At 41.7% G+C, this 288358-nt stretch overlaps 3 protein-coding genes across 3 annotated transcripts; all 3 read left to right on the top strand.

Moving 5' to 3' along the window:
* Positions 1 to 73395: 73395 nt before the first annotated feature.
* LOC306699891 (pituitary tumor-transforming gene 1 protein-interacting protein) lies at positions 73396 to 86425 on the top strand. The gene is made up of 7 exons (XM_079164683.1): positions 73396 to 73641; positions 73865 to 73911; positions 74806 to 74914; positions 77323 to 77428; positions 79013 to 79078; positions 82402 to 82448; positions 86039 to 86425. Exons 1-7 carry the CDS (start codon positions 73524 to 73526, stop codon positions 86086 to 86088), a joined length of 543 nt encoding a protein of 180 aa, XP_079020809.1. The 5' UTR covers positions 73396 to 73523; the 3' UTR covers positions 86089 to 86425.
* A 4002-nt stretch (positions 86426 to 90427) lies between these two features.
* cdk14 (cyclin dependent kinase 14) lies at positions 90428 to 232676 on the top strand. Its single transcript, XM_079165135.1, has 14 exons — positions 90428 to 90838; positions 99206 to 99237; positions 147724 to 147969; positions 157106 to 157200; positions 157793 to 157872; positions 160475 to 160569; positions 163863 to 163925; positions 177500 to 177623; positions 192371 to 192491; positions 197958 to 198051; positions 213621 to 213684; positions 222280 to 222328; positions 226604 to 226743; positions 232543 to 232676. Exons 1-14 carry the CDS (start codon positions 90745 to 90747, stop codon positions 232656 to 232658), a joined length of 1413 nt encoding a protein of 470 aa, XP_079021261.1. The 5' UTR covers positions 90428 to 90744; the 3' UTR covers positions 232659 to 232676.
* Positions 232677 to 283693: 51017 nt separating this feature from the next.
* fzd1 (frizzled class receptor 1) lies at positions 283694 to 288087 on the top strand. Its single transcript, XM_079164846.1, has one exon. The coding sequence runs from the start codon at positions 283994 to 283996 to the stop codon at positions 285638 to 285640; it is 1647 nt and encodes a 548-aa protein (XP_079020972.1). The 5' UTR covers positions 283694 to 283993; the 3' UTR covers positions 285641 to 288087.
* The last annotated feature ends 271 nt before the right edge of the window (positions 288088 to 288358 follow it).

Raw genomic sequence — 288358 nt, 5'->3', positions numbered from 1 at the left:
TTACACTTAAATTGTGAGGTATGGAATTGTCCAATGTGGACAATTCCATAATCCTGGATTACGGGCTGGATTAAGATCTTTCAACTGAAAAGATACAACCATTTATAGTAGCTAAATTAGTTTTTGTGATGGCTGGGCTCAGCCTTGGGGACCAGATGAGAAGTCTAGATGGTCGGAATGAACTCTGAGAGCCACTGCTCCTTTAAAATGCATGTCCAACAGGGGAAGACTGAGGGAGTACATATCACATCAGGCCTAGGAACACTTCAGAATCCACTAGTAAGATTTACGTCAAATGGCACCATTCAATGCAAGTATTGTGTCCTATGCATAATAGTATGGAGGTTGGGTGGGTTCCTATTTTGTAAAGTACCAGCAGGTTGTGTTCAGTTTGTAACACTGACATTCTTCTTTATAGCTTTATGTGTCTGCATGACCACGCATGTTGAGCTAGATAACTGTGATGTTTACTTTACATGGCCAGCATGGTACACTAAATTGCTTAACCAAACAGAGTGGTTGCATTGTAGATTACTCTTCGAGAAAAACAACCAGGATTACACTTGTTTTTAATGTATCACAAATATGTTGCTAGTCAGAATGAACAGAATTCAATGTAGGAATGAGGTCAGTGGACAGGTGGGTCAAAACTGGATTTCACCCAGGACACCGCTATTCCACCGCTATTTGAAACCAAAAGTCCATGTTGACTTATTTTCCGTAGTAACATAGCAAATATGCAATACAAAGTCAGTACGGTGAATGACAATTGACCAAGGTGACTGTCCTCATTTGAAAAACAATTGTTTGTTGAAATGCTTAATACCACTTCAAATGAAGTTCATATTAATCAAATGTATAACATTTAGTGCCAATGCAGAAATTTCTGTTCCCTTCATGTCAGAGAGATGAAACGTGATGGTGTTGAAGTTAGGGTGGTGGGTGGATATGTAGCAAGCCAAATTTACATGCAGCAGTTTTTGCATCACATCAGAGCTGCAATTTGTTTGTTTTTTAGCCATCGCCAGAATCTTCCCCTAACCTTAAATTATTGTTGCATGCAGCAGGGTGAAAGCAAGGATGGAAACGGTAACATGGCTGACTCCCAAATGTAATAAAAATATAACTAACACCTATACTACAGTGTGTCTTGTTACTTTAATCTGGACATATAAGGAATTTAAAAATGTCCATTTGTTTTGTAGCAGTCTGTCATTCTTTAGTACTTGCTGTCATTTCCTTTTTCCCAAATCGTTTTAGCTGAATGTCACAGTTCCCCTGAGTTGATTGGAGGGTTATTCAGATCACCTGTTGTGCAGGGTGTGAGGACTGGCTCCTAATTAAGAACTGAGAACAGTTTGGTGCATTTCCCCTCTTGGCCAATCAGGGTGTGATGATGCCCTTTCTTTAGGGCTTAGGAGAGGTGAGGAACTGCGCACCCAGGGTTGCTCTAATCCTTCCTCGATGTAATGCAGACCTCATTGTAGCAGATTCAGCCAGACAATCTGGTCTTTATATGTCTTTGCTGCCTTTAGCTTTTCTCATGGAGGGTGATTTTGAACGTTCTAAAACCTAGCTGTGGTTAATATTAAAGAACGTCTTTACTCTGTGTTACTTCCATCAGGGCAGGCCTTTGTCCTACTCATGCAAGACTGTGTGGATTGTTTTCATTGAAACCCCCTTTATACAAATGTCCTTGTTATCAAAGATGCATTTATCATATTTGAAGAGTCATTTTTAAAATTGCTATAAAGCATGCACATTTTAAAAACACTTGTGAGATTTGAACTGAACTGGTTTCTCAGGCTGCTTCCCGATCAGCTGAAATCTGGGAAATCAATACCGGCACAGTTGTACGTGCTCAAACTGCACATGACAGCTTGGTTTGTGAATACTTTCAGGAGTCTAGCAACCATTGGACGCTGCAGAGAAATACAGCATGGATGGCAACATCATGGCATGGAACAGCTGGATGGTTTTTATCCATACGTAACTACCTCCAGACGTAGATTCCACCAGTTATGGTAATATTTTACGCACCAAGTGATTGCTGCTAAACCTGTGCATATAAGACAAAGGGGAGAAATGCATCCCTAACTGTGCAATAGCATGTCAGTGCTCGGTGCTTTATGCAAATATTAAAACTAGGTAATATGGAGACATTTGGTGCAAAATCTGCCCCTTTTCCGTGCATATAAGCCTCATTGCAAAAAACAGTCCAATTCATAAAGAACAGCTCTGACGCCTTCATGCATTTACTCTGAAATTATTAGTATTTTCAGTAAGTTGGTAACTGATGTGCATGACTAAGGGATGTCCGCTTAAACTCATTTATTTTGCAGCAGCAACCCATTAATTCCCAGAGTCTCTTTTCGCTCTAGATTCTTCATTTTCCAGAGAGGTGGAAAACACCCCTATTGTGACCACAGAGGATGCAGCCACTGCATTTTAACCATCGTCTGGTGTTTTAACATGAAAAGCCAATTACAGAACATGTCCTTGGAACACTACAAAGCCACAGAGCAAATGATGATTCTAATATTCTCATATTCCTTTATCTCCCGCCACTAATCCACTGATCTCTCTCCTCTAATTCCTCTGTTTTTCAGGATGTTTGCTTTTTTTAATTTATTTTTTGGCATCGGTGGTGTGAATAATTTAGAAGTCTTACCATTTTTAGCCTCCTCTGTGGTTAACAAGAAAAGACACTCTGTGCACAAGATGCAAAGTCACAACTTATTCATGAGGAGACGCCACACAGCTGATGAACACCGTGAGATTTGGACACACGGCCCCGACATCACCCATTCATCAGGACTGAGAGGTGTGTACCGTATACGTCTTTATTAATTAAGTGCAGCAGGTCACTGAGTGACTGACTGGGAGTCCAGAAGGGATTACAGTGGTTCCCAGCAGGAATACAAGCAGCTGTCACGTGAATGTGAAACTACAATTGGAATCTGTTACTCTTTCTTGCAATGGAACCCTCCATTATGCTTGTTGTTGTGAAGCTGTATTCTCTGGGGTGAGGGCATGATTTTTCCATTTCTGTCCACTGTCATGCTTTGGATTTAAAAAAAAGCATGATCTCAGCTTTGATTATTCTCATCTTCTTGCCCCACAGCCCAAAATGACCACAGGATTGATGGAGAAATAATCAATACCAGTAACTCGACATGACTTGACCAGCTGCTGAGATTTCTGGCTGTTCAAAACTCACATTGCAGCCCGTAATCTGTTTTGGAACAGACTCTACACCCATTCTCGACATTACAACCAACATCCAGAAGTTAACACACATTTTTAGCTTCGTAATGGAGGATGGTATTATAAGGGAACAACTGGCATCGCTCAACAGGGTTTTATCATTAAGAAAATGTCAAGTATTTCCACACAAAATATGAAATAAGAATATTTAATATTATGTCAAATGGCTATTTACATATGACTCGAAAGACAGCAAAACAATCCCAGCAAAGACTGTTTCTGAAATTAGTGTTTCATTATGACACACGAGCAAAAGAACAGATCGGGCATATTCTTTTTCTGTGGAATGCGAACCATCTTCCTCTCAGTACTGTAGCTGACAGCGTACAATGTGTGTCTACACCTGTGTCTGTATTTTCAGAGAAGACATTTTTACTTTTCATAGTAGGAAAAGCATAAGTGTGCTTTTACAAATACAAATATATGATCATATATATATATATATGTCAAAATGTCATTGCTTTTACAGAATGCAGGAACATTGGTTTTCAAACTCTGCTTTTCTTCATTGTTTCAAATGTTTAAAGGCAGCACCTGGTCTTCTGCTCTCCAACACCCAGTTTTAACCTCCACTGCCCCTGTGGAGTTAATCAATGATTACATTTCAAGCCTGTTTTCAAACTTGCACTGCATCCTCTGTGACCTACGACATAAAAAAGTGAAAGTGATTTAACTTTGAAAGAATATTGCTGTTAACAACAAATTCCACCAGTGATGCTGAGTTGCTTCCATATGACTACTTTGTAAAACCACAACTTGTGGATAAAATACAGACTATAGGGATTAAAACAATGAAACGATGTGCCAAATTCTGGAGCCAAATGTTTTGGTTTTGCCCAGGAGTCTGTGTGACTAGCCCCGCCCCTGAACATCACAACACACTTCCACTGTGTTTGCAGTTTTATATCATTTAGAACGGTGGTTCAGGACGTCTTCACATGGTGTTCCTGTTGGATCTCTGCTCTCTTAGCTCACCGGCTCTGCTGTCAGACCACCATAAGCTGTGTCAGAGGCTATGGCCCGGCAGACACTGAGATAATACTCTCACGTGCAACATGTAGCATGAAGCTTGCACTGTAACATGCTGTGTGATAGCATCTCACTCTGAATGCAGTCCTGTTGATGGTGTTGTGATTCCTAATTGGCGCATCTGTGATAAGTAAAAGAGGCGTTATATGCAGCTGCGATATTCTCACATCATGGCAAGACGCTCTACAACTACCAGTTGTTAAATGCCCGTTGCCTCGACTCCTCTCTCGTGTCTCTTGTGGGCGGGACTAAGACATGAGTTGAGGAGGAAAGGAAAGGAATCAAGGATGTCAAACTGGGGAATGAAAGGCTGACTAACACCTGGTGAGACCCTTTCTAACACACTGGGTACCCCTTGTGTGTCAAACTGTTTTTTATTTAACCTTATTTCTGTTGTTAAACAAAGTGTCAATCACAGCAGTTTTACCCAAATAAGCTTCTCATTGGTTATTTTGGGGAATGCAGACTGCCGATTGGGGAAAGGAAAATAAGTCTCGCCCTACCAGAAAGACGTTTGACGTTACCGAGTGAAAGAATACGGGAGGGAATGAGCACTGTTTGTTTCATAAATTAGTTCAGCCGTCACAAGTGACAACTGTTAAAAGTGTCAGAGACAGCGCTCTGTGAGCCTGCACTCATGCAACGTGAGAGGTGATTCAGAGACCTTTGTGTCACGAGTTTACAACTTTTGGCAGCGTCGTGGTGAGTTTTTTTTTTTTCTAAATTGAGCTAGCATGCTAACTATTAGCCACGTTGTCTGTCGACGTGAGGGCATTGATATGTGAAGCTGGCGCTAAAGCGACTGCTGTGAAATGGAGTGTTGCATGTTTACTTAAAGCAGCACACTTTTGCATTGATAATTTACTGTAAAGTGTGGATATGTTTGTAGCAAAATTATTTTTTGTTGTTACTCAGTTCATGATTTAAAAGAGAAACAATATGTTTAATTCATGGTTAAATAGCTTAAAAATATATCCGAATTGGTTAAAGAAGGATAAAATGCTCCATGTGATAATTGATGTATTATTTAGAGAAGTTTGATATGTAATACATAAACAAGTCAAACGTAAGCAATAGAAAAACGCATCCCAAACGTAACTTGCAACTCGAACCCCAGTAAACAGGTTTAATGTCTGATTTGACTTTGATTTGTTGATTGCTGTCGGCAGGTCCATGATGTTTTAAGATTACCAACGCTGGCTTTGAAGCACTAGAAAAAGACTTATGATTACCATTTAAGCTGACTTATGTTTGTCTGCAATGAATGTGCTGGACATGGAGCATTCTTATATCACAATACAAACATACAATTTAAATAAATGAAATCTTTAGAGAACAACTTAATTGATGCATTGTTCAACACTGCTTAAAGCTGTGGCATATGTTGTATAATTTGATGAGGTGAAGCTAATGAGTTTTTAATTCTGATGTTTTATTGTGGTGAGACTCTTCTCATGCAACATTTATAGAGATAATTAATAAGAGTGCCTCTTCACTGAGCTGACCTTGTCTGGATGTTCGGGAGATGTTGGACCACTCAAGGTGAGTGGATGAGAGTGGTGGTCAACATGTATTTATTTCCTGCAGTGTTTGACCTGCTCATGGGGAGGCAAAAGTGTAAGGCCATATCTTAACTACTCACTTTTATTCCTGGTCTTAATTATTTTTTGTCTCTTTGCTGTATTAATGAGGAAATGGAACCAAAAATCAGGGGAGCTTAACACTTGGATAAATCCTCAGACATATGTGCTTTAATGTGTGGTAGAGCAGAGCGTCAGTTGACCTCTATGCTCCCTGGCCACCATGAGGACCGTAAGGCTCTAATGAAGTTCTTTCATGCAGAGGTTAAAAACTGTAGACATGCTTATTGTAATCATCTCATTGGGTGTTAATTCTAAACCCAGTGTGCTTTCTAACATTGTAATCTGTGCCACTGATGCTCCCCATGTCCCTTCGCTAGTCCTGAAACCTGCAGTGACTTTTTGAACTTGTATTACTTCACCCATAGATCCCCAGCAGCTAGCCCTAATACTTCAGGGTTCCCACGGTACCTGGAAACCATGGAATTTATTTTTTCATTTTCCAGGTTTGGAAAAGTCATGGAAACTGAGCTAAAGTGAAAACTTACATGGAAATTGAAACAGTTGTCCTGGAAAATTGTATTGGATGATGTGTAAAATAGTAATAAAATGAAACTATTGAGCACAGAATTAAGATGAGTTTATAAAAACCCTTTACATGTGAACAGCTTTTACTGTAGATATAAATGGATGATCCAATGTTGTAGAGCAGGGGTGGCCAACCAGTCAGAGACCAAGAGCCACATTTTTTACTGTGTTACCGCAAAGAGCCACATCATACACATGGGCACACATGAACATCACCCTATCCCTTCCTCACACACACACATACCTTTGCTCAGCCAGATTTATTGTAAATGTCACACACCAATATGATAATGACAGAAATTGACTCCTAAGACCACAGGCCAGTCATTTTCAACAATGAACATTGTGTACACCAGGGGTGTCAAACTCATTGTCGCTCTGGGGCCACATCAGCATCATGGTTGCCCCCAAAGGGCCGGTTGTCGGCGGGTGGGGGGGGGGGGGGGGGTGCTGCTGCTCCTTCTTCGTCGGCGGGGAGGGTGGCTGCTGCTGCTGCTGTCACATACGCTGGTGGAGGTGTGCGCGGCGCGTGCGGATCGGGGAGGAGCTCGGGGCTTTCAAACAGTCCGTCTCGGCGTTAAATGGGTCGACGAGGAACGTAATCTGTGGCCGCACATGCGCGTTTGACGAAAATACCGTATTTAACTCAAGCGAAGCGAACACGAACATTAAAAAAACACAAATACAAACTTCGATATGAACGTAAGAGCCGCATGAAACCGGGCAAAGAGCCGCATGCGGCTCGCGAGCCGCGGGTTGGCCACCCCTGTTGTAGAGCATGCTCTTGGCATCCTATCTGGTATATTGGATGTTGGAATTTGATGCAGGCAACCTGGTGATATGGACTTTAAAAGTATAGTTTCGGATTGGTGGACTTCGGGAATAATAACCAAGAAACGTTACTCGCGATCTCAATAGAAGGGTCAAATACATGCATTTCCCAGCCAACACGGGAGCCTTGACATCTACAGTGAAACTTCTTATTCAAGTTTATCCTCAAATATAAGTAGCTGTGTTTTAACTGTGTGGTAAACCTGGGTTTATCAACGTTAGTTAGTAAGCAGTGCAATCTTGCTAACTAGCTAGCTGCAACTTGCTAGCTAGCAGCGTACACTAGAATTGTTGAGGTAATTTTTACCTTGCTTTTAAAATACTAGAACTATGTTTGATCCCCATATGTATTTCACTCATTGACTTTTCCTAAAACCGTGTTATTCACCACATTTAGTGGAGTTTGTTTTGAATTTGGATTCATTAATGATGGTTAGCAAGCACATGCAGTGCAATCTTGCTAGCCAACATTCAGCTTTGCTAACTAACTAGCTAGTGTTGGCTAGCTTGCATTGCTAGCTAACTACCAATACATTTTCACATTAGGCTGTGACATTACTTCTATACTAGTTGACATGGCCAGTCTAGTCTTGATCAATTTTGTAACATTCATTCTTATATCTACTTTTAGCTATTTTGTGATTTTTCGTTTTTTTCTTTAAAAAAATGATACTACTAAATAGGAACATTTGGGGTGAGACATTTTTGAAAAATCATTGATCATGACCAGACTGATTCTATACATCTATACTGTTAAGCTAAGCTTACTAGTGAGGTTGCTGTACTGAGGAACCACAGGGGAACCAGCCTTATGTTTTCCCTTTTAGGTTCATTAGTTTGATTTACAAAAGCTTTTACAGAGTAAGAGTAGGCATACTACCCCTTCTACGTAAGACTCATAATCTCAAATGTGTGATGCATTAGGAGTGAGTGACAATGACACGCTGCAGATTCAAGTCCTATTGGAAAGATGACTCCCAATACAAGGACTGGATTGGAGAGGTACCAGGAGATGTTCACAAGGCTTATTGCAAGTTTTGCCGCAAGTCATTTGACATCAGCAATATGGGGGTCGCTTCCCTCAAGAGCCATTCAAAAGGACAAACCCACACCAAAGTAGCTGGACAGCTAAATAATGAAAGTGCATGGAAGTTTCCAGACTGGAGAGAGGGAAACAGGTTGGAAAATCGGAGATGCGCTGAGAGCACTTTGGCAGGTGTTCCATGACTCGCCAGCAAGGCGAGAGGATTTCAGTGAGCTGACTAAAACGGCAAGATTTCCTCTGAAGTTCTGTGCCACTCGATGGGTTGAAGACTTGCAAGTTGCTGAGCGGGCAATCGAAGTGTGGCCAGCTGTGACGGCGTACATCCACAGCCACAAGAAACTTCCGAAGAGTAAAGTGCCAACATTTGCCTAGTGCCAACAGCAATGTTTGAGAAACTCCTTAAGGTTCTCCTCAATGCTGGATGGTGCCCTGCCACAGAGTGTGACAAAGTCCTTTCTCAGTATAAAGCATTCTCACTCGATGTCAACACAAACCACAAAGCAGAGTTCCAAGAATTTGTTTACAGCTGCAGACTTGATGAATTCTTCGGAAGATATCTCAGTGGTCAAGAAGAGTATGCAGAACTGTGGAACATCATGAAATGTCTCTTCACGCTGTCTCATGGACAAGCTGCAGTAGAAAGGGGGTACTCAGTTAACAAGGATATGCTTGTTGAAAACCTACAGGAGAAGACGCTAATAGCAATGTGCTTGGTCCACGATGCAATGGCTGGGCACACAGATGAAGCTCTTCCAAAAGACCTCAAGCAACACTGCAGAGGAGCAAGGACAAGATATGAGATGTATCTGGAAGACCAGAAGAAGTTGAGAGAGCAAACCACCAAAGAGAAGAAAAGAAAGGAGCTCTGCCAGGAAATCCAGAAAGTGAAAACAAAGTGGCAAAAAGTAATGACATGCGCTGAAACAATAGAGAAAGAAGCACATGAAATGGCAGTCATGGCAGAGAAGAAGCATGATTTTACACTGCTGTCAAAATCAAATGCCTATCAGAAAGGGGTTGCTGATAAAAAGGAAGAGGTGGCAGCTCTAGACAAAGCCCTGAAAGAGCTGCAAGAGTCTGTCAATAAGTTAAAGCAATGAGGTATGTGCAATAGCCTTTATGGATGTATGAAAGATTGTAATATTTATTGGACACCCTCCTAAAGACAAATATAACACCATTTTAGCTTATGGAGATGACCAATTTTAACTCAAAATAACATTCTGTTTCAGATCTTCAGACTGTAGAGAGGAGGAGGAAGAGGAGGGCAGAAGCCAGGAGGGCACAGAAGGAAAGAGGGAGGAGGAAGAGAAGAGGGGAGAAGATGAAAGAGGAGGATAAGAGAGTAGAGGATGACAGAGGAAAAGGGAGAAGAGTGGAGAGGAGTTGAGAAGAATAGGAAGAGAAGACAGGAGCGGACACGAGAGGGGAGGTGTGGTGAGAAGAGGACAGGATGAGATAGGAGAGGAGTGGAAGAGAGAACATATATCAATCCCAGTGCTCATGTGTCTCAAAGTTCCAGATCAATAAATTGTTGTTCATCTACAGCTTGTTGCATTATTTCATGCATTGATATTATCAATAAGACATAATCTCTAAGCATTTACAATGTAGACTTGACTGGCACATCTTTTAAATCAAGTAAGTAGTCAGGTGTCCTAGGGGGTTGTGTGTGTGAGGGGAGGGGGGCGCGGATGGGGGCGGAAAGCTTCAGGAGCCTATAGATCATCACTTAATATGGTACCTGGAAAATCAGGAGGTAGCATGGAATTTTTTTTCAAGGAACCCTGCATTTGTTTTTAGGAGACTTCTGACCTGTTGTGCTATGACTTGTGAGGGTTTATTTGGGTATCTCTGCATCATTTCAAATAAATAAAATCAATAAAAGTGCATTTTTTTTCAGGCGAACCTGAACATTTTCAATTTGAGCTGTGTTATAGTCATTCAGCATTAACCAGTAACATATACACTGATATGTACACGTATTAACAAATCTCACAAGTGTTAGTGTTATTATTCCATTGAAATTATTCAAATAGACCTTGTAGTTAGAGAGATAAGCCCCTTTGAGTATGGGTATGACATTTTTGAGCAGAGGCCTAAAAATAGGGCATGTGTTAAAGAGGTTTTAATACGAATACGTATATAGTTACAGCCCTAGAAATGAATAATAACCCTAGCTGTGGTGCTATCATGAGGTTATAAGGTGGTATTTCAGCAGCGAAGGCCCAGGTATAAACTGCACGGCCCGCCACTGGTGAAATCTGATTGGATAAAAGCTCTACTTAAAACAAGCTGAACTGGAAGCAGAGCAACTGAGGAAGACAGTAGCTGTGCAATGAGAAAATAAGATAATGGGAAAAATATTTTTATAAATTATAATATATGTAGTGTATTTAAGAAAAAAATATTAAATTATAAAATAGTTATAACTTTGTGATTCTGTTTAGGCCAGCAGAGAAGGCCTTGCAGGCCCTGACGGCACACCACTGCCACAGCCTATTTGGTCCTAAAATACAACTTCCTTGGTGGCGATAATAAAGTCCTCGTGCTGCGATAAGCTGAGAATCCCTTAATCATCACTTAATATGGTACCTGGAAAATCAGGAGGTAGCATGGAATTTTTTTTCAAGGCAAGTGTGGGAACCCTGTACTTGTTTGTATCTGAACCGACACTTTTGCTAACAAAATGACCCCTGCCCTCCAGACATCCCTCACAATTCTCTGAAGAAGTTTGAACCACAATTAGTTTTCTATGTTTATATATAGCTCCCTTCCCTTGGTACTCTGCCCTGCTATTGTTCAAACCCCCGACAAACCTGTAGTCAATTCAAATGATTTCAACTGTTTTAGACTTATCTCTACACCTTTTCTTATTGTTTTTGTTGCAAGTTGTCTTTTATCTTTTATGAATGACAACTCAGTGTTTGAATCTTTTTGATTCACGATACGGAAACTGTCTTTTAAAAAATAATGTGTTGCCTTTAGCTACAGATGCCTGAGTTCCCTCTGTTTTATGGTAAACTCATTTATATAGCACCTTTCTAGTCTTCCGACCACTCAAAGCGTTTTACCCTTCATGTCATCATTCACACATTCATACACTAATGGCAGGGGCTATCATGCAAGGTGCCACCTGGCCATCAGGACTATCACATTCACACACCACAGGCACAGTCTTCAGAAGCAACATGGGGTTAAGGGCACATCGACAATGTATAGTTTAATATGTTGAAAAAAATGAATGAATAAGTCATAATATGTAGTCAAAGTCAAAATGTAATTTCTAAAAAAAGTCATAGTATAGTATGTTTAAAAAAGTCATAGTATGTAAAAACATTAATTTGAGGAAGGACAACCCGCTCTACCTCTGAGCCACTGCTGCCCGATACTCCTGGATCTCAGTGCAGTGTTTGACGCAGTTGGTCACAGCATCCTCTTGTCCCGTTTGGAACAACATGTGGCCATCAGTGGTATGGTCCTCCAGGACGACTGTGTGCGAACAGTGCGCTGCTGTGATGGGTCAGTTTGACAGGAAGCATCCCTCGTGATGTGCTGGCTTGTATGCAGGAAACAGAGTTTACAACAAATTACAATTTCAGTACGTGTTGAATTCAGTTCAAATGAGTTATCTGCGTTAATCTACGAAGTGAATAGTTTTTAGGAATGCAATAACTAATAACTAAGGCTAATAACTTTCTATGAATAACGGTCGTATTGGCATCAGCGTAACTCAACACTCAATGCATGATGAGGCCTCAGTGTACAACCCACATAGCTCTCGTCGCACTATAAAGTTTCACAAAAGGCAACTTGGAAAAGCCACTTACACAAATTCAACCCCTATTTTATGGGGTTGAAATGTTCCTTAACATTACAAAAGCCTATCACAGTATAACATTGACCTTACACATTGCTGAGTCAAAGCTGGATCACAACAGTCGAAGCAGTAATTATTAGCAACATGCTAACGCTAACTTCATTAAGTTAATCGGGAAGATAAACGGTAAAACTGAAAAAAACGAAAGGCTTCGAAGTGGGTTGTTTCAGGAACAGTTGGTACTGCCCAGCTTTCACAGTTTAGAGGCATATCCAGACTTGTATTGACACCAGGTTGAGAAAGCTCTCCTCTGTGAAATGACTTGCACAGACATGAAGATTTTCCCATAGACATTTCCCATAGTCTGTGGGCATATTTACATTAAAAATGAAATTTAGCCAATGGGTCTTGATATGCTCTAATAGTATATGTGAATGAAGGCTTTTGTGTGTCATTTTGCAGCCAATAACGGAGCAGGTACCGTGTTAGGCTTTTTTAGGTATTTCGTTGTTAACCGCTGCGGATAGATACTGAAAAGATGTGCAGCCTAGCTGTGTAACCAATACCCCCTCCCAGTGTGAGTGAGGCACTGGAAGATGGTGTCTTCCGTGACCTGACCTAGGTAACGCACCTCCCAAAATCTACACGCAAGACCGTCTCAGCCTGCTTAGGGGGGCAAAAGCCAGGATAACTTAATACGCTAGTGGCGGCTGGTCAATAGAGGGCGCTAGGGCACCGTCCCCCCTTGAGCCACAAAAAAATAAAAATAAATTATACAAATTGTCAATATTTGTGTTTTTGAAATATGGAATCCATCCATCCATCCATTTCCCTCCGCTTATCCGGGGTCGGGTCGCGGTGGCAGCAGGCTGACCCAGACTTCCCTCTCGCCCGCAACATTTTCCAGCTCATACTGGGGGATCCCGAGGCGTTCCCAGGCCAGCTGGGAGATATAATCCCTCCAGCGTGTTCTGGGTCTTCCCCGGGGTCTCCTCCCAGTTGGGCGTGCCTGGAAAACCTCCAATGGGAGGCGTCCAGGAGGCATCCTAATTAGATGCCCGAACCACCTCAGCTGACTCCTTTCGACGCAAAGGAGTAGCGGCTCGACTCCAAGTTCCCTCCTGATGTCCGAGCTCCTTAACCTATCTCTAAGGCTGAGCCCGGCCACCCTACGGAGGAAACTCATTTCGGCCGCTTGTACCCGCGACCTTGTCCTTTCGGTCACGACCCAGAGTTCGTGACCATAGGTTAGGGTAGGAACGTAGACCGACCAGTAAATTGAGAGCTTTGCCTTCCGGCTCAGCTCTCTCTTCACCAAGATGGTCCGGTGCAGCGCTTGCTTTACTGCTGCAGCCGCACTGATCCGCCTGTCGATCTCCTGCTCCATCTTACCCTCACTCGTGAACAAGACCCCGAGATACTTAAACTTCGCTTGAGGTAGGCACTCCGTCCCCACCGGTTTCCGGCAGAGCACCATGGCCTCAGATTTGGAGGTGCTAACTCTCATCCCCGCCGCTTCACACTCGGCTGCAAACCGCCCCAGTGAATGCTGGAGGTCACAATCCGAGGAGGCCAATAGGACCACATCATCTGCAAACAACAGAGAGGTGATCCCGAGACCCCTGAACCTGACGTTCTCCACCCCCCGGCTGCACCTAAAAATCCTGTCCGTGAAAGTCACGAACAGGGCCGGTGACAAAGGGCAGCTCTGGTGGAGGCCAACACCCACCGGGAACGTGTCTGACTTGTTGTGAGAATGCGGACACAGCTCCTACTGCAGTCATACAGAGACCGGATCGCCTGTTGTAACGGGTCCGGCACCCCATACTCCCGCAGCACCCCCCACAAGAACCCCAGAGGGACCCGGTCGAAAGCCTTCTCCAAGTCCACAAAACACATGTAGACTGGTTGGGCAAACTCCCACCCCGGTCTGCCAGTCCATGGGCACTGATCCCGACCCCCATGCGACACTGAAGAGGCGTGTCAGCCAAGACAGCCCAACAGTGTCCAGCGCCTTCAGCATCTCAGGGCAGATCTCATCCACCCCTGGCACACTGCCACCAAGGAGCTTTTTGACTACCTTAGCGACCTCTGCCAGGGATATGGGTGAGCACCCCCCAGGTCTTCAGGCGCTGCCTCCTCTGCAGAGGACATGTTGGTCGAGTTTAGGAGTTCCTCGAAGTGCTCTTGCCCCCACCCAACGATGTCCCCCGTCCGGGTCAACAGTCCCCCCCCCCCCCGCTGAGAACAGCCTGGGGTAGGCCCTGCTTTCCATTTCTGAGCCGTCGGATGGTTTGCCAGAACCTCCTTGAGGCCAACCGAAAGTCCTTCTCCATGGCCTCCCCGAACTCTTCCCATGCCCCAGTTTTAGCATCTGCGACCACCGCAGCTGCAGCCCTTCTGGCCTGCCAGGCCCTTCTTCAGCTTGACGGCTTCCCTCACCTCCGGTGTCCACCACCGGGTTCTCGGGTTGCCGCCACGACAGGCACCAATGACCTTCCGGCCACAGCTCCTAGCGGCCGCGTCCACAATAGAGGCTTTGAACATGGTCCATTCGGATTCCATGTCCCCAACCTCCCTCGGGATGTGTGAGAAGTTCTTCCGGAGGTGGGAGTTAAAGACCTCCCGCACAGGGTCCTCCGCCAGAGGTTCCCAGTTCACCCTCACTATAAGTTTGGGCTTGCCGGGTCTTTCCAACCAGTTCCCCTGCCATCTGATCCAACTCACCACCAGGTGGTGATCAGTTGACAGCTCTGCTCCTCTCTTCACCCGAGTGTCCAAGACATACGGCCGCAGATCAGATGATACGATTACAAAGTCGATCATTGATCTCCGTGTTCTGGTACCAGGTACACTTATGAGCCACCTTATGTTCGAACATGGTGTTCGTTATGGCCAAACCATGGCTAGCACAGAAGTCCAATAACGAGACACCACTCGGGTTCAGAACGGGCAAGCCGTTCCTCCCAATCACCCCCCGCCAGGTTTCTCAGTCATTGCCCACGTGAGCGTTGAAGTCCCCCAGGAGAACTATGGAGTCGGCAGGCGGCACCCTTTCCAGGACCCCTCCCACCGACTCCAAGAAGGCCGGATACTCCGAACTGCTGTTTGGTGCATAAGCACAAACTACAGTCAGAGCCTTTCTCACCGCAACCCGTAGGCGCATGGAGGCGACCCTCTCGCTCCCGCCCGGCGCCTCTCACCTTGGGCAACTCCGGAAAAGGACAAAGTCCAACCCTTCTCCCTACTGTGTGTGGAGGTGAGTCCAACTATATCTAGCTGGTGTCGCTCCACCTCCGGCACCAGCTCCGGCTCTTTCCCCGCTAGCGAGGTGACGTTCCACGTCTCTAGAGCTAGTCTATGCTGCCGGCGATCGGCTCGACCAGGCCTCTGGCCTGACCCGCCACCCGGTCTGCATTGCACCTGACTCTGATGCTTGTCCCTGCGGGTGGTGGGTCCACAGGGTGGGATATGGAATGCACTCAGTAATATGTGTATATGTACTGTATGTATATATATATATATAATACAATATGATATTTGCACAAAATATATGCTTTTCCTGCACGTCCTCCCTGCCTGTCTGCATGTCTCAGGAGCGCTGAGGTGCTAGAGGCGGGTCTATGAAGCAGTTGCCGGCCAATTGCTGTTTAAAGATATAAATGTGTGACATACAATTTAGCCAATCAGCATCCTCAAATACAATCAGCTCGGGGTAAAATCTGTTTTTCCCCGAGCTGCGCGTCCTAGTCTACACTGACAGACTTGCTTTTTAAGTCAACACTTTCTTGCTAGCCCCCCATTTGAATGTTTCTGTTTGACCTTTTGAACAGGATGTCCCCCTAACAATTACCATAGCTGCACTTATATCCGGTTTCCTATGCTGACAGTCATCTGGTCAAAGTAAGTTAAACCCAAAGTTCACTTATTTACTTATCTTTACCATTCTGTCAACACATATGATTACTTATTGATAAATGATAAAAAATAAAAAAAACATTAAGGCAATCATCATTAAATTGACAATAAATAACATAAGAATATGTTTAATGAATATATTGATATCTGAGACCAAAACACTCTTAGCTCAATAAAAGGAAAGAAATCGTAACTCAAAGGGAACTCTTTCACCTAGAAACCCATGGGATAAGACATCAAATGACATGCAGACACAACCCTATTTCTGATCAACTCACCTGTACACACATTTTCAGATAGATGGAGCAGGAGAAAAAGAGAGAGTGTGTTCTTTTCTGACACTTCGGGGGTCTGTAGACACACTGGGGATGCATATTTAAATGCCATGAAAAAGTGCATTTTGCATTATATGGGACTTTTAAGTCATACATTTGCAGACTTTATTTGTTGCTATGGCTAAGTCTAAGTCTCCCTCTCTAGGCTTCATTGTGGGGTTCCTCTGGGTTCCATGCTTGGCCCAATACTCTTCAGCATATACATCCTCCATGATATCAAGGTTTACCTCAGCTGTGATACCAATAACCTCTATGAATTCTTTTGGCTTAACTGTCTCAAGGACATTAATTAATGGATTGCTCAAATGTCCTTCAACTCAGAAGAGAATATACTTTGTTTTCCTCAAACACTCAAATTAAGAACATACCAGGTTCATTCTCCCATCTGTAGAGACATTGGTACAAGTGTGGCAGATGGTGGAGGACCTGCACAATCACAATGATTAATAAAAATAAACCAACATTAATAAATGTGTTTGTTGGATATAACAAAAAAAATCTAAATAAAGTTTTTAACATTTTTACACATCCCCCACATTTTCAGAGGCTCAAAATTAATTTGAGAAATTAACATAATTGTGAATATAATCATTTTTAATACTTGGAGGATGTTTTCTGTTAAAGTCTAATCAACCTTCCTGTTCTTCAGTGTTACCAGTGGTTTGCACCTTGTTGTAAGCCCTCTGAATTTAGATTCATGAAGGCGTCTCTTGATTGTAGACTTTAACAATGATGCGTCTACCTCCTCCAGAGTGTTCTTGACTTCAATAGATGTTTTGAAGGGTTGTTCCTTCACCAAGGTAAGAATTCTGTGATCATCCACTTTAGATGTTTTCTGGGCCTTTTGGTGTTGGTTAGCTTTCCAGTGAATTCCTTTTTTTAAGAATGTACTAAACTGTTTATTTGGTCAATCCTAATGTGTATGCTATCTGACTGATGGTTTGTTAAGTGTTTTCAGCCTAAAAATGGCCTCCTTCACTTACATTGACACCTTTTTGGTCCACATGCTGAGAGTTCCAAGGACCAGCTACCAACTGCTAATATAACATTTTGAATCCTAATATCTGCATAATCTTTCATGAAAAAGTGACAGAACCGACCACACCTGGCCATGAAACCGTTTGTCAGACAATTGTCCAATTACTTTAGTGCCTCTGAAAATGTGGGGTACTGTGTTAAATTGGTCGTAATTCCTAAATGGTTCATTTGATTTTTTTGTTTCATCCATTGAATTAACCTTTTAACCCCTAAGCCTATTTTGAGGCCTCTGCTCGAAAATGTCATACCCATACTCAAAGGGGCTTATCTCACTAAATACAAGGTCTATTTGAATAATTTCAATGGAATTATAACACTAACACTTGTGATAGTTTGTTAATATGTGTACATATCAGTGTATATGTTACTGGTAAATGCTGAATATAACACACAGCTCAAATTGAAAATGTTCAGGTTCGCCTGGAAAAAGAAAGCACTCTTGTCTTTGAAATAATGCAGCAGTAAGCCTAAAACTCTCCACAATCATAGCACAACATGTCAGCAGTCCTTTTTAAAAAATAATTGGCTTTGATAAAGTGAAGCAGGCCAAATTGATAGAGGTTGGAGTACAGAGAGGTCAAGCCAAAATTCAGAATTTTCAGAATTTTGGAACCAGGTTTCCAGCTGTTCTATTCTAATTTTATATACTATATAACTATATATTCCACTTGTTTTATCACTAACAGGGTTCAATCTATCTAATACAGCAGTTTGGCATCATTTTGAACAATTTTTGACCTCTCAGGAGCCTGATTTATGTGTTTTATGTGATTTCTTTCGTTGCTCCATGTGTGTGTATTGGCAGTTTTCGAAGCCTATGATTGGTCGATTTGCACATGTGATATGTCTAAGAATGCGGAAATGCGTGTAGAATGCAGTGGGTTGGTCAGTCAGGTAATTGACAGAATTTTTAGCCACTAAAACTCCAAAAGAGTTGCGCAACAGACCGAGCGTCGAAATGATTCGCTGAAAAGTAAAAGGAGGACTATCTATGCATAAATGCCTGGATTATCTCTATTTTACTCTCAAAAGAAAGAGGGACCGGGTGGATATGTAGCGAAAGGATTTAAGTGGATTTACAGTTTTTCATCAAGCAGACCAGCTCAAGGTACGGTGCGTTTCAAATTTGTTGCTCTGTGGTTTGATTGTTGTTGTGTGTGTTCCACGGTGTAACGTTTGAACGGTTTGAAGGAGAGAAATATGGAAGATATCTGCGGATTCAGGGTGGAATTGTCATGCTTGCTAAGCCACCGTTCGGCCATGACGGTCTCTTTTTTTGTGATGATATCTACATTCGGAGTGCGTAGGTTAAACAGGTTAAAGCTGACAGTCTACACTTCAACCACATATTGACTGACTAGTTTCAAATCCATTGGAGTCTGTAAAGAGGAAAAATATGTCACAGTCCAAATACTCATGGCCCTGACTGTGAATGATGACGACGACGACGACGACGATGATGCTTATGCTTATTATTACTACTACAATTGACCATTTTAGCAACTTGTTTTATGGCACACAGCTTTATGGTTTATTTCAGCCTCACCGTTTTCCTCAATGTCAAAGTTTCTGGGGGATTATAGTGGAGGTCATGTCAAATATTGCATGACCCAAGTTTTTTGTTTTTGGGACGCCTTTTGGTCCAACATATACTGATAGTTCTTGGTCACAAAGTGCCAATAAACCCCTCTGAGAAGGTTGGGGTGGATATCTGGTCGCACAAAGTGTCTGACTTCGACATTGGAGATGCTGTCCGCTTCTCCTCTCCTACCAAAAATAAACTTCAAGCCATGACCATAATGTGTCATGAACCACCATCACATAGTTTGGGTTGCCTAAACCTAACCAAAATTAATTTGTAACAGACATAGTATTTTGGAGGCCCCGTCCTGCCAATGATGCTGGAGCAGAAAATGCTGACTGTTTTGTCTTTTAGGCTGCAGGACTGGATTTGTTTTGTTTTTGTTTTTTGTGACCTCTTTGATTTCTTTAAACATCATTCTCAGGTCAACATTTCCACTAGATGCAAGAAATGTCCAAATGTAATTGGCGGATTTTTAGCTCCCTGGAGGATGAACCCCTTCCATTTCTGACACCCTGTGACCTTTCAACTGTTTTGGTTTGGTTTGTATTTTACCCTAAATGTTCTATACTCAGGCATCTATGAGAATCTAAGAGTTTTAACATTTTTAATGGAATCTGATGTCCTGCTGTATATGTTTTACATCTTCTGTCACGGGGCATGGTGGATGACTCAAGCGCAGACCAGGCAGAGTAGTGTGAGAAAGTGATTTTAATGAACAAAATAATCCAAGCAGACCTACAGGACACGGCAGGGGATCCACGGAATAGACAAGAGACGAGGGAGGAAATTCCAGCAGGACAGGGAAGACAGACGGGAAAACCGGGAACAGGACAAGCCGAACGGGCGGGTAGACAATACAAGGATCTGGCAAGGAGTGACTGATGGGCAGGAGCTTATGAAGAGGGAAGAACAGGTGAGAAGAGTTGTGCTGATGAGGGGGAGGTGCTTGATTACTGATCAGCGGCAGGTGAAGGGAATTAGGCTGAGGGAGTGACTGACAGGTAGAGTGGAGTAACACAGACACCCAGAACACAGAGGCAAAGCCTAATCGTGACATCTTCAGCTTTAAGTTTTCAGCCACCATCCTCATTTCCAGCCAGTCAACTATTTCACACAACTGGGATGTGGCTGAAGATCCCTGACTCAGTCTTTGCAGAACACCCTGTCGTGTTCTCTCTCATATTAATCTTGTCTTTAAAGTATTTCACTGTGATAAGAGTTGAAAGCCTCAGAGACACCCGGTACCAGAGAAGATCCAGAGATAGAGATGAGCCAGCGGCGCCCCAATAGCCAGCCCTGATAAAGCCACGGAGATCCAGATGAGTTTCCTGTGAAATGCTAGGACAGCGGCGAAGCCCGTCCATTTCTGATCGCAAAATCCAACAGCAGCAACAGTCTCCACACCTGTAGCATGTCAGCGAATCAATGTACCTTTAGTCTCAAAGAGGAGGCATTGTCTTCATTTATGTGAGAGCAGCCAGAGGGTTGTCTCACACACTCACACACACACACACACACACACACACACACACACACACACACACACACACACACACACACACACACACACACACACACACACACACACACACACACACACACACACACACACACACGTGTTATAACTGTCGAACAGCATACTGTGCAGGATTTCTCACACTTCATTGGTGACTAGACGTCTGTGAATATCACAAAAAGAGACATAAAACCCGAAAAGAACTGAAATAAAGCAGATGCCTTGATTTGGATGTTACGGGATTGTCTGGAATATGGTTTATGTGTTTCTGCATTACCAGAGGAATCCTTACGCAGGGACCAGACTACATGGATTCGGGCTGATAATGGCCTGACGCCTGGCATGATGGTTGCTCAAGTCCTGTGTCATAGCGGAAAATGCATAGCATGTCGATTATTGTGCTTTATTTTGCTGAGTTTGACCACTTTTACAATGTGTTTGGTGATGTCGACCTCCTCACCTCAGAATCTCACGTTGAAAATGGAAAGCTACGAATGGTTGGATCTGTAATGTCACAGCAAGAATTTATGATTTCATGAAAGCCTTATCGGACACAGTGATTATCTGGAACATCACAATATAATTTAGTGTGTTCCCAATATTTCCCCCAGAAATTGAATGCAAAAGGAAACTCAAAACTAATTCTGAAATGTTTCTTTTTAATAACATCTACTGGTTTGTTAATCTGATTAATATTTTCTTGGACTACCCCTAATATTCTGTTTGGGGTCCTGGAGATGCCAGTCCATCTTTAACAACTCATCAAACGTTCTTAACTTTGTGTTACCTGCTCAATACAAGACAGAGCGCAATTTAGTCCCGCTCACACCCAGAGGGGAAAACAATCCATCGCTCTCCATTGGCTTTGCATTGTGTCACTTTTTTTTGTCTGACGACAAACAACAGGAAAATGCCTGAAAGCTGCTGTGTGGTTGGATGCACTACCAACAGGGTAAAGAACTCAGAACTACGTTTTTATGAGCTGCCGAACCAAAAGACCGAGGGTACAGGCAATAAGACGAGAGGCATCAGCAGGAAGAATGGGAACGCTGTGGGACTCTGACACTCAGTATGCTATGCTGCACACACAGGCATTTAGTCCAAATATCAGTTGTAGGCTAATTTAATTTCTGTAAATTGGGGGGAAAAAACGCATTTTGACAGTATGATATTTGTGTTACAGTGGAATGTGGAAACATCAGAAAGTTATGCAGTGTTGTGTTTTTAGTGTTTGAACTAACTACAGGAGCGTGCTAACACAGAACTAAACCCAACCTTTTCCTCTCTGGTAGACCCAGGGAGGTAAAGTAACCACTGACATGCTGAAATCTGATGTTTTTATAGCTACAGGTATTTTGTGTTTCTGAATATTTCCCATCCGATAGGCGTGTTTTTCAAAATATGATGCGTCTCTCTTTTTGGAAACAACCCTGCCTCTTAGAAATGTTGTTCATATTCTACTAATTTGCAACAGCAAAAACATTTTAAAGAAGATTTAATGCTGCCCAGATTATATGTTGTACTGAACATGTATTTCTTCATGTAAGTGTGATTAAAACCCATACAAACAATAGATTATTATATCAATGTTTTCTTATAATTCACTGAACCTATTTTGTCTCCTTTCTCAAACCGTGTCCAAGCCAAGCTTGTTATGAATGGGATAGAAATCAATATATATTTTCTATATATATATTTTAAGAAAAAATGGTTGTCGTTATTATATTATGACACATAAATCACTGAAATCTGTTAGGCAATCACAACAGACATGAAGAGGAAGTGACCAAGACAAATGCCTGCCTATTCATCTAATCAATTAAACTGTAAATTAACTTCAAATTTGAAAATAATAGGCAGCAATTGTTTATTAATATTAACAATTTACAGTTAAGATGAATGCAATTACAGCTGTTTGACTGTTTCTATATTATTTAATACACAATAAAAAGTTTTTTTGAATGCTAATAACATCATGCAGTTATCATTTTGTGTGAAAAGTGACACAGATGTGTCACGACCCGGATTGAACTCAGCACTTTTTTTTTTTTAAAGTGCAGTGGTTGCATAAATACGGGATTTCCAACAGTATGACTCCCCCGCAGGGACATGTGACACATACATGGAGAAACACACACATACAGACACATGTGCAAACACACACACAACACATCCCAGATTAGTCCTCCCTAGTGGGAGGAAAAGACCACTGGTGCCCTCTGGTGGTTGTTAGGAGAGATGAATCCCCAGGAAGAAGTCACGAGTACACCCGAGTGCTGAATATTAAAATATTAGAATTACCTTTCATGAAATGAAATCACACTGTAAAAATGAATACAATTCTAAGACGAAAATTCAGACAACTCCCAATCATTTGAATCATCAAATGATTGACATGTTAAAATGTATGGTCTGTTTTACTCTAAATGGGACCATAATTTACATGCATATTGCATGTAACAGTATGGACTTTGTAAGGGCAGCTGCAGTATGTACTAAAAGTAAAAATAAAAATAATGTGATTTAGAACGCAGCTATCTAATATGTCATCAGGGTCATCTCGGCCTGGGCTCAGAAACTAATCATTATTATCAATTTGCAAAAAGGTTCCCATTATACCTTTTCACATGCCCAGATTCCATACAGCAATCACCGTCATCGGGCTGAGTCAGGCCACCTGTGCCTAAATGAGGTACATAAGGAGTGTATATAAAGCCAGGAGCAGCTCGCTGTGAGGCTGTGTTGTTCTAGTCATCTTTTTAGCTTATTTGCTCTTTGTTAATTTTCCCTGGACTTTTGTTCTTCTCTGTTTCATTGTGACTTATTGTTAATAAAACCATTTCCTTTTTTTTTTGCACAGACCTCTGCCTCCTGAGCCATTCTTCAACTCCACATCTTTTCTTCTACTCCCCTCCAGTGCCACACAGCCACATAAAATCCCTCATTTATGTAAAGTAACAACCAGAAATGCTTCAATATGTTATTCATGAAGACATTAGCAGTCAACAACTCAGCTGATCTACATCATTGGGACTGTGTGAGAGTGTGGCTTGATCAGATTGGATTGACAGTGCTGGCAACACAAACAAAACAAAAAAAAAAGTGTTATCACATTTTGTCTCATATGTTGCTACATTTTTTTTTTTACTTTGGCAGAAAACGTGTGTGTTCCTTTAGAGCCACATTACTCACAGTAAGAAGAAATGTTTTCAGGGCCTTTGAATGAATGTAATACAGAGTGTTACATCTTTGTAGATTATGCCAGTGTAGGGCCATCAGGGCCAGCTAAGCCTTCTCTGCTGGCCTAAACAGAATCACAAAGTTATAGCTATTTTATAATTTCATATTTTTCACAAATACACTACATATATTATAATTTGTATCATAATTTTTTCCCATTAGCTTATTTTCTCATTGCACAGCTCCTGTCTTCCTCTGTTGCTCTGCTTCCAGCCTGCAGCGCTGCTTCCAGCACAGCTTGTTTTAAGGAGAGCTGTTATCCAATCAGATTCAGCCCCTATGTCTCTAAGGAGAGAGGCCCGATGCCCTCTAGGTAGACTTTGCAGATTAAAGTATATGGGGACGATATTGTTGATTGTCATAGTCTTCAACCAATCAGATCTTTAGTTTGACATGTTGGGCGTATTCTTTGACGTGCGACTGGCACCGAGATAGCCTGCTAAGTACGTCTGCATTAACTGCAGCGTGATTGGTCAGTGGGCCAGCGTAACTTTTGTCAAACAAAAAGCTAGCTAGCAGATGTTAGTATTTAGTAAGAGTTCAGGTTGAAACATATGTAAGAGAAGTTATGACATTTTTAGCGTTTTGCTTGGTGTAGATTCTTTTTTTTTATCTACCTGTGTTTTTTTAACACTCAATGGCTGAAGGAGGAGAAACGGATTTCTGGAGAAGGACATTTCCAGAAAAACTGGACATCGTATCAAAGGGTCGGTCAACCACACAGCAGCCCTGACCCAGCATAGAAAAGGATTTGTACGAACGGTATTTCTGGCTGACAGCGTTGGAGAAGCGTTGCACATTTTATAAGTCTAAGAATGCGTTTCATTTGCAACTGAGCTCTTGGTGTTTGGAGCTGTTTGGAGCTACGCTATGCTAACCAAGGCAGCTACACAACAGGACACCACAAGCTACGTGCTTTTGAACAGCAGCTGTGGTAAGTCAACTGCTTTTGCGTTTTTACATCTGCAGTAGCAGTATCGTGTCGTTTTTATGAATAATATGAATGGCTCGTGCTCTAGCGCTGCAGTGTTGCTGGATTGATTTGTTGCTTTGATGTCATATATATGTGACTGGTTCTTGTCATTGTGACATTGATTTGGACTATATGCATTGTCCGTTAATTACAAAGCATCACGTCATGCGCGGGGTTATTGTCCGGACAATTGAATCCGTTCGGGCTGTTGTTTCCCCGCTAAGCTAGTTAGCTTAGCCCACCTGAAGACACGTGCGGTGCCGCCGCCTCAGCTGTTTTTTGTTATTGTTTTCCGGGTTCAAAAGGTCACAGCCCGTTGTCTATTCGCAGTCCACCGAAAACATAATATTTCCCACAATTTAAGCTTCTGCATTTTCCAGATGCACTAGTATTATTCAAACGTATTGTTCGGTTCGTAAGCCTCGTACCGAACGGTTTAATATGAATACGTGTATTGTTACACCCCTAGAAACAAATAACCGTAGCTGTAGCGTCATAATGAGCTTATTAGGAGCTGGCTCAAGTGTAGTAGGAGTTGGTAATTCTCACGAATAAATGTACATACGGTAAGAATATAAATGTAGCTGTCACCAGACGTTGCTCTGACAGAGTCCAGTTCCAAATTGTTTTTATGACCATTTTCCAATTTGTGCATAAAATACCTGAATGGAAACGCAGAAGAGTATTTAAGCTTGGCTGAGGTAAAATGACAAAGATGTACTTATAAATCCCTGGTCTTTTACATGCATCTGCCCAGGGGCCCACCTAAAACGCCCACCTAAACAACTCATGACCAAGACCAGAGCGTATCGAGACCGAGGCAAGGCTAAGACTTTGAGGGGTTAAGACCAAGACCTGAGTAGTCCCATACTGCATGACACACTTCAGATGAAATGTGGAACATGCAAACTACAGGCACTTCCTTAAATTCATCAACAAGATCTCCATTCACATAAAAACAACCACAGAAAACAAATCTTCCTTTTCCTCTTTTATTGCCATATATACTGTGTATATGTGTTTGTATATGTGTACATTTGAAATGTCTTGATAAAATAATTAAAATTCACTGCAGAGGGGAGTTATTAACACAATTTGAATTATGAGCAATCACAGTAATGATGTAACAAATATATCACACAATGTAAAAGCAGTTTAGTGATTTCTCTGCAGTCGAGGTCTTAACCGGTCGTAGAATAAAATCCTGTGTCCACTTTGTCTGAGACCAAGACCACATTGAGTTAAAATGCGGTTTGGTCTTGAGACCAAAACCGATCTGGAGTTCTACAGCACTGGTGGTAACCCAGCATTTTGATATCCCCTGTGATTGTACGGGAGCTGAGACAATCACATATGATGGTCAGGAAGGACTGTTGCTTCCCTGTGCTGTTTGTTCAGATCTATGCTTCTTTGTTTCAGACTATAACAAATGTGTGTGTGCGTGTGTGTGTGTGTGTGTGTGTGTGTGTCTGAACGCTCCCTTTTAATGTGGACAAAGATGAAGGGTACGGTGAATCACTGAATGCATCTGCCTGGCGTCTGAATAACAAATAACACCATTAGTGAGACAGGGGTGTTCTCTGCCAGGTCCTCCAAGATGAATGGCTGCGTCACTGCCTCACGCACGCATGCACGCACACACACACACACACACATACACACACAGTCCTATGAAAGTAAGACTCTGGTATTGTGCTGTCATACCTTCTAATGGTGTGTAAAAGGTACTTCAAACTGATCTGTTCACCATCTGTGTCCCTTCCTCACATTGTCATTCAGGTCTCTGAGGTACTGCATTAGTCTGAACGTGGTACCAGTTTGCCTGAGATAAGTGTGACTTTCATCTGGTAGATCTATGAAAAGGGTGGTAATGGTTTTTGGGACTGTGTTGGTTTTTGAGACTGTATTGGCAGAAATGAATTGTCTTCAGCACTTTTTTGTTTTATGTGACTCCAGACTTTCATGTATCGGTCCTTTTCACTGTTGGAGTTTGATGGAGGTGTAATAGTGTAATTGTTCCTTCTCTCAATACGGCCCCTGATGCAATCCCTCCCTAGAGCAACTCCACTGTTAAAGATGGGGATGCATGACTTTTCTCATTGTGCCACCAGTTTTCGCTTCTGCTGTAAAACATGGATGGATTGGCACAACATTTAGTACAGATGACCATGGTTCCCAGTAGTCTTTGATCCACTGGCATTTTTAGTTTTGTTGAATTAAATAGATGAAATTTGTCAGACTCCAGACTTCAGGGCTGTCATCAGGTCAAAATTTAAATTTGGCAAATACTTCATTTCTGTCCACATACCTGTGTTTGGTGTGAATAAGCAAAATGTTAGCAAACTAACAAATTAACACAAACATACATGCTAAATATCACCATGTTAGCATCGTCACTGTAAACATGTTACCATGTTAGCATTGCGCTCAAAGCACCACTGCACCGAATACCGCCTCACAGAGCTGCTAGTATGGCTTTCGACCACAGATTATGAAAAGTGGACGTCGTCATTGTGACATCCGAACACTAAATAAAACATTTTTAGGCGATAAAAATGTTACAATTAACTTTCAGAAACTGAAGACACACTGTAAAAGGGTTCAAGTTTGAAGGTGAAAACACGGACGGATAACTCCAAGGCCAAACAATACCATGGCAGCAACCTGTTAATCACATAGTAGCCCCACCCTAAAGCATCCCCTGCTTTATGGTCTGTTTGACTCTAAATGGACCATCATTTACTAAATGAACATCATGCTGTATTGAAGAAGACTTGAAACTAAACTGAGACCATAAACTGATGTTTACAATGTTTACTGAGGGAATAAATCAAGAGAGAAGTAGAGTCATTTTCTCATAGAATTCTATACAACCAGAGGAGTCGCCCCCTGATGGACATTAGAGAGAATACAGCTTGAAGACACTTTTGCATCGTCTGCATTTTCAGAACCAGAGGTTGACTCGCTGGTTGAACTCTATTGTGTTATACAGAGAGGTGTTTCCGTTATTTAGCCCTCATTGATATAAATGATGGGGATAAAATAATAGTGGCACCTGTGAGTGTAACATAATACTGGTCAACAACAATTTTATTTATATAGCGCTTTTCAAAATTCTCAAAGAAACTTTACAAACATTAAAATCATCATAAAAAAGCTAAACACTAAAAACATAATGTTTTTTTCTCTCCTTAAGCAAGATCTTACAGGACGGAGGCAGCATGTTTTTTGGCCCTATGAATCGTCTGGATTTCCATCTCATTTGAGATTAGCTGAGAAGAGCTGTTTTGGATTAGCTGAGCTCCTCTCTCTCCCTCTGACACTCTCAGATAAGAGAGCCTGCAGTTGCTGAAACACACTAGTCGAGGAAAATGCCCTTTTCTACATGGTTAAGACTGCTCTGCTTCTCTTGTTGCCCAATGCTAACGCTTTGTGGGAAGGATTATTGCGACAGACTTTGGAGAGCTGACTGTTTTGAGTATCACACAAGGGTCACACCATTAAACAATGCCGATATTGTTATTGTTATTAATGATCTGACATCTCCCGTTTATTAGTGTCCACCATAGTTAGAAAGGTGGGTACAGCTAATCAAAATACTTTAATCATCAGAAGCTTGTCATGAGGTGCCATGACCAGATAAATGATTCTAGTATGGTTTCAGATAAATATACTCATCAGTCTGCAGTGATTTTAGTTTCTCAAAGAAGCATTTTGGGAAATATTTTTACTGTCTCACCCTCAGTTAAATTTTACTAATCCTAAAAAGTCAGCGCTCAGCTTCAATCACTGATGTTAAAAACCACAAACCAAGCCAGAAATCTAGGTGTAGTTCTGGATTCAGACCTCAACCTCAATAGCCATATCAAGACAATTACAAAATCAGCCTACTATCACCTGAAGAATATATCAAGGATTAAAGGATTTATGTCTCAACAGGATTTGGAAAAACTTGTCCATGCATTTATCTTCAGTAGACTGGACTACTCTAATGGTGTGTTTACAGGTCTCTGTAAAAAGTCCATCAGAAAGCTGCAGCTGGAGTCCTCACTAAGACCAAGAAAGTGGATCACATCACTCCAGTTCAGAGGTCTTTGCACTGGCTTCCTGTCCAACAAAGAATTGACTTTAAAATCCTGCTGTTGGTTTATAAAGCACTGAATGATTTATGGCCAAAATACATCTGTGATCTGCTGCTACCTTATGAACCATCCCGACCCCTTAGGTGGTCTGGGGCTGGTCTACTTCCTGTTCCCAGAGTCACAACTAAACATGGAGAAGCAGCGTTCAGTTTCTCTGCTCCACATATCTGGAACAAAGTCCTAGAAACCCTCAGCTCCTTTAAATCAAGATTGAAGACTTTTCTGTTTGCTGCTGTCTTTAATTGAACCAGATTCAATGATATTAATCAATTTCCTGCATTTCTGCCTTTTACTACTGTATTTTATTTCTTACACAGCTTTTTAGTGTTTTAATGACTGTTTTTAATGTTTCAATCAATGTTCTTAATTGTTTTTAAATCTCCTTTTCTTTTGCCTTATGTTTTGATGCTTTTAATGGTTTTATGTGAAGCACTTTGAATTGCCTTGTTGTTGAAATGTGCGATACAAATAAACTTGCCTTGCCTTGCCTTACTATAGTATCATGAGATTTCAAGACAGATATCCAGGTGACATCACCTCTGTGTATATCCAATACACAGATACTGTGCCAGGATGTATTAGCATGTGTTTAGCCACGAGGCTGCTGTTGAACTAATAGACTAAATATAAGAAGTAGATGTAGTCACAGTGACGTCAGTGGACTACGGTTTTGAAGACACTACAGTGTTTTTGGAACCAGAAGTGACACGAGAGGGTGGAGCTAAGTACAATCGAATGCTGGATGAGACATTTTTAGGTGACCAAAGTTAACTTTCATGAAGTGAAAACCCACTGTGATGGTGTTAAATTTAAAAACCAAATATTTGGACAACTTCCAGACCGGTCAACGCCATGGTAACAACCTGTCAATCATCAGTTAGCCCCACCCAAAGCATACTCTGCTTTATGATCATTTATTGATCTTTGACTCTAAATGGACCATCATTTACTAAATGAACATCATGCTGTATTGAAGAAGACTTGAAACTAGAGATTGAGACCATAAACTCATGTTTACAATGTTTACTGAGGTAATAAATCAAGAGAGAAGTAGAGTCATCTTCTCATAGACTTCCATACAACCAGAGGAGTCGCCCCCTGGTGGACATTAGAGAGAATGCAGCTTTAAGACACTTTCGCATTGTCTGCATTTTCAGAACCGGAGGTTGACGCGCTGGTTGAACTCTATTGTGTTATACAGAGAGGTGTTTCCGTTATTAAGCCCTCATTGATATAAATGATGGGGATAAAATAATAGTGGCACCTGTGAGTGTAACATAATACTGGTCAACAGCACAACAAACTACACAGTCCAAAGTGATCATACACCATTCTAAAACAGTTACTGTACATGACCTTCATGACGGTAGGATTTATTGCCGGGCTGTTATAGTACACTGCATAAGTTTAAGCAAGGTGTACTTAACAAACTGGCAACTGAGTGTATATCTGTATAACTAATCATTGGCCAAAATTGACATTTGACTTGGTGTGTATACACATATTTTGGTCCATGACAATGGGTAATTTCAACACTTTACAATGACATTAGTTATTGATTAGTGAGCTTATGTGTGGATATGGTCAGTCAAATTACTTAATTTAAAAAAAAAAAACTGCAATGCCAACTGCTTTTAAGAGGAAACAAACCCAGAATCCTAGTGTGGATAACTCTAAACCTCCTTCTTTTTGTTGAGCTCTATCAATATCACATTGCTTTGCTTTCTCAGCGTGCCATTGATCATCAATCACTAATGCAGAATAGCTCCATATAAAACATAATTCTTAGAAGAACTGGCACCAAAGGATGCTTCTCTCACAAGATTTCCAATTTCCTTTTTAAATCAAGGTGCAAGAAGATCAGTACTCAGCAACAGGGCATCTTCCTCAACAGCTTGTAAATGTCAGGAGCAAAGCAGCTGTCAATCACCTCTAGTGACACTTTAACAGCAATCACCTTTTGCCAGAGGCAATTATTAATGCATAAGGACCAAGTTACCTGAGAGGACTACAAACAAGAAAACAGTTTGTCTCATGTTTGTGTGTAGAAGCAGGTAAATTAAGGACAATAAAGAAAGGCTTGTAAAAGAGGAAACATATGGCTAGCACAGAATATGTTCTAACCACTGAATATGGTGGCTGTTGCATGTTCTTCCTGTGTTCCAGCAAGTGCTTTCCTCCCAAACTTCAAAGAGTGTATGTGTTGTTGAAATGGTAACTCTATATGGCCTGTAGGTGTGAATGAGTCCAATAATGTGTAAAGACCTTTGATATGCTGAACTTGCCCAGTGTGTGCTGGGATAGCTACAGCCCACCTGCATCAGATGTTATCAGCCGATTGGATGGGCATTATCAGTGGTTTTGGGCGGCTGTGGCTCAAAGATAGAGCGGTGCAATCCCCAGCTTCTCTAGTCCATGTCTATGTGTCCTTGGGCAAGACAATTACCGTAAATTGCCCCAGTAGGCTGAGCCTGCGGTGTATGAATGTGTGTGAATGGTAAGTTAGTTTGGCAGGTGGCACCTTGTATGGTAGCCCCTGCCATCAGTGTGTGAATGGATGAATGACATGCAGTGTTAAAGGACTTTGAGTGGATGAAAGACTAGAAAGGCGCTATACAAGTACAAGTCCATTTACCATTTTCAGTCTCATATACGAGTTGAACCTGCTACACCCACTAGCAGGTTCAGAAGGCAGTCATCATCTGTTCACGTGGTTGATCACCAATACAAATATACAAGAAGACGACTCCAACTTTTGGTGCCGCCAGTAATTATGACAGGAGCAAAGCAGGAAGTAAGGTGATGTAGTGTAAAGAGCGACAGTCTATTTGGGGTGGCAGTGATTTATGGGTCAAACAAACACTGGACTTTCACCTGGAAGACCGCTGTTTGTGTCCTGTGTGAAACCAAACATCATCAACGTATTCTAACATAGTTATTTAATTTAAGTAGAATTTAAAGCCAAGATCTTCACTTGAACTTACAAACAGTTATCAGGGAGTAGAGCTTGACCTCGTTGCTCCTCCTCACTGCTCCAACACTGACATTGCGCTGTTAGAGACCCAGTTCATATTGCTAGGCCCACTGGAGGGAAGGAATGTACTGGAGAACCAGAAAGAGGACTGAGCACGGCAGACTGTCAGACTCCTACTGCAGTAAAATGTGATGTTTTTCATGAAGTGATTCTGCTGCTCGGAAACTACTGCGTTTTGTCCACGGGGACTTCCAAAATCAATACAAAATGAAAGTTCCTCGTTGCAGCTATAATTAAGGAAAAAACACTGAAGAGATAAAAAAGAAAGAAATGCACAAACGTTAACAAATTGTCAGAAACAATTTATATGACAGTCTGTAAAAAGACTATTTTAAGACTCCCTATGTCTGTTTGTTTCAAGATTGTCCTTTGATAATGTGAGCATAGCACCTAAATGACAATTTGCTGTATGTGCATCACAACTAATAATTTAAGGAATGGCTGACCAAAGATCACTGATGGCTTTCCAAGAAAGAATCTCCCGACATCAGAATTCAAATGCAAATAGATTGCTCTGATCATCCTCGAGTCTGATTGGTAGTTTCTTTTTCATCTTTTCTTTTTGCATTCATCATTCTTGCCCTTGTGGTGAAGCCAAATTGCAAACACCACCTTGCGATTGGTACATAATTGCATGCCTGCTCTGCCACTTTTCATCCTCAGCTCCGCTTGATCCTTTACCTGTGTCATTAGATGTGGAGAGCTCAGGGCACAATGGCCTGGCTTTGGAAAAGCACAGAGGAGTGTGTAATTACACTCGGCTTTGATTACCTCTCGTTTGGAGCGGCCTGTTCAATAGCCATTAGATTGAGCCGCTCTTCTGGCCGCTGTTTAATGGTCCACTGGCCCAGTTGTCATTTGCACCCAAACCCACTGCTGCTGTTAAGCTCACAAAAGACTGAGCTTCAAAACACCACAGCCCAGGTCCTTTCTCTGACCGGTGCTGATCGATCCACACACTGGCAGACCACACACACGCATTCAGCATACAGCTTATTTAAATAGAACACCAGACTGCAGTGTTATAGAACAGCTTGGACAGTCAACTGAGAGAGCAAACAAGTTTTATTCAAGTGAAATTTTCAACCGATATGAGTAAAAGATTTCAAAATATCTATTTCCTAATGAAGGTAACCGTTTCAAAGACCATTTTGGCGATTGTCATCCTGCATCATCAGGACACACATGGGGACCGAGACTAATCTTTTCACACAGACCTGAGTTTGTTTTAACCCCACAAACCCTGAGACAGTTTACTGGAAATTACTTAAATGCCATATCTCATTGGCCGTCTTTCCACTGCATGGTACAGATCTGCTCGACTCGACTACATTTTTGGTACAAGGTCTTTTTCTTTTTTAATTTTCCACTGTAGAAAGTACTGCCTCAGTGTTGGAGGGATTCTCAGCTTATCGCAGCACGAGGACTTTATTATCGCCACCAAGGAAGTTGTATTTTAGGACCAAATAGGCTGTGGAAGTGGTGTGCCGTCAGGGCCTGCAAGGCCTTCTCTGCTGGCCTAAACAGAATCACAAAGTTATAACTATTTTATAATTTAATATTTTTTTCTTAAATACACTACATATATTATAATTTATAAAAATATTTTTCCCATTATCTTATTTTCTCATTGCACAGCTACTGTCTTCCTCAGTTGCTCTGCTTCCAGTTCAGCTTGTTTTAAGTAGAGCTTTTATCCAATCAGATTTCACCAGTGGCGGGCCGTGCAGTTTATACCTGGGCCTTCGCTGCTGAAATACCACCTTATAACCTCATGATAGCACCACAGCTAGGGTTATTATTCATTTCTAGGGCTGTAACTATATACATATTCGTATTAAAACCTCTTTAACACATGCCCTATTTTTAGGCCTCTGCTCAAAAATGTCATACCCATACTCAAAGGGGCTTATCTCTCTAACTACAAGGTCTATTTGAATAATTTCAATGGAATAATAACACTAACACTTGTGAGATTTGTTAATACGTGTACATATCAGTGTATATGTTACTGGTTAATGCTGAATGACTATAACACAGCTCAAATTGAAAATGTTCAGGTTTGCCTGAAAAAAAATGCACTTTTATTGATTTTATTTATTTGAAATAATGCAGAGATACCCAAATAAACCCTCACAAGTCATAGCACAACAGGTCAGAAGTCTCCTAAAAACAAATGCAGGGTTCCTTGAAAAAAAATTCCATGCTACCTCCTGATTTTCCAGGTACCATATTAAGTGATGATCTATAGGCTCCTGAAGCTTTCCGCCCCCATCCGCGCCCCCCTCCCCTCACACACACAACCCCCTAGGACACCTGACTACTTACTTGATTTAAAAGATGTGCCAGTCAAGTCTACATTGTAAATGCTTAGAGATTATGTCTTATTGATAATATCAATGCATGAAATAATGCAACAAGCTGTAGATGAACAATAATTTATTGATCTGGAACTTTGAGACACATGAGCACTGGGATTGATATATGTTCTCTCTTCCACTCCTCTCCTATCTCATCCTGTCCTCTTCTCACCACACCTCCCCTCTCGTGTCCGCTCCTGTCTTCTCTTCCTATTCTTCTCAACTCCTCTCCACTCTTCTCCCTTTTCCTCTGTCATCCTCTACTCTCTTATCCTCCTCTTTCATCTTCTCCCCTCTTCTCTTCCTCCTCCCTCTTTCCTTCTGTGCCCTCCTGGCTTCTCCCCTCCTCTTCCTCCTCCTCTCTACAGTCTGAAGATCTGAAACAGAATGTTATTTTGAGTTAAAATTGGTCATCTCCATAAGCTAAAATGGTGTTATATTTGTCTTTAGGAGGGTGACCAATAAATATTACAATCTTTCATACATCCATAAAGGCTATTGCACATACCTCATTGCTTTAACTTATTGACAGACTCTTGCAGCTCTTTCAGGGCTTTGTCTAGAGCTGCCACCTCTTCCTCTTTATCAGCAACCCCTTTCTGATAGGCATTTGATTTTGACAGCAGTGTAAAATCGTGCTTCTTCTCTGCCATGACTGCCATTTCATGTGCTTCTTTCTCCATTGTTTCAGCGCTTGTCATTACTTTTTGCCGCTTTGTTTTCACTTTCTGGATTTCCTGGCAGAGCTCCTTTCTTTTCTTCTCTTTGGTGGTTTGCTCTCTCAACTTCTTCTGGTCTTCCAGATACATCTCATATCTTGTCCTTGCTCCTCTGCAGTGTTGCTTGAGGTCTTTTGGAAGAGCTTCATCTGTGTGCCCAGCCATTGCATCGTGGACCAAGCGCATTGCTATTAGCGTCTTCTCCTGTAGGTTTTCAACAAGCATATCCTTGTTAACTGAGTACCCCCTTTCTACTGCAGCTTGTCCATGAGACAGCGTGAAGAGACATTTCATGATGTTCCACAGTTCTGCATACTCTTCTTGACCACTGAGATATCTTCCGAAGAATTCATCAAGTCTGCAGCTGTAAACAAATTCTTGGAACTCTGCTTTGTGGTTTGTGTTGACATCGAGTGAGAATGCTTTATACTGAGAAAGGACTTTGTCACACTCTGTGGCAGGGCACCATCCAGCATTGAGGAGAACCTTAAGGAGTTTCTCAAACATTGCTGTTGGCACTAGGCAAATGTTGGCACTTTACTCTTCGGAAGTTTCTTGTGGCTGTGGATGTACGCCGTCACAGCTGGCCACACTTCGATTGCCCGCTCAGCAACTTGCAAGTCTTCAACCCATCGAGTGGCACAGAACTTCAGAGGAAATCTTGCCGTTTTAGTCAGCTCACTGAAATCCTCTCGCCTTGCTGGCGAGTCATGGAACACCTGCCAAAGTGCTCTCAGCGCATCTCCGATTTTCCAACCTGTTTCCCTCTCTCCGGTCTGGAAACTTCCATGCACAACATGCAGACCACAACTTCCCAGGTTGATGAGCTTTGGTGCATATGGGTCCTCTTTGCTCTTGTCCTCTTGGAATATTCTTAAGAACTTCCAATTCACTGTAGGGCCGTCCATCGATATTTGCAGGAGCTTCTTGGGGTCCAGAGGTGACAGGGATCTGTTGATACCCTCCAAGAGCTTCTCTGCCTGAGTGTGTCCTAGGAACTCTGAAGTGAAGTAACGCACAGCTACTTTCCCTTCGCGTTCACTCCAGTAGCGCAGAATGATATCCATCTGTTCTGTTTGTGTCACTTTGTTAAGGCATTCGTCAAAAGACACTACATGACACTTTTCTTTTCTTACGTCTTCGATCAGCTGCTCTTTAAAATGAAGATACAAGCCAAAACATATAAGGTAAGCCGATTTTGTTGCACCACATGTAAATTGTTTGACAATTTCGCTGTCTGGGAACATCTGAGCAAATGTGTTTGAAATGTCAGAGTTGGAGTTGAACGAGAAGTGTGACCTGACCATCTTCATGACCCAGCGAATCTCTGCTTCAAATACAGCTTGGCTTGAAAAAAATGTTTTCCCCTGAGCTCCAGAGCCTTTTTCCGTAGGCTGTTCAATGCTGGTACTGGGCACCTGACTGTCACTTTCGTTATCCTGGCTTGTTGGGCCGCTTTTTCCCTCTCCTGTTTTTGTAGTCAAGAAATCTGTCATTCTTCTTTCATTATTTAGCTGTCCAGCTACCTTGGTGTGCGTTTGTCCTTTTGAATGGCTCTTGAGGGAAGCGACCCCCATATTGCTGATGTCAAATGACTTGCGGCAAAACTTGCAATAAGCCTTGTGAACATCTCCTGGTACCTCTCCAATCCAGTCCTTGTATTGGGAGTCATCTTTCCAATAGGACTTGAATCTGCAGCGTGTCATTGTCACTCACTCCTAATGTATCACACATTTGAGATTATGAGTCTTACGTAGAAGGGGTAGTATGCCTACTCTTACTCTGTAAAAGCTTTTGTAAATCAAACTAATGAACCTAAAAGGGAAAACATAAGGCTGGTTCCCCTGTGGTTCCTCAGTACAGCAACCTCACTAGTAAGCTTAGCTTAACAGTATAGATGTATAGAATCAGTCTGGTCATGATCAATGATTTTTCAAAAATGTCTCACCCCAAATGTTCCTATTTAGTAGTATCATTTTTTTAAAGAAAAAAACGAAAAATCACAAAATAGCTAAAAGTAGATATAACAATGAATGTTACAAAATTGATCAAGACTAGACTGGTCATGTCAACTAGTATAGAAGTAATGGCACAGCCTAATGTGAAAATGTATTGGTAGTTAGCTAGCAATGCAAGCTAGCCAACACTAGCTAGTTAGTTAGCAAGCTGAATGTTGGCTAGCAAGATTGCACTGCATGTGCTTGCTAACCATCATTAATGAATCCAAATTCAAAACAAACTCCCCTGAATGTGGTGAATAACACGGTTTTAGGAAAAGTCAATGAGTGAAATACATATGGGGATCAAACATAGTTCTAGTATTTTAAAAGCAAGGTAAAAATTACCTCAACAATTCTAGTGTAAGCTGCTAGCTAGCAAGTTGCAGCTAGCTAGTTAGCAAGATTGCACTGCTTACTAACTAACGTTGATAAACCCAGGTTTACCACACAGTTAAAACACAGCTACTTATATTTGAGGATAAACTTGAATAAGAAGTTTCACTGTAGATGTCAAGGCTCCCGTGTTGGCTGGGAAATGCATGTATATCACCAGGTTGCCTGCATCAAATTCCAACATCCAATATACCAGATAGGATGCCAAGAGCATGCTCTACAACATTGGATCATCCATTTCTATCTACAGTAAAAGCTGTTCACATGTAAAGGGTTTTTATCAACTCATCTTAATTCTGTGCTCAATAGTTTCATTTTATTACTATTTTACACATCATCCAATAAAATTTTCCAGAACAACTGTTTCAATTTCCATGTAAGTGTTCACTTTTGCTCAGTTTCCATGACTTTTCCAAACCTGGAAAATGAAAAAATAAATTCCATGTTTTCCATGGTTTCCAGGTACTGTGGGAACCCTGAAATGGCTTTGATAAAGTGATGCAGGCCAGCGATATCGATGGTTTTGTACAGGTCAGCCGAAGTCAGCCAACTTCAATTCTGATTTTGGAATCAGCACTTTCAGCTGTTTTATTGTAATTTTATATACAATATAACTATATATTTCACTTCTTCTATCACTAATAGTGTTCAATCTATCTAATACAGCAGTTTGGCATCATTTTGAGAGCCTGGGCCCTATATAAACCTGTAAAACAGGGCTCATCCTCGTCTGAGTTCCAGTTTCACAGACTTCATTTGAGCCTTCGACACAGCGTTGAATGCAGAAGAGTCCAAGGAGTGTAATGATATGTTCTTTGAGTTGATTGACAGAATTTTAAGCCAGTAAAAATTGAAAACCGTGGCGCGCGCCTCCAAGGGTCAAACCCATTGGCCAAAATGAAAAAGACAACCTATTCTTCATACAAGCTCATAGAGACTCCGATTTTTCACACAACGAAGGAGAGAGACTTGGCTGAAAGGATTAATTTTGGATTTTTGGCGATTTTCTTCCAGAAAACCATCTCAAGGTGCGAAGCGTTTACAATTTTTTGCTGTTTGGCTGTGTGTTGATCTGTGGCTGAGGGATTGTAACTTTGACACACCAAGGTCCTTAATGTAGTACCACATGTTGCAGCAATGTATTGAGTAGATCTGTGCTTTGTTTGAAGGCTCTTGGAGCAGTGGCGGCTGGTGGAAAATGTTCTCGGTAGGGCTGTGCCACATCCAATCAATTTCAGCAAACATCCCATTATGATTTAATGCAAAGAAAAATTAAGGAATCAAGCACGCATTACTACTTTGCAGTTAAATATTTAACATTTATTCCAACATGAAAAAAGCAGTAAATAACACTTAAAAAAACACGTCAGGACATCTTATTTTTGTCACCCTCACAAGCAATTTAGTATAATATAATAATATATATATCATATAATAATATTCTGTATAATATAATAATATATATACACCACCGTTCAAAAGTTTGGGGTCACCCAGACAATTTCGTGTCAATTTTCAGTTTCTTCGCAATTTCTCGCATGGACTAGCCTTCATTTCTAAGAACAAGAATAGACTGGCGAGTTTCACATGAAAGTTCTCTTTTTCTGGCCATGTTGAGAGTATAATTGAACCCACAAATGTGATGCTCCAGATACTCAACTAGCTCAAAGGAAGGCCAGTTTTATAGCTTCTCTCACCAGCATAACTGTTTTCAGCTGTGCTAACATATTTGCACAAGGGTTTTCTAATCATCAATTAGTCTTCTAAGGCGATTAGAACACTGGAGTGATAGTTGCTGGAAATGGGCCTCTATACACCTATGTAGATATTTCATTAAAAACCAGACGTTTCCACCTAGAATAGTCATTAACCACATTAACAATGTATAGAGTGTATTTCTGATTAATTTAATGTTATCTTCATTGAAAGAAACAGTGCTTTTCTTTGAGAAATAAGGACATTTCTAAGTGACCCCAAACCTTTGAATGGTAGTGTATATCATATAATTATATAATAATATATATATCATTTAATAATATTCACTATAATATAAAACACACACATATATATAATTATTTATTTATAACTATATATCCATTTCTCAGACAGGTGTTTCATGTCCCTCACTCCCTAACTGTCCATGCTGGATCTGTCCCTGTTGTTTTAAAAAGCTAACTAAGTTATTAGCATGACTGCATCCAGCTAGCCAAACCTGTCTGAATTAATTCTGCCCCAAGCTGAATCTATTTATGGACTCTGATTGGCTAAATTGTATGTCACTCATTTATATCTTGAATCAGCATTAAAGCATCATTGGCTAAACTGCTTCATAGACCCGCCTCTTTGGGGCAGTTTCCCCAGCGCCCCAGCCAGCTGAGACGTGCAGACAGGCGGAGAGGACGTGCAGGAAAAGCATATATTTACCGCAGATATCATATTTTACACATATAACTGGGTGATTCCGTATTTCAAAAACACAAATATTGACAATTTGTATAGTTCATTTTATTTTATTATTATTTGTAGCTCAAGGGGGGGCGGCGCCCTAGCACCCTCTATTGACCAGCCGCCACTGGTCCCTAACCATTAGTGCATATCTAAATCATTATTTATATATATATGTAAATGCATGAATAATGTACATCTAAATAAGTTAATCATTTACTAACACTTCATAAATTATCTTCTTAATCATCTACAACTCCTTAATAATTGGTTTGTAAAATATATACTTCATTTACAAATGGGGAATCCATCATTTATAAAGTATGAAAATACAATAATGAAACACATAATAGACGAACTTATTAATGAATCAAGAATAAAACATTTATAACTGTTATGAACTGCATACTAATAAATTATTAATGTAGGAACAATGCTTTATAAATGTTGAATTAAGTGTTTACTCATACTTAACTAATGCTTCATAGTGTGTAGTTATTATAAAGTGTTACCGAAACAGCTCAAACTCGGCAAAGAATGGGTTTAGTTCACAGTACCAATGCTAGCTGAACACCAGACCAAGCTAACCTCGCAGGCAAGCCTGATGTGGACACATCGCTAAAATGTACGCACTACTCAAAGAAACATCTGTAAATCGGAATCGGAACTGGTTTATTGCCAAGTATGTTACACATACAAGAAATTTGGCTTTGTGAGGATATACTTGACATTATTCAGCAAGCAACCGTAGCATTTAGAAAACAAACGAAATCACGATAATGTAGAATCTTGACTAGATTTTCTTGAAGATGCCAATAAAACCATGGAAACTGACCTCCCAGCCACCAAGAGTGACAACTTCACGTTTCCCTGAAGGATGTGAGGGACGCACTTACTTTTTTATATGAAAACCATCCCACAGCTCCTGCTTGACTACCCCATTGGGATATCGACCAAGCGCACAGGTCTCCCTAGGTGATGCAACTAACGCTGGTGAGATTCTTAGGCTGAAATGTTGAATCAAACTTTCTTTAATAGCCCTATAACTTTTTGTCCTAATTCACAAAATGTGGATGGCACTGTGTTATTGAAGATCAATATATACTCGAATCTGAGAATATTATATGATATAGTGGAATTTAGTCCCTTTGGAACTTATTAGGATGCATGTTCATAATAAGTACATTTTTCTGAATTAGTCAGTAATGTATTGGCATTTATACAGCTGTCTTTGAAGGCTGACGCTGTCTGAAACAACACACTCAAGTGTTTTTTATTTGTTGATAGCTGTTCAAGTCTCCCTGGATGAAGTTCTGCTTTATTCACCCAGACTTTTTGTTTTTTTGTTTTCTCTTTGTTTCTCTACAACCGTATGATGGCACCAGTAGCGGGCCGTGCATTTTATACCTGGGCCTTCACTGCTGTCCTGCAGCTGAAACACAGCTATGGTTATTATTTGTTTTGTGTAAAAATGAAGCCAACACCTATAGATACACTATCTGCAGAGAATACGCCGGGAGTGCGTCTCCTCTCTGCTCGACTGCTGCGCGAGTTACAGCCTATGAGTGCTTTAGGCAGCGTACGGAAAGCACCCACTGCTCGTTCACGACAGTGCAGAACGTACGTGCTTTAACGTCAGAAAATTCTCCAATAACACCAGAACAAGTTGCTAGATTTGTCGCTAGTAGCTTTTGACAAAAAAAATCGCCATGAGGGTTTGGAAAGTTGCCAGATTTAGCGAAAAAGTCGCCAAGTTGGCAACACTGGCACCAGCTAAATATGTCCCCAGAGCAACACTGGACGTAACAATAATTCCTATCACATATTAAGCCAAACAAAAATCCAATCTTCATAAAAACAAGTTGTACAAATAATAATATATAAACAAGCATATTAAAGCTACTGCAGATGTAAAAACAAACGCATTCAACTTACCAGAGCTGCTGTTCACTATTTAGCTGCTGTTCCTCCTTTCTTTGTTAATAACAAAGAGTTTAATCTCACGGTTGTTCAGTACATCTGTGCGTTTTAGTTCCAGTAAGAAGTCCTTCTCGATTCATGGACGCCAGTGAAGACAGTTGAGCCTCCCCAGTTGTATTTCTTGAACACGTTTGAATGCGTTTGAGGGCTGAAAATGTCCGCTCGACAGAGGCAGCAGATATTGGGATTGTCACCGCCCAACATGTCACGCTAGCCCACTGACCAATTACGTATGGCTAGGCCAGCTAGCAGGCTCTGGCATGTCAAAGTAAAGATCTGATTGGTTGAAGAATGTGACAATCAACAATATCGTCCCCATTCACTTAAACTGCAAGTCTGCAGGTCTCGGGCCTCTCTTCTTACCTAGAGATACAGAGGTGAAATCTGATTGGATAAAAGCTCTACTTAAAACAAGCTGCACTGGAAGCAGAGAAGGCTTTGCAGGCCCTGATGGCCCACCACTGGATGGCACACATTCTGTTTGGTCAACTTTTGTTTTTCAGAGACATTTAACAACAGATCAGAGAATGCAAGCAGGCAATAAAAGAGGGTTAAACTTAATGACATGGAACATAAGGGGAATGCATCAAGAGGGTTATGTCATTGTTATGTCATGTCAGTGTGACGTTGTGTTTCTGCAAGAGACACACCTAATGCTGGGGTTGGGTGGGTCATGTCTCTGCCGCATGTGGGAGTAATAGAATCACAGGTGTCGTAATTTTTAATTAATAAAATAAATGTTATTGTAAAGTCAGTAACGGAGTGGGGCATTTTTATTTTCTGAAATTGAAGGTCAAACTGTAATACTAGCGAATGTTTACTCATACTTACGGGGGCGTAATTCAACTAGTTTTAGATCATATTTTGGACCAAAACCCACCTGTCCTTCACTGAAATAGATGAGCTAGGTCCTGACAGGACATTTGTGAGGACTCTGGTTTTGTTGATGTCTGGCGATTGCTTAATCCTACTACTAGAGATTACACTTTTCTCATTCCCTGACGGTACACTGTCAAGATTAGATGTATTCCTTATCACAAAATATGTCACTTCCTCTGCAGTATCTTCCAGTCTTGGTGACATACTAATCTCTGACCACGCCCCGCTATTTCTCAGTATGCTCCTCTTTAATACAACAGCTCGTTCCCTGTGATAGAAACTCTAAGGGCTCAGATTTATCTTCATAAAAAGACTAACTTGCCTTCTGCACCCTCTGCAGGCATCATTTGCGAAGCCATAAAGGGGTTCACCAGAGATTATATCATACAAAATTCCTAATTTAAGAAAAGACTAGTATCATCAAGCAGCTTGACCGGGAGAAAAAAAATGTGCATAGCGGGGAGTACTTTTAATCAAAATGCATCTTCTAACAGTTTGATCTCCCTAACCAGATTAACCAATACTATTTTTAACCCATAAAGATGAATTTCATTGTTCAGGACTAGGCTAGGCCTAGTAGACAAGGGGCATGGCTGGACACATGCTGGTGAGCTACATTAATTAATAAACAAAAGGAGGCTCTAAGCTCCATCCCAGCTATAAGAGTAGAGGGAGTTGCACTTATTGTATTCATACTAGTTTGTTGCACATGTTTTCATTTGTTTCTGCACTGTACTTTGGCTCTGGTTTATGCTCTTAGATGCTTGTTTGGGAAAGGAGATGTACTTATGACTTCTGGTGACTAGTAGTTCTCTTCAATACCTTTGTTGAATACACTTATTGTAAGTCACTTTGGATAAAAGCGTCTGCTAAATGACTGTAATGTAATGTAATATTAACTGAACCCAATGAAATATATGGACCATTCTGTGATTTCTACATCAGCCTCAATTCCTTTGAGTCCCACATAGATAGGCAGAAGATTGATGCCTTTCTAACTCCCTTCGGTCTTCCCACTGTGTCAGGGGATCAGGTGGCATCAATTGATCAGCCAATCACTACGGAGGAAATAACTGGAGCGATCCAAAATTTCCTATTTGGTAAAGCCCCTGGCCTTGGCGGCCTGAGTTTTACAAGAGGTATGTAGGAGAGCTCTACCCATTACTTCTGGGTATGTACTGTGTCCTAAGACATAGAGAAAGCATGTAAAAGGTTGGAATAGCAAGTTGTGTTCTCCACCCTGGAGTTCTTCTGTTTTAGCGCTCATTTTTTTGGCTGGCTTAATCTTCTTTACACCAATCCCAGAGCAGTTCTAACTATTGGTGTTCTCACAACCATTTAAGAGGCGCAAGAAAGGGTTGTCCCTTATGTCCCCTGGAACTACCCCTAGCTGTAGCCATATGAAAAGATCCCAACTTCCCTGGTATCCAGATAGGTAACTTCAGACATCAACTAATGGTGTATACGGCCAATGCATTAATCTGGCTGCATACACCTGAACGGCATGTGTCATTTATATTTACAATAGTTGATCTGTTTTTTTTTCATTTTCAAGATATAAGAATAATTAAGCAAAATCTGAGGCTCTTCCTCTTATATCCTGCTGCCACAAAAACGTAAATCTGGTGATTTTAAATGGTGTGCAATTGGAAATTAAAACAAAAGGTTTCTAATTTCTAATTTCGAACCAGTTCCCGGTTTCCCTGTCTGCCTGCCCTGTCTCGGTTCTGCTGGATTTTCCCCCTCGTCTCTTGTCTCGTCCGTGGATTCACTGTGTTCCTGTAAGTTTCATGTTCTGATTTAAGTGTTCACTAAATTCCCGCTTCACTCTACTTCTGGTCTGGTCTGCGTTTGAGTCCTCCATCATGCCCCGTGACAAGGAAGATGGTCTGGAAGTTGTCTTAGTTTAACCTGTCTAATCGTTGGAGCCCCGATGGAAATTCTTTCAGCGATGTTGAGTTTACTGTGTGACCATAATGGTTATTACTGATAGAAATGGCCAAACTATGGAGCTCAAGTTGCAATAAATTGGAATTATCTTTAAAGTCAGAAACCTCAATCAAGGCAGTTTCAAATATATTCTCTAAAGTCATTATTTTCCCTCAGTCTTTCATTTCCTCTCTCCATCTCACATGCAAACTAAAGCCACCTCTGTCAGACGTCAGCTTCGCTTCCACCTCACTCACTGTTGGATTTGATAAAGACCTGTTACCAGTGTGTCTGTGCTTCTAACACTTGTTGGAGAGCACACTGGCTCCTGTTGCTTTAGAGTGGCAGTTTGTGAAGGAAAGGGTCCCAGCGATGGATTCTGTACCACCTCAGCTCTCAAAGCACCACTTGTCTCTTATTTCAAAAGTAGTGCAATGTCATCGGACTGTAGACATTGACTATTTGTACAGGCACACGAATATTACACTATTATTCCAAATATGACAATATCCCAAATTTAATATGGGTCATGTAAATAGCATATTCCATTTGGATATAACCATTGTGGCCTCATTCCGGTTGGAGCATTTTCTGTTTAAGACAAATGAGATGTGCTAATATTATTCAGGGTTTAGAAGCATTCTTTGGACATGCATTGTAAATCAGAACATGCATCTGAATAGGGTTTTTTTTACCACAGTTTGCAACACATGCTTCTTTTTCCTATGGCCCGCTCTGTGAGTTGAATACAAAGCTACTAGCTGGCAGTTTGCAGAGATGCTTACCCAAAAGAAAAGCTCACATTTCTGGACGGAAGGAGAAACACACTTATTGTTAAACATTATGAAAGCATGAATGCGTCAATGATTATAACCAATAATATAATGTACTTTATTCTGCATAATGAGTATTTTTACTTTGGATTCTTTAATATTTTAAATTGAGAATTTTTACTTTGAGTATTTTACACAGCGGTATTACTACTTTTACTTAGGTAGAGATCTGAGTACTTCTTCCATCACCGTATGATAACATCAGTTTATTTAATATATTCAATATTATATATTAAGTTTTTTTGGCCCGCGGGCCATATACAGCCTGTTGGGTTTTTTTAAATTTTCCAAATTATAGTAAAGACTGCATTAATTTTGCCTTTTTCCTTGCAATACCCGGCGTTTCAGTTGATCCCACTAGATGGCACACTCAGATGGAAGCTCACAAACAACAACAGCCTTGATTACCGATCGGCTACCAGGTTAATTTAACATGGACAACTGATTACAGGCAATGCTGACCTTGTTGTCTTTACTAGCAGCTGTTGTTCAGTTAAAGTCTGCATTTTTGCGGAGGAAGCAGCTGTTATTGGAGAGATTAGTGAGCAGCGTGTCCCGCGGCGTTATCAGACCTACAGAGCGGCCGTCTGAAGTTCCAGTTAGCGGCTTTAGGGAGGGTGATGGACACAAAACGGAGGACTTTCCTGTCCTTTATTAATGCTTATTTTGTTCTGCACAACTATTGTGAAGTCCGCAGATAAAATGTAAAGGAACAAAACAGGAATTGCTCTCCAGTAGGACACATAGTTAAGCCACCAGCAGAGCTACGAGTGAGAACAGACAACAACGAAACCGAGGAAACGAGTGAGAGACGTGTGTTGACCACTTCTGGATCATAACCTAGTAAACTTTTATGTGTAAGTGTTGATTTTAAAGTACATTTGATGTGTGAGAGTGAGAGATAGAGCAGACCTAGAGCGCTATAACTAACTTCTAAAACTTTCCACGAAATGTGTCTGTTTGAGTTCATAGAGGAAGATTTTAGAGAAGATCTTAAGTATCAAACACGACCTTTCATTATTAAAGACTTCCTTTATTACTCGTATTTTGCGCTCGTATTTTGTTTAGCTAAGCAACCAATCCACTTCCTGTTTACACGGCACCCACATGCCCAGTGTACGCGAATAGTCACGTGATATACGTTTTCAGGTGTGTTAGTATGGACGGAGATCATTTTGAAAACGATGCTGAAACGCCGTGTGGACGGAGATTTCTTTTTTTTGAAAACGCAGTTCAACTCCCTTAAACTGGATGAGTTTCATGCTTCACTAAGCAAAGTTAAGTTTCCAAACATTAGGAGGATGGCACAGAGGATGCTGGTGTTGTTTAGCTCTACCTACATGTGTGAGCAGACGTTCAGCATGATGAACATCAACAAATCACGTCACTGATCCCAGTTAACTGATGAACACCTCAGGGCCCTATTCCTCGTACGTGGTTAACTGAGTTAGCCGGATAATTTTCAGGATGAGATTACATAAGTGAGGCTTTTCGGTTCCTCGAAGCAAGTTTGGAAAAATCACCATAGCAACACATCCATAAGCCTGAACCTGCTCCAGAGCAGGCTTGAGCTAGATCCGCTGGATAAGCTGCCACTCCCCCGGAAAAAAGTGTCAGCTCCCTTCCTCAGAGATCCATCGATGAGGAAGCGATATTAGTCAGATTAGCGTTTTATAGGGAGAGAGTTCTTCAAGATCGCCAAGATCCGTTATCACATCATGATGACTTCCTGTACGAGCGCTATCGATTCTGCCGACAAGGAATCATTTATTTAAAGACCTTCTCGAGCCGTACATTGAACACCACACGCCATCTACTGTCTCACAGACTGTATCACAGCCTCGCGCTTTTTTGCGAGTGGTTCATGTTTGTACAGTGTCGGCGAAAAGCCGCTACATGCCGTGTTGTTCATAAAGTTGATTTGACGCTTAAGAAACTTATGGATGTGTTCATTACATTACCATGGCACATATTGTATTGACTCACTATTCTGAATAATGTTCGTGTGCTTAGTGTTTACTTGCTCCCGTGTCCTCTTGATGGCTGGTTGAACTACATGATGGTTGAAAGCACTCATAATGATATGACAGTATTATTAGTACACCATAGCATATCATTACTGTAGAACATGATTAAGGTGGACTCATGATAAGAATAGAGAGAATTACACACAATTTATTTTCACCGCTTATTATGAATAATACATACACACTGATCCGCCCATACACAGATTCGCACACGCACATTCAAACTCCTATTCTATATGGTAATCTACACATACATGTATATACACACATATATATATATATATATATATATATATATATATATATATATATAGTACATGATACATAAGCGCATACAGTACGTTTCATAAGTATATATTCATTCGTATCAGTTAGATACTCTTTGGGCTTGTTTTTATCTACTTATTCTGAAAGAGTTGATATAATTATTTTCGCTATAGATCTCATTGGATGATGCATTCCATTAAGCCTACTGCCAGCAGGCACATTTAAAGAAATATCATCTGATTGATTGAGGTGATGAGGCATTTAAAATGAACCGATACATTTTCCCAACACTTACGCATTTAATGACGTCTGCGATATGTTGCCATGCTTCTCGTCTAGCCCTCGCAGCGTTAGATTTCGTCATGATTATGGTCTTGAATTCCTCATATGTGTTCATGATCATCTCCTGCTCGTCAGCGGAGTAAAAAGAGGCTCTTTCTTTGCGTTTATTTGCCGTTGTACTGTTAGAAAATCATGGTTTCGGTGATCGACGCTTCCCCCTTTTGAAGTAGGACGGACACGCGCAACGATCCTGTTGTCTGACATCTAGTTCGAATTAACGAGACTGTTTGAGCGCGGATCAGCCTTTGAGGAACCGAGATAGCCTGATGTCAATCATCGAGTTAATTTAAGCTGGATAATAGGACATTTGATCGACTTAGTTGAACCACGTACGAGGAATAGGGCCCAGATCTGTCCTGAGAATTGCCACAACCAAACTGACACCAAACGTTGATGCACTGGCATAAAAGGGTGACCAACAACACTGTTCCCACTGAAATTAAATGTACGTTTTCTTTACTTTTTAGGTAATGGCTTTTACTTGTAATTTACATTAGTTCACACAAACACTCTCCATCCATCTGCTACTGGCCCGGCCCGTCTGTCAAATTTTAAAACTCAATGTGGCCCCTGAGCCAAAAAGCTTGCCCACCCCTGGTTTAGAGACATGCATTTACTTTGACAGTCTGGAACATTTACATGCGCATTCACATATATTACTTTTTTTGTTGATCTTCACGGGCTCACACTTAAAATGTATTCGGGGCAAAACATTTTGGCCTTAAACCCCGGCAAAACTCCACAGCTGTGAAAATAGAGAGACGGCGGCTAGCAGCTAACCAGGCTAACACCACGAACAGTACTAACAAAGGCAACGGTGCTCACAGAGTTAACAGTTCTAACCTGGAGGGGAATAGGTGGGTGTGCGTTTATAATTCCGTGAAAAAAGGACTCCCTCTGTCGTGGGTCGGGGGCGTCTACTCATAACATTAAAAAAACAAGACACCTTGAAAGTTAAAAGGAGGTTTGATATTAAATCCTAGCATTTCAGTAAAATACTGGACTGACTATGTTTTACACTTAGTGTCACAAACATTTTTATTTAGACTTGTTTTTGCTTTTATAATACATTTGTTATAAACTGCCAGTATATGTATCTGATTTGCCATTGAAAGTAGTTATCCTTTTTTTCTGACGATGATTATGATTGAAAAATCACAGACCCATTTAAGAAATTATCATCTGTTTCGGTATCTGATTGTAACGGTTGTGGTAAGGATGCAGAAGCACTACGACGGACACACGGAATAGTTGGAACGAAACATTATTTCAGGCTGAACACACAACAAGCAAACAGTCGTGGATCTGCACACATGTAGAAATCCACTCTGTGGAACACCAAGCCATCAGGGGAGAAGGCAGACAGGAACCAGAGGAAGCAGAGGCAGAATCTTGTGGTTGGGGACAGAAGGCTGAGTCGTCCAAAACAGGCAGGGTCGGCAACGGGAAAACAGTCGGAGGGTAAACGTGGGAAAGTCTGGCATAATGCGGAGAACGATCTGGCAGTGAGTGTGTAAGAAGTTTGGTATTGCTCATTCTTACAAGTGGAAGACCGCAAATAACAATCAGAGCGGACCGTGCTTGTCAGGATTTAGGGCCTTAAAAAGACAGCCGCTAAAACAGAACTTTTCATACAGAGCGTGAATACAGGTATGAGAAAAAATAATAATAAAAAAACAAAATATAAGTATGAACCAGGAAATGAGCATAATTTGTCTCCTTTAAGTGACCTCAGCATAAAGAACCCTCAAAGATCCTCATTCTGAATGAGCATTTCACTACTTAATTTCATGGAGCACGAATCCCTTATCACCTAGAAATGTGGGGGGAAGTGGGTGTGCTCAAATGAGACACTTAAGGGGTCTGAATCCTGGCGGTTACAACAGGGCACTAACCACAAAATGATGATAATGCTGTTGAACTCTGACACTGTACTAGTACTACACAATGAGCTGATGCCCGTACATCTGCATAGACAGGCTTAAGTCGGTGCTGTTAACATACATGAGGAACTGTGTTCTCAATTGTGAAAAAGGAATCTATTTGTATTGTCATATGTGCAGGGCTAATACAGTTAATGCAGGTACTGTGTGATGGACAAAGATAAGAGCCAACAAGAGGTGCTGAAATTGACATGTGTCAATCAAGTTTTATTTTGGGGAGAGTTCCACTGAGCAGAACTGATGTCCCACTGTGTTTTATTCCTCCGTAATTATGCAGACTAGCACTGGGTGTGCACGCCAGAATCATCACAATTTACATCTGCAACTTTCTGCAACAAAAAAAATGTTTTCGTTGTACATTTGCACCTAAGTGAAATGAATGAAACGACACAAACACGGAGCCTCCCGAACATTCATCTCACAGCGAGGCAGCTGGCCCTTGAGCTTCAGCTTGCAAAAGCTTCACCCCTCACCTCTTAAATCTCCACAGAACTCTGGAGAGTTTACAACAAAATAGAGATAACACTTCAACAGCGGGGCTGCAGGCTTCCAGCCCCCCCACCATCAACCACCCTCCCTGCAGGTTATCTTAATTGTACAAGACAGGCAGCCTCAAACTACAGAAGAATCAAAAGAGATCAACCCGTTCAATTTAAAGCGCGAGACCATGCAGGCAAAGAGGAATCTCTAATTACTTATGCTAATAGGGTGACAACAGAGAGGCAGGGAAGCAGGGAAGAGGATCCTCTTCCCAGAGGACCCTTTTTCCCCCCCATCCTCCACACGGGGTCTACATTTGGTGTATCACTCAGGGTCTGCTCTAATTCAAAACAGAATTAATCTTTTGGATGCACAGGCTGGAGAAGAGGCAGACTTCTCCTTCACAGCGTGTCCCCCATGAGGAGCAGAAGCCACTGAGAGGTAATTACTGTTATCTGCTGGTTGTTTTATTAACATGTGTCCTCAAAGAATGGAGAAGCTTAACTTGGCCCCTGCTCCGACTGATGCCACACTTGATAGACCAGCACAGAAAATGATTACAGAATGGGAGAAAAACGTCCCCCATTCCTTTTCTCTTGATCCTGAAAAGAAAATTGCGGTTATTTTTTTTTTATTTCCTCTGCACTACTCCCACTCTTTAAATTTCCTTCTGGGGCGCGATATTTCCTCAGATACGTGGATCGAGTGAGAGGGAAGAGCAGGGAGAGTTGGAGTGCGAGGAACAGGGAGGAGATAGGAGAGAGGAAACAGACGGGATGAGAGGAGGAGGTGCAGAGTGGAGAGGGGAGATAGATTAACACAAAGACTTTGCAGCGAGCAGAATGAGAAGAGAAGCCCAGAGAAAACACACATGCCAGCAGCCGGTAATTACATGCCAATCATCTGCCCACAGGCCAGTGCAGGGATTAATTTAGAGGGGAAACGGTGGGAGAAATTCAATTAAAAAAACAACGAATTAATAAGCAGTGAGTTTTTTCCTATGGCCACAGGGACCAGCCAAGGGGCGGGATTGGACCTGCACGTGCTGGTCAGCCATTGGGAGTGAGGAAGTGGCAGGGAACGTGATTGGTGGTGTTGAAACTGAGGAAAAATTGGAGGGAAAATGTAATGATGGCATAATGAATGCGTTTTTAACATACGGAATTAAACTGGGAGAGAGAAGAAAATATTTAAACCATTGGAAATGGGGTGTGATCATATTATCATGTCTTTCAAGACTATTGTGATCAAATAAATGCAACTAATCATGCATTTTTCATTGTGAAAAAAATTGACTGCATGAACTGTGCCAGAAAAGCTTTTTTTATTAGATATTGTTATGAACGATAACATATTACAGCGCTTTTAGTTTTTATTTTGCCAAGCAAATATAATTCCAATATTTATACATTTTTAGAGTTTTGAACACGTTGGGGGATACAAAGGCGACAAACAGAGACCCCAACATTCAGCTGTTTTATCTTTCTCTAATAGACCCTACATTCTTTATACCAGGGGTCACTAATAGGCGGATTGCGCTCCGGATACGGACCCAGATACTGTCCTATCCGTACCTGGAAATATAACTGATGGATAATTGAGAATTATATGTTTTGAGGGAGCACTTCTATTTTAACCTGCACAGCTTTTCTAGCCTTTACGTCACTCGTTCAGCGGTCCAAGAAACACACCGGCCAATTGCATGCGTTGTAAATCATCTCACGTGCCGCTACTCAGCCAATCGTATGTGTATTCCAAAATGCATCGTGAGTCGAGAGACTGGGCAAGAAAGAGAGAAGTGGGAGAAGTAAGTGAGTTCGAGGAGCAATTTCACATGGCGTGCTGCAAAAAGAAAAAAGTGTACTGCTAAAACAGAGCTTTTAACAAAGAATGGACGGACTCTTATTTGTTCATTCTTCCTGCTGGCGCTACTAAACCACTCTCTCATATGTTCAGATACCGTGGCCGTTATTAAATGCGCCAATGTGAAACGCCATTACGAGACCAAACATGAATCTTTAGACCAAACATCCCCACTCCAATCTGAACTGAGGGCAAGATGTTAAGATGTGTAGAGATTGTTTATTATAAAGTTGACTGAGACCGATATGATGAGAGTTAACAAAAAAGAAAAAAAGTTAACTACAGCCACTCTTTCATTTTCATTCATTTTTCTAAAATCACTTTCTTTTAGATGCAAGTTACACAAAATGTTTTGTGTATTTTATTTTTAGGAACATTTATTTATGTATTTCTATGTATTATTTATAATCCATCCAGTTAAATTTGGCTACTAGGCTTCTTGAAAAATATATATATATATATATATATATATATATAGCACTAAATGTTATGGGATAGCGTAGCAGGTGGACCCAAACACACAGTAGGTTTAATCCAGCCAAGAACTTTATTTTTAATTATGCAGGAGGGAACAAAGAATAAACAAACAAAATGACGGCAAACTGTCCAGCGGATAAAAGTCACTCCTTTTCTCCACCGGAGTCGGGAGGGAAACTCAACCGATGCCAGAACAGGCAGCCTCCGGAGACGGGAGGGAAACTCTACCGTAACGTCCTTAGTCGAAAGCCAAACAGATTGTCCAATACGGTAGGCCGGAGCTGGAACACGACGCCGATCCGCCACTCTTATTCTGCTCTGCCGTGCGAAGCAGAGCAACCCGAGTCTCTCTCCACACCAGTCTACGACGAAGGGCATTGCGTTGGACTGACGGAACTGCCACCTCGACCTCCTGGCTAGGGAACAGGGGAGGCTGATAGTCCAAGGAGGCCTCAAAAGGAGACAGTCCGGTGGCAGTAGATGTGTGGGAATTGTGGGTGTACTCAACCCACGGGAGGTGATGGCTCCAAGAGGAGGGATTAGTGGAGGTCTCACACACACCTGAGGATGGCCTCAAGCTCCTGGTTCAGCCTCTGTCTGTGCGTCCGGCTTGGTGTTCTTGTGGCCCGGCCGATGGGTGATAGTGAAATTGAAACGGGTGAAGAACAAAGCCCAGCAGGCCTGGCGAGAATTGAGGGGTCTAGCCGTATGGATATATTCCAGATTCCGGTGGTCGGTCCATACGATAAAGGGGAGGACTGATCCCTCCAGCCAGTGCCTCCACTCCTCCAAGGCTAACTTGATGGCCAACAGTTCTCGATTGCCTACGTCATAGTTTCTCTCTGCTGGGGAAAGTCTACGGGAGAAGAAAGCAGAAGGATGGAGCTTAGAGTCGGAAGCTGACCGCTGGGATAGTACGGCTCCGACTCCGGTCTCCGAGGCGTCCACCTCAAAGACAAACTGGCAGGTCTCGTCTGGGTGGACCAGGATTGGAGCAGAGGCGAACCACTCCTTGAGGGCACGAAAAGCCTTGTCGGCCTCTGGGGTCCATGAAAAAAGCACCTTGGAGAAGGTGAGTCGTGTCAGCGGTTCTGCCGTTCGGCTGTAGTCCCGGATGAATCGTCGGTAGAAATTAGCGAACCCCAGAAACTGCTGGAGCTTCTTACGTGAGGCGGGTACCGGCCATTCGGTTACTGCCTTAACCTTGTCGGGGTCCTTTCTCACCTGACCCTCCTCAATGAAGACGCCCAGGAACTGCACAGAGGTAACGTGGAATTCGTACTTCTCAGCCTTAATGAAGAGCTGATTCTCCAACAGTCGTTGCAGGACCTGGCGGACATGGTTAGTGTGCTCCTGGGGATTCTGGGAGAAGATGAGAATGTCGTCAATATACACAAACCCGAAACGGTTGAGGAAGTCGCGGAGAACGTCATTAACCAGGGCTTGAAAAACGGCAGGTGCATTGGTTAATCCAAACGGCAGGTATTCAAAGTGTCCCAAGGGTGTGTTAAAAGCCGTCTTCCATTCGTCCCCCTCGCCAGGGGCGGACTGGGGGAAAAAAGTGGCCCGGGAGTTACTGTCAGACCGGCCCACTCAATACATGGCGCGTTGCCCACTCAATGCATCGCATGTACCGACCAGTCAGTGGCCTACTTGGAAAAATTCCCATACACTTAACATTATTTTGGATGATTACAAAGAAATTACATCATATATGTTTTTTTTCATAACATTTGGATCCACCAATTTGCCTGGACGGACACATGGAATAAAATGATACTGGCTATTGTAACACTCCAAGGTAGGTATAGTTTGCTAGATGAATATGCTTAACTCTGGGCTAGTATCAGATGGTTATAACTACAGAGCCTTAAGGAATGTATGTCAGCAGAGAAAGACCACACAATAAAGAAACTGGAATCAGAGGGTAGAATTAGTATGAACTATATTGTAGAAATGAACAGAACAGAACATACGATGGGGTGTGAACATCAGTGGTAGCAGTAGTGTTGCATGCTGGGTGTGTGAAGGGGTGTTGAAGGTGCATAACAAAACAATAAGTTAAGTAACAGAACCTAAACTCACTCTGCCGGCCCAGGTGCATTTGGGTCATTCGGTACCGGGCCGCACTGAAAAAATAAATATTATTTCCGTTTTATTGAAAGTTTTATTTTGAAAAATGACCGGATTCTCTCGCAATTTCATCCGCCTGTGGCTCTTGACACATGTTTTAATGCCAATCGTATCATTTTATTTCGACGTGTTTAACCGCCACACCTTGAATGCCAGTCCGTGAAAATGTTGTCTTACATGAAGCCAGTTCGTGGTGCAAAAAAGGTTGGGGACCCACTGGGCTAGAGTGATTGACATTTAATAACACCTAAAACAAAGTTAGACTGACAGAAGAGATTAGATGAGTGAAGATGGAAACCATGAGTTTGAATACAGATCGCGAGGAGTAGTATAAATTTCAGTCAGTCATTATTAACTATAGGTATTAGAGTAAATTTAACGTTTTCTGTGATGCATAGAATATAGTCTAGGCGATGTCGAGCCGGCGATGTCAGAGGGAGGGCCGGTTGGTGATAGACGTGGTGGACCGGTATTGGACCATCCCAACCCCCGTCGGCCCACTGGGGATTTCCCCGGTATCCCCTATGGCCAGTCCGCCCCTGCCCCTCGCGAATTCGGACCAGATGATATGCGTTGCGGAGGTCCAGTTTAGTAGCCACGTTGTACTTTTGTTTCTCATACATACTTTTAAATGATAAAACGATTTATTTTCATTATTTTTGTAAATGACTATAAAAGTAATCATTTGGAAAGTGTATTATGTTCCCTTTTGTTGCAAAACCAGCAAAATCATACTTAAATAAAATAATGAGAAACAAAGAAGTACAACGTGGTTACTCTCAGGATGTATACAGAGAACGGGTGGCTTCGGTGACTCAACTAAAATCATAAAACTGATTTATGGCAGCTGACCTCTCGTAACAACAATGGGTGTTCTCAGGAAATGTGGCTCCGCCCGCTCAGCTCAGCAGCTGCCGAACTAGTGGCGCTCAGGTGCCGAACAGTGCCGCTCGCCTGCCACAGTTCTGACACTGGGGTGCCAGTGCCACAAGGAGGATCTCGCTGTCTCTCGCGGTGTCCCGACTCACCACAGTAAAGACAGCTTCCTGAGCGGATCCGTCGCACTCTCTCGCGGACTCATCGCAAGCTGCATCGGCTCCAAAGGGGGAGGTGCCGGGGTAGGAGAGTGGGAGCGCGCAGGGCTGTACCGTCGGAACGGGCTCGGAAACTGAAGGCTGGAGGCGGAAGCAAACTGACGCACAGAATTGGAAGGCCTGTAGTTCCTCTCCCGACGGCGTTCCCGGATACTGTTATCCGTATTGATCGAGAGAGTGAAGAGCTCTTCTAAAGACTCTGGCTGCTCCCGGACTGCAAGCTCATCCTTCAAAAGATCCGAAAGACTGTTGTACTCCGCTGCGCTGGTGGAACCCTGACGAAGACTGAGCAGGCGCTGAACAATGTCCCTGGTGTAAACTGGCTGATCGAATACCTTCTTGAATTACTCTAAAAAGTGCTTGTAGGGGACCCGGTCTGAGCTGTGTCTGTTGAGCCAAGCTTCAGCCCAGACCAGCGCCTTGCCACGCAGCAACCCAACCGTATAGGCCACCTTCGCATTGTCTGAAGCAAATGTGCGGGGTTGCTGGTTAAAAACAAATCCACACTGGAGCATGAACCCTCTACATTCCCCGGACGCTCCATCATAGGGCACAGGTGAGTGAACAAAAGACTCACGGGTGCTGGATGAGTCCTCAGGGTCCTGCGTGAGGTCCTGCATCAGGCTTCCTAGCGCCGCTACCTGGGACCCGATAGAACGCTGGGAGTTCAGTGGGTCCTGCAGCACCTGATGGTGTTGCCCGAGGAGAGCGCCTTGGTTGGAAATCGCCCTCTGCAGATGCGGCCATAATTGGTCAGTCCGTTCTGTTATGGGATAGCGTGGACCCAAACGCACGCTCACAGCAGGTTTAATCCAGCCAAGGACTTTAAGAAAAGAATAAACAAACAAAACAATGGCAAACTGTCCGGTGGATAAAAGTCACTCCTTTTCTCCACCGGAGTCGGGAGGGAAACTCAACCATAATCTCTTCTAGACACGGTCTGGAGGAACAGGACTGCGCGTCTGTGTGGAGGCCCGAGGTCTGACACAGTAAAACGATAGTCACAGGGCCTCGACCGGTGTACTCCGTGGTACTACGCAGGAACGGCCTCTTCACACAGGTGATTCCCAGGGATCGACGCTGAGCGGCAGGGGAGCAGAAGACAAACGATAACAGAAGATAAAGGTAACGATCTTCACTGAATCGGTGTTCGACTTACGTGGGATGAGGCCAGATTGGTAACCGGACGGACTGACGACACGCTGGGGAAGCGCCGTGGCATTTAAGCCAGCCGGCGGCGATCACCGGAATGAGCCACAGCTGAGCCTAAGGAGAGGGGCGTGGTAGTGGGCGGAACACAGGGGTGGAAACTGTAGGCTGACACAAAAACAAACATAAGCACATGCACATGGCCCTGTGACGGACAGGGGGAAAAAACAGAGGAGCACAGACTAGGAGCAGACAGGAATCCTAACACTAAATAGCACAAGTTTATTGTAATGTTCCTTTGCACAAGGACATTTTCTCAATCTGGACCTTTTGGAATTTTAACGGGGGATTCCTGGACCGTAGGACACCGGAGGCAGACACTCGAGACAGCAGGCGATACGGGGTTGAAGCGGGTGAAAGTCGGGACGAACTGACAACCCCAGACTGCAGGACCAGGGTTATTATAGTGGCAGGGGGAAGGATTAGTGTAATTAGAGTCTGGTGTGTCAGCCTGCGAGAGGTAATTGGCTGGAGTGTCCGCAGCTGTGCACCAGTCAGGGGTGTGGCCATGGGAGTGACTGGAGGGAGAGGAAAATCCCAGAACACATGGCACAACATAACAAACAGGGAAATGACAGACACATGAGGAGAGGAGATTGGGGGGGAAACAGAGGTTAACACACACAGTCCAACAGGGATCCTGACAGATCATTTGTTTGGAAATAGAAAAATAATTGCAATCAATAAAGGGAGATAGATTTGTATAAAATCGAATTGCTGTCAAGTTTCACCTAAAGTAGACTATGAGGTACACTGCAACAGCATATTACATCAAAATTCATATGGACAGCATGTGTTTATTGTTGTTATTTCCTACTTTTCCTACTAGCCCGCTCTCACCAAGAATGGAACGACAATTGTAAGTCATTTTGCGTGCAATAAGAACACAGTTCTTGCTTTTTGCGTACCATTTATATAATGTAGACTTCAGTGAAGGCAATGTAAATGTATCTGTGTGAACATGCTACGCTTTGAACATGTGGCATAGTATAACATTTGAGAGATGGATGGATCAAACAGACAGCACTGACAGACCGGTTGCTGTTTTTTGTCTGTTAGCGACATGTTTTCTTGCAACGTTGTACTTAACTTAGTTTATGTAGTTATTTTAAGCACAGCTATGATGTTTTTCCTAAGCAAGTAGTTTTGTTGCTTCAACATAACTGCGACCTCTTCACTGTAACGACATGAATGGCATGCAAAAAGACTAAAATGCGCAATAATGACACTTATATATACATAGTCTAGCTATTTATAAGCCTTCCCCTAAGAGTGGGTTGAGACAACAAACAAAGTAAAGCCCAGTTATGAACGACATGGATCAAAGATGTGTGGCTGTGTTTTAGTTGCTGCTTCAACAAAAGACTGGACGGATCAGAGCAGAGAGTTGTTTCTGGGTTTTCTTCTGACACAAGCGGCTGCGATCCACTCTGGCGCTCCTCAGCTGCGCCGGGTGGAATATCGATTTTGAATCCACCAGTAGCTGTCACCGGCTCATCAAGCATCATTGATATGTTATCTCGGCTTTCCTTCACATTTTATTTTTATTTCACCTCTCTCTCACATTTTGCTGCTCATTTCCTATTGGCTCATTGATATCAATCCATCCATCTAATTCAGCTACTATAATCATGACGTGATGTTTACGAGTGCCAACAGCTGCCGACGTCAAATTATTATATCAATAAGAACATCGGTAACACTTTATAATAACTACACACTATGAAGCATTAGGTAAGTATGAGTAAATACTTAAATAAATACATTATTCATCCATTTATATATATATATATATATAATGATTTATGGTTAGGGACTATGTTAATAAATGCTTTATAAACGCATATTAATACTGCAATTCATGATTAATTAAGGTAGTTACTAGTCGTTAGTAAAGTGTTTTGTGTGACCTCATCTGAAGTGGGGACTATCTATGCCTTACAAAGCATTTATAAATGACGTTGAAAGGCCATCACTGCCTCAAAACCCATAATCTTTCAGCAGAAAAGGCAAATAGACACAAAACAAAGTGATCAAGACCATATCAATATTTATTGCAAGATGCAAACAATATACTGTTAAATACAAACCTCTAAGCCATTCATTCATGTAAAAAAACAAACAAACAAAGACTGGATATAAAACATTTGTAAATGTACAACTGGAGCTAACCAGGAGCTTTGCATATTAGTTTACATGTCTATCTACATAGACAGGAGTGTGTTAGTGTGTTTATAATATACTATAATATATATATATGAAAAAGCAAAGCAATGATTTAAGACAATTTGGTTTAATTCATGAAGACAGTCAAGGCCTGTGGAGTGTCTCTGGTTAACGCATCCATTCCGGTGAGCATCGGCTCGGCGACAGGTCAACCGACTGGCCCTGGAAAAGCATTATTAACCCGGTAATTGGCGGGTAATTAGACCATTGTTTGTTGGCACTTCACTAGTATGCACTATTGCCTGCCCACCATCATGATTTATGAGTGCATAATTTACATTCTGCCACTCTAATTACATCCTCTCAGCACCCATTACGATGAGGCCTCAGTGATGCATATGGGGAAATTCTCACAGAATAAATTTCTGAAAACAAAGGCACACTCTGCAATGGCATGACCTGGTGTTTCTCTGCTGTGTTTATGTCTGTACAATGCATGGACATCATAGTGCCTCAGCCCAGGTGAGTGGATTTTAAAGTCAAATTCTCAAACGTGCAGATTATAATAACTGGGAGGACCACTGTGAGATTTCGCGCGTGGAAAAGATCATAATCAAAGTATTTTCATTTTCCTTTGTCTTGGTATTGGTTGCTCTGCAACGTGTAATCAGAACAAACCTCAACATGGAGCCAAAGGTCAGCACTTCTGTACAATTACTAATGTATGCACTTAGTGGCATGGAATTAGTTGAACCTCAAAGTATATAATTTTTATAAGCAGCCCACGTCTTATCTTGAAGGGAATTGTAATGAACTCAACCCTCCCATTTGTAAAGAGTGGAAAATTACAGGTTTGAAGTATTTTCATGTGCAGCATGGGCTTGATTAAAGCTCTCTCTCTCTCTCTCTCTCCTCCACTCCTATTCTTCTAGTGATGATGTGGTGATGATATCTTTGGGCAACCCACAAGTTTCTTTCTCCTCATGTTACCGCCACAGATTTTCTTGACCTGTGTTGTGCAACAAAGACAATTAGCTCAGTAACTCAGAAGCCAGGAAAGACTAACAATATATTATGAATTGTTATCATGATAAGTGATTCTTCTTCTTCTTCTTTCAATGACCTGTTGTGCAATAACTTTTCCCATTCCATGACATCATGAAGAATTAGTTTGGCACTTATTTAAATTATTATGACTTAACTTATTTGCTGGTGGCGCTGCACTCCAACACACTTACATTATTTAACACCACAAGCAATACAAGCAACAAAATGGCCAAGCGCGGCCATGCATTGTTGGCGAAGTTTCCATTGAAGTCTTGCTCAAGCGCTCGTTGGCCTAGTAATGGTGTGAAATAGCACTGGGAACAGGCTAACTGCATTTATTATTTTGACGGAATGGAACAGGGTAAAACAAGAACACATGATTGGTTGACATGACCAGCTCAGCTTTGATTTGTAGCGAGTCACACAGGGGCAAGTGTCCAGGGTCAGTGTGTAGCTTCATATGTCACCGGCTTCAACTGAAAAGGACTTGTAGACTGTTGCTGCGTTGCTCATAGTGTGAACACTGCATCAGGAACCAAAGCACATTCCAACAGTTGGACTTAACAATGACTAAACATAATTTGATCAACTGATATTTTGGCAAAACCTGGAAAAATAATCGTAAAAGTGTAAAAATAAGGGCCAATTTGAAAATAACAAAATATATGGTGAATCTTTTATATCAAACCATTATAATTAATTGCATGGTTTCCATATAAGTGACATATTTACCAAATGGAAGGCTAATATTCGATCCTCTCGGGAAGAGGAGGCAGCATTAACAGTTGGCGCAGAGCTGCTGAAAAGTATTATTTGACAGTAACCACATAGGTTTAATATAACTCACCGTGGGTGTATGATTACACTGATATGCACCATATTCCTGCTCCCAAGCTTAGAGGAGACGGGTTTCAGTGTGGCTCTCTTCTAATAAGTACATTGAAGATGGAGCTTCTTAATATAACCCAAGCTTGGATTGCTACATTCTGCTTTAGCCCTGAGCGAGAGAACTTTATGTTTGTCAGGGAAGTGTGAGACGCCCAGTGAGACCTGGTGTCCACCCACCAGTGACGACTACCTGCTTCCGCCAGGGAGGGCCATTCAAGTTAGAGGCTCACACTCGGATCACACTTGAGTTGCATACAAATTGGCTTCAGACTTGATGTCTGTTTCAGGAGATAGGGTTTGCCAAGCTCAGCCTCCGTCTTACCCAAGCACAGGGTTCAGACTGTGGGCAGCACTGCATTATCTGGAGGCATTAACCTATGGGGCTGTGCTGGGACTGGAAGCTGCACTGTTTACACACATGCTGGGTTCAATTGAGGTTTTCTTTTCCTTATCTAATTCTTATAAACTGATGGTCACCTCAGTGTAAGCTTTCCATATGGATTATTTTATCGGTGGGTTGGGAAAAAATGGAAGCAAAGCAACTTAATCCAGTCTTGCGCTATAGCCAGAATATCGTAACAATAACCAGGGAGTGGGCCAGATCGGTCTATTCACAGTGTGAGGTGAAGATAAGGTGATCTGCATTACCATACACTGTAATATAATAATTCATCCTCAATATCAAGATCAAGTTCAGTTTTATGTTGTAGTTGCATCATCTCTGGTGGGAGGTTTTACCAATACTTGCCAACTTCTCTGTAGTATTAGTACTGCAAGCGTGGTTTACTTAATAAAAAGTAATCCAATCAAATTTAAGAAAGAAAGGCCACTATAGACATACTGAAAAAACTCTTAATAATTTCATATTTACATTTCATCTAGTCTGACTCGTTTTGGTTATGTATTGGATAGAAGACAATGCAAGACTGTTTGACTTAATTCAAGTAAATCTCACTTGCCTTGTCTTAATGAGCAACTTTATCTGATTTGGGCGTGTGGTCCATTAAGGGTGCTGGGGCTCTGCCCCTCCTCCAATACAAAAATAATATTTGATACATACATACAGTACATAGATACAAATTGAATGACATCCTTTTTGCTATTTTTGTGTTGTGTTGTGTAAAAATGTCAGTTGTTTCTCTCACATAATTAATAAATGATTACAGAAACGTGCAACGACTAATGTCTGTGTGCTAAAGGGCCTACTTTGTGTGTAATGTGTTCATATATTCCTGATGCCCAATGATTGGTTGACACCACATGCTGAAAATAACTGGAACTTAATTTCATTTTATCTGTATTTTACAGATTTCTCTAAGGCAGCTGTGGTACCAAGTCTGAGACCCCTAACACTAATATAGATAAACAATTTGCTGAAAATAGTACTGGGACATAAGATTCTAGTATTGTCTATAATAATAACCTACATATTTGTGAATTTGGGTGCATTTTATGAACGTAAATATGTGTTTATTGTCATCTGACTGTCCCTGGGGTCCTCCGTGCCGCTGACACCGCCGACGAGGCACAGAGATGAGAGCGGGCGGGAGGGCAGGTGTCAGATCCGTGTCACGCCACTGAAATTTGGGGTGGATGTTTAGTAAGATAGCGGAAACATTTCTGTTACAGGACCTCCACTATGCCCTAACAATTATTTTAGCACTGGCGTTTGAAGAATCTGGAGCCTGGGGCCCCGGAGGGTCTGGGGCAGTTGCACATTTTGCCACGATTGGTAATCCGACCTTGAATAGAAGATTGTAATCCTTTTAATTTCAAAGTCTTGATGTTCCTAATCTTGACATATTAATAGTGAATAGGGTTTGTTAGTCATAGTTTTTTGAGAGTTAACTCCAATTTTATTTTAAAATTCAATCAAGGAGGGATGCGGAACATCCTGTAAAAGACACGCTTGACCCGCTCATGTAGAAAATAAATGAGCCTACCAGATAAAACGGGCATTTTCCAAACACCTCCTCCAGCATTGACAGCGAGGGTCGATTCGGCCTGGTACAGGCGAACCAAGAAGGAGACAGCTAACATTTAGCACAGGCCAGGCAGACCACTCAGATCAGTCTGAGGAGCCCCTCGGCAGAGACGCCTTCTCTTTGCTCCCCGTGGGACCTGACTGTCTGGACAGATGAACGACGCTGTGAGCGCCCATCCTCCCGCCAAACTATACTTTCAGAGCAGAGACAAAGGGAAGCCCTCTGAGGACGGAGAGAACTCTTCATTAGCTTGTGTTTGCATGGATAACTCGCTCTCTGTGTTGTCTTTTTTTTGGTGTCCTCTCTCCGTCCCCGATGAGACTAGTTAACGGTGAGGTAATTACTATTATTCACTATTATTCTGAAACACAGGAACTAATGGAACAGATAAAAGCAAGAGAGGAACACATTGTCGAAGGGCTTAGTGGAAACAAATTACAGTACAGAGATGTTATTTATTCACTAAATGAATGTGAATTGCTGTCTAGTGTAACAGTCTTTACCTCCAGAAAACTTTTACCCACTGAAACAGAGCTGTGATTTATCTGCTTATAACCTTAAATGGAGTCTCCCATTTAACAAAAAAAAACACGCTGATATGGAACCAACAGCAACTGGACCAAAGCCTTGACAGCCCCTCCAAAAAACTGAAATAAAGAAAGGCACAACTGATTCTGACCCTTATTTCATAGTCCCAACCTTATAATTCCTCCTGTACAGAGTACAAATACAACAAATGGCTTACACGTTGTGCTTGTCTTTGCATATTCACTATGCTCGTTCTGTTCACATATATATATATAGCCTTGTGGAGAATTGCTTCCATTGCTCATCAAAAACTGCAGCATGCCTGCTGTCTAGTTTCAATTCAGTATACATAAAAAAATGCACAGACAACTGCCCTGGGCCGTGGCTACATCAATAAGATTAATCAAACTGGTGAAACTCGAAGCCGGTCAGAATAACACTGCTATTTTATAATCTTCAAGTGTGGCGTTGGCCTATAGCTTACGTTGGCCATCTGTGTGACTGTACCACTAACTGGGCCTGTGTGGTCCGCATATGTTTTCATAGTTTGTTTATTGGAAAAAGTGGCAGAAACGATAAAACAACTTGTATTTTTGTTTCTTCCTCGTCGCCACGAGGGGACTACTTGGCCAGAAAGAGAGCTCCGGGAGAAAGACCCTCAGTCAGTAGCTTTGTAGCAACTGGAATTCAGCCAGAACAAACCCCAGCTCTGGGGGACTTCCCCGACTCTCTAACAGAGCAGCAAATGTTCTGTTGCAGCTGTTACACAGGTTAGACCCAGCATTCCACCAGCCCCTGTGACCAGGCACTGGGGTTTGTGCTTGCTGAATGCAAGTTGCTACAGCTAACTGCTAACTGAAGGTCCAGCCTCCGGAGCCGCTGCCCACTGTTCTCCTTGGGACGTGGTGTCCTGGGGGCAGCGATGACAAAACTAACATACAAGTTGTTTTATCATTTCTGCCCAAGAAAATGGTAGTCTATGATTTGGTCTGTATTCATAAACTTACTGAAGTGAAAATTAAGAGCTTAACAGTGAAATGAAGGCTACTTTCCCCCTCTGTCAGACAGCTCTGGAGGATAGACGACTCACCGCCTCCAAAAAGCTGAAGTAGAGAAGCAGCAAGTGGAGAAAACTTGGGAGTCGGAGTCTGCACTTGGACTCTTTTTCTCTAACCTTCAACGCATACATAAGCGTGCAAACTCATACGCGCACACATGCAGACACAAACACAGGTATACACACACACAATGAACACACACACACACACACACACACACACACACAGCCTTACCCAACTCCACTCTGCTCATGTGTGAAATGAGCAAGGGTCTTATCTCTTGGAAACACACCACTGAGCCAGAGGAGAAGTAGAAAGAGGGAGACACACAGCGGGAGAGGAGGGAGGAGAAAAAGGAGGAGGTGGAGAGGGGGAGATTGAGAGAGAGAGAGAGAGAGGGGGGGAGGCGTCACGTGGTGTGCATGCTGATGACTGTGGACTTGGGAATCTGCTGCAGACTCTGGAGGTCTGAGGCTGAGCCATTATCAACCTTCTGCTCCTCTGGTAGCCTGCACCTCTTTACTGACCTCAACAAGCATAGCACCACACCCTCCTCACACACACACACGCACACCATAACTCTCCCATAACTCCATGCTGTGTGTGTCGACAGTCATTTTTAAATGACTGTTGCATTCTTCTTTTAAACTCAGTTTAATACTATACATGTGAACTGCATGTATAAAACAGAGCCATAGGTCAGACATACAGCTGAGATCTGTGAGACTCAAATCAGGGAACTCTCTTAAGCCCTCCTGTATGACTGGTAGTTTCCAAGTTAAGGTGGAAGCTGTGGATCATTATCTAGTGACAGACTGGTTGTTGACTACAGATTGGATCATGAGCGTACAGATTTGTGAGCCAGCCACTTCCCCTCACATGTTTCTTTCTCCCTCACTCGGGTGTCAGCTGTGTACCGCCACCATAACGAGATCCAGAATAGTCCAGTTTTTCTTCCGTCACACTTCTTTCTACCACACATACTCGAAGAGCTTTGTCTTGCACCTGGAAATGGTGTGTGTTTCCCCAGCTGTGCTAAGTGCCACCGACTTTAACCCCATTCTGTTAACTTTCTGTTGACTCAAAGAAAAATCCACAATTGAAATCAGTTAAACAGACTTAAAAAAGACAGTAGACGCCCCACTGAGGGACGTAATGAGGAGAATTAATTAAGGCAACATGGGAGAGAGGGAATAAGATGTCTCGCTGAATAATCTGGAGGGGAACTGCTAAGTGAGCTCAGTACGACTTCAAGATTGAAACGACGAAATATAGCAGTTTTTAAATGATTTAGCTTTATCGCAGAACCTCTTTGTGTTATACCTTCGCTCTAGATTGTTAGATTGATAGTCAAGACATTTCACACAACATAGTATATGATGGAGAAGCCGTCCTTAAAGTGAAACAACACGTTAGAGCGTCTTTAGCTTCTGTGCTGTGAAGTGTTTGAATCCTTGGCGTTCGATTGGGCCGATATAAAGAGGTAGGCTCTGAGTTTTGCACGATACGGAGCTACAGAGGACTTCTCCACATGTGATCCCCATGCTGCAGTGACACAGAGCTGGTTGTAAATGGGCAAAGTCTCCCTTGAATGAATTACACCTCAGCCACATTGTTTTTAGAAATGACAACAACGTTTTTGCCCGCTGATATCCAAACACACATCTCTTCCTGTCTCTCTCCATATCGCTCTGTTAGCTACTACGAACCACAAATGGTTAAGTGCAGTTTTCTGGGAAAGGTGTGGCTAGATAGTCGATCAAAGTCTAATTTGATTGGGACTTTTAAAAGAAATGATCCAGAGTGCAGAATGAGTCATCAAACATTTGAAACTGTTTTACAGAAGAGAAAATACAGGGTGTTGATGTAGACATATTCTTACATATATTTGGCATACAAGAGATACATGAACAGGGTTAAAACTGTGAAAATATATTTTTCATTTCACAGGGTCTCTGAAAAGATAATCCATAGCTAAATACATCAATTCATTGTGTTTAGAGGTATTATGAAAGTGATTTGAGTACTTTCAAAAAAGTATTTTAAAGGTACTGAATGCTGGCTTTGTTCCATGTGCTGTGTCCCTCAGATGAGGCCTGAGAATGCACCTACAGGTGGATCGGTGATATTTCTAAAGAAAGACCATCCTCCTTTCTTTCAGCGATTACAGTCAATGTGCTGGTCTGATTCAGGAGCATGTTAAGAAGAGAATGTACTCTCGTTTGCCAATAATAGATGCTTCAATTGATCCCACTTTGTCCCTTCCTTCTCACGGGATCGTTGTCTGTCTCTACATGATTGCTGCTGAAGACTGGCTGCCTTCTGCAGGCCCCTTACTCCACCCGGTGGTACATGAGAGGAATTGTAGGTTCAACATGAGAGTAACTATAGCTTTGTGAAAAATTAACTTTAATAGAAGGCTAAAGGAAACCCAGAAAACATTTATGAAACATACTGAAAGCAGAGGCATCCACACAGCTCACTGAATAGTTGTGTGGGTGTGAAAAGAGTGTGATTCATATGATGCAGCCCTCAGTCATCAGTCTCATTGCTATGGGAGCTTGTGTTAAAATGAGCAAGGATATGCATCATGAGGACCAGCTTTACAATCTTCATCAACATAGTTACGGGGTCGTTTCAATAACTACAGCTTTTTGAAAATAATTTCCAGAATTCATGAAGACTCTTTTTGATATCCATGTTTCAGAAAAAAAATGGTTGATACTGTAACTCTGTGACACAAATGTAATTGAGTAATTAACTGGGGCTACGTTACACTTTCTCTTTAATCTGTCAGCCATGATAGGAAACACAGATTATATGAACTCAGCCAGTTGTATCATATTTACCCAAAGGTAGTCAATAGATGTAAAAACTGGAAATGTCCAGCCCAACTTCCCACCTGTGTGTCCAGCCATGTGATTGGACTGAAGTGAGAACATGGGGTTAGCTGGCTGGACCATAGCAGCAAGTACTGACAACTGTAAAGTGCCAATAGCACTGAATGTTTGGTCATATTCTTAGTTGAGTTTACCAATTTTTTACGAGATAGTTCATTTCAATCAGACTCATTTTGGACTGTATTTTCTTAAATTGAAAGTTATATGTGCATCCACTTCATGTTTAGACAAAATCAAACAACGATATTAATAAGAAGCATTGCTTTGGTATTTGTAACAGAACTCTAATATTGTAGTGTATCAACCCTTGTATTGAAAAGTAATACCCCACTCTATAGGAAAGGTTATAGGTCTGACACATTGGGACTCATGGAGGAGTGTTGTCTTGTTCTTACTCTAAACTTCCCACATTGCTCATACGAGTTTTCCAAATCTGATTCAACCACACCTTGTGAATGCTCAAACTGTAAATCAAACTACTACAACAAGACTACTTGTTCATGAGCTGGTGAGCGTTTCTGAGCTTCATAAAGCAGATATCCTGCCGTTCACCACTACCATGCCAATAATATCTAAAGAAAAGGAGTAAAAGTCGTTGACACATTAAATCAGCAAACATAATTCTCATCACACTGCAGTGAATCAGATATTTAAGGCAGGGTTGGTAATGTTTAGAAGCAAGCAAGAGTACGTTAGATTAAAAAAATGATCTAACCTAAAAATCCAGCCTGCTGCCAACTCTTTTCCAATGGAAGTAGCTAGCAGCACCTGCTACAAAAAGTTCCTCAATCTATCTTTAATTTGAATGTAATTATTGCGACTGCGGCTTAGTGGTAGAACAGGGTCGTCCTTCAATCAGAGGATCGGCAGTTCGATTCCTGGCTCTGCTAGTCCATGTCGATGTGTCCTTGGGCAAAACACTTCAGTTCCAGCTGTGCCTACAGTGTGTGGATGTTGTCCTGATGGGCAGGTGGCACCTTGAATGGTAGCCATCAGTGAGTGAATGGGTGAATGAAAATTTGAAATCAAAGAAGATTGCCAACCCCGCCTTTATCTATATATATTATTTGGATTCATGTCATTTTTATTTGATTTGACTTTGGTGACTATTGTTTAACCCCTGCGGAGAAAGCAGACTATTTATACCTGACTAGACTTTGGTGACATCACGTAATTCCCTGCATAACTCAATCCAACTTCAACCTGACTTTTTACATATTCACTCCACCATCTTACTTGAGTGCTCTGCGTGTACATGTTATGCAATATATTGGACATTTCAAAACAATGAAGCCAATGTCCATGACATGTGCTCTACTGTCTGCTAACAATCCCACAATGCAATGTGTTGCATTTTATAGATGTGAAAATTACAGTTGTGAGACAGTAAATGTCGGACCTAAGTTTAAACTGGCTGACATACATGTATGGGCATAAAACTGACAAATCCCCCCCCCCCAAACACACATATACACACAATTCTATTTGACGGGAGGGTATAACGGTTTAACATTTCCGAAGAGTTGAAGAAATTCGGCAGTCCAGCAAACTGTGCTTTCCTTCCCATGATTCATGTCCAATAAAGAATTCTTCTTCTTCGACTCCAATCTCATCTGTGACCAGACTTTTCAAATAAAATCAACTCCACACCGGCCATAGACATCTGTCTTCAGACTTACTAAGGAAGGGCAAACAAAGCAAACTTTCTATTATAAATCTTAATTCATATTTAATCTTTGGCCAAAATGATAGTTTTCTGGATAATCCTTTTCCTAAATTACCGCCTCCTTTATAATGACAGACATTTGTGCCTCTGTGGAGAGGTGATACAGTCCAGAGAGACTGCTCTGTGTTGTACGTTCTGTCATTCAGACCATCAGCCCTTATTATCTCCCAGCGATCAGCCTCTAAAATGAGCGGCAGAGAGAGAAAAAAGGGCCCGAGGAGACGACAATAATGAGCGATTAGGACCATTAAAACATGACTCAGCTGTTGGAAAAGCTGTCACGTCAACTCTGCGGAAGTTGAACATTTCTCACCCAATACAGCAAAGCTGACTGATGCTGCACATTTGAACATCAAATAGAGGCGCGCGGTCAAGTGAGCAGCCTCAGTCAACGATCAAGATGGAGAGGTAGCGATTAGAGGGCACAGTGGAAATTTTCAGATATTGCTTTTTGGAGGCAGATGTCAAATTAGATGCTTTCAAAGCTGATAACCAAAGATGTGTGCCTTTACGATAAAGCCAGACACAAGGCAGTAGATGACAGAGTTCTTTCCGCAACATATTGTTGGGCTTTAACAAAAAAGATTCACATTATGATGAAGATGCCAAGATGAAATAAACGTGACACACTTCATTGTGTAACATTATCCCTCAATTTAATCAACCAGTACGGATGGACCGAAAAGGCTGTCAAATGATATTCTGTTACATTTGCAGGGGCGTAAATGAAGACATTGCAGGCAGTCTGGTTGCAGTGGGGCCCATGGTGTGGAGGTGGCCCAAGAGAAAGCAGAGCCCGTCACAATACAGCTGCAGGAAGGAGTCCTGAAACCCGAGCCCTGGAGTCCGCTTCTCTTGTTTTGAAGTCAATAGGTTTTTCAATGCCTGAAATAAGGTCTGCGGTTAACACAAGCTGAAGAGATTTTAACATTTTGTTCTACGACCGAACGTGAAGTCATGTGACCGTGGAGTAGTTTGTTTATAGCTAACGTTAGCTTTATACTTCTGCTGATTGTATTCACGCTTCAAAGCTCATACAAGTGGTGTTCATTTGTGAAGATGATCTTGCTGAAAAAAAATTAGGTAAACTTATTAAGTAGCATAAACATTTGTTTGCCACAGAGATTATTTTCTGCAAAAATCCAAAATCCAACAGAAAAATCCCACTGGCTTCTTGTGGAGGGAACCAGCGTGATGCTAACGTCTGGGTGACAAAAACACATCATCGCAGGTCCCTCATGTGCACTAGGACCCATTGTAACTAACATACGCAGCATTATTAATAACATAATTAACTAAAAGGTACTAAATGTTGGACTTACATTAATCATACATACATCATAAACAAAACTTCTAATTAATGTTAATGTTTCTCTTTCTCTGCTGGAAGTGAAAATGTGGCAATGTTGTAGCAAGTGCATGAGAGGTTTCTTTCAAAATAACTTCAGCTGACTGACAGGTGGAAGTGAACAGTATACTCGTGCATAAAGTGTTACAGAATGAAAAAAGAATAACTAATGTCCCTGGTGACGCTGCGCTCACTATACAGACATTGTTGACTACTTCGATGGCAGTAAAGCCAAAACTGTTGATGCGTTGGGCAATTTTCACCGCCCTCTGCAGTGACTTCTGGTCCGGGAACAGGGCAGTTGACAAAGACTACTGAGATGCAGTTGCCAAGGATGCCCTCAATGTGCAGCGGTGGAAGTTCACCAGACTCAGAGGAGACGGATGGACTTTCTCCAGTCTCCTCAGGAAGAAGGGTGTGCCTCTTTGATCAGGGTTGGAGTGTTGAGGGTCCAAGAGAGGTCCTTGGAGATGTGGACTGTCTGCGTGTTTTATCTGATTTTTATTTCCATGTTATTCTATTAAGTGTGTTCAATTTTCCATCAAATAAAGTTTTATGACAATGATCATTTTATTAATTATTACTGTTATTAGTGTTGATATTATTACATTATTATAACGTTTTTTCTGGGGTGTTTTATGTCAATCCATCTTGCAACTGCCAGGACAATTCACCCAAAACAAACAAACAAGTCAACCTGATTATTATGAGGCTGATATTTCAGTCTGGGCCAATGTGGTAGACTAAGTGTGGCATAAAGAAATCTACTTGCCTCCTCATTTTTCAATCAAATTGATTCTGTAAACACATTTTGGGCCTGGGGTTTTTAGAGCTGAAGGTGTGATAGGTGTTTTGGGGAGTCTAACTGGAAGTGAGCCATTTACAAATGAGCCTAAATCCCTGACGAGTACAGCGTAGGGGCAACTTACAGCCTCAGAGTACCAATAAAATCCAACACTAAAACTGTCTGGCGAAGGCAATTGCCTGTTTGTTAACTTTTTATTTAACCGCTGAGATTTCCACAGGTGCTATTGGCATGCCAGTTTATGTTAACTGGACAATGTTAGGAGATTTCATTTCCTTTAAGTACTCTGTTTTACTCACTACTGTCTCTCAGACTGTTGTAGAACTCTATCATTTGGATGTGGTCCACACTGAACGACAAATGAGATACAAATGGGTTTGTTGCATTATAGTTTGGTGTGAGTGAATATTGAACTGAGCTTGGCTCGACGCATACTTTTATGTTGATATATAAACAAGCAACTGTCACACTTCTGTCTCTTCTCCTTTAATGTCTTCTCTTCCTCTCCATGTGTCCTCCAAATGACATTCCTTTCAAGCGCTAATGAGGATGGAAGACAAAGACAAACAGAACACGCCCTATGTTAAAACGTGTTCAGTCTCAGACTCTCAGGGTTTTTGAATCAGGTCCATATTTCACCACCACGAGTGCATGAAATGTGTGACTGCACACTTTACATTGTGTAAAGTGAAATACACTACAGTACCTATTACACATGCAGGCATTATTTACATGAAGTGGTAGAGAACACAGATTCTGTCAAACAGCCAATCAACAGACAGACAGATGTAGTCATCACAAGGATTCCTGTAGTCCCTGCTGAGCAGAGAGTCAGAGCGTGTGTGACATTACACTGCCACCTACTGATCACACAGGGGCCTAAAAGCTTTTCATTTCAGTCCGCATTAAAATCCCATGGAGTGATTTGGTTGCTGATTCCATATCAGAAAGAGAATCCAGCCTGTGGCAAGGAAACAGACCAGACTCTTGCTCAGAAAGCGATATTTTTTTTTCTTCTCTCAAACATAATTTCCTCTCTGATGGACCACAAGGTTCAAAACCAACAATGTCATCATACCACGGCAAATTCATCAGAAATGTGCCATGACAAAGTTAATTCTTTAAAACTGTGTGATAGAACAGTGACTGTCTAAATAAATACAATTAATTCATGTCTAGCCTATACAAAACATAGAGTACAGGGAAAAGAGGACATGTTGGCTGTTGTAATTCTTTTCTTTTTATTCTTTGTTTGTTTTCCATGAAGCCTCTGGCATTGTACAATAGCCGTAACATTGGCATCTGTATTTAATGTGTATGTAACGTGGGTTTACAAACGTTCTGTCAAATAATCACATTAAGGTCTCACAGCCACTTTCGATGAAAATATGGTTCAAAAGAATATTTAATAAAATTAATAAATCAGAAAACATGTTTTGGTATTAGAAATTCTTAAAAAACTAATTGTATCTAGAACCCAAATGAGTAAGCAAAAGTTATATAATTCAACTTTTAGCTGCATTTTAATACCTATGAAACAGTTTGTATTTTTTGTTAAATGCATAAACTCCTCCCGCCCGGGCTGTCAAGAATCTCCAAACGCGCTAACCCTAGATAACCAGGAAGTGACAGCAGCAGTAGACTCCAGGCTAAACAGAAACAACAGCCTTTATCAAAGGGAAGCGGCTACTCTAGACAGGCGGACATTGTGTATTTATAGACGCAGTTAAGCTTCAAAGCTCTTCTTTTGTTTTCACAATGTCTTTCAAAAAGGAGAGCTTGAGAACATTGACCACTTCGGTGTTTCTTGGTGCCGTCGTGCTGTGCGTTAGCTTTGTCAGCCAGGGGGAATGCCAAACAACTCCACCGCCAACTCGTAAGTTGAATTGTTGTTTGAAAAGTAGTTGAGTCGTTTTTAAAGTTGACAAGGGTGACATTACACCGTATAGCGTCATTTATATAAGTACCGTTAGTTTACTACGTTAGAGACCAGTGAAATAGTGTTTGTTTATTGAATACGTCACTGTTATCGTGGCTTTTCTATATTTAAAATTGCTTTCGGGTTAGCTAACCTCACGTTTCTGTTTCTCTCTCTTCAGCCTGCTCTACTTACAAGAGCTGTGACAAGTGTGCTCCAAATGCAAAGGTACGGTGTTAGGTAGGAGTAGTTTAAAAGACGGGACCAGTCTTTGCCCGAGCTTATCAAACTGCTGTCATAAATCATACGTTTATGCTGCATTGTTTGTCTGCACATGAAGCGGCCTACTTCACCTCCCAGACATTACTTAACCTCATCCCGTCCTCTGTAGTCACCAGGGCTCATCAGTTCAGTACAACAGCGAGTTAGTTCTGGTCCATGTACTACCACCAAATCCACCATCACAATGCACCAGAGTGGGCCCTCAAATCTGGGTGACTTTGTTTAGTTTCATTTTTATTTAATGCAAGTACTGCTTATTTTAGTTGTTAAACAGCTAGTTCACCATGTATTCCAGTGGTAAATTTGCTACATTTCAATGGAGTTTGGTGTGACAGCTTTTACATGGTAATTACATATGTTTTCATGAAAAAGCCTGTTGATCTTGCAGCGAACACACAGAGCGTATCTTCATTATGGCTTCATCTTCTGATTACCCTCTTGTTTAAAACTTTTGTGGAAATGCTCGTCAAAGTGTCCTGAAGCCCAAGTGGCCATCTTCAAATTGCTTGTTTTGTCCGACCAATCGTCCCAAATGTTCACTTTACTATCGCGTTAAACGAAGTACCAACGAAGCATGAATGAGACGCTGGAACCAGGGCATGTTTGGCATTTTAATTAATAATAATAATGTCTTTTTACTGTCATATACATTTACACATACACAAAATTTGACCTCTGCATTTAACCCATCCCGTATAGGGAGCAATTGAATAACTTATTTGCTGTCGATTGATTAAATCGACCAATCGTCGCAGCTCTAGGTTTGCATATCAAATAGACAGTTTGAGGTATTAATAGAAGCAGGTGCAGAGGGTTGATCTTGGTGTTTTGTCTTCACAGTGTCTGTGGTGCTTCACCACCAACAACTGCACAGAATACCCAGTGAGCTGGTTGCTGCCTCCGCCCTCCGTGTGCCAGCTGTCCCAGGCCCGTTGGGGAGTGTGTTGGTGTGAGTGCTTCAGTCTTCTTTAAATGTGGAAGGTGGTGACTACGTCTGCTCTTCTTTTTTATTTGTACATTTTCAATACTGCGATCAATTCTCCCACTGGTATCGTAGAGGGGCGTTTGTCGAAATATACATATTTAAGTATCAAACCTGTATAGAATATATGCAGCAATAACAAAGGTGTCCATAGAAATAAAACCTATGCAACTAATAATAAAGTCATTGTTGTCACATGCCTGTGTACAGGTGGATGTCCTAAAATGATCTAGCTTTGCATTACATTACAGTCATTTAGCAGACGCTTCTATCCAAAGCGACTTACAATAAGTGTGTTCAACATCGGTATTCAAGAGAACTACTAGTCACCAGAAGTGCATCTCCTTTTTTAAACAAGCATCTAAGAGCATACATCAGAGCCACAGTGCAGAAACAAACTAATACAATAAGTGCAACAAACTAACACAAATACAATAAGTGCAACAAACTAATATGAATACAATAAGTGCTGAGTGGAAGGCTCAGGGTAGCACTTCTTGAAGAGGTGAGTTTTCCGCCTGATGAAAGATGGGCAGCGACTCTGCTGTCCTGACATCAGTGGGGAGTTCATTCCACCATTGTGGGGCCAGGACAGAAAACAGCCGCAGGGACCTCTGAGCGACGGGGTAGCAGAGTGAAGTGGTCGGGCGGGGGTGTAGGGCTTGACCATGGCCTGGAGATAGGAAGGAGCTGTTCCTTTCACTGCCCTGTAGACTGGCACCACAGTCTTAAAGTGGATGCGAGCTCTGACGGGGAGCCAGTGCTGTGGTTAAATAGCTGAGGGATGGTTCTCCTCGACAAACACTGGCATGTATTTAGCCGAGGGAAACTGTGCAGAGATGTAACTGGTTGTGTTGGAGGAGTCAGCCAACGCTCTGTGTTCCTCTCACCTCATGATGCTCCAGTGTCACACAGCTCATGATGCTGCATCTCATTCCTGCAGGACTCTACCTGCTTGCTCTCATTTGTGGTTGATTTACAGCTCTCTAGAAGTGAACCATTGCCTCACTGCACACACCAAAACATGCTCAAAAATCCGTGATGGGTTCCTTTAATATCTGAGCAGCTAGCCAGATGAGGAAACTATCCAGCTAAGGGATTTTATTTGTGGATGCAAATTGTTCAGGTGAAGTCCTTTTTTAATGAGGTTACTAAACAAAGCTCAAACATGTGTTAGACATTAACTACCTGGTGCACGGATCAATGTAGGAATACACGTAGTTTCCTGAGCTTTGGTACTATTAACATTTTGAACTTGCACCGTGGCTCGTCAGAGTGTTCTCCCAGAACACAGCCAGTTACAGAGCTACAGAGATGAAACGCATGATATCATGTATGACATCTACTATCTTACAAAGAAATCCACATTTCATGCATATATATTTTTTAGTATTACTTATTTTTAATATGGCCCCAGTCAGGATCAGGGAGTGCACTGAGGGTTCAGAACATAGTTCAATGGAATGAAGAAGATGTAACCAGGGCTTCACAATCACTGCTGTTCTCTATCGTTCCCACCTGGGCTGTGTCTGCCTTATTTCAATGATTGGAGCAGACTCACCACTACGTTCACTACTGCACCTTGTTGGCTGGGGAACGAGCACATGGCCGGAGCCTCCAGTGGAGAGGAGCTAAACTAGAGGGCCTGTGTACTGCTTTAATACTGTGCTTCCTGTGGAACTGAAGAGAAGGACTGGTCCGGCTATGAAGACATTATGAAGACAGTAGTCTAGCTGAGTTTTCAGTGACACTGTGAAGAGTTGTGGCCACATATACCAACAACTCAAAAGTTGTAAAATGAGTTGATAATAATGCCCTGGGGTCAGATGCATAACCCTATAGGCATTCATGTAACAAAGCTTTTTTTAAAATAATAATATGGGTTCATCACTTCAACAGGAGTGGATAGCAGACGATAAGAATGTGCTCTAAGCTACTGTAGTTGTACCAAATGTTGATGTTGAGCACAAAGAGGAGCCACAATGCCTCATGGAATGAGGAAGCCTGTGGTAACCTCGTCACTGCTGCTAGTTCAGCTGTTTTATCTCTGAAGGTATCACTCTTCTACACCAGCAGCAGAAGCTGATAAACAGGTCCAGCAGCTGCTGCTGCAGGCTTCCTGGCTTTGACTCAGTCTCATGTCGGACGTCTCGGTTATGTTTTCACTGGAAACGCAGGTGGAGCGTTTAGTTTCATTATCACCATCTGGTGACTTGTAGTGTTGCCCTCAAGTCAGCAGGTGGCACCGCTTCCAAACAAGTGGAGTTTATATCCTCATTCAAAGGAAAGAGGAACCCACAGTTCTCTTTCATTCATAATAAATCCCATTGTTATTAAGAATATGAATATGAGTGATGTCTCCTTGTGTGATTCAGTGAACTTTGAAGGCCTGATCATTGCCATGGCTGTCCTGGGTGGAACCATCCTCATCAGCATTACTATCTGCTGCTGCTGCTGCTGCTGCAAGAAGCGTAGCTCAAGGTAACGTTGACTCAGCTGTGACATGTGTTCTTTTGAGTGGATCAAGTTTTAGAGAGATGTTCTACCTTCTTCTGTAGAGTTTATTATTAATAATTCAGTGAATTTATATCTATGTATTTATTTGTTACATTTACAAAGTTAGGAAAAGCAATGTTAATGTCAGGCCTGATGTTTCCTTCCACATAAAGAATGATCCCCGTCACACAGTGGGCATGCAGCCTGTTCATTATTATTAATGAACACTGGTGTCAGGTTGCTACTCGAGATCGGTAGATATGCAGAGCCAGCTATCAGGACTGAAACATCAGATTTGTGCATCTTTATTCTTTTTATGTCTAAGGTTTCATGTTTTCATACAAAAAGAGCTTTACACACACGGATACATTCTGTAGTCTGGATGCTGTCTACAGTGCTCATTGAAAGGGTTTCAAATCTAGTTCTTAAAGTCAATTGTAGCACACTAGTCATCTTAAATGAAATAATAACATAATTTCCCAACAACAAAAAATATGGCTAGTGAAAATGCTGTGGCTAGTAAACCTTGAAAAGCCACTAGCCACTCAGGAGAGCAGACACGATGGTGTCAGGCCCTGCCTCCAAGTGATGTGAAGACACAAGCGTGCTGAAAGGTCATAAAAATGTATTTGTAAAAACCCTGAATGCTACACCAACCCAGACTACGACCTCAGGACTGTACAGCAGAGTGAATGCAAAAGGCTTCATAGAGATCAGATGTATTAGTGCCATTGCTATGGATTCCATTGGTACCCATTGAATGTGTAACCTGGTGTGAAGCCCAGCTTAAACAAAGCCATGGATGAAAATGCTTCTGAAGCTGTCTGTGGCTCAGCGCGCTGGTCCTCTGTGACGTTACCGCTTCGCTCAGTGAAAGCAGCTCTTAATTGCTCTGTGGCCAAAAAGTGTTCAGTGCAGTGAACGTCCCATGAATCTGGGCTACATGCACTCTCCACTGTTGCTCTTGTAGCCTCATCATTTTAGCTGCCTCGACAGGACGTGTGTGTGTGTGTGTGTGTGTGTGTGTGTGTGTGTGTGTGTGTGTGTGTGTGTGTGTGTGTGTGTGTGTGTGTGTGTGTGTGTGTGTGTGTGTGTGTGTGTGTGTGTGTGTGGTCCTTAAATTAAATGAAACTGTCATGTCAGTCAATCACACACTGACAGTCCTGTGGGTGTCGGCGTCTCGTTCATGTCGATCATCTGACAGAGGAACACACACACACACACACACAGAGTGTCCGTTTGAATGGATGCTGTAGTTACATTCCTGAGAGGCACTTTGTTTTTCTCCCCTCCTGATTGCTCAGCTTCAGTTAAATGAGGCAGTTCCGTTATCAAAGGTGACGCACATTTGTTTCCGTAGCAAAAGCTCTCGCTTTACTTTTGAACATCAATTTCCTCTTTGCTTCTCCAGCTGCAGACAAAAGCATGAATCAAATATAAACCACGCTTCAGAGAATTTGTTTCACTGTAACTTTTCTGTTGTTGGGCTTTGAGGAAAGAACCTCCCTCAAGCAAATGAGGCAATTGGTAGACGTATGAGTGTTCTCTGTTCATGTCTTCATGTCTCAGGCCTGACAGAGATGAGGAGCGGTTTGTCAGGAAGAGGGAGGAGATCAAACAGCGCGCTGAGGAACGGTAAGAACTTCAGTAACAACAATAACCATGTTGATTTAAATAACAGCTTCACGTGATTTGAGTCTCTGCATTCAATAATTCATCAAGTGAAAGCGATGTTTGAAGGTCTTTGTGTTTTTTATTATCATGACTAATGCTGTGTCGCTCCCCTCTGGTTCAAGTACTAACTACACACAGGGCAAGTTAGCCAGACTGTGTCTAACTCGCTGCAATTTGTTTTACTTGACTTGTGTCAAAAGATGTCCTGACCTACACATCACATTCTACAGCCTTCAGAAAACATCTCTGTTCATCTACACAAACATCGCACCACAATCATTTTCATATGTTTTACATGAAAGTGACAATAACCACGTCAAAACTATTGGAGACGCACCAGCAAGCAAGGCTCCACACTAACGTATTCACCACCAGCTATAGATTTTAAAAACACACAGTTCAAATGTTCAGAAAATGAAATGATAGTATTTTCATTGTTTAAGAAACCTGTAAAAGCTGCTTTAGGAAGTGAAACGGGTCATAATTCATCTCTAATATCTATTTATGTTTCTGTGAAAACATCTTCAAGTTGTTTTGCCAAAAACTACATTTGCAATATCAGAAGAAATATCTAATTGTTGTTTATTGTGACTATCTACAAGATGTAAACGTTGTCGGGCTGGTAGGTATGACTATGATTAATATCACAATGTTATTCTGATATGTCCATTCTATATGTATATCATAAAAAATAGCAAAATCACATATAAAGTAAACTTTTATTCGTTACATTAGCGAAACTTCACTTGAATAAAACAAACACTTAATAACTCATTTAGTTACTTATGAATTATGATTTTTCATTTGGACAACCATAACATAATGTGATGACAGTAACTCCATTGTTTCTGTAGCTCCATCTATACTTTGACATGATGGACAGTCTTTATTGTAATGCTTGTAGCTAAATGGATAACTGAAGAAATGTCCCCGGGTTCTCTGAGTTCTGAGTGAAAGCAGACATTGTTAAAGAGAGAGAGTGTTGGAGCGGCAACCATCAATCAATTAGCTGTCAACTGTTACATTAATCACCAACCTTTTACATAATCCATTCATCAGTTTCTTTAAGGGAAACCAAAATCTGTTCTCCGCTTCTTAAATGGCAATATGTTGTGGTGTCTCCACTCCTCTGTGACAGTACGCTTAATACCTTTGAATTCTGGACAAAGAAGACATTGAGGACGTCATCTTGGTCTGTTTTTGGGGACTTTGGTTCGACCAAACAACTAATCGATTCATCTGTTGATCATTATTTGTGGAGTGGAACTTGTCTTTGGTTCAACTCTCTCGAAAAGTTCTATTATGAGACCACAGGACTAAATTAAGCAAATCATTTAAATACACATTCATTCATGCAATACAAGTATAATATAAATAGAATCAAACTAGCTGTGTGATCATATCAGGTTGAATGGCCCAGACTGTTCTATCCTAATCCTGTTCTTTCAACACTTCGGTATCCCAGCAGGACATGCACGGGATTTCCTGCAACCGAATAGTCCATAGTCCACAACAAAAGGGCCCCTTGTGTGTTTGGGATACAAGCAACTGGTGTGTGTGTGTGTGTGTGGAGCCCCGACAAGTCCAAGTCCCAGAGGAGGAGCTCCGCGCTCCTCCGCTCGCATCTCAACACACCAATTGGATTGTCATGGCTGAGCAGCTGCTGTTGGGTAATGTGGTCATAAATAGAGTGGGCTACATCCACCGTCAAAGAGCCAGTGTGTTAGTCTCTGAACGCAGCAGCCAGCAGCCTTCCTCTTCCTGCAACCCCATCAATGTTTCAGCCTCATCTTCCTCGTGAGTAACTGTGATCCCACTGCATCCGTCCTCCGAGCACGGTGTGTCCATGAGAGGGGCAGTCGTGCAGAAGGAAGTCAGTAACTGTGGGTCCTCATCATCGCTTGCAGAGCTGGGAACATCCCCGTGTGTGTGTGTGCGTGTGTGTGAGTGAGAGTGAGCCTGTGAGTTGAATTTTCCAACCTCCCTCTGAGCTCTTCTCTCACGTGCCACAGACTCTACTGGGTTTCCTGCAGTGAGCTTGATCAAATCTCCCAGGTCGGAGTTAGTGCAGTGACCTACATAGACGCAGTGAACAGGACATTGAGAAGAGATCGGTCCCATCATGGGAGAGACGAGTGTCTCTAGACTCTGCCTGGCCCCCGGAGAGCCCTCATCCTCGTATATCTCAGCCGGTCTGGGGAATCATCAATAACTCTCTCCCTGGTCACTGTTGCAGTACGTGAAATAAGGTTGTTCTTGCTCAGTAACATCAACAATATATATTCATGTTTAACCATCATATCAACAATTGTAATCAACATTTCTCTACATTTGCTTCTGTATATTTTGAAAGCAAAAGCAGTTCTATCCTAAATATAGTCACTTCATCAATATCCTGTCAGTGTGGTGACGGTGGCGCCTGGCTTGTGTCTGAGGACAGGAGGGTGACGGGTGTTCCATGAGCTCCACCTTTGAACCAGTTCAGGGTGGTTGACATGGTGAAGTTGTGCACAGGTTGGATGAATACGGTGAGGTCCAATGAGCTCTGTGTACACAGCAAACACACCTTTGAGTTTGAATGGGTGCTGTCACAGGTCACGTGGTTGGCTCAGTTCAATTTGGTGTGTTCACCTCTTTGGTCCGCTTCATTTAGGTTTGAGTTTAAGCCGATGTTCTAACTCCAAGCAGACTCTGATGTGGTTGGTGGTGTGAAAGGAGAGCAGAGCAGCCACACAATTTTGTGATTTTTGTGAAGTTAGTGTCATTTTATGTGATGTATCTAAAGAGAGCATTTGGTTATCTCATTGATCTTCCCTGATGCCTGCTAGTGCTGGAGTGATTTTTCTGTCTGCGTGTCCAGAGGCATTATGTGTCCAGGTTGTCCGTCGGCTCCATTCTCAGATTTGGCACAAACGTCCACCTGGACTCAAGGATGAGCTGATTAGAATTTGGTGGTCAAAGGTCAATGTGACCTCACAAAACACGTTTCTGGCCATAACTCAAGAATGTGTATGCTAATTATGACGATTTCACACAAATGTCTACAGAACAACATGATGACATGATGACATTTCGGACAGACATGGATGTTTGAGGACATCACCAAATTGTCCATATGACTTCCTATTCACACCTTGATTCATTTGTATAAAGTCAGTGTGAACACAAAACGGACCAGAACTAAAACCCAAGCATTCAATATTTGTTTTCTTGGGCCTGACTAGATAAATCAAGCTATGGGTGTGAAAATTCAATCTTTTTCTGACCTTTTTGTTTCTCTACAGGAACGTGGAGAGAAAGGCGAGGCACGATCAGATCCGCAAGAAGTATGGTATGTATGGCTCTCCACATGTCCTCATTGAACCTCTCTGATGATGGGTGGACAGACTCCCTGCTCCTCTGTTCCCTTAATGTCTGCTTTGACTCGGATGCATGCTGAATCGGTTTCAGATTTTCCAGGACTTTGTCATTGACTTTCATTTCTATACTCTGTGCCAGCAATGCATTATTCAGCATTATGCGCCTTCTGTCCTCCAGCAAGGCCGTTGAGGTCACCTATAGGCTACAGACTCCTGTCTGCTTAAACAGTGTCAGCATCATTCATCCTGCAGCGGGGTCAGGAGTCAGAGCAGGGTGTTACAGGTCACTGAAGCAACAGACGAAGGCCTGTACTGTACAAGGGTCGAGTCATGAATCAAACTTTAAGCATGTTATCAGATAGCTTAAAGGTTCAGAGATGAGCCACGCCCCCTTCAGTAACCACGGTTGGCCGATATGAGAATAGAAAGGATCGCCCGACCCAACCAGCAGCCCTCATCCCATTTCCTGTTGCCTTTTCATACGTCAGCCGGCTCATTATGTAATCTATGTAAAAGTGAAGTTTTAGTAGTTTGTCAGGTGAGAAAGCATCCAATTAGACTCTTAGTGTGTGCTCAGTTTATCTATTTGGAAATGTACAGGACACTTGGGAGCTGTGAGGAGCTGCTGGCTGTGTGACACTTTAACAGTGTTCTTTGAATTGCTCTCACTGCCAGAAGGGTAGACGCAGGTCGGCCCTGTTTAAGAGCTAGTCAACGTTAGCTGTTAGCAGCTGTTAGTTCGAAGACTTAAAGGAGGTCCCATTGAGTTCCATTATGATGCGTTCAAGCTCTCTTCAGTAATGAGAATTGGGCGATGTTAAATTATAATGGTATCATGATGTGTTCACATGTAATCTGTAAAATGTAGTTTTTGGTGATAAACTTGAATGAATCCAGTGGTTTGAAGGAGATGTTTTCACATGAATATAAAATAGATATTAGAGATCCATTATGAGCTGTTTAACTTCCTAACACCAGCTCTAAGCAGTTTACGATACATCATTCAAATTAATAATGCAAAGATTTTTTTTATCAATGAAAATACAATAGTTTATTTCCTAATCAATGCAAATCCCCTCTATAAAGGACTTAAACAAAGTAGAAGATGAGATGAGGTAAATGTGTTAGTCCACTGGCAATAGGCCTGTTAGGAATGGACTAAAGTGAGATTAACCGAGTGTTTTATGAGATTAGACACATGTTGACAAACTGCATTATTCGCAATGTTTGATATCGCAATAGTCAGCATATTAGCATCTTGCAAAAATGTGGTGCCCCTGTTAGCTTCCTGGCAGTGAGATGGTTCAGTGTATGGACAGCATGACAGAGTGATGGATGCTGTGGTCTCCTCAGGCCTCACCGTGGTCTCTTCTGCTGAACACAGTCCAGGGAGTGTGAAAGAGAAAGAAGTGTGTATTTCACCAAATGTTAGATTACTCCTGTCTCTTCATGCAACAGCCAGTAACTGGTTGGCATCAACAGGAAGTGTAACATCTCAAGGTCTTCAGGTTTGCTTCTAATGTGCATCTAATGACCAATGCTGGACTGTAAAAACCCAAAGAATACAAAGCCACAGCGAGTCTACAGACGTCCCTGTGACTTGTTTCTGTTTCAGACAACTTTGTATGAGTTGTTCACAGACCACCTCCATCACTCACTTCCTGTTAGATACTCTAAAGCAAACAGAGTATAAGAGGAACATTAATAGTAAACATATTTGCACTCATCACTTTCCATTTCACACAGGAGGATGTTTGATGAAAAAAAGAAATCACACACTGCCTATAAAACATATTCACCCTCTTGGATGTTTTCCTCTTTTGTTGCTTTTGTACATGAAATCATGGTCAGTAGAATTTGGCTTATTTGACAAGAATTTGCAAAAAAAGAGAGGAGGACTGCTTTCTTTCACCTGTTGAAGAAGAGCCCACAAGTTCTCAGCAGGGTTTAGGTCCAGTGAGGAAGGGCCATGGCATCATTCATGGATCCAGATCCATGAAGGAAGGCTTATTACTGGTATTGAATAGAAGGCGGGCTATATTGGTCACTGACTCTTCTTTTTTTTTAAATGTCAGAAATGTTTATTTGTACATTTTGAGTAGTTTGTTTATTATTCTCACTTTAACAGATGAAAATAAACAAGTGAGATGGGAACATTTTCGTTTTTCATGTAGTTGCATAATAATTGTGCACACAGATATACTCCTAAGAAAGCCAAAACCTCACTCTTACTTTATTAAATATTGAGGTTTATTAACATTTTGGATTGACCGAGAGCACTGTAGTGCAATAATAAAATCAATCCTCAAAAATACAACTTGCCTAATAATTGTGCACACAGTGTATAAAAGCAACCAAAGGGGTTAATACTTTTTAAAGGCATTGTGTTGAAGAAAGGCTTTGTTTTTACTTGTGGTAATCACAGATGTGTTCAGTGATGTTTCTCAAGCTGCCTCTCCTCTTCTATACGTTATGGAGGATGTTAAATGGAAACTCATCAGTTTCCTTCTCATGGAGTAGTGTCCAGCCTGTGTAAGCAGCTGTGTGATGTAGGTCCGCACAATGAATGCAATATTAATCACAGTCGAGCGCTTTCTTTGTATTCCCACCATTAAATGAACATGATCGTACAAAAGTATTGACATTAAAGAAACCTCTGATGCATATTGAATCAAGCGCCTCTTAAACGAACAGCCAGCCACCAGGGGGCGATCCAGATGTTTTGGCTTCACTTTTGGGGAGCTGTTGTGCTGCAGCAGAGTGGAGAAGTGATGCACTGTGTGTTACCTGTTCAGAGAGCAGACAGGCTCAACAAAACATGGCTGAAGAAGAACCTTGTTTTCTGTCTTCTTCTGATGCAAAGATGTGTGAAGTAGCCAGATGATGCACAGCTGTTGATTTCATTTTGGTACAGTTCCAGGAGATGCACGGTCTTATTTGAATGCATCGATTTGTACATTAGCAAGAAAGAAGCAATCTCAATATTGATCATAATAATAGTGATGATCCTCTTGGCCCCAGGGTGATGTGTTCTGGAGCAGCTTCCTCAAGTCTGAGATGAGGTCGTGAGGGTAGAAATGCATTCGCATTCAGGGAAAGCATGCATTAAACACGGGGTGTGGCACATGGAAGAGGTGGGCGACGTTCTAATGGGCATTATGGGATCTAGTGTTTATGAAGCTTAATCCAACTAAAAGTCAAGAAACCACGGTCCTTTTATTGACATGTGTGTCTTATTGTGTTTTAAATCCCTTAATGTGTCTGAGGTGCAATACTAAATCACTTAAGGACCACTTTCATGCTCGTTTACATCTTTGGGGATTGTTGAAAAGTCATTTTGGGAAATGGAGAAAAAGTAGAAAGACGAGTCAGATGGAGGAAAAGATTGGATTGGCTTAATTCAGCCATGCACTGAACATCAGATTTATATCGTTATAAAAACATCCATGGTCGAGTTTCCACTTAACTTAAAGAAATGTGTCTACCGCTGAGATCCACGGAGGAACACAGCATCATGTCCTCTGATCCAGTGTGAACTTGTGTGTTTTCTCCCTGTGCGCAGGTCTGATGAGTGACTCGGACCACCCGTACAGCAAGTTTGAGAACGAGTAGAGCAGCAGCACTGGACCAGTTCCACCGGCAGCATGTGGAGCTGGCCTTTGGTAGCTTGAGTGATGCACGTTTCTCACTGCTGGGTCCTCGTTCACAGTGACACGACTCAGACACAAACCACCATCTTACTCTTTTCAAACAATAACTAACTTCAAAAAGTCCTGTCAAGATCCTACAGAGTTCTTTTGCCTTCTGAAATTTCCTCATATGAGTTTTCTCTTTTTAAATATTGTAGTTTCATATCGGTCTTTGCACTTTGTATATACAGTATTGATTTATGAAATAATGATTGTACCGCAGATGAGGTCTGACACAATAAATTCCTTCTTTTAAACAATGAGGTTTGTTCATTTATTCTGAGATGAATGGTGGTGTTTTCTGGGTTTAAAGATGGGGTCACCTACATGGAATATGTTTTACTCTGCTACATGTATTTCACAGCTCCAGATCCTAGTTACCTCACAGATGTTTATTCTGCACACAGACGGTATCATCGGACTATGAAATATGATATATTGGTATAGTGTGAATAGCTAAATTAGCTCCATCCCGACCAACAGCATTAAAAAGCAGCTGTAATTAAAGCTGCTCAAAGAAATGGGCCCAACATGTAGAGAGTATCTCTGCAACGACGAGGTTGTTTGTATCATAAGAAAGGTCACATTTGTGAGATTTCTGCAGAGAAGCATCCGTATGTGTTATGGTATATGCAAATTAAAATAGAACGCAGCATAAATAGAAGATTTAATTTCCGTCTGACAAAACTGCATTTTAGATTTAATAGTTCTTTTGGAATGATGCAGTTTCAGCCAAAAACCTCCAGCAAACCACAGCACTTCTGAACATCACCTGTATGCACTGATGCTGCATCATGAAGTGGGGGTGTGCTACGGCGCAAACTTGGCTCCATTTGGGTATTTGTGCCATTTGAAATGTTCTCAGGTGTGAACTCATTTCATTTACCTGTAACTGATATAAACTCCATCTGAATATGTTTTGAAAAACCAGTCCATGGGACCTCTAGAGTCCTGCTGGGATGACATGCTTTTGTTCGCCAACCCAGAAGTTGGCAACCTACCGGTTCCCCTCCACAAAAGAAACGATGATACTTACACATTTTGCTTTTCACAAAGACCACTTTGACTTAGCAAATATGCACGCATTTTGGAAGTAGAGAACAACATTCTTGTATTATTGTGTTGCCTGTTAAAGGCTTTTACAGAGGGCGTTTTGGATAATCTTTATTAATCAGAAAATAATGTTAACATCCATGGAAATCAATTTTCTCCATGTTTTTAATTATACAATGTTGTATAAATCTGACTGTGAATGATCTATGAACAAACCCCTCTGTAGAACCCTTCAGAGTGTAGAGAGGAATGAAGCTGTAACGTTTGGTGCACGAGCTGCTGAACTGGAGATTTCTGGATTATATAGAGGAAAAATAATGAACTAATAGATATCAGCACGAAACTTCACCAGTTCATTTAAGAGGATATACATATATTTTTGTATAACAAGATTTGTATTAAAATATGCACATGAGGCATCATCTCATGGTAACTTTTGGTGAATTTAGGAGAAATCTACAGACTTAGACTAAATAGTAAAATAAACACCCAAATGTGTATTGTTGGATGTTTTCCTTCCACTAGTCCAGGGGTCGGCAACCCGCGGCTCCGGATCCGCTTCCGGCTCTTCAGCCCGTCTGCCGTGGCTCCCTGAGGCTACATCCACACTAATACCTTTAATACGAGTTTTAACAAACAAAAACTATCTGCGTCCACACGGCGTTTCAGCATTGTTTTCGAGATCCAGACTTAAACGCATGAAAACAAATATCACGTGACTATTCACGTACACTGGGCATGCAGTGGGTGCCGTTATGTCCTACTGGTTTTCAAACCTACGGGTTTCTCTTCCGTGCGTGTGTTGTGTTCGTGTAACAGCAGCAGCTGTTTTCTGCCTCTGTCACCAGATTCATCAAACATTCACAAAGATATTGCTGGAGATCTAAAAGCCACATCTCATATATATTGCGGGTATTACGATTGTATAAGTGAGCACTACATCACAGCCACGTATGAAGAAATACATTGAAGAAAATATATTTATGGAAAGATCGCATCAACCTGGATTTGAACCCTGTGAGCAAAATGGTAATTCAAAAACGGCCGCGCTACGTGATCCGCCACTTGCATCTTATGATATCCAGTGCCTTAGCCTACTTGTATTTGGCTGATCGTGATTTTCAGACCTCCGCCCTCGGTAAACTATCAATGGATAAATCCAAAAGAAGAAAAGTCACGGAGGAAATGGAGAGTTTAATTCTGCGTGGACGTATTAATTTGCGTTCACTGCCAACGATGCTGGCTTACCTGAATGCTTGATATGTGGCGAAATTTGACATCAAATAGCGTTTGCGGCTCCAGACGATTTTATTTGGTGGAAAATAGGGCAAAATGGCTCTTTGGATAGTAAAGGTTGCCGACCCCTTCACTAGTCTGAAAGAAGACATTTTATGGAAGCTAAAATCAGCCCAAATCTTAAAATTGACCAGTGGATGAAAAACAATGTGTTTGCCTTAAAAGCGGCCCCCATTTACTTCTCTTCATCAAGACTTTCCTCCGGTTTTGGGTTCTCCGTTCACCGTGAGGCCCGAGAGAAGAACAGATCAGACGTTTCCTCAAAGAACCACGGTAACACGAGGCAGTGATGGTGATGTTATGTGCAAATGGTCATATTGAGTGCAGGTTCCTTTAAAGTAGCATTATGCTCATGAACAACTAAACTGCTGAGATGAACACAATGTACACAAACACGTGTGTGGTCAAAGGTGTTCATGTTACAGTACTCTCATCACCTGACAGGACCCCTGGCTGTGACCTTCCACATGCAGCTACTCACCAGTGTGTAACATGAACTAAACCTGCATATCAACTCCGAAGCTCGTCCACTTCTTCAAAACCTCAACTCAGCATTTTCACACAAGCCTCATAAGTCTGGCTTTTGAATTGATTGGATAATATCCTGTTTCACACCAAATATCTGCTGTTTGACAGACTGCAGAGGCGCCTGTTCAATGTATGTCAAATGTGTGCAAGCATCATTAACAATGGCTCTATAATGAAGGACCAATTCAAACTAATCAAGCTGTACATTTGTCTCAATTATCAGCGCGCTCCAGTCAAAGCAATTAGGCAGCGACATGAACTTCAGCCCTCTGCATTCCACAGACGACTCCAGAGCGCGCTGCTCTCCAGCAGCTTAACCAAACCGAGACATATGATGTATACATATACAGTGCTATACGCCATTGTTCCTCTGGTGCCTCTGAATTACTCATGCAGCTGCTGTGGTGACTGCAGTACAGTCAGGATCACACTGGAGATGCCAGCCGGCGCGTAAAGACACATGACAGAAGCGGAAAGGAGCTCCGGGCCCGCTGCTGCGGGATTTAGAGGATTGATGGCAGGTTTGGAGAGCTGATCGCTTTAATCCCAAATATATGTTATTGTAAATTAACTGACACAATATGGTATCATTGTGGGAAAATGGGCTGGAGGGTATTACATGTCGACTGGGAGGTTTTGCTAAAACAAAACTTAATGAAAGAAAAACGTGCAACATGAAATAAAAAATGATGCTGAGGAGTCACATTAAGGGTTTTATATGATCACTTGTTATGTGCATGGCTATTATACATTCATATATTATCTAATGCACGAGGAAGACGTGGAAGAGGATAAGTCCATCTATTCCTGTACATCAGCAAACTCAGTGGAGATTCATTATATAAAGATAGCCTACAGCACGGGTCACAACAGAGCTCGGTTAACCCGCTATGATTCTGCAGGTGGGTAGAGGGATACCGCCGGTGTAGGGGGGGGGGGGGGTATACCTGGACCTGCACACATTGGACGGGTCTTGAAGGGGGCAGCGGTCTCAAGCAGGAGCGCCGTTGATATCAATCTGGCTTTCCCGTGAAAATATTCCTCGTCCTGCACAGGGCGGGCTCGCTCCAGTGACGGTCAGTCCCCGGGACGAATGGAAACGCGGCACTCCACGGGAGCGCTCCAATCCTCATGTCCAGGGGCGGGGTCTGGGGGGGGAGAGAGAGAGAGAGAGAGAGAGAGAGAGAGAGAGAGAGAGAGAGAGAGAGAGAGAGAGAGAGAGAGAGAGAGAGAGAGAGAATCCCAAAAATGACATCTAGATTGCGGTGGAGCAGGGAGCGACTGGGACTCCGAGAGAAGAAAGAACGAAGTCAGAGCTAGATCTAATTTAAAGGATTATAACCCACAGAAACAGACGCACCGGGAAGCCGCAGCAGATCACGCACTGTTTCCAGCTCGGATGCCTCTGTTTGTGACTTTTATTGCCTCTTTTGGAGATGTAGTTGCGTTCTTGAGAAAATCCCAAGAAGGCATTTGTTGTTACTAGTTGATGAGAGAGCAGTGAGAGGCTCCGTTTCCTGTTTGCCAGTAGCGCTGCAGCTGGGCTGAAGAAGCCCCGCAGGGCTGACTCAACCACCGGTCCTCCAAAACCCGCACACACGGTCCGCTGCGAAACTCGGTGGAGAGAGAGCGAGAGAGAGAGAGAGAGAGAGAGAGAGAGAGAGAGAGAGAGAGAGAGAGAGAGAGAGAGAGAGAGAGAGAAATGTGCGACCTGATGCCAGCCTCCCAGCCCCCGGAGAAAATCGGCAAAATGAAAAAGTTGAGGAGAACTTTGTCGGAGAGTTTCAGGAGTATTGGTGAGTAAACGGGACGTGTTTTCTCTTTGTGCCAAATGTGAGAGGAGAAATGTCTCCAGCAGCAGCAGGCTGCTCCTCTGTGAGGGGATGTCTGCTCTCAGTTTGGGGTTAGCAGCCATGGAAAACCTACATCAGCTCAGCCTGTCCACATTCCCTTCAGCTCAGTTCCTTTTCTTTTTTGGAGACTAAGGAGACAGATTCATAGTAAACACTGTGTAGTTTATAGAGAGTTATGAGAACAATACAGAGATGGAATGTTTTCCTGGATATCTGCTGTTGCATTTGAGGTTGATTGCTAAATATCACCCTCAGCTCACATGCTGTTCCAGAAATACCATCGTCATTGTAGTTTAACATAGTCATCATCATCATCTATTCTTCATTCAGTTCTAATCTCACATAGAGGACACTTGACCTCAACATCAGTTTGAAATGTCACTGTGAGTATATGCCGGGTAGACCCAACTGTTCTTGTTTCCATGGTGGTCACCATTTCTCCTCAATGCACATTGTGATAACGATACCAGCTGTTTTTTTATTATCCATTAATCTGCTGATTTCTGTGATCGGTTCATCACAATTTCCTTAAACTCAAGGTGACATTTGTCAGTTTCTTGCTTTGTCCCACCAAAAGTCTCAGAGATTTACTTTACCATCACACAACACAAAGGAACTAAAAAAAAGCATCACAACAGAAAGAATACACTTTTTACTTATTCATGTTATGTAGAACAGCTGATTGATTGATTGACTGACTGCTTACCACTTAGTTTAACAAATATTGTGTACATACATGGACAAACGTGTACATACATGTACATGCATGTACAAACATGGACAGACATGGACATACATGTACAAACATGTACATACATGGACAAACATGGACATACATGGACAAACATGGACATACATGGACAAACATGTACATACATGGACATACATGGACATACATGGACAAACATGGACATACATGGACATACATGGACAAACATGGACATACATGGACATACATGGAAATACATGGACAAACATGGACAAACATGTACATACATGGACATACATGGGCATACATGGACATACATGTACAAACATGTACATACATGGACATACATGGACAAACATGGACAGACATGTACAAACATGTACACACATGTACATACATGGACAAACATGGACATACATGGACAAACATGGACATACATGGACAAACATGTACATACATGTACAAACATGTACACACATGTACACACATGGACAAACATGGACATACATGGACAAACATGTACATACATGGACAAACATGGACATACATGTACAAACATGGACAAACATGGACATACATGTACAAACATGTACAAACATGTACATACATGGACAAACATGGACATACATGGACATACATGGACAAACATGTACATACATGGACATACATGGACATACATGGACAAACATGGACAAACATGGACATACATGGACAAACATGTACACACATGTACATACATGGACAAACATGGACATACATGGACAAACATGGACATACATGGACAAACATGTACATACATGGACATACATGGACAAACATGTACATACATGGACATACATGGACATACATGTACATACATGGACAAACATGGACATACATGTACAAACATGTACACACATGTACATACATGGACAAACATGGACAAACATGGACATACATGGACAAACATGGACATACATGGACAAACATGGACATACATGGACATACATGTACATACATGGACATACATGGACAAACATGAACATACATGGATAAACATGGACATACATGTACATACATGGACAAACATGGACATACATGGACAAACATGTACATAGATGGACATACATGGACATACATGGACAAACATGGACATACATGGACAAACATGGACATACATGGACAAACATGTACATACATGTACATACATGGACATACATGGACAAACATGGACATACATGTACCAACATGTACACACATGTACATACATGGACATACATGGACAAACATGGACAAACATGGAAATACATGGACAAACATGGACATACATGGACAAACAAGTACATACATGTACATACATGGACATACATGGACAAACATGGACATGTATATATATATATATATATATATATATATATATATATATATATATATATATATATATACACCTCTGCTTACATGACAACAAACACACCTTTGACATTTCTATACTGCAGTTTCTTGTTGGTGCTGATGGACCTGTGACACTCCAATCATCATCAAGCTCTTCATCATTGCATTCCAAACTCATGTATAGACTCTACTTGATCTTTCAGTACATTTATCGCATGGACACTTATTTGTACACCAATAAATACCATCATCCTTCGATGTTATCTCCATCTAAAAATGGCAGACCACTTTAGCCCATCTGTTCCCCGGTAAAAAGGCGTGATATACTGTAATATATATGTAATATTATATATATTGTTGCTGCTGACCACTGCTGAATATTGAGGCTGATACTCAATGCGGTTTTGGAGTTTTTAAAAGCTGAGAACAATTTATAGGCTGATATGATGAATTCTCAACATACACACACAACATAAACATTTGTAATGAGGATTTCTTAAAGGTCCCATATTGTAGAAGGTGCGTCTGATAGGATAGTAATATGAAGAATGGGCTTTAGCTTTCTGCAAACTAGAGCTAAAACCCTGCATCATCATCATTATCATCTCTCTCTAATCTAGTTCTCATCCAACAACCAATGCTCTGCTAATGTAACCACGTATGTGACTGAACAAGAATCATTACACACATACTGTCACGTCACTGCTTGTCAAGGTGCAGCCATCATATCCCAGTTCATCTCTCCTTCTCTTGCTCTAACCCTCATCTCACACACACACGCACGCACGCACACACACACACACACACACACACACACACAGAGGGCTGTGGCAGAGATCTTCAGTTCAGTGGCCTTTGCAGCAGTGTGTGTGTAGAGAATGAATCGCTGGATGCAGCATATATGAGAAATGAACAGAAGTGAGTTTGGGTCGATGATGCCGGAGAAGAGAGATTGGCATTGACTTTCCTGCTGACGCTCATCTCCTATTGGCTATCTTTCCTCTCATCTGAATCAACAGATCTGAGCATCGATCTGCTCCATGGACGCTTTAACAAAGCCCATCCGAGAGCCAGCCTTATTGTTTACGTCCTTGTAACAGTGTTGATCCAACCGTCCCAGTGGGCAGGCCCTCGTCACGTGTCGAATGATGGCCCTGTGCAACATGAAGCGTTGTGGATGCTTTGATTTTAATAACTTCAAACCGGGTTAGTGGACTGATCCCATCAGTAAGGGACCCCGAGATTAAAGGTCCCATATTCTAAAGAGTGAGATTTTCTCTTTTTTGTTATTGTGAAGCAGGTCTGAGCGATACATTAATACTTTTTGAAGTTTTAAAATGCTACTTCCTTCTGCTTTCACAAACTGTGCCTTTAAACGAGCTGTCAGGATCACCACTTTACAAGATATGGACCAGCTTTAAACATTTCCAAATGTGTCCCACTTCATGTTCAGATGCAGTGCATGTGAATAACATCAGCTGACAGGAAGTAAACATGGACCCAAGCTGTTGCCTGGCAACGCAATTCTGTCAAAATGTGCCAAAACGGAGCGTTCCAGACAGAGGCTGAATAAAGCATGTAAACATGTCCTATGGAAACCCCAAATACAAGTCTGAACCTGGAACTGAGCATGATACGCCCCCTTTAAAAGACTCTGGTAAAGGGGTTGATTGAGCAGCAAAGCCTGAGATCCTTCCACACGTAGGCCATTTTATGGTCTTTATTTACTTTATATTATTTAAAACAATGTTATTAGTGATGAAAGTCAAGCAAACATAAAACCAAACATAAACATAAGGCTAGCCTCACAAATCAAGCAGAAACATAAAATGAAGTACTAAATTAACTCAACATTTCTGCCGCTGAGATGCCCTTGAGCAAGGCAATTAACCCGCAGCGGCTCCTGAGGAGCTGCAGAGTGGATCAGAGTGAGGCTGCAGCTTCAAGATGTGGACGTGTGATTCAGAGAATATGCAGTTTGCATTCAGATGGTGTCAGAAAGCCTGTGACTTCCACTGAAGTCAGGACAGCAGAGTCGCCCTTCGTCTTTCACTGCAGGCTGCTCCAGACTACGACCACAGGCGACTTCTGTACGTCTCATTTCTAAAAACAAAAAGAAACATCTGCCAAATGTGACGTGTCCCTTTTCTCACTCCAAAATTCATCTTTTGAAGATGTTTTTAAGAGTGTAGAAGTGTGAAAACTTAAGATGATCTTTTGTTAAACGGTGACCTTTCTCTCACCTCTAACCCTCTCTGTAATCACCTTTTGAATGGTCAGACACAATCAATCAAAATATTGATCAATGCGTATGTACAGTGGTGCAAGTGTAACTATTAAGTTACTGGCCATTAATTACATTTTATATCTAATTATAATTTTGGCTTCCAACGATCATTAAAACAAGGTAATCGAGATAAAACGATTATTGAGGCGGTTTGCAATGCCGCTCTCGCTTTGTCTTGTGTTATAAATCCAGCGCACCCCTTTACCGTACAGGGGTGCCGCTGCTCGGTGTGAGAGGAATCCCCCCCGGTGCTGGCTGGTCCTCACCAGCCCAATTATATCCAACGGCTCCAGTCGTGAGCTCTACAGCACCCCTCGTCTGGACCTCGCCGCTAAAGGCCCCTCTGTTCCCAATACAACTGTCACCTGCCACAGGGACCCATAGAGTGTGCAAGAGCCACCCACCACAGTCGAAGAAAAGCCAAACTCCAGCAGCTCGAGCCTTCATTTGATGTAAGAACTATATCTGAAGGTCAAGAAAATCCACTGTGTGTGAGACTATTAGGGTTGGGTACCGAAACCCGGTGCCAATATGGAACCGGTACCTATACAACCGATACCTACCGGACCGAAACGCAACGCAGATTTCGGTGCTTCTTTTCGGTGCCTGAGCCGATTGAAATAAATTTTTTTAACACTACTCTGATGACTCCGTCCTGGCAGCAGGTAACGATAGCTACCGTTTGTATAGCTACAGCAGCTAGCTAGCCATCAACCTTTTAACAGAGAAAATGCCGAAAGGTAAACGGTCAAAAGTGTGGCTGTTTTTATTTTGAAAGTCCGTTGCTCACTGGCAGCGGTGGAGGAATGGAGACTACTGGACATCGCTGCGGTAAAGTTAGCAGACACTCAGGTCTCCGTGGTCAACTCAGCAGACACTTAGATGTTAGTGACCTATACGCTGAAATTCACGGTAAACACATTCAAACGGCACAGATCGGGAGCGAGCGAAGGACTTTGAAAGTTAGCGGAAAGATTTAACGTGAGACAACATCCGGTTTCTTCAGAGGAACATCCGATTTTCAGAATAAGATGCCAACAAAGTATGAATTAAATTCACATTAAGTATAAAACATGCTACCTGCATCTCGTGAGTTAAAGGGAAAATACACCTACATTGTGCGTAAGTGTGTCTTTATTCTTTGATCGCTGGGTAACCATCATCACCTCTGAGTTACAGCATTATATTGAACAGTAGAGCTGCATTCACATGCTCTGTCATGAAGACGACACACATTTAGATGAAACGTGCTGAAACATTGTATTCCTGTTGCACAGCAGTGGAACGTTTCACATGAAGTCACACACTGAGCACAGATAGTGAAGAGATATAACTGCTACTGTGTAAAGGGAATACTGCTGTTAAAAAGAACCTTATTTGTTTAAAGTGTTTGCAAACCAAATGTTATTGCACTTTTGTTCATATAGCAGTACTTTTAAAATAAAAGTGCACAATACTCTACCTTTGAATTCATTATTGAACTTTGCCATAACAATGAGATTAATCGCAAAAATTCCACGCGATTAAAAATTGTAATCGTTGCCCAGCACTAATATGTATAGTATACTTTAAACAGTTAAATATATTGTTAAATTTGACTTGGCAATAAAAAAAGTATCGGTTCAGGCACCGTTTAGGCACCGGTATCGTTTTAAAAGTATCGTTTTAGCACCGGTATCGGAAAAAACCCAAACGATACCCATCCCTAGAGACTATTCAATAAATGCATGATGTTTCCAAGTTAATGAGTAATGTTAGATAATGGAGATCTTAATATTTACCAGAATAATCGTGATTATAATTTTCGCCATAATGGAGCAGCCATAGGAGGAACTGTTTAGCAATCTGTCCCACCATCACCACATGGCTGTTATGCAAGATTAATGTTGGTTGGTTACCGAAATAGGTTCAGGTATTTGGACGGAGATCTTTACAAAAGCAACCTGAAAACGTGTTCACATGCGTGTATAAATAGATACATGTATCAATAGATTTCAGGATTAGTGTGGACGTAGTGGACATATGTGAGGACGAAGCAACAGTTCCTGGAGAACAGCTTTTCTCAGTGGAAACCCGCCTCTATTCTGCAGATAACACATTGGAGAAATACACTTTAGGTGGAGTTATCAGCACATCTCTGTTTATTTATGTTTTTTTGCAGGGAGTTTAGGTCAGAAAAAATTCTCTTGAAAATCATTCATCTTCTGTGTTGATTATAGTATAATAGTTGATTATTATTGTAAACTACAGCATTTTGAATTTCCCCCAAAACATTGCAAATAATGTTTGAATGAATATTTGAAAACATTTAAAATGTGTTTCCTGCACAGTGAGCACTAAATCTAACATGTCAGCTGGTGTAGCATCTCTACTGTCTACCTGCAGACTAATCCATTGTATTGAGTGTGGATGTGGGCTGTGATTATGCTGTCTGGAGTGTCTGGGGAGTCTTTGGGGAACGTGTGTGTACTCACCCTCTGAGGAGAAGGAAGCAGCAGTTTAACGGCTCAGTGGCCGGGCTGACAATGCTTCCAAACACTCACTCCGACATAAGATAAAAGTCATTTTACCACGAAGCAGCCCCCAGAGCCCTCTGTCCTTTGGCCATCTGCCTTTCTCATTAGACAACGTAATCAGCATGAGGAGGTAATAACTGAAAAATCATCATTTGCCTGTTAGTAATGCTCTCTGTAAGCTTCTTGAGCTATGAGAGTGATTCAGAAATCAAAGTTAAACAGGTTATCCTCCTCATAAATATAAGGGATATTGATGCAACACTGTCTTCCCCTGCAATCACTACAGTGGATTGTCATTGTGGATGTAGACATAACAAATGTACTTTTTTAAGTTTTGACATTTCAGATATTTAGTTTACATGGAACATTTTATGGAATCTGAAAGTTTTTCCCTGACTTTCTCAGAAAGAACAAATTAGCTGAAAAGTCCCACCCTCGAATGCAGACTGGCCAATCACAGAGCAGTATCATCCAGCAGTTCCAACAACCACGTTAGCACATCATTAGCATTCCTATGCTATGCTAGCAACTGAAGGTATACTGAATGTATACACATGCTGCTTTAGCTTTTTAATGATTCTAACAGTGAACAAAGACCTACCTGGCTGTACAGGAACAGTGTGGTTACTTCATTACATTGTCTTCTGTCTGGATCTCCAGGTGATGTGGTGGTTCATCTGTAGCTTTAGCTTCTATCTTTATCTTTTTAAGATGCTGTATCAGTTTGACATCCCGGATATATCCTTAAAACACATATTGTAGACCTTTCTGTCTGTTCTCTCTGAAATCCCTTTGTTTGTTTCGCTTTTTCCCCAAAATTAACTAATAATTATACTTTTTCTTAATGAAAAAACAATCTGTAGTTCTCTTCGTTGTGTGTTTTGAAGGTACGGTTTCACACATACACACGTGCCGTATTTGTCATTTCTAAAGAATATCAGGGTCAGAGCCAATCAGACGCAGAGTAGGGAGCAGGTTTGGATAGACTGCAGGTGGGAAAAAAAAGAATGGTACACACACAGACAGACCTGCTAAATGTCAGGCGCCGGGGACCAATGAGAATGCTTAACTGCATATGACATATTTTTGGTCGCATGTGAAAACAAAATGGTCGTACTTTCTCTTACACCCATTGCTTGGGTAGAATGTGTCAGCGATGTTTCCATCCCTGTTAGTGTTGCTCTCTGCACTCCTCTGATGAAACTCCATGATGAAAAGTGAGTTGACACCAGGGACTGGTGAACTCCTCTTCAGCTCAATCCAAACCCAGACCTGCACTGCTTTAATGAGTGCAGAAGGAATTCCAGTGACAAGGTTTATGTGCCGCACTGCATCTCTACTGTTAGACTCTTTTTATTTGGTTCATTCTTCAAAAGATGTCAATACAGGCAACTGTCTGATTCTCTCTTCCTTTCTTCTTTTTGCAGCTTTCAAGAAAGAGGACAGCGGCTTTGATGAGGTAGGATGAAAACAAGTACATTTTAGGGAGCTGGTGTCATCGCTGGCCCACTTTCAGGGCTATACCACAGTGTTGAACACTCAAAGTATTGTCTTGCCGGCCAGATGTGGTCAGGACTGCATTGCAGTTGATTTCTTTTCTTTTTTTATGTGGATCCTGCCTTTACACAGTGCATGTGGTGTGTAATATATTCATGTGTGGAGCGTGGTGGTTTTTCCTCTCATCTCAGAGACGTTCCTCAGGGTCAGTCTCCGTCACAGGGCTCCTCTAGACGGCCAAATGAGACCAAATAAAAACTCTCTGTAGGAGTATACCAGGGCTCCAGACTGGTTTCACAGCTACGTCCTGAAGTAAAAACTGTCAAATGTTAACACTGGTTTTGAGGCGATTGAAATTACTTTTTGGGACGGTGGTGAAAAAAACAATAAAAAAAAGAAATCTGTATGGATCAACAAAAAATTTGATATCTACCGATCCAATCCATGACTCAACACCTTGATATGGCCCAAAGCTTTAGCTGTGTCGTCCCCTTGTTTGGAACCTTTCCAGATCTGCAAGAGGCAGCAGCATTGCTTATTGAATTAGTGATAAGACACCAGTTTTTGTGTTGATGCTGTGTGTTAATCGTATTCATTACCAGTCTGATATAGTGTTTGTGTTAGTCATTTTCTTGAAATCAATAAGGAACACCTCCCAGTAAAAAGCAATACAGCACCACAAATTGCATCCTCCTAAATGATCATACAGCTGAATCAACACATCTAAAACTGTTTCAACAAAAACTGAACATTGTAATTATGCTGAAGGTGGAATGTATTGCAGGGTTGTTGTATTAAGACTGGGTTGTACTCCCAAACAGACCCGGACATGGACAGCTGGACACCAGGGACGCATAGGAGTTCTGTTAATACTGTACACTTGAGGACATTCCACACGATACCACTTGTAGTGTAGTGGCTGCACGGACCTGTCCAGACAGACAACAAGTACGCTGACGTCCACACAGAGCTTACACTCTCTGATGACGAAATCAGTACACACAAACTGGCAAAACCTTGCATACGCGGAAGCTACAACTTCAGCATTAGACTGCATTAGTTTCAGCTGGGTGTACCTAATAAACTGGCAACTGAGTAGAGGTCGAACGATAGTGGATTTCTAAAGGACGATATAAAAGGGATAGTTTGGAAAAGGAAAAAGCAAGAGGTGATAGGGTTGCATTTTACTGTATATTGGAGAGATGGGGAGAAGTAAACTGAAAACGGGTCAGATGACTCGTCAGCTTACTGTAAAATCAGCTGTTCCCAGAGAGTTTTAGTCCATATTTTCTAACCCTACCTCCAAAATAATGGATTTAAGTTTTTTTCCGAGATTTAATTTCTAAAAAAATAAAAATATCTATAAAGTAATTTAAAGTCTGTTGTGCATTTATAGCTGTTCGTACCAGAGCTTCCCCCAGTCAAACCGATTATTCGTTCGACCTCTACAGCTGAGTGTGTTAATCATTATGCTTTCGCTCGGCATTAAATGGGCCATTGAAGTGAAACTCGGAATGCACTACAGGAATTGCATGATGTCATCAGCAGTCACATGAAAAAACAACTGGATGGTGTTTTTATTGTAGCGGATCATTTTAATAATGAAAAAAATCAAACAGCCTGTTCGCCCTGCAGCTGTCTGGCAAACCATACAGAAGTATCAGCTGCCGTACCATCAGACTGCAGAGCAGCTTCTCTCTTCAGGCTGTGGCTCACACTACTAGTTGTGTTGTTTTTTCTAGTGTTTTATAAAGGGACTACAACTTACATCTCATTGTGCAACCCTGTGTGGTAGAATAATAAATGAACATGGTAACTAGATGACAAGCTAGTGTTGTGGGTTGGTGTAGATTGGGAAAACTAAGATTTTCCCATTGAGAGAACTTTGGGGAAATCTTTATTTTTGTTGGCAGTGGGACATGAGAGCTGGGATGTCATGGACATCACATGTTTGGCACCAGGGCAGTTTGTCTGGCTTCCTGTGATTATTTGGATAGGAAGATATAGCCCATGTTCTTGTTCAGCAAGGGACTTCTGTGGTGAAACAACGCGAAACAGACCATTTCTATAAGTCACTGCCATGGGAATTAGCTTGGACCATTCGCTATAAATGGGCCTTGCTGCCAGGGAAGAATGTAAAGAATCTGGGAATGAAAAAGACTCCTTCCTGTCCGACAACGTGATGTTAGTAAGGAGCTTAATGATGGTCTACAGCTAGAGTATGTGAACATTTGGGCTTAACAGCAGAGCGGGATTGGATATGTGTGTGAGAGCTTGTTTGTCACTTGTGTCTGTTGAACCGATGATCATTTATCATAGTGAATCGGAAACTATGTGTCTGATTATACCATAAGGTAGGCAGGTCAGACCGAGAGGTTAGAGACCACATTCAGACAGCTGGGGAGTCTCTAATTGCTACTTTTTCATAGGTTTGATGTCTTGATATAAAAATGCAAGGAAATTCCATTTGATAGAATAAAGAGCCAACAAGTCCTCCAACCTGAATGAGAAAATAGGTTATTGTTCATCAGGGGCTTTTTAAAAATGCCAGTCACTGTTCATATGAGCATGTTCTGATCTGCCACCGCTGTGGTCAAAGGTAGTGGTTCTCAAATTAGTGGACACCTAACAACCTAGAGGGTTGTAGAGCCATTAGGGGGGTGGGTGCACATGATCAGGGGAAAAATGTGAAGAGCATGTTAAGAATCAGATTATTGATGCTTGCAAGGCTATCAAGATGGACACTTTTCTTACAGGGAAGAGAAGAAAATGATGTGATTCTCATTGATCGCACTCTCAAACTCACTATCAATATAGAGTGCTGAAGTACAAGAAGCCAATGGGATTTTGAGTTATTGCAGAAATATTTATGATACTTACATGTTTCGTTTAGCAAGATAATCTTCACAAATATACACAACGTTTATGATTTTTAAGTGATCATTCCTGGGTCTGTTCTCTCTGACCAATCAGTGGTCTGCAGTGTTTTAAATCCTCCTTCTAGTTGACTCCTGGCTTGCTTAGAACCTCCACCGAAGTAGTACCAAAAAAAAGACAAGGTACAAGGTGCTATTCACAACCTTTTGTAATGGAAAAGAATGAGTATTGGCTTACCATGCAGTGGAAATGTGGCAGAAGACTTCTCAGGTATTGTTAGGGACCAATATTATTGGACAGCCTACATTCTCCCTACAAGGTTTTGTGGCACTACTTCCACTGTGCTTATCAATAGTAACTCCGCCACAAGACAAATGTGAACAGAAGACGTCTCCAAGGAGTTTTATTCCAATAGAGAGTTCTATTCTGCCTTAAAATCTCTGACCAAGAAAGGAAATCTCTGCTCCCATGTGAGTTGTTCCAAACGGCTGATAGATTTGTCCTTCTCTCTCCCTCTGTCTGCCTCTATCTCTAATGGAAACACATACTGAAACCCGACTGGCTTCCTCTGAATCTGTGGTAAAAGTGCTGCACTCACCAGAAAGCCTGTGGTGGCCTCTGATTATTGAGGATGGTCTCTCTGCATGTCTGCTTTGTCTGTGGGATTATATCGTCATAAAACAATTTGCTGTCACAGAAATGGTCTATAAAATGTAACTTAATTAAGGTTACAGGTTTTGTTTGAGGCTTTTGATTAGTTGACAGAAGTCATGATTGCCACTGAGGTAATGATTTTCTCATTAGCCATCTTTGAGTCTTTGTTCTCTGTCTCTTGTGCTTTGTCTCTTTTTCTGACTCTTTGTCTCACCATTTTGTCTTTGTCACACTCCAATTTCATTATCTTTTCTCACTCCAATTGGAGCTGAATAATCTCTTGTGTTTGGTGTCGGGATCAAAAATTAATGCAACGAATGTGTTTCTCAATTACTGCAAACCCTTGGAGAATCCATTAAAAGCAAAATGCTGCCATTAATTGCAGGAAGCGTAAATCACTGTTTTGTTTTTTTCTAAAGGAAAAAGAAAATCCGTGATTCTTGCTGCTCTCATCTGTTTTTTGTCACGTTACGAGTCTGGAATTGTAAAGGAAGTCAACCGTGTTAATTTTTCTTGTTTTACCAGCTTGAATTAGTTGGTATTTTCAGACTAAACAGTAAATTCCTATTCATAGTTTTCTTTTGATGATACCCTCATCAAAGAACCACAAAATTCTCTGGGATATTTTAAAGGAAAATTATGAATTTTTAGAACTTTGGTTTTATTTAAATTTTTTTATTCATTGCCATCATTTAGTTGGAAATGATAACATGGTACATGTTGAGATCTCCAACATCGCTAAAAATAGATAAACAGGGAAAGACGCATGAGCACAAAGACTGTCATACAGTTCAGGTTGTACACTAACATCAGTCTGCAGGTTAGCTACTCTCAGTGCACCACTATGGTAGAAGGTCAAAGTTGAGCAGTTAGTTGTTTGTAATGGACATTTTGCGTAATAGTTTTATGGTTCAACTTCATTTTCTCTTCAAAATAAGTTTGACTTACTTAACTGCAAACCCTTTGACTGGTTTAATGCCAACCTGTCTGATGGACTGATGGCTTGTATTTCTTGCCTCATTTGTTGTGGCAAACGATTCCAATTTCTTTGATACTAACAAGCCTCAGTTACTTTTGTGATAGAGAAGAAGACAGACAGTGGAGTGAATTAGACCTGTAGCAAATTCAGCTCGGTCACTGCAAATGGGAGCAAACTACGACTGAGGACAGTATTAGTGTCAAGTTCGTAGGTAGGCACAGTATATGCATTACTGGGTTTCTAATCTGCCTCTGCAAAAACACGTGTTGAGAAAAAAAGTCTTGTTTTGTGTTACTAATACACGTAAGATAAGTTAGCCATGCTTCCCAAATGGGGCTATAGTAGAAATCTGATCACTGACCTGCTAGATGCATGTGTAGATTTTACAGTGACCAGGATTGCTCCTTAGTCTTGTGGCGGTGGGCGGTAACACTTACATTATTATATTATATTATAATATTATACCTGAACACAAACAGATGATTGAATTAACCATGACCTCCCACTCTCATCCTAAGCTGATCTGGAGGTGGAAGCTGAAGAAGAATCAGAGTGAACAAAATGGCTGACGTGATGTGTTTTCCCTGCCTCAAAGGTTGAATGACATGTTTGATCACATTTAGCAAACATCTCTCTTTGACCATCAAACCCTGATGAATATGTTGTGTGCATGTGCAGATTCTCCTTCCTTGTATACGGCATGTCTCTCTGGTCTCCCTCCTCTTCAAGGTCAGAAACGTGACTATTGGTTGAAGCTTTTCTCAACACCTGATTCTCCTGGATAATTAGCATGCATAGAGGGCAAAGCCGCAAAGACAGAGCCCCTTTCAATTGATTTTTCTTCTGGTTGAAGTTCAATTACAGATGTTTATTTTGACGGTTTTGAAAAGTCCAATCAATGTGGCGATTTGATAACGTTACCTGAAATGACAAAGAAAAATCTGTTGATTAAAGCGCTCTCTGGTTATCGTTGAGTAGATCCATTGGCTTTTACGTCCGACATGGTTGTGGATGTGAAGCTTGCAGTGAACTCAATAGTGTTGAGCCAGAGAGCACCAGAAATGGCTGTGGAGGACGAAAACATTCATTAGGACCTATCAACCTGTAAATCAGCAAAGGAGGCAGTTCAACCTGCAATGTGGAGCACATTGTGGCAGTCATCGCGTGTCGTGATGACAGTGTTTGTGGTCCACGGTTCAGATTAGTTCACCTTGCTGTGGAATATTACCTTTCCATGTCCTCCTCTCTGCTCTGGACACACAGTCCGCCCACATGATTAGACCCTCAGCATGTGTCTTTTGGCTGCATCCTTTAGGAAAGAGTCATGGTCAGAGGTCACATGCAATCAGGATAAGAGATCAGTCACAGTAACAGCATGATGATTAGAAATGAAAGACCAGGGTTAAGGAATGACTTTCACACAAGACAAGATCATTTTAATGTTTAACCTTTGTATTGGCTTGTAAATAATGACTTTTTGTTTCTGGGTTTTTTTCAGTTTCAGGGCCAGGAACCCGTGTTCATGAGCGATTTCTAATACTAACATAGTAACATTTGTTTTATATGTCGAAACATGTTCTTAACCAGAGGTTGACGTATAGTGGATTTTTAGAGGCCAATGAAATAAGGAAAGTTTGGAGCAGAAAAGCCAATAGCCGATTCATTTGGCTTATACCGACAAAGAGCTGATAGTTTGCTTTATATATTTGGGAGGTAACTTTTGTGGGGAGACTTTGGGGTTCCCCTCACTTTTCATCTGGCACTATTGCAGGTCAATTTTAAATTTTTCCAGTACTTTTGATTTATGACCATATATTATAGATTTAAGAAGTGGATGTTGTCACCATGACGTCACCCATTGGTTTAAGGACTGCGGTTTTGAAGCCTCGGTCACCATTTATCCATTGCCATCTTGGCTTTTGGAACCAGAAATGACACAAGACGTGGAGCTAAGTACAACCGAACACTAATGAAGAAATTTTTAGGAGACCTAATTGTTACAATTAACTTCCATGAAGTGAATAAACACTGTGAAAGGGTTGAAGTTCTAAGACATAAACACAATTCCTAGACCAGACAACGCCATGTTAGAGACCTGTCAATCACAAGGTAGCCATGTACTATAGAATACCTTTATGATCTATTTGACTCTAAATGGACCATAACTTACTAAATGAACATCATGCTGTATTGAAGAAGACTTGAAACTAGAGATTGAGACCATAAACTCATGTTTACAATGTTTACTGAGGTAATAAATTAAGAGAGAAGTAGAGTCATTTTCTCATAGACTTCTATACAATCAGAGGAGTCGCCCCCTGATGGACATTAGAAAGAATGCAGGTTTAAGTCACTTCCTCATTGGCTTCACTTTTCAGACCTTGAAGTCACTGCCTTCCAAATACTGCGAAACTAATGGCATTCCTATCAGCTGTTATGGGTAATCACTGGCCATCCAATGGATGAATGAATGTAGTGCTCAGTTATGAGTATCATGTGTAGCCTATCCAGTGTCTCATGGACTAAATGCCATTTCACAGGCTAGCCTGACATAAAAAATGACGTGAGAAATAGCTCATAACATGGATTTAGTGCCATGAAATATAGTCAATAGAGAAAAAGAAAACCTAAATATCTTATAGTTTCAGTGAAGAAATGAAAAGGTACTGATTGAACCCTAAATGACTACCAGTGAAAGGGCTCAGGAACACCTTTCAGACAAAGGACCTTTGATACTTTGCATTGTGAAAGACTTCTCTTGACTGCAGTGTTCATCCTAGGTCACCACCGCCAGATATATGACACTCTGCATCTGCTGAAGGACAGGCAGCCTCCGTGCCATCGCTAAATGAGAGCACAATAGAAATCAGATGGCTATTGTCAGACTCTCATTGTCACTGTCATATCTCAGACACAACATTTCCAGCCAGTGGCCCGGAGTTAGCCGGTTACTTAGCAGAGGATTACAACCGTCCCCTATATTTCTGCAGAAGGAATGAGCTTTCACAGCAGAAAACATATGGATGTCTTATTTACCTCAGATTTTAATTCATCCATTTTGTTAATTTGCTCCTTTTATACTCCTGGGAAGTGTGGTTGTGTGAGGTCACGCTGTAAATAGTATATTGAGTATTGCTTTCTGAATTTTCTGTCAGTAATCATCCAGGAATTAACACATTTCCTTCGTGCTGTGCTTCTAACATAAGCCTCTTTAGACGCTCTCAGTCACTTCAATGACAAAAAAAAAGTCAGCTGTAGTAGAAAAGAGATTGAGTCAGAATGAGTACAGTGGTGGCAGGCTTTTTGCCCTGTGTCTGATTTTGAAGCTTATTTCAACTAAACACATTTTTTCTCACACTCTGGATGTTGCTCTTAGTGTACCGCTGCCTAAGCTGCATGCCTGATCCCGTGCCAGCCTCTCTAACATTCAGCTACCTGGCTCTCTTCCATCAGGCCTATAGAGAGACAATCAGTGTCTGATTGATCGTAGCAGCAATACAGTACGGGAGAATGTATCATCCAGCCGGCCTGAGGGAGCTCTGTGCTGTCATCAGCAACCTTTGACTCCGCGCTTGCTTAGAGGTAGTGATCACATGAATATAGTGCAGTGTTGAATGTCTAATGGAGTTTAGTCAGTGTGTAGGATAGGTGATCACTCATCACATTTACACCTCTGAAATTAATTCCAAGTATTACAGAGCATATTTGTTGGGAGTCGGCAGTGAACGTGCATATAGAATAAAGTATGATCTTAATACAACATACTGCAGTGTTGATGCAGTAAGATGCAGGGGCTCCCCTGGATGCTAGCATCTGAAGCTACCAGGCAGGCAGCATCACTGAGTGCATTGTATGTTCTTTCTTTGTGTTCATGTTACCAAGTGTTAGCAGCAGGATTTAACACCGGCTTCAAAACCATTGTCCAAAAAGCAATGTGCATCATCGCTGTGAATATATACATATATCATCAAATGCAGAGATGGGCAGTATTTCTATTACTTGTATTTGAAATACGTATTTCAATTACTTTTGAGTATTTTGTAATTTGTATTTGATAGGGCCGATTAAAAATCTAACGTAATTTGTAACAAAATACTTTAGAGTGGAGTAATTTTGTATTTAAAATACTCAAAATACTTTCTCCACGAATCAAAAAACAGTTCACGAGTTCAGTCTTCAGATCTTCAAGTTCAACGGATTGTCTGTCAAGTTAAATATTGTATCTAAGTGTGACAGATGTCAACTAGCTTGATGTATAATTTATGTCTGGGTCTGGCTACATAGCCTATTGTATATACATGGTGATGGTTATAATATCAAGCTAGCGATCGATGCTAACATGCTAGCGATCGATGCTAACATGCTAATGACGCTAGCATGCTGTCTAGGCTAGCGCATAGCCAGTGTTTAGCAAGTTAACTTATCAGTTGCTTAGTTAGATTGACATTCTGTGACTATTCTTCCTTTTTGTGGGGTTCACTAGAGCTTTGTGTACATTATAGCCCAAACATGAATGCTCTGCTATACCAAATTGTGAGAAAACAGAAAATCCAGAAAAAAGTATTTCCTATATTTTAAATACAAAATACATGTATTTTGTTACATTTTCTGGCACCAGTATTTTGTATTTTGTTGTAATACATTTATTTGGGGGTATTTTTTATTTTGTATCAAAATACATTTTGATGTATTTTTGCCCATCTCTGATCAAATGACATGTGATGTTTTAATACTAAAGCTGCCTGCAATTTTGGCGGCGTGTCCAGCGGTGTTATCAGCTCAACGGAGCGGCTGTCTGAAGTCACAGTTAGCAGCTTTGAAGAGGACGGACACAAAACAAAGATCTTTCCTTTTCTTATTATTGTTTCTTAACTATTGTGAAGTCCACACGTATAAACTATAAAGGAACTAAACACTGATTAATCTCCAGAACGACAGAGACTTCAGTCACCAGCAGAGCTACGAGTGAGAGACGTGTGTTGACCTCATTTATGGATCCAGTAAACTTGTATGTGTAAGTGTTAATATTAAAGTATATGTGATGTGAGAGAGATAGAGCAAGACCTGCAGCACTGTAACTAAGTCTGAAAAGTAAAAATGTCCACGAATGTGTCTGAGTTTATAGAGGAATATTTTAGAGAAGATCTTAAGTAACAAGCACGACCTTTCATTATTAAAGACTTCCTGTTTACACCGGCACCATCATGCCCAGTGTACATGAATAGTCACGTGATATTCGTTTTCAGGCGTTTTAGTCTGGACGGAGATCATCTCAAAAACGATGCCGAAACGCCGTGTGGACGGAAATCGTTTTTACTATTAGTGCGGATGTAGCCTCAGGGAGCCGCAACAGATGGGCTGAAGAGCTACATACGGCTCCGGAGCCGCGGGTTGCCGACCCCTGACCTAGCTGTATGAAATTCGGTAGGTATGTGTAACAGGATGGGACGTTCAAAAAATTATCTTGGAGTTATTCACTAAACCAAACAGGAAGTTGGCCATTTAGAATTTGATGACATTGCCGTGGCGATGGATTATTCGCCGTGAAAAACGAAGGTGCTTTTGAGGGGCTAAAGATGTTCGAAACATAAGCAAACTTAGCACACAGCTTTAAAGCCCCATATTTAGTTAGATATTATGGTTTTAATGCACTACTTTTGAATTCATTATTGAACTTTACGCGTAACAATGCGATTAATCGCAAAATAATCATGCGATTAAAAATTGTAATCGTTGCCCAGCACTAAAAAAAAGATGTTTTTTTTCCAAATAGAACTATACATTCTCCTATTTCTCCTCGACTCTTCCAGCTTTGAGTCCCTCTGCAGTGATTGTCAGAGCTACCTGCACAAACAAATGACCTGCATTTACTGTGACAGTCTGTTATGTTACTAACACTGAAGCACATTCACACACATTCAGTTTTTTGTCGATTTTTGCAGGCTGACAGTTATGATTGTATTCGGAGGTACACTCAAAACATTCGAGGCTTAAGACATGGCAAAATGACATGGCTATGCCATTGGTCGACACAGGAAATACCGTTTAACTTGTGCATGCATGATGGTCACAGAAATGCATGGCCGCGTCATCCAGAGTCCTGCCACCCTGGACGTGCGTGAATATGTGAGGGCCCGATCAATGCTGCTTACAGCTTTAATCTATTCTTGTTTTTCCAGAATACTGTTCTTGCAGCTTGGCATAATCACTGAAACAGTGTTGTCAACATTAAGGCTCGGTCCCCAGAGAGAGTTGTTGTGCTGTCATCAGAGAACCATAATGAGTGTGCTGTCAGTTGAGTGGAAATCAAGAAAAATGTGATAAAGCCCGGCAGGGATCAAATAGAGGGAAAAAAAGAAAAAACGTATCCTGCACACAAACAACAAATTCTTGCTACAACTACTTAATCCACACCCTTGCATTATTGCAATATTTTTGTAGCAAGCAGAACAGAGTGAAGACAACTATAATTGGCATTTTAATACTTGTTAAAGCAAAGACAGATTCATAAAAGAATCACATAGTCTCACAAGGTGGCTGGTAATTATGGTAGTATCAAGAAAGACACAGTGTCAAACCCTGCTATTTGTCCTTTTGACTTAAGAAGTTGACAAGGACTGCCAGAATGCACCATTCTTGGGTTTTGTTACAAATTTATATGATTGACATGTCTCTTATTACAGCAAGTTATGGTGGTTACTGCTTGTTCCAACTCAACTCCAGCTAGGCTCTCTTCCCATTGACCTACTTAGAATGTTTCGGCTGTAGTAACTGACAAAGATGCAAAGGGGCGGTGAATCAACAGCTCCTACAGCTGAGGCCAGGGACATAGTGGTGAAGGTTAAGATTAGGACCATAGAAATAAGTAAATTAATATACTTAATGGAAGTAAAAAATATCCATGTGGTTGTCTGCTGTCCCGTTCCATGATCCCAATTTTAGCATATAGCCTTTTAGCTTCAGTGAACTCATTAACGTTAGTACCGTGCACGTGTCTGCCTCCATATCACTCCCACCACAGCGGCTAATCCTGACTGACTGATTGTCACAGTTCAAGTTGTCGCCACAAGCCATATTTACTTGGCTCCGTCGATCTGATTCGAGACAGCTGACAGCTGGCTAATCTGCGTGTTAGCCTGGCGAGGGCTCGGGTCAGAAATTCCCCCAATCTGAGGATGATGGCTGAGCTGTAAGCGAACTGAAAGACTGTTAAACCCCCCGTTTGCTCTGGAGGAGTCCATTTTGAAGAGTGATTTAATATTACTCAGTACGACTTTTCCTTCCCCTGCATCCCAGCATTAGCGCTATCTGTGTAAATTAGCAAGGCTTCCTCTGCCATCACTCACACCAGCCTCAGGGTCCTGGAGAGGTAATTCTGGGAGATGTAGTGTTGAGTGTATTTCTAGATGAGTTCTCTCAGCAATCATGGTCAGCAGGAGGCCCGAGCGTTAGCACAGGGGCAGGGATTGCATCTCATTATAAATACGGAGCGGTCTAATCGTGTCTTTAATTAACCCTCCGCTAATCGGCCCTGGAGGAAACCTAATGGATTAAATATTGCTGAGGTATTAAAATGTAAATGAAGACGAGGAGCTGGCCCGGTGGGCCTCTGTCGCGTATCACGCGGCAATGATGGTGTCGGATGTGATGTCACATCCATCATGTTGAAGGCTGTAGAGCTCCCCCATATGCTCCAATGTTCCATGTTGTTGATGGGTGCAGGCAGGAAATGGGGCCCTGACTGTGCACCAGAGGAAGTGATAGAGAAAGGTGATCCCAGGAAATGAGTAGTAAGAAGGGTAATGGAATAGGATATAACTGTGAATCAACCTGACGCTTATGTTGTGGGTTTAGTAGGTAAGGCAGGCAGCCAGGCAGATTGCTCGTTACCCTTGCAGATTTTAAGGCAGAGTATGACTGAAAGTCTGCACCCCCCGCCAGCTTTTAGAGGGTGCAATGTCCATCACACCCAACACAAGGAATGTGTGACAGTTTATCCAATTGTACGGCTACAGAAAAGGGAGTCTGTCCTCACCAGAGAAGCAGCAGCATCAGTCTAAAGAAAAGCTGCATGTTTATATTCTCTGTCTGTCAGGAACAAAGGTATTCCATGACAATGGTAAGGCATCGCAAAACCCTTTCAGGATGAGGTTGGGATAGATAGCTTGTGACTCTGTTTCCTACCGACAAACATTTATTTATTTTACTCATGACCATTAACTTTGTTAAGTCTCTAAACTTAACAAAGTATTTTTTCACAAACTTAATTGGACCCTAAGCCTTTTTTTAGGCCTCTTCTCGAAAATTGTAACCCATACAAAAGAGACTACAATTCTGTAGCTACATGGTCTATTTTAAAAATGTTGATGCTTGAATAACACTAGGAATTGTGAGATTTGATGAGATTAGTAAATATTGTGCCTAAAAACATTCCCAATTCATAGTACAAAGGGTGCAGGTGCCTCACAAAAAGATTTGGTGCAAATAAAGTGAAGCAAACCCCAGTTATAGGTGTCTATGCAAAATAAAACATGCCAAATTCTCATTTTCGAACCAGGATTTGCAGCTGTTCCATTGTACTTTTATATACTATATAACTATATATTTCACTATATTTCACTTTGTTTATCACTCATATTGTACAATCTATCATAATAGAGCTGTTTGGCATCATTCTGACCCATTTTGACCTCTCATATCTCTCCATGCATTTTCCTCGTCTCTGTCTGTGTGTATGGAGCCCTTGATCAGCCTGTGGATGGCGGATCTTGTCATGTGACCACTCGTTAGAACCAGGTGGATAAATCGAACACCCCAGTATGTTCCATGAAGTGATTGACAGAAGTTTCAGCCAATAAAACTCCAAAACCGTGTCGCGATCAGCCCCCAAGCCCCTGTATGATTCGCCGCCGGCATGTTGACCTCCATCTTGGCTCAGATGAACAGAGAAATTTTAAGTTCCAGATGTACTGAGGAGACGAACACATTTCTCATACGGAATAATTCAGGATTTCAACGTTTTCGCCCTAAAAATCGACTCACGGTATGATACGGTTCTAATATTTGGCAGAGTTGAAGTTGTGCTTTCTGTGGCTTGTTGGCTGTAACTCCTGAACGCTTTGACGGAGAGAAGTTTGGATGGTATGGCTGAAATCTGTGTGAAGTGCTAATGCTCTTAGCTGTGTGCTATGCCGGGGGAGATGCAAAGGCCCTGGTTTTCGAAGCATTTTCTGAGTTGTTGGCTCGCCGGCTGTGGCGTCAAATACATGATATTGTGGCGGATCTTCTTAGTTAGTTAGTAGAATAGTTTATAATGGTGTTTGCAGTGTGTAAAATGGTTTACATGATTAAGTTAAGGAGACTTTTTTCGAAAGAATAAAAAAAAAAATTATTTATTTTATTTATGTCTTTATGAAAAGTCCATTCTACGACATTCGGAACCGAGCCTCGGAACCGAACGGAGACCTTTTGGGGCGTCGTCGGGTCCAAGAGGACCTGCTGTCATTTTCTTTTGCCACTTGGGGGCAGCACAAGAAGCTGTTAACACAACGCTGATATATTATCACCTTATAAAGTCAAAATTGGCAAACAGTGGTTCATTTACACATTCAGCAGACATGAAGCAACTTAAACATTCATTTGAAGTTTTGTTTCTAGTAAATTGACAAATGTAAGTCCAATTTTCACTCACTTTTAGTTCTGGTTTTGGTCTCTACCAACTACCGTATCTGGCTCTTTAGCTCCTAAATGCTCCAATAGGTTCATCAGCTAGTTGCTAACTGTGTTTGCCATTTTGTGTTGGGCAGCTAGTGTACAGTGGGTTCATCAGAGCTTTTTCACTGAAAACATCTGCCTGCAGCTGGAACCAAGTTAATGAGAGTAGTGAGACTCAACTGCTGAAAGACGCTTAAATGCTCCTTAGAGCGGAAAGCAATGGTGATCATTCTTTGTCACTACTATACAAGAAACATCTTTTATATTACACAGTCTTTTGACCTATTGTTCATACAGAAATATTGATTATTGCGACTCCAATTAGCTTATTTAAGCTTTCAGAAATGTTTGCCTATGATGGACAGTGGAGAGTTGACAGGAAATGAGGAGGGATAGATGAGGGGATAACATGCAACAAGTCCCTGATCGGAAACAACGGTGGACATGGTCATTATGTGGTCAGCATCCTAAATCCACCATGATGCCCATTGGCTTGGGGGTCGCTATGTGTTTTACAAATAAAAGCCATTCTCAATTAGATGCTTTTCAATATAGACGTGCTACACATTGTTTGATCAGTTGGATTCTTCACCGTTTATTCAACAGAAACCATGAGCAGCAAAGTATCATTCAGATTTTACCGTCATGGTGAACGAGTCAGACTGTGTCCATTGCTTGATTACTTATATTCCTTTAGTCCGTAAGGGTCCACCGATTAAAAGAAACAAGAATTAAGTTGTGAATAGCGTCACGTAAAATCCATTGTGAGCATCATATTGGTAATATTCAAACTGGTTTTAATAAACAATTTTCTAGTATTTCCTATCTTTACTGAGTTTTGTGCAAAAGGAATTACATATCTGTCCTGTATAGACCCCTGTACCAAATATACACCGGTTGAGCGCAGTGATTGAAGCAAATATAAGCCCAGGATTTAAAATGCAGTTTTACATGCATCTCCAACACTCAACACGTGTGCAAGAAATAAGCATCAATCAGGCATGTAGATGATGTTGGACAGATTGTCAGACCAGACTGATAAACTCATTACTTCATACGGAATTCTCTATCCTTAGACCTTCATATCAGGGCAGAATTCAGTCTTTTCCATCACTGCTTGTCTCTCGTACAGAGCCGAAAGAATTTATGTCAGTCTCAAATGTCAAGGTAAATATTGCCTTTAATGAATGGCCTGTGTGTAGGAGGAGAGAGGAGAAATAAAATCATACTTTCTGACCTTCGCAGTAAGATAACTACCAGCTCTTCTCTGAGAGATAATATTGTTCTTTCCTTTTCTAAATAAGGCTGTTTTCAGCAAAACCATGAGAAAAAAAGGGGTCATGGTTTGGTCATGGTGTGTATTACTAGGGTATTGTGGGAGTCTGTGTACCTGCACGTGTAAGCTTGTGAAAAGCTTGGCGTTGTGTGAATGTGTTCTTGCTCCAGCATCTCACCCTCATCTTTAGACCCAGGAGGCCCTGAGAGGGAGCATGACATTTTTAGGAGGCCAGAAATGGAATATTGTATGTGGATTGCAGTCTGTGAGTTAAGGTTTGACTGATACATTACTTTACTGATAAATTGGGCCAGTTCAGGCTTTTTTGTACACTTGAGGTTATGAAAGGATATGGTGCAGGTTGAATTTCTATTCCCGATGATAAGATTGGCAGCGGAAAGCCCTTTATCAGATGGTACCTAAGTAAGTATGTGTCATGTCAGGACTTTTATATTATTATTATTATTATTATTTTTTTAATTCAGTATATGGCTACCTAACTCTGCCAGGAACAACAATCTGTTAAAAAAAAAAGTATTCATACAAACATATAGGAGACTGCCTGCTGTCTTCGCCATGAAGACAGCATCGGTTTGAACTTAGATGTTTATTCTCAACCCCAGAGTTCCTTCTATATATGTATGTGTACAGATTGTAAAGCCCTCTGAGGTAAATTTGTAATTTGTGATTTTGGGCTATACAAAATACATTGAATTGAATTGAAATTGAATATATGTTACTTAACTTGTCATCTAGCGCTTTTAGGTGTTTTTCTTTAAATGAACATCATGTTGTATTGAAGAATACTTGAAACTAGAGATTGAGAACATAAACTCATGTTTACTGAGGTAATAAATCAAGAGAGAAGTAGAGTCATTTTCTCATAGACCTCTATACAACCTGATGGACATTAGAGAGATTGCAGCTTTAAGGTACATCCACATTGACTTCACCTTTTAGAACCGGAGGTTGCCGCCTGGTACAGCCTAACAGAGCCACTAGCATGGCTGTAGACTCTTAGTCTTGTAGTCATGTGACCAACTTTGCACACTTGCATAAGTCATTTTAAATGTAGGGTCATGGTGGACTGGCACAAGAATCTCGAGGCCATTCACATTACCGTCAGAGATCTGCTTTAGGAAAGATTTTATGTTGAGGAAATATTAAAGAACTGAACTGTAACTCTGACCCGAAGTCATATTCAACCAAAACCAATCCTTTCCAAAGTGTAAGTAGACTAAACATAACTACATAAGGACGCAACCCCCCTGGAGTGACCTATATGACCTACAGTTTGCTGACAAGCAACATCCTGCAATTACTGCTATTAATGACTGCCCACTCCCGAAAAAATGAAAATTGCAAATTGGGACAGATTGTGAAACCCATACCAATGAAATCCTACCTGGTTTGTCTTGCATGTACCCTACCTTTGTCTTTTTATCTCAAGGTAGAACAGCAAATGACTCATTAGTTTTTGGTTAATAATTGTGCGTGCAATTTTAAAGTTGTTCTAATTTCTTGACTTGAATATTCTGAGAAAGTTTTAGAGCCTTTGGTGTAAATTTGTATGGTGAGATTCTGGAGGAAAATACCAAGTTATGTGGTGTAAAAAGTAATACTATATTGACGGAAAAATGTCACTCATTTAAACAATAATATGGGATTGTGATGCAGCCAGAGAAATGAACGTGATAGTGGGGAGCCGTGACTACAGTGAGGCTCCTGTAGGTGGCGGGAAGCTGCACAGAGCTGGAGGCTCTCATGTTGATACTGGTGATTAAATGGTGTGCAGCAGCTGCTGCCTATATTAAAGCATCTAATCACCCTTGAATGATGGCGGCGACATGCTCCGTCTCCTCATTCAAACCTCGTTTCAATCAAAGCAACAAGCATGAACATAGATATGTGTTGGTGGCCTTGGACCGCTGCACTGCAGTAATGTGCCAAACACGCCACGGAAAAATGTCAACGTCTGAATATTTAATCAGCACTGCAACACATGCTGACATGACAAACAGAATGCTGAATAAATGGACTGCTAATTAAGCAGCTGGTTAAAATCAAACATGATGTATGTGTATTTGGTTGCATATAGGCATACCACTGTGGAAATAAAGGAGCAGTCAGTTTCATTTTGAGTGAATTATATCATTGCCACAAATGTAAGTTTTAATATCAATAAACAAAAACATGACTGAATTAATTCATATGAATTATTTCAGATGAATTATTTTGGATGGATGCAAGTAGCTGACGAGTGAGCCGTCTCGCTTTTATCTCATTTCTGTTGATAATACTGATCATGCATATGATTAAAACAGCCAGCCACTAACCTTTGCTTTGTTCATTCACACAGTTTCAGAAAGGCCATTTTGACCAAAAAGACCCAGGAACTGAAAAGCCCCAGGGGCACAAATCAGGAACAAAATAAAGAAGTTCCCTATGACCACCAACTCTGCAGTTCTCCTCAACCTTCCACAGCTTTTCAGTGTATTTTTTCTCACAGCTCTCATTAGCCTTGTTTCCAGCAGCACTCACTATTTTTAAGTGGGGTTATGTGCAAACTATTTTGTGGCTGAGGCAATGCAAGGCAGCTAGCGGCAACTCCAGGAAGTTACTGCTCCCAGACAAGAAATAGCCCAGCACATAAGCCCTGGAAAAGTTGTCATTGTTACACTTAGATTTGTGTACGGAATAATCAAATGAGATATAACATGTTCGTTAGAGAGCTTTATAGGTGCTGGTAGGCAGATTTAGTTATCGTCAGACAGAGCCAGGCTCACTGTTTCCCGTCTCTGTGCTAAGCTAGGCTAACATGCTGCTGTCTGTAGCTTCCTATGTAGAGGGAAGAGTTTCTCATCACCATTTCTAACAAACGGTGCCGTTTGGAGTCTCAGTGGACAGCAGGGACTTTTTGGGGAACAAGAGTTACAACCAAAAGTATAAATGTGGTTCCCTGTATTCAATGTCCCCAGTACGTTCTCTGTTGGTTCGCCTTTTAAAATGCAAGAGAAAGACGCGTTAGAAGTTTTTGGTAAAATATTATGGGGTAATGTGTGTGCTAGATGAGATCGGTGATTGTTTTCTCTTTTCGGACGTGTCCTTTATTATCTTTAAAAAACAGGTTTATGGGAAATAACCATTGTAAATTTGAGAAACACTGCTAACACCATAGACAAGGCAAAATCTAATAAACCTAATCGCTGCATGTGTAACGATAATTATACAAAAGCATCAACATCAGCTTTCTAACTGTGAACCTACAGTATCGGTGCACTTAACTCACTCTGCCTGTTAAATAGCTCTCACACGACTGCGAAATCGATGTGTGCACATCACACAGCAGCACAATGAGCCCACAGTAGAGTGAGGCGGCCATATGACAATCTTTTTTTGTTTTCCCTGCCGCAGAAAGCCAGCAAAAGCCTGCTTTGTTGACAGGCTCCCTCACTGAATCTGGGTTGGCAACAAAGGATGTCTTTCATCCTCGGCGGCTGCGTCGCTATCTGCGGGAGGCTGCAACCTTCCCTTATCTAGCTGCAGATAAAGCACTTTGTCATTCAACAGTTTACCACCACCACCGCCAGAGGATTCAAGGCTTCTTCCCTCTCAAACGGAGAGCTGTTTGAGATGCAGCACTTCACGTTTATAGCAACACAGAATTGTGCACCATCCCAGTCCATGTCATTTTAACCTGAGCCATTATTAGATCATTGGAATAAGAAGAAGGGACGGTGTATTGCTTCAATTCTTTGTCCCAAGTGGTAATTCTAGATGGTTTCCCACATCTGTGAGTCTGTTCAGTATTGAGCTTCTGGACTTTTTTTGGAAGTGGCTCCTTTCCCACCAAGTCAGGCGTTGCAGCGATAACGCCTGTCCTCCCATTCATTTGAGTTTGAATGAATGACAGTGAATGTTTTTGTGGTTTGTCCCAACTCTTCTGCTTCTTGTCTAGTTTTGGTGGTATTGTAGATGAGTTTTATCCTTCAATACTTTACTTTCTTCTTTCCAAGAATCAGTAAAGTTGGCTAACATTACTGAAATAGCTAAATAGCGTTGTCGCCGTTCACATTATGCCATTCTTTTTATGTGTTGATGAAAGTGGTGAGACATTTCATTATGGTTTTCAGATGCTGAATTGATCTTGTTTCGTATTCTTTTTTGGTCCTAGCTTTTGCTATCAAAATGAATACTGCTATGCTGTGTTGGCTTATGTCTGGAGTTCAAGAGATGAAATGATGAGAAAATGTTATTTAAGGATGCAAGTGTTTCTAATTATAACATCGGAGACCTGGGAGTATTTACTGTAGAAGCTGCAGTCACATTGAGTAAATCTTCCATGGTGAAACCAGGCATGCAGATATTTCTGTTGAAGCTCCATCCGTCAGCTTGGTCCACAGAAAAATCAAGACGAATCACTTTCTCTATCTGCGGTTGCCACAGTGTGTTTCTATGTTGGCTAATAAGTGGACGTTTGGGAGACATGAGCTGAGCTCTGAAGGCGGGACAGAAAAAAGGCTGAGACAGACAGACAGAGGGCCTATAGTATGTCTATATCTGACAAAAGGTGCAGAGAAGCTCACAACTCTTAAAAGACTGTCTGATGGACAGTGATTAAGTGGCACATGAACCTCATTATGGCCAATACTTCACAGTCATTACCAAAATTCTGTCTGGGCTGTTGTTAGGGTGGGTCAGCAGTGATGTCATCTCGGATGTATTTGCCCATCCTCCCAAAATCCCAAGAGTCTCAGAAAACAAAAATGTTCTGTGAAATACCAAAGGATCATGAGACTCTAGTCACATGACCACCAGCACTCTGTGTGTGTCCTACATTCATCAGGTCACAGCACAGACGTCTCTAATTCTAAAATCGGCAATAGAGCATTCACTGTTTATGGATCGAAGTAAATCAGACAATGGAGAAAAAAAAAGAATATATAAAAATATACTAGCTTGTTCCAATTTACCTCTGTCTGAAGTGTCTGATGTAGCTGGCACTATGATGACACTGTCTTAAAGCTAACACTTGATAAAGCTAACAGCCAGCTACATTGATCCAATAAAAAGTGGAAGAAATACAGAAGGAAGGTTTTTCTGTTGGTTCCGTTTGGAACTTGTAATCCTGTGTTTGTCAGTCAAAACGCTAATGAGCTGAAATAGGGTCAGACAGACACTGAAGTAACAGTTACAAGAACACGAGGAATACGTTTTGCTTTTTAACCACACAAAAAGAAAATTTCTTTAAAAAGATCGGATTAATAATTGATTGATCAAAGTAATCATTGACAGATAAATCGATTGTCAAAATATTCAGTAGCAGCCCCAGTGAGTGACAAGTGTTGATGTTGTCACAGCTTGTTGGAATACAGAAAGCATAGCTCCATGTTTTCAAAAAAGATTTCAATGTTTAGATTTTCCACAATGTGGATGTGACGTGAGATTTCAGAACGAGACTTCTCAGAGCGAGACTTGGGTAGACCCAACCACAAACTGATGGGATCAAGCAAAAGGTGAAGAAAAAGGTTTTATTTCTCTGTAGGGTTCTTTGCATAATGTGTACAGACACTAAAAGCACTTTTAGTGGACACACGTTGCCCCTAGTATTACAACATTACAGCCCGTCTGCAGCATTCTCCTTCAACACTGGACCAACCTAGACTCACAAACAATAGAAAAATTCCAAAGCTACTCTTTAAGCGTTTATGATCATTGACATATTATTTTGTAGAAGACGAATACATACAAAGAGTCCTTTATCCGTCAGTGTAAGGCAGTTGAAGGCTCATTGTACCAACCTTTAGGAGACTCATTGCCATCTGCTGGCCACGCTGTGTCTGAGCTGAATGGCTACACTTTGTCAATCTGTCATCCTTTACAGCACTGTGACAGCCACCCTTTACATTTGTCTCTTTTTGAGCAGTCCACATGCCTCGCAGTGATTCCTTGGGACAACAGTCTGCGTGACTGATTTACGCTATCAAGGCTATGTGAGACATTTCTCTGACCACAGCGCGTGATTTAGTAAACATCAGTGCCCCAGCAGCCAAGTATTCTCCTTCACGTGAGTCTTAAAAGCTGCAAGGCTACAGTAAAGGCAGCAAAGAGTCGAGCCAAGGTCAGTCCAGCTTTAGAAGTCACACTTCTTTAACACCATACGCTGTGGAGGCCGTGGCAATGTGTGCAGGTCCACTACAGTCAAATGTAAGCCTCAACTCTTGGAGCCTGCCGCAGTGTGCTCATGATGAATAGGGATTATAGCGCTTCTTTAAATTCTGCAGCAGCTCTGTCTGTTTCATGTGCTCCTGTTGTGTCCTCCTGCTGATTTGCATTCTGATGCTCATCAGCGGCACAAAGCTGCAGTTTCATCCCTCACGGCGAGCAGACTCATGAGATGTTTGACCACCACTACGAGGAAGCAGCCGTCTGGCACACCCCCTCAGACCAACCTATTATTTTAAAAATTAGTCCGAAATGAAATTGCGACACTTGAGCTCGAGAGACAAAATGTTTTGTCCAATAAGCAGTATTATATTTCTGATTGGCTGTACGCATGTTTGTGATTTGGTCTGCTCCTCTATCGATCCGTCGGGCCCCAGAGGTGGCAGGCAATGGGGCGAGTGCTGCAGAATAACAATGACAGGGTGATAGAGGGGCGACTTGGAGGCTCTCTTTCTTTTGGAGACAAGCCAGAGGCATCAGCAGGATCCTAAAGCCTAATACAGGCAGCGGGAGGGGGAAGGGGGGGGGGGGGGGGGGGTTGGTACTGCACACAGATGTGCTATCTAAGTTCAAAGAGAATTTAGGCCAGGCCCTGGTGTGAATATCACTGAACATTTGTCCACATGCACACATAAACACTCGAAAAAACGATCAGCTGGACCGCTAAATGCAGCAGCTGTGTGCTTCATCCTCTCGAGGTCATTCCGTTCCCCGTCATGGCCAGCGTTCAGTGGATATGGTGCTTCTGCGGCATTATTCACCTCTGTCCTTGTCAGTCGATTGGGTCTCTTCTCAGAGAGGTAGATGCCGGTTAGGGTTTTTCTTTTCTTTCTTATTCACAAGGAGTCAAGGTCAGCAGCAGGCCGGAACTCACTCCTACACATTCTCTGCAGCTTCTCTTTAAAGAATCTGACGAAACGTGTGTCGGCACCCATGCAGGGTGTACAGACAATTATGCCATGCAGGCAGCGTAAGGTATGATTTCAGCTCTGAATGCGAACACACAGGGCTCAATGTAACGCCACCTGAGGCTCTTTGATCTCACTCTGGACTTTTCCACTTCAGGTTTGACTCCTGTAATGATATCCAGCTTCACCTGCACTTTCTGTCTGACCATGTTGACTAAACACAAGGTTGATGGAAACTCAGCGAGGGGCTGCCGACTGTAAGTGTGATCGCACAGCTGCTGTTCCTGTGACACCATTCTATTTGATGTGTTTTAACCTTATGTTTCTTTTTTCACTTCATTCATTTTATATTACACTCAGAGGCCCTATTCCAACAGGACACATATTCCAGGGGGACAATGGTAGTGATATACTATATTTACCCTGGGTATGTGTCACTAAATGTATTGTTCTGGATTCTATTTCAACCAATACCAGATTGCTGGAGGTGGTTCTGTGATAGACAGTCTTCCATGAGACAATCCTGAAAGGCAAAACATTGTATTTAATCTTGTTAGGGGTGACCTCCAATAGTCGACTATTCAATCAAAGGAGCCCGATTCCTGATAATCTCACTACAGAATTGTCGCAGTGGCATTTGGACATTATGGGGGTGTTGAATGTCTGATTTTACAGAGAATTGCTTGGTTTCTCCCAATAAATCATGAGACATAGTCTCTTTTGTTATACACATCAGCATATTCATAATACTGTTAGTACAATTTGGAAAATAATGCATGCAAAAATACAAGCACTTTGAATCAACCTGAGTGTGCATGAATAAATATACATATAGACTCCGATGATCCCCCCAAATTTACGGAATAATCGTCGCATCTTGCCGATAGTCTCACAAAGGCTAATTAACAGCAGCATCAGGCTAAATCAAAGAATACTTTTATTAATCAGAGCACTCACATTAGAGCATAGCACTATCACAGCACTGAATATATTTCTAATTTATAAACAATACTCTAAAATCAGCGGAGGGAGCTCTCTCTCTCTCTCTCTCTCTCTCTCTCTCTCTCTCTCTCTCTCTCTCTCTCTCATTAGTAAAACTTCTGACATGTCCACTTTGGATTCACTTTTCGTATCCCAGGACAACAGTTTGTTTGAAGTCATTTTCTTTCAAAATCCAGCAACACGTGTCAATTGCACTTGTTAGATGCAAAATAAACTTCCGTCTTCACAGGAAACAACCCAGTTAGGTTACGGCAACAACAGATCAGCCTGCCCAAGGCTATGTGCATTTATTTTATTCAGTCTGTTTGTAGCGCAACCGAACTCTGCACCAAAAAAATCACCACTTAATTACATTTTTATCTTTCTTTCTGCCACAATTTGTATGAAAAATACCATGTGGACCGCCTGCAGACATCATCACCCCCCTGACTCTCATTAAAGCTGCTGGGCTAAATGAGGACAACCCGATGGAGACACATTGAGCCATTTTCTACTCTGGGCCACAAGTTCACACTCAAGTGATAAGTACATCATTTAAAAGTAAGAGCAGTGAAGTCACAGCTGGTCATCATAGGAATAAAACATTGTTTATTCATTTATTTGCCAAACCTTTTACATTAGCATCATTGTTTCCCTTATGTGATGTGAAGAAATCCAAGAATAACAGAAACGCTGTAAAATGAATGGGTGTTACACATGCTCGGGCTAGCTAGCTATCTATAAACATTTTTACAAAATGTAAAATACTATCAACCTCTCCTGTCCTCTCCTCTCTGCGGTGTGGAAACATCCGGCAGTTCAGTCAGTTTCACTGAGTTTTTGTCACGCGACTGTTCAGCCAAGTCATTCATGGCTGCTGAGCAGTGCAGTATTTGATGTTTTTACAAGACCTCGTTAGGGCAGGCTGTTTATTTTCAGCTGAACTTCAAATGACACATGCAGAATAAAGTGATTTTGATATATTATTTTAAGCTTGAGTTTGGTTGTTTTTCCTGATAGACGTTCATCATATACATGTCTTGTTCAAGGACCATCGTAAATGAAAAAAAATGAGCCGGTTGAATCAAACACTTCTGGTGTTAAATGTCCACCAACAATGCTAGTGGCCTATGCTAGTCATAAGTATGTTGTGCAGAATAATATTCTTTGATTAGACATCACCTGATTGACTTTTTTGTCAGAAATGTAAGAAAATGATTGTCAGAAATGTAAATCCACTTATAATAATCAAGTAAACATGACTAAAACACCAGCTGGCTGCTGTCAAAATCATTCCTTTTCACAACTTCATGTTCCGCGTTCTTTTTAGGTTTCCTCACAATATGTTTTAATAGGTTTTTAAAACGCTTATTAAAGCACCAACATCAATAGTAGACCTCAAATGAGCCAAACTCTTCTTCATTTCCCTGGAATCAATGACAAATGAGCAGCACTTCCTGTGGCAAAGCAATCAGCGAGCTCCCAACAGCAACATGAAGTTGACCAACGTAACCAAACAAATACAACAATCCCGAGCCCTGACCACTCTGAATTCCTGAGATGGTACTGAACCACAAAGGGTCAGATACCCCTTGTTCCGACACCCCACTGCAAGCAAATAACCATTTGTAACTCTTCCCATTGTCAATGGTTAAAACTTTCTCCATCTGCTGGCTCAGAGAGGGATCAGCTCTCTGCTCTGCCACCAGGTCACTGCCAGAAACAGACCGGGGGTCATCTGGAACAGTCAGAGGATACCTCCCCCTCCTCTGTGCCATCTCTCTCAGGTGTGGACTCAGGCGCCAACTCTGCATCGTTCTCAGCCTGTGTCGCCACATAAGGACCATCAGGGAAACACTGCACACTCGGGTATCACTGCAACAGAGGGCGAAAATGTTACCACCGGAGGTGGTGGACTACTAGTCCAACCAGCCAGGTCGTTCCCTATGTGCAGGCCTCGAATTTGCAATGTAGGATGCACGCCCATAGCAACCTCACCCTGAACCAACCTACAGTTAAGTTCCAATTTATGCACTGGAACAGGCAACACATTTAAACCCATCCCCTGCATCAGAATGCAATCCCCAGTATCAGAAGACTGAGAAAGGCAACACAGAACTCACAATGAACGAATCAAGGCCCCGTATCAATATATTCACCGGTACCTTGACAGCACTCCCCGCCAAAGACACATGGCCGCCAGACACAAAAGCTGAAAACCTGACTGCTCCAGACTGCAATCAAATCCAGGTTCCACCTGCTCACTGGGAGAACTGACACATGGAGAAATAACAGGAGTGATGTTTCGGACAGTAACAGCCAGTGCGACAGGTTTGACATGCTCACTTCTGAACCTACTGTTGGCACTGGACTTGACAGGGCATTTAGCCTTCCAATGACCCCTGCCCTTACAGTAATGGCATAGGTCACTCGCCTCAACCGGCTGCTGACTCCACGCAGCCCATTCTGGTTTATCACGGCGAGGACTGTGTCCTGCAGCCCATCGTTTTCCGGCTGGTCTAAAATGACCGCCACTCCCTCTGTACAGACCATCATCCCGAGGCCTGCATTCGCGGTCATCATGGTGCGTCAACACATACTCGTCTGACAGAGTGGCTGCTTCTTCACTTTATGTTCACTTATATAGCAATGTGACTGGGCACAGAATCTTTAAACTGCTTCAGAACTATCAAATCACAAAGCGTCATAAGAATGAACCCCCAGTGAAGTAAACCAACGACTGAAGTGAGTGGTTAACTCCCTGGCAAACTCCATGTGTGTCGGTCTTCCAGACCTCTCCCAAGTCCTAAACCTCTGGCGACATGCCTCAGGCTCTTAGGACGGCAGCCTTGACAGACACATAAATCGTACTTTCAGCCAGACTGAGCAGATTATGCTTGCTGCGCCTTACCTGTGAGAACGCATTGTAAGAGTAACGTGCGGTCAACATCTGACCAATCTCTACTCTGAGCGACACGCTCAAAAAGAGAGAAAAGGGTATCCGGGTCTCGTTCACAAAATGGAGGAACCAACATCAGAAGCACGTGATGGCCCAGGACCAGCAGCGACCTGCCTCACGCCACCAACATCACTCAAACTCAACCTGCACTCTTCCAGTTCAAGTCTTTTAATTTCAACAAGAGTAACTCTTTGCGCTGCTCAAAAGTTAACTCTGGAACGCTACACCCGAGCTTCACTAGAAATAGATGCACAAAACGTGTCCACTACGGACCCACCAGCGTGTAGTTTAGACTGGAGAAAACCCACGTCAAACTGATTCTTTCAAAATGTTTCTCATGCTCTCCTTCAAACGCTTATCCCCTACATCCATCTTAAAATGTTCAGCAATTTTCACCAACTGCTCTCGTGAACAATCTTCCAATAACGCCTCTGATGGACCTCTCAAAAAAATCCTCAACAGAAGCCATAGCTGTTTATTTTTTTTTTCTCTGCCCGAATCACAAAACGAAAAGTACAGAAGGAAAAACCCTTTAGGCTACTCCGCAGCCCAAAATCAGACGGCCCATACACAGCCAAACATCACCGTAATCCCGTCCCTCTAACTGCCTAACCAGAACTAACTAAACTCCCCCTAGTCTTCAGGTGCTAAATGTGGTAGCCATGAACTGGCCACCCATCTGCAGCCTCGGACGTGCCCCCGAGACAACTGCTCTAACCACTTTCATCACCACACGATCAAACCCCCCAACGAACTCCAAAGGGAATCTGCTCGTCAGCCTAACAGGGACAGAACAGTAGCAATTTACTCACCGTGTAAAGAGGACCACCCAGACTCTGACACAAAATCACCAGCATAACAGCTCGGCGACACAAAATACAAAATATTAAACTACTTACCAGACTCAAATGTCTCCCAATCAAGCAGATTGTGCAACCGATCAACATAAGGAACACAGCTTACCATGTTACAGCTGCTACGGATATTAAATCAATGCAGACACCGGGTCAATCAGAAATGGACGAGCCCCCATATGTCACAGTCCGGCTCAGAAACTGGAACAAAAACAGGGAGACAATGAGCTGGCGGACAAAAGTAGTAATTTATATGTCTCACCAAAAACAAATAACCCAATGTTAACAGCACTTTACACAAAGACAGCTACAACTGTCGTAAGCCAGTCAACAAGATCTTCCTTTCAGAGAGGGCAGCTGCCAACTGGAGAGGGTATTTTAAGGCAGAGCCACACTGGCACAGGTGTGGCTCATCCTGCTGACGAGCCTCCAATCAGCAGCGTTAATGCTGCAGCGTTAAGACGTTCTTCAACTAGAACTAAGGGAACTGGACCAAACCATGTGGACAGGGATTTCCATCTACTTTTGACCATATCATCTATTTCACATTTTAATTTGGGAACCAACCCTGTCTTCTAAAAAATATGTTTCCCTCGAAATGTAATTGAGAATGCAGTTTAATTGTATGGCGTTGTTACACACACTAAAAATGACGGACAGTGGGTTGGGCAGTATATATACATATATATACAAAATGTGAAACAAATATATGATTTTTGATGAGATGTGTTCAGCACAGGCACACATTCTTTGTCTGTTATTAGCAAAACAATTTAGTTTTTAAAACCCTGTCTTGTAACGCCTCCTATTCTCATTCTTTCCTCATTGTCTCTCTGAGCTGTCTCACCTTTCAACCCCTGATGGACCCCCCAGTGACCCTGATACAGTATCTGTATGTACGAATGTGTGTGTTTGTGTGTGTGTGTGTGTGTGTGTGTGTTATGCTTCCGGACCAGAGTTGGCTGGGAGGGCTTTATGTGTGCAACACTGAATAATGGATGACCTACCTGCTTTTTTCACCCCCACTATTCTGCCCCTCATGTGTGTGTGTGTGTGTGTGTGTGTGTGTGTGTGTGTGTGTTTACAGGGTTAAATCCTGTTAAAATGCAAATAATCTCCACTGCAGTTTTTTACGGTTTTAACTGATTGCCGTCTGCTGTGACTCGGAAATCGACTCCACTTTAGATCCAATTCGAGCCATCTTATTGTGAATTTCACACCTTGCTGCCTCACTACAACGCGATAGATATGGTGTGGTTCCTGTGGCAACAGGCCTGTCAGTCAAGGTCATCCATGACGGAGGAAAAGAGGGAGCAAGGAGAAACAGAGCAGAGGGGGAACAAAGGAAAAAGTTTCCTCCATCCGAGGAATAGTATTTTGTCGTGTGACATGATTTGGACGGCAGCTTCTCCTTTGTGTGTGTGTGTGTGTGTGTGTGTGTGTAATGATGAATCGATGGAACAGGTTACAGTGGTGTACACTAAAATATACATTGGCTGAGTTGCACCAACATGGATTAATGCTTAAACTAAATCTATTATGGTTGAACTTTAAATCCTGTTGCACCAAACTTTTAAACTTCAATTTAAACCTCTCTTTAAACCATAGTTTTTACTCTATTAAATGTAATGCTGTTGCACCAAAACCTCATACTCCAGTAATAACTTACTCATGAGGAGGTTTAGCCTGAACAATGGCTGCCTTTTGTCATGGATTAAGCAAAGTGACTTTCTCTAAAAACGTTAAGGGACAGACTCAACCAATTGAGTTTTTTTCCAGTGGCAGTCTCTTCTTTCTCTACTGTGCTGTTGTCGGCTTTTGTCTTCTGTTATTTGGCAAATATGTTTTTATCAAACGAGGAAAAATAAGACGTTCTCTGCCGAGACATGACTGAGAGCAGCTGAAATATTACGCCTTTTAATAGCCTACTTATTATACGTCCCAACAGCACGCAAATGTATTTATTTAATTTAATTTGGGGAAGCAAGCATCTCCATATCTCAATTGTTTTTCTTTTTTGTGGAACTTAACTTTTTACTGCTTTTATTTTTGATAAATGACATATTTCATATTGTGAGGGAATTATTATTGCTTACAATACATATAACTTTAGTGGTATCAAAAAACAATAACAAAAAGTACAAAAACGTAAAAAATGAAATATCTTAAAATCTCAAAACTCTGCTTAAATGTAAATCTGGAGTTACGCATTTTAGACCTAGTTTTGCTAAACTCTGATTAGAATAAATCCTAGATTAATTTAATTCTGGTTGGTGCAATAGCACTTGAAATGATCATCGTTAAGTTTTTGTCTATTTTGTTGTTGTGGTGCTTTTAAAGTATTACCTTTAAATATTTATACACACAAGCATCCGTCTAACCTAGTGGTAGAAATGACATCAGAAAAGCAAGATAAATGACTTGTCTTCTCTCTGCATTTTACATTTGCTGAATCATTTCTACTGCAAGAGAATCTTCACTGAGTCAAGTATATGCCGTCGTGTACCGTGTGTGTATAGCGCTGTTTGGCAGGCTGCCATTTAAACATAAATCTGGGTTGATTTAAATGCAGTCAACATTGACCGTGGCTTAGCTATTTAAAAACGGCGGGTTTGTGCAATATGTCCTGTTGTTTTGCTGTTGACGATTCACTCTGACCAATCAGTGGTTTAACTCCACCTTCTAGTATCGGCTCAGCTCGCTTGGAACCTCGACCGAGGTGGTTCTATTGGTACCATCCACCACTTATGCTAATGTTATCGGGACAATAACCTTTGTAATGTGTTACAAACTGAACTGAACTGGACTGTGTGTCCTATAGAGTACTTTGTACTATTAATCAAGCCAAAACATTGTTACAAGATTTAGTATGTACCCAGTTGTCTTGTGACAGAACATGTTGTCCTCTTTGGATGGAGGAGGCAGTAAATTGTTTTATTTGCTATTAATGTAATCTTTTACAGCCTGCAGTGTATGTGCTGTAAATCGGAGTTTTCAGGGATAATATAGTCTCTCAGAGTTCCTCGAAGGTCATGGGCAATCTGCTAAAAAGCTGCCGCTCGTCATTTTTACTGATACAGTTGTAACTGGCACTCCAATTGGAGGTTAACGATGATGGTGAGGGTTTAGTGAAGATATCTGTCTGTAATTATGTTGATTCCATCTAATCTTACAATCGTCTGGCAATAACTCAACGCTTTAGGCTGGTCAGACACCCAGGTTCCACGTTTCGTCTGAGCCAGGTCCATGCGGCTCATCATCCCTTTAGCTTAGCTCAGCTCAGACTCACACACATACGTGCATCACTGTAGCCTCAGCTGCTAGCTGCTGCTGCAGACACTGTTTGCTTCCTTAAACTCCTCTGGGCTGTACCATCTCTGCCGAGCAGGGGTCCTCTGGGCTTTTCACCCGTTCTCGACCAGCACCCCCCCCCCCCCCCCCCCCCCCCCCCTCCCTGTTGTCCCTCACAACCACGAGCTCGCAGTCTCGCAGGGCTGTCGGCCTGAAAAAACGCAGCCTCTTAATATCCTCCTTCGTCTCAGATTTCTCTCCCCCCCTCTGCTCATAGTACAATCGCATCATTTCCAGCTTGCGAAAGGGAGCGGAAGAGAGGAAAGAGAGAGAGGGAGAGAGAGAGGGAGGGAGGGAGAGAGAGAGAGAGAGAGAAAAGGAGGGAGGGAGGGAGATGTTTTGAGCTGGTTTGCAGGGAGAGAGGTTGGCCTGAATGCGTTCTGTCTGCTCTTCAGAGGCATCCAGGTGAGCGGTTTCCTCCTGGAAGGTAAGAGGAAGGCTGAGATTGGTGTTTATGTTGTCCTGCATCCCCCCACCCTTTTCTTGCCATTCGGATACATCGCTTCTGATTTAGCATGTGTGTGTTTGAGCATGAATAGTATTCCCCAGACATACCACACACATGTCATATTGTACAAGGCAATGTGCAAATGTGCACACGATGTGCAGATATGCAGACGGCATATTTATATGGCAACTATGGACGGTGTGTGTACGAGTGTGTGTGTTGTGGTCTATGTTTGGGAGGGGGAAACTGATGATGAGCTCTCTTGCTAGCATGACAGCTTGAAAGTGGACGGCCCACCTGAGTCTCAGTGGTGAGGATGTGACGAGACACTCTGGGGATTGGAAGGAAGTAGCGGGAAAAGGGAGAAGGCAGTGTGTGTGTGTGTCTGTGTGTTTAGCTTTATTTGCAGTTTTTGCAACAAAATCTCAACGTCTGCCTGAAACAACGGCAGCACTGCCAGTTGTTCTCCCCCCATCACCACCAGCCATCCTCTCTTTGCTAATAGGTAGCATTTCCGTTGTGGTGGTGAAATGGGTGCTGATGTTGTCTAATGGACGGGATGCTCGGCTGAAGCATTCATCCTGCTCACTCTACGCCCCACAAATTTGCAACACACTCGTCTTTTCTCAGCCCAGAGGGGATGGAATGTTGACACCTTGGGGAGGACGAGGACGAGAGAGACGGGGGACAGGCCATTTATCATCTGTGACGGCGTTTCGTGGACACTGCACGGCTTTTCTGCACGGCCATATGCAGCTCCTCGGGACGACAGCGGACCCGGCTGTTAGGAAAGAGAGATGGAGGGAAACAGGAGGAGTGCAGTATCAAGGTGTCATGTTCGAGAGAGGATAAGTGTTTTCAGAATACGGGGAATGCCAAAACTAAAGTGATGTCCTCTTAAGTGAGAAGTAACAAAGACTCTTTGGCAGAGCTTCAAATCCAAAGTTGGCCTCAGTAAATGTAAGAAATAGGTTGAATCAAAGCTTATCTGTGTTTACACTGCTTTATTTATTTTGTATTATCTGTGTGTGTAGACTTCACTCAATGTGAACATCTCCATCATCAACCTGGAAAGTACTGGTTTTCTCGAAATCTTTTCAAATTTCTGAACATTTTCTCAGTATAGCTCATAAACTGAAGCAGTTCTTGGTTTAATCCTGTTCCACTATATTAGACACTAAATCATTTTCACCTCATTCAAAAGGTTTTGAGCAAGAAAATAAAAATATCTCCATGTCTCATCCTGCAGTTTTTTCTTAGTTAGTGTTTAAAGTCGGCAATAGTTCATCCTCACGTAATCATTTTTTTATCGTGAATGACATGGCTTCCTATGACCAATCGTCACCTGCTTCCCGCTAGACTAATCAGGTGGCTGCTTTCTGAAATGTGAAGCCAAGATGTCCGCACCATTGCTGTCAACATCTAGTAGCAAAGAAGAGGAAACTACGGCAAGACCTCCTTCAAAAGTTTGAAAAAATAAGTCTATCAATCATGCATCTTACTTTCATGAAAACAAAGTGCCACTAGATTTTTCATGACACGTTGGGACACATTTAGAAACAGCATTAAGCGGTGGCTTGGCTTGCAGGGTGAGAGTCAGAGAATAGCAGAACAAATACAAACACTTTATAGAAATAGAGTTTGACAGTTTCTACAGTCGTTTCATAGACAACAATGTGGTTGAGAAACATATCGCACCGCCTTCTGAAGCTCAACATGGAGGATAGTCGGTGCCATCGAGTAGTAACGTCTCAACCAGTGAATGTCCGACAAAGAAACTTAGGTTCAGGAGGGGCATGCTTGTAGCTTCGGCCGGCCCTGTGCTTCCTGCCTTGTGCATAATGAAGATATATCTAGTAAAAAAAAAAGATATTTCATTTCTTATCCAAAAAAACAAGTTGTTCACGCAGCTCAGGAGGAGTTTTGGGTTAAATGATGATGAACCGTTGAATAGTCGACGATTCAAGTTCCCCCCTAGTTTCACATGTAGCTCTTTCAAGGCTTAATTAAAAACAAAGTTGAAGTTTAAAAGGATCTTGCATATGTAACCTTGTCACAGGTTACATATGACTATGAGCTGTGGGCAGTTTATCCAAAGAGGTTGGGAGCCACTGATCCAGACACCACCCATAGATGACCGATCGGTCTGGTTTCAAAATATCAAGCTCAGTCAATTACATGATGGATGTTTTCCTGACTGAAATCACATTGTGAAAGCTGAGCTTCTGGACGTAGGCAGGCTTTGTGAGGCTGTATTAAAGCAGTGACTGGTTGAAAGCAAAGGTTATATTCCTCTGTATTTATACCGCCTCTTTGTTTTGGTCTTGTTGCTTGTCTGTGTAGAGGTTACTATCCTGAGCTTCAGTGCTGGCTCCTGGAAGCTCATGCAAGCAAACAGCAGACACAATGCTTTTATTCAGATGTGTTTCCCCAGAGATGGTGTCAATGGCACACGGCGTGATTCATATCAAGTGGCTACAAAATCAAGGTGTTTGCTTAAGTGGCACTCGTGCTAATGAGTCAGCAGTGAATGCCCAATTAGACCTGCAATCCGCATCCAGTTAATGCCATTTTGTTATGCTGATTTCATGTGGACACTGTTATGTAACATCTCTTCAGACACCGTAAGGACTGCACGGCACTACACAGCACTGCGTCCTAATGGTCCTCAAAATGTCTTTTGATTTTTAGCCGTGCTTGCGGCTTTATTGATGGCAATGTAGGTCGGCTCACCGCTTCTCTATTAAAATATCTCACTATAATGGATCGCCATGGAATTATGTACAGGCCTTCATGCTTCATGGAGGAGGTATCTTAAAGACTGGTGATCCTTTGTGATTTCATTCAGCGCCAACATTAGGTTGACATTTCTTGTTGTTGTTTTTTGAAATACACGTGGTATTCATGCTCCCATCAGGTGTATGACAAAATACTTGAAAAACTAATTGCATTCCCATCACCCTCAGCTGTACTTAGCGTTTACTTTACTTATTAATAATAATAACATTAATACATTTTATTGACAGAGCACTTTTCAAAATTCTCAAAGACACTTTACAAACATTAAAATCATAAAAAAAAGCTAAACATTAAAACATAGAACACACATTCTTCACACATTAAAAGCAATTCTATAAAGGTGAGTTTTGATTTGTTATTTGAACATGGGTCAGTGCAGTCTCGGATGTGTTTGGGGAGAGAGTTCCAGCGGGAAGGGGCTGATTCTGGAGAACAGGGGTGATATGATCACGGGAGTGGGAGTGGGTGAGCAGGCGAGCAGCAGAGTTCTGGATATACTGGACTTTATTTAGGATTGTGGATGATGTGCCATGAAGAATACTGTTGCAGTATTCGATTCTGGAGGTGATGAAGGTGTGGATCAAAGTTTCAGCAGCAGATAAGGAGAGTGACGGGCCATGTTTTTTAAGTGGAAAAAGGCAGTTCTGGTGATTTGGTTAATGTGGTGTTCAAAGGAGAGGTTGCTGTCAAACATGATTCCGAGGTTGCGGATGTGTGGGGAGGGAGACAGAGTGGAGTTGTTGATGGTGAGGCAGAAGTTGTGACTGGTTTTAGTGAGAGATTTGGGACCGATGATGATCATGTTCAGCATCCATGATTTCATGTCAGTGAGGCAGTTGATCAGAGTGGAGTGAGTAGCAGTGGTAATGGCTTTTGTGGAGATGTAGAGCTTGACATCGTCAGCATAGCAGTGGAAGTGGAGACCATGTTGACGTATGATATTACCAAGAGGGAGCAAGTAGAGGATGAACAGAAGAGGAGCAAGCACCGAACCCTGGGAGACGCCTTGAGACAGAGGAGCAGTGGAGGAGGTGCAGTTGTTGATACTGATGAACTGTTGTCTGTTTGTAAGATATGATTTGATCCAGGAGAGAGCAGTTCCGGTGATATTGAGGGAGGATTCGAGGCGGGAGAGAAGGATGTTGTGGTTGATGGTGTCGAAAGCTGCAGTGAGGTCGAGGAGAATGAGAATGTTGAGGTGACCAGAGTCTGAGGAGAGGAGGTGGTTGGTGACTTTGAGGAGGGCTATTTCAGTGCTGTGCTGTGAGTGGAAACCGGATTGAAAGTGGCTCAAACAGATCGTTGGAGATTAGTTGGGCTTTGAGTTGTGCAGCGACAACACGTTCCAGTATTTTTGACAAAAAGGGAAGATTGGAGATGGGACGGAAGTTGTTTATGGTGTCAGGGTCAAGTCCAGGTTTTTTGAGGATGGGGGTGACAGCAGCCAGTTTAAGTGTGTCGGGGACTGAACCGGAGCTGACGGAGGAGTTAATGATTAATGTGATGAGATGGCTGGGAGACAGTCCTTGACAAGATTAGATAGGATTAGATCCGGGATACAGGTGGAGCTTTTTATTCCTATTGTGAAGGTAGACAGCTCCATCGGGGACACAGGGGAGAACTGAGAAAGGGGCTGAGGTGTGGAGGGGGGGGCAGGTGGAGAGATGGAAAGGGCGGGGGAGGTGTTCAGGTTGCTGTAAATGGTGTAAATTTGTGTTTGGAAAAATGAAAGGAAAGAGTTGCATTTGTTCACTGTGAAGGATGTGGAGGTGTTGTCCCTGGGTTTGAGAAGCTTGTTTATTGTGGAGAACAGAGCCTTTGGGTTAGAGGAGCCAGAGTGTATGAGGTGTGAGTAGTAGGTGCTGAGATGAGAGCGTCTTCGTATTGTTGAAGGTAGTCTGAGTGGGCTTGGAGATGGACTGTTAAACCTGATTTCTTGCACAGTCTTTCAAGCTGGGATTTCATATGGTGGAGTCCAGGAGTGTACCAGGGAGCTGAGTGTGTGAATGAGACAGTTTTGGTTTTAATTGGAGCCAGCTGATAAAGACAGGAGGAGAGTGTGTTATTGTAGTAGTTTACAGCGGGGGAGAGGAGGCAGACATGGTACTGGCAAGAGAGACTGAAAGAGTTGTGGGGAGATAGATTTAAAATTTCTGAGGGATATATTGCGCTTGGCTTTTGGGATGGGGATAGGGATGTCAATGTCTATGGTGATAGCCAGGTGCTCAGACATGTTGAGGTTGAGGCTGGAGAGTGGAGGTATTGTGAGAACAGTGGAGCAGACCAAATCCAGGATGTGACCTTGGCTGTGAGTGGGGAAGTTATGTTATGTTGTGTGAAATTGAAGCAGTTCCAGCAATTCTGTGGCAGATTTACAGTCAGTGTTATCAATGTGGGTGTTAAAATCACCTAGAAGGAGAACTGAAGGTGAGATGGCACATAGCTGGGTCAGAAAATCAGAAAAGTCAGAAAGAAAGGAGGGGTTTGGCTTAGGGGGTTCGTAGATAACAGCAGTTACCAAAGGAGTGGGACCAGATAGTTTGAAGGCAAGATGTTCAAAAGAATGAGCAGCAGGAATGGGAATGGTTGTTTTAATGTTCGTCCTATAAACAGCAGCAACACCACCTCCCCACCCCTCAAAGCAAGGTTTATCAGGTTTATTATGGAAGATCAGTTTGCCAGCGATGGTGAGTACCATTCAGCCTTTGAAAACAGCTGTTTAGTGTTTAATGTGTGATGTATGTTATAAAGATCTGCAGGAGCTTTGTTTTTTGACTGAAAAAAACATCCCGTCGGATGATGTCATCAGAGTTAGCTCGGTTTGGACTCAGCGATTACTCAGTAAAACAAAAGAAAGCTTGTGTTATAAACTGGTGACGTGGAGCGGGTACTTACCAATAAAGTATTTTCATTGTTTGCAATTAGGTGATTTTTTTCACCCGCCAGCGGGAATGAAAAGCATGTTTTCTTAAACAATTACCAAAACTACACATTTTATCGTAGCCAGAAGCTGTGAAAAGTATTTTCTTCTTTCCAACGGTTCTTAAACACATCAGGTGTGACGAAGGCTTCCATCAGGAATAGCAACCAAAACAAAGCCTGACATTTTTATATTTCATCAAAAACATTTAATTCTAAAATCTTGTACTAAATATACCTTTAGCTTTAACCAGATCCTGTAAAAAACATTACATTTGTTGCTCTTTAGCGCAACTAGGATGCCATGATTGACTGAAATCAACAGTCACGTGACATACAGTCAATGACACGTCAACTGAACTGCAGGCTGCTGAGCATAGTGCATTGAGGAAGGACAGGAGAGGTTTTAAGTAGATGTTATAAATATATTAAAAGTTGAATATACATAGCACGCAGAGCCTTCATTTCCAACATTAGTAACAAATCTTGGATACATAGGTTGCATTGTTTTCAGATTATTGTAAAATAAATCATCAAAGAAATTCAATGTGTTTTTTCTTTTTTATGATTTATGGCATGGTAACTGTGTTATACTGCACACATATATTTATCTCTACATCTGATTTTGCTGTTTTCACAGAGGTGAAGGATTTATATATTGCAGTGAAAATCAAGGCTACAGAGAGTACAATGTGACAGGAGCAAAAGAATGGGATTGAGGTTTACCTATTTTGGGATCTTAGCCACTGCTGCTTCAAATGTGTCCATTATTTTTGTAAACTTGACCCCTGTGAGTCCCCAGACCTGAGGGAATTACTAAATCACTAGACTGTACCTTTACTCAATGTGTATATATTGGTATAAATATTTTGCAAACAACAACCTATTAATTAACTAGCTTACATCATTAAGTGCACGACTAACAGGGATGAATGGAATGGTAAATTATATTATATTTGTGTCCATGTGTGTTTTTTCCTATCTAAACCACTAGAATTAGTCACTGCACTTTAAAAGAAAAGCAGTGATGCTGGAGAGTCTTCAGTGATGACAACTCATTCTGATACTTCTCTTGCTTAATGGTGTATCCAGAAGCTGAATGGAATCTCAGAGCAGCACTTGTCTTTAGGGAGACAGAATGAATAAATATCCAAAAGAATTGTAACAAAGCGTTGCTTTGTTTTGTGAAGTGTTTTCATTACAATGCTGTGCTCCTAGCTTTAGTTTCTCATTCTTAAATGACTGTGTTTTTGGACATGAGCTAGTGTAGAGACTGCCACGGCTGTTAAGGAGAGAAGCCGGTGAGGTGGAGGCTGAGATAAGGAGCTGGCCACGTCACGGCCATTCTCCTGAGTGACTGCGCTCTCATGAACCGGAAGTGCTGGGAAGCCAGCCAATTTAGTCATTTATTTGTCGGCGCTTCCGGTTCTCCAGAATCCCAATGAAAGGCAATGGCCAGTTGTACTAATTAGGCAGTAGAAGGCCTGGCTGAGTCACTAAGTGGCCAGAATGTCTGCTCCTCCAAGAAGTCTGCTGTATAACAGAAACATTCTTCACTCTGGGAGAAAAGGCTGGCTTTGTGGCACTGGCCTCTGAGTTTGAGCAGTTAAGCCTCATACATCACAGCACAGCAGCTACACAGTGATAAATGCATAAAATAAAACATGAATGAAACATGTCGGCTCATGGGCTGGTGTGTGATCATCACAAAGCAAAAAAAACTGTCCAGACAAACCAATTTGATCTACCTGCACCTTCTGGACAGAAATCTTAAGGGAACAGCATGTTAATCAATTAAAGAATAGTAGAATTTTCCCTACACTAGTACAAATTAACAACTTGTCTTATTTCTCTGTAAAGAAACTGTCTATAGATGCTCATTCATTGGAAAGAGATGAAAAATTAAAGAAAGTTTAACATATCAGTAGAATTGTATTTGTTACATAACTAGATGTAACTAAACGTTACGAAGGCAGAAAACACGGTGTAGTTATGTCATGCAGTCCAACTATATAACCCCTTTTTTGGAGAGAGTGCATGTCAATAAATAGCAAAATCTCCTGAACCCAAATAGTGAGGATGACCACCACTCCAGTCTTCTTTTCCCTACCGCTGACACTGTTGTCAAAAAACAAACAGCATCCATTAAGGCTGGCTAATGCAAATGTTCTATGAGCTGCAGTTCCACTTAATAGCCACTGAATGGCTCCAAACCTTTGATTGTTCTCCAACAAGTAGATACCTTATTTCCATTGGAAAACAAGACCTCAATAGCTAATTCCCCCCCCCCCCCCCCCTCTAATGAGTCTGTCTAGTGGCCATTTTGTACTGCTAAATTAAAAAGGGCTATGTTTTGGTTTTGAGGAGGTTACAACCTATCACAGTGGATGTGCCTTGCTCGGTTCACCCATAGACTGTATACAATATAGATGGAGTCTCCGTGAAGTCACCCATAGGTTTCTGAAGAGCCTGTGGCTCTTATTTTTCTGGAACCAGAAGTGACATACATACCACGAGAGGGTGATGCTTGGAAGAGCAAGGTTCTGTGGGGACAGGTCCCGTTAGCATGGTAGATGCTACGTTAGCAGCTAACATTAGCACTCACAATCCAACTTTGTTAGTAAGGTGCACCCATAGTATATCAACAACTGTGATATAAATTGGGATGCTTATTTTGGCTCATTTGTAATGTACCTGCCAGACTTTGAGTACAACAAGCTAGCTAACAAGCCAGGGATGGTGAGTGCAGACACTGATACCTGCAAATTAGTACTCTGACGTTATACAAATAAACACTAGAATTCCACTCACTGAAAAAACTTGAGGACAGACTTGTTCAATCAATAAATCAATGAATCAATCTATTTGACATATTATATCTACAAGGTACAACTCTAGTGAAGTGCAATCCCTGTCTTAATAACATACAAACCTATCATTTCAGGGAAGTGTTTTCAGTTTTCTGCAGTGGTGATGTAGGTGCAGTAACAAAGAGTCACTATCTGGGGCATTAGTTGGTTGTTGGGATATTTTATTCCACCACATATGCTTATTAAGACTTTCATCCACAATATCTTAACCTTTTAACTTCTAAGCCTATTTTGAGGCCTCTTCTCGAAAATTTCATACCCATAATTAAAGGGGCTTATCGCTCAACTACAAGGTCTATTTGAATAATTTCAATAGAATAACAACACTAACATGTGTGATAGTTTGTTAATATGTGTACATATCAGTGTATATGTTACTGGTAAATGCTGAATGAAGATGGCACACAGCTCAAATTAAAAATGTTCAGGTTCGCCTGGATAAAAAAGCACTTTTGTCTTTGAAATAATGCAGCAGTAAGCCTAAAACTCCACAATCGTAACATGTCAGCAGTCCTTTTTAAAAAAGAATTGGCTTTGATAAAGTGAAGCAGGCCAAGTTGATAGAGTACAGAGAGTTCATGCCAGGTCAAGCCAAAATTCTGAATTTTCCGAATTTTGGAACCAGGTTTCCAGCTTTTCTATTCTAATTGTATAAACTATATAACTATATATTTCACTTGTTTTATCACTAATAGGGTTCAATCTATCTAATACAGCAGTTTGGCATAATTTTGAACAATATTTGACCTCTCAGGGGCCTGATTTATTTGTTTTATGTGATTTTTTCGTCGCTCCCTGTGTGTGTATTAGCAGTTTTCGAAGCCTATGATTGGTCGATTTGCACATGTGATACGTCTTAGAATGCGGAAATGAGTGTAGAATGAAGTGGGCCGGTCAGTCAGGTGACTGACAGACGTTTTAGCCACTAAAACTCCAAAAGAGTTGCGCAACAGACCGAGCGTCGAAATGATTCGCTGAAAAGTAAAAGGAGGACTATCTATGCATAAATGCCTGGATTATCTCTATTTTACTCTCAAACGAAAGAGCGGGACCGGCGCATATGTAGCGAAAGGATTTAAGTGGATTTCCAGAGTTTTTCGCCCATAAAACCAGCTCAAGGTACGGTGCGTTTCAAATGTTTTGCTCTGTGGTTGGTTGATCTTGTGTGTGATTCACGGTGTAACGTTTGAATGGTTTGAAGGAGAGAAATATGAAAGATATCTGCGGATTCAGGGTGGAATTCTCATGCTTGCTAAGCTATCGTTCGGCCATGACGGTCTCTTTTTTTGTGATGATATCTGCATTCGGAGTGCGTAGCTCGCTGTAGCTCGCCGAAAAATACGTGGTATTGTGCTAGAACTTGGTAGTTTATATATTACTTTGTGTATAATTGTGTTTTGAGTGAGTAAAATGCCTTTTTTTGTGTATTTTTTTTGTATCTCAGAATCTCATCGTTAAGTAGGTATATAGCATGTGGGTAAAATTCATTATATTCGTTTCGGAAAAGTGATTTATATACGCTCTTCTTCACAAAACACTCTTGCGACGAGCTCGGGATTGTGGCTCGGGCTTGTGTTTAAAATCATAAAAGGGCCACAGCAAAGTAACAAAAATTCATTTACATATTATATTTAGCTGGTGCACTTAATGAGAGTGACTTGCAATGAAAAGTGACATTGGCTTTGACAAGAGGCCAACAGAACTCAAGGATATGGTAAACTAGGTTGGTCTGTGCCAAAAAGGAAATTACTGTATTACATCACAAAATAACTTCTAAAATATATTAAAACCGATTAAAAAAAAAAAAAAAATCACATTTATGTGTATCCATGTAGAGACTCATCACATTCCAAGCCCAAATTCAAATGAATGGGAACGAGTGGCAAGTGTCAGTGTCGAGAGGCAAAAGGGTTTGTAGCTGTTCACAATGGCCGTGCTTGAAGGTGGGCTGAAAAGCCTGACATCATGGTTCAAATGGGTGCAGAACAGCGCACTCTTTCAGTCAGTCTTTCCCCGAAAAACATTCAGTTAACTATTTTAAGTTGCCTAAACATTTCTTCTCCAGTGTTCGGTTCTACTTGGCTCCACCCTCTTTTGTCACTTGTCCAAAAAAAGAAGATGGCGACAGACACATTGCTGAACGAGACTTCAAAACGGCATTTCACAAACCGAACAGGGATGTTACGGATACTGCGTCCACGACTAATATTGTTCAAATAGGCAACTGTTTGCCAAAACATGAGCCACATCAATGGCATGAGATATAAGGCAGGCCGTTCTACTCAACACTACTGCTACACTACTACTTGATACACCTTAATAACACCTAACCCTAACCAGCCTCACCTTGCACATGTACGTTCCACAGTGTTCCGAGATGGACCAGATTATGATTAATCACGTTAATCGCGTCATTTGCGCCGCCGGTATCGCCGGGGACTATTTGTGTTCATTCGCGTAAATCGCACCGGAGAAGGGGCGTGGCTTATCGCCCTGAAAGCTGTTCAACTGTCCGATATTAACCATGGAAAAATAAACGTTATTTCTGCTCAGTACGTGTTGTGGAAGTCCCAGATATCACGGGAAACTAAACACCGTCATGTCTGGTTCATAACATAGTCCAGAGGAGCTCCGTGGATTTCATCGAGCTCACTGTGTCTAGCAAGCCACAAGTCGGCTGTTTACTACAGCTGTATGATCACAAAATAAACTTATTTGGCTATGATTTAACGGCACTAAACCGACAAAAAGGGACTCCGAAATTGGTCATCATCGCAAATTCGCATCACTCTCTCATCGTGTCTGTGCATAGACTTTGTATGTAATCTACTCGCACGAATAATTCATGGTGTGAACACGGCATTACTGATATGTCTCCACACTGCCATGTCAGCTCAACCCTCAATCACATCTTCTTCTGTTAAACTGCGTCATAATGGTCCATTATTTTTTTCCATATACCCGTATATAGTTCAAATCAGCTGGCAATGACTGATCACCGAAAAAGCTGCTGTTGCTTGAGGAAGCATTATTTAGCACAGACGCTTACACACCTCTAATGTATATCTGCCATTCAAGAAAGCTGAAACAAAGACTTGGGCGCCACAGACAACGTGGATGGGAGGACGATGAGGTGTTTTTGTTTCCGGTCTCTCTGGTGTATCGTCTCGCTATCGTCCTGAACCCAGAATGATGAGCCCAGGCGAGCCGACAGCTCCACTTAGTCTCAGTGAAATGGAAAAGTGTTCACACAGCCCTGCATGTGGCCCAGTTTATATGGCAGATAGCTATGAGTTAGCAGAGCACATAAGTAGGCTTTATGGTTGATTGGTCTTTTATGGCCTGTGTGGTCCTTGTCATCCTTCAAGCTAATGTCATCAGTAACTACTTCTCTGGACGTAGTTGCATTAGCCTGGGCCTGCCCACTGTGTTACTGCCTACCTTTTCCATTACTGTATGACAACTCTGAGATAAGATGAATCTCAAATGATCCCTATGGGGTAAAGGGGTCACTGCAGCAGTTTATAGATAGGAAAACAATGCTGTTTATCACCCTATGCTTGCGTGTCTGCATGTGTGTGTTGGTATATCGTGATGGAGACAGAGGGGGGTAGTAGTGATTAAAGAGGCTGTCCTTCTACAGGAATCAATATGGTATAATTACATCCGTGGCGGGGTTTTCCTGTCTTGGCGGGGTGTTCCCATCCTGGCAACAGAGGAGAGCCAGATGTAGCAGGAAATCCACATGCTGGCATAAACCAATGAGTAACGTGGTGCTTTTAATTCTATTGTTTATATTCTTACATTCTTATTTTGTTTCTCTCACTCACTTCTTTTATATTGGAAAAGATTAATAAGATGTGTTTTGTAAGAACAGTTGATTTTTTTGGGTATGTTGATACATTTATAACTATAAATGTATCAACATACCCAAAAAAATAGCAGTACATAATGAAGAGGAACTCAACAACAGAACGAGGGAAGGCTTCTCTCGGTGTCCATGGCGACAGTGACAGTGTCCTTGATGCCTGCAGTGTGGTGTTGTCAGTGCTGGTTTCTATCTGCAGAGCGCAGCAGTAACGTCTCCCTGAGTTTTGGATGCAAACTGCTCATTTTCATCTCAGTTAGAAGTGCCGTGTGTCCGTCCTGCACCTGTGACTCTAATGCAACCAGCAGAAACTACACAGGCTTTTGATTTGGTTTCAATCTGGTTCTTCTTTGTATTCCACTCGTAAAGTTTGGTTTGGTTTCAGTAGTGAAAGTGCACATGATGCATCTGTCTATTCATCAATCCATCCAGCTGTCACTTCATCCATCAGTCCATTCATTTCTAGGCATCATGTTGGCAACAAAGCAGCCGATTAGGGTTGGGCTTCAATAGCTTTTACTGAATCAGAATCCAGTTCCTAATACACTTATCCAATCAAATCCTTTTAGGTAGTGTTTGGTGGGGAAGAAGACATATTAGTGAAGACGAGACACTACAGGCAAAAACATTTTTATGAACTGGTCAATTTAGAGATTTGGGGCGATTTAGCTTCAGTAACATCGGCGGGCTGCCAAGTGTGGATGCCGTCTCCCCGCCCTTGGTTGAAGACAGAAATCAGAGGAGAGGAAAGAAAGAGGAGACTAGCATAACTGTAAATGACTGTAAAACTCAGAAAAGACTCCTGATTATGTTTCTGTCACTGTATCCATGCAGAACGATCATGTCCTCATCGAGACACATCTTAAATTCTAAAAATGTCCACAACTGTAATATCTCTACAAAGGTTTGTGCCAATTGTTGTTGAGATGTTAAGTGACTTCAGATCAATCCTGATACATGTACATGGAATGATTCATTGATGGAGTGAATATGTTGGGGAGTGACCCTCTGTGAGTGTGCAAGCTATAACCAAGCACAGGTGTGTTTTAAAACTCTAGAGAAGAGCAATGAAGCTAACAGAGGGTATCATATTCCAAACACAATACTCAGCAAAGAGGCTGTTGATGAAGAAGGGGCTCACAACACGAGATCTAAACAAGCTGTTACTGTCATTCACGGAAGAAACCGCTCGATGAGAAATGATTTGCCAGAAGCAGCGGAGTGTCTCTGGTTTGGTGAGGTAGAGGTGTATAGTATATCAGTTAACCTATGAGCAGGAGTATAAAGCAGGAGTCCCCGAACACCGGGCCGTGGACCGCCACCGGGCTGCAAGACAAGAGCAAACAAAAATAAAGATGTGCCATTTGTCTAGTGATTGCATGGAACTTGGCAGTTCGTCTGGTTTCCTGTCACCTGACATGAACCACGCACAAGTTCATCAGTGTGATAATCACCTGCCACATCATAAAGTAGAACAAGCCGAGCCAATGGGCCTCTACTGATATCATTTTTTACATTGAAAGCTTCTATAGGGGCTTTTAAAAGAAGCTTTGAATCTCTGTTAATACTGGTGCTTACCTCCCTTTGTGTGGGTCATAAAACAGTTTTGTAGCTACAGTGAAAATGTTGTTTTTAAAAAAGGCTGAACAATAACAAAGATGTATTGAAGTAGAGTATTTTGTTGGATAAAAATACGCTGTGAATTTTGGAAATGATTCTATATTTCTATTTTCAATACATTTTGACACGAGGACGCAGCACCTGCTCTGTGTCGAGAGAGAGCGGGAAGAGGAGGTGGACTGTAACTATTGAACGCAATGTTTCTGTAAGACTGAGAGTGACCATAGAGCATTGCTTTTTTTTTTCTTGTGGCAGAAAAGCGCTGGTATGGTGCTAGGGAGCGCAACACCTTTCTGAAAAGTTTCTACAAGAAGTCTTAGCACTCAGAACCCCCCCCCCCCCCCCCCCCCCCCCCCCCGCTATTTGGGCCTAGTTATTATTAATAAAATTGGAATGTCAGTGTTATGAATGAAGCCAGGAAGCTTCAAACTACGAGCCACATCACTCTTCCAGCAGGGGAAAGGCCATGGGTGTATACAGAGAGAGGCAGTGGGAGGGGTGATAAATCTAGAGGGATGTATTTATTTTGGTGTTAAGTTCAAATATAAAACATATTTTAGTGAAAAAAACAAAACAAAAAAACTTAAGCACATTTAAAAGCAGAAACTTTTGTACTTTTTTTCAATTGCACCCCTCATGGATTATGATGGGGGTTCCAATCACAACAATTCTAGTTTTAAGGAGGCCTGATCAAATCACATTCATCACATCAGTAAAAATGGTATTACAGCATCAGTCGTGACATTTCACTACGTCATTTGTCAAATTATTACATAATTAGGTTTTTGTTAATTTGCGATCAGGTGAAATGCATATTCTATAACGTTTACAGGAAATGATTACATTATTGGTTGCTACATGGCTTTTGTCCCCAATTGCACACGCCATGCCCAATTAACTGGTCTTTAGTCTGAAATGTGTCCCCAAAGGTAGCCTAAGTCAGAAACACACACACACACACACACACACACACACACACACACACACACACACACACACGGCAGGATATCCATGCACACCAATAGGCTATCATTTACAGCTGACACAAGACTATCATGCACTGTCCTGTGGTGGAAGACATATTCAGATCCTTTACATAAGTAAAAGTATCAATACCACGGTTTAAAATACTCTGTTACAAGTAAAAGTCCTGCATTCCTAATCTTGAAATACAGAAGCATTATCAGAAAAATCTACTGTCAAATATATATAGTGCAGTGAAGTAAAGTAGAATGGAAATACTCAAATGAAGTATAAGTCACTTAAAATAGCACTCAAGTATAGTACTTAAGTAAATGTACTCGCTGTTCCTGACTAGACATCATGGATTTGTTGGCAGCTGTTTGGAAACAAAATGTATTTGGTTCAGGTATTCCCATCGGTTTGTCACTCTGCATACAGTGCATCACAACTTCTGTTGTCCCCAGTATTCCGTCTCTTTCCTACTTTTGAAGACCCTTTGTGACTTCTGTATCATTCTGCCATGTCCCTTTGCCACTGTGTGCAGAACTTGGAACACAACGTTGGAACACCCCCCTGTTGGAACAATTCTGTTTGAGTTCTTGCTTAAAATGGAAAATCTGAACTTTGCTGAATTTTAGGTCCTTACTAACTTTTCCTCAAAAAAAGGGCAGATTGGACTATTGATTTAATTCATACACCGGGTTGCCTCGTAGGTTACAATGCTGTCATAATTTGTCATTTATAAATGTGCTGTCAACAGGTCTATGAATCAGATTATTATAAGCGCCAGGGCATAAGCCTGTGGGGAGATCATGTGTTTTTGGTCGTATGTGAGTGTTTCTGTCTGTCCACTGCTTGTCTTATACTGCTGGACCATTCAGCCTAATATTGTTTGTGCTGATTTATGACTGGATGCTCAAGGACCTCTCATGTTTGCAGTGTTCAGACTTTTTGAAAAACCTATTTATGATTTAGGAAAGCAATATCTAAGTCTAGCCTGATGTTACCACTTTTGAATATCATAATTGTTAATCAGATTTAATTGAATAATGTTAGGTACACTAGTAATGTAATATTTGAATAAATGTGTGCTAAATTGGTAAAGGAAAACTAGCTTTGACATCAAGTTGGCATCATAAAAATGAAATAAAAAGGTAACCCTTGGGGTCTGATTATGCTTGCTCCGAAAGAAATACATGTAATGTAATGTAGAACACACATGGAGGCCTCTAGTTTCATTTACAAAAAATAATCACCAATTAAATCACAATATTGTTAAAAAAAGATCACAAGTAGATAAATAACTGGTATGTTGCATTCTTGACATGTTTGTAGTAATTGATGATGTCTTATCAGCACAAGCAGGAATATCATATTTTTATGGTTGACACAATAACAAAAATGTCATCTTTGTCACTATATATTTTACACTATAATTATTATCAACCCCACTATCAATAATTGTTGCTTTTGACAAGTTTCCATATCAGTGTCACAGAGAAGGGAGCCTGTGTGGTGGGAAACGTTCTGTTGTGTCCAATGATCCTGGCTCATGTTAAAGAACAATCCAACCCGCTGTAAGATGACTCCTCCTTGTGTATTAGAGTAATTAGAAGTTCTTCCTGCAGGACAGCCCAGGCCTAAATATTTAATCTGGAGGGAGCCGTGGCAAAACATGTCATGCCACCTGGGTCTTTTGTGTCCGACACACACAGTCCGGCGTGGAGGAGCAGCTGGTAAGGTGCTTTGCGTCTGGAAAAGGACGGGGACGTGTGGAGGGCTCGATGTGTTCCCGGTGGGCTTGTAGGAGACAATCTGTAGCATGTCGGCACAATTGTATGGATGTGTAGATGTGTGTCAGAGATAAGGCGGAAGTGTGTGAAGTGGAGCCGGCAGTGTGTGTGTGTGTGTGTGCAAACATAGCCGACAGAGGCTGAAACTGTTTTGATCAGAAAAAAGAGAGATGGAGATGAAAAGGTTCTCATCCTAGCAGAGAGGTAGCAGCAAGGCTCTATTGGGAGGGAAGAGACCCAGACAGAGATTAAAAACAGGCAGGATCTGGAAGACGCGGGCAGAGACAGTTTTTTGCTGAACAAATAATTGCAGATATATTTCTTTCTTTCATGCTCTTTAACGCTTTTTATCTTCTCCTTCTTTTCTCTTCCTCATTCTATTTTTGACAGATATGTGTCACAAAGATGTCCACACGCAGCTGCCAGGGATCGGACTCGGTCATCAAGCCCCTGGACACCATCCCTGAGGACAAGAAGGTGAGGGTGCAGCGCACGCAGAGCGGCTTTGACCCGTTCGAGAAGCCTGCCAGCCAGGTGAAGAGGGTCCACTCTGAGAACAATGCCTGCATCAACGCCAAGGGCTCATCTACCGGCAAGGAGTCGCCCAAACTGCGCCGCCACTCCAGCCCTAGCTCTGTAAGTACACCCTTCACACCCAGGAGGAGCATATTGTACATGTATCAATACACCAGTTAGCCTTATCTCTATGTTTGTGACTCTCACTGAATTTTTGTAACTGTACACTTGGTAGTCACAATCCAAAATCCTACACCAGGTAGAGTAGCAAGACAATATCCTGGTTACAAATTATAGTGAAGATAATGAAGCCAAATCAAGTCCAATTGTATTCATGTTGCCAAATATCAAACCACAAATTTGCCTTAAGAGGATTTACAACCAGTGCAGCATTTGACATCCTCTGTCCTGAGTTCATCAATTCAGATAATGAAACACTCCCTAAAAGGAAAAAGCAACTGGGCTCAGGAAAAGTAACAGAGATCTGATCCCTTTCCCCGGATTGACAGACATGCAATGGATGTTGTGTGAACAGAATAGACCAACATCGTAAAATTACAGTATGAACCATCAGGATGACAGAATGATAGATTGTACACATATATAGAATGGATCTGGAGGTGACGCCAAACAGATAGAAACTGAGTCACACAACCTCCTCTCCACCAGGGAGACCTGTAAGAGGACCATAGACTGTAAATAAGAAGAGGACCTAGTCAGTGCGGTGTCACCCATTGGTTTGTGGACTGCCAATTTGAAGCCTTGAGTTCGGTATATTAGCTGTCGCCATCTTGGTTTTTGGCTGTCGTCACCTTGAAGTTGTGGCAGGATCAGAACCCCAAGGCTGTTTTTTGCTGGCTTAATGCCAGTTGCTACAGCTAACCGCTACCTGAAGGTCTGTCTCCAGTTAACGCCGTCCCCTCTCCTCCGAGCTAAGTGATCTCCTGGTGATGGGAAGGACAAAACTACAAAATTTGATTAATTTTCTCATTTCTGTCACTGAAACAAACTATCTAAACATACACAGTCCCTGTACATTCAAAGTGATTGAAAAACCCTCCAGGCAGCTCTACAGACAGGACGCTACAGTGACTCACTATTGCCCCTCAAGGTGCAAGTAGTATTAAAAACAGATTTTTGCATTCATATACAGTGGTACAAGATTTTGGTATTGGAAGCGTTCTGGTTGTCGTTTGTAGTCCGAATGGTATTGACCCATTAAGTTTGAGTAGGTTTTGGTTGAATGCAGGTTAACAGTTTGTGTGAAGAGCAAAAGAGACAGAACCCATTGGCCAAATCCTCATCTGAGGATGATTGTCTATTTTAATGGTTTCAAATTAGCTTGTTAACTGGCTGGTAGTGAAATGATCCAGTTGTACACGTCTCTCAACTCCAGTCTTGCATCTTAAGTTGCTAATTAGACTGTAATCAATGAGCATTGCATGACACTGTGACAAGTGTTCTGGAAGGGACACAGAGTCACAGTGTCTGGCTGTTGTTCACCATGAAATATCACAATATGTAACCCCCTAAAATAAAAGCAGAGATAACACGAACAATCACATGAAAAGCCACCACCACCACCAATGGTGCTGATGATACAGTATCTGGTGGGTAGTCACCTCTGTTTAAGTTGATAAACAGTGGGTGAGAAAGCATTCAACAGTTGTGCCAGTGTTACCATGGAAACACAGCTTGTAGTTCCGAGAGAGGATGGGGTAGAGGTGGTCATTTTTTCCTTTTGCTCATAATTAGTCAGTCTTAATTTTTGTGGAACGTTTTTAACTCGTTAGACTAGTTTGATAATAACTCAATAGAACATTAAGTCAGGTGTATAGCAGAGCTTCCTTTCAAAATAGTTAGTGAAGTATTAACATGTAATCACAAAGAAGCAGAGGAAGTGTTGAATCAGTAAACTGGGCCTTGATCATGAATTGATTCTAATGTTGCATTTTACTGTAATTTCATGGTAATGTTATTGGCAGTGCCGTGTTTTTCATGGTGGTAGCCACAGACTGTTTATAAGAAGTTGACGCAGTCACTGTGACATCACTAATTGATTTGTAAACTACAGTTTTTAAGCCTTGACTTTGACATTTTGGCCGTCCCTATCTTGGTTTTTCGCAACCAGATAAAGAGAGGCTGGACTTAAGTAAGACAGAACACTGAATAATCTTTAGGTGATCAAAATGTGACATTTGACTTTCATGAACTGAAAACACACGATGAAAGGGTAAAAGATGTAATACAAAAACACAGACAACTCCCAAACTGGACAACACCATGGTAGTGACCTGTCAATCACAAGGTAGCCCCGCCCTAAACACACCCTACTTTATGGTCTATTTGACTCTAAATGGACCATAATTCACCAAATGAACATCATGCTGTATTGAAGAAGACTTGAAACTAGAGTTTGAGACCATAAACTCATGTTTACAATGTTTACTGAGGTAATAAATCAAGAGAGAAGTAGAGTCATTTTCTCATAGACTTCTATACAACCAGAGGAGCCGCCCCCTGAAGGACATTAGAGAGAATTAAGTTTAAGGCACTTACATTACATTACATTACAGTCATTTAGCAGACGCTTTTATCCAAAGCGACTTACAATAAGTGTATTCAACATAGGTATTCAAGAGAACTACTAGTCACCAGAAGTCATAATTGTCTCCTTTTTAAACAAGCATCTAAGAGCATAAACCAGAGCAAAGGTACAGTGCAGAAACAAACTAATACAAATATAATAAGTGCAACAAACTAATATGAATACAATAAGTGCTAAGTGGAAGGCTCAGGGTAGCACTTCTTAAGGGGGCGAGTTTTCAGCCTGCGTCGAAAGATGGGCAGCGGCTCTGCTGTGCTGACGTCAGTGGGGAGTTTATTCCACCACTGTGGGGCCAGGACAGAAAACAGCTGTGACCAGGTCGATCGGCCGTAGGGACCTCTGAGCAACAGGGCAACCAATCGTCCCGAGGCAGCAGAGCGAAGTGGTCGGGCGGGGGTGTAGTGCTTGACCATGTTCTGGAGATAGGAAGGAGATGTTCCTTTCACTGCCCTGTAGACTGGCACCACAGTCTTAAACTGGATGCGAGCTCTTACAGGGAGCCAGTGTAGAGAACAGAGAAGGGAAGTTGTGTGGGAGAACTTGGGGCGATTGAACACCAGGCGAGCTGCAGCTATCTGGACAAGCTCCAGAGGGCTGATGGCCGACGCCGGGGCTCCGGCAAGTAGAGAGTTGCAGTAGTCCAAGCGGGAGATGACCAGAGCCTGGATTAGCACCTGCGCTGTCTCGTCAGTGAGGAAGGGGCGAATCCTCCTGATGTTGTACAGCAGGAATCTGCAGGAGCGAGTAACCGATGCAATGTTTGCTGAGAATGACAGTTGGTCGTCCAGGGTCACACCCAGAATCCTTGCAGTCCGAGTTGGTGTCACCATGGTATCATCAATGGTGATGGACAGATCTTGGTGCGGGCAACCCTTCCCCGGGAGGAACAGTAGCTCGGTTTTGTCCAGGTTGAGCTTCAGGTGGTGTGTCGCCATCCACTTCGAGATATCAGCCAAACACACAGCGATGCGTTCCTCCACTTGAGTGTCACCGGGGGGAAATGACAAGACCAGCTGGGTGTCATCGGCATAACAATGGTAAGATAAGTCATGCGAGCGAATAACAGAACCCAGAGATGTTGTGTAGAGCGAGAAGAGAAGGGAGAGAAGGACTGAACCTTGTGGAACCCCCCTCCATGTCACCTGGTAGGATCGACCTGTCAGGTAGGATGCAAACAGGGAGAGTGCAGAGCCTGAGATGCCCATCCCCTCGAGGGTGGAGAGGAGGATCCGGTGGTTCACCGTGTCAAACGCCGCAGACAGGTCCAGGAGAATCAGGACAGAGGAGAGAAAGTTCGCTCTCGTGGCCTGAAGCAACTCTTTCACCGCAAGGAGGGCTGTCTCAGTCGAGTGACCCACCTTGAACCCGGACTGGTGGGGGTCCAAGAGGCTGTTCTGGTGGAGATAGGAAGACAGTTGGTTAAAGGCAGCACGTGTTTTGGATAGAAAGGGTAGAGAGAAACCGGTCTGAAGTTCTTGACATCAGAGGGGTCAAGTGATGGTTTCTTCAGAAGGGGGGTGACTCTGGCAGTCTTGAAAGCTGTGGTAAAGCATCCTGAAACAAGAGATGTGTTGATGAGGTGGGTGAGGAATGGAAGGAGTTCAGTCAAAATAGACTGAAGAAGAGGGGAGGGGATCGGGTCAAGGGAGCATGTGGTGGGGCGGTTAGATGCTGGTTAGATGTATCAAGGTTGAAGACCTCGTAACTGGGCAGAGGGGAGCAAGATAGGGTAAGATGGGGCATGGAGAGGGGAGGGAGAGCTGAGGGGGAAGAGCTGGAGAGGGTAGAGAGGGAGACGGTGGACAGGGAGCGGGGGGTTGAGAGGGGGGGTTGAGAGAAGGAGGATCTGATATCGTTTACCTTCTTGTCAAAGAAATTGGCGAAATCATCAGGGAGAAGGGAGGAAGTAGGAGGAGGGGGTGGGGGTTGGAGGAGTGAAGAGAAAATTTCGAATTCGATTTTAGAGCAGAACAAAGCAGCTTTGGCAGTATATAGAGAGGAGAAAAAAGTGGAAAGAAGAGATTGGAAGTTAAGCAGGTCCTCCGGGAGTTTGCCTTTTCTCCATTTACGCTCAGCCTCTCTTAGGCTCCGTCTATCAGTACGCACTGAGTCCGACAGCCATGGGGCAGGTGGAGTTGGCCTTGCAGGCCTGGAGGTGAAGGTACAGAGGTTGTCTAAAGAAGAGGAAAGGGTACTGAGGAGAAGATCAGTAGCAGTGTCAAGGGATAGGAGAGAGAAGGATTCAGGGTTAGGGAGAGGAGAGGTAACAGAAGAGGAAAGATGAGCGGGGGAGAGGGATCGAAGATGACTACAGGTAGAAACCATGTGGGTAGGTGGTGGAAGTAAGGGGGAGAGGAGAGGGGGAGAGAGTAGGACATAAAATAGTGGTCAGAGAGCTGGAAGGGAGTGACAGAGTGGTTGGCAGTAGAACAGTGTCTAGTGAAGATAAGATCCAGCTGGTTGCCAGCCTTATGGGTAGGAGGAGAAGAGGAGTGGTAAAGTCCTGGGCCCCCTTCTCTTCCCGCTCTACACAACATCTCTGGGTTCTTTTATTCGCTCGCATGACTTATCTTACCATTGTTATGCCGATGACACCCAGCTGGTCTTGTCATTTGATGCAACCTTTTCCTCGAAAATAGTTTAATGGCTGCTGACTGGAGACTTAGAACCAACAGCTATTTATTTTCTTTTTTAGATTCTCTACAAATTTCCTTAGTATCGGCAGACTTTTTCAAAAACATGTTTTAACATAAGACTTCAACAGTAGCATGCACTTGCTTTGCTTTCATATAGCTTTGGCTTTTCATATTCTGTCAAAGCACCAATTACCTTTTTATTTCTCAGGTGTTTTGTTTTGGCAGCCAAGCTCTGTTTCTTTTCTCCATCTGAAACTCATTTTCTGGCCTGTATTCCCTGACATGGTTAATTAACCTATTGAACCCAAAACTTTTTTCAGGCCTCTTCTCAAAAATTGTAACCCATACTAAAGAGACTACAATTCTGTAACTACAAGGTCTATTTTAAAAATGTTGATGACACTAGGTTCAATAACACTATAATTGTGAGATTTGATGAGATGAGTAAATATTGTGTATATGTTACTGGTTAATAGTAGCTGAAGACAGAACACAGCAAACAGGGAGAATTCCCAGGTTCGCCTGAAGAAAAAGCACTGTAATTTATTAAATGAGGCCCTGGCTAGCCTAAAAACATTCCCAATTCATAGCAAAAAGGGTGCAGGTGCCTCACAAAAAGGATTGGTGTAAATAAAGTGAAGCAACCCCCAGTTATAGGTGTTTATGTAAAACAAAACATGCCAAATTCTCATTTTCGAACCAGGATTTGCAGCTGTTCCATTGTACTTTTATATACTATATAACTATATATTTCGCTATATTTCACTTTGTTTATCACTCATATGTACAATCTATTGTACAATATATTATAACAGAGCTGTTTGGCATCATTTTGAGCCATTTTGACCTCTCATATCTCTCCTCCATGCATTTTCCTCGTCTCTGTCTGTGTCTATGTAGTGCTTGCTCAGCCTATGGTGGGCGCATCTTATCATGTAACCACTCGTTAGAACTGGGAGGATATTTGGAACACACCCATATGTTCAATGAAGTGATTGACAGAATTTTCACCCACTAAAACTCCAAAACCGTGCCGCGATCAGCCCCCAAGCCCCAAGCCCCTGTATGATTCGCCAGCCGGCACATTGACCACCATTTTGCGCTGCAAGACACTAATGAATTGTTTCAGCTGGGATTATGAAAACGTCTAAATCTACCCTTTTTGTTTAGGTAGCCTGAGCCACGCAACCCTCGTATTTAACACACAGCCTCTTAGATTGTCAGTGTAGTGGATCAGACATGGTCTGTAACTCCCCCCTTGGGCTTAAAATAAGTATGTAAACTTAGATTAAAATGTAATAGTTGATGTGGCTATTTAAAGATTATACTGACATATTAAAGTACCAGCACATTATAGTAACTAAGTATAGTAACTGCATCACTAAAGTAGGATGACTATTCATTTCACAGTTTATCTGATTAAATGGTTGTTTGTTCCCTGTGATAAACCAGCAGACACATCACCAACTGCAAAAAAGTAACGATTAATTGCAATTACTAAAATATTTACTAGGTCTGTTGATCTGATTCACAGTCAGCTTGTCAAGCAGTCTCACATTCTAGCTTGAGGGGAGATTGCTACAAGTTGTAGCTACACTTCACACATTTCTGTCTCAATAGCAAGGATGTAGGTTGTGGTTAAATCATAAATTTAAATTTCAGTCCTTTGGACCACAACTACACATCGTCTCTGTGACTTTCTCACTGCTTCTAACCTTGTAGGTGATTTTAAGTTTTTCTTTCATTGCTGGTGTGCCTGCTGTTTTATGTAAACATGTCAGTTCCATTTATACAATGCTGAACCATCAAAGAGCATCACAGTTTCTTTGTGATCTTCATAAGCTGCCATCATGAAGCCATCCATATTAATGGTATATACAGACAAGAGTGTACAATTACTAATAATTATAATTACTAAGTGAGGGAAATTAATTTACTCTAGTCTAGTTGCTTACATGACTCATTACAACTGTGGACCTCTCCAGTGTAATCCAACAACAAAACCAACCCATTTCCCCCAGTTTTGGAAGTAGCTTTTTAAGAACATTTGCAATACTATACCTGATGCCTAATCCTAAAGACCAATCACTGTCCAGATAGCTGGTCAGGGTTGTACAGTCAGGGCCATAAGTATTTGGAATGTGACACCATTTCTCTAATTTTGCCTCTTTACACAACTCCAGTGGTTGCAGTGTAGACTTTCAGCTTTAATTCAATGGATAAAATAAAACAATCACAATAACCGTTTAGGAATTACGGTCATTTCTACAAAGCCCCTCACATTTTCAGAGGCTAAAAAATAATTGGACAAACTAACAAATTTGTGAATATAATCATTATTTTTAATACTTTACTTTAATACAAATCCTTTGCAGTCAATGGTTGCCTGAAGTCTGTCACCCATAATCATCACTAAAAACGCTGAGTTTCGTCCATTGAGATGCTTTGATAGACCTTTTACTGCAGCCTCAGCTGCTGCTTGTTTGTGGGTCTTTCTGCCTTCAGTTTCATCTTAAGTAAGCACTGTGAAGCGCCGTCCAATCAGTTTTGCAGCATTAGGCTGAATCTGAACAGATAGTTTAGCCCTAAAGACCTCAGAACTCATCCTGCTGCTTCTATCAGCTGTGACATCATCAATGAACACCAGTGACCCCGTTCCATTAGCAGCCAGACATGCCATGTCATAGCAATGCTTCCACCATGTTAAACAGATGATGTGGTTTGTTTCAGGTCATGAGCCGTTCCTTTCCTTATCCACACTTTTCTCTTCCCATCATTCTGGTACAAGTTCATCTTGGTTCCATCTGTCCAAAGAATCTTGTTCCCAAACTGGTCAGTCTTTTACAGATGTTTTCTGTTAAAGTCTAAAGTGGCCTTCCTGTTCTTCAGTGTTACCAGTGGTTTGCACCTTGTCGTAAACCCTCTGTACCCTCTGGATTCATGGAGATCATAGACTTTGTCAATGACGCGCCGACATCCTCCAGAGTCTCCTTGAATTCAGTAGATGTTATGAAGGGTTTTTCTTCACCAACGTAGAATTCTGCTATTGTAGGGTTGACTATTGGTGCTTTCACAAAATATTTACAACATAAGATTTTTGATTAATAATTATCTGCAATATGAGTAAGCAAGCAAAGGTTTATTCATAGAGCACCTCTCACTAACACCAGTCCCAACGTGCTAGACCAAAAATAAATAAATACAAAGTAGATAATGGCAAACAAAAGAAAAGCTAGAACAGTCTGGTAAGTCCAGAAAAGTAAAACACTATACTGCAGCCTTTAAATCCGGGAAAAGACAACACTTACCATATCCCGTGTTTTAGCGCCGCAGTTTTTGTGGAATGTGCAGAAGCCTGTTGAATCGTGTTATTTGGGTTTCATCTTATTCTACCTGCTTTGTTGTCATATTAATATATGTGACTGGTTCTTGTGAGTTTGTTCTTGTCATTGTGTTAATTACGTTGATTTTGACTATATGCATTGTCCATTAATGACGAAGCATCCCATCATGCTGTGTCATAATGAGGTTATTAGGAGGTGGTTCAACTGTAGTAGGACAGCACTGAAGGCCCAGGTATAAAATACACGGCCCACCACTGGAGAGCACCTTTAACTCATGGTCATGAAGAATACATACCACATCAGTGCAGTCACGTAAAGCTTCCAGTAAGTTAGAAGTTTTAGAGTTGCGCTAGTTTCCCCTTTTCATATCAACTCATTCCATCCGAGCTGTAGTTGTTACCTCTTTCTCTTTGAACCGTCGACAAAGAAAAGTGTCTAAAAGTTCCAAACTGACGACTAAATGAAAAGCAGTCTTCAGAGTTCTTACATAAAGACTCGCTCTCCTCCTCCTCACTGACATTACACCTCCCAGATGATCCAGTGGGGAGCTTCCACATTGTAATATCTCTCGAAGACTTGTAACGTCTCCTACAAAATCCTCAGAGACTTTTCTTTTCTAGGTTACTGAATTAATTCTTTCATATTTTCTTCCTTCTTTTTTTCTTTAGCCTACAAGCCCCAAGTTTGGAAAGGCTGATTCCTATGAGAAGCTGGAGAAACTGGGAGAGGGTTCATATGCTACAGTTTACAAAGGAAAGAGCAAGTAAGTAGAGTGTGCATGTCCAATCATGCCTTATCCTCTCTCTTTTTTACAGTTCATAACATTACATTATATTATACAGGAGCAGTGCTGCAAGTGAGTGAATTAATTAAATATAACAGCAATAACAGTTACACTGTGTAGTTTTTATGTAAATATTTTGTCTCCTGTCTGTAGAGCTGCAAATCCCACACATGCAATGTCATTTCCTTTATTCTAATCACTAAAGGACGGATGTTTTTGTTCATCGATTACTTTTTTTATGGTTTGGTGCTTCCCTCCCAGGTTCTGCTAATTGAATTCTAGAAAGTGAAAAGTCCACACAGTGTAAATGTGTGAAACTCCACGAACTCTAATCTTCTCAGTAATGATGTTATTTCTCTACAACAGTTTTGATTTGTGAGCTTCATTCAGTTGTAATCCTGTGGCCTTGTACCCGGGTCTCACTCCACTGCTGCTAAATTACATTTCATTGACTTAACAGTCTTCGCTGTTCTCCGGCTTCGCTGATTTTAATAGATTCTTTTTTCATGTCACAAAAAAAAAACAAGGAGACAGGATTACCATACTTTGTTGTCTTCCGTCTTCTTGCCAGGGTGAATGGGAAACTGGTGGCTCTGAAGGTGATTCGTCTGCAAGAGGAGGAAGGGACGCCCTTCACTGCCATACGAGAAGGTAAGAGGTTCAGGAGTGTTACTCTGCTGAAATGTTATTGAAGTCAAAATAAACAGACTGGAGTTCAATTTTCTTGTCAAATTTGTTACTTTGAAAGTACAAATAATCTCCTTGGCAACGATCTGAAATGTGAAGACAATGAGTAAGTGCTTTAAACTTGCGCAGTGTGTTTTCAGTTAAAAAAAAAAACAAGATGGCGACGGACAAGAAACAAGATGGTCAAAATGCCAAACTCACAAATGGTAGTCCACAAACCAGTGTGGGATGTCACAGTGATTACATCCGCTTCCTATATAGTCAATTATTGTATCAAAGCAAAGTATTCCTTGAGCAAGACTCAAGTGGAGCTAGTCTACAGAACTTCCTGTGGTTGTACTGTGAAGCCTGCTGGAGTAAAGTAAAGTACTATTTTGAGTAATGTCTATCGACAATGTTGAATATCTCTTGAATATAAGATTCTGATATCCATGTCACGATTCAAGATGTGAACAAGTGGCCACCTCAATAATTCATAGTAAGGTCAGTATTTAGTAATAATAGTAGTATAATATTAGTAGTAATATTTAGATATATAATATTTACCAGTTGTCTTTTTATATGCATAACGGCAGCACAGAGCACTGCCTTGGTGTACTGTCAGTCGTGTATGTGAAGCACTTGAGGCTCTTCACTTTACTGGCTGCTGGACTTTAAGAAGAAACACACTCACTTCCACACACGCATGACTGCCATTTGAATTTAGATGAGAAAACGATTGTGTCTGTTTGATCTGTGTATGATCCAGGCCTGATGAAGTGAGAGTCATCCCGGCCTCCACACACATACACAAACACACACACACACACACACACACACACACACACACAGTCCAAACTCTCCCTGTGAGCGGATCAGAAAGCCACTTTGAAATTGAACTAATTCAGCAATTACTGAGCAGGAAGCTCCGAGCGCTGGCATGTGAGCAGCATTACAGACTGCTGCTGAATAAAGTAATATATCCAGAGTACAGGAGAGTTGTGTGTGTGTGCGTGTGTGTCTGTGCTTATTAAAACTGCACACACTCATGCCCATTACTAGAGATGTGGTGGGTGTATGAGTACGAGGGAGGGGTTTGGATCTTCAAACGGGTGACAGGATCTTTGAGGTATCATACTGTAGTGCTCACCTCCTGCTTACTGACTTATCAGATTTTCTCAACAACCTTTAGGTAGTCATACAGGATGAATGCATTCATGAGGCCCCATCACTCGCCGGCTCTCTGAGGATCTGTTTCAATGTGCCCTTGGAAAATAACTTTGTGTTTGTTAAATTAATCACATTGGCAACTTTGTGAAAATCCCATTCCCGCCTCGTAATAAAAACTGCACCCATTAAGTTTCTCTCATTCCGCCCTAATGGAACTGTTCCCTGTATTACCTTTATTGTGGCTGGAGGACACATTCTGTCATCTGTTTGTTTGCCTGCAAATTTGGTTCTGTAATGACCACAGAGAGCTTTGCAGCTTTGCTTGGCCACAGACAACTTTTCAAGTGGTGACATTGTTGGTGCCGCTGTCGCAAAAACTACGTGATAACAGAACAGCTTCATAGATGCTCATTTTAGAAAGGCCACCGAACGAAAACGTGTTCTTTCTTTCTGTTATAAAGTGGACGGTGAATCACAGATTAGCGTTAGCATTAGCTAGCAGAGCTAGCAGAGTTTGTGCGGATGTTTCTTTCTGTTTGTGCGTTTCCTCTGCGCTTTATAATTAATTCTCAAAGGATGACATGACACCCTTTTAAGAATTACAAATTTAAGTGAACTTCTATGAAACATAATGATATAGAATTGCAATAGAAAGGGACATGATTTCTACAAAAACAGAAGTCCCTGCCATCCTAATGTAAATAACCACAGTGTATTAGCAGCTCAAGTATTTTCAAGTCCAAATCGTCACAAGGCCAAGGATTGAGGTTTTGGTTTAATGGCAACTGACTGCGGCTCTCAAATGGTTTGGGGTTCTAACAGTATAGCCTTTGTAAGAAAAGGTCATTACGTTTTACATGAGTTAGGCCAAATCCTTCTAATGTGTAGGCCTGGTAATAAAACGTTCAAGTCTTTCAACTCTCAAGTCAAGGCTTTTAGCTGTGTAGAAGTTTCTCACGCAAATCTGACCCTCGCAAATTCTGTTAACCTTTGCTTTTATATATCTTTTCCTATTATTTGCAAAATCCTCCCTGTTCTCAATCTTTGACTCAGATGAAGCAAATCTCATGTGAATGTCTTTATAAATCTGAGCCAGAATGTGCTGATCACACCAAGCCTCTCTCTAAGCTTTGCCAGTAAAGTAACCATCTCCCCAACACATCATCTCACTGCTCCACCCATTACCAATGTCCATTGCATCATAAATGTGTTGACAAATGAGTGTGAGCTGTAATCCACCCTGTGTTATATTTCTCTGTTTGGATCGTTTCTTAATCCCCTCTAACTATGTAGCGAGGCGTACAGAGGGGCCGCGTCGCATTCTAATGATGCAGCTAATGAAGGATACAGATCACAGCAGTTCCTCTGGTATCTCAATATGTGCCTCACATTAACTCTGTCTGTTCCGTCTCTGCAGCATCTCTTCTGAAAGGCCTGAAGCATTCCAACATCGTGCTCCTCCATGACATCATCCACACCAAGGAAACCCTGACTCTGGTCTTCGAATATGTGGTGAGTCTGCACGTTGCCGCACTGAGATCACCCACTCGGACCCTTTATGGGTGGACAGTAGCGGTCTGAAATTAAGTTTGTTCTAAATGAAGGGAACAGAGGTCAAGGCTCGTGTCGTGGTCGTTTTGACCTCGTTGTCTGATCTCCGATCGATTTTCAGTTTTTAATACTCTGCCCACAGAAAGATGAGCAGTGGGTATTTTCACTGGCATACTGCACTTGAAGAATGGTATAACAGCCTGAGCTTATTCCACCATAGGATGGAAGTGAGATGCAGTACAGCTCAATACAGGAAATCAGACAGACATTTTAATGGAAGGTTACTGTTTTACAGCAAAACAAAACAAAAAAACAGACCCACCTATATTCAGTGATATCTTTTCATATTTGATGTGTAATATTTTTACCTTGAACCCAGTTCCTCCATTTCAGAAACATTTGGGTTTGTCTGTAGTCTTTGATGATAACACTAGTCCATATTGTTCTAGCAAGCAAAAAGCAGCATGAAACTTTTTCAAATGTCGTGAAAACTGCATATTACTTTTTTTTATTCTCTTGAGCTGAAGAGTCTTTAAAAATCCTGTCCAAATCCCTTAAAGTCAGAACAATAATACTGAATTGTTGGCCAGGCCCAGGGGCAGAAAATCTTCATCAGACTATCTCTACTCAGTGTTTCCCCTACGTTTACAGCTTTGGGGGGGGGGGGGGGGTGCTCAGAGCGACTGTAGCATCGTGCGCGCACATGTGTGAGCGCGCGGATCGGGGCGGAACACCGCCATGCGCGATACAGAGAGCTGGGGAATTGTAAAACGTGTAGTGACAGATGTGACATGCCGGCATGTAAATAAATTAAGCAAAATTAACTCGTCCTTCAGGGGGGGGCGGGAGGGGCCGTTGGGCCAGCCCCCCAATAACATGGTAGGGGAAACACTGCTACTAGTTGATATTAAAACACACTTTTCAGCTCAGCTTTCACATGGTAAACATTGTACGACTAAAAAGAGTCAGTACCTCAGCTTTTTGGACAGAAATGATAGCTATGCAACTACAAGGTTCAGAATAGCTCAGATTCTCTGCTATCCCTTTGCATATGGATCCGCTGACAACCATTGATGGTCACATTGATATTCAGCTCAATCTTTGATCTTCAAACGCTGAGTGAGGCCAAATCTCTCAACCAGAACAAGCTTACTCAGCCTTCCACTGCTTGTTCGTTTTAATGAGACTGAAAACGGTGCGATGCCCCCTTTTGGTAGATAGAACGTTCGTCAAAGGGTCGGCTTCTCAAGGAGGTTTGGTGAGACGTGATTCGAGCTCAGCAGGTCATATTTGAATAAATAATGAGAGCAGAGGTCAGTTAACCCTCCGCATAAGATCCTCCCTGGATATTCATGTCTTTGACTTTTTCCAATTTTGATGCAACACAATTATTTGAATATGAAGAATTACTTGCTTTTCCATTCATGGATTCAGCCTGGTGGCAAATGGTGTTCATGTGACCTAAAAGTTTAATTCCAAGTTGTGCAAATGTGGTACTACTGGTTCCATGTTGATTCATCATCAAGTGTTCGGAGCTGTAATCAGTCCGGGCTGTTTTCCATACAGAGGGCATTCCAACCACAAACATCATTTCATTGTTTGCCTCTCAACACTAATGATTGACAGGGTGAGGGTGAAATACATAGGGAGAGGGGACAGATAATAGTGTGGGGAAAGACAACAGTGAAATGTATTACTGGGAGATAAAGGAGAAAGTGAGATGGACAGGCATGTCCATGCTGGAGCATCCGTCTGAATTATTCAGCAGAGGAGGCTCCGATGACGCCGGCAGCAGTAGGAGAATTTGAGATTTTAAATTCCAGTGTGATTTCAGAGCTACCGCTCCTCCATCCTCAATATGCTAACTAAACACAGAGGTGAAGGGCAGGCCAGTGTAGCAATGCATGGATGGGGTCATATGAGTCAGTAGATGGAGGGGTGGCTTCTAGAGAAGCTTAGAAGCCTTTAAAATAAATAAGTTTAATGAAATATAAATAACATTTATTTTTACAATCAACACTTGAAATGATGGTGGAAAGGTTCTCTAGAGAGGGTTCTGGGTGGAACCATTACACCGTAGAGGGGTTTTCTTTAGAACCTATCCTAGTGGATTCTGGTTGGAAGCTTTTACAGATGGGTTTAGGTATAATACTTTATGTTGGCTTCTAAGTAGAACCCACTGAAAAAGTTCCAGATGGAACTGTTTCAAAAATATTCTACCAGAACCCAAAAAGGGTTCTCCTGTGGTTCCAAGCAGAGGAACCCTATGTGATTTAAATTAGCACCTTTTATATATCAACCTTATTCTTTGCCTGAATAAGGGCGCTTCAGCATTCTGTCATTTTGTAATCTTACCTCCACTTTAGAGTGGAAGCTATATCATCCTTTACTTGCCAAACATTTTAAGCTTAAAAAAAACTCTTAAATTCAATATTTTTGCTTGTGAGAGAGGGACCATTTAGATTCCCAACATTGTGATCGGTTTATATAAATAAGTGGTAGACACTAGTCTGCTCTGCATGTCTAACAATAGACTATTCAAATAAATAAATGCGTTACATCAATAACCACCTATTTGGTAACAGCCAGATAGCTAGCCAGCAAGCTATCTACTAGCAGAAAGACAGAAAGTCATGTTGGTTAAACTCTTGATTAACTAATATTCATACATTTCAACTCTCTGTGTGGACCGCTGTCTACCCTTCTGACAGTGAGAGGGATTTAGAAAAACACTATTGACATGGGCTTTTGTATGCCGTGTCCAACCAGCAGATGCACTGATATACTTCGGTACTTTTGAAGTTCACATGTCGGAGCCATCTACGCCAAGAGACACTACAAGTAAATCAAAATGTCCTCACATGTGGTTTCAGGCCATGTCCCTGTGTCGTCCTCTCAGTCACTGATGGATGTGCTCACGTTACTGTAAAATCATCTGAAGTGTAGCTGCTGAATGTTCACAAATATCATTCACTGTTTACAACACTACTAGCGATAAACAGGAAGAACTACTAATTTGTGTTCAAACCAGGAGTGAAAAAATGGGTGAGGCAGCATTAGGGGGATGAAGACAAAAGAGCAGTTGATTTTTGGAAATATTCCCTAGAGATGTCAAATTATGGACTTATCTGCCTCGCATTTAATAGAATTGACATCCAGCCACAGTAGCATTTGGTATTCTCAGACTGTCACAAGCTTCTAGACTTTTTCATGTTGCAGTATTAATATTATGCTTTCTTGCTTTTATTTCACAGCACACAGACCTGTGTCAGTACATGGACAAACACCCTGGGGGTCTCCATCCAGACAATGTGAAGGTACAGTATATTATTCTGGTCCCAAGACATGTAGTTTAATGAGCACACTATTTAAAATGCTAATAAGGGTGTGAATGGAAAAAGCAGAAGCGATGTTTCCACCAGGAACAGATCAGGAGGACGACATAACAAGAAACAAGCAGCAGTGTAACCTTGAAACCACGAAGGTTTCAAGGTTATGTGTAAAATATGTAACCTAATATTTTAGCAGTTCTTCTGATCTGGTCTCTTCTAGTCCATACAACCCACGGGGCAAGATTACATTGCAGGGTTATACAAAATTAAATTGCTTTTTTGTTTTTCTGTGAAATATATCGGATAGTTTGACCTCTTCAGGCCGAAAACTGATTCAATAAAACAATCTCTGAGGAGAAAATAGCTGCTCACAGCTCAAAGTGTGACAAGGTATGACTTCATCTCAGAGGGCCACAAACCCAAATGTTTGGTCCCTCGTGGTCCAGTCATTTAGACCATTTAGCTGTTCAGTGCGTTCTACATTTTGATGGCTCCTTTCCTATTGGCTGTCTGCAAACCAGTGCATTGGTTTCTTATCCGTCTCTGAGGAAACTTTGTACAACAAACCAGAGCAGACACCAGAACAAAGATAATGATTGCAGCATTAATAATATGAGCATGTGTGACTTAATTTACTGATGATGTGGTAAAAAGCTAGCAGGACAAAAAATATGATGGTATTAAAAGCATACATTATGTGATGCTGATTAAAAATAAGAATACTGAGCTGAGTGGGTTGTCTCTCCACCACACATTTAAAACCTCTTAAGCTGCATGAGTCTGATCTCACTTTAGCACAACTGTATCTGTTAAAGACAAAGACATTGTTTTCATCCACTGGTCAACTTTAAGATTTTGCTACCATAGCATATCTTCTTTCAGACTAGAGGGAAGAAAATGTCTAAAACACACATATATTTCTCACTCCATTTGCATCTGTAGATGTCTCCAAAATTCTTAAATGTCTCAATGTAAGTAATTAACTGGATCTGTTTCATTGTGATATCATATCTGTAGTGTCTCCCTTTCAGTTCACACTGAGATCATCAGCCTCCACAAACATTACTACCATCAACCTCATTTATTTTGTAATATTTGTAGTTTTGTATTTTGGGACTTAAAAAATATTTTTGATTCATCTTGTAAAATAAACAACAATATTCTGCTGTAGCTACTCAACAGTGCTGCAGTTCAGCATAATGTCACAACAATACACCAGACTAGAAATTCTAAATGTAAATCAGAAGGCCATTTTAAGTCAAAGTAGATAGCCCATGAAAACATTAAAGAACAGAATGGAACAGAAAATATTGAGGCCTAGCTACACAGAGATGAACCCGTTCAGATCTCCAACCCTTTTCCAATGGACGAGCCTTTTCTAGGATGTCTGAGATCTGTGATTGCTGTCATTTGACTCCACCCATATGCACAAATATTCTGAGTGGTGACGACAAGGCTGATGCTAAATATATATGCAGCGTGTCTTGAAGCACTTGAATTCACTGTTTTTGAGTTTTTTGCGTTCAGATCCTTGTTCCATTTGAATGGACAGAGAAAATGACTCATAAGTATTTTAACCATTTTTATTGCAAATGATTTACGATTCACCATTACAATATATGATTTGTTTGTGTTTGGAACATAAATTGGTTCTTAGCAGGTTAAACTATATTTCAACCTGGCTAGTTTTAGATAGGCTGCCATCAAACTCAACTACAGCTCAAACAGTAAAGAATCATTTGAATGACGGTGCCATCTTATTGCCTGTCCCTGACGTGCGGGACACAACCCCCTGTGAGATGGTGATGGTATGATGGACTGGTCCTCTGCTCTAACAGGACATGAGTGAACACTCTGATATTTCCCTCTTAGCAGTAACATAAATGAACAGATATAAAGACATGATGATGGAGTGAATGAGGCCTGGTGATGATGACGATGATGATGATGTTGGTATAGTGGGGGTGTTAGGATGTTCCCTCACGCAGGAAGGTGACAGTTCAGGCTGCATCTGTTATGTAACAGCTCGTACCTTTTACCACTGAGGATTTACATAAGTACTACGCGTTCTTCCTGCTGACAGCCGCCTCGTTGAAATTCAAATGAATAATTAAGGATTATTCCGAGGTGTTGCTTGGCACCCGCTGACTTTGTGGCTTTTTGGTGAGATGACTGAGCTGTGCTTTGGCCCGGTGCCTGTGCAGTCATGTAACAGAGGCTGCACGGGAACTACTCAGCATGAAAACAATGGTTTTAATAATCTGCCACACTGAGAATGGCACCTCGTTTCTTTTGGTATTGTCAAGGAAAGGCAGTAACATTAAAGGTAGGGTGGGTAATGCATTTTGTATGCATTTACATTGTCTTTACATACTGACAGCAATCAATAAATCAAATGATCTGACAAAAAAAAAAGAATCCTGTGGCTGTCACTAGACTAGACTCCAATCATTTAATTTGGAATGAAATGATATATAACAAGGATACGGTAGTTTATTCCTTATTCTTTGCTTCAACTATAAATTTCCCCTTTTAGTCCCAATAAACCAACAGACCAATTTCTTAGCCAAATATATCATCAAAAACACTGTGAACATTTGCAATCAGTATGTAATCTTCCAAGTTCCCTTTGCCTGCACTATTAGCCTTTACAAAAGTGAGCTGACAATACTGATACCAGCATCATGTCCCTGCTTTTAGTAGAGAGCTAGAACATGTATTTTTTAGCCGAGCTGGAATAAGTGAGAAACAGCTAGCCTGGATCTGTCCATAGTGGAGAAGTGAAATCCTACAGATGCCTTCAAAACTAGTTCACGCAATGTATCTGGTTTGCTTGAAACATTAACAGAAAGGTACTACTTGGACTTTGCATGCTGTAATTGTGTCTTAAGAAACTGTGTGCACAGTAACGTTGAGGTGTCACTGTTGAGTGAGGTTGCCAGGTTTGGTATTACTGTACTGAGCATAGACCAAAAAAAAAACCTGTGTTCACTGACTGCATCTGGCAACATGCCCTCTGGCTAGAGACATTTCAGAGACGTGCAGTTCCAACACGAAACCACAAGTTACAGTTCAGATTAATCAAAAGAGATTCAGATTGTTTTTAGGTTTCTACACAGACACAAGATCCATATCAAATTGTGTTATTCCTTTTTTGAAATGCTCATATCCGCCCCAACTTCTACCACACAACTTCCTTTCTCCGTTCTCTACACTGGCTCCCTGTAAGAGCTCGCATCCAGTTCAAGACTCTGGTGCTAGCCTACAGGGCAGTGAAAGGAACAGCTCCTTCCTATCTCCAGGCCATGGTCAAGCCCTACACCCCCGCTCGACCACTTCGCTCTGCTGCCTCGGGGCGATTGGTTGCCCCGTCGCTCAGAGGTCTCTGTGGCCGATCGACCCGGTCACGGCTGTTTTCTGTCCTGGCCCCACAATGGTGGAATGAACTCCTCACTGACGTCAGGACAGCAGAGTCGCTGCACATCTTTCATCAGGCTGAAAACTCACCTCTTCAAGAAGTGCTACGCTGAGCCTTCCACTCAGCACTTATTGTATTTGTATTAGTTTGTTTCTGCACTGTACGTTTGCTCTGGTTTATGCTCTTAGATGCTTGTTTAAAAAGGAGATGCACTTCTGGTGACTAGTAGTTCTCTTGAATACCGATGTTGAATACACTTATTGTAAGTCGCTATGGATAAAGGTGTCTGCTAAATGACTGTAATGTAATGTAATGTTATATCATCCATTTTGAGAATATCATCAAGTGTCACAGCGTTTATGGGCGTTTCAGTTTTTGACCTCAAACACAAGCACCATGAATGGGGTTAATGTCTGTTATTAGTGCGTTGTATGACTGAGGGAGTGCAGTCAGCCATCCTCCTATTTACTAATCAGAAACCTAGAATTAGTGCCTCAACTGGTGCTAAATCAAATTAACATGTAGAGACACACACTCAGACTCACACACTCAGACTCTCACTGCTGATGTAATTATTGGTCAAGGACCAGAGAGCTGTGTGTGTGTGTGTGTGTGTGTGTGTGTGTGTGTGTGTGTGTGTGTTCCTGTAATTTAAAATTGAAAATGAACTAAGTTTCTGCTTGAACTCAGGGATCCAGAGTAAAATCTATCAGAAACTATCTTGTTTTGCTGCTCCATTAGGTCTTCTAGCCCCTTGTACTCAAACTGCAGTTTGTTAGCGGCGTTGCTGTAATTGAACGCAAGTGAGTATGACCTCATCCAGACTGCTGCTGAAGTGCTCTTCTTATTAGATTATATGCAGTCAGCTGGATGGCTGTATCTCAGTGACATCTCCATAGATCAATGGGAAACTGACACCCACAGACCGTGTCTACAAGCCAAATAACAGCGTGTGTGTTTGCGCTCACAATCCCATTACAAGGGAAGCTACTGATAGCACATTATAGTGTCATGTCAATATCAGTGACGGGGCATCGCAGCAAGCATCTGACACGTGGTCTTGGCTAGTCGCTGACCTGCACCTCAAGAGAGATATGCGTTCCATCATCTCTATGATAATAATAATAATATAATACTTGATATAGAGCACTATATCTCAATGAGTGAGCATACACTTAAACTGTGTAAAAAGCTCTGTAAAACAGTTCAAAACCCAGCACATGAATTGCTGGTTGATAAATGTAACTGATGATGTAACTGAACTTTAAAGACACCGCCAGGTTACATTAACCAGGGACTACACCAAACACCACTGGAGGATGTAAATAATAGATGCAAAACATAAACTCCACTGTTAAGAACATTATTTTCATCAACACATATACAGTAGGCTGCTTAAAGAGATAAACAGTATACAGCTTTCATAACTGTTAATGCACGGAGCGGCCATCTTGGATTTTGAGGTCTGGGTTGGTGAGCTTCTTCCAACTTTCCGTGTTAGAAATACATAATAACCCTAACTTCAGTGGCATAGTTGAAATGTCCGGCTAGCAACTTTAAAAGTCCAACTTCTCAGTTCAAATGGAACAGACCAAAACACTTGCCGTACTGGATAAATGGAAATGATATAGACCGATTTACCACATTGTGCCATTGTCTGTCATTTGTCCATCTGCCTGAGGTGAAACAAATTGTACACTCTGCTATAATGGAACGTGTTTACCACTTTTTCATCGGTTTGTTGGCACCATCCTGGTGGTTAACTATTCCTGACTTTATGAGTTGAGTTGTGCATGCAGCACAAGACAATTTTGCAACAATAAAAGTCCCTTATAATGTCTGGGGACGCTGCAGCCTAGAGGATACACTTTGTTTCTCATCTAACTGATGAGCATCTAAGCTGTGGTGTTTCAGTAGTCCTATAGTTACACAAAGAGGCCCTGCAGAACTACACAGCTGCTCATTAAAACATCAGCCAAAGACAATTCTGGGCATATCTGGAACTTAACAGTCCTCAGTGGCCAGTGCCACAGTGCAGGTTGATGCTTTCTCTTGATTCAGCCCATTAAGGACATCACTGTACAGATGCTTAGTGGAAAAGATGAGGGCTCTTTCCAAGCCTGCAGGCAGATGGTGGACCGTTTTCACTCCATTTAACACGCCTTCATTTTAGCTTTCCCTCACTGATTTCACCACTTTTTCCCATTTCAGCAAAACACTGCTTTGGAGATTTGTCAACGAAGCCAACCGTTTGTTTTTTAAGTCATTTTCAATGTTGAATTCATCTGTGCTATGATGGTCTGAATCTTAAATCTATTATTGATACAGTTTGAACTCAAATATAGAGCATTTACATTTTAGCAGGCCAAAACAGCTCTTGTTGATCATTGTCTCTGTCTGTCAGTAGGTAGTTCAAGACCACCATCACAACACAAAATGTTTCAATGCCTAAAATGATACATTTATACCTGTTGTGGCTGTGCAAATTAGAACCGTTATTTTGAAGAAGCAAAGGCGGAAGGAGCATGATGTAGTAGAGAGGTCAGGGTGGATGCTTGACTATGCACAGCATGAGGTTTTGACATGTTTCCCACCAACCGAGGGCCAGTATTTTCAGCGTTGTTCCTTGAGGAGCCACCTTAGCTGTATATGTGCTGTGGAGACCCAGGCCTGTATGTTGCATTTGTTGTTTGTTAGTGTTTTATTTGTTTTCAGTATAAAGCAGGTTTATAAAACGGGTTATTTTAGCATGCATCTGATGGCACATGCCATTTTCTCCCATTAGTAAATTTGGACCAACATAAGCAGCTTATGTTAATACCCATTTCACAGATAGAAATGAGTGACTCATATATTGTTTGTTTTCCACTACAAGCCTGCAGATGTAATTGGTCTGTTATCCACACATGATACAGTGACCTGCTTTATTTGCAGTTTAAGCACCATTGTAAAAGATCACATTGACACATATTTTCTGATATTTGTTTAAGAGACGCTAATCATTGTTACGTCATGTTTATTTGGATTACATGAGCTAACCAGTGGGGCACGCTGACATGCACTAACATGCACTAAAAGGCATGCACGGCCGGCCGGGCAATGTCAACAAAGCAAGGAGAAGCTCTAACACCAACTGTTACGTTCTCATTTTGCCATCTAAGGGATGCGGGGAGTAAGAATGTTTATTTCCCGGGGAAAGAGAATCAAGAGCAACTGATGATGGTTCAATGATAGACATTTATTCATAGACACAAGTAAATGCTCCAATGGTGATCCACAGCCGATCCACAGCTTCACAACTATGCTGTGCTCCAGAGGGGCCGTCCGTGTGGCGCTCCTCTCCTTTTAACCACGGCCTAGTTAGGATCGAACGCAGCCGCGTTCAATCACCTGTCAGCTGGCATTCAGGAACTGGGCGGCACCCGAGAGGATACTGAGGGTAATCAGAGGGAGAGCACAAACACAAGACACGTAACACCAACACACAGAGATGGAGAATGACTTCATTCTTGGCTCAGATAGACATTACTCCACTATATCTTAGGTAGACAGAGCAGGTCGCCCACTGGTCACAAGCTTGGCAGTCCATCCCCGCCTCTGGGGGGCGGGGGCAAGAAACTGAACCCCAAATTACTGTGGGGTTGGGCGTTGCAATTGGCTGTTTCATCAATGTGAGAATGTGCTTTAGTTTAGATCCTGATGGGCAGGTGGCACCTTGTATGGCAGCCTCTGCCATCAGTGTATTTGTGTGTGAATGGGTGAATGTTGTGTAAAGAGCTCTTTGAGTGATTGGACAAATAGAAAGGCGCATATTAATGTAAGTCCATTTACCATTTATCATGTTATTAATTGTTATCAAGATCAAACCTTATCTCCGTTGATGACCTGACTGTTTCTGCATCATCAGGACAATTTCATACTTAAGCCTACACAAGAAATATCAACGTAGTGTGCAAAGTGTCATTAAGTTTACTGAGCATGTTTGTGTTGTGTGAATAAACTTTACATTTACATTACTGATAGGGCTCTTGGAATTGAAACATTTTAGTAAGTGTGTTCTCTCTATTTACCTTTTTGTAATGCCACTAGTGGGACTTTTGTTTTGTCCCAGATCAGTCAGTCTTCATGCCTGCCTGTCGTGAAGCTTATGAGCTAGTGTGTTCCATATTAACATCCCATTAAAACGCAGCACCTTTCTTCTCTTCCTGTGTTCTGTGCCGTTTTGCTTTGTTTTTGTGTTTGTCCTGGTGAACCCCACCATGCTGCTGTCACTTTGATGCATTGCCTCATCCCTCTGCTGCACATTGAATATCAGACAAAAGAGCCCAATTCCACTGCATTCTAGGATAGACACCTCAGAGCCGACCAAATCCACACACTTATCTGGGTCCACTACTTTATCATTTGAAAGATGGAGTGTGTGTTTATTGGTTTGCTGATGATGGATTGTTGTTCCTGCAGTAGGGTCACTCCTCAGCTGATAGATTATAATAATGGTTGATTTAACTACCATCACACTGTTTATTTCCCTGCAGTTATGAACTAATAATGCATCATGATTAACACACACACACACACACACACACTAGATATCCTGCAGGGCTTTTCTCTTCATTGAAAGACCCATACACTCTGAATCTCAATGTGTGTCATTAGCTAGTTTTACTGTAGCAGGCTTACAGGGTTCTATAGTCCAGGTGAAGAAAAGTCATTGGAGCATTTCCAACAATTAGATTAGCATTAAGTTATCTTGGTCGAGTACAAACAATAAGACACTGTATTGAAATTAAAAAGTACAAAAAGTCAAATGTACAAGCCTGTATATTTTGGGAGGGAAGCAAAGTCCCAGAGCGCATTGCAGTAGGAAACATCCAATCACTGCGCTTAAAATCCTGTTGCTATGCAGCTAATGACAGGGTAAACTTAGACATTAATGGGGCACTCCACCGATTATACATACACAGATCAGTTTAGTCTTCATCAGGAGCCTGCTGAAACAGTTGAGGACCTCGAGACGAGCTCTGCTGAGACTTGGAGACACGTCTCTAATAGAAAACATGTGATACAAACCCGAAGTGTTTTCATTGTCTTCTCCATGGCAACTATGAAATATATTCATAAGCACTGTAGTATTTACTGACATCAGACATCACAAACTTATTGAGAAGATCTTGAATTATTTATGAATCATGTTCCTGTCACAACCCTGTGTATCGATGAATCCTCAAGTAGAGCTCTATTTCTTTGTTAAGGAACATTTAGGTTGTTATCTGATTGAAATTGCCACCATCACTGCAGTGGCAATGTGATTGTGAGCAACTGCAATACTACTGTAATTTATGTAAAAGATGTCACTTAGTTCAGAATCTTTTAGACTGAATTACAGACACATTCACTTTTCCACTGCCACCTTTCCTGCCAACACGTTCTCCCTTTCAACTCCTCAGTGGCCCTACGCTTCAAACTGTGACTACATAAACCTCTAGCCTCAGTTTTGCACACCTCACCATGCATACATGCATACACTGTCTTTTTAAAATAAACTTTTAAATGTTTTAACAAGAAACTACCTGGTTAGGTTTAGGCAAATTAATTCTAAAGATTGTGGTTTAGGTTAAGATAAGTGCATTTTTTAACATAACTATGGGCTACATTATGTATGTGACTACATTATAAACTTGATGTAGTAACATTACATAATGTTATGTTTCATAAAGTGAGTGACGTAGTGAGGTTACGTGGCTTAAAGTACTCCAAGTCGATTTTTGGTTTCACACAACAACTCAACAGCGGTCTCCTGGGTGAACGTCCTTTTGTATTCTCTCTTTTCTCCCGCCGTAACTACGTAGAGCGAAATGATTTGACCAAGCTGCCGTATTTGATGAGTTTACAGGTGACTTTTTTCACCTATTATGTTGTCCATTTTCCAGGATCGATTGGTGCGGTCACATCTTTAACAACAGGGTTCCTTTCAATACGTTTGCCCAGATGGACATCTCATAGTCACTTATTACACTTCTCTGGCAAGCAGATATCTAAGGTGTCAACGAGCCAAATGTTAACCACTGTACATACTGAGCCTGTCTGAGTATGAATCTATGTAATTCAGCTTGAAGATTGGCATTCAGAATTATTTGTATTATTATAGTCAGAACAGTGTGTCTGAATTGCCTCCTCAAACGGCTCTCAGCACTTCACTTTTCCTCAAATATTAGAATGCAAATGCGCCGTTCCAATTGAAGTAGAACAATAAAAAGCCTTTTTTGAGAAAGGTTTGATTTTTGAATTAAAGAGCTGACTGAAGAGAATGAAAGTGATTTTTTTTTTCATTACCATGCAGTTGCACTCCTAACAAGGCAAGGGCTTTTCAGAACTCTATTTGATATACATGAGTAAGCACACATTTCCCATGCTAATTTTCTGCCCTGCAGTTCATCTCTCACCCGCCGAGTGCAGGAATAGTACACTGTTGACCCGGTGACTCCAGATGCCAGACAGGGCCCGTTTCTGATTGGGCTCCATGGTGCTTCAATCAGCTTAATTGGCCGGGACATAGTATCAGAGTGAGCCGAGAAATGAGAGGGGAATGCTGGAATTGAAAAAAAATAAATAATTTGAACGCTGGATTCGTGCACGCCTCATTATTTGTTGATTGATCTCAAAAGAAATACAAAACAAGTTTGATGTAGCTCTGACTTTGGATATATTAGGATTTTGTTGATCTTCATTTTTGAAAGCTCTTACCGACAGCAGCACTACACTTCATGCAGCATGCATATATTAAAAGCTAAACTTGTTTTGTGGATACGGTTTGGGTTCATGAGCTCCGGAGGCAGGTGGAGGAGCTGTGTTTGATTCCAGCAGTAGGATAATTGGCTGTAAAAATGTAAATTTAAATGCAATTGAATCTGTATTCGCATGACGTGTCAGCAAAAGGGTATTAGTGCATTTTAATGGGTTTATCTTTTTTATGAATGAAGTTGTTTCGTTATTATATTTCTCATCCAGTTGCTTTCCTTAAAGTACTTTAGCTGTTTTAAAGAAGAACTCATTGTTTTTGATCTGCAGTTTTTTCAGCTAACTTCCCTTAAAAGCACACGTGAGCATGCGTGAGTTTTGCTGAAATACATCATTTCAACAGAGAGACAGTGAAACACTAACATCTGGATTCTGTTCCAGAGGCTAAAAAGAACGTTTATTACAAATCACCATCTCCAGCAAGCGCATAGGTTAAACTTTATCAGTTGGAAAAAAAACAACCTTTGGCCAGTCAAATGGACAGAGACATTATTTAGTGATCAAAGCTACCATGGTGTAAAAAACAACATTAGAAGAGAGGGTAAGTAGATTTCATGTCTATGAACACTGGCATGATATTTTGTGGAAGAGCCTGTGAACATAACTCTTAACATATTTTCACTTTCCAAAGTTGTTTTACCAAACTAATAGATTTATTTATCGTCGATAACTGATGGTATACCTCAGGAAAATGTCTTTCAGAAATACTGGTAAAGGAAACTTTCAGTGAGAGACTGCATTGAGTGATACATTCAAAGAATAAGTCAAATCAAGTATAAAGTGATCAATATTACCAGGTTATTCAACACAACAGGACACAGCTTTCTCTGCTTGATAGCACATAAGGGAAATGGAAAAACATCATTAGGTGAGGGACAGAAATGTGTATTTGTCCTACCCCTCTGGGTCAAAGTTCACTAATTCTGACTTTTCCTGCCGCGCTGCCTCCTGCTGTCAGCAGTCCTGTCATGCTCTGTGCAATCAATGCGCCGCCCTTCACAGAAAAGGAAAAGGAGGCAGAGCCCAGCTCAGCACCATATGTCTGCTGTGATTTCAGCTCAGATTGTCACACCATACATTTCTGCTGCCACTGTCTAACACCCCCTCCCACATTGATGCAATACGTCATAATCCACAATCATATACTAAAGAGGTCATTTTTAAATAGAAGTAAACGCTTTAATTTCCTACTTATTTTCACTCCGAGTCAATGCAGCATTCCCCAGTAGTTCAGCTGTGATGTCCCATCCGTTTTATCACTCTTCAATAGTCCAAGTGGAGGAAATTATGTTTTTCACTTATGGCTCTGTATTGAATTGTATGTGTGCCTTTGTGAAAGAGACGTGGGGTTCATGTCTGTTTTCACTCTCACTTGAATGAAGTCACAGCTCCCCCTGAGTGATGATTAGGATATTCTACACCTCTCTGACCTCAGCAGCCGCCCAGAGAGATATGCTACAGCAGAGAGATGTAGAGGATAGTTATTAAAGGAGTGTCCTCATGTCTCATGTCTTCATTATCAAAACTGTCCTCAGCATGTTGTTTGCACATAGAGATCTGTCACCGTTCCATATTCTCCTGTAAAAATATACTGTATTTACTTTTGTTCAGTCAGGAACACTCTCGTTATAGATTTTAACCATTTATTGCAACAAATGGAATACAGTTAAATTTGGCGAGAATGGCTCCGCTCTTTGAATGCTCCCCGGATTAGCCAGCAGCTACTGAGCTAAGACTGGGAGCACCGAACAATAACCCCCCTGGGTTTACAGGACAGAGGTACATTTTTTTAAATACATTTCAAACATTTGCCAGAAGATGAACTAAACTAACCGTTTGTCGAACCTCGTATTCAAGAGGAGCAGTGCGGATTCCGTCCCGGCCGTGGAACAGTGGACCAGCTCTTCACCCTCGCAAGACTACTGGAGGGGTTCTGGGAGTTTGCCCAACCAGTCTACATGTGTTTTGTGGACTTGGAAAAGGCTTTCGACCGGGTCCCTCGGGGGTTCTTGTGGGGGGTGCTGCGGGAGTATGGGGTGCCGGACCCGTTACAACGGGTTATCCGGTCTCTGTACGACTGCAGTAGGAGCTGTGTCCGCATTCTCAGCAAGAAGTCAGACACGTTCCCGGTGGGTGTTGGCCTCCACCAGGGCTGCCCTTTGTCACCGGCCCTGTTCGTGACTTTCATGGACAGGATTTCTAGGCGCAGCCGGGCGGTGGAGAACGTAAGGTTCGGGGGTCTCGGGATCACCTCTCTGCTATTTGCAGACGATGTGGTCCTGTTGGCCTCCTCGGATCTTGACCTCCAGCATTCATTGGGGCGGTTTGCAGCCGAGTGTGAAGCGGCGGGGATGAGAGTTAGCACCTCCAAATCCGAGGCCATGGTGCTCTGCCGGAAACCGGTGGATTGCTCCCTCCAGGTGGGGACGGAGTGCCTACCTCAAGTGAAGGAGTTTAAGTATCTCGGGGTCTTGTTCACGAGTGAGGGTAAGATGGAGCGGGAGATCGACAGGCGGATCGGTGCGGCTGCAGCAGTAAAGCAGGCGCTGCACCGGACCGTCTTGGTGAAGAGAGAGCTGAGCCGGAGGCAAAGCTCTCAATTTACTGGTCGGTCTACGTTCCTACCCTCACCTATGGTCACGAACTCTGGGTCGTGACCGAAAGGACAAGGTCGCGGGTACAAGCGGCCGAAATGAGTTTCCTCTGTAGGGTGGCCGGGCTCAGCCTTAGAGATAGGGTAAGGAGCTCGGACATCAGGAGGGAACTTGGAGTCGAGCCGCTACTCCTTCGCGTCGAAAGGAGTCAGCTGAGGTGGTTCGGGCATCTGATTAGGATGCCTCCTGGACGCCTCCCACTGGAGGTTTTCCGGGCACGCCCAACTGGGAGGAGACCCCGGGGAAGACCCAGAACACGCTGGAGGGATTATATCTCCCAGCTGGCCTGGGAACGCCTCGGGATCCCCCAGTATGAGCTGGAAAATGTTGCGGGCGAGAGGAAAGTCTGGGTCAGCCTGCTTGGCCTGCTGCCACCGCGACCCGACCCCGGATAAGCGGAGGAAAATGGATGGATGGATGGATGAACTAACAAAGAGGTGGAGGCTGGGGTGGAGGAGGCGAAGCTTCGTCAGCAGTGTGGTCTGTAGCAGCGTAGATGTAGAATGAATCAGTGAGAAGGAAGCCATATTTAAATAAACCTCCGTGAAGTGAGAGTGGGCTGTGATTGGTGCGTGGCCGATTGGAAGCTATGATTCAATCGGCTGGCTGTCAGCTGGTTACAGCTGGGGCGTATAACTTCCGTGTCCTGCATGAACTTACGCTAGCTTCATTTCTCCTGTGTTTTCTAGCTGTTCCTGTTCCAGTTACTGAGAGGCCTGTCCTACATCCACCAGAGGTACATCCTTCACCGCGACCTGAAACCACAGAACCTGCTCATCAGCGACACTGGAGAGCTCAAACTTGCTGACTTCGGTGAGTAGGCTGGATGCTGATGCTCTTTTTTTCTGTGTATCTGTTACATGTAAGAGTGAATATCCCCTCTGTTCTACAGTTCTGATATGATGTCAAAGGAAGCAACTTGATGATAACACAATCTCTGTTGAACTTCTCAGTACTCATATGGAGCCATTTTGATCAGAATCTACAATAAATTGGCATTTATTGTTGTCATTGTGTTTTTACATGAGAATCAAGTTGTATTCTTAGTTATTTTTTATTTCTCATTCATCAGATATTTTATCATACCACCACCGTAGCTTTAACCTCTTGGACCTAAATGGGGGCCGCTCGGTTCCGAGATTCGGTTCCGAATGTCGTAGAATGGACTTTTCATGAAAAAATATTATTAATGCTCCATACATGCTATATACCAAATTAAAGAAGAAATTCTGAGCAACTTAATCATGTAAACCATTTTACACACTGTAAACACAATTATACACCATTATACTAATTAACTAAGAAGATTGTACACAATATCACGTATTTTTGGCCATGAGTCGGCGTGCTTCGCACTCCGGAGAAGGCTACACACAAAGCGCTAACAACTAGCATGGCCGACCAATGCGTCTAATAGCAAGATAATTCGACCACGAATCCAGAGATATCTTCATCATTCTCCGTGAAACCTTTCCAGAGATACAAGCCAACAAGCACCACAACAACAAGCCAATCAGCAGCAGAACAACCGTGAAAGTTCCTTACTTTGAGATGAATCATGAAGAAAAATGTTCGATATTCCGTTCGAAGCTAAGCTGCTGTGTTGCTATGCATGTCCTCTGTCCCTCTCATGTGTTTCCTGGAGAAAGGGGGTCAACCTAACATTTGGGACCCGGGGGAAGGGGGGCGAGCTTTGGGCGAATGGAATTTTACGCACGGGGTTGAAAGGCGTTTCTTCGATTTTTATGGGCTAAAGACTCTGTCAATCAAAACTAGGCTTCTATCCCTGCACTACTGAGACTCTGACGCATCTAAAATGGTCTCATTCTTGAAAATGGACCAATCATAGGCTGTCTGAGCTTCCAACTCACACATGAAGACTGGAGCTCAGATGAGAATCATCCATGGTTTACAGCCTTAGAGAGGATTCTGGCTCTCAAAATGATGCCAAACTGCTGGATTTGGATGTTTGAACAATATTATTGATAAAACAAGTGAAATATATAGTTATATAGTATATAAAAGTACAATGGAACAGCTGGAACACCTGGTTCCAAAATGATGACCTCGCCTAAATCTTCTGTACTGAAACCTCTCTAACTATTTTATTCTTTACGCTATCAAAGCCAAATTTATTTTAAAGACTCCTGACCTGTTTTGCTATGATTTGGGAGAGTTTTTAGGCTAGCCAGGGCCTCATAAAAAAAAGATATCAACAGAACCTGACAATTTTATATTTGAGCTGTGTGCCATCTTCATTTACTATTAACCAGTAACATATACACAATATTTACCCATCTGAACAAATCTCACAAGTGTTTCTGTTATCAAAAAAAAAAATATTCAAATAGACCTTGTAGTTAGAGATTTACACTCTCTTGAGTATGGGTATGCAATTTTCAAGCAGAGGCCTAAAAATAGGCTTAGGGTGAAAGAAACAGTAAAGTCCAGTGTTCTAATCGCGTGCTCCTGTGTAAATTGTTTAGTCATCTCTTGTTACATGCTCAATATCTTTTTTTTTTCTCAAAATCACTCTTTTCTCAATTAATTATTTTTTGCAATTACTTTTAGCCCAGTTGCCTGGAAAATAATGTTGGCAATGTACGTTTTTGTGCAAACCACGGATACGTTGAAGGTTTATTGGATTTCAGCTGGCAAAAACATTGTTTTCATTTCCATCCTCCTGATCTAATAAAGCAGGTGAGGATGAAGAGTTGTCTGCAGATCCGTTTCTTGCTGCGCATACATAACAGAGGATCACTTGAAGTGGACCTATCTTTCATCCCCTATGTCTGTCATGCAACTTGTGAAAGAACCCAAGGCAGATTATTGAAAGTTGTGTCCAGCATGTAGTCCGCCATGTTCTAAGCATCTATGAGGCATCAAAATAAGATGGGATTCTTATTTCTTCGTTTAGAATGGCTTTTTTTGTACTGTTTGGTCCATTTTTTATGATCTGTTGGTCCAACCATCTGTCCAACACTTTGGCCAAGATGACAAAATCTTGACAATAAGGTGACCCCTTGACCTTTTATTCACTTTGCCTTTCATCGCATGCCAGAATTCCCACATGTATGCAAGACATCAAAATCAAAGACCGGGTCACCATGAAAGTTACTGAGCACATGCTCCCATCTATTTTGTGTAGTGTTAGGAACCCCTCCTGAAGTGGCACCATATGGCTTGGATCCATGCACCGTAAGCACCGCCTACGTGGCCTGCCTGGCATCATTAGGGGCCAGACTAACTGGCAATCCAGCCTTCTGTTCCATCCATCCATAATACAGCCATCCATAATACATCCATCCATAATACAGCCATCCATCCGTCCATCCATACACACCTATCCAGTTTTTATATCCCTTTTTCTATTTCCTACCTGATTCCTCAGACCTTCCCTTCCCTTTACCATCCATCTCCTTACCCCTCCATCTCTCTGCTAAGATAGACTGGGGGAGGGAGAAGGTGGCAGCTTCATCAATAATGCAAACCATGTATTGGTTCGGAAACATTACTGCAACGGGAATGAGAAGGAGAACATAATGGGCAAAATACCAAATGAGCAAGAATGAAAGTCCCTGGTCTATTAGTCTGTCACTGGAACTCATCAACAAACATGCACAAAACACAGAATCAGGAAGGTGAATGCTGTTTGTGTGCGCGTGTGTGTTTGTGTGTGTGATTGTGTCAGGCTGCCAGGGCTCCCTGTGGTCCCGGGCCTTGGCAGCAGGAATACTAACGGCCGACAGCTGAGGCCTGTGGTGCTGGTTGGGGTAAATGAGAGAGATGAAGGGCGAGTGTCAACAGAGGAGGGGCCGAGAGGTACAATAAGAGGTGGCAGAACACAAGCTGTGCGGTGAAAGGATGGAGTGCACAAAGAGGAATAGATAAGGGTTGGCTGTAATGAAGACATTTATTAAGATGGGTTATGGGTGAACTGGAAAATGAAAGTAGATTATATTAAATAAAACTTAGCTTTCCCAGTCTTTGATTTTCTTTCGTCCTTTGGTGCTCATCAGTGCTTTTGCTTTGGCAGTAGTAGACTTTTCCCATCCACCTCCTTATGGCAACAACTACTCTACCACGGACATTGATAATGGATATTCATGGATACAATAGTTAGCCACGTTCCATCAACTGGTTTGGAGAGAATTAACTAGGCTACAGTGTAGTTTGGTCAGAAGTTGGTGCTATAGACTTTGGCTGTAATTCACCAGTAAACAGTCGAAGAAGTGAAAGTTGCAAAACAGAACAGGAAGCCAAACATCTAACCGATTTATGAAAGAAAAATGGAGAGAGGTCTTCAGGAATTTGTTTCAATTGTGCAAGTTTTGATTATTCTTTTATCTCAGCTACTATTGGTCATGTTTTCATGGAGACAAGTATTTGCGCACTATTGGAGTATCTGGGAAGACGCTGACAGCAGAAACAGCTGATCACTCATGTGAGTTAAATGTTAGCTATATCAGAACTTAGTCAACAAAGGTGTTCCATAATCCATTTAGCGCATCAACTCTAATACCACCTCAGATGAACGTGTAAGCGTTTTGCAGCAATTGAGGAAGTTTGATCAAATATTGCCGTTTCCATACAGTTTTTCTAGTACTTTACCTCAAAATGTGCATAAAAAATATGTGAATAGAAAGACGGCTAATGATTCTTAAAGTGTAACACCACACTACATATTGTATGGAAGCTTTGCTGCATTGACACTTGATATGCGGTGAGGGTATGGTTACATTTTTTGAAGCTGGGTGTGGTCAGTTGTGGCTTGGTGTACTTGGACCAGACCCAGTGATGGTTTATTAAATGTGCAAGTGAATGTCACTCCTAGTTGGCAGCTAGATTATTTGCCTGATTTCTCATCAGCTACAGTGGCCAGAGCTTCATATCCCTGCTGCTGGTTGTGGAGTCGATCCAGATGCTCCCCTCTGCTCCTCTGTGGATTTACTCACTTTTTAATGAGCTGCACAAACAACCAACACATAAATGAGGCTTCGAGGAGCTCATGTTTCATATCAAGGACGCAGCTAATTGAGGCCGATTTAAGCAACGTGTGGGCGGTGATTTGTATTTGTGTAGAGGAGCTATGTGGACCATAATGACTGCATCACTTTCTGAACACACATACAAGACCTACAGTACTTCAAGTTAATCCTGTATGAACCTACAGTACCATAAAGTGGAGGGGGCATTTCTTTGTTTTGCAAATGTTTGCTCATTCAAAAATCAATTAAAATGAAATAAAAACACAGATTAACACATAACTAAACTAGTAAAAAAACTAAAATCAAATTGAATCAAAAGTGAGTAGCATTAGAGTTTAGATGATTTAAAAGACATGGATTTGTGTGGTTTACTACTCTACAGATGCCTACTTAATTATCATTTACATCACACATGATGGATAGTCTAAAAAACAGGACCAAAATCGATGCAACAGAACAGGAGATGTCGTTTTCTTTATTCCATGCATTCTTCTTCCCTTTCAAAACCTGGTGCCTACATTACCCACAATGCAACTCCAATGCCAACAGCTGGCTACAAAGGTCTGTCAGGCTCACTTTCTCTGAACCCTGGTTTGCTGTCTAGGTTTTCACTTCTAGTTGTGTTACAGAGCAGTGTGAGCCCCAGTTTTGTTTCTATTTTGTGCACATACAAGTACAACACTATACTTGCATGTTCCCACACATATTATGCTGGACATAGTACACTTTTGCCGATTGATTTATGTTCATTAAATTCCACTGAGTGGCACTGTGGTGGTAAAAATCCAAGAAAGGCGCCAATGCAGCAACAAAGGCAAAGAAGTTAGAAAGTGTAACTGCTTTTATTTAAAGGAAAGCTTCACAGGGTACCTTTTAATGTGACTATTGGTCACCTCAGGACAAAATGAGTTCACTAACATGTTTCAGCACTTCAGTTAGCCAGTTCTTCAGTAGCATTTAAGGATTGCTACTGCCACATTCATGTCACGTTACTGTGAATGTTTTTTGAATAAATAAAAAAAAATCCACGTTACACATCATCATTAAAAGTGGTAAATCTCTGCTGTATATATATATATATATATACAGTATATATGTATATATATATATATATATATACATATATACTAGTGCTGGGCAAGTTAACGTGTTATTATTGCGTTAACGCATTAATTAATTAACGCCGATAATTATTTTATTGTGCGTTAACGCAGTTTTTTTTTATTATTAAGCGGACATTTTCAACACAAGAACCGACCAGCTGGCAGCGAGCGGTGAACAGCTGTTTGTTGTGTGGCATCTCTTCAGTCTCTTCCTGTTTCCTTCACCTACATTCACCAGGGTCCTAAGTCCCTCCATGTACAAATTCTTATCACCCTCTATGTACCAACGTACATTTATAGCAAACACCACACATATTACGGTAATCAGCGTTGCATATGTGTCTGACCAAATTAGGAAAAATAGCAAAAAATAAATGATTCATTTAAATTATTATTTAGTTTTTAAAGTGTTTTTGTTTGGAATATGTATAGTAAGCATATCATTTAGTTATCGCTACTGAGAATTTAACAAAAAAAAAAAAAAAAACATGACGTAGATAGGTTTGCAGTTTTCAAGAAGTATATTTCAAATTACATCTCTTACACACATGAAGATAAAGTTGTGAACACCGGCTGAATATCTATTATCAGAATCATTATAACTATATTTTAACTGCTACTGTGTAAAGGGAATACTGCTGTTAAAAAGCACCTTATTTGTTTAAAGTATTTGCAAACCAAATGTTATTGCACTTTTGTTCATATAGCAGTACTTTTAAAATAAAAGTGCACAATACACTACTTTTGAATTCATTATTGAACTTTGCGCATAACAATGCGAAAAAAACATGCGATTAATCGCGATTCAAAATTGTAATCGTTGCCCAACACTAATATATACAAATGTATTTATTTATTTTTTAATATACCTTCCGGATGTCACACTCACATGCTGGCAGCAAGCGCACATTGTCGTCACATGCAAAATGACTTCAGCCTTGAGACAATGTTCTGATGACAAACCCCTAATTATAGAAGCAATTGAAGCAGCAGATGATCATTGCTCATAGCCCACATACTCCAGGGCCTCATGAGAGCCTGAATGTGCTCACAGCTGGGATGAACCTGCTGAAAGGCTGCTTGTGTTTGCACTCAAACACTGAAGCATTGCCATATGCTGTCAGTGTCCATCGCCAGCCTGGAGCACAGCGGCCAGAAACCTAATCTGAGGTTCATTCACTCACAAAATGAACGAGCTGTGTGTGTTTGGGACTCTGTTTGAGAACCTGTTCCAGACAGTTCGGGAAGCTAGGTCAGGTTTCTGGCTCGTTGAAGAGGTGGGGACTTCTGGATCAGAAGCAAGGTCCCAGGTCCTCTCCAGTGACCTAGACAGCCAGTTGTATCCACTCACAGTACAAAGTGACTTGTTCTTAGCCATGCTAGTGGCATGGCTCTAGGGATGCCAGTGTTGGTCCGCTGGTTTGTAGGTCCACTTTAGTCCGGACTGAAATATCTCTGCAACTACTTGATGTATTACATTCTCTGATTTCTCACTTTGGTTTTTGACCTGACACTTTGAAAACTGATGACATTCCCATCAGCCTTAGCTGTACTTTGTGTTTAGACCTAATTAGCAAACGTTAACATGCTAACACTTTAAGCCAAGATGGTATTAGCATGCGGATGTTAACATTTGCTAATTGGGTCTTCACACGATTTACAGCTGAGGCTGATGGGAATCTCATTAGTTTTCAAAGTATTCGAAAAATGAACCTGATACTTTCAAAACTAATGTCATTTCCATCAGCCTCAGCTGTTTTTTTTGTAAGACCTGATAAGCAAATGTAAACATGCTAACACAATAAACTAAGATGGTGAATATGCTTAGTGCTGTCATTTTGAGCATGCTAATAGACTGTGGACTAAACTACAGTGGAAATCCATCAACATTACAAAGAAATACATGCCAAGTGGTCAATAACATTCTCTTGCAGTAAATCTAGGGATCCGCTGAGAATCATTCCAGATTGTCACAACTTGGGCCTTTCCATCATGTATTTCAGGTTTGATAACATTGTACTGTAATTAGTTGCCAGGATCAAGGAATATGGCAGCGTTGCTAATATTGAGTCAGTTGGGGAAAGTAATACTTTTAGCTGTGAAAATCTCAAAATAGTTGTAGTAGTTCATTGTCTGTTGATTAACGACAAAAATAAATCATCTTTTAAAATAGAATGGCTGCTGGTGAAGCAGAAGGGGAGTGATTGTCTCAGGGTAACCACGGACCAACCAACCAATCATCAACTGTGGCGGATCTGCAGCCCAACTGCAGAGGTTTGCGGGAGATTAAAAAAGACAAGACAAAAAAAAAAGACAAAAACAAACTGCGTGTTTCACATCAACATATGTATTACATATGTGTCTCTTTAGTAAAGATCTTGAGCAGGAGCCTACAGTGAGTTCAACCTTTCTATAAACCTAGCTCAAGCTGAAGAAGCATGCGTTGCAGTATTGAATTGTGCAAAATTGAACAAAAGCTTCGTTTTTTTAAATGTTGCTTTTCTGAGCTAGCTAATGTGTACTGATGTGTGTTTATTTTCTTGGAAGTTGGTGTTACGGCGCTGTGAAGTAACAGCTGCTGGGATAATGATGTGTGAGGAGTGAAGCAATGTGACAATGGAGCTGGAGGAATGTCGCAGGCACCCGGACCAGACTGTTTGGCTCTCCCCAGTGTGCACGCAGCCCCTCGCCACCGCACCGGGATATGTCAATGTGTGTGTGTGTGTGTGTGTGTGTGTGTGTAACTGTTTGTTTTTTTAACTTTAGCTGAATCAAACAGCTCAAGTTTGATTCAGACACTGATGTGTCTGTGTGTTTTTCTGACCAAACCTGAGAGTTTTATCACACCATCTGCAAAAGTGCTGTGTGTGTGTATGTAAAAATCTATTAAAACCGTGATAATTAGGCCTGCGTATTCAACAGAACAATTGTAAAATAAACAGAAGTAAAGAAAGCCTTGGGGTCGAAGGTTATATCTAAGAAATAAAATAGTTGGTGATATAACTAGACGGCAGCTGATTATCTTATTTGTCAGTTCAGTTCAGTAGAAAATATAACGCGGTGTTGTTTTCCACTGAGCAGCCGAGCAGAGCAGTGTTTACCTGCTTTGGTTCCTCATCCATATTAGATGTGTGTATTTTCAGCTGAGCGATTGCAGCAGAAAAACTGCCAAAGGAAATTCTGTGCGCAGCCAACTGTCTCAACTTTATCTATGACCCATTTACACCTTGCATTGAAATGTGTCTCGTATCCACATTATTTCTAGCTATGATTAAACATGTCTACATTTACACCTGGTATTAATACGTGTCTCCAGAGTAAGATCCGATCGCTCTGTCCAGCTCAAACAGCCGAACGGGTCGAGTGAGCGATTTATGTATTTCTACCCACTAGTGATGCCCGACCCACAAGAATATGTGTTAATCAACCAGCTGACCTGCAAAACTCCAACATTATGCATTATAGTAGTACAATTGTTTGGACTGAGATGAGGACTGAGATGAGGACTGAGATGAGGACTGAGATGAGGACTGAGATGAGGACTGAGATGAGGACTGAATGCAGCAGCCATTTCTGTGTATGTTTGAGAAACAGAGAGAGAGAGAGAGAGAGAGAGAGTTACAGAGAGAGGGGAGAAAATGGGAAGTTAAATTATTGCACGTAATGTCTCTGTAAGTTAATAATTTATTTAGGAACATTGCTTTCACTTTCTGACCCGCTGATTTTCTGGTATGTTCCTGATGGTTGTGGGTCGACGGGCGCATCACTACTACCCACATGTTGTATTCGGATGGAAAACACATTTACATGTGTTCAATGTGTTCACAGTGCATCCCTGAACACGTCTAGAGGTGACTTCAGATCACACTTAATGCGTTTTGGGTGCATTTACACCTGCACTTCCATTTGGTCAAGAACTATCCAATTGCAATCCCATCACACGAAACAAAACATCTTTTAATGTAAGATGTAAAAGGGTGTCTATTTCTTTGTGACGAACCAATACACCACCAGTATGGGGCCAGTGCTGCAATCATTTGTGTGATAAATCATTTTTAGATTTAAATGTATCGAAAAATAAATTAATGATCAAAAATGTTTCAACATTCTCCCAACAATTATTCACAGAAGTGTTTAAATCTTCCAGACCTTTTGTATAGTGTGTGAAAAGGCTCAGCAGCTTTAATATGGACAAAGTTGCAGTATACATCTCAAACCTCCGGATTGTTACACACAATTTGTGGTTCTGGTGGAGTAACGTACTGGAAACACTTCAGTGACTGATCGAGTCGTGTCGTCACAGTGAAGTTGCCTGGTTCTGTACCATCATGCCTATGCGTATGTGGCAGTATTACCATTTACATACAATCCAGAATTGACACACAGCAGGGCGATATAAATCAAACTGCTTTGCTTTTTAATTAGATGTACATTTGTATAGGGCTCTCACATTGACAAACATCTAACAGCTCTGTCTAGAATTCCATCAGAAACAGTGCAGCTCATATCAGTGCTATGGTAGGGCAAAGTGAAGAAAGCTGCATGTAGCTCCCTCTATTTCGGTTACACTGGTACTGTAGCCTGGTTTGATGGAATACCACCGATTTGTTCGGGAAAATATGTTAAAATTGTATTGAAGAAGTTATTATTGTCCCCTGTGGAAATATTTCCTACAGTGTCTTAAATCGCTTCTGGCAGGATGCAGTACATCTCTCAATCTGCTGCATGTTAGGGAGGAAGAGGAGAAGCAGGCTGAAGCTGCAAACAGCTTTTAAAATCCAAATGAACTTCAAAAGAAAAGTGGGCTGTTTCCTGTGGCGACAGATACTATTTTCATTCTTCTCTTTGTTCATTCTCTCTTCCTTCTGCTTCCTCCAGCCCATCTCCTCCCCTGTATACTTTGTGATCCCCGGTGCTGTGCGTGAGATAGTGATGTATAATTCACCGTTGACCTTCATCCCAGTAGTTACCTGGACAGGATGCAACAGATGAAGGTGGCTGAAGGTGTGTGTGTGTGACAGTGTATGTTTATGAAGCCATAGGGCAGGGCTTTGAAGTATAGTACCCTCCTCTGCAGTTGGACCCGTGGGGTTTTTAGGGGCCAGGTCAGGGCTAGGTGACTTCCACACCACCATCATGTTGCTGCTAACTTACCAATAGAACACTGTGCAATGTGATCCAAACGGCAAAGCAAATGTTAAAACTTTACAGTCGAAATGAAATTTGACTACTTATTTGTTTGAATTACATTAAAGGCTTAATGGTATGTATAGCCAGTATGGTCACTTCTGGTTCAAAAAACCAAGATAGCGTCATCCAAAATGCCAAACTCAAGGCTTCAGAATGGTTGTCCACAAACCAATGGGTGACATCAAAGTGACTAATTCCACTTCTTATATATACTGTATATATATACAGACTGTGATTGGAACACATCTCTATTTGCCAAGGGATGCTAACACCTTACACTCTTCCTTTACATACACCATGGTGAGCTAACAGCTAACAAGAAGCAATACATTTAAACAAGTAAAACATGGTTAGCTGTTATAAATTGTCACCTGTAAATAAAAGTATTTTTACCCAGTAAAGGGAAGTGCGGTCCATATGGTAGCACATGAACACAGTGAGCTGAAATTCTGGTCACCTCCGAGCTGTCTGTGGGTGGGAAACATGTTGTTGTGAAGCATGAGATGGAGGAGGAAAAGCTAACTAAGGTCAGGATGAATGTACAAGCCAGTAGCAAGCAAGGACTGAATTAGTTTTGCTCCAGGTCCAGCCGCTGCCGCAGCGGGCTCCAGGTCCAGCAAAACACTGATGCATTCTGTTTGGGAATTGGGAATTGATGTCAGACCTGTGACATGACATCTTTTTGTGGTGCTGAGTGTGGGTCGGTTTTAATGCACAGAAGGCTACTGTATTTTAACCTAAAGATCAGAGTCCCATCCACGGTTGGGGTTCAAGTTTTAAATCCAGCATGAGAGACCCAGTTCAGGGCAGAGACTGCTGCTCATAAGGCTTTTGGTGAGGGTGCATAGTCACAGTGGAAATGAGCAAATCATGTTTTTATAGATTGTTATCAGCTTCATGCATCCAATGGCTGGAAGGTATGAGTACACTACTGCCATTTTGTGATCCACTTTGTAATGACGTTTTATTTTTGACATTTACACATGGACAGTTCCATAACAAAGGACAGCACCAGAGAAATTGTGTTTAAGTTTAGCTGCAGTATAGGTACTGCACAGGTCAAGAGGAGAGTTAGAAAGTCAGGTCAGAGGATGTGACAGACCAGATTCTGGTCTACAAACGGTGGACCTTAAGCAGAAACATCCTCGTAAATTTCTCTTATATTTTCTCTTAATATTCTGTTAAGAGAAAAAAAAATTAGAGAAATCTACTCCAGATGCACCAAACGTTCTTAACCCACCAAATGTGCTCTTACCAGGTGAACACCTCAACTCAGTTGATCTTAAATTGGAAGTGTGTGGCTGATTGTTTGTTACTAGTATAGGTAACACCCCTGAAACACTAAATAAGGCCAGGTGTTGGGCTGTGTGCAAATATACTCCCAAAAATTGGAGAGATGCCACCAAAAAATAAGGCTGTAAGAAAAAACAGAACTCCAGCAGCAGTGAAATTGAGACGAATGTTAAATTAACTTAAATAATGGAAACGTGATTCTGCAGAGCGTCAGTACTATGTTACAGGAGAATCAAAAATCATGGAAGAGCAGTATGTAAACCATTCAGAAGCTGAATGCACATAATATCATCCAAGGGTTTTTATATTCTTAATTGGGATCAATGGACCAATTTCTTTGATAATCCAATTAATACAAATACCCTAAAACATTTAAAAATCAATTCATGCCTGTTCCTCAAATTTCAAACTTATGTTTCCTTGCGTTGGAATATCTGTGGACTGTGAAAACAAGATGTTTTCTTATTTGGTTAGAATGCTCTCAACCACTTGTTAAGTTTTCTCTTCCCTAAGATAGAAACAACATGAAGGAAACATTGGTGAATCCCAGAAATCAGTGAGCGCTGACGAAATAAGAAGAAATCCTGGATACAAGGCCAGTTTACTCTGTAAAATACCTTTCCACCTCTCCATGTAACAAACAGGCCAGCCTCCTATTACTACACCTTCTTCTATGATGAGTGCAGTAATAAGCGGTTCACACACACTGCGCCTGCAGGGGAAATAATAGCATCTGAGTGTGAGCGAGCAGACGGCGTCTATTCTGCATTAGAACAGTGTGTGGACATTGCAGAGCTTGGCCATGATCAAACCCCTTTCTTCCTTCCAACGCGAGAACATGTTAAATACTTCCTCCTTCTCATTTATTCTCCCCTCTCCTCCTCTTCCTCCCACACTCAGGGGACTGGCAGCAGGGCAGGAAGTCCTTTTTTTACCAAGCTAAATGCTTTAATTAAGCCTTCCGACCACTTGGGAAGAGACAAAGAGGTAATACCATCAGCCTCATTAAAGCTTGCTGCATCTGCACTCTGCTCTACCATTAGCAGCCATGGGAGCACTGTCACCGGATACTTATCTTACCAACTGGGGTTGTGTCAGCGACTAGATAAATGCTAGAACAGGGTTAGACGTGTCTGACGTGCATGAATTTACCATAAAAACCCTGGGGAAGCACTTTTTTCTGGTTCTCCTAAAGCCTTATGATGATTTGAAATTACATGTATAAAGGTAGTTATCTGTAGTATCACCATTTATAAATTGTCCGATGTCCGATTCACTCAATGGAAACCTTTGGGTTCATCTCACTGATATTCACGACGTCACTCTGTTTCTCAACGAAGCCTCAAAGGTCTTCCATCATGATTTCTATTTGAAAGGGCAATCTCGGGCTTCTTGCGGTTGAATGTACAGAAGTCAGGTTTGCTAAGTGGAGGTTGATCGCTCCAATGACTTAACAATGGAAACCGAGAAGTAGGCTGCACATTGAATATTGAAAGCTCTCAAGAACTGAATGAGATGATGTGTCAACTATCAAGTCAGACAAGCATCAATGATTTGGAAAATCTGACAGTCTATGGTGTCTCTGTGTCCTGTGTGTACGGTCTAAAGAAGGGATTGGGTATTACTCCTTCTCATAATGAAAAAAAAGATGAATGTCATTGTTACCCTTTTAATGAGCAACTTAACACTAGCTGAAAGTGCACTACAATGTGACATCACACCCATTAGTGATTAGTTCGAGTCGACAGACTGCATCGGAATGTAAATAATAGCAATTGTAATTTCCTAACCGAGAGAGCACAGCCAACCTCTTCATTGGATAATACACTGTGATACATTTTCACTTCACAATGCTGAACTTTGCTCTTTTGCTGTAAACGACTTGGAACTTTCCAAACCCCAGCAGTGGAAAATAGCTTCTGATTTAGAGACTAGTATGAAGGAAAAACAGTGTTTTCACAGTGCTGAAATAAAACAGACTGCGGACAGTTTTTTCTTCAATCAATCAGAGTTCTGGGCGTGGGTTGTCCAGCTCGTTTGCTAGAAAGTGAATAATGCTCCACTTAGCTGACATTAGTCTTGAGAGCTAATAAATCCAAATTTCATCCAAATCCTTGCTTTAAAATGACCCCTAGATGACTCGAGTGCAGGTTTTTTTTAAAGGTTGAGGTGCATGCGAGCAGGACAGACTTGAAGGGGAAGGCACAGGAGGGAGAAACTTTACGCAAAACTGTATGAGGAAAAGGGACAGCTGCATAGCGGTGTTCTAAAAACAGGAAGTTAGCTCTTGTAGTATGGTTAAACCAGTCACCAGAAAGAATATGACCCTGAGTGCATGAGACATCGCACTCCTACTAACCTTAAATCTGAACACAGACCTGACAAAAGTGTGGCTTACATATCATTATTACTATTCAGAAACAGTCCAGAAATATGCTTAGTACTCACTGCAGAAGTGGCCTGAGAATCTTCACACGTAATCCAGTGATAAGTGACTGTACATTACAAACAGGAACTGGTAATAGCTCATTTGGCATACTTTAATGGTGACAACATAGATTTTGAGATCTTTCTTCTCCCCATTTTTAAACCCGTTTACTAAAACAACATAAATGTTACTATTTGATTTATTCCAACCAACCAACATTTCATGCAGGGTAGAACATGGTAGCCTCTCAAGACGTATAGCCTCTTTTTCTTACTATGTTCTGATGCTATATTGTTGCAAACACATTTTTCTGTTTTTACATTTTTTTTTAATTGTTGCCAAATCTGAGCTGTTACGTTGTCTGCCTTGCATTTCCTTTCTGTATCCTAATTCGAACAGTATGCAACACTGACTCAATTTGCCCACACAGGGCATTCCATTTAGAAGCCTATTACAGTGAGTGCTGCCACTCTCCAGTGTGGTTCTTTGTTTTCAGGAGCATGGTGAAGGTCAGTCAATGATAATGATTTCTGAGTGTTGTTGTGTTGCTCCCCTCAGGCCTGGCCAGGGCCAAGTCGGTCCCCAGCCATACCTACTCCAATGAGGTGGTGACCCTCTGGTACCGGCCTCCAGATGTCCTGCTGGGATCCACGGACTACTCCACCTGCCTGGACATGTGGTGAGCACTCCTAACCCCTTGTGATAATGTATTGTTGATTTATTCCATTGAGATCTACATTTTTCCACACAAAACCCATTAAAACCCACTTACAATTAGCTCCTCCTAACCCGAAGGTGTGTTCCCTGTAGTATACTGTAGATTTGTTGTGTATCTTAATTTCTTGGTCACCCTTCAACTCCTGTATCCCTCCTCCCACTGACAGTGTGGATCTGGAGAGGCAGGATAACACTCACATGTATTAAACTCACAGATGGCGCTACAGATATGGCAACACATTTTTACTCCCAACTTGTCAAATACCTCCACTTGGTCAGTGGCCCTATGCTACAAACCATCACGCTAATATCACACTGTGAAAAAACTGCGTTGGATATGTTACTTCAGTAAAACAAGTATAATCTGGAAAGTAACTCTTACAGCGTGATATTAGTGCTTTTTCTTACAGGATCTGAATATGAAAAGGCGAGTTTATTCAGGAGCAATTCATTGTTCATTAAAAGTTGTTTAATGAAGCCCAGAACCTGTTTATTAACTACAGTGTATTGACCATTTTAAAAGACTATATTGCAAGAAACCTGTTGTGCTTTGACAAGCTTTGACACATGCATTTGAGGACAAACACTGAGGTCATAGAACCAGCAGATCTAACGTGTTTCTCATAAAGTTATTGCACAACTTCATTTTGCTTTATATGTGTGCAGTGTATCTGTATAGCCTATACTGAATCAATCAAATGTAACAAGGAAGCTGCAGTAATAATGATTAGTACTACTTGATAACAGATTACAAAAGAGTCTGAAATAGAGTTTAAAGATGGAATGGAGCTGATTGGCTGGCCTGAAATCCATGTTACCATGATGGCAACAGGCAGCAGACACAGGTAGAAAAGCTCTGTAATTCCATAAAAGTAAAGCAAATTGAAGAGTGAAAGTATGTTTTATATGTTATTATTATTGTTAATAAACAACAAAGCAAACACGTTTAAAAACACGCAACCTTTACTTTGAAGGCGAGCTGTCTTTGTTTCCGACTCTTGACTTCCTTTACTCAATTTTTATTGTAAAAGTTGGATAATGGAACAAGCTGACGTTTTGGTGCACGTGTTCATTCGATGTGACAATAACACAGGGCATTAATTAGGCAGCATCGGCTATCGATCAACAAACTCACATGTAGCAGAATACATTAACATTTGCACAAGTAGACCATTGAATACCACTAAACTGACATAGTCCATTATACAACGTGAACAATGGCGAATGAATTACACTTCATACACAAACCTCCAATGTAGGTTTACTTAGTTGTATGGTAAGCAACAAAAATACTTGGTAAGGTTGAGTAAAAGACAGAGTTAAGATAAATATGTTTTTTACGTAATAAAACTGCTGTAAAATTAGATACACACCGGACAGGAACTGTGGTCTCCTGAGTGACTTTCTAGCTCTTTTTACTGCGTCAGTTGCTCTCAGCGTCTAATAATGACGTGGTTGGGTTTACACTGGAGTTACTTGATCGTCTGGTGTGTCTCATACAAACACTCAAAGGTGCCTGCATGCATCAGATGCTATCAGACAGCCCTGACCAAGAGGTGGTATTTGAAGTGTTGGGAGTGTGAATGGGTTTGTTATGTGTCAAACTAAATACAATTTGATAAACATTTGAATGGACTCCTAGCAGCCTAGAGAGCAACAATAGCCACTGACATCTTTTCCTCCAGCCACGTAGCATGAAACCAATTTAAATAGGTGGGAGTGATTGGTGAACTTTTACTGATCAACATTGCAATTTACATTTTAAATTTTCCAAAGGCATCCAAATAATCTTAGCTAGTTTTCTGTTGAGAAAAATATCAATTTAGCTGTCATTAATGAAGATATTACATGATTCTCAATATGGATCTTTGATATTTTATCAAAGAAACCATCTTTGGCTGAGCGTAAAAAACATAAAGATCTTTTATACTGGACAACTCACAGAATTATGTTTTAGCTGCATAAACTTATAAGAAGTGGACGTAGGCATCGTGACGTCACCCATTAGTTTGTGGACTGCCGTTTTGAAGCTTCGAGTTTGGCAATTTAGCCGTTGCCATCTTGGAATACGTCCGTTGCCGTGTTGTTTTTTGCAACCGATGAACAGAAGTTTTCATATTTGGAATGGGGAGGTGTGACATACAGACGCCGTATACAGCTCTGGTAGCGGCAGCTACCTGTCAATCATAGTAGCCCCGCCCTAAAGCATACTCTTTATGGTCTGTTTGACTCTAAATGGACCATCATTTACTAAATGAACATCATGCTGTTTTGAAGAAGACTTGAAACTAGAGATTGAGACCATAAACTCATGTTTACAATGTTTACTGTGGTAATAAATCAAACTTGCATTATTTCTACTAACCATCAGGGGACGTTCTATAGAACTCTAAATGACTCTACTTCTCTCTTGAAGACACTTCCGCATCGGATTCACTCGTCAGAACCAGAGGTTGCAGCGTGTTTAGCTGCAGATCAATACATGTTCTACAAACAGCAGAAAATAGAAAATTAACAATCCAGCTAGTACAAGTTATCAATACATTGATTGTGTAATTTAAATTGAGAGCAATTTTGTGACATTTGTTTCATTTATTTTTTAATCAAACCCTATTTATTAGATATTGTAAAACTGGACATGTCTTTACTAGTTAGTGATGTTGCACTGATAGCAGAGCTTTGAGACATGTTTGAGATCCATTTAAGATAATTTCATTGTTGATAATATTTCAAAATTGGCCTATTGTAGCATGCATACTAAAAACAGGAATACGGCAACATGACTAAACAAGACAAGACAAACAGAACAACACAGATTATGCTTTTTAATAAAAAATGATTACTCTCCTCCTTTGTTCCTGTAAAAATGTTGTTTAGAGTGACGCAATCTCTCCAGAATTTTAACATTTGACTCTGATACAGAGATGTAAAGTAATATGTGATTCATGATCTGGTCTTTTCCTCGCATTGAAAGATAAGATTTTAATTCAAGTTGAGCAGAACTGCAGCAAAAGGCCCGAACAGGAAATGGAAAATGAGGATGCCCCAGAGGTGGAAGTGTCTGCCCCCCCCCTAGTGTCCCTTTCCTCTGAGGCTTCCCTCCAACAATAGTGATGTTGGACTCTAAGTTGAGCCTTGGTGACCCCTTCTGTCTGGATGGTCAGCAGGGACGTCCCAAGAACCCCAGCTGCATTCTCCAAGATCCAATTAAAAAACAGCCGGGGGCTTTGGGGGTCTGGGAGGCAGAAGGAGAGTGTGTCTGCTTTAAGGGTATTTGCAGGTGGGCAATCTACAGGGTGGTTTTCCATCCCACTGAGAGTCACCCTGCGACGCATACACACACAGACACAGACATACACACACACACACACTCACCCCTGGTCACTTAGGAAGCAGTCTTCCATAAAGAAGCATCTCTTGCAGGACCAAAAGGTTGTGCAGATCTGTTTTCCTGCCATGAGAAGCATCCATCACAGCAGCCTACAGGTTACAGGCTGCCATCCTTGAGGAGCGTGAGACGTGATGGAAGACCGCACTATTTTTACTGTTCCCACACAGCTGTCAATCAGAGTCAATGCCATGATGTTTTTTTCACAACCAATGAACAGAAATTACCATAATTAGAATGCAGATCACAGTAAGCCCGCCCTAAAGCATCCCCTGCTTTATGGTCTGTTTGACTCTAAATGGACCATCATTTACTAAATGAACATCATGCTGTATTGAAGAGAACTTAAAACTAGAAATTGAGACCATAAACTCATGTTTACAATGTTTAATAACTCAAGTGAGAAGTAGGGTCATTTTCTCATAGACTTCTATACAATCAGACTTTTTGCAACCAGAGGAGTCGCCTCCTGCTGGTCAGTAGAGAGAATGCAAGTTTTAAGACACTTTCGCATCGGGTTCACTTGGCAGAACAGAACCGGAGGTTGCTGCCTCAAAACCAAGCAATGAGTCAAAATAGTCAAACGTAAAAGACAGGGCAGGCATGTAGGCAATCTGAGTATCAGGCAAATGGTCAGGGAGGTAGAAATGAAGGCTGTCTGTGCAAGCGGCTTATTACAACATTGTTTTTAGGAGGCGACATCTAGTGGCTGTAGTAATTATGATGGGAGCAAAGGAGAAAGTCAGATGACGTATTATAAAAACCCTGGACTAGAAGTGGATGTAGTCAGCACTTTATCCCTCATTGGTTGGGACTACAGTTTTCAGTTCAAGTTCTGCATTTGTTGGTTATTTTGGAACCAAAATGTACACGAGAGGGTGGAGCTAAGTACAACCGAACGCTGAATAAGACATTTTTAAGACAAACAAAATATTACGATTAAATTTCATGAAGTGAAAACACAGTGAAAGGGTTTAAGTTCAAATATGGAAAACACAGACATCTCCATGACAGGACAATGCCATGGTAGCAACCTGTCAATCACAAGGTAGCCCCGCCCTAAAGACGGTCAAAGATTGTGTAGAGAGGAGGTCGGGTTGGAAGGATGGGTTAAACAAATACTGACTTTTAGCCAGGAGTAGCTGTTTGTGTCACGTGTGAAACCAAAAGTCAACACGTTATATAAGTTCTGTATACCGTAACAACGTTATCTACGTAACGGCTTCACATACGTAGGTAACAAGGTTTTGCTGCTTAAACATAACTGAGAAATTCCATTCACAACAATGATTAAAATGGTCACGTGTCGTTCTAGGAGTTATTGCAAACGACTTATTCTGTGGTTAAGGTATTCATGTGGCAGAGGAAACAGAGCAGACAACTACATACATGTTAAGAGCTGGCTGGAGTGAGAATAACAGAATAAAGTGTTAAAACACAATGCTGTGGACACGTATTATGTAGTGTGAGCCAGCAATGCTTTAAACAGAATTAGAAAAAGGAAAATGACATTCGTACTATGCACTTTGTAACTAGTGAATAACATAATTCCTCAAAAGTTAAATTCTTAACACATTTTCGTAGAATTCAATTTTTGTATTTCTAACAACAAACCTTTGATAACGATATTTAAATCTTTCTCGAATATAAAAAAACTGGATTTTGTTTCAAATATGTGTATGAAATACTGACGACAATACTGACGGCTTTTATTAACCGTAGCAACAGAAACCAAGATAGAAGATCCCACCATAACCCTTCTTCAGGTGACAAGATCAAGGCTTTGCCGTCTGCTGTGTGTATGAATGTATACAAATATACGTACTTATGAATATAAATACATCCTCACACATTTTATGATATGGCATACAATTAACTTTAACAGGTTTGGATTATGGTGATCCACCTCTCCTGTTTACTATCCAATATCTGTACATATAAACACTTCTATTTATTTGTAAAACCTATGATGAAGCACAGTGGTTTCCAGTGATTGCAATGATTGTGCTGTTATTTATCGTGTATCGCTCTCTCTTCAAGGGGAGTGGGCTGCATTTTCATTGAGATGATCCAAGGAGTGGCTGCCTTTCCAGGGATGAAGGACATCCAGGACCAGCTGGAGAGGATATTCCTGGTGAGTCGCTGGTACTGCAGTGTCTAAGTGTGTGCACTGTATGTGTATGAGTACAGTATGTGTTCCTACTCTGCAGCCTATACAGCCGTGCTCCTACTTCTCCTTTCTTTCAGTCCAACAACAGCAGGATTATGAGTGTTGATAAAGATGTAAATAGAATAACTGAGGTTCAGTGATGATACCTCACTTTGAGGAATACTAATACTTTTTGGTCATTTTACAAAATAACCCACTTACCTACGAACACACAAACTTTGCCATTAAGAATTGGATAATGTGAAAGGACTTCTACATCTTGACCCTGTTCTGGATTATAATACATCATATTAACACGATCCATCTATTTTATGCTGTATACTAAGAGCACAAACACATCAGTCATAATTTAGTTTGGATGAAAACTCACATTGGCTCCTGGTGTTCTGGAAGAAGAAAATAACAGGAGTAAGAGGCCAAACGGCTTTAACATGTTCTTTTAGATGGTGCTGTGTGGTGGATCTAATTCATGCCGATGTGCAGAGTGGGTCATGTGGTTTTTGGAAAATAACTGATCCATGTTTAGTGAATTTGGTGTGGTGTTTAATTACCATAGTAACTTTAGTTACTATTTTTTTTAGTGTTGGGCAACGATTACAATTTGTAATCGCGATTAATCGCATTGTTATGCTCAAAGTTCAATAATGAATTAAAAAGTAGTGTATTGCGCACTTTTATTTTAAAAGTACTGCTATATGAACAAAAGTGCAATAACATTTGGTTTACAAACACTTTAAACAAATAAGGTGCTTTTTAACAGCAGTATTCCCTTTACACAGTAGCAGTTATAATACAGTTATAATGATTCTGATAATAGATATTCAGTGTTCACAACTTTATCTTCATGTGTGTAAGAGATATAATTTGAAATATACTTCTTGAAAACTGCAAACTTATCTACGTCATATTTTTATGTGTGTTCAATTCTCAGTAGCAATAACTAAATGATATGCTTATTATGCATATTCCAAACAAAAACACTTTGAAAATTCAAAAAAAATAATTTAAATGAATCATTTCTTTTTTGCTTTTTTTGGTATTTTGGTCGGACACATATGCAACGCTGATTACCGTAATATGTGTGGTATTTGTTATAAATGTACGTTGGTACATAGAGGGTGATAAGAAGCTGTACATGGAGGGCCTTAGGACCCCGAGAAATGTAGGTGAAGCATGGAACCTGTAGTCTGTACAGAAGGAAGTGACGCCACATAAACACAGCTGTTCACCGCTCGCTGCCCGTTTTTTGTGTTAAAAAATATATATCGCTCACCCCTTTACCCAGGCCTGATTTTTAGCAGGCAAACAGGTTTTGAGAAATATGACTGTACATCATTCATTTCACTTTAGAAGGCCACACTCAAACATGAAGGAAACAGTCCTAAACAATGCTGGTATCACAACTGTATCCAAATCAAGAGTTTAACATGTTCACTCTGATTTGCCTCTTTGTAATGCGAGCGTTTAATCGACTTGAGAAGATATTTTTTTATGGTTTATTTATCTTCATGGTTCAGCCCTTCAGGAAGAACCCTTTTTTAACACAAATGCAGCTCACCTCTTTGATTCCTACCTAAGCTGACATGCGGAGTCTCGTGTATTTTCATGCAGTGCCACCCTAAATGAGATGGAACACAGGGTTTGCAGCGTAAATGCACAAAGAAAAAATAGTAGGAATTCTATGATGTTTTTAAGTCAACATGAACCACAGGAACAAGGCTTGGGTTCTAGACAGCTGAACAATAGCACAGGAGCCTTTAAGTAGTTGCATACCGTATAAATATTGTACGTATCTCTGCATTGAATTGTAGGATGGCGTGAATATATTTTAAAGTGAAGGGAGGTCTCACGAGTCCTTCAATTGCCCGATCTGCCATTCCCCCCCCCCCCCCCCGTATCATTTCATCCCCAATCTCTTAATTGAAGCAGAGTGTAGCAGGGCAGACATAATGGATTTATATTCATAGGCTGGAAGGCCCTGAATAATTAATGTATAAAATTACAGAGATGAGAGTATGAAAGGGTCTGAAGTCAAGTATGGAGACAAAGGATGTTTGGCCTCTGGGCTGAAGGCTAAAGATACACATCTGAGAGATGGGATGGATTTTTGGATGAAGGGATGAGGTGAGGTAGAGGAAGCGCCACAGGCAGCAGTTCTCTCACAGAGCACGTAAACCGAGCAGGAGGAGAGGAAGAAAAATGCTTCTTATCGATTGTCTTTTATGCCGAAAGGGAAAGGCGGGGCTTCCTGCACACATCTGTAAGAGGCTGCAGCCCCTCTCAGACACAAAGACACAACATGATTGGATAAAGAGGTCCGACAGTGGGATGGCCGCTGGCCAGGCTGATGATGGGGCTCAGCTGCACACTGCTTCCCTACAGAGGCTCTTCAGTTTGGTCCGAAATCTTTTAATTTTTTACGTTCTGGCGCCATCATGGAGGTCCACTGAAGAATTGAATGTGCGCAGATAATATCTACTGTACGCAGGCTAAACAAAGAGCCTTGAAAACGTGACAGAGAACATCTGGTAGATCCATTCAGATCCACAAGGACTGTACCAATTTTCACTGAAAATGTTCTTTACACATGATTAATTCTACACAAAGAGACTTTAAGGCTAGAGATACATAGTAAACAGTATTGTGTTCTTCCCACATCTCTTTCCAGAACAGTGCTGTTTAACATTTAGGGCCCTTTTTTAAGGAACAAGGTGCAAGTGCTGCATGACATGTCACTTTTGGGAATTCATTTGTAGATCAATGCTGACTGCTTTACCTACAATCTGCTTAACCACATTCATACCTACACCTCCACTCTGGCCAGAAGCTTTATATTTTCCTGTTGTACATCGGTACATCCATCCATACGTCCCATCAGTACCTCCCTACGTACGTAAGTCTGTTGACATTTGACTTAATCTGTACTTACAGAGATCAGGCTTTTTTTGTGCTTTGAGGAATAAATTCCTCCTTCAGCTCATTCTCCAGCAGCAACTGGCTAAAAAAAATTCATAGTGCGTAGTAGCTTTAAATATTAGAATTTACATTTATTTTTACGTTCAACCCTGTCTGTAATTACTGAGATTGTGTTTTTTTGGTGCTATGAGGAATAAATGCCATCATTTCAGGTGCTGTCACTGTCAACTTACCTCTGCATAATAATAATAAGATTTCAGATGTTATATAAACCTAACTTCCATTAACACATTAACTGCACTTTCTTTCGTATTTCAGCTATATTTATATTTCTTTGTTTATAACATAACTCTATCATTATATTCCATCACCAAAATACTGATGGGCCAAACTGAGCCTTTGCTATTTCTCATCCAAATCACATGCTGTGTTTCTGTTAGTTTGTATTCAGCTGTCAGCTAGAAGTCAAAGAGATGGATGACTATGGAAATACAGAGGTGTGAGGTTTGGCGAGGCAAAGTGTGATCACAGTACCAGCCTACCTGTCAGAGTAAGCCTGATGTTGGCATTTCCATCTGTCCTGCCTGTTCTGTGGCCTTGTGTGGGCTGTCAGAATCGGTCAGAGTTTGGATGCACAGCCTCAGAGACTCATGTGAAGGGCACCATCGATGAATTATGTGGAGTCAGAAGCATCTTAAAGGCCATGTTGTTTGAAGAGAGGAAGAGGAAAGGTCAGCCTCCATCACTGTTAGAGAGGCACCCTGCCAGGAGTTGAGTCGGCACATTGAACACAACGTCCTCAGAGCTGGAATGTCACACGGTGGCCTGGGGTTTTTCTCATGTCAGCCAAACCTTCAGCGTAATGGGCCGTTTGCATTCTTGTGAGAAACAAGAGCTCTTGAAAGGTGCTGTTGCTCATTGCAGGGTCCTTACGGGGACTGTGATAGTATTCAAGGATCATTTATTGTCATTCTGCATCACAGGGTTCCATCCATCCATCCATTATCTTCTGCCTATCAGGGGCAGCAGGCTAAGCAGGGTATTCCAGATATCCAAGGGAGGTGTCCAAGAGGCATCCTGATCAGATGCCCAAACTACCTCACCTGGCCTCTTTCAACACAAAGAAGCGGAGCCTCAACTCTGAGTTCCCTCCGGATTTCTGATCTCCTCCCCCTATCGCTAAGGCCTATGGGGGAAGCTCATTTTGGCTGCTTGTATCCACAATCTCGTTCTTTCGGTCACTACCCAAACCTCATGACCAGAGGTGTGGGTCGGAACGTAGATGGACTGGTAAATCGAGAGCTTTGCCTTCCGGCTCAGCTCCCTCTACACTGCTAACGCTGCACACGTCTGCCAATTTAACGCTCCATTTTTACACTCCCTTGTGAGCAAGACCCCGAGACACTTGAAAGCCCTCACTTGAGGCAGTGTCTCACTCAAGACAGGGTTGCAAAACTAAATTAATTTGAAGCCGAGTCCATTTAAGCTACACAAGAAAAACATGACAAAACAAAAACAGTAGTGCATTCATTTAGTGCATTTTTGTATTATTTCCATCAGGAAAAATTCATCATCAGGAAGACGTTGTCCATCAAGTCTGACTGTGTTTGAGCACCAAGCCTCATTGATGTAAACACACCTCCTCTTGTCCCACCAGAGTCCTGTGTTCTGTCCTGCAGTCCAACTGCCAAGTACAGCTTGATCCGGGATGCCAAGATGGAGCCAGGTCTCTGTAAAGATGGAGGCTTAACAGTGACTGACCTCCCATCACTGGGTTCACCTGAAGTCATAGCTCATCTATCTTATTTTTCTGTGACCAGACATCAGACAGACAGGTGTAAGCTGAGTAGAGTCCTAGCCTTAGCTCCTAGCTGGGTCCGTTAGCTTCCTCTCCTGGGCCAGTGGTTTTTGGTGGCGTTTGGTCCGGCAGGTCTGGCTGGATTGTTGGAAGATGCCATGGGCGGTGATCACTCTAGCTGCACATTCTTTTCAGAATTTGAAAAGTTTACTCTGTAATGTACCATAAGCGCTCCAGAAATAAAGACGAAAAGACAACAAACAAAAATGTAGCAGAGTTCATGGGAGCGACGAGCCGCTGCATTGACATGACAATGCTTAAAGTGTGATGAGCAGTCAGACAATTAAACAGTTGTACACAAACAAAGAAACTAAATTTTACGTATTTGGAAGAGAAAACGGTAAAATGATAACCCAAGCATCCATCACAGCGTACTGGTTCAACTTTGTCCTGCTATACTTCCAGTAGCATTGTTTTTTTCTGTGCAATATGGGACTTTTACCAACGTTATAGATGCACTCACTTCCATACTTCTCTTTAAGTGCTAGCTAACGTTCACTGTTACTTTGTTTTCAATCGGTCTGATCATCTGACCGATGGTGTTTCTTTCCTCCTCATTGTCGAGATGCAGCTGTGTTTCTCAGATTCATCAATATCTTAATCGACAGAACAATTACAAAAATAGTAATAAACTGGAATTGGTCTTTAACGCGAGGAGTCCGTTGATTCATTTTCCTACTTCTATGAATTATTATTTGTTGTTATTAGTGCAACAGTTACAACAGAGGGGACGTGAAGCACATGAGCTTTTGCTACAAGTTGGATTTCTGAGTATTTGTTCGCAAGAGGTCCCTTCTCCTGTCTTTGAATTTATTGGAGTGCAAATAAAAGGCCAGTGTAGGATTTAGGGTATCTAGTGTTGATTTTGCAGATTGCAACCAAATGAAACTTCTCCAGTGTGCCACGTAAAGAACTATGGTGGCTGAAGAGGAACGGCCCCACTGAGTGTTTGGTTTGTCCTTTCTGGGCTACTGTCGTGGTTCCACGGTAGACTCAGTGAAGATATAGACGACTCATTCTAAGGTAACAAAAAGACAAAGATTATTATTTCAGGCTGATTATACAAGAAAGGAAAACATACTTATCAATAATATATTCCATCTCTACCAATAGAGCCCCCTAGATGCTTCACGCTGCACATTTAAGTTTTGTTGGGTGAACAACAAAGGAACAGGAAGAATGTTTTGGTGATTTGTATGCTGCTAGATAAACTCCATTTAGACAGACATACAGCAAACATGCTAAAGAATAAATCGATGAATACATATCTCCTCAAATAGCTTTCCTGTCCTCTACTCGTTTGTTTTCACGGGCCAATTTCCCTCCAGATTGGCAGTAATGACATAGGCCTGTGCTCTTCTTTAGATCATCTTTAACACGGCTTTGTGTCTCTATACTTCTCTCTCACACACTCTCTGAGAATGTATGTGTGAATTAAAGCTGTGATGGATGAGGCCGGGCCCAGGCGAGCTGGTTAACTAGCTGTCACCACACAGATTACGTCCACTGGGTGGACTATATGAATACGGACAGGTCTATCTACTGGAAATAGCCTGTCAGGCAGAGGTGTGTGTGTGTGAGTGTGTGTGTGTGTTCAAAAGACAACAAGCTGCCTCCTTATATTAGTGTGACTGAAATAGCGGTTTGTGGTGAAATATGAGCACGGACATCTGACAGCCATGGATAATATTATAGCTTATGTTTCTGGAGATAAGCGTTGGTATTTACACCAACACATTGGCCAGTTCACATTATCATAATAATCGGATTATTGTTATTAATCACATTTGTGCATCACAGCAATTCACATTTCTACATGTTTCTTAGATGACGGTTTTGTTAGTATTCTTGTTGCCGTGCTGCGCAGCTGTTTTTAGCTAATGCACTGTATTTTGTACATCCCACAAAATGTATGTAATAATAATGTCATAATCGTGAGCCAGGACAGGTGATGTAGTATTAAGAGCAACACATTCCATGTAGGGAGGTTAGGGTGGTTGGGACTTTCACCTAGGAGATCACCGTTTGTGTTCTGTGTAAAATCAGAAGTCAACATTGATTTATTTGTCACGTTACTATCATACTTTAGTACTTCCGTAGTTATTTCAACCCAGACGCTGATTTCTATGTCACATAAAGGCCTTTACAATATATTTTCTGTATTTATCTGTTGTTTTTGTCATGAGTACGCTCACACAGAGCTTTTGCACCGTGATTAGAGAGACCAACCAATCACGTTGTGCGGAACAGAGATATTCAAACCTAGACTATAGTGTACACCAACATGGACCTTCTGTAGTTCGAACCAAGACGGCAAACTTTATTACTTCTTTCAACCTTGACAAAAGCAGTGAAGACCAGATCCACTCCTTCCATTCTTACCCTACACAATAAAAGCCTGGACATACACCATGTGTAACTGTTTACCAGAGGGAGCTGAAGTTCACTCAGAGCATTTCACTAAAAGCAAACTCAATACAATATCTTCCAGTAGCTTAGGCTATACAACATAATAACAATGACTGTGTGTGTTCATGCTAATGCAGGAACATGTCACCCAATGCAACAGTGAGGCCCATTGATGTTTTATGGAACACAGAGGAAGAAGATATATCAGGTTTTGATACACTCACATTACTAGTTAGTAGATACATTCACAATTTGTTGACAAGAGGAAAAGTCTAGACTTTCACCAGGACCATCCTTTAAATGTTCCTTTACAAACAATATGTATAAATGCATATGCTGCTAAAAAGAATATGATGCCATGAGAAGCCTTTGTGAGAGAGCTTCCTTCCAGTAGAAGCATGAGAACATGGTGCTACAGAACAACTCTTAATAGGGTTTGTTACTTCAGCAGAAGGCTCCGGCATGGTGCAAATACTCACCCTCTCTCTATAGAGACCCTGTTTATTTAGAGTGTATTCCTGCTAGGAAGAGTAAGCCAGTGCACATGTGAGCCGATCTTCCCTCAGGAGAGAGCGAGAGGCTGCTGGGAGATAAATAATACCATTTCAGCCTCTGTGTCAGTGACATGAGCGTCCATCTGCTGAACCAGACAGGATAGTCGGGGCTTACTGAACACATTCCACCCGGCGCAGTGGGAGACAGCTGATCCACTTGGCTCTGGTTCTGATCCGTTTGACCCCTGCCTGGAGGTGACCCCAATCTGATGGCTGTTGGAGAGCAGCTAGGGGTGGGACTGGGACTGTCAGAGCAGAGAAGGAGAGGAGGGCTGCGGTCAGCGTTGGGACAAAGACAGAGAGTAGAGGTAAGAATGTGGATGAGGCAGGGGTCAGTGCTGGTGCTTATGTTTGGATCAAGAGACTGATCTCTGAGGCAACAAATGCAAGATACAAACCTGCACCTCCCAGGAGGACAGAATGAAGGGGACACATGTGAGTAGGGTTAAAGAGAGAGAGATATCAGCAGGAAACCCCCCAGTTAGTTACTTACATTAAAACAATATGTTTGTTTTTGTATTATAACTGTTCTGAAATGTTTTGGCTAAATGTGCAAATGATTATTTTTCTATGCAGATTGTTGTAAAATAAACACATCAATGTGTATTTTAGATGTTTTCTTTCAATAGTCTGAAAGAAGTGGGTTAGAGCTAAATTGAATGAAAAACAATGTTTTGGCCTTCGGGTGTCCTGCCAGTCGATTATTACCAGAATTAAAACCTCCAAGCTTCACTTCTATGATGAATACACAAACAATGGTCATTTTAATAGAAACATTTGAAACATTTATAGAAATGCATGCAGCCACCTGTATTAATTGCCAGACTGACCAACCTGCAGAGTAATTCAATTCAGTTCAATTTATCTTGTATAGACCAAAATCACAAATTCTCCTCAGAGGGCTTTACAATCTGTACACATATGACATCCTCTGTCCCAGGACCCTCACATTGGAACAAGAAGAACTCCCCAAAAAACCCTTTAACGGGGAGAAAAGAGGGAGAGACCTTAGGGAGAGCAACAGATGAGGATCCTCTATCAGGATGGACGGAAGTGTGATAGATGTCATGTGTACAGAATGAACAGCATAACAGAGTTCCAACACATTCAATGCATATGATAGAACCACGGCAGGAGGTAAGACCAGGGTCCAGGTATAACCAGGATCCACAGAAACCTGTGAGGTGAGAAAGCACTCCGGTGAAGAAGCAAAGTCAGTAATGTGTGTTAATGGTATCTGTAGAAGCCATGAGTTAGGTCTGGATATTATAAATGTATATATTGGGAGCCTACCTCAGGTTGACCACGGGTGGCAGTGTGGATTATTGTGGCAGGTAATTGGTATATAGGGCACAGGTGCAACAGACAGCTAATGAAGCATGGATGACGAGGAGATCACATGTTTTTTACTGCAAGCAAGACATTACATGACATTACAGTCATTTAGCAGACGCTTTTATCCAAAGCAACTTACAATAAGTGTGTTCAACATCGGTATTCAAGAGAACTACTAGTCACCAGAAGTCATAAGTACATCTCCTTTGTTAAACAAGTATTTAAGAGCATAAACCAGAGAAAAACGTATAGTGCAGAAACAAAGGAATACAATAAGTACAACAAACTAATATGAATACAATAAGTGCTGAGTGGAAGGCTCAGGGTAGCACTTCTTGAAGAGGTGCGTTTTCAGCCTGATGAAAGATGGGCAGCGACTCTGCTGTCCTGACGTCAGTGAGGAGTTCATTCCACCATTGTGGGGCCAGGACAGAGAAAAGCCGTGACCGGGTTGATCGGCCGCAGAGACCTCTGAGCGTCGGGGCAACCAATCGCCCCGAGGCAGCAGAATGAAGTGGTCGGGCGGGGGTGTAGGGCTTGACCATGGCCTGGAGATAGGAAGGAGCTGTTCCTTTCACTGCCCTGTAGGCTAGCACCAGAGTCTGAAACTGGATGTGAGCTCTTACAGGGAGCCAGTGTAGAGAACGGAGAAGGGAAGTTGTGAGGGAGAACTTGGGGCGATCGAACACCAGGCGAGCTGCAGCTGTCAAGACACACCAGAGGGAGACCAGGAAGATAATAATGGTTTATCATTATCTGTAAACTCTAATTACGGGAACCTCACCCAAAAGTGACAGACCTTGGAATCTCTTTGTTGAAGCGAGTAAGAAACAGGATCTTCTCCCGCACCCAGCTCAGTGGATAGCTGCTGGAATCAGTCACTACAGTGTTGGTAATAGAAATAGTAATGTGAGTAATAATAAAAATGATATTAGCAGTAGGAGTCAGCAGGGCCATGGCGGGAGGAAAAACCAGGGTCCAGATATAACCACGATCCATGGAAACCTGTGAACAGTAGGATAAATGTAATAGCAGGAGAAAAACAGGTTTTAAATGATAAATGTTATAAACAAATGTTTTTCCTATGACAAGTCAAAATGGCTACTATCTTTTGTTGCTTCAGATTCATCAACCCCAGAAAACCGGTGCAAAATATAATAATGGCTAAATTCCATTTAGGTTTACCAGTTTTGGTTCATCTGGCTCACTGTCATAACTCACTGGGACACCTAAATGGAATGCAATCATTGGTAATGTTATCAGTAACACCTGTGCTCGTCCTGCCAACACAGGTGAAAATAGCTGTCATGAGAAAGGTCTGTGACTTTCCCATTTTAAGTTTGCAGAACTTTGCAGGAAAAGTCCACTCATTTTACACGTGAGTATCAGATGATATCATAGGCATGTAACAGTACACAAAATGATGGTTTGGGGTAAGCTTGCACACTCACCAGGAACATAAAATGCTTAAGGACGCATTTATTTCATTTAGCCCATTTTGAACAGAAGTGTCATGAACAGATGCGGAAGCAACATTGGCAAATGTTCCCCTCCCATTGACTTCCATTCTATGAGGGCAAAGGGAAGAATACAAATGTGTGCTTCCATTCACATCTAACGGATTGGTACCAATGCGTGAACCAAAAAAAATGGAAAATGGAAAGATGCAGGTTAGTTGGGAGGGGGTCTCTGACAAAAGATGCTTTCTAGTTGCACTATATGGTAAATGCGGGATACTGCTTTTTTGGAGCTTAACCCTAACTAGTGATTCTAGATTCATGCAATTTTCATTTTGTAATAATTCATCCATACCATGACAACAATAACCACGTATGTGTTTCAAACTCTTTAAAACAGCAGCTACAATCCTGCAGAAATACATTTCATTGAGAGTGCAGTTTCCCGTGCTGGTACTCCTGTCTGTCTCTCCAAACTGGAGCTAATACACCGACTATGGAGAAGTACCTCATACAACCCCACTTCAAACCCGCCAAAATATCCCTTTAAGGACTGAAGATAATCTGCATCATATATATTTCTGAAGCTTTTCATGTCAGCTGCCTTGTTCACTGATGAGTCTGTCTGAGCTGCTTTCAGGACATGGACTACCCAGACCTCTCTAATCTCTTCATTCTCTCTCTGGTAACATGAATATAATTGGCGGTTCCTGTGTGAAGGTCAACCATTCTATTTGTTTGTGTCTGGCTGGCCGGCTGGTCTGTGACTAGTTTGGGGGGTGTTAGAGTATGTATGTCTGGCAGAATGTGCATGCAGAGCTCAGGGTCACGGCCTTTGACCTCACAGGAATTCCTCTGAGGCAGAACTTTCTCCCTCTGATCCGTCGTTCTCTCTGCACTCCCTCCATGCTCTCACCCGCTATGAGACAGCCCTGCCCTCCTCGATAGGTTGACATGTCCTTCATGTCAACATGCTGTCTCATATATCCATTACCCTGTGTGTGCCGGGTTGGGAATTTACTGTCCCAGCAAAGGTTTTTTATCCATGTAGAATATGGAGAGAGGAGAAAAAGAAAAAACAGCATCAGCATCATTTGTTCGGAAGTCAAACGTTCTCAGTTTTTACATTGAACTGACAACAGACTCGAAGCTGTGTGAACAAGTGTGAGCAAGAGTGTGCGTAGGACAGGTGGGTCAAACAAACACGTTATGTTACTGTCATTTTATGAAGTAACGTCCAGATTTTACTAACGCCGGTTACACAAGCATAGATATTTTACGTAACAAATGTACTTAGTTGAACCCTCTTTCGTCAGACAGAAAAGACTTAATGCTTAACTTTTATTCCACAACATCTGGAAACTCTGATGTGTGAAATGAGTAGAGTTCCCCTGATGTTGATAACTAATGTATTATCAAGGTTGTTCTTAATAATCGGAACCACAATCCACCAAGTAGTTCTTCCAAACCTTAGCCTGAGCGGTGGCAGGTCAGGAAACAGACGTATTATATTAAGTGCTGTATTTGTCAGGACTGGTGTTGAGGTGCAGGGTCTCCTCTAAACGGGCAGAGAGTAATTCAATCTACATTCAGACGACAAAACAACTGTGGAGTGATTGATTGATGACCAAACATTATCTACCCCCAATTACTTCCATTTGGAAAGTCGTATCTGAATCAGTAAAAATGACAGGAGCTCTTCCTCCTTGTGAAAATGTGAAAAGCAAGAAGCCAGTGGTTTTTGAGCTGATTGTGCATGTCAAACAATACATTTAAACTGTGCTGTAGGTCATTACGTCCTTCCTACCAAAAAGCTGTTAAAAGATAAAACACCATTAAGCTTTACAAGCTTTTTCTTTTATATTTGTTTCAATAAAGTGTATTGTAATAAAGAAATATTGAGGAGGGTTCAAAGGTAAGCTGTGTCTCTTCATGGGGACTGCCCACCTGTAGACCACCGTCCTCTACGTCTCCAGACCTGGTAGTCAGTGTAAGAACTGAAAAAGATGATTCAAAGCAATCCCCTTTACAGGGTTTATAAGCAGCTGTGGGATAATATTTAATTCAATTCTCCAACACAGTCCTACTACTGCTTTGTCAAATAGCTAGTCTCATACCAACAGCTGTGACATCATAACTAACTACTGACATGTGGGACAAAACCTTGTGGAGCTTCCTCTGCTGTCGGGATGTGCAGTGATGTTTCAGCTCTGTAACACTCCAACAACCTTCCCTCCCTCTTTATAACTCACCCTGCCCACCGCTGTCTGCGGAACACTCAGCCCCCCGTCCATCATGATCCTGCTCATCCAAGCTGGAAGGTCACACAGATGTGAGGGAGCACCGGACAGTCGGCCAGCTCTCAAGTTATCTGTGATGTGGAAGTCTCCCCTTCCGTAGTTCACCTCTACAAACAAACAGTAAATGTTTGGTCTGCCACACTCTTTTACTGTGTGGGTATTGATGGTAGATCAGTGGCAGGTATTCAGAGAAAGAAAACCAGAGAAGAGGCTCATTCGGTGACAGTACTGACCACTTAGCACAACATGTGATATGAAGAAACAATGCGGAGTGGCTTTCAGCCTTGACCTCCCCACCAGATGCTGAATTATTTGTTTTCTGATTGTCTCGTTTTAAGTTGCATATTCAAGCTGAAGGGGATACATTATGAATTCTCACTTTTTGAGTTCTTGTGCACATTCATTTGGATGTCTGGAGGGTTCACCAACCCACAGTAGGACAGCTCAGCCAGTTCATTGAATCAGGAAATGTCATTCAACAAGACATTGAGATGTAGTCCCTTCCCATCTCACATGCAGGCTCATTAGCATATCTGAGAATCTGCGTTCCAAATGGCATACTTTCCCTTTCTACTTTTAGTACATACTGCAGCTGCCCTTATAAAGTATGCACTGTTTTATGCAGTGTGCATCCAATGTGGACATACTTCCTCATAACATGGCACCTTGAACTTTGACCTTCTTGCTCATATATCTACTGCACAGAGGATTGTGAGTCAGAATAGCCAGAAAAGCATGCTGGCTGTCATTCTGCAAAGTGCTGCGACATGATGCAGACATGCGGACATGCTGGTACTTTTGGCATACTGCATTTGACATGCTATGTATTAGTGGGCCATACTAAATCTGTTTCTGGCATTTTTAATAGCGTGGTGGTATAGGTATTAGAATGCACAGTACCTTTGCAATAGTGCACCTTTGTTTGTTCTCGCCAGCCAATCAGACTGGGCTTTGTTTTGGAGAGACTGGCGCTAAAAGGGATCGCAGTAGTCAGAGGGTAAATATAGACAGAAAGTATGAGAAACATTAAAGCATGTGAAGATGTTCGAGTTAGTAACAGAATACAAGTAAGAACCTGACATTGAGCATGATATGTCTACTTTAGAAGTAGCATCACAGAGCAACGCTTGTTGAAATGTTTTTAAAAATATGATGTATTTCAGAGATTCAGAGATCAACTTTTTTGTCAAATAGTCAGCTGAACATGTTTTTTTTTTTTTAGATCAGTCTGCTGCAGACCAATCCTGACTGTTTTAAAACTACAGTGTAATATGCAGGCCAAATGATGTGTACCTCTAAAGCTGGTATTCAGAAGACACATGCAAATAGAAAAATGATGACTCCCCACATATGCAGAACATGTGTCAAAGCTTCATGCTGGTCTTTAATTATTCGTTTTAATTTCAAACGGATACAAACTGAATAGGAAATGAACATGCTGTATTTAGTTCGACTCTCCACAACCTCAAGTTCTTAACACAGTTAATAACATAATTGCATTGACTCCCATACAATGTCAATCTTATCTTTCACCATTACTGGCAGAGTATTGTCCCCAAAAAATCAATATTAGACAAAAGCTTTGAAACCAGTTACTAATTCAATCATTTGACCGGTTGTCTTAATGTTTAGTCATATGTTGATATAATCCACGATATTCTCCCTTAACTGGTAAATTGCCCCTAAACACAAATTATATTTATAAGAATGGGAGGTTTTTAAGTGAAGTTCAGTTGCTGAGCTTGCTAATGGAACTCTCTTTGTCCTGACTGCTCTCACTGAAGGCTCTCTGAGGTCATCCTCGTAGTGCTTTACTGCCCTCTAGTGCCGTGTTTTGTTATTACACCAACTATGACTCCCATAATGGGCCAACATAAGCTAGCCTCTGACCTTTTTTGTAAATTCCTCTGGTTTTCATTCCGCTTCACTTTAGCTGCGCGACTTTAAACCCATCATTGTCTGACCTGGGATTTATCTGTGTATGGAAACACAAATCTTCTAAATCCCTCAACCTTCTTCTTCTCCTGTGTCTGTCAGCCATGTGAAAGACAGCCATCAGAAATATAGTTATCCCACAGCACACCTCCGCTGTAAGCAGTGTACTCCAACAGCAGATCCCAGAGCAGCCACTCTGCTGTAGGAGTGTGCTGCAGATCAGAGATAAAGTGGGCAATCTGGAAACTATTATGCTGCTTAGCTGCGATGGATCATGTGGAAGGCATGTCCGCTGCTCTGGGTTCTGTCATCATAAACCCCAGGCTGTGTGCGTGAGAACTCCAGCCAACATCTCCATAAACGCTGCACCAATCATGACTATTGCACCGGCAATGGGAATGGAATTTACAAACGAGTGTCTCTTCCTCTCTCATGCTCGTACCAATACAGTCAAAGAACGACTAGGAAACCACGTCTATAATACATAATGCATCATTTACACTTGTTACTTATTGCTTCTCTGACAACCTTCTGATCGACATCAACCACTCACAAAAACTTAAGAGTTAAACATTTATAGTTATAGTGTTTTGTGACTATTCTTTCTGTATGATCTGTAATGTGTTAGCTTCTCATGCTAACTGCCCTTTAAATGTTACCTAGAAATCCACATAGAAGATGGTAAACTGGGCTTTATTTATTTTAAAAGTGCTGGAGTTAATCTAAAAGTATTATGTGTTCTCATCTCGATCCTCGGTGTGTGTTTCAGGTCCTCGGCACCCCATCTGAGGAGATCTGGCCTGGAGTTAACTCTTTGCCTCACTTCAAACCAGGTGAGACCTTTCATGACATAAAGTAACTCACAGCGTTACACACAGTGAACACATGCATGCTGTAAACCTTCAGTAACTGCTTTTGAATTTGGGAGTGAGTTGTTCATGACTACTGTCTTGTAGGAATAACATGTATATGAGTAGCTTATGACCAAATCTGGGTAGAAGAACCAAATTATATTTGTTTAAACCTGAAAGGTAATGTCATTATCTATTAAACTACCATAAATAACTTGACATAATAACAAAAATAAGGTCGCTCAACTGCCAATAACTGTGAAGGTCATTTGGTGTGCAGATGAGAGGGCACTAAATGTTCCCAAACTAGAGTCAGTGTCAGTTTAAACACACGTCTATCCAAAATGTCATCACTTCATCATTTTATCCTATTAGACATCTGTGTGAAATTTTCACAACTAGCATATGAATTCTCTTAGGAGTTATTTCAAAAAATGTTTATTAGGTGGGCCACGGTAACCCTTGACCTTTGACCACCAAAATCCCATCAGCGATTGTGCCAAATTCAAAGAAATCCCGTCCAGGTGTTACTGACATGTTGTGTTCACGAGACAGACCGTCCTGCTGTCACCAGCACAGAGGCATAATAAGTCCCTTGCAGATTGATTGCTAGTGTTCCATTGGTTGAGCTATATGTATGCCTACGGTTGCTTACCACTGGCCAATGACCTACCAGGGACACATTGTTTTACAGACTCACTACTACCTGACCATCAAAATGAACCAATGGGACAGTGGACCAAAAGCTCACTGTACTCCATAAATGCAGCAGCAGCAGCAGCAGCAGGAGGAGGAGGCTTGGGCAGCTCTGCCAGGGCAGCCATGCCCTCTGGGAGCTCATTAGGGCTTTTTAGAGGGAACATGAATAGAGGGACTGCAGATTAGTGTTAGCTGATGGAGGGAGAGAGAGCTAGAATGGAGGAGAGGGGACAGGCGAAGACGGGCATAAAGAGGGTCGGAGTGATGGTGCGGGGTGGCTAGGCATCACAGAGCTGTGTGTCGCCGCCTCCCATCTCCAGTGGCCAATTAGTGACCAACTGTGGTGACTCTCGTGGTCACACGCACGCACAACACATCCAAATGCACTCTCTCATCCTGTGGCCATGGCGACAGTCGGCTCTTGTTTGCCTCTCACCCACTGTGAACAGCTGTCTGAGCTACAGACACACACACACACACACACACACACACACACACACACGGACAGCTTTGCCTGGTTCTAGCCTCCAAGCATTGCATCTGTTCATGTGATGTCTGCACATCTGATGCTGTCATGGCTACACTTTCAACAAACACAGGAAGACAAAGAGGATGGACTTTATATATGTATCAGTGATGTGATGTGATATATTTAGAAGAAAAAAAATGACATCTATATATATATATCTTTATTTTTTATTTTTTATTTTTCTTCTTTTTTTTTTGCAATGATCTTATTGGTTGAAAATAAAGATTACCACATTCAATGAGATCATGATCCAAAGATGCACTTTCACTGTTTGAATGACTTCAAAGTGGATTTAAAGCGCCTCTGGAGTTCTTATCTTCATCATATAGTTACAGAGCATACCAAACTTAAAATAATCAAGAAAACAGGGAAAAAGTAAATGAAACAACTGATCAAATAACTGTTTGTTTATTAATATTATCAGGATACAAGACGGGTTTCTTTTTTATTTAAAACCAAAGCAAAATATCTTATTATTTAATTAGTTCAGCATATTTGATTAAGCCTTTACATTTTTTTAAAGTCTGCAGAATATTCCTTTTGGCACCAGTGTCCTAATAGATTTCATTAAAATAATAAGTTTGTTCGAGGGGTCAGATTCCTGAGCGTTCAGCTCTGTGTGTAACACAATAAATGCTTCTGCTTCCTGTTTTACCTGTCCACATGTGACTAAAATGCAAAGATGTATTTTTATCTTTATATCTTCCTCTTCATTTATTAATGGAGCTAGTGGGCCCAGGCCATGACAGGATGGTCACTCAATAGACGTTACAGTCAAAACGGAATATTAAAATAAAAAGGTTGTTGGCCTTGAGTTTGGGCTAATATAAAAGTATGATAATAACCTGGTAACCTGTTGAATCCAAGTTATTTTCCACCATGCTAATATGTATCGATGTGTCTGAAGAGATAAGAGCACAGTTTGTTCCATGTCCAGTCCGACAGATCCACTACATTCCAGAGCTGCAGTGGGCAGCAGATGGCAGTATTGCGTCAGTGTGGAAAACCTTTCCTGTTTCCACATCACTGAGCTCCTCTGAGCCGACTGTTATCGGCACACTTTTCCAAAACACAGTGACTGCACTCCGCTGGTTATGATTCATCACATTCTCTCTCGTGTATTTCATCCCAAACGTTGCTGCTGAGGTTGGATCTCAGACAGGGCCGTGTGGCTGGACCTCAGAGTGGAGGCGCCGCTTATTTTTCACATCTTTTGCGGTTATGGAAAGGTTCCACAGATACTTGCCTGTTTCCAGTCATATGTTATGCTTTAGCTCCCCACCTACCAGGTCAGACTTTTACACTGCATTCTGTACTAGACCAACAGTATCTGTGAAGTCAGTCTTTGTCATGCCTATTTGATAGAGCAGCTGATTGAGTTCCCCTTCAATGTTCATCCACGTATCACGGTTTTGTAGCAAAGATGGAGTAGCACCAAGCCGGCTAAACTTCAACTTGAATGTGATATACAGATATTGAATTAAAAGGTGAAAAACAGGAAGAGACCGTCATTCAGTCAGTCTTATCTAAACAGCAAGTCTCATCAAGACTAATGCCAGATTAAAGAACACAGTTCTAAGTAATACTTGAGTGTAATGCTTTAAAGGGCCAGTGTGTAGCATCTAGGGGGTACATCTAGGGGATATAATGCTAATAATGCGTATGATTTCTTTAGTGTATGGTCACCTAAAAAATAATAATTGTTGTGTTGTCGTTAGCTTTGAATGGTTATATCTACATAGGAGCTGGTCCTCTTCACGGAGTCCCCCATGTTGCTCTGCCATGTTTCTACAGCAGCCCAGAATTAACTAATGCCTGGTTCACACTACACAACTTCAGCCCTGGTTCTCTGCTCCCAGACAGATTCTGGAGCTCCTGGACCAAACCCCCAGATCAGAGGCAAACCCACGTTGGCTCTCGCACGTCAACACTTGAGTGCCATGTGCGAACCGTCCAAAGACGTGAGCGGAGGGTCTCGACGGTGCCCGCAGACACATTCCATGTTTCTAGCATGTTAAATATATGGGAGCTTGTCAGGGAGCTACAACCAATGAGAGTGGGAGACATGGGGTTGAGGGGTCTCCTCCTCTGTAGCTGACCTGTGTTGTTATTACACCTAGGGAGCATGAACAAACATGTTACACAGTGACTGATCTAAATAGGAGAAATAGTAATGACGTGTGACAACAGACTATTATGTGAGCATGTGGGGGGACGACAACATCAGCAAGCACATCTATGACTGTGTCACTTCCTGCGTGTGTTTTCATGATAACACGTGGTTTGGAGACCTCATCAGGGATTCGTCGTGGTGAAAGTCAAGTCAGTCATGTAGTGTGAAAACCACAAACACGATTGAAACACAAGACTCCCGATTACTAGACAACAAGTTGTGTAGTGTGAACAGCACTAGGATCTGACTGCTTTGAAAGTCATGTTTAGTACATGGCATAGTTCTTTTTTTTATTGCAAGACAAGAGACAATACATAGACATAACAACAAGAGGACGACACGAACAGTGAGATACAAGCCAGCAAACATATAGTCAGTGTATAGGAGAACGGTGAGTGTGTGTGTGTGTGTGTGTGTGTGTGTGTGTGCGTGCGTGCGTGCGTGCATGCGTGCACTGTAACAAATTTCCCTGTTAAATTACAGTAAAGAGCTGGCAGCTACAGGCTCCAGCTTCTAACTGTAATTCTACAACATACCTACTGTAATTTGCAACAACGGTTTCATACTGTAAAAAGTATGACAGTACAGTGCTGTATAGAAAATGCATTATACTGTTATTTTAGTGTTCCTACTGCAATGTCCATGAACAGCTCATTACCGTAAAATGTATTACATTACTGTAGAATGTATATTTACAGTATGACACTGCTAGAAGCTAATGATTTAAAATGTTACATTTCAAAATAAAACCCCTGAAAATTGCGAGCATAGAAACGACTCAAACAAGAGATGGCCTTACATTAAAAAGCTTTTATTAAAGCCAATGCAGTGTCAAACACATTCAATAACTGACAATTTTACAGTGATCACATTTTTGCAAAATACAAATATTAAAAGCACCATATAAAATTGTATTCATTAAAGTAAATTAGAACAAAAAACATTGTCAGTAATTACGTTATTGTACAATGCAATCAGACCAGAACACTGCATCATGTTAAACAGATTCGCAACAATCTATATACAACTCTTATAGTTTACTAAATGTACCCCGCCTTCAGTATCACTTTTTTATTTAGTTATGGTCATTAGTGTAATAGAAAGCAAGTAAAAGAACAAATCTGGAACTGCAAGTTTGAGACAACTCGATAGAACTGAACAGAATTTTGAAACTTGTTACCTTAAAAGGAAAAAAGAACACCAGCAGTGTGGGCTACCTCTCCTTCCTCCTATGTGGAGATGTGCTGTGGACTACATAAAGCCACACTCAAAGTCCAGGAGGTTTTTTATGAGGGTGGCCATTTCTGCTGCCTTCTTCTGGATCAGCATCCCTGTCTTTCTGGACACCACCTTCCCCTGGTTGGCCTTTGTCCCCCTTTCCAGGTTGAGACCAATGAAGCGCCTAAATAACAGAGAAAGCATATATATATTAGGTGTGGTATGTAAAGAGTATTCACACTTAATACTGAACCCCATTGGAATAGTATTCTGTATTCTGACCTCTGTGTCTACTAACAATGAGAGAATGATCTTATTTTCATTTAACATATGTGTGAATATTTCATATAAGTAAAAAATGTGAACATACAAGGTCTGATTTTTGTTCTACACGTTCTCACATCAAGGCTCTCAATCATGTTGCAACATATTAACCTTCAGAAAAATATCCAAACAATATTTAAGACAGCAGAAGATTTACCTTTGAACAAACTCCAGTGTCCTTGCAGCTTCCTCTTGGTATTGCAAGTTGAACACATCGTAGCTGGAGAAAACCGCAGCAGCAACGTGATGAAGCTTGGCTGGATGCCTTCACAGACGACGTGGAATGCTTATCATCCAGCGTCACCAGCAACTAATGCAGAAAACAATTCTAATTAATGTTCTTAAACCATATCAAATATATATATATATATATATATATATATATTAACTCAGCTTGTTGATTCAATTGCTGAGAAATTCAATCAGGTATCTATGAAAATGAAATAACTCTCGCTGGTAACGTGGTACAACAAAAAAATAACGATATGTTGTCAATCAAGAGCAGGGGTGCCCAATACGTCGATCGCGATCGACCGGGGCAGTGCCGGTAGATCGCATGCCATTCTTTTCTAACACACGGGTCACCACATATGCACAGTGAACCGCGCGAGCTACTGCAAAACTCCGCGAGCTAATTGATTAGCCTGATGCAGCAGTCGCTCTCCTGCAACACCGCTCTCCCGCAAGCACAGCAGTTCCTCTTGCGATCAGCAGCACCCCCAAGATTGGACAGTAGCTGCTGTTAATTTTTTTTTTCTTCCAAGGCCTCAACTTTTGCTGGATTTAACTGTATTCAACTGTATTTACGAAGAACAGTACATTGCTGTTGAGAATTTCTTGTATTTTTACAGCAATTTGTTACAGTGTGCGTGTGTGTGTGTCTGAGCTTTTTGAGATGAAAGAAAAAAACATAAGAAAGTACGTAAATGAGGGCAAATTACATAAATTACAAAATAATCGAAAAAATGCTTTTAACGCAAACAAAGTCAGGGGCAGTATCGGCCCGTCCACTGGCAGCAAACCAGGGAGCTCCAGAACAGGACAGGAGGATCAGTCAGGCCGGGTCAACAGAGTTAAATATTATTATTATTATTTATTTTTGTATTTGTTTTAAAGACTGATTGGTCCAGCCTTGGGTCGCGGGTTTGAGCCCTTTAAAACAAAGAAACGGCTCCCAGACCCTGGGGAGGGGGCCTGTTCTTTTGTGGGGGCATATCAAAATCAGGATTTCTAAGCGAGATGGATAATTGATGAACAATGCAACTCCCTTCAGTAGGTTAAAGCGGACACTCCCATCTTTTCAAATAAGGCTTAATGAGGAGACATGAATTTATCTGAATTAAAGTGCAGTGCATTGTGGTCAAGAGGTTTTCAGGTTTGCATATACAATATGATCAACGCAGACATGATCAGAGATTATAAAATAATCTGCAGACTGTCATAATAGTTACAGGGTTTGTTTCTTTGAAAAAATCCAATTCTGATATTCAAATTGCTTTACAGGTGTTCATGGTTCAAGTAAGTAGATTCAAATTCTATCCATCAATCCCTTCATTATCCTTCCATCCTTCTGTCCGTGTATTTGTCCATCCATCAATCCATCCGTCATTGGTCTATCCATCCTCTGTCCATCATCCATCCACCTAACCTGCATGTGATTGGACCCTGTGTGAGGAAGAAACAACCCAGAGCCCTCTTGCTATGAGGCAACAGTGCTAACCACTGCACCACCGTGCATCTTCTAAGTCCTACGTGTTTGTAATGTCATATGACCACCACATGTTGTATTGAAATGTCACATTGAAATGTAAATTCAAGAAATTATGAATTTCATATAGAAAATCTTCAACATTGGTTTTTAGTTGTATGTATGGATATGAAAACGTATTCATTCAAATACAATACCACATACACAGTACATATGTTTTACTGATGGTTTCCAAATGGCAGAAACTAATCTGGATTGATCCGCAAGGACTCTGTGCAGCTCAAGTCCGTTATAATAATAAATGAAACCTCATCCTCCTGTTAAATCCTCCTCGAAGTTAACAGTAATTAAATAGTGTCCAAACAAAAAGTTTAAACAATAATCTTCATTATTACAAAAAGAAGAGATTACCTGCAATATCTGCAAACACATGCCCATCATCTTCCTCTCAGCTCCACACCGGCCCTCTGTTTACTTCACCTCTGGCTTCCAGGAAGCTGTGGCCAGTTCAGACCAGGCCTGGCACTGAACTGGATGACTGGACCCACTGTAGGCTCGCTGACAGTTGGGTGGCTGGCTGGTAGGATTAGGCTGGCAGTGTTGGGAGGTGAACTACCTCGCTGGGTGGCTGGCTAGCTTGAGTGGTGGCCGGTCAGTTGGCAGCTCAGCCCGCCTGTGTGTCCACATGGCAGTTTTGGCTGAGATTGAGAGACGAGTGCAGAGCCTCACACACTCACAGCATAATAAACACAGTACATAGTCTTACCAAACTCATATCAAAAGTGTGACAATTTATTGTGATTAAATAATTTCCAAACAGTCATTTTAAACATTAACCATCACTATTACAAAACAAAGAGATTACCTGCAATATCTACGGAGACTCCTACTGTAGCAGGAACTACCACAGAAGAGGTCTGGACGACTTCATTTTCCCCTCAGTCCATCTGTGGACAGACTCATCACCATATCTTCTTAGTCCTTTTTTGTATCAACCAGTTTGTGCGACTAACTGTTTTTTGCTAATTTAAGGTTGACTTTTTATGCAGGATTTACTAATTTATTCGTATAAAAAAACTCTACACAGTACACACACTGGTTCCAAACAAACACATGTCCGTCACTAACAGGGATTCACTGCATTCCATACATGGAACTGCCCTTACAAAGTACGAGTTACATGCAGTATGCATTCAATTGGGAAATTCTACTTCATCATGACACGGCACCTTGAACTTGCTCATATATCTGCTGGGCAAAGCATTGTGGGTCAGAATAGCCTGAAACGCTTGCTGGCTTACAAACTGCAGAATGTGAACAAATGTAGTAGAACATCCTGGTATTTTTGACATACTGCATTTGACATTTATGTATTGGGACATACTGGATCTTTTAAATAAAGTATGAGTAATAATAAATTATAATATAGTATGAGTATTGGAACACAACGCTTTTCACTTTTTTTCATTTTCACTTTTTAGCAGAAATACTGTTTTCAGTCTCTAATGAACACCCAATAATTCCATGCTTCCGTTTCCAGAGTGCTGTTAAGGTACTATCTCTTCCTGCAGATACTTTTTGCATATGTTTTAAATCAAAACCTTTGGAGGAAGGGAAGTGATGTGCCCTTTAAGCCACTGTCAGGTTTTCTATATGAAAATATCTCACAATAAATTTTGAGTTTTATTTTGATAATTAACACTGATTGGAAAAACAGGCAAGGAACAAAATAAACTCAGTGAATGATCAGGGTTTTTAAAAATGACGTTATGTGATGAGGTATAAACCAATGCAACATTGAATTGACAGATTGTTTTTTTTTTTAATAATTAGGTTATGTCTGTATCAAACATATCAGCATGTGTGTAACGTTAATGTGATGACAAATGACTTGATTATTTGTTTGTTGTCCACTTCTCATTACAGACCGCTTTACAGTGTACAGCGCTAAGAAGCTCAGACAAGCTTGGAATAAGTAAGTGAACCGTTCAAATACGAGTTCAGTTTGTGTGTGTGTGTGTGAGTGAGTGTGTGCGCATGTATTAGTGTAGTGTGATGTCATGGGGTGTTGTAGCTGACCTGTCTTTAGAGGCATACTCCCATGGGTAGTGAACACACTCTTTACACACTCTTTGCAGCTCACATGCTCTCCCTCTAGCCTTCTCCCTTCCTGCAGCATGTGTGTGTGTGTGATTCCGCTCGGGACAACAGACAACAATATGGCAGGAAGAGGTCGTGGTGGCACTGTCGGGGGCTGGTCCCAGATGTGTGCCACTGTGTGCCCCAGGCATACATCTGGAGGGGAGGCCGCAGAGGGCAAAGGGGAGTTTGACTGTTTTTCCATAGGCGGTTTTAAAGCAGCACCAGGCAAGTGATCTCTGTAAAACTCCACTTGTCTAATCAGCTGGAATCACAAAGTGTAGCTGCTTCAGCGAGGATCCATCCCCGCTGACTGGACGCTTCATACCTGTGTTCCTCATGTGATTTATAATAATCTGTCCTTAATCCCATTTACAACACACATTTGAACATGATGTGCCAAAAACGACATCTCTGTATTGAAGCTGAATCTTATGTTGTGTTGCATTTTTAATTCCTGAGATTTTGGGTTTCATGCTGCACACAGAAAGAGAGCAGCTTTCTGCTACCCCGGAGTTATGGAAAAATGTAATGATTTAATTGATACGATTGTTTGTTTTGTATATTTTATGAATATTAAATCAGGTATCAACAGTTGTAAGATAAAAGTCTCTCTGCTGTCATATAAAAACTTTGCAGCTCCAATTTCTAACAACTGTCAATAGAGAACGGATGGAGATTATTCATTATTGTGCATCCAGCATTTAAAGAAGTCTATTGAAAACATGTGGTGACATGTAGAAAGCAGAGTATAGTGAGGTGGATTCTTCCCCTCCCAGTCTCATGGCCCTTTCTCACGTCCAGGAGGAAATAAAAATGTGAGGAAAGAAAGTGAGGTGGAATGTTAATGACCATCACTTCCTCTCTGCTGCCTTTTATCACAGGCCAGGGAGCGATGAATTTGATATGAACCTCGACACTCACTTTGTCTCTGCCCTGAGAGTTGGCTCACCCTCTCCTGCTCTCTGCTTTCTGCTCCCTGTCAGCCATTTTATCTCTCTGTTTTTCCTCATTCAGCTGAAACAATGTGAGTGATTCATGCAGCTTTTCGATGTGCATTTGAACTTTGACGAGTAACCTTAACCAGGTGTTTATTATAGTGACCATGGCGACACAGGTCCCCAAACCCTGATCTTTCCCTCAACATAACCGAGTCGAGGTTGTGACTGAACCTAACAAAACCCTAACCAGAGTCACGTCACATCGTAAAACACATGTATCTGTAACAGCTTTGTTCTCACTAAGCAGCAAAGACACAATCACACCGATACTTTATGCATCAAAACTTGATACATTTGAAAATGCTGACTATGATCAAACATGTTGATATCTGATTTCAATAACCTACATCGGTGGACTACCGCTGTATGCAGAATGTGACCACTATGAAATTGCATGCTAAGGCCTGTTTGCCCGTGTACATTTCCAAGTTGCCTTCACAACACCCTCATCGTTAGATGAGTCAGACGTGGTGAAAGCTCTTCATAGGATGTCTTCAGATAAAAGACAAAAAGGCTGTCTTCCAAAAACAGCTCCTGCTGCAGCTTTGCCTCAACAAAGACACTGGTCTGCCACTTTCTGCTGTGGTGGTGGTGTGTGTGTGTGTGTGTGTGTGTGTGTGTGTGTGTGTGTGTGGGGGGGGGGGGTTCCTTTTTCTCGCCTCCCCCGGGTCCTCGTGCAGTTTTCTGATAGAATACCGTGGAAAAGCACTCGCCATGCACCACTGAAGAAGGAATGCTTCTCTCTGCCGTGAATGTGCCATCACCTGGAGCTGTTTGATAGTTTTAGGAGATACGATCGATCTCACCACAGATGTGCACTTAGTCACTCGGCCTAGCTGACAGCAATAGCACGAAGGAATGTACACCTATTGTACATCGTCACTTCTCAAAGGCCAGCATGCTCGTCTCCAGGTGACTTCACACCTAAACATATCTACCTGTTTGTCCTGATGCCTGCAGAGAAACTTGACAAAGCAAATCCTTTGTCAAGTTAAATTTACTGTTCCAGAGTAAATATGGATTTTGGGGGTTTCATTGGATATAAGGAGGATCTTTTATACCCCAAGAGTGGTAAAGGTTGAGGGAGTTCTACAGTGATTTAGCATTTCATTTTTATAGGTAGGGAGACGCCCTTCAAGACAGATGAATTACTTTTGAGTCCTTTTTTTCAGCCCCTCCCTGTGTTTTTGCTTCAACCAATCAACCAACCAACAAACACTGGATGGTCTCCATATTGATGGTCCCAAGAAGATGAAAATGTTGATTCGGCCTGCCTATCTTTCCTATTATGCTATAATTAGACCAAAATTGATTTCACTGAAGAATTCAAATCTAATAGACATAAGATGTACTGGGCACATTCATGCTCCCCAGAAGACAACCCCTTCCATTTTAGACACTCGATGCATTGTGTTGTCTCTTAATGTCTTCTAATGTTCTATTCCTGCATAGAGCCACATAAGCCCTGCAAAATAAACAGACTAACTTTGTGGAAATGTTCAGTTTAGCTGGTCTGCTATAGAACTGGTCTATGGGAGACGGGGTGGTGCACTATTTAGAGCATGGCTTGTTGCATGTTGGGCCTTGAAGTGTGCAATGTTGTGGGGGGATATGGAACCGAGGCAATTAATAGAATCCAAAGCATCTCTCAGATAGATTGAGCTTGATGGTTGATCATTGATATTGAAATACTGAGCTTTTCTATGAGCGAGGGAACTTAGAGACCAGTACTTGCCTCTCACTCATTACCACCGTTGAGGTGCCCTTGAGCAAGGCCCTCCGGTAGATGTGCTACAACCAGTTCTCATTCCCAACTCGTTACACTAGGACGCTTAGTCAGGACCACTTGGCATCACTTTTTAATGGACTGGATAGCCCTACACCTAACTTTGATGCTCCACGACGCTCACAGTTTTAAACATGTTGTTAACTTTGTGAATTCATTAAAAACTACTCGGGTTTGGGCAAATACACACTTGATTAGATTTAGGAAAACATTGTGGATTTGGTTAAAATAAGTATATTTGTAAGTATGTTAAGTAACCAACAAAAATAAGACAAAGTTCCCTTTTGGTTCCACACAGGACACGAACAGCAGTCTCCATGGTGAAAGTCCTGTTTCTTTGACCCGTCCAATTAAAACCTACCTATTCGGCTTCATGGGAAAAGATGTTAGTCCTTAATTATATTGTCTTCTGTCTCGATCCTCAGGTGATGTGGTGGTTCATTTTTACACTGTGCTTTAGCTTCTATCCTTATCTTTTTAACCTGTTCTCAATTTGATATCCTGGATAGTCCCTTTAAACAAATTCTGCTTCTCTCTGAAATCATTTGTTTTCAAAAAGTTATATAATATTTTTTCAGGGAGTGCAGTTAGTGACAGTCCTCCCTCTGTCTCTCTGCTGATAAGTCGAGCTGAGATCCCCATTGAGAGCCATAGGAGTGGCTGTCAGAGTGCCTGACTAGGGAGCCAACCATGAGAAGCTTGCAGAACATGAGAGGCACTCTGAGCACTGCGAGCGGCGGGGCTGGCGAGCTGCGTGGAATAACATCATGTTTATTTAATGCAGTGGATGCCTAATTACTGACTGAATTTGTTGCTCTTCGTTTATTTATCTCTTTCTCCCCGTCGGCGCTGTGATGCAGGCATGGTTCAGGAGTTCAGTGACTCCCAGTACGAACGCACACTCAGACACTCGCTCACATGCACATGCACACACACACGTTCACAAAGCTCTGGCTTTAATGAACACTTTGTGTTTCTCACGGTGACCCAGTCGCCATGTGCGAGACAAGCTCAAGGGAGCAAGGTGTAAGCGTGTGTGTGTGTGGGTGCTCTCTTGCGTACGTGCGTGTCTAAGAAGGGTTTTTCCTCTTGAGTCAGCAAACCTTCAGCATAATTAAGAGACTTGTTTTTTGTTGTCAGCAGCTCTGTGACTTGGAGGAAACGTGTGTTTCTTTCTCAGAGGGATGAATGAATGGTATGATAGGTAACTCTAGGCTTGATCTGTAGAAGTAGAAGCGGTTGCCTGTATTCTATTGATGCATCTCTGTATATACTGTGTGTGTGTGTTTGTATGTTTCTGATCATGTCTGTTTGTGTATGTCAGGTTGGGCTACGTAGACCATGCCGAGGAGTTGGCTTCCAGGTTCCTCCAGTGCTTCCCAAAGAACCGGCTGTCGGCCCAGGCGGCGCTGAACCACGAGTACTTCAGCAACCTTCCTCCACGGCTCTGGGAGCTGCAGGACAGTACGTAACACAACATGTACACCACCCGTCTGTGCTGGCAGGACTTTACTTGAAGTAGTGCATCATAAGCGCATTTTATTCTTTTATTCCTGCCGCACCTCCCCAGGGGGGCAGCAGAGAATTGTATAGTGGGTAGGAGGGAGAGAGGTGAGGCAAAGATACTGCATGAGGTCAAAGGGACAGGTGCATGATGGTGTTAATAAAACGTATCCTCATACAACACTTTGTATGATATCGTTTTCCTACGAAAGTTCAGCAACACTCAAGTCAATTTCCACTTGTTACATGGATACAGTCTTTTCAAAATAAACTTCTGCCTTCACAGGACACACCTTAGTTAGGTTTAGACAACAAAACTACTTGGTTAGGTTTAGGAAAAGATCGTGGTTTGGATTAACTTAACTGCGCAAGTGGCATTACTCAACTACCAAAGTTACGTGACAAATAAATCAACGTTGAACTCTTGTTTCACACGGGGCAAGAACAACAGTCTCCTGGGTGTTGTTTTTTTGCCTGTACGTGGGTTTTTGTATTCATTATATTTCATGGTTCATGATTACGTGGAGTACATACAAATTGATTTCATGTAATATCTGCAAATTACAGCGCATTCATTTTCATGTAGCTACAAACGCTGGAAGTTGATAACTGCAGTTTGGCGAGCAGCAGCAGCAGCAGTGGCTGAGACACACAGCTCATGGAGGATATTAAGATGGTCCTTCAAAGCCCTCAGCGCCTGATTGCCCCAATATGCAAAATTACAAAACTGTAATTTCCTGTGTGTTATAACTCAAATCAAATCTAAACACACATATATGATGAACTTATTTAGATTCAGTGTGACTTACATCGTGTGAGTGTGTCAATGTCTCTGAAATCATTGTGAATAAACATCCATAAATCTGCTCAGAAACACAAACTCCTTATCACGCCAGAGCTTGGCTGAATGTTTTCTGCAGTGTCAAAGTAATCCAGTGACCGCTGTCTGTACATCCATGGTTACACTGCAAACAGGAGCTGATAATAGCTAATTCAGCATACTTTTAACGGTGCAACTTTTTCCAAATTGTAAACAAATATAGGCTAAAAACTAGTTGTAGCTCACACAAGTCACTCTATAGACATGTATTTAGTGCAGAATATAACAGCAAAGTATAGTATATACTAGCTCAGAGTAGAATAGTATGTATATAGTATACGAGACAATTGGACGATATAGTATATACAAAAGTATAGTATAGTGCATTAACGTTGGCATGTCCAAGTGTCCTTGAGCGAGACACTGAACCCAGGGTCCCCAGCGCTTCACAGCATCACACTGCTCCTACTGCTGAGGATGGGTTCAATACAGGTCAAACTTCATGTAATGTACGTGACGACTAAAATAAAGTTTAAGTGTAATGCTTTAGCGTGGTTAAATACTGAGGAGAAATTTTACTACGTTGTGCTGTGTACAATTTTATTAGACAATAAAAAAACAAATGATTACATATAGTAGTAGTAGCCTACTGCAGCATAGTGTAGTATTGTAAAAAAGAGTTATTGATTACATTTTGTGCGACCTTCCACAAAACCTGCATTTAGTTGTCCTAGAAATGTAGTTGATTTATTTATTCACGTCCTTTAATTAAATAGCAACTGCTCACTGGTAGTCATACAATTTAATTACATCCAGTAAAAGTCAAACAATATCTATAAATGTGCAGAAGATCTTGTTTGCTTTCTTAAAATAACACAGTTACCTTGACTATTACCTTGACTATAGCCATTGACTATGGCTTTGACTCCGTCTCTGTTTAGTTTTTCCCTCTGCTCCTCTCCTACAGTCTCCTTCTGCTCTACTCTCTCTCTCTGTCTTTGTAAAGAAGGCGGTGAGCAGCAACCCCGGGTTGTTTTTGTTCACTCAGAGAAAGCCTCTGTTATTATGTGGATGCCGTAGGGACAGTAAGTCCGGCCGGACCTCTGCTGGCCGCAGAAACATGCTCAGTTTGATTTTCTATCGTCTGGAGCTCACTGAGGCACTCAGTAAACCTCAGAAACACGTCTTACCTTTCAATACATCTTCATTTTAGTTTGTTCTCAAAATGGTCACAGCTAACTTTATGTTAAAATCAACTTTATTCGTTCCTGGATTGTGCATATTGTTTTGCTGTTGTAAAAGTGTTGTAAAAGTGTCCCCTTCACGGGGAGAAGGAGAAGGATTATTGTCATCGTAAAAAGATACAACGAAATTAAGTTGGTGATTCATCAGTCAGTTCAGCAGCAACAAGGTCAAAAATGTATAAAAACATTAAGACAAGACATTGCTGATTTAAAACAAGACATTGAATAAATATATAAAAGAAAAAACACAGGCATCAATGGCTTTAAAATGCCTTTTTTTCCTATTTTTAAGAGAAAAAAAGGAAGAAAACTTAGGGAGAGCAACAGAGGAGGGATCCCTCTATCAGGATGGACAAAAGTGTGATAGATGTCATGTGAACAGAATGAACAACATAACAGAGTTACAACACATTCAATGATTATGACAGAAATTATTCATATGAGAGTAACAAGCAGAATTAAAGCTGCGAGCAGCATTGGTCGGGCCCTCGCACATTCACGCACGTCGAGGGTACTGGCTGGACTCTGGTTGACGCGGCCGTGCATTTCTGTGACCATCAAACACTGCGTGCACGAGTTAGATGATATTTCCTGGGTCGACCAGCAGCGTAAGAAGATCGTGTTGACAGGTCTCAAATGTGTTGAGTGTACCTCCGATACAATCATAAATGTAAGCCTGTTAAGATCACAAAGAAAATGAATCTGTGTGAATGCGCTTCAGTGTTTGTAACTTTAAAACTATAAACCTAAGCCAGCCTAATTATTAACCTGAGCCAGCCCTAACTATAAACCTGAGCCAGCCCTAACTATAAACCTGAGCCAGCCCTAACTATAAACCTGAGCCAGCCCTAACTATAAACCTGAGCCAACCCTAACTATAAACCTGAGCCAGCCCTAACTATTAACCTGAGCCAGCCCTAACTATAAACCTGAGCCAGCCCTAACTATAAACCTGAGCCAGCCCTAACTATTAACCTGAGCCAGCCCTAACTATAAACCTGAGCCAGCCCTAACTATAAACCTGAGCCAGCCCTAACTATTAACCTGAGCCAGCCCTAACTATAAACCTGAGCCAGCCCTAACTATTAACCTGAGCCAGCCCTAACTATAAACCTGAGCCAGCCCTAACTATTAACCTGAGCCAGCCCTAACTATAAACCTGAGCCATCCATAACTATAAACCTGAGCCATCCATAACTATAAACCTGAGCCAGCCCTAACTATAAACCTGAGCCAGCCCTAACTATAAACCTGAGCCAACCCTAACTATAAACCTGAGCCAGCCCTAACTATAAACCTGAGCCAACCCTAACTATAAACCTGAGCCAGCCCTAACTATAAACCTGAGCCAGCCCTAACTATAAACCTGAGCCATCCATAACTATAAACCTGAGCCAGCCCTCATACAACACTTTGCAACAGTGACTGTTAATTAGTGACGGGGATCATAATGTTAATGTCCTCCCTATTCCCTTTCTGTTTTGGAGGTAGACCAAATTTTATTGCTCACCGCCTTCCGCCGGCCCTAACTATAAACCTGAGCCTGCCCTAACTATAAACCTGAGCCAAATTACGCACAAATCGTACACATTTGTAAATTTCGAGATCAAGTAGTACGCATTGGTGACCATTTTGTCTCATGCCAGAGATTTGAATTAACATTGTTTTATGTGTTTTATGCTTCAGTCAAAGCTTCACATGCAGGCTGTATTTCAATTAATCCTACAGAATTAGGTTATTGGATGAAGATATGTAAGAGATGACATATCCATATTATTTGACATGCTACATACATAACCAATCCCTTAAGCTGTTATTCTGACATGGTGGCAATTTTAATGGAGAGTTCAATTTTTTTAAATTCCTACCGATTAGGATTTTTCAGCATTATTAATCCTGTTATCAGCCCCCAGCAGGTTCTCATGTCTGAAAAGAATCAGAGAGCGGCGGTCACTAAGAGAGGGAAAGAAGAGAGATGGCTCATTTAGATTCTTGTCATGCTCTCTCTCATCTCTGCACGCACATGTGACACACGCAAAGCAGTAGAGCCACCGAGGGAAGAATGGGAGTGACTTAAAACAGTTTCCTAAAATGAGGACAGGAGTGGATAAACACAAAGTATCCTCCTTGTGTGTGTGTATGTGTGCCTGTGTGTTTTTGCCACTTGCAGTTTTGTGGGGGAAGGATGTGTCAAAATTATGCAAATGAGAAATGAATGTAGATAAAGAACTGGCTAATTACTCCAGCTGTGAGTGTTTGACTACAACCACAGCATGGTAATCATGTTCCTCTGCCAGGGGAGACTGGAGCCACTGTGAGCAGCCCAGTGAAAGCATGCCGTACCGCTCATAACACCCAGTACTGCCAGTAACCACGGAGGATGTATGGCCAAGAAAAAAACATGTCAGAAATGGTGGAGAAATTGATGAAACTTTCACGTAAATGTCCCATGTTATCCCTGCGGGGATGAAGCGTATGTTCTCTATGGCCAACTGTGCACTCTATTGTCATGTGTATTATGGGTTTATCTAGACAATACCCAGACAGATTACCATGGACAATGGCAGAATTATTGAGACAATAAGAGCTCCTGAGGTTGCTGTTACTGTGTGGATTGGATTGTGATATTTTTAATTTAGATTTCAGTGAGAGTGTGTGGGTGTCTGGCAGTACAAGAAGTGAGAGCAAAGGCCTTAGGGGCCTCTATATACTGTAGATCTGTAAGTGCCCAGACAGAGCAGTCCGTTTACCCTGCTGCCTTTATTTCCTACTTAGAGAGGAGGATGTGCTCTTCCCACATGGAGCAAGTATTTCAATCCATTTGCCTCCAATAGGAATTAGTGCTGAATAAACAACTTTGTATCCCTATTGTTTCCCAGAATATAATCAGAACCACAATGAGCCAATGAAATAGAGTAGTGGGTATTTTCCTCACCCTGAATTACTATTTCATATCTTTCTTTAATGGTATCCTCAGTGTTCATCAACTTCAAAACTCAGAATAATATCACAATGTTATGGCCAACATTTGTAATGATTCCAACTTTGTTGGCAACTTAGAGACACCGTCAGTTCGGTCCTCATCGTCCCCGTTCGCTTAAAAAGACTGCTGACATGTTGTGCCATGATTGTAGAGAGTTTTAGGCTTACTGCTGCATTATTTCAAAGACAAAAGTGCTTTCTTTTTCCAGGCGAACCTGAACATTTTCAATTTGTGTGTTATATTCATTCAGCATTTACCAGTAACATATAAACTCATATGTACACATATTAACAAACTATCACAAGTGTTAGTGTTATTATTCCATTGAAATTATTGAAATAGACCTTGTAGTTAGCGAGTTGGCGACTGGCTGAGTGGAGCGCAGGGCCGTCTTTCAATCAGAGGGTTGATGGTTCAAACCCTGGCTCTGGCTCCGGCACCATAGTTGCAAGTCGATGTGAGAGATTCTGAATATGTCTCCGTTCAGATCACATGTTCCAAACATATTCCAATTTAATAAAACCAAATGTTAAAATACCTTTAAAGATACTTCTTTCTATGACAACAACATTTAAAAAGACTCCCGCTGCAAAATAAATATTCATGTATTCACTTCTTAATAACCATTTCTGTCTTGAACAACTTACTCTGAAATGTTCGTTTTCCTGTCAGCCTGCACGCTTCTAATCTGCCTGCGTCTTCTCCCCCTGCAGTGTCTTCTATCTTCACCGTACCAAATGTCAAGCTGCAGACAGAGAGCGGGGACAGCATACAGGTGTGTGCACGAAGGAACAGCCATGGCAAGGCATCCTCTGGCAGCAAACACTGACCTGAGGCAGCATCCTTCACACGATTGCCTGACAGGTACGTGCTCATTACCATGCAAGAAGAAGAGACATGAAGTGTGGTGTCGCTAAATCTACATTTTAGTTTTATATTCATGTTCACATGAAATAGCATCCCCTTTGCAAAGTAGCGTGTAGGCTAACGGTGCCTTGCATCATAGTTACCCACATTCTGACCTTGAAAAAGAAGAAGAATGTGTTTCTGTTTTAACTCTCAGGGCTGAGAGCATGCTGACAAGATTCTGGGTTGTGTGGATTAGCCTGCATTTGGCTGCTTTAACAATTTAGAGATTCTTATAAATGTGTAAACAAAATGGGGGGAAAATGCGCTCATGATGCTCAAACAGAGCAAAAATGTTATTTTAAAGTGTCCTCGTCAATCAATTTCTTAAAAAATGGAAAGTTCTTTCTACTTTTTTTTCAATATCATTATTGTATAATACAATAGAAATGCATACAATTAAAACAAGACATACTGACAATGACAACAAAAGAACAAACAGCCTTACAAAAACAAAGAGCTCACTGGGTCTGTCCCGACCCAGTGAGCTGACTAAATGTGGTTAGTATGTAAGTATTCTATGGCTATTGGGGAACCGGTCCTTTACAACCACATCAGTAGAGTACCTCTAAACACATGTCTCTCAAATGGCAAAATGCACTTGTAATATTGTGAAGCATGCAGCAAACAAAGCCGCTCCAAGAATGCACCTGCACCTATGTCCATAATTGGAGTCTAATCCCAGTAAAAAGGTGGTTTAGAGGTCTATCCTAAATACTCTCTTCATCTCAATTTAGATAAACTGACTGTAGGTACCACAGCTGTTTTTACATTTCAGACATGATGGAGAGCACATAGATTTATATTGAACAGCTGGGGTTACATGTCGTCATTGAATGATCTTGTATTAGGTTTTATAGGATTTGTTTGTGTAATTTTCTTTGTATTCAATAAAATGTTTTGCCACGTCATCATGAAGATGGAACCCAAAATCGTCCTTCTACTATTGACAGTAGGGATGTTAAACATTTCTTCATAAATATAACTTAGATCTTTCTTCCGTAAAGCTTACAATAGTATCTTTTCCAAGTGATTCATAGAAACTACTTTTATATATTGTCAAGGACTGAATTTAACTCTGAAATTGAAGACAGTTGAAGAAGGTCAAGTTCTACTTTTTAACACTGTAAAGAAAAGAGCAGAAAACAAGTTGATTCCCTGGAGTTTTCCTTATTTTAATTAATTTTCCTTATTTTCTACATAGCAACCCCATTTGAAAGCAAATATGTTGCAAAATATTTTGATTGAGACAATAGATTGTAAAATAGGAGCCAGTTTCTGTCAGGAAAAGGAACAAATAAATAAATATGTAAACCACTAAAACATTTTAAAAGTCAAATTAGCTTTGAAAAGTGGAAATACCATGCAATAGTGCATAACGTGTTTGACAACAATATTATAATGCACATTGGGCTTCGATTGTGCATATTTGATCATTAGCCGTTCAGTCTCATTGACAGCTCTCTCAACGCATCTCTGCGTCCCGCCAAACTGCCTTGACTTTTCTAACACTGATGACGCCATGAGATCTGTGCCGTGTGCACTGAAGCAGAGAATGCAATAATAGATGGAGGAATGGCTTTGAGTGGGCAAGGAGGGTGTCCCATTCTTTAGAGACCGGGGTCTCATTCACCACTCGGATAAAGCTGCACTATTTGCATGTAATAAGAGGTGCAGAGGCCAGCCACGGGGATAATGGCTGTCCAAATGATAGACTGGATTGTGAGGGCCAACACAGGGCCGCAGCACAGCGCTGTGGAGCACAGTACATCTGTAATTACTGACAGGTGCAAAATCAACTCCGCTACTAGCAATCTCCAACTTTGTGCGACACTCTTCAATATTTTATCTCTTGATGTTCCCTCTACCAAATCTCCATGCTCTGTGTGTGTGTATGTGTGTGTGTGTGTGTGTGTGTGTGTGTGTGTGGAGGGTGGAAGTCACCCCACTGAGAGAGCTGTGTCCTCTCAGCTGCTGCATTTACATTGAAATCAGCCTCTTTGTCCGGGCCGTTCTAAAGCCTGACAGGCTGGGAGAGCTTCCCTGATAGCGGCCTAATCCCTGTGCACACATTCACATTAATACACTGACACATGCACACACACACACATTCACGCGTACCCACAAACATCACTCGTGCACATGTTTGAACTGGATTTCCTACCAAGTGTTTATAGTTGCAATGACTTAGAGAACCTAAACATGCACTATTCACCATTTGGTATGTTACTGTTTTACATTAGCTGAGTTAAGTTGGCAAGAAGCAAACCAGCTAGAAATTTCACGAGGAATCAACGCATTGGCTTACAGTGTCGATGTTTCGATCAACTATTTCAACTCCTATTAGTCATAGGAGACATCACCAGCTAATATTAGTAATATGACAGCGGGCTAACGCTAGCTGGCTAACATGAAGTGCTAACACTATGGGATTACTTGCTAGTTAATATTCTAATTATTATTCGTCATATTTCTATGACTGCTACTACTGCCATCACTGCTCTCACTGTATGTGTCATGTGGATGGTTGTCATTTTGTTATTTGGACACATGACGTCTATTTTTCACTTCTGTCCATCCTTGAAGAAGGATCCCTCCCCTGCTGCTCTACAGGTAGTAGAGGTTTCTTCTTTGTTTCCCTCTTTTTAGTTTTTTTGAGTGTATGTATTAGTGAGAAGAGCTTAGCAACCCTTGATGTACAATATTACACTGTTAAGCAACAGTTGGAAAAGTTCCTCTTGGATTTCTGAAATGCTGTTTTTTAAAACTGCCTCCCAAAGGGCAGGACATGTTACAACTGAAAACACTCGGTTAAAGGAAAACCACAACAGATTGTTTGTAAATGAATTACTCGCCTTGTGTCACCTTGAATCCTTGTGGAAAAGAAACCAAAGAAATGCACAGTAGTCTTGATGAATTGAAGTAAATGGAGGCTGCTTATAACAACAGCAAAACTATCAAAACATTTATTTTCAAACTCTCATCTCTCATCTTGTGTAGTTTACTCTCATTTATCCAGTCGTATCCTCAAGACTTCCCAAACACAAGCATCTTCACTCAAACCTTATTATTTAAAACACTTGTGCAGGCACACTGCTCCATAGGATAAGAGAAGATACAATATAATATATAAGACTGCAAAGTATAATGAGCACATTGATCACAGAGACATGTACATTATTTAATGTAACATTTGACTGGATGGATTTAAAATCAGAGGTAAGAGGGGTGAGGAGAAGGGGAACAGGGGGAAGGGTAGAGGGAGGGAGGGAATAAAGGAGAGATGGAAGCAGGGGCTTGCGGGAGCAGGGCAGGGTTTCTTTTTGTTCAGGCAGCGTTGTATTATTTATAGGAGGTGGTGGAGGCAGGCCGCTTCAGATGGAGCGGAGCAAAGGAGGCGAGCAGCCCCCTTTTCTCTTTTGTGGGTCTATTCCCAGTGGGCAGGCTTTGTGCTGGCTGGATGACTGCCTTTGAGGAAACCCGGGCAGCCATTGAGCCGAGAGTGAAGGCCGGGCCTGACTCGTCCGCACCGAGAGACAGCAACACTACGGCACTACAATGTCTGTCACTGCTGTGGCCAGAGAGGAAAAGAAAAGGGCGGGGAGAGAGTGACAGAGGAGGGGGGGGCGTAGTGGGAGCGTTTGATTTTGGCAGGGAGGGAAAAGGAGGAAGAAGAGACTGTTTTTGTGTTGAGAAAAGAGACAGAGGGAGTGGACTGAAAAAATGGAGGCAGGAGTGGAAAAGAGAAGGGGGGGGGGGGCTAAAGGCAGGTCTCCTTTACAGTATTGCACTGCATTGATCCATGTTTATTCATGATTCTGCATTATTCAAAAGATTAGCTGATGCAACTCGGTGCCGAGGGTAGGCAACACCCCCCCCCATCAATCCACTCAGTGACCACACAGTTCAGCTCCGAGTCCCAACAACAAGTGGGAGACAGCTGCCCTGTCTCTGAGCTTCAACACACTTCACTGACACTCCAGGCTGGGAAGAATTGGACGCAGTGCGCTCACAGTCGGAATACATAACAAAGCATAAAACATTGATTCAATCAGGGAGCAAAAAAGCAACATGAAAGACAAAATCAACAGCTCAGTGCCTCGATCCAAAGAGGAATTTAGTCGGTTGTGTTTTGAAAGCAAATCTTCAGCAGATTGAAGCATTGTTAAACATCTATACTCATCTATAATCGCTGTCAGGTGGAAACCTTGTAACTCCATATTTCATCACCTGTTTTTCATAAATCAATTATATTGGTCACCATTTACGTCTGTCAGTGGGTTTTACAAATGTTTAACCGATAGAAAGTATTAAAAAGAGCTTGTTTCTCAATTTCATTAACTTGCTTATCCAGTTGCCGGGCAGGGTGGTACCTGGTGCTTTTTTTGGTATCCCCTCAAGCAAGCGAGCTGAGCCAATACTGGATTGTGATTGGTCAGAGAGAATCATCACTCGTGCTACATGGGACATCATGCATGAACCTGCCATTTTGATATAGCCAAGCTAGCATCAATAGCAATCGCAGTTCAACCTAGATTTTTAGCCTGCCAAACCACGCCGTGGTCTTCCTCTATTTGGTTGCCGGTTGCCACACTGTGATTATGTCATGGAAATTTCAAGTGGCGTCGCATTAACGATCAGCTAAGAATCCCACCGGACATTGAGGGGGTGCTGTCTACAGCAGAAAAAAAACAAGAAAAGTTACTGCCAAAAGTGAGATCAAGCCGTACCGTGACGTTGTGCTCTACGGTGAGTTTTGGTTTTGTGAGTGGTTTTGTTGCTTAAACCGAAGAAATTGAATCCACAATGTTAACCATGCGATTATTGCCACCATAGTGGAGCGTCATAGTTGGACGTGCTGCCCTGTGACGCCAACAGTCCTGGACAAGCATCGGTATGTGACGAGTCGAGATGGGTCTCCAGTGTTTTGTGTTTGTGGGATTATACTTTTAGTTTGTCAAGAAACAGCAGCCATCATCTGCAGCACCACAACAGGCCGTTGTCAGGAAAATGGTTGGTTTGAAGTGTTGGAATACACGGCCGATGCTGTTGTTCTCCTGGTGACTGTCAGACTGTTGATGCATCTTGTTACTTTTTAACCTCATGAACAACAACCAACATCTCATATTTTTTCCAATTTCAAATGTTTTTCTTTTTTTATCCCGGCAGCTGATATGTGGTTGAGTGCTGCTCTCTGTGCTTGTGCTGGTCTTGTGGCCGGACTTCACACACAGCAGCAGACTCTCTGTGCAGGTCGGCGACGGGACACTCCGGCCCTCGAGCATCACTGTGTCACTTTGAAGATAACGGCTGCAGGCAAAGCTTGACAGTAGTGTCCGGAATGTAGAGGTGCCAGCTATTTATCTAAACACACACACGCGCACACACACACACACACACACACTTGCCTGAGGTATCATCCTAGTGACCATGCTACAATTCTGAGGGATAAAATGCAGGGAATCGTCATAGCTGTGCAGGCATTTCTCTTTGTCCCCTGGTGTGTTTCTACCCTGGCGTCTTTCTACTTGAAGCCATCGGTGTCCAAAACGTACAAAGTCAACGGGACAGAGAAGAATATTTCTGGCTCTATAGTGGGAAGAAATAGATTTTGTGCGGTCCACAGAACGACCTGTCAGAAAGTTTTTCTAGCTAGAGGACAAAGTGATTTAAAGTATATCCCTGCTGTGAGCCGGAGGGGTGGGGGGAGGATAACCGCAGGCATAGCCTTGAGAAATGGAGAGCCTTCAGTCAAATCAGCCGGTTTCACTCTCCCACTACCTCTTATAACTTTACAGATTGACTGCCCGCCAGTAATGTGGGCTTTCATTTCATCTCATCCTCCCAGAGAAGCATTGGGAAGGCACTCGATGCAGCTAACTGCAGCTCTACACAATTTGTATGCAGTGTCTTTCCAGCCCTACATCCTGCTTATACGGACGCCGACGTTTACACCGCGGTTTCTCATTAAACCTAACGTGAATGTGCACAGAGCAGGAACTTCAGCTTACCTGTCGCAGAATGTTTTTACATGAAGAAATATTAATGTTGCATGTGCATCTTTTAACATGAAATCATCGCGCAGCCTCTCTGTGATTTGCCAACACAAGTTACCACACTGTGAGAGTCACAGTCATTAGCAGGATGTCATGTTTGCTGATGTGTGGTTTATTAAAAAAAATAAAAAATCACATTCAAGTTTGTCTTTAAGTTCAGTTGACTGCACTGAATATCAGGTGGAGTGTCTTTAGGAATGATTCTGTTATTGCACAATTCCACCACTCACATTCACGTCCAGTGCCAATACTCTGAGCCAGTGTAAGTATGAGGTGTAACAATGTAGTGTGTCAGACTAACCTGACCATTAGCCCTAGCGTATCTGTGGGAACCATCATTCCCCAACACTTCCATAGTTGTTGTGCAGTGATATTATATGAAGTGGGGATTTTTAAAAGACTGTCAATGGATGTAAACGTAATAATATTCCTGGTTTATGTTGGAACACATTTTGAATTGCCTTGAGACTTGAGGTAAAGGTAGTTAGGTAAGTAGGGCTGGTCCAATTTTATTTTCAAATACAATTTTGGCTTCCGAGATAATCAAATAAAACCATCGTTGTGTTGCATTTTGTTTCACAATTTTTTTTGTCTTGTGTTATAAATCCAGCGCACCCCTTTCCTTTACGGCAGTTTGTCTCACCCCGCTCAGTGTGGGAGCATCCCCTCGTGGGACGCGCTTCCTGGCCCTCGATGCACGTTTTTCTTGCTATAGGTTGGCTTGGAAATCATATCTGTACGACCAGTGTGTTTATGATTAAATTGTTTACTAGAGCACAAAGTTCTTCATAAATCTAGACACTTCATTTTGCTCAACAATTACTCCAGATTGATGCATTTAACTTTAAAATGTACAAAAGGAAAAATGCAATATGCATGATGTTTCCAAAGTCAATAAAATAATTGTAATATTGACAGAAGTAATCCAAGATGATTATGATTTTTGCCATAATCAAGCCGCAGGTCTCAGGTCTTTGTGTGAGTTTGTGTGATATGTGAGCGGACTCACATGCTGTATCATCATCATCACAGTATAAAAAAAGCCTTGTTTGAACTATGAAGAGTGTATTGCTGCCGTGTTTGACCGCGGCTGCCTGTTAATTGGTGGAGCATCATGCTGCTGCCTGTGCATATCTGTGTCAGAGGAACCCCCAGTCCATTTCGGGTTCTTTATTATTTCTTGAAATGATGGTCGGGTTTCCTGCCTCTGCAGTTGTTTGTAATGGCAGTAGCATTAGAGGCGGTGGTACTGTCATAGACTACCAGCAGTGATGCTCATGGAAGAAGTGGTGGTGATAATAGCACAGTTAGTCAGACTAGCTGCACGTAGAACATGCAGAGATCATTTCAAATGTTTTCTGCATGTTTAATATATTTTTAGTTGTATGAATATATATTGGGTTTCGTTTTGTTTTCAGTCCAGTAAAAGGTTTAGATTTGGGAGCAATTTGTTTGAGTGTAACCAAATCCAATCAGAAACTGTTTGTAAGTTATTTTTGTAAATGATGCAGTTCCATTCAGTCTCATTTTTCCCATCCATCCAATGATGCACTTTATGGTTCCCGCTATAGATCCGCCTTTGCTAAATATCTTTTTAATAGCTCAGTTATATTGGTTTCAATTCAAACCCGATTTCATTTTAGTTTCGAAGGTATGATTCAAATTTAGTTTCATCTTTATCTACAAGAGATCTTCCTCATCATCGCCAGTGTTTTGGGACATTTTCTGAAAAGAAAAAACAAATAAGTGGAATGAAATCTTAAGCAAAGAGGAAAAGATGAAACACTAAAGTGTGTTTTACATGTATGTATTACTATAAGGAATGTTATATAAAAGTGATAGCATTGCCATGTATAGTAGTGCTAATATTTTACCAACACAGAAAGTATTACTCCACTCTTCTCCCTCTCTCTGTGCGGTGGATGATTGACAGGTGGGGGGATTGGATGTGATGAAGCGTGCTCTCTCAGACGGTCAGAACAGAGGAAGGGTTAGGCGGGACAGAAAGAAGAAGACAGGGAGAAGAAAGGAGGGAGCGATGGGAAGGTATAGGAGGAGGACGGAGAAAGGTTGTGGTCGACTCCCTCTGGGTACACACTTACAAACTTCTACTTGTTGTCAAGTGCGAGGGTGAGAGGAAAAGAGAGGAGATGATGAGAGGACAAAGCCAGGAGGGGAGGAGGTGAAGTGGGGGGAAGAAGCTGGACAAAGGAGGAGGAATGAAGACAAAGCAGAAAGTAGACAGAGCAAAAGGAGGAGAGAGGAGAGGTAAGGGAGGGGGGGGGGTGGAGGGAGGAGTCCTCCAGGAGGTGCAGGAATTGATTTCATGTATAATTTGTTGATCAGTGGAGGCAGCAGATGCCATAAGGCTGACACGTAGGAGGAGATCCGACTTGCATTATCATAAGCTCCCCTCTAGTCACAATAACACTCTTTCTCATAGCACTCCATCCTTCCCCTTCCACAAGTTTGTCATGGTAATATTTGGAGGATTATTGATATATTTCTGTATGTTTCTGGCGGTGTAGTGTTCTCTCAGCTCCTCCACTCTTTGTTGGAATGAAAAAAGCACACCCATCTTCTGATAGAAGAGGAGAAAACAATATAACAGCAGTTTGGGTGGATGCGTCTAAATAGCTGTAAACAAATCTCAACATTGGAGGATGTGTCCCAGCGATGCAGACCAAGTGCTGCACCGATTTCTCTCCCATCCCTCCATCTCCCAGTTCTTTCTTTCCCCATCTCCTCCTCTTGCCTCCACCATATGGCTCTCCCTAATGAGCATTGCACACGTACCTCCTTCCCTTTTTTGCTCCTCCAAAAAGGAAAAGAACAACCGGTTCCTTCTTATGTGGTGCAGCCAACAGCTCCTCTACAGCGGCAGATCTGGAGCTCCTCGTCTCCGATGAGTGAATTAGTGTCAAATAAAGCATGCTAATGAGTTCCACTTTGCCAGTCTTGCGATTAAAAGCATTGTGGGATAATGAGTTGAGCTCAGATGGATGTGGAGAGGGACGGTGTGATGTATGTTGCACCTCTACCTTGAATTGCAATGGCACATTTTCTGAATAAAAAGGGTGCATTTTCTGTGTTAGCATTTAGTTGATTCACTTATTAAAAATGAACACAGTGGTAGAAGTCTATAGACAGTAAGGAAGTCAAAGCACCTTCACTTTATAGAAATATACCTGCACGCTTCTGTTCTGGGGGCCAAACAAAGTGGCATCTAGTCAAGTATGTGGCACAATAGTGCAGTGAGGACTTGGCTACTTATTTAGCTGTTTTCAATATGATTTCAGAAAGCATTGCAGAGATGTGACCCACTTTGTGTTTGGCTCTGACAAAGCTGCCAGGAAAAATACAAATGATCCAGACCAGCAGTGTCGTCTATTATTTCACTGCTAAACTGAAAGCCTCCTTGACTGGTGTAACTGTAAACAATACATTGACACCACAGTTGCTGACTTTAATAAAAGAATAACTTTGTTAACTTTCACAATGTCCTGACAGTAGAACATGAGACACATAACCTTTGAAAACATCAGGTTCCTCTGCATCCTTGTAGTGCTCCTGATGGCATTTCCAAGATTCCAGCAGGCCGGAAAGAAAATCAACCAATTAGAGCAGAGGAGCTTCTCACACAGCTGTCAATCACTGCTCGTGTACTCTGATCAAACCGTCAAACTAGGCAAAGCTAGTAACAGTAACAGGGACCCCAGTGGTCCCTGTTACTGCATTGCCTATTTCTCTCCTCAGATGTTTTCAAAAACACATGTTAGTTACTGCTTAGCTTTAAAATGAGAACGTTTGCTCAGGGTGATGGGCGGTGTTTTGGCTCAACAGTTTTCAACATGGTGACTAGGTCACAAACCTTCTCATTGTACAGCGTAACTCTCAACTAAGATACTCTATGTTTCGGAAAACATTTGAGAGAAATAGGAAATACAGTAACATACGTTTGCTGCTGCCCCCATACAAATTTGCTTTGCTCCAGTGCTGGTACTCCTGAATCCAGACCACCAATTATTCTGTATACACCAAAGCAGTACATGTTCCCCCATAAAAATCCAATTGAAAAGTCAATCTAAAGGTCACAGTGTGTGGACAGTGGAGCTTTTGTCCAGTGAACATGTAGTTACTGTACTGAGGAGCTTTTGTGTGTGGAGGGAAGTGAGCATGTGCTCGTGTCTGCCTTCAGTCTGCGTGTTGCGTGGACCTGCTCACCAAGTAGAAGAGCAGCATACATATGTATACGTTTTCCAATTACAGCATATATACTGCTTTCATTAACATGATTCAAAGTGTAAAGACCCTCCAGTGGTCCCCAGAGACTCAACATACTGATGATTTCTTCTATTTTTCAGGGCCTTATCTGCAGAGGGCCCTGAGGGTCGTGTTTGAAAAAGTCACGAAGTCATCAAAATCAAAAGGGTTTATCCTCTCAATGTGCTCTGAAAATGACTTCATAATTTGCTCATTAGATCATGATGTTGTGTCCAATGATGGAACTAAGGGAGTAGGATCTTTAACATGGATCTTGTTCATTCTCTGGGGAGCACTAAGGTTCTTTTCAATCTAACATTTTGATAGCCCTGCTAAAGGAAACGTTAACATGAGTCAACAGCAGTGGCCGTCTGGATTTTTGTATTTTTGTTTGGTTTTTTGTTGCTTTCATAACTAACCTGTTAGGTTGAGTTGAAAATGAAGTAGTTTTGAAAATGACACAAATATTAATTTTCACAAAGTCTGCTGCCTCAGTTTTTATGATGGCAATTTGCATATACTCCAGAATGTTATGAAGAGTGATCAGATGAATTGCTAGTAAGATTGCATCTAAATCAACCATTTATCGGATCATCAAGAACTTCAAGGACAGAGGTTCAATTGTTGTGAACCTTCAGGGCGCCCAACAAGTCCAGCAAGCACCAGGTGCGTCTCCTAAAGCTGATTTAGCTGCTGGACCGGGGCACCACCAGTGCAGAGCTTGCTCAGGAATGGCAGCAGGCAGATGTGAGTGCATCTGCACGCACAGTGAGGCGAAGACTTTTGGAGGATGGCCTGGTGTCAAGAAGGGCAGCAAAGAAGCCACTCCTCTCCAGGAAAAACATCAGGGACAGACTGATATTCTGTATAAGGTACAGGATTGGACTGCTGAGGACTGGGGCAAAGTCATTTTCTCTGATGAAGCTCCTTTCCGATTGTTGCATCCGGAAAAAAGCTTGTCCGGAGAAGAAAGGGTGAGCGCTACCATCAGTCCTGTGTCATGCCAACAGTAAAGCATCCTGAGAGCATTCCTGTGTGGGGTTGCTTCTCAGCCAAGTGAGTGGGCTCACTCACAATTTTGCCTAAGAACACAGCCATGAATAAGGAATGGTACCAAAACATCCTCCGAGAGCAACTTCTCGTCAACACTGTAAATATTGACTCTTTGCATAAACTTAATGTAATTGTCACTAAAAGCCTTTGACACTTATGGAATGCTTGTAATTATACTTTAGTATACCATAGTAACATCGGACAAAAAGATCTAAAAACACTGAAGCAGCAAACTTTGTGAAAACCAATACTTACCAATACAACAAAACTTTTGGCCACGGGTGTACATGTTCATTTGGTCTAAATCCCAAGAATCACCAAATAGGTGTATTTTCACTCTTTTTGCTAATGAGAGCAGACATCTTTCCTGCTGGGCTACATGGGTAATCACTAGGGCTGTACTGAATAGTTTGAAGCTTTGAAGTTTCATTCATAATGTTGATATTCAAATTATTATTGTTAATAACGTACAAAAACCTTGCATACAGCCACCAGCTTCCCCTCTGACTCTCAAACACACACAGTGAGTGATGCCGTGTCCTTGTTTGCTGGTTGTCTCAGTCCAAAAGTCATAATATATTGAAAAAAGATAGAAAAATAATAATTTCCATAATTCACAACATCTTTTTGTCTTACGAAATACTAAAACTACATTATCACTGAGGTTGCATAATTAAATGTTACTCTGTTATCGTGGACTATCGAGGACTATTATTGTGTTAAATGATAAAATCATCATAATGCCCAAGCCTAGTTATAATATAGGGACTTGTTATCAATATGATGATGATTATCTTAGTAACTTTAACTAACTGTTTATATCATAAACATTGTCTGTTGGCCCAAACCAGATAATCAAACTTGGACCTGATGTTGCTTCGGGACTGTTTTTGGTAAGTGAGTAATTCCACTCTGCTCCCAGTAAAATCCGCTCCTGACTTGTTTTCCCCATGTTTTGTGGTTGCCATGGTTGATAGAACAACCTCAATTCAAGATCCACTTGCATCTTAATTCTGGAGCATTCAACCACATCACACAGTACTCATCAGCAGTTGAGGAAGTTTTCTCAGTTGCAACAGAACGTTTTCTGTCTAATGTATTTATTGTAATTTTGATAACAGCCTTGAATTGCCGCTAAAGGCTCACTGTATTTCAGTGTGCCTTTGAGGAAAACACTGACCAATGATGAAGAATACTTTGGTAGCAAATTATACAGTTTTTAGTACAAACCGTTGCACAAAACGTTGCAGCTTTAATTCAAAAGAGCCAAGTCATCCTCCAGCATCTCACACTGGTTGTTGGCTCCAGCATGTGGGTCTTGTGACCGTGCTGTACCAGATCTGTTTTCCCAGCATTCATCAGCCAGTCCAGGCAGGAAGTCAGCAGGAGATTTACTCGATTCGAATTGGACATGACTGGCAAATTATACACTCGCCGGGGAGTTTGCATGTTAGCAGCACACTGCAGCCCTGTATATGAGTGGCCTGGAAACACTGTGCCCTGTATAGGGAAGCCCACACTGCAGTGGGAAGAGAGTGGCAAGACATGAATGTCAGTGCATGAAAGGGAGGAGTGTTAAAGGAGACGCAGGGGGAACACTTCCCTGCCGATGGGCCTGTTTTCAGAGAGTGCAAAGAAATATTAGGATTATTGATTCCTGTTTGAAGTTGTGTTCAGTTAACCTGCCCCTGCAGTGACAGAAGTGTACTTACTCTGCCACTAAGGCAGGTCAGCCTGAATACTAACACTTCTTTACATTGAGGCCAGGGGCCTGTCTGACCTCAGCTCTCTCTTGTTATGTTTATAGTGTTCAGGTAATATGCACATTTTCAGAAATTACATCAAAATAAAATGTGAATCAGTGCATGTTTGCATCCAGCTTAATGCAAAAATATATTCAAAAGGAAGTGATGAGGGGTCATCATTAAAGCTAGCGTGGGTAATGTATTTTAGAAACATTTCATGGTATATATGTTGAAATTCTCGACAGCAATCAATCAATCAAATGCTCTGACAAAAAAGCAACAAACAAATCTGTATCTCTGGTCTACTGGTGCAGAGTGCCATGCAACAAGGGTTCTGCTACCTGACCTAACAGGTGCAGAGAAAGTATCAGCTTACGTAAAGCCTCGGGCTCAGGTGCCAATGCCTTGCATTAACCTGACATGCTAAAGGTCAGCAATGGGTCAAATCAAGACAAAATATAGCTCCTGGTCTCAGAAATCCTATCTTATCTCAGTTCATCTTTGACTGACAGAACCATCCTAACCTCTGTTCTGTAATAGCTAAGTCAGGATAGTTAGGATGGCATACACTCTGTCCTTAATTCAAAATAGCTGTTGTTAGGTCTAAATGACAGTTACAATGTAGATGGAGAACAACATAAACATCAAAATATTGAAATATAATGATTGAAAGGCTACTCAAACCAAATGATGATGGTTTAAATGTCCTACACAATGTATAAATGGGTATATATCGACTGGCACGATGATCGTTTTTTTTTATTTGATCAAAGAGCTACGTCCGTCTCTGGAGAGGGTTAACAGAGAAGATGCAGTGTCCTCACCAACACGATTGGTGCCTCTGTCTCCTCGTAGCTGAAATTGAACGCCGTCTTGGTTTGTCCATGATAGCTAGCTGGCTAGCCAGTGACAAGTGAGAGCTGTTAAGGCTTGTCAATCTCCAGTAGCCTATCGGTACATTCCACACATAATTCCGGATGTAGCACAATTGTTCCATATCAATGCTCTGTTGGGCGATAGGGTTGTTTTCAGCTTTTGTTGTCCTCTAAAGATAATAACAACAGGTTGATGGAGAATACCTTGTATGACCTGAGTGGCTTTTTAAGAATTCATCTTTGACTGACGCATTTAAAGATTGAACACAGAACTACTACTACTACTACATTCAGCGCTAGTTGCTCTCCTAGAGTAACATGTTCAAAACCAGCTGCCCCCCCCCCCCCCCCCACCAGCCCGGTATGGTACCTAAGTATCTTATCCAGCAGCAGCCCGACAGTGCTGAGCTTTATCGGAGCCGTGCACGGCTGTGGGACTGGCTGGTACAACACACTGCTGTGGCTGGTTGGCTCTGCTGCAGCAACACATTCCTCTCCATAAAAAACACCCTGCGTCTCTTCTCCCTCCACCCCTCCTCCATCTCTCAGCCCTCTTTTCTCTCTCTTACTGCTCTCCTCCAAATGCTCCATATAGTTGCTTGTTTTGTGCTCCTGAACTAATTTCCGAACTCTTCCATGGAAGTTCTGAGCGTTGACTAGTGTAAAATGCACTATACCCGTGTGCCTGATTACAGCTTAATAATTTGTTGCAGTTTTCTTTTAATACAGTAGAAGTGAAGGACGCTTAGTTTGTGGGGTTCAAAGCATTTTAAAATTACACTGAAAAGATGTGTTCCTAGTGCTCAAAACCAACTCATTTTTGTTGTTTAGTTTGTATGCCTCGGCATCGGAGACAGCCGTGGCCGGTGGGGATTTCTTCAAATTTGGCACAAACATCCATCTTCACTGAAGGATGAACAGATTAGAATTTGGAGGTCAAAGGTCACTTTGGCACAGACATACAACCACAAGGTGGTAATTACATTTTCAATGCTGTGATCACCATAAATAAAATCCAATTGCAGTGATGTTGCAACAGAAGTTTTAGATACAGAATTAGAAATTGTGGCGTAAACCTCTAAACCCCACACTATCTGCATGTCTTGACACCAAGAAGAGTATATTTTGATAATTTGGCTACATTTACACTTTAGACACACAATGTATCCTGTTTGTTTATAGTCACGTTGATTTTAAACAGGTTGTGTGTTGCAGCTTCCACTGCAGCAGTCCTAACTGGGGCCTGTCTGGGTTCAGTAGAGTCTCTGAGGTTTCCTTACAAAGCCTTGCTCTGCTGATCCTCTCTGGGCTAAATGCAACCCAGCACCTCCCTGCAGCCCTCTCCGTGTCTTCCCATGCCCCCAGCCAGTCTGCCCTGTAATGGGTTCACTCTCCCATACAATCCTTTCACTCCTCAATGCTCTGAATATCCCTTTTGCTGCCTTTCTCTCTGACCGGCAGCCCCCCTCCTCCTCCTCCCCCCGGCCCTCTCACCCTTCCTCCACCCCTTCTCTCTATCCCTTTAGGAGTGTGTCCCGGAGTTTAGAAGAGGGGGGACTGATGTGTTTCTCAGCGGCTGGTCTTGTCTGATGCAGTGAGGCCATCTCTCTCCCACGGGGAACATGTTATGTTGGACTTTGTCTCCATGAGCTTCACACTGAGCCCTTTGCCCTCGCAATAGAGGCTGAATCGAGACAAAGTTATACCTGCTTTTTTTAGTTTTGGAGAGTGAGTGCTTTTTGAATAGCAACATGTGTGCATTTAGTTCTCACCTCACACTATGTCAGTTCTGACATCTTCCAAACAAAGCAACAAAACAGCAGACATCGAATGCACAATCTGAACAATTCTTCGCTCATTTCTGCACCTCCACAGTTTTTCCCCACTGTTGGCAAAACTATAAAAACATTTTGTATATTTAATATGTTGTGCACCAGAAAGAGCAGAGCCTTTCTTCTTTGCCATTCCTCTGCCAAATGTATGCATGTGACTGGATGAGATGGTTGAACGCAGTGTGGTGAGCAACAGAAAGGAGACGGTGGATTGCGAGGGAGCTGTTGCATTATTCATCATGTTGGATAAGGTTTAATTAAAAGTGCTGCTCGGCATTGTGAGAGGAATGAATGTGTGTTTTGCCTCGCCTGTCGCTGCCTCATTCATGTTCGCCATGCTCGACTTATCAAAGCAGCCCCTTGGCCCCTCCCCTTTGCCAGTGTAAGTTAGCATAATGCCGCAGCCCAAAACCTTGTGATTAGTGGGAGAGAACGAGCAGCACAGAGCTTCAATGCGGCAACTGCTGCCTCTCACTTGGCTCTGTAAAAGAATTCCGGTGGCACAAAACAGAAAACTGTAGCAGGAAGTGTTTATGTGTTGATGCAGCGTTTCTGTCAGACGTGAATCCAAAAATTTGATTGTTGGGTGTTTGCATGTGGATGGTACCAGTATGTTTCCATTCAGATGTTGAACAAATTCTTTTCAAAAAATGTCTGTTGAGGAAACACACTTTATCAGCTGGTGTTATGTGAGTATTGTCGAGACAGCGCAAGAAGATGAGAAGACAGCAAACTCTTCATTGTTGCTTCCCTTCTTATATTGCATTCATGTTACTTTCAGCAAAAGTTACTCAAACAGGTGGAAATATTGCATTCTATTTCCAGCGGCGGATTAATCCACATTTGCCACATGTGGCAGCAGGACAGTGTGTGTGGGATTGTGTAAAAATAAACCACTGTGTGTGTGTTCATGGTAATGAAGAAGCATGTCATCCAATGCAACAGTGTGGCTCATTGATGTGTTTTAATAACCCATTTGCACACCCAACTCACCAAATACTACAGCTTGGTCAGTGCCCCTCGACGTCTGATATCGACTCACGAGGCACCCTTCAGTGCCTGCATGAGACACCCATCTGGGTAATTATTAGACACTCAGAGCAACTGAGTGAGGAAGTCCACCGGGTAGGTGGGATGGGAGGATGGTCGGATAAAGAAAACACAGGACTTTCACCCAAGAGACCACTGTCCATGTCCCATGTCAAACTAAGTCAACGTTGACTTCGTTTTGTTGTGAAACTGAAGTGCGTAACCGCAAGTTACATAATAAGAGTTATTTTATGTAACAAACTTACTAACTTATTTTTACTCAAACCACAGTCTTTTCCTGAACCAACCTAAGTAAATTAGTTGCATAAGTAAACCTAAATATTAAGTAAATGTTGGAAGTTTATTTTGAAAAGACACCATACATGAAACAAGGGGTAACTGACATGCCGTCCTTGAGAACCTCCATAACTGACATTAGAGGAACCTAGATAGTTCTCGTTTGAAGCGTACCTTATATTATGCTAACCTTATGTTTACCTAATGTTTTATATACAATATCTTAATTCACTCTAGTTGTCCAAACAGGGATAGTCCATTTTTAAAAAGTGATATCATTGTTACTGAATATATTTCTTTCCAGCTGCCTTTAATAAAGACCATTTCCCAGCTATCAGCCTGGAACTGTCGCAGGTTAAACTAGCTAGTTTGACAGACTGAAGAGTAAAGAGTCGTAATAACATGGGGAAAGCTGAACAGTGACAGCAGAGATTACAGCTTAAAAAGTTTGGTGGATGTCATGGATAGAGGAGAAATGATGGAAGCTGTTAAATGCCTTCAAATATATTGTTTAACTAATATCGAAGACTGTAGTAGATACTCATGTATCTTAAAATATGAATAGTACCTCATGAGCATGTTTCAGTTCATCTGAAAGACAAGAAAAGGAACCCTCTGTCAAAGATGACATTGAGCTGCACAAGTTAGCCAATGCTAGCAAGACCCTGAGTCCACATCTCAAGAAGACAAATAAGAAAAAGAAGCAGGACCATCTCATACAATGACATCATGTATTTCATCAGCTTTCATCTTATTCACTCCCAAACAGTGCTAACGCTGAGCTACCAATAGGCTACCTCCGAAAGAGAACCAAATAACACTTACACGCATGCACAGAAACAGGTGTATGGAAATGCACTCAATAGAGACCTTCTCATTTAAAGTCGGGAAAAGTTAACTTAATCCTCTGATAGTGTGTTTAGGATGCACAGCATGAGTTGTGTGTTGGAGCTGAGCTGCAGAGGAGTCTAAACAAAAGACAGCCAACCCAGTCAAAGATAGAGCTCTGCGTGGCCTGGAGGAAAACCAGCAAACACTCATCTTCAGCACAAAGACACACACACACACACACACGCACACACACACAGGCATGAACAAAGAGAAACAGGAGGTATAGATTGACTCATCGTGGTGGGAGTACGGTGCAGTGATTTCACGCCTGGTTGTTGGCTAACAAGGCCCTGTGCTTTCTGCACTGCAGGGCCTGTTATTAAGAATGTGTTTGCATGTGTGTGTGTGTGTGTCTGTCTGTCAGCAGCTGTGTGTGTGTGTGTGTGTGTGTGTGTGTGTGTGTGTGTGTGTGTGTGTGTGTGTGTGTGTGTGTGTGTGTGTGTGTGTTACCTGGGAGACGGACCTAAAGCTCCAGGACTCTGGGAGAGAGAGGAGCAGTGGTGGGGGGAGGGGAGGGCGGGGCTGGATCCCACTTTGTCCCAGTGGGACACAGGGAGGTCCAGCCTCCTCCTCCTCCCCCTCCAGCCCCGATCCAAGTCCCGGCGCAGCCCGGGCTCCTGTGAAGGCCAGCACCGGGGTTGTTTGGCAGCTTAATAACATTTGGTGGTGTTTTATCCAGTTGCAGCTACACGTCTGTTCTCAGCAGGACATCACATCTCTCTCCTGTTCAGGAAAAACCTAGCAGCTGACTATCCACACAAAACCACACTTTTTTTCTGCCATCTAGAGTAATCTGATTATGTTGTTATATTATTACTCTGTTTATTTGCTTAGCTGACTTCCTGATCCGACAAGAGAATAGTGAGCATTTTCCACATGCTATACCTCCGGGCAGCTCAGCTTCTTTTAATGAAAGGTTAGAGCTGAACAGTTATTCTGTACTACCATCGCTCACAGTCACCGCTTCATTTTCTACCCTGCTGTCGTATTAACACCAGCAGCTCATTTAAAGATGGTGGGGTTGGCTGACATGAATAACAAAATGTTCCTGCTGCTAGTTTCTGACCCACAAAACGTCTCATCATGGTTCTAGCTATTTTACTGTATTATGTATAATCTTGTCATATGATCCAGTCAGTGTGACCTACTTCTGTTATGATGGATATGAAGCAGTTTGAGTGATTGTACAAAGGAGCGGGACAGACGGCATTAACAGCTGTATCACACATTATCTATGTTAAACAGAGACGCTACAATGAAACCAAAGCACAGGATCAGCACAAAGACAGTACAGTGTATTGTACTGTAATTTTGGGCCTGGAGCACAGCTCCTGTCCAGTTACGTAACAAAAAAATAAAAAGCTTCAAAATAAAAGCTTTTATTTAACAAAATAAAAAGCTTACCGGAGCTTTGTTGGCTGCTATTTTCCAATAAAAGAAGTCTGCATCGAAAATATTGGGGGACTTTTATTGTGAAGAATTTGTTGGAAGAAAAAAGGCATTTATCCGTCCCGTGAATGCCCCTAAATCCCATAATGCCACTCGCTAACGCCGATAGCCTGGTTTGGAAGGAGGTGCACTTGAATGGAAATGGGAAACAGACCCGAATTTCAAAATAAAGACCTATCTTTAACATGATGATGTATCGATATTTTCACTTTGCATCGATCATATTAGATCGTTGATCATTGAAGATCAGATCAATGTAATTTCATGAAATAGGAATTAAAAGGTCTGTTTGCCTCAGTACTCTCAGTCCCTGCAGCCTCAGTAATCCCACCAATGATTGCAGGATATCAGCAGCATCTTCAGTCTAAAATACTAGTGCCAGTATTGGCCTTGACAAGCCTTTATCACTGAGAGCCCAGTGTACAGTACGTCTGCTTGCTCACTGCAATGCGGCCTGGTAATTAGTCTTTTTAAGTGTAAATGGGATCTCTGGTGGTTCGTCATGGGCCGTGAGGTTCATAGAGATTATTTGCTCTTCAATCTCTGCTCATCTACTTTATGTGTGTGTATCTGCGGGTTTGTGTGTTGTTCTGGTGCTGAAACAAAGTGGCTGCTCAAACAGAAGGCACAATTACTGCATGATTTTTTTTTCTTTTTTCTGTTGGAAGCCAAAAATATCCTCTAATTGTTTGTGTAAGCAGCCTGAGACTGACTTGTGGGGCTCCCAGCAGGGGTGTATATATGGAGGCAGGAGGGGGAGGGAAAGGGGGAGGCAGTTGTAGATCCATATTGTCATCCTCTGAAAATCCTCCTCTTACATGATGCAGTGTTTAGGTTGGGCACTATTGATAGTCCAAGTCTTCAGAGTATATGGCTTCGACTTCACAGGGAGAAAGTGAAAATATTACATTTAGAAATGCTCATCTTAACAGCCTTAGTGCCAGACCCCATGCTTGGAAAATGAATTATACATATGCTTGATTAACCAGCTGAGTCCCTGTGCACAATCCCTGAGCAAACACAAGCCATTTTTGGGAATAAATTAAAGCCCAAAATTTCAGTTTCAGCATCAGCAGGAGCTTCTAAATAATTATGTAAATATGAAACAAATTTCCCAAGCACATTTCCTCCTCTGCAATCCCCTTCCATCATTCTTATGCATGCCCCGTAAATTAACTAAACTATGCAGATCGTTATACTTACACAAAATAGGCTAATTAATACACTTGACAATAGTGTTCTCCAGAGGGGGCGATGCTGAACTAAATCTTCATCACACAGAATTTTAAACTGGAGGCCAAACAGCAGCATGTTGCACTGCTTTCTTACAGAATCTGCAAAAGGACAAAGGATGAATGATTCACAAACGAATTGCATGCCTTCATTTCCTCCTGTTTAATCGCAACGCAGTTTCTTGTACAGTTTGAGGAAGTAAAATAGAAAGAACAAGGGTTTTGATTGAGACCACATTTGCAGTCTCTCATTTGGTTGTGTTTGTGTTTTTGTCTGAAATTGTATCTGTAAGAGAGGGGAACACATAGAGCTCATTATCCAAACGAGTGGACCTTCAAATTACAGTCCCTAGCCTTCCAAACCATTCCATAAACCCCACAACACGTCCCCATGGCCGGCACCGAGAGCTGGACAGAGCCAGTGGCTCTCTTTGGACTCCACAACACTGTTTTTGTGTCAGCGCTGCATTTGAATATGGATTATGGAATGTACAGCTGCTGTGGAGGAGGGGGTTGGACTAATTACATAGCATGTAATAGCATGTAATGACCATCTCTATCCCATCTCACTCCTCTTCTCTCCTTCAGAAAATCTAATGAGGACAGAGCATGAATCTAATGTAAATCCGCTATCTCTGTCGCTGAAGGATATTTATGATTGCATGATTAGATTCAATAGAGTGTGCTGCCGTTTATAGCTCTTTTATTGGGACTCCCCGTAGGAGAAAGCGCCAGTCTGTCATGTCTACCCACACACAGAACCATGCTGTTTGTGTAGCCAATATCACCAGGTTGAATATGTCATGTACAGATGGTGAAAAATGAAAGGAAAAAACATTACAAAGTCTCTTAATGAAGCTTGCATCCGTGATGGTCGCTAGTGTCCACACGGCCAATGTGACATGTCACACCATCAAACAAGGCCTTTCGCTGGGGATCCGCCTGGCTGGTTTTCTCCTGCACGGATGTGGATCGGTGGAGATATGGAGAACTTTAAGGTTCTTTGTTGGTTTGCGGCGAGGAGCAACTTGCAGGAAGTATAAAAGACCCAAAGTTTCCTTACACGATTGAGCTATAGCTCAATCCTTGTGATTGTCCTTGTGACTTAACGTGTCTCAAAAACAGCTCCTAAATTGTAAAGTGCACACTTGTCCAAATGGACAATTTCAAAGGAAACTATAAAAACTGGAAAAGGCCTCTGTGCAAAGCTGACAGTTTAGCCAAACAAAGGCAACAAAGGAGACATCATGGAGTATTCTAAATATAAAGCATGAAGAGTTTTATTTTGTATGAATGAATTATGTTTTACAGTCAGTGTGGTAAGATTACTGTGTACTCTTTAAGAAGAGCATATCAATTTTATGCTTCCTAGGTTAATAAATTAGAATAATTGTCCAAAACCCTGTTGATTTTATTCATTTTTTTAAAGGCCTACATGTTTTGAATCTATTTGTACTGTTTTTAGGAACGCTAATTTCATATTTTTGGATGTCAATTTGAATGTACCGAATCTTTTTTAGAGATTAAAAATATATAAAAATACCAAGTCCATTTCTTCTGCACATTGGATTGTTCCAATGTTTGCTGTTTGGACACTATGAAGGAGTCTTGGCAAGCCTCTGTAGGACCCTACTTTAGGAAACACCCAGGGTCTAATAAGATAAAGACACATACAGTATACATGTACCCAAACTATTGGGTATACCTACAAATATACATGCTATAAGAGACACAGATAGATGAGTAGACACATACACATGATTTTATGCAGCTACAGCCTCTTACTCAGATTCTCTCCCCCCACCCTGAATACCTAAATCTGCTCTATGTGCCATGCCCACTCTGTCTCTATTTGCCTATAATCCCATTAGAAAGAGAGAGGAGAACTTACAGAAATAGAATGCTATGTTCAAGCTGATTTCCTCACTAAATGCAGCCGTTTCGGCCTCAATAAAAGCAGCTTTCACAGCCACCAACAGCAGCGCCTTCACTGTGATGGAAGAATACTAACATGCTTAGAGGGCCCATTTACTGTTGTATACATGCTCACAGGCGTTTCATATTGTTTACCGGGTTCAAGCTTGATTGAATTTGAATTGGCATTTGAATTGTTGTCTCAGTCGAGAATTGGTATAATATGCTACATGGTCCTTAAGATTTCAGATCTACAAATGTCTAAAACTCTCTGAAAACATCAGTGTTACATGTTTAGTGTTTATTTTCTCAACACATTCAAGCAGGAACAATAGCTTGTTGATCCTATCTCCAGCCAGACAATTCGAAACAAATGTTCTGTGGAATAGGATACAGTGTCCATGTTTCATTGTGGGCAACACCCAGTCTTTTCAACACAAGCTGTAATTCACAGGAAAGTGACACCACCGCTGCCAGAATGCCACCGCAACTATCTGATCTCACAGTAATGCTCAAGCCCAAATGCCCATTACATATTTCTGAAGGTGATGTATGAAATGTATGAACAGTGTGTATGTGCAGCTCAAGTGGGCTTGCGAGAAGCCTAAACAGAGAGTTAGCAACAGACTCCAAGGGACACCACTGAGATCTAAAATTAACCTACTGGCCTCTTGGCTCTTCACTTGGCTGTGCAACCCCCAAACGGTTGGCTGCAGTGGGAGTCTGCTCTCCACACTGTCATTTCAAAGCTTCATGGAGCCCAGAGTTCGACCGCCCAGTATTTACATTCACCTCTTGTAAAATATTGTGTTTTTGAACTTGTAGGAATAAAAATGTCCTCATCAGAACCATGACAGCATTGGTTGTTAGTTTAAACACTTGTAGTGAAATGTTTGCTTTGTCTTGACAACCAAAAGGTTGAGGTTGGACCAGATGGTTGGCACTGGTGAAGTGCAGGGTATATGCAGCTATACGGGGTCAACCCGTTCGCCCTATCAAATCGGTCAAATACCACAGCTTGGTCAGTTCCCCTCGTCCTCTGACACAGAGGCACTGTTTAGTGTGTTCGTGTGACGGAACTGACGTAGTAGAAAGTGCGAGATAGTCCACACAGGGTTGGTGGTGCATGGCTCAAACAAACAGAAGACTTGTACAGGAGACCGCTGAACTAAAAGTTAATGTTGACTTTTTGTCATGTGAGTCATAAGTCACGTCAGTCTCTAGTCACGTGTCTCTTTTGTCTCTTGGTAGTCAGTCATTGGTCAGTCAAGTTAACGTTGACAGCCAGTCTTTTTTGGCTACTAGATCGCTGACGACACAGAGATACCATGTGATACCGACATTGTTATACAATTGGCTTGCTAACATGCCTCGCTGGAAGCAGCAACCAGACGTCAGATATCTTACACAGAGACAAACAAAACATTCAACTTTGGACTTGTCAGCATTTTTTTATGATTAATTCACAATTGTAATATATTATTTTAAGGAAAATCTCTGTGGATGAGGATAAATCATTTCCACTATCCATCTACATAAACATTCTATGAAAAAGAGGATTAACTAAAGAGGTGGCTCATTAGAAAATGGTCGCATGAACCTTTCTGTAGCAGTCATTTGTAACATTGGAGAGGACACTTTCAATTTCTCATAGGTAGAGATATTTAATGCAATTAGGATTGCTTTTCATCAGGACACCTTATTGTGTATCATCACTTATTTGTAATAGATTTGAATATTTACATCCCCATTGTGCCTACACCACAAGAGAGTCAGAACAAGAGTCAGAACAAATCCAGCTTCATACTTAAGGATGCTGTGTTGGACGTAGATTTCAGAAGGCATACATGCAGAGTTATCCATGCCATTAACTGTGTCTGCACATCCCTGAATAGTCTTGAATCTATTCATTTCAAATTCATCAGCCCTGTAGAAATATTACCTTGTCTTAAATCATATTTGCAAAGTCTTCAATTCAATATTCATATTTAATTATGTCATTTGTTATTCTTCTTCTATGCTCGACCCAATGTACTGACCTCTGTTCTACCTGCTACCTATCCATGAAGGCCTTTATTTTAACATGCTGTCATAACTTGACTGAACAAAACCTCCTAAAATCAATATGCCTGATGCTAAAAAGTGAATGTGAAATGAACCTCAGGCAAACACACCCTCGTGCATACTGTAAGTAAACATATGACAGCAACCAATTCACTTCGTTTAGTCTTCTTTTGAGGAGAGGAAAAACATTGCCAGGATCAGACACATGAAGCTCTTTACCAGCGTAGACAAAGAATTAGGGGTATCTACTCCTGAATCAAATTCTATAAAACTGTTTATTATTTCTTTCTTACCAAACTTACTGAACCTGTGACTCCTCTGCTGCTGTTTCAAGAACAGTTGTCGCTTGTCCCTTGATGCACGGAGTGGTTGGCAAGACCAAAAAAAGGTAAATCAGAACGGAAAACAGGCTTTTAAATTAATAGCAATCTCTTTTTATTCTGCTATCGTCTTCATGACAGATTTATCTTGAGAGAGATTAGGCCAGCTGCGGTGTGTTGATGTCTTCATTGTGAGCCTCGGTTGGGTGAAGGTTTAAGCCTTGCTGTATAAATAGCCTGTCAAACTGTGCAGTGTTTCTGCAATATTCAGGCTTTAATGTTTTAACTGGTCATGGAGAGGCATTGAATTCTTCCCTAGAATATTTTAGTGAGAGTAGGCACAAGATATAAATGTATTTTAAAATCCTGAAGTTGTAAGTGGTTGTAGTCGCAATTTTTTTTCCCCTTACATTTTGATGGGGGCCTAACTTTAGCACGTCTGTCCATCCACCTAAAGCAAGTTATCTCAGCAATGATTATTTCTTATGTCACATCATCAAAAAGTTTTCACCTCCTTGCAGCTTGGAACAAATCATAAAGGTCTAAGATTTGATCAAACCTATGGACATAGAGGTGAGAATAGATAAATTCAAGCCAGCAAAGGCATTGATCAGTCCTTCCCCCACTGGTTCATCAGTACACAGCCATGGATATGGAGATGAGATGTGATCAGTGTTGTAGCCCATCAGTGTGTTCCCCTCTGCTCTGCCCAGCAGATGAATTACCCATCAGTTGTATTGTCATGGAGTCCAATGAGTGAAGTCTTAGCAGGTTCACGGTCAGTATACTGAGCACTTCCAGTAAGTTAGATCTTCTGAAGTTCAGGAGCAGTTTAGTCATTTAGATGATGAAGAGCAGCAACATGATCATCACTTGGCTTCCCTGAGGCCTTTAGACTTCCATAGACGTTCCCTGGATACTTCCTGTCCTTTCTGCTGTTTTTGCCTGTCCAACACCGTTGAATTTTATGTAAATTGTCATCGTCCCCAGAAGATAACTAGTCATTTTTTTTGATGATCCCTTGACTTGTCATTGTACACATGTATAATCAAAATCAATGCCAGCCATGCTTTTCAGTACATGTTAGTGCATGTGAGTGTCCCCACTGGCAAGCTCATGGACGCCGCTCTGCACTGCTGTCATACGGTGGTTACAGCTGATGCCTGTGTCGTTGCAGAAGCGTAGCACCCACAATCCAATTCACACACAGATAAACACTGTTAGCCTTCAACGTTAGCTGCTAACCGCTCTCAACAGTGGTAGTATTGAGAGCCATGTTTGGGCAAAACGATCTTGTTTATGTGCTATGAACGAGTGCTATTTAAACTGGAATGGGCAGTGCCATGCCAAGAATTGAACAGCCCCAACATTTTGGACATTCATGAAATCAAACATTTCCACTTGCACAGGTAAAAGAAAGCGAACCGTTTTCATTTGGGTCGTGAATGAGCTTTCTTCTAATACCACTCTCAAGCCATAATCTCCTAATTCAAATAAACCCTCTAGTTGTGCCACTTTCTGAATATTTTTTATTTATCCACATAAATGGTATAGCTGTAATCTTGTATCTGGTTGATTCTGTCCAACACTTTAAGCATGTGGGGTGTGATGAACATCGCAGCCTCCAGGGACTGCTAGCAGGGCTTTAGACTTTTGTCTTGTTACTGTTTTTCTTGGCACATGTACCTGACGTGTAGAGAAACACACACCGATTTTACTTGTAAACACCCCGAAACAGCCACTGGAGCTGTCGTGGTAATGATGATGAATTTAGTAGAGCTGTTCACCATAACTTTGGCAAACGCTCAGCTGGCTCAACAAAGCTAACTGCCTTCAAATGAAACACCCTAACTTGTGATCAAGCCAAGTTTCCAAACTGCTTTTTTCTTTCCTCATTGGCTTCCAAAGGCATAATCAGACACAGTTTATAATATGAGACTTCAACAAATATTCATTTAATTACTCGAACATGGACTGAGAGGAGCCTATATCAGGGACTTGTATAAGTAGAGGCAATGTAAGACTTGTATAGTTATGACTCTGTTTTAAACCACATTGTGATTAATGTTAATATCAAATATTCGCATAGCATTATTAGAGTTACAATTAGACAGTTAATCTGCACGCATAAAGGGGGCTACAATGGAGGCTACAATGTATTGGTTGTTTTTTAAGTGTTTTTGTAGGTAGAGGAAACTAATTGAAAAATAACTTCATCAAGAATTAATCTCATCAGTTTATCATCACTATCAAGGAACATTTTTTTCATGAACATTTTCAAGATTGTTTTATCGCCCAGCCTTACTGCTATGTATGGATTAATGACAGAATGTTAGATTGTGCTAATTGAGGGTGATGGTGGTCCCTTTGGCTTGGCCCAGTGGGAGGCCAGTTGATTTAGAGTGGCCAGTCACATAAACAGCGAAACCTTTACTGTAAATGCCAGGCAGCGGCCTCTCACGCCTCCTAACTTTAGTACTTTATCTGTTCTTCTCTTCTCTTTATCCTTTTCGTTTAAATCTCTCCCAACGTTTCACTTGGCAAATGCTCCTCCCCAGCTTTTTCTTCTTTGCTGTCCTTTCCCAGTAACATTCAAGTGCTTTCCTCCTCCCATCTCTGTCCTCCACCCTCCTCTTTCCATCACCTTACATAAACCCCAGTGAGGGGGAAGCCAGGGCTAAGACAAGAAAAACATACCCCCAAAGAAGGATTTATGGAATGGGAACCTGGCGATCCCCAGCAAGTGGGTGTGTTTGAAAGTTTGTGGATGAAGGCGTTTCTCTGACCCTTGATCCATTAGTCCTCGCCACAGCCCCACACAACAGAACACAAGCTGAGCAGAGGAATGGTGGTGATTGACCTTTAACTGCACTCTGCTTGCCATGCTGTTAAAACTGAATACTTTGGCTTTTATGGAAGAATCTGTGCAGAAAATACACATTATTGCTTCTGTCCCAATTTGGCTTTCAGATGTCCCATATCATTTGAACCCTCTCCACAGAAAGATGGTCCAGAATGTTCAGAAATATGTTGAGGTCCATCTTGCCAGAGCACAGGTCTTTTGATTGACATTTGAATCAACCAGCGACTTGAGTGTTGCTTTGGCATCTTATTCAGCTGTCATTCTAAACAATGCTACTAGAAGAGATCATGAAAGTAGCCTTGATGACTTTGTTCTGAGTGGTACATCGGTGCATTGCTCCAACACAGTTCCAACAACCACCTCAAAAATCGAAAAAAGGTTGTAACATGTCCCTGTTACCATGGGGTTCTTAGAGGCACAATGACGCCAGCACAGTCAGAAAGCGGATCGTAATATCTTTTATTTATTCACCGCTCACGCTGGTCTCGGCCGGGCGCTCTGCCGCCGTGGGTTCCAGCGCCCAGCTGTGAGCGATCCTCCTCGTCAGTCTCTCGCTCCCAGCGTCGCTCGGCCCGCCTGTGTGTGTGTTTTTTCGTGCCTCCGTCCCTACTGATGGTTTTAAAGGGGACAGATACAATTACTAATTGTCTACAGCTGAGGCTGATTAGTCCTCTTCCCGGCCCTGTTCCCTGAACCACTCCATCCCCACACTCAGTCCCCTCTGCAGTTGAGCCCAACCACGCCCACGCCACCACAAAGGTATTCATCATTTTTCCCAAAAAGGTTAGGTTGTTGGTCTGGTTTTGCTGTGAGACGTTTGTTTCTTGACAGAGCATCATTTGTTCGTACATTCATTTGACTGCCTTTACAGATTGTCAATGACAGTTGAGCTTTTAGAATCAGGATGATTTGGGTTTGTCACTGAGTACTGGGTCCGTGGTGACAGTTCAAAACAAAATTCATCGGACCACCACACTGGTTTTAAACCAGCCTACAGTAAAGCTAAGACTGGTTTCTGACCTCTTGGATTAGTTCCGCAGTTTACATAGGTCAGTTCATTCACGGCTATTTCTGCCGATTGTAGAAACAATCAACCAATCAGAAACCAGAGGATTTAAAACAAGAGTGTCATATCTCTGGAGCTCTGCCCTCCCACCAGCAGCTTCTTCTCTGCTGCAGCTGCTGTTTTGGCTATTAGTCTAGCGACAGATAAGCCTCTGGGGGAAAGGGGCAATATTTCTTGGTCTCCGGTGCAGCCACCAGATATCCGGGGCCAAGACTTCCTGTTCCATATGCTGCTCATTGCTTACAGTTCGATTAGTAACTTGAGATGCGAGACTGGAGTTGGAGTTGAGAGATGATGTGTACAACCGGATTGTTTTACAAGTAGCCTGTTTACAAGCTAATTTCAAACCAATTAAAAGCAAAATCATCATCAGACGATAACCGGCGGGTGCTGAGACGGACTGTTTATCTGTGTTCAACCAATGCCCGGTCAATACAAACGGAAACCAGAATGCTTCAGATATCAAAATCTTGTCCCAATGAACATAAGAAAACGACCATGTTACAGTAACGAGAGTAAATGTAATGTGTTGTTTCGTTGCTTGGTGAGAATTAAAAGGGTCTCTGATGCAGGGAATTACAGACGTCATTGCAGATGAGCTGCCATGTAACCCCAAAGACCTCAATGCATGCAGGAATGGGTGCATAATAACTTGCATCTGCACTAGAAAAGCTAGGTCTCAGTGGATCGTAAACGAGAGCAGGAAGGTATTTGTATGTTAGGTTTACAGGTGTGTTTGTATGTTGGGTGTATAGCTTTGAATATCGGAGTGCATGGCCTCTATGTATATGCAGTCATTTTTGGGCAGTGTGATTCCAGCTATTAACTGCTGATTCTGAAAGATTTTGCTGCAGGACATGGGTTAATAGGAAACACATGAATGTGCAGCATAGTGTAGACTGTCTGTGATACAGAATAGTGTGTGTGTGTGTGTGTGTGTGTGTGTGTGTGTGTGTGTGTGTGTGTGTGTAGAATTGTGTCTATGCATTCTTTAAAGACTCATTTTCATTTACTCTGGCCCAGACAACTGGGGCAAGAAAAACAAAGAAAAAAGTGTTTGTGTTAGAGCAGAGAGAGCTGGCAAGTATGCAGGCTGTGGAGCTGAGCATTCATTTTTCCTTTTCCTACCCACTGGATCTGGACTTTTTATTTCACAGTCACATTACTGGGTAGCCATGTACAGACAGAAATACACAGCAGTTTGTTTAACTAAACCAGAATACTTTCATTCCTGTCCTCTTGAATACGTTCTTGGCATGCCGGCCATGAAAATGGTCAAATAAAATCATCCTTAGTTACTTTACATATTTTGCCATCTTCAATCTTAAAAACAATATTGCAGTCAGCTGTGGGAAAAGCAAGTCAGAATCATTCATGTACCTCATTTTAATCATGTTCAGAAGGGAAACGTCCACTACTTCGGCAGTGCCATTCAGAGATGGTGTATTATGGCTGTAAGCTATGAGCATGAAGCTAAAACAACTTTCCCAGCTAGAGCAGTAGGACAACGGGCAGTGCCTCTGTGGAATCTGCTGCTCGCGTAGAGGGAGGCCCCCAAGGTGCGCCGGCTGTTCCCCAACACACCGGTTCATCACAAATCCTCCCGTTCATTCGATGGCAATCGATGGCACCAGTCTCCTTTGATTCAGTCATTTGTTTGGTTTTTACTCTCTCAGTTAGCCTTCCACATCACAGTTATTGATCCACCAGATGTCTTTGAAAGAAGCTTTTCACTAACAAGGACCACGCCAATAACAGTATGAGTTTCAAGAGGTTTATTGCATAATAGGATGATAGTTAGATTTAAGAAGCGGAAAGGGTCAAGGGATGAATAGATATAGGGTAGGTGTAGAGGGATGTAGGGTAGAGGGATGAAGGGGAGTAAGGTAGAGGGATGATGGGATGTGGGGTAGGGATGAAGAGATGAAGGGATGTGGGGTAGGGGTCGAGGTAGAGGGATGTAGGGTAGAGGGATGAAGGGATGTAGGGTAGGGATGCAGAGATGAAGGGATGTAGGGTAGAGGGATGAAGGGGAGTAAGGTAGAGGGATGATGGGATGTGGGGTAGGGATGAAGAGATGAAGGGATGTGGGGTAGGGGTCGAGGTAGAGGGATGTAGGGTAGAGGGATGAAGGGATGTAGGGTAGGGATGCAGAGATGAAGGGATGTAGGGTAGGGGTCGAGGTAGAGGGATGTAGGGTAGGGATGAAGAAATGAAGGGATGTAAGGAAGAAGAAATGAGGAGGGTTTGTAGAAAGGTGGCAGGCAAGAACAGGGGGAATGGAGACTGTAGGGTGGGGGCTATCTCTTCGTAAGCTCTGGCGATGCAGAGTCCCCTGTTGTTCCTGTAATCCTGCAAGAGAGAGAAAATAGAAGGACAAAATGGGGTTGGGTGGGAGGGATGTGAAGACAGAGTCGAAGAGGAAGTGAACAGGTTTGTTGTGTTTAAATACCCTGTGCAGAGGAAATGAGCTGTTCCTGAACAAAGTTTATAAAACTACTTGTAATTGGTCTGCCAGACCAGATGGGTGTAAATGCAACAATGCTGACAGAGCTAACAGTGTTAACCTGAGTGGGAACCAGAGGGTGGGCATGAAGGAGACCTACGTTTGATAAATGGTCTGGACTGTGTCCACATGCTGTCAACACCTCACTGAGATCCAAACTCAATGCGAACCAGGCCACCTCGATGTGGTCTGGCTGATCGGATCCCAATGCGAGCAAGATCCGATCTTGGAGTGTACAGACTTGACATTGAATGCGTCCTGGCATGATCAGATGACAAAAGTCGCATTGTAAAGACAAGTGTAACCAGAACTTACACTTGTAAGCATGTGGTCATGACGCATGAGTCATGACCATACAAAAAAAATATTAATATACGATACTTAATGATATAAAATAGATCTGATGTTTCACTGAAATCAGTATTGTATAGTTAACATGTGTTATCTTTTGACAATAGAATGATTAAGTTATGATCTCAGGATAACAAGAATCCTTTGATTGGTTTCTGATGAAACTTGGTGCAATAATGCATCGCAGTGCTGTGTTCCACCATTATTCAGATGACACTGATTAGCTCAGGGTTATGCTACAGTGAAAAGATCAACACAAGGTAACATTGTACTGTGGCCTTGTTTGGTCCTTGCATCTTTTAATTCTCTCAGGGGCCTTTTGAGAAGTCCACTTGGCTAGTCTGAATCGGAGTGAAATTGATACTTTTGATTTGTTTTCAATTTAGTTTGGTTTCACAGTGCACTAGTTATTGCGGACCAAATAAAGAAAACACATTTGCTGAGGGGTGTAAACAAAGGAGCAGGGTCCAAGTTTGTTCACTTTGACTCAGCGCTGATCAAATGCACACAAATCCCTTCTCCTGAAGTTTATCTGGAGTGATTGTATAAACGTCACTCTTTTTGTGGACCTTATTTCGCATATTGTGTATATTCACCTCTGTCAAGCAAACATCCGACTTCTGCAGAAGTCCCAGTCAGTCCTCTCCCACTTGTGTTTACTTCCTGCAATTGACTTTGTGTCAATTATGTTTGATTATGTTCTCACTGCAATCAAATGGAATCTGGGTTTGTTTGGTAACATGCTGACCTCTCGTAAGCGGCCTCGGACTGGTTGTTTTGGTCCGCACTACAGTGGGATTTCTGTGTTTACAGCTACCAAAACGAATTGCACCACAGTTTGATTCAAACGGACTAAATACCTTCATTAGCAGATTTTCTCCATCTTCCTCTGCTCTCACTTTTGTCCTTGTTGGGTGCTGTTTTGCTCCACCAATGGGCTCTATGGATTTCCCCACCACTAATACAACGACAATGCTTAGTACAGCAGCAGGCTACAGATGTTTTGACCCAGGCCCGTCTGTATCCCACCATGTTGGTTTTAATAGTTAATCCAGACTGGATTACTTTAGAAACCAGAGCAAACAAGGTTCTTTCCTTATTGAATAAACTAAGTAGCCTCTGTATTAACAGGTTTCTACTAAACAAACACAGAAGATCTGTGGAAAATCCCTGTGTGTGTGTGCATGTGGATACTGAGATGTTCAACCGTTAACTGGAGCATTTTCAATCTCTTCCTCCCTGTTTCTGTAAATTATCAGGACGCTGTAGGGACAGGAGGAGTGTTTGTTGGTTGTAGATGTGGCAGCTCAACACAGACTTGGCCACAACACTGCATTCCTCCTAAAATCACTGGAAAGTACAGTCAAGTTCCAGTGGGGAAGTCTGGATGAAAAAATATAGAAACATATCTTCATGTAAATAACTTCTAAATCCTCTATTTACTCGCATGTACTCACTCCTATCCAACAAATACCAAGTCAGGCTCCTTACCCTCTCAAACATGCACACACACACACATACGCATCATAAAGCAGCTTATTAAACCGTCAGCACCTTCTCAGCTCAGGGTGTTCAGTGGGCGACACTTGAGGCGAGACTGACTCAGTTCATTAAACAGGATCAGACATAACGGGACCTCCCTGCAGGGGGAGGGGTCAGGTGTCGTGACCCCTGGGCCTCTGGGTCATGGGGTGAGGAGGCGTGGGTCTGTCGGTCTGATTCAATCAAGCCAGTTTGAGAAATAGAGCAGTCATGAAGCACATGGCTAAAACTATTTCATGTTATTGACATTTTTCAGGAATCAGGTTTCAGCAGAAAGTGGGCAATATCCACGTTACTGAAGTGCATGTAAACACAAAGTGTGTGTGCTGTTCTTTGATAATGACAGTTCTTCGATGGATCAGAAATCAGGGAGGAACGTTGTGTTTTTGGGAGAAGAGTGTCTGGTTGAAAGCTAGTTTTCAACCAGACACTTAAACACAACGTTCCTCCCTGATTTCTGATCCATCGAAATCAGAAATCAGGGAATCAGGGGAAGAGAATTGGAGGAAGAGAAGGATGAAGAGCTAGAGGAGCTGCAAAAGTGAGTGGAGGTGAAGTAGAGATGGCTGAGATCACAGGTTTGGGATTGGACCAGTTTAAGAAGCAGATTTCCACTCTGGCCTGTTATTTAGAGTTTAACTTTACTATGTTCTCTCCCGTCTGACTACCACTGTCACTACTGTGAATGCACTGAGGACGCATTGAGATCCGATCGCTCAGACCACATTAAGTGGTGGCACATGGCCACATTCTTTTAGTGATGTGTATGCGACTCACACAGAGGTCACCCACAACAGCTTGTGTAGCCATGGGTTACGTTGCGTCTATACTTTATGAAGGTAATAAAATAACAGCAAACACTTTGTTACTTCCACATTGCCAACAGCAGCTCTTCACTCCTTCCATTCTGGCCTTTCACAATAAAAGACCTAGACATAGCCTATACACTGCATCAAGAGGCTACTAAAAAACAACTGTATAGAATTTATAATGTTCACCAGGTTCACCACCTTAGTTTAGCATGCTAACATTAGCTAACTGATACAAAGTCCAGCACTAAGGCTAATGGAAATGTCATTAGTTCAGGTATTTGGTCATAAACAAAAGACAAAATAAAATGTTAATGACAGTTAAATTACATTTAAAAGGTGCATAGTACCTAAAACCAGTCCTGCCAACATTAGTGCTACATGAGGGATCTCTCAGGTTAAGTCGTTAATGGATTGTGAACTGTGGGTATTTGATTTAAATGTAAGACGAGATGTTCAACAGTAGAGCTTAATAAATGACAGGACTGAGGAACAGGAGATGACTGTTAGGAGGTCTGTGTGATGCAGAGAACAGCTTGTCATTAGTGATGAAGCATAGTTCACTATGATACACAGCTGAAGTGTTGATGGGACAACATGACAGTACAGAATATCTCCCTAATCAAGGACAGACAAGAAGTTGACTGACAAATAAGACGGATATCCTACTTCTATACAAGAAGTCCAGTTTTTTGTTAAATATTGAATATTTTATTATTATTTATATTTTAAGAGTCAGCAAGAGTAATGTTAGTGCCATTAATGGTAGAAAAGTCAGTGTCAGAAGACTTCTTAGTCTTTCCTGCATTTAGTGATTAAGGAGTGATAATTGGAAAGCTTCAAAGGCAGACTGAAGAAGAGTCATGTTTTAATCAAGGAAGATCTTGAGCAGAAAGTCTGGTGTTTCTAGGGGGTTCTATGAGACAACTGTAGAGGAGTGTATATTTAGAGTGGTTTCATCCAGAATGATTGCTACCTCTTTCAGTTTTCAACAATGCAAATAAGCATAGTTGCTGCCTCTGTTAGTCTTTATGTTTTCTTTGCATTTCCCCTTTTTCCCATTTGGTCCTCTTTCTATTGTTGTGTGTGTCTATCCCAATGCAGAGTCATTTCACGATTTCATTTTTTGGGGGGAGGGTGAGAGGATCTGTATTAAAGGACAGCCAGCAGCTGGCCACGCCTGCTAAATCCTCCACACAAAACCCACCCACCAGCTCCATCTGCTTCCCAAGTGGAACCCCCTGACACACACACACACACACACACACACACACACACACACACACACACACGCACTTGGTGCTCTTTGATCCCAAGAGAGTGGAAGTCTACATCTGTTCTTAGTACATCAGATCGCTTTAAAACAATGAATCCCTTGTTGGCTTAAAAAGTGTATGACGTGTCAAATAATACAGCTTGGTCAGTGCTCTTCTGCGGCTGGCAGTGACGCAAGTTTAGCTCGTTTATGCAACGCACACAACAGCGGCACTCTGTGCAGAGCAACTGACGTAGTATAAAGAGCAAGGTAGTCCTTGGGTGGGACTGGAGGTAAACAGATCAGACAAACTCAAGACTTTCCAGCAGGAGACTTCGTGTCCCGTGCGAAACGAAAAGTAAACATTAACATTTTGTCTCGTTTGTCACTCGTTGGTCCAATGAATCAATCGTATCTTTTCCTAAACCTAACTAAGTTGTTTTATTGACTAAACCTAACGTCCTGTGAAGACTGAAGTTTATTTTGAAAAGACACTCTATGTGTAATTGACACACTAACACGTCCAAAACTGATGCTAGAGCGGTATGTAGAGGTTCATAGTTTGAAGCTTTGTGCCACTGACCAAGCTGCCGTATTTGATGAGAATGTGTTGGACAGTGAAGTGAAGTGTGATGACACTGCATCTCCTAACAGAGGTACAGTGCTCAGTGACCTTGACTTTGACAGATGAGCTGTGGCTTTTAAATGTTGTCACACAACAAGCTATTGACCTTTAGTTAGTCCTGTCCTTTTGCATCTAGGAAGAACAGGAGGAAACGCAACTACAGACCACACAATGTTCCTTAAGAAGTCTTTATGATATCCATCACAAAGGTACATGAAATGTAACTGCTGCATTTAACCCATTCTTAGCATTAGGATGCAGTGGGCTGTTATGAAGTACCTTGGTTCAGTGTCTCAATCAAGGATATTTGTATATACCAACGATAGAGGAAGAGGATTGAACCTTCAACCTTGTGGTTAAAACACTCTAAACCACTGAGCCACAGTCAGCTTCTGCAGGTCATCAACAACTTTTAAATTACTTTCAAAGCCCTTATGGAAATGTCACATGTATAATTTGCCTTATTTCACATGAGAAGGAAATATTGTCACATGTGAGCTGGACATTTTCACGAGTGATATATAAATGAATACATATAAATGAAACTTTTATGGCTCCATTGGTCATTTGCTCATCTTTCTGATATGGACCAAATGACGATGCATGTAAAAGATCTCCTAAATTTCAGCTTTTATTTGAGGGGCTCTGGATATGCAGCGTTTATTACAAATGTAAGATTTGTTTAGACCTAGAACTGATTCTAAAGGCCCCGTAAACCCATGGTAAACCCACACAGGAGACTGATTTGGACTGATTAGACCTCTGCAGACGAGTACAGATCTTTCTCACTCTCCTGTTAGCTTTGGTGCATCTGTTAAGGCAGGAGAAATAATACCTTTATTATTCTTAATAGTACATGAAGTCTGGTGAGCTCACACTATTCAACCTAAGCAAAAGGACTAACAAGCCAGAATAACTTGACTTGAACTCAAAGCTAGATAACCAACCTCGCAAAGCTTTCCCAGTGCACCAGACAGCAACGCTGTTATTGTTTACACCCATTGAGTCTGTCTGTGAGTCATCATCACAGTTCATGGTGCGTATTCCTCAATACTTTTAAATGTCAGTGTATTATCTCTGCCAGGAGAGTCAAGCGATCTCGCATTCTGCCTCAGCAAACAGCATAATATTTTGGGTGCCCAGTTATGGCTGCATGCTCAAGGATCTCTTGTGGTTGTGGTTGTTCTCAAAACATCTTTTATTACCAGTTTTATACTGCCATTGACTGCCTGCTGACTCGTCACTCACTACTCTTAATTGGCCCGCAGCTGATAGGGGCAGCGATAACAAAGCTGAGTGCATCGCCGATCCCCAGTCGCTACTCTGCGCCCAGAGAAACTGTGGGGAAACCCGTTTTCTCACTTTTAGTGTTTTGGACGGTGTGTCAGGCTATTAGCTATGTGCTAATGAAACTACCAGTACACATGCTGCTGTACCTCGCCGCTGCTGTACTGCTAAGCTGTTAATTAAATTGTGTTTTTGGAAAGATTCTTGCTGATTGACTGCATTCGTCGCTGCTTGCTTTTACATTTTAACGGAAGTCTTTTCGTATTCATTGAATCACACATTACAGCAGTGGTCGTTGCAGAGGAACCCGGCGGAGATCTGCCCTCTACTGAGTGCACCTTTCTAGTTACAATTACCATTACCAATTATATTGGACATCACCTAGATGCACATGCATATACATCAGTGGCGGCTGGTCAATAGAGGGCGCTAGGGCACCGCCCCCCACTTGAGCCACAAAAAATATATATATATCTGCGCAGAATATATACTTTTCCAGTTAGGGAGTGAGGGAGGAGGAGGTAAGGAAACATGAGAACACTGTCAAGCTACATATTAGGCAAAGTGAACATCTTTTCTTAGTTGTCCTCGGTCTCATTTGCTTAACTTGGTCTTGGAGGCATCAACATTTAATTGAGATGGTGAATTAACAGTGAAAACTCATCATAGCTTAATTCAACACCATTATTCATAATTATACTTCATGTTTACTTCTCCTGATGTTTACCTCCCTATTGGTTTCCCAACAAACAAGGTCCATAAAAGGTCAATAAATAAAGATGTTCTATTATATTATACTATATATATATATATATATATATATATATATATATATATATATCAGTGGTGGGCCGTCAGGGCCAGCTAAGCCTTCTCTGCTGGCCTAAACAGAATCACAAAGTTATAGCTATTTTATGATGTAATAATTTTTCACAAATACACTACATGTATTATAATTATTTTCGCCATTAACTTATTTTCTCATTGTACAGCTCCTGTTTTCCTCTGTTGCTCTGCTTCCAGCACAGCTTGTTTTAAGGAGAGCTTTTATCCAATCAGATTTCACCTCTGTGTCTCTATGTAAGGAGAGAGGCCCGATGCCCGCTAGAGAGCCTGTGCAGTTTAAGTATATGGAGACGATATTGTTGATTGTCATAGTCTTCAACCGATCAGATCTTTAGTTTGACATGTTGGGCATATTCTTTGACGTGCCACTGCTACCCAGGTAGCCTGCTAAGTACGTCTGCATTAATGTGCGCCGTGATTGGTCGGTGGGCTAGCGTGACTTTTGTCAAACAGAAAGCTAGCTAGCAGATCTTAGTGTTTAGTAAGAGTTCAGGTTGAAACATATGTAAGAGAAGTTATGACATTTTTAGCATTTTGTTTTTGTTAACACTCAATGGCTGAAGGAGGAGGAGAAATGTATTTGGGAGTTACTGACTTTGTTAACAAAGAAAGGATGGACTTTGTCTTTAGTGAAGGCAGCTTTGGTAAGTGAACTGCTTTTGTTTTTTTACATCTGCAGCGTTACTACTTTGTTCATTTGTCTATCGTGTCATTTTTTGTAATAATATGAATGGCTCGTGCTCTAGTGCTGCAGTGTTGCTGGATTGATTTGTCATGCTTTGTTGTCATATAAATATATGTGACTGGTTCTTGTGAGTTTGTTCTTGTCATTATGTTAATTACATTGATTCTCACTTGTCCGTTAATGACGAAGCATCCCATCATCGCGGGGTTGGGTTCATTTGATTCTCTGTTTGGGCTGTTGTTTTCTTTAACAAAGCAAGCATGATGGTCTGGAGAAATGGGGATTGTGTGGCGATTGCTTTAGCCCTGTTTGAATCAGTAGCTGCTGGTGTATCCCCGCTAAGCTACTTTAGCTTAGCCTCCTTGAAGATACGTGTGGGGCCTCAGCTGTTTTTTGTTATTGTTCCGGGTTCAAAAGGTCACAAAGCCCGTTGTCTCCTACGTGAGTGCAGTCCACCGAAAACATTATATTTCCCACAATTTATTAAGCTTCTGCATTTTCCAAATGCACTAGTATTATTTAAACGTATTGTTCGGTTCGTAAGCCTCGTACCGAACTGTTTAATACGAATACATGTATTATTACACCCCTAGAAACAAATAACCGTAGCTGTCATAATGAGATTATTAGGAGCTGGCTCAAGTGTAGTAGGACAGCAATGAAGGCCCAGGTATAGAATGCACGGCCCGTCACTGATATATACATTATATGAGATATATATATGTATATTATTATATTATACTGAATTGCCTGTGAGGGTGACAAAAATAAGTCCTGACGTGTTTGTCAAAGTGTTATTTACTGCTTTTTTTTTCGTGTTGGAATAACTGTTAAGTATTTTACTGCAAAGAAGTAATGCGTGTTAAATACCTTCATGTTTTTGCATTAAATCATACTGGGATGTTTGCTGAAATTGATTGGATGTGGCACAGCCCCACCTAGAAAATTTGCACCAGCCGCCAGTGATATACAGTAATTTCAGTCCAGAAACATGCTTAGACAAAGAACATACGCATGTTTGGAATAGTGTTATAGGAGCAGCAGATAAACGAGGCGCTCATCCAACATTTGAGATTCCTGACATATACTGGACTGTTTCCACTGGGAACTGACTACCAAAGGCTGGGCGAACAACACAGAGAAAAGTACAGAGAGAGGGAGGCAATGTGAGGTGGTAAAGAGGAAAGTCAAGGTAGAAAGAGAGGCAATTAATTATTTATTAGTCCTCAGCACCCTCCTCTTCTTCATTCAGTCCCCATTCTCTTCTTTCTCTGCCCCTTCTTCCTCTCCTCCTCCTTATCTTGTACCTGTACTCTCTCCACCTCCCTATCCTCTACTCCATCTTTCTCAACATCTGTAGCGTCCAAACCTTTTGCAGAGTGTAAACCTTAAATTGACGCGTGTTTCTGGTCCTATGCACATAGCTCACACCGGCACCGCTCGTAGGTGAAAGCAAGAAGTGATCCAATATCTCTCGTACAAGTTGGTGAAACGACTTCCTTTCTCCCTAAAAGTACCGCCGATTACCTTGACACACTTTAAAGATCCACAGTTTAATCCACAAGTTGTTAAAACAACATAATCCACATAGCACGTTCCATATGACACGGTTGGAAATCTGTGCGGCTGCTCTGCTCCAGATACTAACAACCTTAACTAACTGTCGCAAAGTGTCCTTAAAGTGACGGCAGTCTGTCACTTATGTGTATTTCTTACCACAACAAATGATAACAACATCCTTGTAACATTGAAAGTAGAAACAGATCTGATTAAAGTAAAACATGTAAATACAAGTAAATATTTTACATCAAATTGAATTTGGCTCTTACAGCATACTCTAGTCTTTCCCTTTTGTCTTTCACTCTCAGCTTCTCCTCTTCACCCTCTACTCCATATTGGTCATCTTCCACTTCATCTTCCTCATCACCCCATTCAATCTTCCATTCTGTCTTTGTCTTCATCTTCTCAGTGTTACTCCCTTCCCCTCTTCATGGTTGACTAGTTCTGTAACGGATCACGGATCGGATCACACCTCACGGTTCGGATCACTTGTGAACCGCGGATTAATTTAGTTTTTTTTTCTTTTTTTTTACAGTTTAATCATCATAGTGTGTAATGAAGTTTTACGGCTGCTGTTCCTTTTCAAGTAACAAGTCCCCGAATATCAATGCAGTGTTAACAGCAGCAGTGTGTCACATAAACGGAGCGTGTTAGAAGCATTTAACAGTGAAAGTCATGGTGAGCGGAGGAACTTCAGAAGCTCCCGGCGTCATTTAGCAGCTAGCATTTAGGCTTCCCTGTAACTGATAATGACGGATAAGGGTGGTGGACAACACCGTTACGGTATGTAGGCGTTGTTTAAAGACAAAGACACACGACAACGGCAGTACAGTTTGAAGTGACACCACCCCAGTCTTGTGGACCTCCAGGGCAACGGAGAGCTACGTGACTGTGACCGCTCACTTCATCACGCCCAAGTGGAGATTCATAGTCCTGTAGACACGCCCCCTCTGTGAGAGTCACACAGACACACACCTGGCACAGCTGTTGACAGAAGCAGCAGAGTGGAAGCTAGACAGGCCCAATAGTAATATCCCAGTCACCACAGAAAGGTCTATCCTCTCCCCAGACAATGGAGAGATTCTCATCTTTTTGAAAACAAATGTAAAGTTGTAGACCATTTCAATGGTAAACATTATGTGTATTTGAATGACATAACCTGACAGGAAGTAAACATTGACCCAAGTTGTTGCCGAGCAGTTCAGTTCAGTTTCTTTCTTTCAATATTGATCAAAGGATGAGGGTATCAACATACCTCATGTTGTACTTAAACTTAACAGAATTGAGTATTCTTGAATGTTTTATTTTTATTTATTTAATTTTGTTTCAAATTGGACATCTTCAATATTTTAGTTTTTATAGAAGATTATAGCCCAAAGTTCTTTGCTTTAAGTGTTCTTGAAGTTCTTGAATTAATAAATGGAAAGCAAAGTTATATTTGGCTCCTCCCCTTTTCTTTGCTGATCCGAAAAATGATCCGAACCGTGACTCAAGAACCGTGATCCGAACCGAACCGTGAGGATTGTGATCTGTTGCAGCCCTATGGTTGACCCCGTCAATTTAACCAAATTACATAAAAGCATATGTTATCACTTCCCACTGGTGGTATCTAGCCATGCAGATAGTTTTGGGTTTTAATTATACACGTTTTGAGATATCTGTCTTTCACATTTCAGCCTTTAATTGGTAAAAAAACAAACAGTTAATCCATCAACCCAGCACTTCTATGGTTGCCAAATATGGTTGCTGGGCATGGGTGTTGGATTTGGTCTCCAGGTTTCAAAGGCATGATGGTACCAAAAAGGCCTGGGTATCGGTTCTTGATACCTTTAAGGTGTTGACCTTTTATGGACCTCGTTTGTTGAAATAACCTGAATCTTCCCAAGTCAAGCGATACCTGCAATAGATCCTTTTTGTGCCCAATTCTAAAGGCTAATGATGGTAGCTATGGCAGCAGTGCTGACAAAGCCAACAGTTTTAACCTGGGAGGGAACTGGAACGTGGCTGTTACTCATCCCCCCAGCATGGGTCCGGGGTTGGTATAAATATTAACCACCGTATGAGTGCAGTCCACAGCAGCGGCGATTAGCTATCAAGTGGGTACATATCTTCCATTCATATGATGGCTATCAAATGAAATACTCTATTGGTATTGGTATTATTTAAAGAAAATTGTTATTGGATTTTTAAACGATGCCCAGCCCAAATACCAAATCTGGAAACCTCTCTGTGACACAAAGACTTTTGGAAGAAATTGTTCTTTGAGAAATGGTTAGATCACAGCACAAAACTCACTCTAAAGCTACACATTTTTATTTTTACATGTCCTTTTATGTGCGTATTAATTAATGAGCTTTAGAGGTGTCGGTAGCGGTTATTGTTTTCACATTGGTTACAGACTGGCAAGCTATTTATCCCACCTTTCAGTCTTTGCGCTAAGCCAGGCTAATCATGTACTGACTCCAGCTCCATACGTGCACTGACACTAGATTGATGTCAGTCTTCATATCTAACATCCAGAAAGAAAGCAAATAAGCATATTTGTTAAATGTTGAACTATTGGTTCAACTGGACTTGGTTGCAACCCAAGACCAGTAGCCTCAAACCAGTCAATTAAACAATTGTCTTGAGAAGGGACCAGTCTAGAGTCATACCATCAGAAATCTGGAGAACTCCTGAACTGCAGCAGTAGAATTCTTTAATGTAGGGGTGACAATGATTCCTTCTAAGGAACCAGACTCTACTTATAATCCCAAAGTTGATTCGCCACAGTTGCAAAAAAATGTGATTATAGGATTGCTTAATGTCCAATTGTATGTGGAATTGCTTGGTTTCTCCCAATAAATCATGATATAAACCCTATTTAGGTGAAAACACCAGCCTATTAATAATACTATTGATACAAATTTGAAAATAACTTGTAGACTACCTTGCACTATACAACTGCTGACCATTATCTTGGCAATATCCTCAGCAAGACTAAATAATAGCAATAAGGCTACTGTTTCAAAAGCAAACAATACATTTATTAATCAGAGCACTCACATAAAAACGTAGCACTATCACGACTACTACTTTAGAATTTTTTTGTCTCTTTTTCTGTCGTTGAACGTTGACCTTTTGTTAAATTTATTTAGTATTGAAAGTTCTCTTACTATTTTTCTAGAGATAAATACTTATACAGGGGGGATTCTAGAGCCGACAACTTGACCAATCAGATTCAACTTTATAAATTCTTACTTGTTTCAATACGTCATAAAATGTTTCACAAGAGAAAGAGTAAATGGGATATTTGATTACTCACTCATTGTAGTACCTTCACACAATGTCAGCACATCCAATAAACTTGAACCCACATGCTCATTACTGTTGATTTCAATCAGCAAGAAAACATATGAAATGTGGGATGTGATTGCTTTAGTGTTTTTTTTCTACAATGCCAGTTTCTACAGATTGTGTGTCTCTTTTTCTGTTTCAGGTGGCTGTTGTAAAAAACAAAAAAGATGAAGACAAGAGATGGAGGATCCAGGCGAACGGAAGAGCCCCAGTTCTCTTTATTTATTACCTTCACAATATGTGTGAGCGTGGGTGTATGTGTGCGTGTGTGCCGTGTGCATGAGAAAGAGATTTAGCACTGGGTATAGATATGAATGCATGTGTGCATTATGAAGGGTACCTAAGATTTCAGGCTATCATTTGCAAATCAAATTTTGTTTAGTTTTTATAAGGTTCCAATAACTCATATGTTGTTATCACAGTATAAACAAAAGGACTTTACTATTGGTACATGTGTTTTGTGTTTGTAACTAACCTCCTATTTAAGAATGTATATTTGTATGTATGATATACTCATCAAGAAACTATATAATGGACAATTTTAATATCGCTTCATCTTCTTACGCCAAGACACAACAAACACATAAGAGGAGACATGCATACAAGTAAAGCTATAAATCAAAAGCAATGCAGTCAGTTAAAAAAGAATGATCCTTAAGAGTTCCATTTCAACTTTCTTACCAGGTTTAACTCTAATTTATAGAACCCTAACAATAATAATGGAGGGCTTTCAGGTGGTGCAACACATCCTCTGGCAGCCATATTGGAGGTCCTGATGTTGTTTTACATTTTTTAAATTTGTGATAATGTTTGATCTTGTTAGCTGACTAATTGTGCTAATTTTCAGGTAACTACCACCATCAACGATTTATGATTGAAATACTAAAGCCTCAAGTAGGTAAATAAGTAGTAAATAGAGGTTAGTAGTTGAAAAACAAAGAACATCTTGTTCTTTGGCAGATATTTCTCTTTATTTGCCTTTCTGCTGGGCGATTTAGATACTTTCCCTGAAGAAAAAGTGATCAGATCAGATTCATGTGTGCAGACATCACAAACCTATCTATCCCGGGACAAGCGTTGGGTTATGAAGCTAATATGACATAGTGGCCATCGAAAAAAATGGTATACATTGCGATTTTCCACGCTGCAGTCATGGCAATATATTTCGGTCAATGGACTGTTATTGTCCTACATGTTGTTCTCCATAGCGCTCTGCTTATAGCAGCATGGATTCTGTTCAGTGCTTCTGTCACTCTGGACTTGAAATCGTCGTATGTCGCGTTGCGAGTGTCTCAAAAGACATTGAAATTCTATTTGAGCATCCGAACCGAGACAAATCTATAGGAATCAGATTTCAAACCACTTCCAAATAATGTTTGAATTCAATTTGCAAACATCACATTTAATGTCTGGCAAAACTACAAAAGTATGACCCTGTTGGTGAAAAAATTATAGTATTAAATATCTTTTACATTTTTCCAATGGACCTCCATGATTAACTTGAACTGGCTGAGATGGGTTTTGTGTTGCAACTGAAAAGTCTTTCAAACATAAATGATCTCTGCAGGAGATGTTGAAGGTGCACACATAAAACAACAGGGACAGCACCAACCAGTGTGCCGTACCGTAATTGACCACAGCTGTAAGTGTGTGCGTGTCTGATAGAGAGGCGTGTAAGTGCTATTGTGTGTGTGAGTATATTAAACATGGGCAATAGCTAAGCATTGGGGCTTCCATCCATGCAAATGAGCTAATGTACAAACGGTAAAACACCAAGGCAATAGGTTGAGTGGCCTATTGTTTGATCCAGCCCACGACAATCCTCCCCTCCACTTTATCTAATAACCATCAAAAGATCTGCAATATTTTATTAAAAACAGATGATCTATGTCAATAACTTCAACTTTTTGTTAAGCTCATGAGTCAAATGTTAAGAATGATCCGGAGCTTTTCGTATCTGACAAATCAAAAAAGTGTAGGGATGAGTGCTTTTCAGTGAATGTAATGTATGAGCAGTGTGTGTGCTGTATGTAGGTGGTGTCCCTTCACCACTGACATGTGCTCTTATGGCGAGACTTCCCCTATATGTGTGCCCCTCAACATCCTACACCTTCTAAATGTTTTGCAACTTCTTATGACAAAGGTCAAATGTATAAAGTAGTATCATCTGCAAAGACGTTTTTACTCTTTCTTTTGATGTTTTGTGTGAAAATATCTGAATATTACAAGCTTAGATGTACGGTGATAATTGTGAAGTACTATCAATACAATGGCTTCCTTTTTATCAATCAGTTTGAAATTGACTGAAACAATAATATCGGCCCTGAACTGTTAATAAGCCGAAGAGATGAGGCCGCAAATGTGGTGTCATGGAGAATTGGAAACTGTTGATATCATGTCGCTCCACGACCTATCAAACACACACACGCTCACACACACTCACACACACCCACATTCATTATATAGATGTCTTGCCTTCTAAGGTAACCTTCCTGCACCTATCTGCTACAATACAGCCTAACCCTGCACTCCATGCCCCCCTCCAGCTGGTGTTTGCTTTGCAGTCTGTCGCATTCAAAGATGGCAATTTTTCATGTCTATCTTAATACATCACTCACGAAATGTAATCATTCTGCCATTCCATGCCGGCCAGGAAGGGATATTTTTACAGTACCAAAATGCATTCTAAAGTTCAGCTGTAGGTAATATTCTTCAGTGGCAGTCTGAGTTAGCCAAATGGAGTGGGTATCTCCGGCCAAGCAATTGTGTGTAAATTTACTAACCGATATTTTTCTAAAGAGCTAATGGACCAGAGCTTCATTGATGAGCAATATTGGACCAACATTTGTCAGGTGGCTGGGATGATACGGCCAGGTGGCTCTGGTGCTGCAGGTGTAAAATGATGGTTTTCTAACCATAAAAACATAATATTCTTTTATCAATTTGCTCATAAAAACACCTGAGAAAGTACAAATTGTGCAAAAAAAGGTTTCCATGCTTTGCAGAGATGGAAGAGTTGCATAGACCAAAAACAAACACACTTAGTGAATAAATCAGATGGAACATGAAGCAGGTGACTTAAACATCAATCAAGCTTCCGCTCCTACTGAAGAGATGAATAATGGCGGCAGACATTAATAGCACCAGATTGGGGAATTAGCCCAACCAATTGTTTACCTCGATGAGTCCCAACCCCTAATATTTGCATAACAGTAGTGGATGGAAACGCATATAATTTGCATTTTCTTATGGCGATTTTCTGGAAAGTCGGTTGCATTTGTGTTACATTTGGATGGAAACTTGGCTTTAGAATGCTGAATATTAATATTGGCTGAATTTTGGAATATATTTTTGCTCAGAATATAGACTGTGGATCTGTTCCCCTATCTTTGACAGTATAGACATTAGAGTTAAGATTAGAGATGTTCCGATACCATTTTTTCCTTTCCAATACTGATTTCCATACATGAACTTGTGTATCGGCCGATACTGAGTACCGATGTGATACCAGTGCTTTAAAAACACATTGCCGCTTTACTGGTGGGGACGCTTTGCTAGTTCTGGCTTCATTTTGGGTGCAGCGATTTATCTGGAGCTAATAATGGAACTAGGTAACGAGTGAGCCACCTCCCCTCACTTCTTTCTTCTCATCTCATCTCTGTTGAGAGTTGCACTTGCGCTGCACCAATCATGCAGGATGTACGGATCGGGGTAGCAAGGGACACATGTTGTTCTTGTTCCTGTACAGTGTAAAGGAACTGATAAATGATATGATGACGGGATGTCTGATTGATGCATAAACTTTAGGCTGTATCTGTGTATCTGATACTAGCATCGGTATCGAAACAAATCTAGTTGAGATAGACGTGAAAATATCTGAACCGCTTTAAAGTAGAGAGGAATTGGAGTTTTTGTGCTTTGGCATTTTACCATGACTGTGTTCCAGTCCAGCTTCTTCAACCATAGAGGCAAAATAAATGGTCATTGGCTAGACTCTCCAATAGCATTTTGAAAATGCACTTGTAACGAAAAATCGTTTTGCCCTACATTCCAGCCTGTATGGTTACGTTTATGCACTTGCTCTGCCCTTAATGATAAACAGATATGAGTGCCTATACTGTTTATACAGTATATGTAACCTTTCTTTGCCTGATGCAAAGCAAACCAGTCCTTCTCACAAATATAAATTTCGTCCCTTGTTTCAAACCTTTACCACAGATTGTGGAGAGCTCATAGAAATGCTGTACTTGAAGTTATCTCGCGGCTTTTCAGTGTCATCCCCAGGCTGTGATTGTGCGGCAGAAGAAAAAGGGGAGGAGACGGGGTGGGTAATGCCAGTAAAGCGGCGTGACAGAAGAGGGTTAATACCATCGAGCTGTGCGAAGATTGCCCAGCCTCATGTGGCTTTAAGGGATTGCAGGCAGTATTAGCAGCTGAATAATTATTTTTGGCATGTTTCTCCTTGTGCATACTTTCGGCATGGCACACATCGCTTTGTTTGCCCCTAAACACTCTTACTTCTGTGGAGCTTTGATAGCCCGCAGTACAAAAACTTATATTTTTGAGTCCTGTGTGGGCAGAGTTTCTGAAGGCACTCTGTGCAAGCTGGAATGTTCTTCATATATTTCAATAAAGTCCATTGAAGGAAATACTTGGTGGAATTGCACATTTAGCACTGTGACAAGGGAAATGAGAAATAATCTCAATAGAAATGTCAAAGGGGGAAATCAATAAGGTGTTGACACACCTCCTATGAAGTGAAATAGTGATGCTTCCACTATGCTTCGTATACAGGGTTGCAAAGGTCCCCTTAATGCTATCAAAGAGATGTCATATATGAATAAAGATATAAGGTTGATATAAATATAAGGCATCTATTTTTGGCATTCTTTATCAAAGTGGTATCGGAAGGAAAAACATATAGGTTGGATCCATCGTCCATGCTCGCTGTGCTCAACAATTAATCTGTGTTTGCAACTTTTTTCAACAAAGCTTCTCTTGCATTTTATTCTCTCTTTTTTGTACTGCACTGAAAACACATTATGTTCTTTCACAAGTGGTTTGGAAAACAGAAGTGTCTTCACGGAGTGAAAACAATATAGTATACAGTAGAATAGCTGTTGCATTATTTGTTACGACCTGTATGTAATGTTATTATGGAAGATGTAATGTCCTTCTGTAAATGTTGTTTAATGTTGTTTTACCTGAAATAAAATGTATTCATGCTTCAGATGTGTCTGTAAAGCTCTGACTTTGTGGCTGTAGTACAACATCTAATGTTGCTTTGGAAGAGGCTGGGATTTTCGGTTGGATACTTTCAAAAGCTTGCTGACTTTCAAAGTCGCCTAACCCAGCTTTAAAGTCTAAATAAGTTGCAGTTTAACGGCATGAATACTATTTGTAATTAAGCGAAGTGATCACTTTATGAGTCATGTCAGTAAAAACCTACCAGTAGTAAAAACTTGTAACATAACATTAATCTGTTTCACAACTAATCGTTTGTGTTTGGTCAGATTTTAATTGGCAGGCTTATAATAAGGAAAAGGCTAACTCTTAATTTCGGCCATGTGCATCATTGTTTAGTGTCCCCTGGAAACAGTGTGTTGCTGTGTGACCATGGGAGAAGTTTGCATTCAGGGCAATCATCTTGAAGTGATCTGTTACATATCTTATTATCTCAATATAAAGTCAGTTTCTCAAGGAAACAACTTCTTATTGTTCAATTAGTATATTATTTGATAATCATAAGGAAGCACCTTTTTTTTTTTTACCATGAATTAATTAACTTGTGATGTGAAGATAAGAGATAAAATGGCCGAGTGGGACCTCTGTGGGAGAGCTGATTATCGATGACAGGTGATTATATCGACACTGCTGCATGCATTACATATGAGTATTATTACCATTTCAACAGCATTTAGCTGTGTTTCAACCGTCCTATTACAACTATGGGTACTCTCAGCTTTTATACCCTCCAGTTTACTTGTTGGGCTTCTATCTGTAGGCTTCTCCCTCCTCTGTCCATTCAGCATTATACAGAGCAATGAATTATGGGTGGATAGCCTCCTCCATCCATTGATTTGGAGGAGGGTCCTATTTTAAATGGTAGTGCAGCACATGCATACCTCTATGAGGTATTTGTTTTTAACAGAAGAGGAATTAAGCTGAGATCAAATACGGATCCAACAACTGAATAGCACACAAATCAATAGATGATTGCATGAGACGCATTGCAGCTTTTACATTTTACAGAATGCACTATTAAATATATCTGACATCTTAATGATATATATGTATATCCTGAAATAAGTCCAATTACAGTTACCTAAATGTGTTTTTTACTACTGATGTGTCTATCTCACAGCATCGTAGTGGCTCTGAATGTTTTAACTCATTTACGACACAAACGCACACTGGTATGATCCTTGAAGATGCTTGGCAGACCTGTACATCAGCATTCATTCCAATAACAGTGCAGAGCTGAACCGATATGAACCTCTGCAATCCAACCAAACATGGGGGAAGATGCAGACCCTCCCTAGTCCCCCCCCCCACCCCCACCACCCCACCACCCCCTCCCTAATGGTAAGTCCTACTGAGAGAGAGAGAGAGAGAGAGAAAGAGAGAGAGAGAGAGAGAGAGAGCGAGAGAGAGAGAGCGAGAGAGAGAAAAGCTAGTAAAAGTGAGACTGACATAAACAGGAAGTACTTCAGTGCAAATGTGGATGAATCACATTGTAGCCTGCTGATAGTGTCAACTGACAAAGCTGATAATCGTCAAATAAATGTATTTAATCAGATGTTTTGACTTTTGACAGCTTTCAGTAGTACCTACAATGTATTTTAGTAGAGGCATGCTTAGGGAAGATTTAACAAAACTGAATTGCTTTTTCATCACCTACTTAAAATATCTATTCAATTTTGTATCTTTGTTGTTTCAATTGCATTCTTTTTGTTTTAAGAATAATTTTCTTTGTCATGCTATTCTTAATTAACATCTCATTAATATCCCAAATGCAACTTTGCCTGTATTTACTATAAACAAAAATATTCGCTTACTATTGAGTTTGCGATATTAGAGGCTTTATTTCGAACGTTTTGACCGGAAGTGCTTCTGAGTGGTGGCTAACTTGATTTCCTGAGAACGACTGAGAGAGAGAGAGCGAGAAGAACAGGTTTGAACGGAGACTGACGCCGTGTCGGGCAGACCGAAGACTGGAGCGGACCCGTTGCTGCGGGAGTACGGCTCGTTTTTTGTGGATTTCAACCGGAGGAGCCGAGGTTGTCATTACATTCAGGTTTTTTTTAAATTCACATTCTTGTGTCAACTCGGCGCGGAGGGAAGCCGGAGGAAAGGAACTGTGGAATTCGGCTGGAAGAAGCTGTTTTTAACCTGCAAAGAAACGCCAACAAAGAGCCTTCAAGGAAGTAGCCTGCTGCTCGGTGAGGTAACGTGAGTTAGTTAAGTAACAAATAGAGAGTAGGCTACGGCGGACACGGTCTCCACCATGGTGCACTACAGACTCCTCCGCGCGGGTTTGACTTTACTGTTCTCCATTCTGTTTCTAAACGTCAACGGGCAGTACGGCGGCGGGGACCGAGGCATGTCCATACCGGAGCACGGGTTCTGCCAGCCGATTTCCATTCCGCTGTGTACGGACATCGCGTACAACGAGACCATAATGCCGAACCTGCTCGGTCACACTAACCAGGAGGACGCGGGGCTGGAGGTCCACCAGTTCTACCCGCTGGTCAAAGTGCAGTGCTCCCCGGATCTAAAGTTCTTCCTCTGCTCCATGTACGCGCCCGTGTGCACGGTGCTGGAGCAGGCGCTGCCCCCATGCCGCTCTCTGTGCGAGCGCGCGCGGCAGGGCTGCGAGGCGCTCATGAACAAGTTTGGTTTCCAGTGGCCCGACAGCCTCGCGTGCGAGACCTTCCCGGTTCACGGTGCCGGGGAGCTGTGCGTCGGGCAAAACATGTCTGACCGGGCCGAGCCAGACGGTCCCGGCCCCGGCCAAGACCCCACCGTGCGTACCGACCACACGAACGGTCAGTTCCGGTGCCCGCCCTCGCTTCGGGTGCCCCCCTACCTGAACTATCGCTTCGTCGGGCTGGAGAACTGCGGTGCTCCTTGCGAGCCCCAGAGATCTCACGGGATGATGTACTTCAGTGAAGAGGAGCTGAAATTCGCGCGGATATGGATCGGCATCTGGTCGGTGTTGTGCTGTGCTTCCACGTTATTCACCGTGCTGACCTACCTGGTGGACATGAAGCGCTTCAGCTACCCGGAGCGGCCTATCGTCTTCCTCTCTGGCTGCTACACCATGGTGTCCATCGCCTACATCGCTGGCTTTCTGCTGGAGGACAAGGTGGTTTGTAACGACAGGTTCGACAACGACATGAGGACTGTGGTGCAGGGCACTAAGAAGGAGGGCTGCACCATCCTCTTCATGATGCTGTACTTCTTCAGCATGGCCAGCTCCATCTGGTGGGTCATCCTGGCTCTCACCTGGTTCCTGGCGGCGGGGATGAAGTGGGGCCACGAGGCCATCGAGGCTAACTCTCAGTACTTCCACCTGGCGGCCTGGGCCGTGCCCGCCATTAAGACCATCACCATCCTGGCCGTGGGGCAGGTGGACGGAGACGTGCTGAGCGGGGTGTGCTTCGTGGGCATCAACAGCGTGGATGCGCTGCGGGGCTTCGTCCTGGCGCCGCTGTTCGTCTACCTATTCATCGGAACCTCCTTTCTCCTGGCGGGCTTCGTGTCCCTGTTTCGCATCCGCACCATCATGAAGCACGACGGCACCAAGACGGAGAAGCTGGAGAAGCTGATGGTGCGGATAGGGATCTTCAGCGTGCTGTACACCGTGCCGGCCACCATCGTCATCGCCTGCTACTTCTACGAGCAGGCCTTCCGGGAGCAGTGGGAGAGGACGTGGATCAGCCAGACGTGCAAGACGTACGCCGTGCCGTGTCCCGTCCAGAGCCACCCCAACATGAGTCCCGACTTCACCGTCTTCATGATAAAGTATCTCATGACGCTGATTGTGGGCATCACCTCCGGCTTCTGGATCTGGTCCGGGAAGACCCTGAACTCGTGGCGGAGGTTTTACACGAGACTGGCCAACAGTAAACAGGGCGAGACCACGGTGTGATGTGGTCTGACCTCATCCCTCACGCAGACTGCTTGGTGACAAATTGAATGATAATCCACTTCTTTATTTTCTTGTGATTTTTCTCGGACTTACAGAATATACTTGGTATGTTTTTTAATGTACATATACATTTGTGAGATTTTTGTAAGTATATATTTGTATTTAAAGATTTTTTAAAAACTTTCTTTTTGTAAAAACACCTTTTTTCATACTTTGAACATACTGGAACTGACAAAGAGCCAGCTGACCGTCAACGATGCCGCGGTCCCATGACCTGACTTACTGTGGACACCGCTGAGAGTATTTCACATGGAGCTTGTGTCTTTGATCAGTGGACTGCCTGTGAGCGCCGGGTCTATTCTGAGCAGAGTCCCGTGAAACCCAAGTGCTTCCTCGTGGCTCCCTGTTATCCCCATGAACCCGCTGTAGTTTGTGTAGTCGTTCTGAAGGGAAATGTCAGGGACGAGAATCGGTGTGCAGGTTGAACATGTAGTGACAGATGCTTGTGGTCTGGAGCTCGGGCTCCCGACAGTTCTATCATTCCTTTCCAAATAAAACACTCGTTGTTATGCCAGGTTAAAGGACCACGCCGGTGTTTTTGCATGTTGTAGTTTTGACTTATGTGTATTTTTACAATAGGAGCTCCTCTCAGGCAATACCTTTAATTCTGTCTTTCTTTTTGTTGAGCTCCAGTTGGTAAATGTTCTTACAGACACTTTAAAATTGGGTAATTCTGCATAGTTACCAACATGACTGCTTAAAGGGACAGTTCTCCCTGAAACATTTTATCAGCTGTAGAGATGTTGCCAATATAAAATGGTCAATATCTCCAACACTCAGCAACTCACGCCAAAACAATTGATTCCCGGCACAATATGAGAACAATCCACACCTCTGACCTGAATGAAAGCAGATAAGAGTTCACTGATGAAGGAAAACACATATAAACATATGAAGCGGTTTTGGTGTTAAATGAGTGTATGAACTACAAGGGTCTGAAACATGCTCGAATACCGGTGTGTTGCTTTCTAACAGTGATTCAGAGCAGCATGAGTATGCACTTGTGTTCAGTGAACTTGGACTGAAACAACCCGCCTGCAGAGGGAATGTGAGTTGCTCAAACACACGGCTGGAAGACACAATCAAGTGTGTGTTAAAGCATACTGAACCATGTTTTCTGCACACAGTGCCATTTCAGATCATTGGACACCCTTTGGACTTGTTTATTACCACCACTGTTTATTCAGCTCCCCGATAATCTCCCCTTTTCTGTTACAGAAAAGCAATAAGAACATCTGATTTATTTGTTCATCCATAAGATGTTTGAAAGAAAATGAACCACAAACTATTGAATGTTTTCTGACATTTAAAAAAAGTGGTTAATTATTCAAATAATCCTCGTACTAATTAATAATGAAAATAGCCCGATTGTTGGTGTGAGATAAGAGCTGTCAGTGAGAAATATTTGCTCCAACCCTCACATCTGTCACTGCTCAGATCTCCATGTTCAGCTGCAGTTATTTTAACACGATTCAGATCTGTCGTCATTTTGACTTTTAATGCCAGCAAAAGCAAAGTTCAGCAGGATTTGAATGCATTTCAGGGCGTAGCATGGGTTCACATGTAGAGAACAGGAGCTTATTGTGGAATGTGAGGCTCAGACCGCTTCGGTGTCGAGGTAGTGCTGGTTTTAAAGAGGATCAAGGATCATATACCTTAAGAGAACGCAAGAGTCTGAGTTGAGGTGATGTCAGATACTGAACAGTGAATGCACCCGCATGTGTTATATTCTGGTTATCTTTCTTTAAAAGCCTGATGGCACAAGGAATATAAGTTTGAAAACTATTTTTTATAATGACTGCAACATTTATAGAATAAAGCCTGTAGAATAACACATTGTTCAAAAGCTTAAAGGGTGTCCAAACCTCAACACGGCACTGTGAACACGCGTAGAGCTGCAGTTGGTAGAGGTTGGTTGATCATGCACATATCAGAAATGTTTGTAACAAAGCCTATTTTTCATTCACTTGTACGGGCACATTTAAAAAAACAATGTTTTAACTTTTTTGAACCCGGAGCTTGAATATGTCAGTTCTTGTTGTTGAGAGGAGACCTGGGGTTGCTCCTGCAGAGTAATGTGATGGCGCTGGGATTGAGAGCAGCCGGCAGCTCCTGCAGGAGAAAGGAGGCCTTGTGAGGAGGCTATGAGCGGCTGCTGTCAGTGCAGCTCTCCTCACGCACACATCAGGACTTGTGTTCTTGTCAAATGCTCCTCCACACCGCGCTTCCGGTTCATAATAATCCTTTCATTCTGCTGACAGCTCTACAATAGTCGCAGCTTTGAAGTCATTTCCTTTTGCATTTGCTATGAAGAGAACCTTTATATTTATAGAGAGAACATCGTATATATACACTACATTGATTGCTTTATGAGAATAAAAAACATCTCACCATTGCAACTGTCAAGCTGTTGTAAAATGTCTTTTTTCCCTTAAATTGGTATAAGAACAGAGATCTGCTGGTTCAGAATAATTATTATTATGATTATAAGTCTATCGTAACACAATACTCACATGCCATTGTGCTCTGAAAGGCCTTCTTCCTGTCCATACTGGCTTTGATGGGATCCTTCTTACATTTCAACAGATAAACCACCAGTCCTCATTCTGTGCATTCTTCTGAAGCTATTGTGAAGCTTTGAGTTTCACGTTTCACATT

Source organism: Pholis gunnellus (genome assembly GCF_910591455.1).
Source record: "Pholis gunnellus genome assembly, chromosome: 8".
NCBI classification, from domain to species: domain Eukaryota; kingdom Metazoa; phylum Chordata; class Actinopteri; order Perciformes; family Pholidae; genus Pholis; species Pholis gunnellus.
Note: the sequence above shows the minus strand (reverse complement) of the source record. Positions and strands in the feature narration are given on the sequence as shown.

Bases quoted from the DNA above. Each gene is read 5' to 3' on its own strand.
- LOC306699891 (XM_079164683.1), top strand. From the start codon at position 73,524: ATGTCTTTCAAAAAGGAGAGCTTGAGAACATTGACCACTTCGGTGTTT. The intron at 74,915-77,322 runs GTGAGTGCTTCA...TGTGTGATTCAG, and splicing joins CCGTTGGGGAGTGTGTTGGT to TGAACTTTGAAGGCCTGATC. The intron at 77,429-79,012 runs GTAACGTTGACT...TTCATGTCTCAG, and splicing joins TGCAAGAAGCGTAGCTCAAG to GCCTGACAGAGATGAGGAGC.
- cdk14 (XM_079165135.1), top strand. From the start codon at position 90,745: ATGTGCGACCTGATGCCAGCCTCCCAGCCCCCGGAGAAAATCGGCAAA. The intron at 222,329-226,603 runs GTAAGTGAACCG...TGTGTATGTCAG, and splicing joins CTCAGACAAGCTTGGAATAA to GTTGGGCTACGTAGACCATG. The intron at 226,744-232,542 runs GTACGTAACACA...CTCCCCCTGCAG, and splicing joins GCTCTGGGAGCTGCAGGACA to TGTCTTCTATCTTCACCGTA.
- fzd1 (XM_079164846.1), top strand. From the start codon at position 283,994: ATGGTGCACTACAGACTCCTCCGCGCGGGTTTGACTTTACTGTTCTCC.